Raw genomic sequence first — 288,358 nt, 5'->3', positions numbered from 1 at the left:
ACCCTTAGCTGCAACACCGCTAGTTGGGGCTCTAGGAAGACAATCTTTAATACGCAACGCATCTGGGTTCCAGCATCGCCAGCTGGTTCTCGGCAGTGTTCTTGTCACAGGTACTCCCTCATGCCAAGCCTGGTTTCAGCACCGTCAGCTGTTTCCGGGTTGTGTCAAGCTCACTGAGACGCCTATGCTTGCCCCGTCGTGGTGCGGTCGGGTTAGCCAACTCCAGGGTGCCTCCAGTTTAGGAGCTTCCTATGTGGGCTGCGTGAACTGGCAGTCAAGGCTGGTTCTGTAGTGCCAGTAGGCCCAGCTCCCCCTGTAGGACTGTTGGGGTTCGGTAACTGCGGCTGCCTCGCGGCCTAACTGTTCTCTCCTCTCCTGTGGGCCTTGGGGTCCACCACCTGGTTCCAGCACCGTCAGCTGGTTCCAGGCCGAGCCTTTGGCTTAGGTGCCTCCTCCTGGGTATCCGAGTTCCGCCAACGTCAGGCGGTCCTTGGTAGTGCTTTTAAGCGCGGGCACCTACAGCTTAGTAACCGGGTTCCAGCACCGCCAGCTGGTCCTCGGTCGTGCCATTGGCTCTTGCACACTGGGGCAACGCATCTGGGTTCCAGCACCGCCAGCTGGTTCTCGGCAGTGTTTTTGTCACAGGTACTCCCTCGTGCCAAACCTGGTTTCAGCACCGTCAGCTGTTTCCGGGGTGTGTCAAACTCGCTGAGACGCCTATGTTTGCCCCGTCGTGTTGCAGTCGGGTTAGCCAACTCCAGGGTGCCTCCAGTTTAGGAGCTTCCTATGTGGGCTGCGTGAACTGGTAGTCAAGGCTGGTTCTATAGTGCCAGTAGGCCCAGCTCCCCCTGTAGGACTGTTGGGGTTCGGTAACTGCGGCTGCCTCGCGGCCTAGCTGTTCTCTCCTCTCCTGTGGGCCTTGGGGTCCACCACCTGGTTCCAGCACCGTCAGCTGGTTCCAGGCCGAGCCTTTGGCTTAGGTGCCTCCTCCTGGGTATCCGAGTTCCGCCAACGTCAGGCGGTCCTTGGTAGTGCTTTTAAGCGCGGGCACCTACAGCTTAGTAACCGGGTTCCAGCACCGCCAGCTGGTCCTCGGTCGTGCCATTGGCTCTTGCACACTGGGGCAACGCATCTGGGTTCCAGCACCGCCAGCTGGTTCTCGGCAGTGTTTTTGTCACAGGTACTCCCTCGTGCCAAACCTGGTTTCAGCACCGTCAGCTGTTTCCGGGGTGTGTCAAACTCGCTGAGACGCCTATGTTTGCCCCGTCGTGTTGCAGTCGGGTTAGCCAACTCCAGGGTGCCTCCAGTTTAGGAGCTTCCTATGTGGGCTGCGTGAACTGGTAGTCAAGGCTGGTTCTGTAGTGCCAGTAGGCCCAGCTCCCCCTGTAGGATTGTTGGGGTTCGGTAACTGCGGCTGCCTCGCGGCCTAGCTGTTCTCTCCTCTCCTGTGGGCCTTGGGGTCCACCACCTGGTTCCAGCACCGTCAGCTGGTTCCAGGCCGAGCCTTTGGCTTAGGTGCCTCCTCCTGGGTATCCGAGTTTCGCCAACGTCAGGCGGTCCTTGGTAGTGCTTTTAAGCGCGGGCACCTACAGCTTAGTAACCGGGTTCCAGCACCGCCAGCTGGTCCTCGGTCGTGCCATTGGCTCTTGCACACTGGGGCAACGCATCTGGGTTCCAGCACCGCCAGCTGGTTCTCGGCAGTGTTCTTGTCACAGGTACCCCTCGTGCCAAGCCTGGTTTCAGCACCGTCAGCTGTTTCCGGGTTGTGTCAAGCTCACTGAGACGCCTATGCTTGCCCCGTCGTGGTGCGGTCGGGTTAGCCAACTCCAGGGTGCCTCCAGTTTAGGAGCTTCCTATGTGGGCTGCGTGAACTGGTAGTCAAGGCTGGTTCTGTAGTGCCAGTAGGCCCAGCTCCCCCTGTAGGACTGTTGGGGTTCGGTAACTGCGGCTGCCTCGCGGCCTAGCTGTTCTCTCCTCTCCTGTGGGCCTTGGGGTCCACCACCTGTTTCCAGCACCGTCAGCTGGTTCCGGGCCGAGCCTTTGGCTTAGGTGCCTCCTCCTGGGTATCCGAGTTCCGCCAACGTCAGGCGGTCCTTGGTAGTGCTTTTAAGCGCGGGCACCTACAGCTTAGTAACCGTGTTCCAGCACCGCCAGCTGGTCCTCGGTCGTGCCATTGGCTCTTGCACACTGGGGCAACGCATCTGGGTTCCAGCACCGCCAGCTGGTTCTCGGCAGTGTTTTTGTCACAGGTACTCCCTCGTGCCAAACCTGGTTTCAGCACCGTCAGCTGTTTCCGGGGTGTGTCAAACTCGCTGAGACGCCTATGTTTGCCCCGTCGTGTTGCAGTCGGGTTAGCCAACTCCAGGGTGCCTCCAGTTTAGGAGCTTCCTATGTGGGCTGCGTGAACTGGTAGTCAAGGCTGGTTCTGTAGTGCCAGTAGGCCCAGCTCCCCCTGTAGGACTGTTGGGGTTCGGTAACTGCGGCTGCCTCGCGGCCTAGCTGTTCTCTCCTCTCCTGTGGGCCTTGGGGTCCACCACCTGGTTCCAGCACCGTCAGCTGGTTCCGGGCCGAGCCTTTGGCTTAGGTGCCTCCTCCTGGGTATCCGAGTTCCGCCAACGTCAGGCGGTCCTTGGTAGTGCTTTTAAGCGCGGGCACCTACAGCTTAGTAACCGTGTTCCAGCACTGTCAGCTGGTCCTCGGTCGTGCCATTGGCTCTTGCACACTGGGGCAACGCATCTGGGTTCCAGCACCGCCAGCTGGTTCTCGGCAGTGTTTTTGTCACAGGTACTCCCTCGTGCCAAACCTGGTTTCAGCACCGTCAGCTGTTTCCGGGGTGTGTCAAACTCGCTGAGACGCCTATGTTTGCCCCGTCGTGTTGCAGTCGGGTTAGCCAACTCCAGGGTGCCTCCAGTTTAGGAGCTTCCTATGTGGGCTGCGTGAACTGGTAGTCAAGGCTGGTTCTGTAGTGCCAGTAGGCCCAGCTCCCCCTGTAGGACTGTTGGGGTTCGGTAACTGCGGCTGCCTCGCGGCCTAGCTGTTCTCTCCTCTCCTGTGGGCCTTGGGGTCCACCACCTGGTTCCAGCACCGTCAGCTGGTTCCGGGCCGAGCCTTTGGCTTAGGTGCCTCCTCCTGAGTATCCGAGTTTCGCCAACGTCAGGCGGTCCTTGGTAGTGCTTTTAAGCGCGGGCACCTACAGCTTAGTAACCGTGTTCCAGCACCGCCAGCTGGTCCTCGGTCGTGCCATTGGCTCTTGGACACTGGGGCAACGCATCTGGGTTCCAGCACCGCCAGCTGGTTCTCGGCAGTGTTTTTGTCACAGGTACTCCCTCGTGCCAAACCTGGTTTCAGCACCGTCAGCTGTTTCCGGGGTGTGTCAAACTCGCTGAGACGCCTATGTTTGCCCCGTCGTGTTGCAGTCGGGTTAGCCAACTCCAGGGTGCCTCCAGTTTAGGAGCTTCCTATGTGGGCTGCGTGAACTGGTAGTCAAGGCTGGTTCTGTAGTGCCAGTAGGCCCAGCTCCCCCTGTAGGACTGTTGGGGTTCGGTAACTGCGGCTGCCTCGCGGCCTAGCTGTTCTCTCCTCTCCTGTGGGCCTTGGGGTCCACCACCTGGTTCCAGCACCGTCAGCTGGTTCCGGGCCGAGCCTTTGGCTTAGGTGCCTCCTCCTGGGTATCCGAGTTCCGCCAACGTCAGGCGGTCCTTGGTAGTGCTTTTAAGCGCGGGCACCTACAGCTTAGTAACCGTGTTCCAGCACAGCCAGCTGGTCCTCGGTCGTGCCATTGGCTCTTGCACACTGGGGCAACGCATCTGGGTTCCAGCACCGCCAGCTGGTTCTCGGCAGTGTTTTTGTCACAGGTACTCCCTCGTGCCAAACCTGGTTTCAGCACCGTCAGCTGTTTCCGGGGTGTGTCAAACTCGCTGAGACGCCTATGTTTGCCCCGTCGTGTTGCAGTCGGGTTAGCCAACTCCAGGGTGCCTCCAGTTTAGGAGCTTCCTATGTGGGCTGCGTGAACTGGTAGTCAAGGCTGGTTCTGTAGTGCCAGTAGGCCCAGCTCCCCCTGTAGGACTGTTGGGGTTCGGTAACTGCGGCTGCCTCGCGGCCTAGCTGTTCTCTCCTCTCCTGTGGGCCTTGGGGTCCACCACCTGGTTCCAGCACCGTCAGCTGGTTCCGGGCCGAGCCTTTGGCTTAGGTGCCTCCTCCTGGGTATCCGAGTTCCGCCAACGTCAGGCGGTCCTTGGTAGTGCTTTTAAGCGCGGGCACCTACAGCTTAGTAACCGGGTTCCAGCACCGTCAGCTGGTCCTCGGTCGTGCCATTGGCTCTTGCACACTGGGGCAACGCATCTGGGTTCCAGCACCGCCAGCTGGTTCTCGGCAGTGTTTTTGTCACAGGTACTCCCTCGTGCCAAACCTGGTTTCAGCACCGTCAGCTGTTTCCGGGGTGTGTCAAACTCGCTGAGACGCCTATGTTTGCCCCGTCGTGTTGCAGTCGGGTTAGCCAACTCCAGGGTGCCTCCAGTTTAGGAGCTTCCTATGTGGGCTGCGTGAACTGGTAGTCAAGGCTGGTTCTGTAGTGCCAGTAGGCCCAGCTCCCCCTGTAGGACTGTTGGGGTTCGGTAACTGCGGCTGCCTCGCGGCCTAGCTGTTCTCTCCTCTCCTGTGGGCCTTGGGGTCCACCACCTGGTTCCAGCACCGTCAGCTGGTTCCGGGCCGAGCCTTTGGCTTAGGTGCCTCCTCCTGGGTATCCGAGTTCCGCCAACGTCAGGTGGTCCTTGGTAGTGCTTTTAAGTGCGGGCACCTACAGCTTAGTAACCGTGTTCCAGCACCGTCAGCTGGTCCTCGGTCGTGTCATTGGCTCTTGCACACTGGGGCAACGCATCTGGGTTCCAGCACCGCCAGCTGGTTCTCGGCAGTGTTCTTGACACAGGTACTCCCTCGTGCCAAGCCTGGTTTCAGCACCGCCAGCTGTTTCCGGGTTGTGTCAAGCTCACTGAGACGCCTATGCTTGCCCCGTCGTGGTGCGGTCGGGTTAGCCAACTCCAGGGTGCCTCCAGTTTAGGAGCTTCCTATGTGGGCTGCGTGAACTGGTAGTCAAGGCTGGTTCTGTAGTGCCAGTAGGCCCAGCTCCCCCTGTAGGACTGTTGGGGTTCGGTAACTGCGGCTGCCTCGCGGCCTAGCTGTTCTCTCCTCTCCTGTGGACCTTCAGGTCCACCACCTGGTTCCAGCACCGTCAGCTGGTTCTCGGCAGTGTCTTTTGCTCTTGTACCTTCTGCTCCCCATCCTGGTTCCAGTACCGTCAGCTGGTTCCGGGCAGAGCCTTTGGCTTAGGTGCCTCCTTCTGGGTATCCAAGTTCCACCAACGTCAGGTGGTCCTTGGTAGTGCTTTCGGGCACGGGTACCTCCTGCTTAGTAACCGGGTTCCAGTAACGTCAGCTGGTCCTCGGTAGTTCCATTGGCTCTTGGACCTTCGGCTACCCATCCGGGTTCCAGTACCGTCAGCTGGTTCTCGGCAGTGTCTTTTTCTCTTGTACCTTCTGCTCCCCATCCTGGTTCCAGTACCGTCAGCTGGTTCCGGGCAGAGCCTTTGGCTTAGGTGCCTCCTTCTGGGTATCCGAGTTCCGCCAACGTCAGGCGGTCCTTGGTAGTGCTTTTTAGCACGGGTACCTCCTGCTTAGTAACCGGGTTCCAGTAACGTCAGCTGGTCCTCGGTAGTTCCATAGGCTCTTGAACCTTCGGGTAGCCATCCGAGTTCCAGTTCCATCAGCTGGTTCTTGGCATTTTCTCAGCCTTCTTGTACCTTCTGCTACATTTCCAAGTTGAAGACCCTAAAGTCGACGACCCGGAAGACCACCCCGATGACGACGACGACGACCCGGAAGACCACCCCGATGACGACAACGACGACGGCGGAGACGACGACGGCTGAGACGACGACGGCGGAGATGACGACACTGGAGACGACGACCCTGGAGACGACGACATGGAAGACCGAGAAGCAGAAGAACAAGAGGCTGCAGAACAAAGAGCAGAAGAACATTAAGCATAAGACTTAATATCAGAGCAAAAGATATTATCTAAATTATATGCAGAAGAAGACTAAGCAGTGTATGGGGGTGAGTCCGTTCCTCCTCGTGGTGCCCCTGGATAAAGCCTGATGCTGCAGGCCAAACTGAACGCGGACAAATGTAACTTTTGTGACTGGCAGAACGGAAGGTGTAATCTTCCAACTTTTATAGATAACAACTATGGGAATGCCTGTCACAAATGAGAATATGATGAAGAAGTAGAATAGGAAGAATAATAACAGTGGAATAAAAAGAATATGTAGAATAGAATAATAATAGTTGAATAAAATGAATATGAAGAATGTAATAAAAAAAAAAATAGGTAGAAGATGAAGAAGAAGATGAATAAGGTGAAGAAGAAGTTGATGTCAAAGATGCTGATGATGATGAAGATGAAAGTGTGGGAAAAGTAAAAAAAAAAAAGGAAAAAAAAAGAAGGGGAAGGGCGTGGAATAGTGAAACATCAATATCTGACAAAATAAAAAAAAATTTACATACTCAATATCATTTTCACTACGAACGTTTTAAAAAAAAACAAAAACATGCTATTCTATTTGATTGGGCTAAACCTCATTGCCTTTAATGTCTCCGCCACCTCCCACAATACATCCTACATTATTCTTAGTTGTTTTCCTTCATGTAGAATGAACCTACAAGGCAAGAAAGGGTTTATTTTAATTCCGATATTTTGGTCCCATTGACTTGCATTGGGATCGGGTATCGGTATCGGCGATATCCGATATTTTTTGAATATCGGCCGATCCTATCCGATACCGATACTTTCCGATATCGGAGGGTATCGCTCAACACTAGTGGTAATATGTGGTCTTGACATGGTGCGGTGTTATTTGTTCCTTGTATGTGATATTATTCTATCACTGTGGTTGTAATTTGTGGTCTGGTCATGGTGCGGTGGTATTTGTTCCTTGTATGTGATATTGATCATTTTAAAAATTGAAAAATAAATCAAAATATACCTAAATTGTATTGCATATTTTATTATTATTATTATTATTATTATTTATTGTTATAGCGCCATTTCTTCCATGGCGCTTTACATGTGAGGAGGGGTATACACAATAAAAACAAGTATAATAATCTTAAACAATACAAGTCATAACTGGTACAGGAGGAGTGAGGACCCTGCCCGCGAAGGCTCACAATCTACTATTTAACAGGTTACAGTAGAGTAGGGCCTGGCCATTTTTCTGGAATAATCTGGTTCAGGTATATCATGACCCCCCGTCACATGACCCCCGTCACATGACCCCCGTCACATGACCCCCGTCACATGACCCCCGTCACATGACCCCCGTCACATGACCGGGGGGGACCACAGTGTCTGAACAGCAAGGGGCCCAGGCTACCCTTAATCCACCCCTGGCTATAACGGAAATACCACACTGGCAAATCTGTGGCCTTTCAATTTTTTGGGATGCTAAATAGCGCTGTATAGAATTTGAGTATCACACAGCCACAAAGTAAGCACACCACCTCCAATGCCCAAACTTAGAGCACAGAGATATATGACGGCTGTAACGTAAATACCACACTGGTAAATCTGTGGCCTTTCAATTTTTTTGGATGCTAAATAGCGCTGTACAGAATTTGAGTATCACACAGCCATAAAGTAAGTACACCGGCCTCCAATGACCTAATTTGGAGCACAGAGATATATGACGATTGACGGCTGTAACGGAAATACTACACTGGCAAATCTGTGGCCTTTCACATTTTTTTTAGGCTGAATAGCGCTGTATAGAATTTGAGTATCATACAGCCACAAAGTAAGTACACCGGCCTCCAATGCCCAAACTTAGAGCACAGAGATATATGACGGCTGTAACGGAAATACCACACTGGCAAATCTGTGGCCTTTCAATTTTTTGGGATGCTAAATAGGGCTGTATAGAATTTGAGTATCACACAGCCACAAAATAAGTACACCAGCCTCCAATGCCCAAATTTAGAGCACAGAGATATATGAGGCCTTTTTCGGTGAATTTAAAACACCAAAAAAATAAATAAATTGGTATATAGACAGTAAATAAGCTGCAGCAGCAGCAGGCAGTTATGGAGCTTTGGGAAGTTTGCATTGGAAGCAATGTACGCACACACAGTGCCTGCAGGCCTTGCACTGGTGTGGATATGCTGTGCCCTGCCTGCCTAGCGCTGCAATATCGGGACCCACAAATGTTATGACCTGGTGGTTAGGACAATAATGGACCAGGTGGTAAAGAGCACACGGAAAGACCTGATAGTTAATAATAATACAGGACAAGCTCTGGGACGTGGGAACTCTGCTGACCGCAATCCCTAATCCTATCACACACACTAGAAATAGCCGTGGATTGCTCCTAATGCTCCCTATGCAACTCATCACAGCCTAAGGAACTAGCTAGCCCTAAAGATAGAAAAATAAGCCTACCTTGCCTCAGAGAAATTCCCCAAGGAAAAGGCAACCCCCCACATATAATGACTGTGAGTTAAGATGAAAATCACAAACACAGAGATGAAATAGATTTAGCAAAGAGAGGCCCGGCTTACTGAACAGACAGAGGATAGGAAAGGTGACTTTGCGGTCAGCACAAAAACTACAAAAAAAACACGCAGAGGGCGCAAAAGACCCTCCGCACCGACTCACAGTGTGGAGGCGCTCCCTCTGCGTCCCAGAGCTTCCAGCAAGCAAGACAAAAATCAAAATAGCAAGCTGGACAGAAAAATAGCAAACAAGAGAAAAACAAGCAGGAACTTAGCTTCTGCTTGAGAAGACAGGTCACAAGAACGATCCAGGAGCGAACAGACCAATACTGGAACATTGACAGGTGGCATGGAGCAATGATCTAAGTGGAGTTAAATAGAGCAGCCAGCTAACGAATTAACCTCGTCACCTGTGGAAGGAAACTCAGAAGCCGCAGCCCCACTCACAACCACCAGAGGAAGCCCATGGACAGAACCAGCCGAAGTACCATTCATGACCACAGGAGGGAGCTTGACAACAGAATTCACAACAGTACCCCCCCCTTGAGGAGGGGTCACCGAACCCTCACCAGAGCCCCCAGGCCGACCAGGACGAGCCAAATGAAAGGCACGAACCAGATCGGCAGCATGAACATCAGAGGCAAAGACCCAGGAATTATCTTCCTGACCATAACCCTTCCACTTGACCAGGTACTGGAGTTTCCGTCTCGAAATACGAGAATCCAAAATCTTCTCCACCACATACTCCAACTCCCCCTCAACCAACACCGGGGCAGGAGGATCAACGGATGGAACCACAGGCGCCACGTATCTCCGCAACAACGACCTATGGAATACATTATGGATGGCAAAAGAAGCTGGAAGGGTCAAACGAAATGACACAAGATTGAGAACCTCAGAAATCTTATACGGACCAATGAAACGAAGCTTAAACTTAGGAGAGGAAACCTTCATAGGAACATAACGAGACGACAACCAAACCAAATCCCCAACACGAAGTCGGGGACCCACACAGCGCCGGCGGTTAGCGAAACGTTGAGCCTTCTCCTGGGACAATGTCAAATTGTCCACCACATGAGTCCAAATCTGCTGCAACCTATCCACCACAGTATCTACACCAGGACAGTCCAAAGACTCAACCTGCCCTGAAGAGAAACGAGGATGGAAACCAGAATTGCAGAAAAACGGCGAAACCAAAGTAGCCGAGCTGGCCCGATTATTAAGGGCGAACTCAGCCAAAGGCAAAAAGGACACCCAATCATCCTGATCAGCAGAAACAAAGCATCTCAGATATGTTTCCAAAGTCTGATTAGTTCGTTCGGTTTGGCCATTTGTCTGAGGATGGAAAGCCGAGGAAAAAGACAAATCAATGCCCATCCTAGCACAAAAGGATCGCCAAAACCTCGAAACAAACTGGGAACCTCTGTCCGAAACGATGTTCTCCAGAATGCCATGTAAACGAACCACATTCTGGAAAAACAACGGCACCAAATCAGAGGAGGAAGGCAATTTAGACAAGGGTACCAAATGGACCATCTTAGAGAAGCGATCACAAACCACCCAAATGACCGACATCTTTTGAGAGACAGGGAGATCCAAAATAAAATCCATAGAAATATGCGTCCAGGGCCTCTTTGGGACCGGCAAGGGCAAAAGCAACCCACTGGCACGAGAACAGCAGGGCTTAGCCCGAGCACAAGTCCCACAGGACTGCACAAAAGAACGCACATCCCGTGACAAAGACGGCCACCAAAAGGATCTAGCCACCAAATCTCTGGTACCAAAGATTCCAGGATGACCAGCCAACACCGAACAATGAACCTCAGAGATAACTCTACTAGTCCATTTATCAGGGACAAACAGTTTCTCCGCTGGGCAACGGTCAGGTCTATCAGCCTGAAATTTTTGCAGCACCCGCCGCAAATCAGGGGAGATGGCAGACAAAATTACCCCTTTTCTGAGAATACCCGCCGGCTCAGGAACACGCGGAGAGTCGGGCACAAAACTCCTTGACAGGGCATCAGCCTTCACATTCTTAGAGCCCGGAAGGTACGAAACCACAAAATCAAAACGGGAGAAAAACAGCGACCAACGAGCCTGTCTAGGATTCTACCGTTTGGCAGACTCGAGATAAGTCAAATTCTGTGATCCGTCAAGACCACCACGCGATGCTTGTCTCCTTCAAGCCAATGACGCCACTCCTCGAATGCCCACTTCATGGCCAACAACTCTCGATTGCCACCACATAATTGCGCTCAGCAAGTGAAAACTTTCTAGAAAAGAAGGCACATGGTTTCATCACCGAGCCATCAGAACTTCTTTGCGACAAAACAGCCCCTGCTCCAATCTCAGATGCATCAACCTCGACCTGAAACGGGAGCGAAACATCTGGCTGGCACAACACAGGGGCAGAAGAAAAACGACGCTTCAACTCCAGAAAAGCTTCCACAGCCGCAGAAGACCAATTGACCACATCAGCACCCTTCTTGGTCAAATCAGTCAACGGTTTAGCAACACTAGAAAAATTACTGATGAAGCGATGATAAAAATTAGCAAAGCCCAGGAACTTTTGCAGACTCTTCACAGATGTCGGCTGAGTCCAATCATAAATGGCCTGGACTTTAACAGGGTCCATCTCGATAGTAGAAGGGGAAAAAATGAAACCCAAAAATGAAACCTTCTGAACTCCAAAGAGACACTTTGACCCCTTCACAAACAAAGAATTAGGACGCAGGACCTGGAACACCATTCTGACCTGCTTCAGGTGAGACTGCCAATCATCCGAGAAGACCAAAATATCATCCAAATATACAATCAGGAATTTATCCAGGTACTCTCGGAAGATGTCATGCATAAAGGACTGAAATACTGATGGAGCATTGGAAAGCCCGAATGGCATAACCAGGTACTCAAAATGGCCCTCGGGCGTATTAAATGCTGTTTTCCATTCATCGCCCTGTTTAATACGCACAAGATTATACGCCCCTCGAAGATCTATCTTGGTGAACCAACTAGCCCCTTTAATACGAGCAAACAGATCAGACAGCAGCGGCAAAGGATACTGAAACCTGACTGTAATTTTATTAAGAAGGCGGTAATCAATAAAAGGTCTCAAAGAACCATCCTTCTTGGCCACAAAAAAGAACCCTGCTCCTAACGGTGATGACGACAGGCGAATATGACCTTTCTCCAAGGATTCCTTTATATAACTCCGCATAGCGGCGTGTTCTGGCACAGATAAATTGAACAGTCGGCCCTTAGGAAACTTACTACCAGGAATCAAATTAATAGCACAATCGCAATCCCTATGAGGAGGTAGGGCACTGGATTTGGGCTCATCAAATACATCCCGGTAATCCGACAAAAACTCCGGGACTTCAGAAGGGGTGGATGACGAAATAGACAAAAATGGAACATCACCATGTACCCCCTGACAACCCCAGCTGGACACAGACATAGATTTCCAATCCAATACTGGATTATGGACCTGTAGCCATGGCAACCCCAAAACGACCACATCATGCAGATTATGCAACACCAAAAAGCGAATATCCTCCTGATGTGCAGGAGCCATGCACATGGTCAATTGGGTCCAGTACTGAGGCTTATTCTTGGCCAAAGGCGTAGCATCAATTCCTCTCAATGGAATAGGATACTGCATCACATTGCATAGGCTCAGGTCTATGCTCAGATAATACCGCCAAATGGTGCACAGCTTTACGCTCACGCAAGCGTCGATCGATCTGAATGGCCAAAGACATAGACTCATTCAGACCAGCAGGCATGGGAAATCCCACCATGACATCCTTAAGGGCTTCAGAGAGACCCTTTCTGAAAATTGCTGCCAGGGCACATTCATTCCACTGAGTGAGTACAGACCACTTCCTAAACTTCTTACAATATATCTCTACCTCATCCTGACCCTGACACAGAGCCAGCAAGATTTTCTCTGCCTGATCCACTGAATTTGGTTCATCATAAAGCAATCCAAGCGCCAGAAAAAACGCATCAACATCACGCAATGCCGGATCTCCTGGCGCAAGGGAAAATGCCCAGTCTTGAGGGTCGCCACGTAACAAAGAAATAATGATTTTCACTTGTTGAACACGGTCACCTGAGGAGCGAGGTTTCAAAGCAAGAAACAACTTACAATTATTTTTGAAATTCAGAAACTTAGATCTATCCCCAAAAAACAAATCAGGGATTGGAATCCTAGGCTCTGACATCGGATTCTGAACCACAAAATCTTGAATGTTTTGTACCCTTGCAGTGAGATTATCCACCCAAGAGGACAGACCTTGAATGTCCATATCCACACCTGTATCCTGAACCACCCAGAGGTCTAGGGGAAAAGAAAGGCAAAACACAGTGCAAAGAAAAAAAAATGGTCTCAGAACTTCTCTTATCCCTCTATTGAGATGCATTAATACTTTTGGCCACCTGTACTGTTATGACCTGGTGGTTAGGACAATAATGGACCAGGTGGTAAAGAGCACACGGAATGACCTGATAGTTAATAATAATACAGGACAAGCTCTGGGACGTGGGAACTCTGCTGACCGCAATCCCTAATCCTATCACACACACTAGAAATAGCCGTGGATTGCTCCTAACGCTCCCTATGCAACTCGTCACAGCCTAAGGAACTAGCTAGCCATAAAGATAGAAAAATAAGCCTACCTTGTCTCAGAGAAATTCCCCAAGGAAAAGGCAGCCCCCCACATATAATGACTGTGAGTAGAGTTGAGCGACCTTGACCTTTTTAGAGTCGAGCCGGGTTTCGCGAAACCCGACTATCTCAAAAGTCGGGTCGAGTGAAATCGGCCGATTATGACGTAAAGTCGGGATCGACCGAAACACGAAACCCAATGCAAGTCAATGGGGCAGCATAGTCGGCAGTGAGTGGGGGCCAGGAAAACACCTAGAGTGCCCATTTTAATGTCAAAACCATCCATTCTTCTTAATGAAGCTTGTCAAGCGTAATTTACCTTATAATAATTGGAAGGCATTTGAAATTGGGGGTCATTTGGCTAAAGTTGTGGTGGGTAGGGCTGGTTCAAGTAATTAGTGGGCCCAGGAAATCTGGACCACGTCACGGCAGTGGAGCAGGGAGAGGTAAGTATTTCAACTTTGCAAGTGCTGTGAACCTGAGCAAGCAGGGGGGGCCCACTCGTTGGCATTGGCACTGGCACAGGGCCCCTCAAAGTACAGCGGTGTGTTTGCACGGCGGGGGCGCCTCCCACCGGCAGCAACACTTTTGCGTACTATGAGAGGCCCTGTGCCAGTGACGTCGCCAACTAGTATTCCTCCCCCCCACCTGATGAAGGAACCTGCACTTTCATCTGCACCTTCCTCTTTGTCCCCGTGTAAGGTGGTATGGTATGCGGGAAGAGCAACCTGACTTTCAGCAGGGTCACAATGTTGTTGTGTAGCGTGCACGGGGAATGTTGCGTTATGGGTCAATGTACCAGCAGACTCATCTATCACTGGCTGGGCAATGGGCAGGATGAGGAGGAAACACAGATATAGGCCCAAAGAATAAAGTTGGCTAAATGCAGTTCAAAATTGGTAACACAGGAATAACCAGGGGGCATTGCAGTGGAGGACAACTGGAATGAGAGGCTGACACAGAGAGTAGGCCCAAATCAGTAAGTAGTCGAAATGCAGTTCAAAATTGGCAACCGTAGTAAACAGGCGGCACAGCTTTGTTCAGTGGAGGAGAACAGCAAGGAGTGGCAGACACCGATAGTAGGCCCCAACCCAACTAGTAGGCAAAATGCAGTCTAACATTAACAACTACTTAACGAGCGCCTGAAAACGGAATTTCAGGACAGGAAACCAGGAGAACAGCAAGGAGTGGCAGACACCGATAGTAGGCCCCAAACCAACTAGTACGCCAAATGCAGTTGTTCCGTTTAACCACAATTTAATGAGAGCCTGAAGATAGAAGTTCAGGAAAGGCAACCTGGAGAACACCTTGGAGTGGAACACACCATCTCTCTCCACCCCATACCCAATTTGTAGGCCTAATGCAGTGTAGTTTCCAAGAACTACTAAACGAGAGCCGGAAGATCGAAGCTCAGGAAAGGCAACCTGGAGAACACCTTGGAGTGGAACACACCATCTCTCTACACCCCATACCCAATTTGTAGGCCTAATGCAGTGTAGTTTCCAACAACTACTAAACGAGAGCATGAAGATCGAAGCATTGGCGAGGAAACCTGGGGAACACCTTGGAGTGGAACACACCATCTCTCTACACCCCATACCCAATTTGTAGGCCTAATGCAGTGTAGTTTCCAAGAACTACTAAACGAGAGCCGGAAGATCGAAGCTCAGGAAAGGCAACCTGGAAAACACCTTGGAGTGGAACACACCATCTCTCTACACCCCATACCCAATTTGTAGGCCTAATGCAGCGTAGTTTCCAACAACTACTAAACGAGAGCATGATGATCGAAACATTGGCGAGGAAACCTGGGGAACACCTTGGAGTGGAACACACCATCTCTCTACAGTGGAACACACCATCTCTCTACACCCCATACCCAATTTGTAGGCCTAATGCAGCGTAGTTTCCAACAACTACTAAACGAGAGCCGGAAGATCGAAGCTCAGGAAAGGCAACCTGGGGAACACCTTGGAGTGGAACACACCATCTCTCTACACCCCATACCCAATTTGTAGGCCCAATGCAGCGTAGTTTCCAACAACTACTAAACGAGAGCCGGAAGATCGAAGCTCAGGAAAGGCAACCTGGGGAACACCTTGGAGTGTAACAAACCCTCTCTCTACACCATGGAAGGGCTGATTCTTAGGAAGGAAGGCTGTCGGAAAGAAGCAGGGCGCGTCCGAGGGTGATTATATTCTTATTAGGTATATACTCACCCTCGGACGCGCCCTGCTTCTTTATTTGTAATGAATGTTTATTTGCAATGTGGTTTTGACTTACTCTATTTTTTTGGTAAATAATGATTTTATTATTTTCATTGTTTTGCATCTTCTTGGCAATAATATAAAGAAGACGCGACAGGACAACACTCGGTGGATGCCATATCTGTGTTTAAAATTGAAAAAACCTTTCAGTTAACTACTTGCAGGAGAAAGTTATTGTAGCTGGTGGCCATTTTTAGTACTGTACCAGATTTTTGTTGTATGTGTTTGTTTTTAATGTTAAAATGTCTGCATTTGATATCTCTCCAGTATTTTCTTTTTTATAAGCAAAATACTTATTTTTATATTTTCTGATGTTGGTTCCAGGGGTACACGGGCAGCAGTGGTGTGGTCAGTGGAGGCCTAGTGGAAGGAGTGACCGCAGACAGGCATCGAAGGCCTAAAATAATAACACATGGCTGTAGGCAATTTTAAATTGGTTCCAGGGGTACACGGGCAGCAGTGGTGTGGTCAGTGGAGGCCTAGTGGAAGGAGTGACCGCAGACAGGCATCGAAGGCCTAAAATAATAACACATGGCTGTAGGCAATTTTAAATTGGTTCCAGGGGTACACGGGCAGCAGTGGTGTGGTCAGTGGAGGCCTAGTGGAAGGAGTGACCGCAGACAGGCATCGAAGGCCTAAAATAATAACACATGGCTGTAGGCAATTTTAAATTGGTTCCAGGGGTACACGGGCAGCAGTGGTGTGGTCAGTGGAGGCCTAGTGGAAGGAGTGACCGCAGACAGGCATCGAAGGCCTAAAATAATAACACATGGCTGTAGGCAATTTTAAATTGGTTCCAGGGGTACACGGGCAGCAGTGGTGTGGTCAGTGGAGGCCTAGTGGAAGGAGTGACCGCAGACAGGCATCGAAGGCCTAAAATAATAACACATGGCTGTAGGCAATTTTAAATTGGTTCCAGGGGTACACGGGCAGCAGTGCCCTGGTCAGTGTAGTAGTAGTTGAAAGAATGGACCGCAGACAGGCATCGAAGGCCTAAAATAAAAAAATTGGGCTGGCTGTAGGCAATTTTAAATTGGTTCCAGGGGTACACGGGCAGCAGTGGTGTGGTCAGTGGAGGCCTAGTGGAAGGAGTGACCGCAGACAGGCATCGAAGGCCTAAAATAATAACACATGGCTGTAGGCAATTTTAAATTGGTTCCAGGGGTACACGGGCAGCAGTGGTGTGGTCAGTGGAGGCCTAGTGGAAGGAGTGACCACAGACAGGCATCGAAGGCCTAAAATAATAACACATGGCTGTAGGCAATTTTAAATTGGTTCCAGGGGTACACGGGCAGCAGTGCCCTGGTCAGTGTAGTAGTTGTTGAAAGAATGGACCGCAGACAGGCATCGAAGGCCTAAAATAAAAATATTGGGCTGGCTGTAGGCAATTTTAAATTGGTTCCAGGGGTACACGGGCAGCAGTGGTGTGGTCAGTGGAGGCCTAGTGGAAGGAGTCACCGCAGACAGGCATCGAAGGCCTAAAATAATAACACATGGCTGTAGGCAATTTTAAATTGGTTCCAGGGGTACACGGGCAGCAGTGCCCTGCTCAGTGTAGTAGTAGTTGAAAGAATGGACCTCAGACAGGCATCGAAGGCCTAAAATAAAAAAATTGGGCTGGCTGTAGGCAATTTTAAATTGGTTCCAGGGGTACACGGGCAGCAGTGGTGTGGTCAGTGGAGGCCTAGTGGAAGGAGTGACCGCAGACAGGCATCGAAGGCCTAAAATAATCACACATGGCTGTAGGCAATTTTAAATTGGTTCCAGGGGTACACGGGCAGCAGTGGTGTGGTCAGTGGAGGCCTAGTGGAAGGAGTCACCGCAGACAGGCATCGAAGGCCTAAAATAATAACACATGGCTGTAGGCAATTTTAAATTGGTTCCAGGGGTACACGGGCAGCAGTGGTGTGGTCAGTGGAGGCCTAGTGGAAGGAGTGACCGCAGACAGGCATCGAAGGCTTAAAATAATAACACATGGCTGTAGGCAATTCTAAATTGGTTACAGGGGTACACGGGCAGCAGTGGTGTGGTCAGTGGAGGCCTAGTGGAAGGAGTGACCGCAGACAGGCATCGAAGGCCTAAAATAATAACACATGGCTGTAGGCAATTTTAAATTGGTTCCAGGGGTACACGGGCAGCAGTGGTGTGGTCAGTGGAGGCCTAGTGGAAGGAGTGACCACAGACAGGCATCGAAGGCCTAACATAACAAAAATGTCAATACAATGGTATTGTCAGTGGCAGGCATTGAAGGATGTCAGCGCATAGACTAAACATTGGTGGAGCTGTGAGATAATTTTGCAAGTGGTAGAGCACTGTTTGAGCTGGGGTGGGGGGAAACTGTCTTGTGGCCGGCGGTACAGGCCCAGGGCCCCTCATATTACAACGGTGTGTCTGACGTTGGGTGCGCACCACCACCGCCAGAGACACTTTATTGTACTAGGAGGGACCCAGTGGCAGTGCCGTCGACCAAAAGCGGGCTCACCCACCTCTTCAGACAAACTGCACTCTCACGGGTGCTGTCGCCAAGTGTCGATACCACGGCCCCGTGTGGGGAGTTTGGCCATTTAGTGAGGTGTAAACATGTCGTATGCTGGACAATCAGGTGCAGAAAATTACGAGATTGGAAAAGGCATTCAGAATAGTCCACAGGCAAGACCTTTTCATAGGAAAGCTAGGTGTCAGCCGGGCAAGGTGGGGCAAAAGATTTCGAAATCCAGTTGTGGTTCATTTTAATGAAGTTTAGATCATCAACATTTTGGGTAGCCAGACGAGTCCTTTTTTTCTGTTAGTATTGAACCTGCAGCACTGAATACTCTTTCTGATAGGACACTAGCTGCCGGGCAAGCAAGCTCCTGCAATGCATATTCTGCCAATTCTGGCCAGGTGTCTAATTTTGATGCCCAGTAATCAAATGGGAATGATGGTTGAGGGAGAACATCGATAAGGGATGAAAAATAGTTTGTAACCATACTGGACAAATGTTGTCTCCTGTCACTTTGAATTGATGCTGCAGTACCTGTCCTGTCTGCGGTCATAGCAAAATCACTCCACAACCTGGTCAGAAAACCCCTCTGGCCAACGCCACTTCTGATTTCTGCCCCTCTAACTCCTCTGGTCTGCTGGCCCCTGCAGCTCGTGTGAGAACGATCACGGGCGCTGTGTGCAGGGAATGCCAGAAGCAAACGGTCAACAAGAGTTGATTGTTTGGTTGCTAATATTAGTTCCAAGTTCTCATGTGGCATTATATTTTGCAATTTGCCTTTATAGCGAGGATCAAGGAGGCAGGCCAACCAGTAATCGTCATCATTCATCATTTTAGTTATGCGTGTGTCCCTTTTGAGGATACGTAAGGCATAATCCGCCATGTGGGCCAAAGTTCCAGTTCTCAAATCTGCGGTTGTGCTTGGTTGAGGGGCAGTTTCAGGCAAATCCACGTCACTTGTGTCCCTCAAAAAACCAGAACCCGGCCTTGCCGCGCCACCAATTTCCAGTGGCCCCGGAAAAGCTTCCTCATTAAAAATATAATCATCCCCATCATCCTCCTCGTCCTCCTCCTCCTCTTCGCCCGCTACCTCGTCCTGTACACTGCCCTGGCCAGACAATGGCTGACTGTCATCAAGGCTTTCCTCTTCCTCAGCTGCAGACGCCTGATCCTTTATGTGCGTCAAACTTTGCATCAGCAGACACATTAGGGGGATGCTCATGCTTATTATGGCGTTGTCTGCACTAACCAGCCGTGTGCATTCCTCAAAACACTGAAGGACTTGACACATGTCTTGAATCTTCGACCACTGCACACCTGACAACTCCATGTCTGCCATCCTACTGCCTGCCCGTGTATGTGTATCCTCCCACAAAAACATAACAGCCCGCCTCTGTTCACACAGTCTCTGAAGCATGTGCAGTGTTGAGTTCCACCTTATTGCAACGTCTATGATTAGGCGATGCTGGGGAAGGTTCAAAGAACGCTGATAGGTCTGCATACGGCTGGAGTGTACGGGCGAACGGCGGATATGTGAGCAAAGTCCACGCACTTTGAGGAGCAGGTCGGATAACCCCGGATAACTTTTCAGGAAGCACTGCACCACCAGGTTTAAGGTGTGAGCCAGGCAAGGAATGTGTTTCAGTTGGGAAAGGGAGATGGCAGCCATGAAATTCCTTCCGTTATCACTCACTACCTTGCCTGCCTCAAGATCTACAGTGCCCAGCCACGACTGCGTTTCTTTCTGCAAGAACTCGGACAGAACTTCCGCGGTGTGTCTGTTGTCGCCCAAACACTTCATAGCCAATACAGCCTGCTGACGTTTGCCAGTTGCTGCCCCATAATGGGAGACCTGGTGTGCAACAGTGGCAGCTGCGGATGGAGTGGTTGTGCGACTGCGGTCTGTGGACGAGCTCTCGCTTCTGCAGGAGGACAAAGAGGAGGAGGAGGGGGTGCGAACGGCTACAGCCAATTGTTTCCTAGACCGTGGGCTAGGCAGAACTGTCCCAAACTTGCTGTCCCCTGTGGACCCTGCATCCACCACATTTACCCAGTGTGCCGTGATGGACACGTAACGTCCCTGGCCATGCCTACTGGTCCATGCATCTGTTGTCAGGTGCACCTTTGTGCTCACAGATTGCCTGAGTGCATGGACGATGCGCTCTTTAACATGCTGGTGGAGGGCTGGGATGGCTTTTCTGGAAAAAAAGTGTCGACTGGGTAGCTCGTAGCGTGGTACAGCGTAGTCCATCAGGGCTTTGAAAGCTTCGCTTTCAACTAACCGGTAGGGCATCATCTCTAACGAGATTAGTCTAGCTATGTGTGCGTTCAAACCCTGTGTACGCAGATGCGAGGCTAAGTACTTCCTTTTTCTAGCCATAGTCTCATGTAGGGTGAGCTGGACTGGAGAGCTGGAGATCGTGGAACTAGCGGGGGTGCCGGTGGACATGGCAGACTGAGAGACGGTGGGAGATGGTATTGTTGCCACCGGTGCCCTAGATGCAGTGTTTCCTACTACGAAACTGGTGATTCCCTGACCCTGACGGCTTTGGCCTGGCAAAGAAACCTGCACAGATACTGCAGGTGGTGCGGAAAATGGTGGCCCTACACTGCCGGAAGGGATGTTGCGTTGCTGACTAGCTTCATTGGCCGAGGGTGCTACAACCTTAAGGGACGTTTGGTAGTTAGTCCAGGCTTGCAAATGCATGGTGGTTAAATGTCTATGCATGCAACTTGTATTGAGACTTTTCAGATTCTGTCCTCTGCTTAAGGTAGTTGAACATTTTTGACAGATGACTTTGCGCTGATCAATTGGATGTTGTTTAAAAAAATGCCAGACTGCACTCTTTCTAGCATCGGATACCTTTTCAGGCATTGCAGACTGAGCTTTAACCGGATGGCCACACTGTCCTCCAACAGGTTTTAGCTTTGCCACGCGTTTTGGGCAAGATACGGGCCCGGCAGATGGAACCTGTTGCGATGTTGATGCCTGCTGCGACCCCTCCTCCTCCGCTTCAGAACTGCTGCCGCCTGCACCCTGTTCCCCCAATGGCTGCCAATCGGGGTCAAGAACTGGGTCATCTATTACCTCTTCTTGTAGCTCGTGTGCAACTTCGTCTGTGTCACCGTGTCGGTCGGTGGTATAGCGTTCGTGATGGGGCAACATAGTCTCATCAGGGTCTGATTCTTGATCAGCACCCTGCGAGGGCAATGTTGTGGTCTGAGTCAAAGGACCAGCATAGTAGTCTGGCTGTGGCTGTGCATCAGTGCACTCCATGTCAGATTCAACTTGTAATGGGCATGGACTGTTAACTGCTTCACTTTCTAAGCCAGGGACGGTATGTGTAAAGAGCTCCATGGAGTAACCCGTTGTGTCGCCTGCTGCATTCTTCTCTGTTGTTGTTTTTGCTGAAGAGGACAAGGAAGCGACTTGTCCCTGACCGTGAACATCCACTAACGACGCGCTGCTTTGACATTTACCAGTTTCACGAGAGGAGGCAAAAGAGCTAGAGGCTGAGTCAGCAAGATAAGCCAAAACTTGCTCTTGCTGCTCCGGCTTTAAAAGCGGTTTTCCTACTCCCAGAAAAGGGAGCGTTCGAGGCCTTGTGTAGCCAGACGACGAACCTGGCTCCACAGCTCCAGACTTAGGTGCAATATTTTTTTTCCCACGACCAGCTGATGCTCCACCACTACCACTACCCTCATTACCAGCTGACAATGAACGCCCCCGGCCACGACCTCTTCCACCATACTTCCTCATTGTTTTAAAAACGTAAACAAACTAACGGTATTTGTTGCTGTCACACAAATTACACGGTGAGCTATAACTTCAGTATGATTTAGCTACCCCTTTACAGGTGAGTGAGACCACAACGAAAATCAGGCACAATGTTACACACTCTGTTGTTGGTGGCAACAAATGAGAGAGATGCCACACACGCAGGACTGTCTCTGTAGCACAAATGTAAATATTAATCTCCCACTGATTTGATTTTTTTTTTTTTTTTCAGGGAGACTTTAGGAAAAAAAAAAAAATAGAATAAAATGATTTTTTCAGGAAGAATTTAGAAACCAAAGAAAATAAAATGATTTTTTCAGGGAGAATTTAGAATACAAATAAAACAAAAAAAGGCCTTCTATGGCCCACTGAGTGAGAGATGACGCACACAGGAGTCAGGAGTGGCACACAAGCCCAGAGGCCAATATTTATCTCCCACTTTTTTTTTTTTGTTCCAGGGAAAATTTATAAACCCAATAAAAAAAATAATAAATAGGCTTTCTATGGCCCACTATCTGAGAGACAGAGAGAGATGGCACGCTTAGGACTGGCACACAAGCCCAAAGGCCAATATTAATCTCCCTTTTTTTTTGTAAGGGAGAATTTATAAAACCAAAAAAAAATAAATAAATAGGCTTTCTATGGCCCACTATCTGAGAGAGAGAGATGGCACGCTTAGGACTGGCACACAAGCCCAAAGGCCAATATTAATCTCCCACTGATTGATTTATTGATTTTTTCAGGTAGAATTTAGAACCCAAATAAAGCAAAAAAAAAAAATGGGCTTTCTATGGCCCACTGAGTGAGTGATGATGCACACAGGAGTCAGGAGTGGCACACAAGCCCTGAGGCCAATATTTTTCTCCCACTGATTGATGTAGTGATTTCTTCAGGTAGATTTTAGAACCAAAATCAAGCAAAAAAATAAATAGGCTTTCTATGGCCCACTGAGTGAGTGATGATGCACACAGGAGTCAAGAGTGGCACACAAGCCCTGAGGCCAATATTTTTCTCCCACTGATTGATGTAGTGATTTTTTCAGGTAGATTTTATAACCCAAATCAAGCAAAAAAATAAATAGGCTTTCTGTGGCCCACTGAGTGAGAGATGACACAGACAGGGATGGCACTCTAGCAGAAATGTCAATCTTAATCTCCCACAAAAAAAAAAAAAAAACAGGGAGTGTCCTTCAATTACTATCTCCCTGCAGTAATCTCAGCCAGGTATGGCAGGCAGCAATAAGGAGTGGACTGATGCACAAATTAAATAAAAAGTGTGTACAAACCAAAAAGATAGCTGTGCAGAAAGGAAGGAACAAGAGGATTTGTGCTTTGAAAAAAGCAGTTGGTTTGCACAGCGGCGTACACACAGCAATGCAGCTATCAGGGAGCCTTCTAGGGAAGCCCAATGAGCTACAGCGCTGAGGGGGAAAAAAAAAAATGTAGCTTCCACTGTCCCTGCACACCGAAGGTGGTGTTGGGCAGTGGAAATCGCTACAGCACAAGCGGTTTGGTGGTTAATGGACCCTGCCTAACGCTATCCCTGCTTCTGACGAAGCGGCAGCAACCTCTCCCTAAGCTCAGATCAGCAGCAGTAACATGGCGGTCGGCGGGAACTCCCCTTTATAGCCCCTGTGACGCCGCAGACAGCAAGCCAATCACTGCAATGCCCTTCTCTAAGATGGTGGGGACCAGGACCTACGTCATCACGCTGCCCACACTCTGCGTTTACCTTCATTGGCTGAGAAATGGCGCTTTTCGCGTCATTGAAACGCAACTTTGGCGCGAAAGTCGCGTACCGCATGGCCGACCCCGCACAGGGGTCGGATCGGGTTTCATGAAACCCGACTTTGCCAAAAGTCGGCGACTTTTGAAAATGAACGACCCGTTTCGCTCAACCCTAACTGTGAGTTAAGATGAAAATCACAAACACAGAGATGAAATAGATTTAGCAAAGAGAGGCCCGGCTTACTGAACAGACAGAGGATAGGAAAGGTGACTTTGCGGTCAGCACAAAAACTACAAAAAAACCACGCAGAGGGCGCAAAAGACCCTCCGCACCGACTCACGGTACGGAGGCGCTCCCTCTGCGTCCCAGAGCTTCCAGCAAGCAAGACAAAAATCAAAATAGCAAGCTGGACAGAAAAATAGCAAACAAGAGAAAAACAAGCAGGAACTTAGCTTCTGCTGGAGAAGACAGGTCCCAAGAACGATCCAGGAGCGAACAGACCAATACTGGAACATTGACAGGTGGCATGGAGCAATGATCTAAGTGGAGTTAAATAGAGCAGCCAGCTAACGAATTAACCTATTCACCTTTGGAAGGAAACTCAGAAGCCACAGCCCCACTCACAACCACCAGAGGAAGCCCATGGACAGAACCAGCCGAAGTACCATTCATGACCACAGGAGGGAGCTTGACAACAGAATTCACAACACACAAATTAGCCCTAAAAAGGACTGTTGGTTTCTCAGGAGTTGTGGATGTAAGAATTGCAGACCTACACTAACTCTAAAACCACGATTCTGACCCTATCTCGGCACCAGCTCTCCCTACTCTCGCTGAAACAGGAACAGAATGCGGTGAGCAGGGCGGTGCCAGGTCTCTTATACTCGGGATGTTGCTGTACGGCCCAGCCAATCACTGCACGACCACAACAAAGATGGCTGCAGCGTTTCATGGCCTCGCAGACAATCTCCGCACCATGATTGGGTCTCTAAAGTCTGCCAAAACTGCTGGGTGGACACTGCAGTTACCGCCGAATAATGCCGGAAATGCTCGCTGCTCGCCAAGTACGCTGAGTATAGCGATACTTGGGCGAATAACGATTAGTGGCGAGCACGTTCGCTCATCACTACTAAGTAAGTTATGAATCCACCTAATCGTTACCTTGTCAATCTATACTTGGTCATTTTTTCAATAAGGATAGTAGAAAATAGGCACTTGCCTGGGTGGTGACACCGGCCCTGGTCGTTGCGGCTTGTCAGGTCAGCATGTGCGCCTGCCCCTGTCTCCATTGCTTTTGAAGGGTCCCTAAAACTTTTTCTTTTTTTTTCCTTCCTCTCACTCGGGCTTCAGGCACCAATTCCATGGCAGGCCAGTCCGACCCTGTATAGAGGCATAAAGTGCAAGGCTCCATAAATAGCCATGCTCACTCTAGCAGACTCTTTCCCTCTTGCAATTTACTTTGTTGGGACTTGTCTGTTTATGAGCTGTTGATCTGCTGTGACCTCAGACCCTGTTCCCATAGCCCATCCTGATAGTAGTAACTGAACTGGAGACTCCTAAGACCAGGCCAATTTCTTCCATTGCCCCATGGTGCACATCTGATTGTCATGTGCAAACGGTGGGGACTTACAGGGGTCACATAATGACTGATTTGCGAATATACAGCAAGCTGCAATGTATTCTCACACTTTCTATCATATAGAACATGCAGAATATTTAGAAAAGTAAGCGCATTGCATTTAGAAAGCATGTCTTCTGTGAGACTGGATATATGCAACCAATTTACTGAGCAGGGCTCTGTGCCTCTCCAAACAGGATATTCTGGATTAAAATCTACTTCTCTCAGGCTAATGATATGTACAGCAGTGTTATAGATGAAATGTCTCCATAGCAAAATAAAAACAGCAAGTTTTATTTCACTTCCTCTTGAATTGGAAACATGTGTTGTAGATCAAGTCGCCGTGGAGCAATAATGCCATCTACTGGCTCTAAAGCTGGCAACATTATTTTACATTTACAATATACAGTGGGGCAAAAAAGTATTTAGTCAGTCAGCAATAGTGCAAGTTCCACCACTTAAAAAGATGAGAGGCGTCTGTAATTTACATCATAGGTAGACCTCAACTATGGGAGATAAACTGAGAAAAAAAATCCAGAAAATCACATTGTCTGTTTTTTTTATCATTTTTTTTGCATATTATGGTGGAAAATAAGTATTTGGTCAGAAACAAACAATCAAGATTTCTGGCTCTCACAGACCTGTAACTTCTTCTTTAAGAGTCTCCTCTTTCCTCCACTCATTACCTGTAGTAATGGCACCTGTTTAAACTTGTTATCAGTATAAAAAGACACCTGTGCACACCCTCAAACAGTCTGACTCCAAACTCCACTATGGTGAAGACCAAAGAGCTGTCAAAGGACACCAGAAACAAAATTGTAGCCCTGCACCAGGCTGGGAAGACTGAATCTGCAATAGCCAACCAGCTTGGAGTGAAGAAATCAACAGTGGGAGCAATAATTAGAAAATGGAAGACATACAAGACCACTGATAATCTCCCTCGATCTGGGGCTCCACGCAAAATCCCACCCCGTGGGGTCAGAATGATCACAAGAACGGTGAGCAAAAATCCCAGAACCACGTGGGGGGACCTAGTGAATGAACTGCAGAGAGCTGGGACCAATGAAACAAGGCCTACCATAAGTAACACACTACGCCACCATGGACTCAGATCCTGCAGTGCCAGACGTGTCCCACTGCTTAAGCCAGTACATGTCCGGGCCCGTCTGAAGTTTGCTAGAGAACATTTGGATGATCCAGAGGAGTTTTGGGAGAATGTCCTATGGTCTGATGAAACCAAACTGGAACTGTTTGGTAGAAACACAACTTGTCGTGTTTGGAGGAAAAAGAATACTGAGTTGCATCCATCAAACACCATACCTACTGTAAAGCATGGTGGTGGAAACATCATGCTTTGGGGCTGTTTCTCTGCAAAGAGGCCAGGACGACTGATCCGGGTACATGAAAGAATGAATGGGGCCATGTATCGTGAGATTTTGAGTGCAAACCTCCTTCCATCAGCAAGGGCATTGAAGATGAAACGTGGCTCGGTCTTTCAACATGACAATGATCCAAAGCACACCGCCAGGGCAACGAAGGAGTGGCTTCGTAAGAAGCATTTCAAGGTCCTGGAGTGGCCTAGCCAGTCTCCAGATCTCAACCCTATAGAAAACCATTGGAGGGAGTTGAAAGTCCGTGTTGCCAAGCGAAAAGCCAAAAACATCACTGCTCTAGAGGAGATCTGCATGGAAGAATGGGCCAACATACCAACAACAGTGTGTGGCAACCTTGTGAAGACTTACAGAAAACGTTTGACCTCTGTCATTGCCAACAAAGGATATATTACAAAGTATTGAGATGAAATTTTGTTTCTGACCAAATACTTATTTTCCACCATAATATGCAAATAAAATATTAAAAAAACAGACAATGTGATTTTCTGGATTTTTTTTTCTCAGTTTGTCTCCCAAAGTTGAGGTCTACCTATGATGTAAATTACAGACGCCTCTCATCTTTTTAAGTGGTGGAACTTGCACTATTGCTGACTGACTAAATACTTTTTTGCCCCACTGTACATAGGAGAACAATTGGAGTCTAATGTGCTTCAAGCATAATAAAATTTATTGATACAAATATAAAAACATGACAAATGAACAATAGTAAAAGATTATCTTAGACAATGAGCAGAACTGGCCTATACAGCTGGTGCACAAAAGTTAATTGTCTTAGCGTTAAAGCTCAATAGCAATCACCTTGGACCATATATAGCTAGATCAGACATAGATGTAACAATAATGACAGTCCTACATAATAGCACTGTGTTGGGAGATGCAACAAATTAAAGTGCAATACTGTGCCTGAAATCAAATTAATATACAGCCGAACACACCAGAAAATAGCACCAGAAGTAGGCCAGCCCAGAAACCGAGACTCCTTGGATCTCTTAGGGGTGTTTCACTTCTTTAAGTGTGCAGCGTCATCATGGGGGATTGCTATTGAGCTGATACATATATCCATGTGGGTCTCAATTAACTGTTTGTGCACCGGCTGTATTGGCCAGCTCTGTTAATCGTCTATGATCATCTTTTACTGCTGTTCTTTTGTCATGTTTTATATATTTGTATCAATAAATTTTGTCATACTTGAAGCACTTTAGACTCCATTTGCTCTCCTATACTGTAGGTTTATGAGTCCAGAAACCACCGGAGACTAGACGGAGGTGGACATGACTTGGGGATGGGTGGACCGAGAACTCCTGCAGCTTTTGTTTGTATTGCGGTGTAGATTTTAAACAAGAGAGTTGGTGCTTTAAGAGTAAGTTTAGATGTTTGTGCCTGGTGTATTACTGTGAGGAGGGTGGGGCTTATATAGGGGAGGCAACTCTGGCTCTCCCTCTTTCTCTAACAGGATGGACAAGAAGAAACATTAACCGCCCTCCCGCCCTGTTTATAATCTCTGTCCTTAAACTTTTTAATTATTGCTTCTTTAATGATAAATGCTTTATTGCATTTTTGAATTTGTCATTGTATATCTTGTACCAGGTACAATTGTACCAGGTACAATTGTATATTGGCTATAAAGAGTTATTATTCAGCCATGGTTCCCCGGAGGTTTCCTCCACAGGGGTTTTTTCCTCTCCTGAGTGCTGTAGGATGACTCTTTGTGAGTCGGGGGTTTGCCAAGTTTAGTCCCATTAATGCTTTTGCAGGGACTCCTAGTTTTTAAGTTTACAAAAATGATTTAATTATTAAAAAAAAAGGTGTCAAATGAGACTTGGAATTTATAACTCGTCACGGCTTTGCGGTTTAGGAGTCAGGTGGAAGTTGCAGACAAGTTAAGGTGGACTCATTTTAACTAATAGAGGATGTAAAGCCTCATGGTGGTGAGCAGGCTCGGCTTTGGTGGCCAGCCTCAAGGACTTTGTAATGGTAACATCAATCAGGGGCGGGCACAGTGGTTAAGCACAGGAGTGTGGATAATAGGGTCATTGGTGCCCTGAAAGTTTACTGGCTCTGTTTGAATGGCAAGCCAGTGCATGCCGCCCCTTTATGGCTGTCTGTCCTGGTGTTGTGTATCAGACAGCTGGGGATATCGCAGTACTTGTGAATCCCAATGTACTAGCACTCCACCTAACTCCTACTGTGATTATTTGATCCTGTGATATGAATAAAAGCTGTGGCCATTTTGACAACCAAAATAATGTGTTTTGTGTATTTATTTGAGTACCTAGGTTTACAGTAGTTATGGTGGTTTTAAGAAGGAGTGGGGTCCATCCCATATCCAAAAGTCATGTCCCTGCCAAAAGATGATTGGATATTGCAGTGCATCATAGGACCTGTGAGTTTCTGCTACTCGTTGCAAACTATTGTTCCTTTTCTGAAGCACAATGTCACGACTTTGAAAATCATTACCTACAATTAAGATGGCTACCTCATCAAATGTGGGAGCATTGAAACGTCGCTGATGCTCACCTTGTGGTGTTTTGTCAGCTCAAATGACAACTTTGTAATCGTCATGTGGCATGCATTCAAGTGCAGTCTTGAAAAGTTGAACATATGGATTGTTGGAGTGAAGGAACTGCTGCAAAATAGTGACAATATCAAGGCGAGTGTTAGGAATTAAAGAGCATCTCCGCTGAGCCTCTGCTTCTGCATTTCCCATGAAAAAGAGTTGAAGAGATTGAGGTTCTTCTCCTTGTAATGGAAGCAGTGAGCCAGTTGAGTGGTAAATCTGTCCTTGAACTTTAAATCTCGGCATAAATCCTGTTGTAAACATTTTTTTTTTGTTGCACCAAATGATGTAATTTGGAAGCAGGAGTTGTACTTCCTGATGTTGTCCAAGAAATGCTTTGATATTGTACTGGTACCTGTCATCAGAGACTTTAGGGGATCTGGTGGTGACAGGAGAGGTGGAAGTTTTATCTTGTCATTTGCGCAGCATAAACCTGGCGGTTCATCTTTCCATTTCAGGGCACTGCAGTACATGCAGACCACATCCATTTTTCCTATCTAAACTTTAGGATTATCCTGATAGTTTATGTCTGACTGGTAACAAAAGGCAGCATGTTTCAAATCTCCAACCATTTCCTGTGCCCTGGTGGAAGAAATAACAATTCTCTTAGCGGCAAGTCGGCCTTCTCTCTGCTGAGATGACTCATTGGCCATTAAGGAAGCAGCTCTTCTTCTCTTATCTGCAAGCCTCGCTTCCCTCTCCTCAGAAAGTTCATTGGCTCTTGAGGAAGTAGCTCTTGTTTTCATGTCTGCAAGCCTCGCTTCCCTCTCCTCAGAAAATTCATTGGCTCTTGAGGAAGCAGTTCTTGTTCTCTTGTCTGCAAGCCTCCCTTCCCTCCCCTCAGAAAGTTAATTGGCTCTTGAGGAAGCAGCTCTTGTTTTCATGTCTGCAAGCCTCGCTTCCCTCTCCTCAGAAAATTCATTGGCTCTTGAGGAAGCAGTTCTTGTTCTCTTGTCTGCAAGCCTCGCTTCCCTCTCCTCAGAAAGTTCATTGGCTCTTGAGGAAGCAGCTCTTGTTTTCATGTCTGCAAGCCTCGCTTCCCTCTCCTCAGAAAGTTCATTGGCTCTTGAGGAAGCAGCTCTTATTCTCTTGTCTGCAAGCCTCGCTTCATTCTGCTCAGAAAATTCATTGGCTCTTGAGAAAGCAGCTGCTGTTCTCATGTGTGTCAGCCTTGTTTCTCGGTCTTCACATTTTTCATTGGCCCATAATGCAGCTTTTCTTTTCAGCTGACATTCATGCCATGGAATTCCTTTTCTTATGAGGCATTATTGTGGTAAAAATAGTCTGTTACTGGCAGTTTCTATATCCTCTCACATAGAGGTAATGTGACTGACATCAACCTTTCCACCAACACACCCTAACAACATGCTATTACCTAACACAAGCTTTGTTATCCTGAGAATGTCCTGCCTATATTAACCAATCAGAGCTCAGATTAATTAACTGTAGCTAAGTAGAAGCTGAGCTGTGATTGGTTGCTATTGGCAGACTGATAAATCCCAGCCAACAGGAAGCCCTCCCCCCTGGCAGTATATATTAGCTCACACATACACATAATAGACAGGTCATGTGACTGACAGCTGTCGTATTTCCTATATGGTACATTTGTTGCTCTTGTAGTTTGTCCGCTTATTAATCAGATTTTTATTTTTGAAGGATAATACCAGACTTGTGTATGTTTTAGGGCGAATTTCATGTGTCAGTTTGTGCTGAGTTGCGTGTGGTGACATGCATGTAGCGACTTTTGTGTGATGAGTTTTGTGTGGCGACATGCGTGTAGCAACTTTTTGTGTGTCGAGTTGCATGTGACAGGTTAGTGTGTTTTGCGTATCGATTTTTATGTGTGGTGCGTTTTGAGTATGTGCAAGTTTTGTGTGAGGCAACTTTTGCATGTGTTGCAACTTTTGTGCATGTGGCAATTTTTCCGCATGTGCAAGTTTTGCATGTGGCGAGTTTTCCATGAGGTGAGTTTTGCACGTGTGGCGAGTTTTGCGTGAGCCTAGTTTTGCATGTGGCGAATTTTGCGCGTGGCGAGTTTTGAGTGGCGACTTTTGTGTTTCGCCTTTTATGTGGCGAGGTTGGTGCATGTGTGGTGAAATGTGTGCTGAGGGTGGTATATGTGTTCTAGCACATGGTAGTGTGTGGCGCATTTTGTGTGTGTGTTCATATCCCCGTGTGTGGTGAGTATCCCATGTCGGGGCCCCACCTTAGCAACTGTACGGTATATACTCTTTGGCGCCATCGCTCCCACTCTTTAAGTCCCCCTTGTTCACATTTGGCAGCTGTCAATTTGCCTCCAACACTTTTCCTTTCACATTTTCCCCATTATATAGATAGGGGCAAAATTGTTTCGTGAATTAGAACGTGTGGGGTAAAAATTTTGCCTCACAACATAGCCTATGACGCTCTCGGGGTCCAGACGTGTGACTGTGCAAAATTTTGCGGCTGTAGCTGTGACGGTGCAGGTGTCAATCCCGGACATACACACATACACACACACACACATTCAGTTTTATATATTAGATATACCTGTAAGTCATCTCCCCTGTACATAGTAAATACCTGTATGTCATCTCCCCTGTATATACTATATACCTGTATGTCATCTCCTCCTTTATATAATATATAGCTGTATGTCATCTCCTCCTGTATATAGTATATATCTATGTGTCATCTCCCCTGTATATAGTATATGCGTGTATGTCATCTCCCTGTATATAGTATATACCTGTATGTCATCTGCTCCTGTATATAATATATAGCTGTATATCATCTCCCCTGTATATAGTGTATACCTGTATGCCATCTCCTCCTGGCTGTCAATTTGCCTCCAACATTTTTCCTTTCACTTTTTCCCCATTATGTAGATAGGGGCAAAATTGTTTGGTGAATTGGAACGCATTGGGGTTAAAATTTCTCCTCACAACATAGCCTATGACGCTCTCGGGGTCCAGACGTGTGACTGTGCAAAATTTTGTGGCTGTAGCTGCGACGGTGCAGATGCCAATCCCGGACATATACACACACGCACATTCAGCTTTATATATCTACTATATAATTGTCTAAGGGTCACTTCCGTCTGTCTGTCTGTCCTTCTGTCACGGTTATTCATTCGCTGATTGGTCTCGCCAGCTGCCTGTCATGGCTGCCACGACCAATCAGCGTTGGGCACAGTCCGGAAGAAAATGGCCACTTCTTCCTCCCTGCAGTCAGTGCCTGTCGCCTGCATACTCCCCTCCGGTCACCGCTAACACAGGGTTAGTGCCGGTGGTAACGGACCGCGTTATGCCGCAGGTAACGCACTCCATTACCGCCGCTATTAACCCTGTGTGTCCCCAACTTTTTACTATTGACGCTGCCTATGCGGCATCAATAGTAAAAAATGTAATGTTAAAAATAATAATAAAAAAAAAACCTGCTATACTCACCCTCCGTAGTCGCTCGCGCCGGCCGCCATCTTCTGTTGCAGGTTCCGGTGGCAAAGATGGTATGGGAGAAGGACCTGCCATGACGTCACCGTCATGTGACCGCGACGTCATCACAGGTCCTGCGCTTATACCAACCCTGGGACCGGAAGCTACCGTGGACTACAAGGGGCCCTCGGAAAGGTGAGTATAGGTTTATTTTTTATTTTTTAACCTGTGACAAACCGGGCTGGGCAATATACTACGTAGCTGAGCAATATACTACGTGACTGGCCAATATACTACATGGCTCTGTGCTGTATACTACTTCGCTGTGCAATAAACTACATGACTCTGTGCTGTATACTACGTCACTGGGCAATATACTACGTAACTGGGCAATATACTATGTAACTGGCCAATATACTATGTGGCTCTGTGCTGTATACTACGTCGCGGTGCAATATACTACGTGGCTCTGTGCTGTATACTACGTCACTGGGCAATATACTACATTGCTGTGCAATATACTACGTGGCTGGGCAATATACTACGTAGCTGGGCAATATACTACGTGGCTCTGTGTTGTATACTACTTCGCTGTGCAATATACTACGTGGCTCTGTGCTGTATACTACGTCACTGGGCAATATACTACGTAACTGACCAATATACTACGTGGCTCTGTGCTGTATACTACGTCACTGGGCAATATACTACGTCACTGGGCAATATACTACATGGCTGCGCAATATACTACGTCACTAGGCAATATACTATGTGGCTGGGCAATATACTACATCACTGGGCAATATACTACGTGGTTGGTCAATATACTACGTGGCTGGGCAATATACCATGTGACTGTGCAATATACTACGTGGCTGGGCAATATACTACGTGTCTGGGCAATATACTATGAGGCTGGACAAGATACTACGTGACTGGGCAATATACTACGTGGCTGGGCAATATACTACGTGGCTGGGCAATATACTACGTGGTCATGCATATTCTAGAATACCCGATGCGTTAGAATCGGGCCACCATCTAGTTAGATATAAAGCTGTCCCCTGTATATAGTATATACCTGTATGTCATCTCCCCTGTATATAGTATATACCTGTATGTCATCTCCTCCTGTATATAATATATAGCTGTATATCATCTCCCCTGTGTATAGTATATACCTGTATGCCTTGTCTGACCCGTGGATCTGCGGGAGCTGCTAAACTCTGATGAGTTTCTTTTATGCCATAGCGCCAAGAAATATCAGGTGAGTGCAAATTCATTTATACTCTGTGATATTGGTGTTTTTCTCTCTTACAGTATCCCCTATTGCATCCTATGGTATAATCAGCTGCAAGACAATTAAGAACTGCTGGAGACTCTTCCCCCTCCCTTTCATCTCTAGTATAATATTTTTGCATTGGTCCGCTACCGTCCTCATATTCGATAGCTATTCTGTGTATAATGGCTTCTAAGGTTGAACATTGATTTGCAGACATAACATTAACTGCTTGGTAAATATATCCTTCCATGGAAATCAAGACCAGATCTGCTTTTTAGGCCTCTTGGACCTGACACAATTGGGTAACACGTTGTAGCTGTTCAACCCAGTCTGTTAGCAGCATATGTTTACCATTAAACTTTAGTACATTGGCTATTGCTGCCCCCAAGAATTATACATTTTTGTTGACTGTAAGCTATGGTACTGCTCTGCATGTCCATATTTGAGTCATTGCCAACAAATGTAACCGGGGCCTATGATGAACAGGACATGGGGCACACAATATGACTTCATTCTATTACTTCTGCCCTCTTGCTGGCAGATGGAGAAGTAGTATACAGCAGAACTCAGGGAGCAAGCAGAAAGCTCATGTGAATTTACTGTATGTATGCTGCTTTCTTTTTCTTGTTGTCAGAGTCTTGCTAAGGCCAGACCTACTTCACCAGCAGCTCCTCATCATGGTAAAAATGGCTACTCACCCACTGTCACTAACTCCTCTACTACCACACGAGTAGCACATACAGAACAGTCATTGACAGACAGTGGAAAGACAAGGCACAAACCACTATCTCCAGCAACAGGAGGTACACAAGGGGCATGATAACTGGCATAGGGAATACTCTCTTACTTAATGGACTGAGATAGGCCAAAAGAACACACTTTTGGCACCAGTGTGCGATGTTAATGAATAGACTTACAGTAGCGGACTCTGGCCACAAGAGGTCACTGTTGCTTCTTGGATAAACTTTATTGGAGACCTCATGATTTTTTTTAGTAGAAGAGCACTGACAGGAGGAGGACCAGAGCGAGAAATCAAGTGCAATCCTGGGAGCTTGGAGTTTGTAGTGTTCTGGAAATTGGCCAGAGTACTGAAGAAATTTGTACCTCTTTCCATGACACCTGTTAGGCTAGTTTCACATTTGCGTTAGAATCCGCAGCGTTTAATCCGAATCCGCAAGTGCAGGAAAAAACGCATATAAAGACGTACAAACGCGGCATTTTTTAAACGCATGCGGGAACGCATGAGGTTAAAAAAACGCAGCGTTTGCATGCTTTTCTATGCGTTTTTTCCTGCGTTTGCGTTTTGGGTGCGCATGGTGACAAATTTTACAGGAGAAAAATCTAGATAACCAGACACCGCCAATGGGACTACAGAGGGCGTGTATTATGGTATTTCTTTATATAGACCCCTGAACAGCTGTAATCTTCAGATTTTGCTCCTGTATCCTGTGTCATGATGGATCTTCGCATGGAGAGCTTTGATTTCAACCTGGATTTAAGCATCAAGCTGTTTTTTGCCTGTGCGTTTGCTTGGGAGCTAGACAGAAATCGTGAAAGGTTGAGAAGGAGACGGCGTAGGTGTTTTTGGAGACACCCCATTATTGAATTACGTGAGAGACGTGGAGCCTATCACACGCTGTATGGCGAGCTTAATGCCAACCCGGACAAATTCCCGGAATATACAAGGATGTCGCAAGACTCGTTCCGGGATTTGCTTGCTCGTGTCCAAGGAGCCATACGGAGACAGGACACCCAGCTCCATAGAGCGATTCCACCAGAGGAACGTCTGCTGGTTACATTAAGGTACGTAAAAAATATAAACCAATGGCAGTGCTAATTTTGGCTGTTCTGACATGTATTTTTTTGGTATTTTCCTTTATGTCTTTAGCATAACAACACCATAAACAGAATTTATTGTAATTGTTTTTTTTTTCTTCTTTTCCAGATTTCTAGCAACCGGAGAGAGTTTATCATCCCTTCACTTCCAATACCGACTTGGAATATCCACCCTGTCCGGCATAATTGCGGACACCTGCCGGGCTTTGTGGAATGTACTCCGGGATGAGTTGGACATGTGAATTGGAATTGTGGAAATATTCTGGAGTGTGTGTGACTTCCCCAACTGTTTGGGAACGGTGGATGGAAAGCACATCTGCATTATCAAACCAGCCAGAACAGGATCGGAGTACTTCAATTATAAAAAATATTTTTCTGTGGTGCTCATGGCAATAGCCGATGATGACTGTCGCTTCATCGCCGTGGACATTGGAGCGTGTGTATGGCAAAAATGTTAATTTTCCTCGGCCACGACCTCTCCCAAACACTCAAGGTCCACCGATGCCATTTGTTATGGTTGGTGATGAGGCCTTTCAGATGTGTGAAAACCTACTGAAGCCATATTCCAGTCGGGACTTGAACCTCACTAAAAGGATTTTTAACTACAGACTGACCAAGGCCCGAAGAACAGTAGAGTGTATCTTTGGGATTCTAGTCTCAAAATGGCGCATTATTGCATCAACCATTAATCTAAAAATGGAGACAGTCGATGAGGTGGTCAAAGCCTGTGTGGTTCTGCACAATTACATAATGGCTAAGGAGCGGCCCAACATTGAACTGGATGAACCAGTTGCACACCCACTGCCTGATTACCAGCATCACCCACTGCGGTCAACTGCTGAAGTTGGCCACATGCGGGACCAATTTGCTGCCTAATTTGATTCAGATATTGGATGTGTGTCATGGCAGGACAATGTTGTGTAAATGTCCTGTTGGGATTTTATCTGTACCAGTTATTTTCTTAAATGTTACTAATATTTCTCGTTAATAAACTTTATTTTTTGGTATCTTGACCGTGTCTCCTATGTATTTGCTCTACAAACCAATGCTGCCGTCACACTAGCAGTATTTGGTCAGTATTTTACATCAGTATTTGTAAGCCAAAACCAGGAGTGGGTGATAAATGCAGAAGTGGTGCATATTTTTCAATTATACTTTTCCTCTAATTGTTCCACTCCTGGTTTTGGCTTACAAATACTGATGTAAAATACTGACCACATACTGCTAGTGTGACGGCAGCCAGGTTGTTAGTGGTAAGGTTGTTGATGTCATTGAGTCCTTATTCTGTTCTGCAGTATCCATTGGACATAGACTGAAGAGGCAATGGCTGTCATACAAAACAGATCTATACTCATCAAGTCAGGTGTCAGAAATAATGAATTCATGATGCACATATAACAGCCTCATGAATTCACTATTTCTGACACATGTTCAGGTGAGCATAGATATGACATGTATGACCGCCATCGTCCCTTCACTTTGTGTGAAATAGATTACGTACAGAGAATAGAAAATGGAGGTTATACAAGGCAGTTCTCTACTCACCAGGTCAGGTGTCCTAACTAGTGTTGAGCGATACCTTCCGATACCCAGAAGTATCGGTATCGGATTGTATCGGCCGATATCCACAAAATATCGAATATCGCCGATACCGATACCTGATACCAATGCAAGTCAATGAGACACAAATATCGGAATGTAAATAAGCCCTTTCTGTCCTTCTATATGCTGTTCCGGAGGGAGGAAGAGTGTGGGCGGTGCCTGGGCGGTGCGTGGGTGGACACTGTGAGTGTTTGTGTGTGCGGGCGGGGTCTGTGCGGGCCTGCCGGGGATGTGTACTGTTGTGAATTATGCTCTTGGGCTCCCTCCGGTGGTTATGAGTGGTAGTGCTGCTGTCTTTGGATCGCAGCATTTATCAGGTGTGTTCACTTTTTGCAATTTGGACTCAGCTATTTAGTCCTGCTTGATCCTTTAGTCAGTGCCAGTTGTCCATTGTTTTTGGAGGATTCACATCCCTTACTGGTCTCTCCTGTTTGCTGTGCTTTTCAACAAAGATAAGTCCTGGCTTTGTTTCTGCTGTCCACATGCTGTGGGCCTTATTGTTCAGTGCATTTTCATGTTTTGTCTTGTCCAGCTTTGTCTGTGTAAGGATTTTTTGCAGCCAAGCTGTATCTCTGGAGATGCAGATATACCCTCCATGTCTTTAGTCAGATGTGGAGATTTGTATTTTCTGTGGTGGATATTTTCTAGTGTTTTAATACTGACCGCATAGTTCTCTGTCCTTTTCTTTCTTTTTAGCTAGTAAGGACTCCTTTGCTAATCCTGATTTCAGTCTGCGTTTGTCATTTCCCTCTCCTCTCACAGTCAATATGGGGGGCTGTCTATCCTTTGGGGATTTTCTCTGAGGCAAGATAGTTTTCCTGTTTCTATCTTTAGGGGAAGTTAGTCCTTAGGCTGTGTCGAGGTGTCTAGGGAGTGTTAGGTACATCCCATGGCTATTTCTAGTTGCGCTGCTAAGTTCAGGGTTTGCGGTCAGTACAGGTACCACCTTCTCCAGAGTACGTCACATGCTGCTCCTAGGCCACCAGATCATAACAATACAACTGGCCAACAATGAGTTAATTGCATCTCAGAAGAAGGGAGGAAAGGTTTTGAGCCATTTTTTTTCCTTAGCCTGTTTTGTCTTTTCCTCCCTCTTAATCTCTGGGTGGCTGCGGAACCTAGTAATAACATGAATGTTCAGGAGTTAGTTTCTCGTGTGGATCAGCTTGCTGCTAGGGTACAGGGTATTTCAGATTATATTGTTCAGACTCCTGCCTTAGAACCTAAGATTCCCACTCCTGATTTATTCTTTGGTGACAGATCCAAATTTTTGAGTTTCAAAAATAACTGTAAACTGTTTTTTGCATTCAAACTCCGGTCCTCTGGTGATCCCATTCAGCAGGTTAAAATCATCATATCCCTGCTGCGTGGTGACCCACAGGATTGGGCATTTTCCCTGGAAACTGGCAATCCTGCTTTGCTTAATGTTGATTCTTTCTTTCAAGCATTGGAGTTATTGTATGATGAGCCTAATTCTGTGGATCAAGCTGAGAAGATCTTGTTGGCCCTGTATCAGGGTCAAGAAGCGGCAGAATCGTATTGCCAGAAATTTAGAAAATGGTCTGTACTGACTAAATGGAATGAGGATGCCTTGACGGCAATTTTCAGAAAGGGTCTTTCTAAATCCGTTAAAGATGTTATAGTGGGGTTCCCCACGTCTGCTGGTCTGAGTGATTCTATGTCTCTGGCCATTCAGATTGATCGGCGCTTGCGCGAGCGCAGAGTTGTGCACACTGTGGCGTTGTCCTCTGAGCAGAGCCCTGAGCCTATGCAGTGTGATAGGATTTTGTCTAGAGCTGAACGTCAAAGATTCAGGCGTCAGAATAGGTTGTGTTTTTACTGCGGCGATTCTGCTCATGTTATTTCTGATTGCCCTAAGCGTACAAAGAGAATCGCTAGTTCTGTTACCATCAGTACTGTACAACCTAAATTTCTGTTATCTGTGACCTTGATCTGCTCATTATCATCATTTTCTGTCATGGCATTTGTGGATTCAGGCGCCGCTCTGAACTTAATGGACTTAGAATTTGCCAGACGTTGTGGTTTCCCCTTGCAGCCTTTGCAGAACCCTAATCCTTTAAGGGGCATTGATGCTACACCGTTGGCTATAAATAAACCTCAGTTTTGGACACAGCTGACCATGCGCATGGCGCCAGCCCATCAGGAAGATTGTCGTTTTCTGGTGTTGCATAATTTGCATGATGATATTGTGCTGGGTTTTCCATTGTTACAGGTACATTATCCGGTGTTAGATTGGAGATCTATGTCTGTGACTAGTTGGGGTTGTCAGGGGGTTCATGGTCACGTTCATTTGATGTCAATTTCCTCTTCCCCCTCTTCTGAAATTCCTGAGTTTTTGTCAGATTTCCAGGATGTATTCAATGAGCCCAAATCCAGTTCCCTTCCACCGCATAGGGACTGTGATTGTGCTATTGACTTGATTCCAGGTTGTAAGTTCCCTAAGGGCCGACTTTTCAACCTGTCTGTGCCAGAACATGCCACCATGCGGAGCTATATTGAGGAGACTTTGGAGAAAGGGCATATTCGGCCATCTTCTTCACCATTGGGAGCAGGTTTTTTTTTTTGTTGCCAAGAAGGATGGCTCCTTGAGACCCTGTATTGATTATCGCCTCTTGAATAAGATGACGGTCAAATTTCAATACCCTTTGCCTTTGCTTACTGATTTGTTAGGATTAAGGGGGCTAGCTGGTTTACTAAGATTGACCTTCGAGGGGCATATAATCTTATTCGTATTAAGCAGGGTGACGAATGGAAAACTGCATTTAATACGCCCGAAGGCCATTTTGAATACCTTGTGATGCCATTCGGACTCTCTAATGCCCCATCTGTGTTCCAATCCTTCATGCATGATATCTTTCGGAGTTATCTTGATAAATTCATGGTTGTATATTTGGATGATATTTTGATTTTTTCCGATGATTGGGAGTCTCATGTGAAACAGGCCAGGATGGTATTTCAGATCCTCCGTAATAATGCTTTATTTGTGAAGGGGTCGAAGTGCCTCTTTGGAGTGCAGAAGGTTTCTTTTTTGGGCTTCATTTTTTCTCCCTCATCTATAGAAATGGATCCGGTTAAGGTTCAGGCAATTCATGATTGGATTCAGCCCACATCTGTGAAGAGCCTTCAGAAATTCTTGGGCTTTGCTAATTTTTATCGTCGTTTCATTGCCAACTTCTCCAGTGTGGTTAAACCTCTGACCAATTTGACGAAGAAAGGCGCTGATGTGACGAATTGGTCCTCCGCGGCTGTTTCTGCCTTTCAGGAGCTTAAACGCCGATTTACTTCTGCCCCTGTGTTGCATCAGCCGGATGTTTCTCTTCCATTTCAGGTTGAGGTTGACGCGTCTGAGATTAGGGCAGGGGCCGTTTTGTCTCAGAGGAATTCTGATGGTTCCTTGATGAAACTGTGTGCCTTCTTTTCTCGGAAGTTTTCGCCTGCGGAACGCAATTATGATGTCGGCAATCGGGAGTTGTTGGCTATCAAGTGGGCATTTGAGGAGTGGCGACATTGGCTTGAGGGGGCCAAGCACCGTATTGTGGTCCTGACCGATCATAAGAATCTGATTTACCTCGAGTCTGTCAAACGGCTGAATCCTAGACAGGCTCGATGGTCCCTGTTTTTCTCCCGTTTTGATTTTGTGGTCTCGTACTTTCCTGGTACTAAGAATGTTAAGGCGGATGCCCTCTCTAGGAGTTTTTTTCCTGATTCCCCTGGGGTTCTTGAGCCGGTCGGCATTCTGAAGGAAGGGGTGATTCTTTCTGCCATCTCCCCTGATTTACGACGGGTTCATCAGGAATTTCAGGCTAATAAACCTGACCGCTATCCAGTGGGGAAACTGTTTGTTCCTGATAGATGGACTAGTAAAGTGATTTCTGAGGTTCACTGTTCTGTGTTGGCTGGCCATCCTGGGATTTTTGGTACCAGAGATTTGGTTGGTAGGTCCTTTTGGTGGCCTTCTTTGTCGCGGGATGTGCGTTCTTTTGTGCAGTCCTGTGGGATTTGTGAGCTGGCTAAGCCTTGCTGTTCCCGCGCTAGTGGGTTGCTTCTGCCTTTGCCGGTCCCTGAGAGACCTTGGATGCATATTTCTATGGATTTTATTTCAGAGCTTCCGGTTTCCCAGAGGATGTCTGTTATCTGGGTGGTTTGTGACCGGTTTTCTAAGATGGTTCATTTGGTACCTTTGCCTAAATTGCCTTCCTCTTCTGATTTGGTTCCGTTGTTTTTTCAGCATGTGGTTCGTTTGCATGGTATTCCGGAGAATATTGTGTCTGATAGAGGTTCCCAGTTTGTTTCTAGGTTTTGGCGGGCCTTTTGTGCTAGGCTGGGCATTGATTTGTCTTTTTCTTCCGCATTTCATCCTCAGACAAATGGCCAAACCGAGCGAACTAATCAGACTTTGGAAACTTATTTGAGATGCTTTGTGTCTGCTGATCAGGATGATTGGGTGGATTTCTTGCCATTGGCCGAGTTTGCCCTTAATAATCGGGCTAGTTCTGCTACCTTGGTTTCGCCTTTTTTTTTGAAATTTTGGTTTTCATCCTCGTTTTTCTTCAGGGCAGGTTGAGCCTTCTGATTGTCCTGGTGTGGATTCTGTGGTTGACAGGCTGCAGCAGATTTGGGCTCATGTGGTGGACAATTTGGTGTTGTCTCAGGAGGAGGCTCAGCGTTTTGCTAACCGTCGTCGGTGTGTTGGTTCCCGGCTTCGGGTTGGGGATTTGGTCTGGTTGTCTTCCCGTCATGTTCTTATGAAGGTTTCTTCTCCTAAGTTCAAGCCTCGGTTTATTGGTCCTTACAGGATTTCTGAGATTATCAATCCAGTGTCTTTTCGTTTGGCCCTTCCAGCCTCTTTTTCCATCCATAATGTTTTCCATAGATCTTTGTTGCGGAAGTATGTGGTGCTCGTTGTTCCCTCTGTTGATCCTCCGGCCCCGGTGTTGATTGATGGGGAGTTGGAGTATGTGGTTGAGAATATTTTGAATTCTCGTTTTTCGAGGCGGATGCTTCAGTATCTGGTCAAATGGAAGGGTTATGGCCAGGAGGATAATTCTTGGGTTGTTGCCTCCGATGTTCATGCTGATGATTTGGTTCGTACCTTTCATTTGGCTCGTCCTGATCTGCCTGGGGGCTCTGGTGAGGGTTCGGTGACCCCTCCTCAAGGGGGGGGGGGGGTACTGTTGTGAATTCTGCTCTTGGGCTCCCTCCGGTGGTTATGAGTGGTAGTGCTGCTGTCTTTGGATCGCAGCATTTATCATGTGTGTTCACTTTTTGCAATTTGGACTCAGCTATTTAGTCCTGCTTGATCCTTTAGTCAGTGCCAGTTGTCCATTGTTTTTGGAGGATTCACATCCCTTACTGGTCTCTCCTGTTTGCTGTGCTTTTCAACAAAGATAAGTCCTGGCTTTGTTTCTGCTGTCCACATGCTGTGGGCCTTATTGTTCAGTGCATTTTCATGTTTTGTCTTGTCCAGCTTTGTCTGTGTAAGGATTTTTTGCAGCCAAGCTGTATCTCTGGAGATGCAGATATACCCTCCATGTCTTTAGTCAAATGTGGAGATTTGTATTTTCTGTGGTGGATATTTTCTAGTGTTTTAATACTGGCCGCATAGTTCTCTGTCCTATTCTTTCTTTTTAGCTAGTAAGGCCTCCTTTGCTAATCCTGATTTCAGTCTGCGTTTGTCATTTCCCTCTCCTCTCACAGTCAATATTTGTGGGGGGTTGTCTATCCTTTGGGGATTTTCTCTGAGGCAAGATAGTTTTCCCGTTTCTATCTTTAGGGGAAGTTAGTCCTTAGGCTGTGTCAAGGTGTCTAGGGAGTGTTAGGTACATCCCACAGCTATTTCTAGTTGCGCTGCTAAGTTCAGGGTTTGCGGTCAGTACAGGTACTACCTTCTCCAGAGTACGTCACATGCTGCTCCTAGGCCACCAGATCATAACAGTGTACCTGCCTGCTGGGGCTCTGTGCCGGCCTAGCGGAGCTCTATGTGGCGTGCGGGGGCTGTATGTGGGCTGCCCGGGCTCTATGGTGTGCAAGGGGTCTGTGTGGGCCTGCCGGGGCTGTATGTGTGCTGCCCGGGCTCTCAGCATCATGCGGGGTCTATGCAGCGTGCCGGGGGTCTGTGCAGCTCTGCCGAGGCTGTATGTGTGCTGCCCGGGCTCTCAGCGGCGTGCGATGTCTATGCGGCATGTCGGGGGTCTATGCGGGCCTGCCGGGGCTGTATGTGTGCTGCCCGGGCTCTCAGCGGCGTGCGGGGTCTATGCGGGTGCCGGGGGTCTGTGTGTTTGTGCAGGCATCGTCCGATGGGACTACAAGTCCCATCGGACGATGCCTGCTACACTGACAGTGACTGGCACATTAGCCAATGATGGGACAGTAGTAGTCCTATCATCCGGCTAATGTGTTGAATGAAAAAAAAAAATACTCCATACATACTCCATACATACTCCATACAGTACATTCATACATGACATACATATAGACATACAGTTAGTGTTGAGCGATACCGTCCGATACTTGAAAGTATCGGTATCGGATAGTATCGGCCGATATCCGAAAAATATCGGATATCGCCGATACCGATATCCGATACCAATACAAGTCAATGGGACATCAAGTATCGGAAGGTGTTCTCATGGTTCCCAGGGTCTGAAGGAGAGGAAACTCTCCTTCAGGCCCTGGGATCCATAGGGATGTGTAAAATAAAGAATTAAAATAAAAAATATTGATATATTTACCTCTCCGGCGGCCCCTGAACTCAGCGCGGGTAACCGGCAGGCTTCGTTGTTCAAAATCAGCGCTTTTAGGACCTGAGAAACACGTCCCGGCTTCTGATTGGTCGCGGGCCGCCCATGTGACCGCCACGCGACCAATCACAAGCCGCGACGTCACCGCAAGCTATTAACGCGCTCATTTTTAAAAATGAGCGCGTTAATGGCTTTCAAAGACGTAGCGGCTTGTGATTGGTCGCGGCCACGCGACCAATCACAAGCCGCGACGTCACCGCAACTATTAACGCGCTCATTTTTAAAAATGAGTGCGTTAATGGCTTTCAAAGACGTAGCGGCTTGTGATTGGTCGCGGCCAATCACAAGCCGCGACGTCACCGCAAGCTATTAACGCGCTCATTTTTAAAAATGAGCGCGTTAATGGCTTTCAAAGACGTAGCGACTTGTGATTGGTCTCGTGGTCGCAACCAATCACAAGCCGCGACGTCACCGCAAGCTATTAACGCGCTCATTTTTAAAAATGAGCGCGGTAATGACATTCAAAGACGTAGCGGCTTGTGATTGGTCGCGGCCACGCGACCAATCACAAGCCGCTACGTCTTTGAAAGCCATTAACGCGCTCATTTTTAAAAATGAGCGCGTTAATAGCTTGCGGTGACGTCGCGGCTTGTGATTGGTCGCGTGGCCGCGACCAATCACAAGCCGCTACGTCTTTGAAAGCCATTAACGCGCTCATTTTTAAAAATGAGCGCGTTAATAGCTTGCGGTGACGTCGCGGCTTGTGATTGGTCGCGTGGCGGTCACATGGGCGGCCCGCGACCAATCAGAAGCCGGGACGTGATTCTCAGGTCCTAAAAGCGCTGATTTTGAACAACGAAGCCTGCCGGTTACCCGCGCTGAGTCCAGGGGCCGCCGGAGAGGTAAATATATCAATATTTTTTATTTTAATTCTTTATTTTACACATCTCTATGTATCCGATACCGATACCCGATACCACAAAAGTATCGGATCTCGGTATCGGAATTCCGATACCGCAAGTATCGGCCGATACCCGATACTTGCGGTATCGGAATGCTCAACACTACATACAGTACATTAAACATAGAGTTCATTCTCTCCATTACTTGTCATTTTGATCCCTGAAGCCAGTGTCAACCTGTAAAAAATATGAAAAAACAAACAACCAATATACTCCCTGTCCTGTTATGATCTGGTGGCCTTGGAGCAGCATGAGACGTACTCTGGAGAAGGTGGTCCCTATACTGACCACAAACCCTGAACCTAGCAGCGCAACTAAAAGCAGCCGTGGGGGGTCCCTAACTCTCCCTAGACCCCTCAGCACAGCCTAAGATCTAACTACCCCTAAAGACAGAAACAGGAAACCTATCTTGCCTCAGAGAAAATCCCCAAAGGATAGATAGCCCCCCACAAATATTGACTGTGAGAGGAGAGGGAAATAACATACGCAGATATGAAATCAGATTTTAGCATAGGAGACCATACTAGCTAAAAAGAAAGAATAGAACAGAGAACTATGCGGTCAGTATAAAAACACTAGAAAATATCCACCACAGAAAATACGGATCACCACATCTGACTAAAGACATGGGGGGTATATCTGCATCTCCAGAGAAATAGCTAGGCTGCAAAAAATCCTTCACAGACCAAGCTGGACAAGACAAAAACATGAAAATGCAAAGAACTATAAGGTCCACTGCAGGTGGACAGCAAAAACAAAGCCAGGACTTATCTTTGTAGAAAAACACAGCAAACTGGAGAGACCAGCAGGGAAGTGAATCCTTCAAGAACAATGGACAACTGGCACTGACTAAAGGATCCAGCAAAGCTATATACCCCAGTCAGTTTTGCAATTAGTAGATACACCTGTCCACTCCTGCAGTCCAAGCACAACTGCATTACCCTCTACAACCACCGGAGGGAGCCCAAAAGCTGAATTCACAACACTGTCCGCAGAAATCCACGAGTGTCCCACGACGATCTCCCGTGGAGAACGGCAGCAACAGCTGTTGCAACTGCTCTCTAGGCGCTCCAGAAACACAATGACTGGAGGAAGGAATTCCTCCGCCGCTGTAAAAAAATAGCACCCAGCAATGCCATAAGTGAGGCTAGGGACTATTTTTTTACATCTGCGGAGGAATCCCTTCCTCCCGTCATTGTGTTTCTGGAGCCCCTAGAGAGCGGTTGCAACAGCTGTTGCTGCCGTTCTCCACGGGAGATCGTCGTGGGACACTCGTGGATTTCTGCGGACAGGGAGTATATTGGTTGTTTGTTTTTTTCATATTTTTTACAGGTTGACACTGGTTTCGGGGATCAAAATGACAAGTAATGGTGAGTATGTAATCTATGTTTAATGTACTGTATGTCTATATGTATGTCATGTATGTAATTTATGAATGTACTGTATGTAGTATGTATGTAGTATGTATGTATGTAGTATGCATGTATGTAGTAGTATGCATGTATGTATGTAGTATGTATGTATGTAGTATGTATATAGTATGTATGTTGTATGTATGTAGCATGTATGTAGTATGTATGTTGTATTTAGTATGTATGTATGTATGTGGTATGTATGTATGTAGTATGTATGTATGTAGTATGTATATAGTATGTATGTAGTATGTATGTATGTTGTTTGTATATAGTATATATGGAGTATGTATGTAGTATGTATGTATGGAGTATGTATGGAATATGTATGGAGTATGTATGTATGTAGTATGTATGGAGTATGTATGTGGAGCGCCCCCAGATGCAGGGCCGCGGGTTACTCGGTACCGGTCCTCTCTCGCTCAGTTCTGGGGATGTCACGGTGGCTGGACCCGATCCATGACCCTGCTAAGGGGCATCCAATGAAAGGTGATACGAGTCTGTCAAGGTTTCGTGACGCCACCTGTGGTGTTCGGTCAGGGCGACCGACGCTGCTTGGGGTCCACTGGGGTGATGTAATGGCAGCTAGATGGTAAACCTTCCCACAGGTGAAGTGAGTTCCCAGGGCTTCCAAGTAGTGTAGGGGGTGATGATGTGAAGTGCAGACAATAACGAGGACACAGGGTTGCAGTCTCTTTACCTCTTTACTGGTGACTTCAGGATCCTCAATCCAGAGCACAGTTAACAGGGCTGTCTGAGACCAGCCGGTCCGAAGGCACATCCAGAGTTCCCTTTGCAGGTGGAAATCAGTGCCTACCACTAGTGCCTGTGTGTTGTAGTGCTTCCCTGCTGAGCATTCGGGATAGTTCTGACAACTTCTATTCTCGTTCTTTCTAATTCGTTCCAGTTCTTTCTAGTTCTCCGTCCCCCAGGTTTGTTATGGATAGGACGCACCCGTTTGACGGGTAGGCTCGGAGTTCTTCCGGGACCCTAGAGACGCCCCTCTCCATGCGTTGCCCCCTATGTCTGCTTAGGTGATGTAAGGTAGACAGCCAACCTATAATTAACTGTCCTGCGGAGTTTGAAGTAAAGCATAGAGTCAGTTACTTCCTCGGTGTTCCAGCCACCGGCTACGCGCCTCAGTGGGATGTTGCCGTTCTCCGGGCACGACTCCTACTGGCTCTCCTTTGTGCTTGATCTCGTTTCTCACTGTCCACAATATCCTTCGCTTTGTGTCTCTTTCTTAGGATACCGCCGCGGGTAGTGCAGGCACGGTTCCGTAACGTTATGTTCTTGTCGCTAGGTACCTGCCAGGTTCCCACGCCTGACAGGGACCCCCCTGAATCTTCCCCGCAACACCCCCTGCCACGGGATGTTGCCTGGACAAAACCCAGTCAGCTTCTGTCCTAACTTCCTATCCAACCCCTAGTCTTACCAGTGTGAGGAGTGGCCTAATAAATAAAACCTTTTGCTCCCCCTAGTGGCCGGAGTGTGAAGTGTAATGTGTGCTGGTGATACCTGGTCAGATGAACTCCTTTAGTGCCATCAGACGTACCATCACTCCCCTTAGTGGCAGAGCGACATTACTGCAAAGACCAGGTCTCTGGGGCGCTGCACTCCCCCCGGTTAAATCCAGTACTCCTGGACTGAGAAGAAGAACAACAATACATGTTGGCAAAAGACATACAAAATTTTGGAATGCATGAAACAAGTAAATATAACAATGCTTCCCTTTATGGGAGGTGAGAGCACTTGAACGTTACAAACAAAAACAAAGTTAAATATTTTAAATAACACTCTGACTATAAATAACTTCTGGTACCCTGCCGGGTATTCTACTAAGTGCAAATTCGGAACAATAATTTAACTTCTCCTTTAAGGGCGTATAGGCTGAACCCACTAAAGGCTTACTATATAGTACTTTAATGCAAACTCAACTTTTTCTTTATTTTCTAACTTCACAAATGCAAGACCGCCTAGCTCCTTGGCTGGGCCTACTGTCATTGTCGCAAGCAACTATCGTTCTATGGTTCTCAGGAGGACTCTCTAACCCCTACGGGTTCACTATGTGGAAATTCGGCTTCCAACTTTTCCTGTCCTCAATCTCTAGTAACATTATTAACAGTTCCTAAATCTCAACATTATTACAATTTTAACTTTCCTAAGGCAACATTATACTTAAGTGCAACATGTGAACATTCCCTTTAAGAGGAAACCAAGTCTCTTTGAGGTAGTGCAGATCCTCTCTGTCTGCAAGTCCGTTAGAAAGCAAGACCTTCTGTGCTGTGTTCAAAAACAGTCTCTTCACAAAGCCTTCTTTCGTTGTAAAACCAGTAGAGGGCACCTTTAATAAGGTGCGAACTATATACAAAGCAGTTTGTGAATCATTCACCGTCCATGATTCGGTAGTCTTTTAAACAGTGATGAACTTGTGCAAAAGAAAACATGAAACAATAGGGATCCCGGGTAAACAAAGGGACCCCTTTAATAATGAACCCTAGAAGGGTTCAAGTAGAAAAAGAGCAAGAGACAGTTAGTTAACTATTTACAGGTTCAGGTTTCCGAGGTTTATCTCTATAGCAGGTGACAGGACATCAGCCGGTATTGACCACTTCCCAACTGGGGAAGGTCTGGCTCTGTGTCATCGTCCAGCACCGTCTTCATCAAATCAGCAGTGGTCTGGGTACGAACGGTGGTGCCGGTGGCAGACTCCGTGAGCAGGACACCACAAGCCGGGGTAGTAGTGCTGGGTCCTGGGGGGTCAGGGGTCAGCGGAGCACCGCCACCAGTTTTGGTTGTGATCGTAGATGGCGCAACACAAGCGCGCAGCGTTTGACTCTCTTAGCATACCACCCTCGCTCACTCCAGTGGCGGGTGTAGGTCACATGATCCCCTCTGTACAAGTTTCGGATTGCAGGTACACTGCGGGACTGGGGTTCTACGTTACAGCTAGTCACAAAGACTTCAGTCAGCAGCCCTGGCTCTAGTATAAAGCCACAACCCCTTCCCAGATGGAAGGCCAGCACTATCCCCTGTTTCACCAAACTCTCAGGGCAGCAATTGACGAGGGGCACCCGTTCCTCTGGTCAGACAGCCTGTTCCGTTCGTTCCCGGTCTTTCGATTGTGAAATCAAGCTTCGTCTATACTGCTCCCAGGTGAGCCTGACGACGTAAGAGCCCTCCTGTCGGGACCCGTCCGGTTGGAACTGGGGAGCATCCCATTCGAAGACCACCCCCCTGGGACTCACGTCTATCGGCTTACCCAGAGGTGTCGGCAGCGGGGGCAGTATTCCTTTTATGGCGTAAAGGGCCGCCACCACAATCTCAGTAGCGGAAGACCAGTCATCAAGGGGACGGGGAGCGATCACTGGAGCCGGACCGGTCGGTGGGGCAGGGTCACTTTTGGTACCTGCGTCTGATGTGGTTCCACCGATGCAGGTCGGCTCCGCTGACGAGGACACTGGAGTCTGCTGCGGCCCTGACCACTGTTCTCCTTGTGCGATCTTCCAGCACATCTCCGACTTCCATTTCCACACCGTCGCCGACCCCACGTCTGGAGTCGGGTGGTTCGATGTCTCCTCCGGCAACTCCAGGAAGTCCGGATCCCCCTGTGGCGGCAAGCCCTGGTTCGGCTCCGCTGGGTTGCAGTGATCCTGAGCCGCTTCGTCGTCGCTCAGGCACCCGCTGGTCTCCGCTCCTTGATCTACGGTGGCACACACACGAGGCTCCTCCATTTTCTGGGGTTTGAGCTACTGCATTCCTGAGCTCGTCATTCTGCAGCCGTAGTCGGAGGGGGCGGAGGTTACTTTTGGCGCCGCTTTCGCGATCTCCTCCCATGACACGCCCTCCTTCTTCTCCTGCACGCCTCGTAGCGTGGCAATGGTGGCAGTTTTGGCTGGAATCCTTGCAGTCATCAGCAATACACAGTCTTTGCAACAAGACACAGTTCAAGCACAATTCAATCACAGTTCCAAGGCACACATGACCTGATTCTTCAGGCTTAAGTACAATCCTGTTTGTGACGCCAAGTTGGAGCGCCCCCAGATGCAGGGCCATGGGTAACTCGGTACCGGTCCTCTCTGGCTCAGTTCTGGGGATGTCACGGTGGCTGGACCCGGTCCATGACCCTGCTAAGGGGCGTCCAATGAAAGGTGATACGAGTCTGTCAAGGTTTCGTGACGCCACCTGTGGTGTTCGGTCAGGGCGACCGACGCTGCTTGGGGTCCACTGGGGTGATGTAATGGCAGCTAGATGGTAAACCTTCCCACAGGTGAAGTGAGTCCCCAGGGCTTCCCAGTAGTGTAGGGAGTGATGATGTGAAGTGCAGACAATAATGAGGACACAGGGTTGCAGTCTCTTTACCTCTTTACTGGTGACTTCAGGATCCTTAATCCATAGCACAGTTAACAGGGCTGTCTGCGACCGGCCGGTCCGAAGGCACATCCAGAGTTCCCTTTGCAGGTGGAAATCAGTGCCTACCACTAGCGCCTGTGTGTTGTAGTGCTTCCCTGCTGAGCATTTGGGATAGTCCTCAAAACTTCTATTCTCATTCTTTCTAATTCGTTCCAGTTCTTTCTAGTTCTCCGTCCCCCAGGTTTGTTATGGATAGGATGCACCCGTTTGACGGGTAGGCTCGGAGTTCTTCCGGGACCCTTGAGAAGCCCCTCTCCACGCGTTGCCCCCTATGTCTGCTTAGGTGATGTAAGGTAGACAGCCAACCTATAATTAACTGTCCTGCGGAGTTTGAAGTAAGGCATATAGTCAGTTACTTCCTCGGTGTTCCGGCCACCGGCTACGCGCCTCAGCAGGATGTTGCCGTTCTCCAGGCACGACTCCTCCTGGCTCTCCTTTGTGCTTGATCTCGTTTCTCACTGTCCACAATATCCTTCGCTTTGTGTCTCTTTCTTAGGATACCGTCGCGGGTAGTGCAGGCGCGGTTCCGTAACACTCTGTTCTTGTTGCTAGGTACCTGCCAGGTTCCCACGCCTGACAGGGACCCCCCTGAATCTTCCCCGCAACACCCCCTACCACGGGATGTTGCCTGGACAAAACCTAGTCAGCTTCTGTCCTAACTTCCTATCCAACCCCTAGTTTTACCAGTGTGAGGAGTGGCCTAATAAATAAAACCTTTTGCTCCCCCTGGTGGCCTGAGTGTGAAGTGTAATGTGTGCTGGTGATACCTGGTCAGATGAACTCCTTTACTGCCATCAGACGTGCCATCACTCCCCTTAGTGGCAGAGCGACATTACTGCAATGACCAGGTGTCTGGGGCGCTGCATATGGAGTATGTATGTATGGAGTATGTATGTATGTATGAAGTATGTATGGAGCATGTATGGAGTATGTATGTATGGAGTATGTATGGAGTATTTTTTTTTTACATTCAACACATTAGCCGGATGATGGGACTACTACTGTCCCATCATTGGCTAATGTGCCAGTCACTGTCAGGGACTTGTACTCCCATCGGACGATGCATGCACACACGCAGAGAGCCCCGGCACACACGCACAGAGCCACGGCACATAAGCACAGAGCCACAGCAGCCCGCACAGAGCCACGGCAGCCCGCACAGAGCCACGGCAGCCCGCACAGAGCCCCGCAACCCGCACAGAGCCACGGCAGCCCGCACAGAGCCCTGCAGCCCGCACAGAGCCCCAGCACATAAGCACAGATCCCCGGCACATAAGCACAGACCCCGCCCGCACACACACACGCAGTCTCCACCCACGCACCGCCCACACTCCATTATAGTGCATAATTGCACTACAGGTCCTTCTCAAAAAATTAGCATATAGTGTTAAATTTCATTATTTACCATAATGTAATGATTACAATTAAACTTTCATATATTATAGATTCATTATCCACCAACTGAAATTTGTCAGGTCTTTTATTGTTTTAATACTGATGATTTTGGCATACAACTCCTGATAACCCAAAAAACCTGTCTCAATAAATTAGCATATCAAGAAAAGGTTCTCTAAACGACCTATTACCCTAATCTTCTGAATCAACTAATTAACTCTAAACACATGCAAAAGATACCTGAGGCTTTTATAAACTCCCTGCCTGGTTCATTACTCAAAACCCCTATCATGGGTAAGACTAGCGACCTGACAGATGTCAAGAAGGCCATCATTGACACCCTCAAGCAAGAGGGTAAGACCCAGAAAGAAATTTCTCAACAAATAGGCTGTTCCCAGAGTGCTGTATCAAGGCACCTCAATGGTAAGTCTGTTGGAAGGAAACAATGTGGCAGAAAACGCTGTACAACGAGAAGAGGAGACCGGACCCTGAGGAAGATTGTGGAGAAGGACCGATTCCAGACCTTGGGGAACCTGAGGAAGCAGTGGACTGAGTCTGGTGTGGAAACATCCAGAGCCACCGTGCACAGGCGTGTGCAGGAAATGGGCTACAGGTGCCGCATTCCCCAGGTAAAGCCACTTTTGAGCTACAGAGAAGCAGCACTGGACTGTTGCTAAGTGGTCCCAAGTACTTTTTTCTGATGAAAGCAAATTTTGCATGTCATTCGGAAATCAAGGTGCCAGAGTCTGGAGGAAGACTGGGGAGAAGGAAATGCCAAAATGCCTGAAGTCCAGTGTCAAGTACCCACAGTCAGTGATGGTGTGGGGTGCCATGTCAGCTGCTGGTGTTGGTCCACTGTGTTTCATCAAGGGCAGGGTCAATGCAGCTAGCTATCAGGAGATTTTGGAGCACTTCATGCTTCCATCGGCTGAAATGCTTTATGGAGATGAAGATTTCATTTTTCAGCACGACCTGGCACCTGCTCACAGTGCCAAAACCACTGGTAAATGGTTTACTGACCATGGTATTACTGTGCTCAATTGGCCTGCCAACTCTCCTGACCTGAACCCCATAGAGAATCTGTGGGATATTGTGAAGAGAAAGTTGAGAGACGCAAGACCCAACACTCTGGATGAGCTTAAGGCCGCTATTGAAGCATCCTGGGCCTCCATAACATCTCAGCAGTGTCACAGGCTGATTGCCTCCATGCCACGCCGCATTGAAGCAGTCATTTCTGCCAAAGGATTCCCGACCAAGTATTGAGTGCATAACTGAACATTATTATTTGTTGGTTTTTTTGTTTGTTATTAAAAAACACTTTTATTTGATTGGATGGGTGAAATATGCTAATTTATTGAGACAGGTTTTTTGGGTTATCAGGAGTTGTATGCCAAAATCATCAGTATTAAAACAATAAAAGACCTGACAAATTTCAGTTGGTGGATAATGAATCTATAATATATGAAAGTTTAATTGTAATCATTACATTATGGTAAATAATGAAATTTAACACTATATGCTAATTTTTTGAGAAGGACCTGTATAGGAACTTCCGATTCCGGTATCCGATATCGCACAAGTATTGGATCTTGGTATCGGAATTCCGATACAGCGAATATCGGCCGATACCCGATACTTGCGGTATCGGAATGCTCAACACTAGTGTTGAGCATTCCGATACCGCAAGTATCGGGTATCAGCCGATACTTGCGGTATCGGAATTCCGATACCGAGTTCCGATACTTTTGTGGTATCGGGAATCGGTATCGGATCCATATTAATGTGTAAAATAAAGAATTAAAATAAAAAATATTGATATACTTACCTCTCCGGAGGCCCCTGGACATCACCGCTGGTAACCGGCAGCCTTCTTTGCTTAAAATGAGCGCGTTTAGGGCCTTCCATGACGTCATGGCTTCTGATTGGTCATGTTCCGCTCATGTGACCGCCACGCGACCAATCAGAAGCCGTGACGTCATGGAAGGCCCTAAACGCGCTCATTTTAAGCAAAGAAGGCTGCCGGTTACCAGCGGTGATGTCCAGGGGCCTCCGGAGAGGTAAGTATATCAATATTTTTTATTTTAATTCTTTATTTTACACATTAATATGGATCCCAGGGCCTGAAGGAGAGTTTCCTCTCCTTCAGACCCTGGGAACCATCAGGATACCTTCCGATACTTGGTGTCCCATTGACTTGTATTGGTATCGGGTATCGGTATCGGCGATATCCGATACTTTTCGGGTATCGGCCGATACTATCCGATACCGATACTTTCAAGTATCGGACGGTATCGCTCAGCACTACTCAACACTAGTCCTAACTAATGAGTTTTTGGACACCTGACCTGTTGAGTATAGTTCTGCATTGTATTGCCGCCATTTTCTATTCGGTCTGCAACACTAGTCACAGACTAAGCAGAAGGAAGAGATTATGGAGATAATACAAGTATTAATTTTGTGGCCCACCTCATATCTCTATACTAAAGGCACACAAAGCTGCAGTCTTTTACTTCCTAACTACTGGACCTATGATGTGGCCAAAAAATAAAGTGTTTGGCGCACGGTGTGTGTTGCCGGCGGTGAAATACACAATTAAACCATACATAATTGGGGCAAAAAACAATATTATTTATTTTGTTTTACACAAACTTTTTATTTAACTGCGCCTGCTTGGGGTAGAGTGATGGAAACGGGGGGTGTGAAGCTGTGAGACCTGGCTAAGTGTGGACGACGCAGGTGTGGCAGGAGAAGGAGCAATGAAACTAGTGGGGTCTGGTAGTTCGGGGATAGAGTTTGACACATGAGAGGCCTGAGACGCACTAGAAGGGTGAGACAAACCTGATATTACAGACACACTGGGAGTTGAGGGGGGAGGAATACTGATTGTACGCTGTTTTTTATTTTTTCTCCCTTTCTGGGATCGCCGGGTTCTGGGAAGCCTCGGTGGGATCATATGTAGTGGCATGGTCATGGTTGGTGACCTGTCAGGGTCCGGCTGCACTGTGCTCGTAGAGCGTGCAGCCATGCCAGAGTCCATAGTGTTCGTAGAGCGTGCAGCCACGCCAGAGTCCATAGTGCTCGTTGAGCGGAAGGCCATGCCAGAGTCCATAGTGCTCGTAGAGCATGCAGCCATGCCAGAGTCAACAGTGCTCGTAGAGCGTGCAGCCATGCCAGAGTCCATAGCGCTTGTAGAGCGGAAGGTCATGCCTGGGTCCTGCTGCATCGTGGTGGTGGTGGAGCGGAAGGCCATGCCTGGGTCCTGCTGCTGCATCGTGGTGTGGAGGAGGTCCAAGCAGGAGCAGCGGTTGTCATGGTGGTGGCGGTTGGCTGTCCTACAGCACTTGGCATGGTGGTGGTGCTGTACTGGTGTCCGGCAGTGCTAGGAATAGAGGTGGCCATGCAGTGGTATGCAGCAGAGGTCGGCATTGAGGTTAATCATGACAGTGAAGGCACAGGTGGATATGTCACCACTGTCTGCTGAAAATATCGACTCTGCTGCATAGCCTGCACGTAAGCAGCATTGCAGGCCTGCATGACTCTAAGCTGGAGATCAGGAGTAAGGTGTTCCAACATGCCCTGCTCAATTTGGTTAAAAAAATGATGTGCTGGCCTCTGGAGGTTGGCTTTTACTTGGTCAAGGCTTTTGGTGACCTCCTGGATACATGTATTCATGTGGCTAATTGCAATATCCATTCGATCACTCAAAGCCTTGAGTTCATTGTGAAAAACCGAGCTCAAGTGCAAAAACTCGGGCATGAGGGACCTGTCCGATGCCCTCTGCCGCTGCCGGGAGGAGCCCAAAAAAAGGGGCAGAGGACTGGGAAAGGGGAAGACCTGATGGACAATCTTCCTGGTCTCCAATTAGTGTGGCAGACCCACTTGCTGCAGCCCTGCAGGATGGCTGGGATGGGTCCGTGGCTGTCTGATGAAGGACCGCTCCAGAACCTGTGCCAACAGTGCTGCTCCATGTGCTGTGAAAAATGGAAAAAAAATTAATACCAAAAATTTACCAAATGCCAACTCCTGTTGAGCAGAAACATACAGATTATGGCAATACAACACAACCAAATGCACAGTAGAAATACTTACGTTCTCTGGGTAAAGACCGGTCTTAAAAATGCCATAATTGCGATGGAATTTGTACTTTTGGATCCCTGCTCCTGAACCACTGGGAACACGGCTCTCTTGACGCTGGTCCTTGTTGAAGCGGTCCTTCATCGAACGCCAACGTGTTTTGACTTTGAGCACTGTTGAAAATACAAAAAATTATGGTTAGGCAATGTACTTTTGGCCGTGCTCACACAACTGTGTGTGATGAGAGAAACTCCTGAGAGTTCCTCTCATCACACACAGTTGTGTGAGCACGACCAAGGTCTCTGCTGCTTCATACTGCATTGCAATACTTACAAAATGCAGTTCGGACCCAAGTCGGGGGCATTGTCCCAGCTATCCCACATCGCTTTGGCCACCTCATTCCATGGGCGCTGGATCGTCACGATGTCCGAGTGCTGTGGAACCCGGGTGTCCCACAACGGGACTCGCTCCTGTACCAGGGAGATGAGAAGGTCATTTTCTATTGGCTCTTCATCCCGTTCTGGAAACTAAAAATTAAATAAAGACATTAATGTTGGATACATAACATAAGGAAAAGAAAGAAAACAGAGGCTGAGAAATGGCATGAAAAAGGAAAGTCAAGATACAAAAGGAGTCCAGAAGAAAATTGTAAAGAAAGAGTAAAGTACAGAAAGGAAGATTCAAGAATACTAAAGTGAGGATACAGTAAACAGTCAGCCTTGCATACTTACATGCTACCGCCTTGACAATCGACCGTGACCCCGCTGCTCCTGCCCAGCCTCTGCTGCAGTAGAAGTGCTCTAAAAAAATGGAAAAAAAATTCATATGTGTAGATGTGACAGTGAATACTTACCAATCTGAGGAGGTGAGTACTCACTTCACTGACATGTTCGGCTTCAGAAGGCCCAGGACGTTGCTCCTCATCAGAAGAAGGAGACATTCTGATGCATGCAGAAAGAAAGAAATGGAAGAAATTAGGACATGTAGAGACAGAAAATAGAAAATAAAGGCATTGGCTAGGATATACTCACATTGTTCATAGGCTTGTTTCCTCCAAGGTGCTTTGGTCTGTCTGCTCTGCTTCTCTGTCTGCTGCATAGTGACCTGCAACTGTCCACTCCCTCCCTTTATCACCTAGTATGTGGGGGGTGGCTAATCAGTGTCTAGACATGTTTTTCTCTGGTGCAATGCATGTGTTCACGAACGCAAGCAAACACATGTGCTTGCGGCCGCATGCTTTCACATAGACAGCAATGCGTTTTTTTGGCGCATTTCTGCCGCTAACAACCGCATACGTTTCTAGGCGGCAAATTGACGCCTCTAAAATTACTACATGTAGCGTTCACCGCGCCAAACCGCAGATGACGAAACGACGCATGCGTCATCAAACGCGGCAAAACGCAATCAAACGCAGACACTTGCATTCCTAATGATAAATATAGTAAAACACAACGCATGAGGATTATTGCGGATGAAATGCTGCGGACTAGTGTTGAGCGATACCTTCCGATATTTGAAAGTCTCGGTATCGGATTGTATCGGCCGATATCCGAAAAATATCGGATATCGCCGATACCGATACCTGATACCAATACAAGTCAATGGGACACAAATATCGGAATGTATCCTGGAATGGTTCCCAGGGTCTGAAGGAGAGGAAACTCTCCTTCAGGCCCTGGGATCCATATTCATGTAAAAAATAAAGAATAAAAATAAAAAATATGGATATACTCACCCCTCCGGCGGACCCTGGACCTTAGCGGTGTAACCGGCAGCCTCCGTTCCTAAGAATGAGCGAGTGAAGGACCTTCAATGACGTCGCGGCTTGTGATTGGTCGCGTGACCGCTCATGTGACCGCTCACGCGACCAATCACAAGCCGCGACGTCATCGCAGGTCCTACACTCGCTCATTCTTAGGAATGGAGGCTGCCAGTTGCAGCGGTTACAACCAGGGCGCGTCCGAGGGTGAGTATATCCATATTTTTTATTTTTATTCTTTATTTTACACATGAATATTCATCCCGATCCCGATTCCCGATATTGCAAAAATATCGGAACTCTATATCGGAATTCCGATACCGCAAATATCGGCCGATACCCGATACTTGCGGTATCGGAATGCTCAACACTACTGCGGACACAACCGCAAATGTGAAACTGGCCGTAGAGGGAAAGAATTACTTTGAGGGACAATTATGTTTGGATTCAGAGTTGGATTCCCTCCAAGGCATCTGCTGTGAAGTGGAAGAAACTGCTGTTGGTAGAGAGCAGCCAGTGTTGCTTTGGGGGTAATTAGCCTGGTAGTGATAAGGCTAATCATAGAAATTAGATAGCTATGGGAGTTTCTCCTCACATCCAATGTGTATTGCCAGCATTACTGTAGTCTGTCAAGATGTCCTCTATGCTGATAACACATAGATCTACCTCTCTGGACCAGATGTCACCTCTACGGTGTTCATTTTAGGACATGGTCACAAATCAAAGTCAAACATCAGAAATACTCTGTCTGATACCTCATTCTGATACTTGACTCTTATACCTGACTTTCACACATGGTCACAAATCAAAGTCAAACATCAGAAATAACATCAGAAATCCTCTGTCTGATACCTCATTCTGATACTTGACTCTGATACTTGACTCTGATACTTGACTCTGATACTTGACTCTGATACCTGACTCTGATACTTGACTCTGATACCTGACTCTGATACTTGACTCTGATACTTGACTCTGATACTTGACTCTGATACTTGACTTTGATACCTGACTCTGATACCTGACTCTGATACTTGACTTTGATACCTGACTCTGATACTTGACTCTGATACTTGACTTCGATACCTGAGTCTGAAACTTGATTCTGATACATAAAATTAGTAAAATTAGCTAAAATTAGTACCTGGGATCACTTGAGCTTGTGGTGCAATGGTAATGCCGACGGCTGTAGCCTCTAGACGCAGGATGCGTTTTTTTTCCGCCAGATCCGTTTTTTTCTGCAGGATCCGTTTTTTTTCCCTCAGGATCCGTTTTTTTTTCCGGATCCGTTTTTGTCCGCCAGATTTGTTTTTGTCTGCCGGCTCCGTTTTTTTTCTGCCTGATCCGTTGTTTTTTTTACGCCGGATCCGTTTCTTTTTGCCAGATCCGTTTTTTTTTTACGCCGGATCCGTTTCTTTTTGCCGGGTCCGTTTTTTTTTTACGCCGCATCCATTTTTCTTCCGCCGGATCCGTTTTTTTCACCGGATCCGTTTTTTTACGCCGAATCTGTTTTTTTTCGCCGGATCCGTTTTTTCTGCCGAATCTGTTTTTTTAACGCCATATCCATTTTTTTTTACGCCGGATCCGTTTTTTTTAACGCCGGATCTGTGTTTTTTTTTACACCGGATCCGTTTTTTTTCGCCAGATCCGTTTTTTTTTTGCCGCATCCGGTTTTTTTGCCGGATCCGTTTTTTTTGCCAGATCCGGTTTTTTAATGCCAAATCCGTTTTTTTCGCCGGATCCATTTTTTTCTTCCGGATCCGTTTTTTTTTTACGCCTGATCCGTTTATTTTTACACAGGATCCGTTTTTTTTTACGCCGGATCTGTTTTTTTTCCACCTGATCGGTTTTTCTTCTGCCGGCGGAAAAAACGGATCCGGCGTTAAAAAAACGGATCTGGCGCAAAAATAAACTGATCAGGCGGAAAAAAAAAAAACGGATCCGGAAGAAAAAAATGGATCAGGCGAAAAAAAACGGATCCGGCGTAAAAAATTGATATGGCATAAAAAAACAGTCGGCAGAAAAAACGGATCCCGCGAAAAAACGGATTCGGCGTAAAAACACCCGGATCCGGCGTAAAAAAACCCCAGATCCGACGTAAAAAAAAAATCGGATCCGGCGTAAAAAAACGGATCCGGCGTAAAAAAAACGGATCCGGCGTAAAAAAAAAACGGATCTGACGTAAAAAATAGATATGGAATAAAAAAACAGATCAGGCAGAAAAAAACGGATCCGGCGAAAAAAAACGGATTCGGCGTAAAAAAAAAAAAAAAAGGATCCGGCGTAAAAAAAAAGGATCCGGCGGAAGAAAAACGGATCCGGCGGAAAAATAAACTGATCAGGCGTAAAAAAATAACGGATCCGGAAGTAAAAAATGGATCAGGCGAAAAAAACGGATTCGGCGTAAAAAAATGGATCAAGCGAAAAAAAACGGATTCGGCGTAAAAAAAATGGATCAGGCGAAAAAAAACGGATGCGGCGAAAAAAAACCCCGGATCCAGCGTAAAAAATGGATATGGCGTAAAAAAAACAGATCCGGCAGAAAAAAACGGATCCGGCGAAAAAAAACGGATTCGGCGTAAAAACACCCGGATCAGATGTAAAAAAAAACAGATCCGTCGTAAAAAAAAAAATCGGATCCGGCGTAAAAAAACGGATCCGGCGTGAAAAAAACGGATCTGGCGTAAAAAAATGGATATGGCTTAAAAAACAGATCCGGCAGAAAAAAACGGAGCCGGAGTAAAAAACCGGATCCGGCGAAGAAAACGGATTCGGCGGAAGAAAAACGGATCCGGCGGAAAAAAAACGGATCAGGCAAAAAAAAACGGTTCCGTCGTTAAAAAAAACACCCGGATCCGGCGTAAAAAAACATCCGACGTAAAAAAAAAATCGGATACGGCAGAAAAAAAACGGATCCTGCGTCTAGACACTACAGCTGTCGGCCTTACCATTGCACCACAAGCTCAAGTGATCCCAGGTACTAATTTTAGCTAATTTTACTAATTTCAGGTATCAGAGTCAGGTATCAGAGTCAGGTATCAGAGTCAGGTATCAGAGTCAGGTATCAGAGTCAGGTATCAGACTCAGAATGAGGTATCAGAGTATTTCTGATGTTTGACTTTGATTTGTGACCATGTCCTAAAATGAACACCGTACACCTCCCTACTAATCAGGATCCCACAATGTCTATCAGCTATTTCATCCTTCTTCGCCGCTATACGTCTAAAACTTAATATGGACAAAACAGAATTCATCATCTTTCTCCCATCTCACTTGACCCTCCAAATGGACCTATCCATTAAAGTAAATGGCTGCTCACTGTCCCCAGTCCCTCAAGCTCGTGCCTTGAGGTATCCTTGATTCTGATCTCTCCTTCAAACCGCATATTCAAACTATTTCCACTTCCTGCCGACTTCAACTCAAAAATATTTCCCAGATTCGTACATTCCTCAACCAAGAATCTGCAAAAACCCTAGACCATGCACTCATTATCTCCTGCCCTGACTAATGCAGCCTCCTACTGTGTGGCCTTCCTTCTAACACTCTCGCACCCCTCCAATCTATTCTAAACTCTGCTGCCCAACTATTCCATTTATTCTCCCTGCTATTCCCCAGCCTCTCGCCTCTGTCAATCACTTCACTGGTTCCCCATTACCTAGAGACTCCAGTTCAAAACCCTAACCATGACATACAAAGCCATCCACAACCTGTCTCCTCCATACATCTTCGTCTCCCGATACTTACATGCACGCAACTTCCGATCTTCTCAAGATCTCCTTCTCTACTCCCCTCTTACCTCCTCTTCCCACAATTGCATACAAGATTTCTTCTGCGTATCCCCCCTACACTGGAACTCTCTACCACAACATATCAGACTCTCGCCTACCATGGAAACCTTCAAAAGGAACCTGAAGGTTGCAACCTGCAGTATCCACAAAACCGCTGCATGACCAGCTCTACCCTCACCTATTGTATCCTCACCTATCCCTTGTAGATTGTGAGCCTTCGCGGGCACGGTCCTCTCCTCCTCTACCAGTCGTGACTTGTATGGTTTAAGATTACTGTACTCGTTTTTATTTTGTATACTCCCTCCTCACATGTAAAGCGCCATGGAATAAATAGTGCTATAATCTATATATATAAGAGGCATCGTGATTACTTGCTAATCCCGCCCCCTGCACAGTAGCTCTGCCTCCCACCGCATCACCACACACAATCCTGCCCCCACCACATCACCACACATAATCCCGCCCCCACCCCATCACAACACATAATCCCACCCCCACCACATAACCACACATAATCCCGCCCCCCACCCCATTACCACACATAATCCCGCCCCCAACACATCACCACACATAATCCTGCCCCCCACCACATCACCACACATAATCCCGCCCCCACCCCATCACAACACATAATCCCACCCCCACCACATAACCACACATAATCCCGCCCCCCACCCCATTACCACACATAATCCCACCCCCACCACATCACCACGCATAATCCCACCCCATTACCACTCACAATACCGCCCCCCCACCCCATCACCACCCATAATCCCACCCCCCACCCCATCACCACACATAATCCCACCCCCCACCACATTACCACAAATAATCCCGCCCCTTCACCACATTACAACACATAATCCCGCCCCCCACCACATTACCACACATAATCCTGCCCCCCCACATTACCACACATAATCCCGCCCCCCCTCCACATTACCACACACAATCCCGTCCCCACACATTAAATTGTACCTGGTAGAAGTCAAGGAAAGATCTTTGAAAATGACAAAAATGACTATACATTTAAAGGGACACTGTCACCTGAATTTGGAGGGAACAATCTTCAGCCATGGAGGCGGGGTTTTTGGGTGTTTGATTCACCCTTTCCTTACCCGCTGGCAGCATGCTGGCTGCAATATTGGATTGAAGTTCATTCTCTGTCCTCCATAGTACAAGCCTGCGCAAGGCAAGATTGCACTGTGCAGACATGTACTACGGAGGACAGAGAATGAACTTCAATCCAATATTACAGCCAACATGCAGCCAGCGGGTAAGGAAAGGGTGAATCAAACAACCAAAAACCCCGCCTCCACGGCTGAAGATTGTTCCCTCCAAATTCAGGTGACAGTGTCCCTTTAATTGTGTTTACAGAGAAATTTTAACTTAATTTATGTTTCGTTATGAAATTTGTTTAGATGCTGGAATGAATAAAAAACGCACATCTTACTGAATCCAGTTTTGTTTTTGATTTTACACTGTGAATAAAATGTATTATTAGTATTATTCAGATTTTTAATGATTATTATTGTTATTAACTTCATTTTAAGTTAATTTACCACCTGTGTAAGCGCTATTGAAAGTTGTCATTATTTACTTTAGTTTAATCACCAGCAGCGTTAATTAGATAGCAATGAGCGTGCCGAGCGTTAGCTGGCTGGAAACAGCTAGTCTAATATATAAAGCTGAATGTGCGTGTGTGTGTATGTATGTATGTATGTGTGTATGTCTGTGATTGGCATCTGCACCGTCACAGCTACAGCCACAAAATTTTGCACAGTCAAACGTCTGGACCCCGAGAGCATCATAGGCTACGTTGTGAGGCCAAATTTTAACCCCGCGCATTCCAATTCACCAAACAATTTTGACCCTATCTACAGGATGGGGAAAAAGTGAAAGGAAAAATGTTGGAGGCAAATTGACAGCTGCCAGATGTGAACAAAGGGGAATTAAAGAATGAGAGGGATGGCGCCAGAGAGTATATACCGTACAGTTGCTAAGGTGGGGCCCCGACATGGGATACTCACTACACATGGGGATATAAACACACACACACAAAATGCGCCACCCACTACCACGTGCTTGAACACATATACCACCCTCAGCACACATTTCACCACACATACACCAACCTTGCTACATAAAAGTCGAAACAAATGTCGCCACTCAAAACTCGCCACGCGCAATATTTGCCACATGGAAAACTCGCCACATACAAAACTAGGCTCACGCAAAACTCGCCACACGTGCAAAACACACCTCATGGAAAACTCGCCACATGCCAAACTTGCACACGCGGAAAAATTGCCACATGCACAAAAGTTGCAACACATGCAAAAGTTGCCTCACACAAAACTTGCCGCACATACTCAAAATGCAGCACACATAAAACTCGCCATGCGCAAAACTCGCCATGCGCAAAACTTGCTGCACACTACTTGCTACACTAACCTGTCACATGCAACTAGACACACAAAAAGTTGCTAAACGCATGTTGCCACACAAAACTCATCTCACAAAAGTCGCTACATGCATGTCGCCACACGCAACTCAACACACACATCTTGACACATGAAACTCCCCCTAAAACACATGCAAAACTGGTATTATCCTTTAAAAATAAAAATCTGATTAATAAGCAGACAAACTACAAGAGCAACAAATGTACCATATAGGAAATAAGACAGCTGTCAGTCACATAACCTGTCTATTATGTGTATGTATGAGCTAATATATACTGCCAGGGGGGAGGGCTTCCTGTTGGCTGGGGATTTATCAGGCTGCCAATTTAGCTTACAAATTCTGAGGTAAAAATACTGACCAAATAACATGTGAACGAGGTCTAATACAGGAGGAGATGACATATAGGTATATACTATATACAGGGGAGATGACACACAGGTATATACTATATACAGGAGCAGATGACACACAGGTATATACTATATACAGGAGGAGATGACTTACAGGTATATACTATATAAAGGAGGAGATGACATACAGGTATATACTATATATAAGAGGAGATGACATACAGGTATATACTATATAAAAGAGGAGATGACACATGTATATACAGGAGGAGATGACATACAGCAGGTATATACTATATACAGGGGAGATGACATACAGGTATATACTATATACAGGGGAGATGACACACAGTTATATACTATATACAGGAGCAGATGACACACAGGTATATACTGTTAGGGCTAGTGGAACGCACCAAGTAAATATAGATGTTTATTAGTGGTGTGTTTGCAGCCCGGGGTCCACCGTGCAGGAGGAACCTGCTGCTAGTGAATGGTGGCACTATTAGGTGTTTTAAGCTAGCTCTGATACTTCACAGAGTAGCAGTGAAAGGAAAGCACTGCGCCCTGTTAGACTCACAGGGGCACAAGCTAACTGCCGAACTGATAGCAGTCAGTGGTCATGCAAACACACGATCTCCTCACCAGAGGAGCCGGTATTCTAGGGGCTTATTTCAGCCGGGTCCCTGAATACATACACAACACACAATCTCCTCACCGGAGGTGCCGGTATTCTAGGGGCTTATTTCAGCTGGGTCCCTGAATACATACATACATACATACATAACCACACTGGCGCAAAGAACATAACTTAGATTGATACTAGCGCATGGCCGTGCAGTTATGCGCACCTTTTACAGCTGCAGCAAGTACAGGACCTTCCCTAGAGGACCAATGGGAGGCTGCCACAGAAGTTGAGCACCTTCAGGACCTTCCTAGAGGACCAATGGAGTTTGCTGCAGTATCTAAGCATGTGACCCTTGATCTCCAACGGGAGATCTTACCCTGGGCATGCTCAGAAGGGGAAAAGTAGGACTTAGTTCCAAAGACTAGGGTTGAGCGACTTTTAGTTTTTTAGGGTCGAGTCGGGTTTCGCGAAACCCGACTATCTCAAAAGTCGAGTCGAGTGAAATCGGCCGATTATCGCAAAAAGTCGGGGATCGACTAAAACACGAAACTCAATGCAAGTCAATGGGGAAGCATAGTCGGCAGTGAGTGGAGGCCAGGAAAACACCTACAGTGCCCATTTTAATGGCCAAAACATCCATTCTTGGTACTGAAGCTTGTCAATCTTAATTTACCTTATAATAATAGTTAGGCATTGGACATTGGGGGTAATTTAGCAAAATTTGTGGGGGGTATGGCTGAGTCAAGTATTTAGTGGGCCCAGGAAACGTGGACCACGTCACGGCAGTGGAGCAGAAAGAGGTAAGTATTTCAACTTTGTAAGTGCTGTGACCCAGAGCAAGCATGGGGGGGCCCACTCGTTCGCATTGCCACTGGCACAGGGCGCCTCAAAGTACGGCGGTGTGTTTTCACGGCGGGGGCACCTCCCACCGGCAGAAACACTTTTGCGTACTATGAGGGGCCCTGTGCCAGTGGCAATGCGAACGAGTGGGCCCCCCCCCACCTGATTAAGGAACCTGCACTTTCATCTGCACCTTCCTATTTGTCCTCGTATAAGGTGGTATAGTATGCGGGAAGGGGAACCTCACTTTCAGCAGGGTCAGAATCTGGCTGTGTAGCATGCAAGGGGAATGTAGCGGTCTGGGTCAATGTACCAGCAGTGTCATCTAGCACTGGCTGGGCAATGGGCAGGATGAGGAGGAAACACAGATATAGGCCCAAATAATAAAGTGGGCTAAATGCATTTCAAAATTGGTAACAGGACTAACCAGGTGGCATTGGTTTGTTCAGTGGAGGACAACTGTAATGAGAGGCTGACACAGAGAGTAGGCCCAAATCAGTAAGTAGTCTAAATGCAGTTCAAAATTGGCAACAGTATTAAACAGGCGACACAGCTTTGTTCAGTGGAGGAGAACAGCAAGGAGCGGCAGACACCGTTAGTAGGCTCCAACCCAACTAGTGGGCCAAATGCAGTGTAACATTAACAACTACTTAATGAGAGCCTGGAAATGGAAGTTCAGGACAGGAAACCAGGAGAACAGCAAGGAGCGGCAGACACCGTTAGGAGGCCCCAACCCAACTAGTAGGCCAAATGAAGTGTAACATTAACAACAACTTAACGAGAGCCTGAAAATGGAAGTTCAGGACGGGAAACCAGGAGAACAGCAAGGAGCGGCAGACACCGTTAGTAGGCCCCAACCCAACTAGTAGGCCAAATGCAGTGTAACATTAACAACTACTTAACGAGAGCCTGAAAATGGAAGTTCAGGACAGGAAACCAGGAGAACAGCAAGGAGCAGCAGACACCGTTAGTAGGCCCCAACCCAACTAGTAGGCCAAATGCAGTGTAATATTAACAACTACTTAACAAGAGCCTGAAAATGGAAGTTCAGGACAGGAAACCAGGAGAACAGCAAGGAGCGGCAGACACCGTTAGTAGGCCCCAACCCAACTAGTAGGCCAAATGCAGTGTAACATTAACAACTACTTAACGAGAGCCTGAAAATGGAAGTTCAGGACATGAAACCAGGAGAACAGCAAGGAGCGGCAGACACCGTTAGTAGGCCCCAACCCAAATAGTAGGCCAAATGCAGTTGTTCCATTTAACAACTATTTAACAAGAGCCTGAAGATAGAAGCTCAGGAAAGGCAACCAGGAGAACACCTTGGAGCGGCAGACACTGTTAGTAGGCCCCAACCAAACTAGTAGCCCCACTGCAGTTTTAAAATTCCGATAGGCTCAAAACCTGATAATTGCAGGTCATTTTTTTTAAAGAGGACAGCTGTATTGAGTGGCGCAGCCAGACACTGCTAGTAGGCCTTACACCACAAAGTTGGCTCGATGCAGGTTTAAAAAAGGTTACATGGGTACACGGTCTGCATTGGTGTGCTCAGTGGAGGACAATTGGAAGGAGGGACCGCAGAAAGACTTAGTAGGCCTAAAATAACAAAATAGGCTCCATGCAGCTTCGATTATGTGGCAACCTGGAGAACATCTTGGAGCGGGAGACACCGTCTCTACAACCCAGACCCAACTTGTAGGCCAAATGCAGTGTTGTTTCAAAACCTACTTAACAAGAGCATGAAGATAGAAGCTATGGAGAGGCAACCTGGAGAACACCTTGGAGCGGCAAACACCGTCTCTACAACCCAGACCCAACTTGTAGGTCTAATGCAGTGTTGTTTCAAGAACTACTTAACAAGAGCATGAAGATAGAAGCTATGGAGAGGCAACCTGGAGAACACCTTGGAGCGGCAGACACCGTCTCTACAACCCAGACCCAACTTGTAGGCCTAATGCAGTGTTGTTTCAGCAACTACTTAACGAGAGCTTGAAGATAGAAGCTAGGGAGAGGCAACCTGGAGAACACCTTGGAGCGGCAGACACCGTCTCTACAACCCAGACCCAACTTGTAGGTCTAATGCAGTGTTGTTTCAAGAACTACTTAACAAGAGCATGAAGATAGAAGCTATGGAGAGGCAACCTGGAGAACACCTTGGAGCGGCAGACACCGTCTCTACAACCCAGACCCAACTTGTAGGCCTAATGCAGTGTTGTTTCAACAACTACTTAACAAGAGCATTAAGATAGAAGCTAGGGAGAGGCAACCTGGAGAACACCTTGGAGCGGCAGACACCGTCCCTACAACCCAGACCCAACTTGTAGGCCTAATGCAGTGTTGTTTCAACAACTACTTAACAAGAGCATGAAGATAGAAGCTATGGAGAGGCAACCTGGAGAACACCTTGGAGCGGCAGACACCGTCTCTACAACCCAGACCCAACTTGTAGGCCTAATGCAGTGTTGTTTCAACAACTATTTAACAAGAGCATGAAGATAGAAGCTATGGAGAGGCAACCTGGAGAACACCTTGGAGTGGCAGACACCGTCTCTACAACCCAGTTCCAACTTGTAGGCCTAATGCAGTGTTGTTTCAACAACTACTTAACGAGAGCTTGAAGATAGAAGCTATGGAGAGGCAACCTGGAGAACACCTCGGAGCGGCAGACACCGTCTCTACAACCCAGTCCCAACTTGTAGGCCTAATGCAGTGTTGTTTCAAGAACTACTTAACAAGAGCATGAAGATAGAAGCTAGGGAGAGGCAACCTGGAGAACACCTTGGAGCGGCAGACACCGTCTCTACAACCCAGACCCAACTTGTAGGCCTAATGCAGTGTTGTTTCAACAACTACTTAACGAGAGCTTGAAGATAGAAGCTATGGAGAGGCAACCTGGAGAACACCTTGGAGCGGCAGACACCGTCTCTGCAACCCAGACCCAACTTGTAGGCCTAATGTAGTGTTGTTTCAACAACTACTTAACATAGTAACATAGTAACATAGTAACATAGTTAGTAAGGCCGAAAAAAGACATTTGTCCATCCAGTTCAGCCTATATTCCATCATAATAAATACCCAGATCTACGTCCTTCTACAGAACCTAATAATTGTATGATACAATATTGTTCTGCTCCAGGAAGACATCCAGGCCTCTCTTGAACCCCTCGACTGAGTTCGCCATCACCACCTCCTCAGGCAAGCAATTCCAGATTCTCACTGCCCTAACAGTAAAGAATCCTCTTCTATGTTGGTGGAAAAACCTTCTCTCCTCCAGACGCAAAGAATGCCCCCTTGTGCCCGTCACCTTCCTTGGTATAAACAGATCCTCAGCGAGATATTTGTATTGTCCCCTTATATACTTATACATGGTTATTAGATCGCCCCTCAGTCGTCTTTTTTCTAGACTAAATAATCCTAATTTCGCTAATCTATCTGGGTATTGTAGTTCTCCCATCCCCTTTATTAATTTTGTTGCCCTCCTTTGTACTCTCTCTAGTTCCATTATATCCTTCCTGAGCACCGGTGCCCAAAACTGGACACAGTACTCCATGTGCGGTCTAACTAGGGATTTGTACAGAGGCAGTATAATGCTCTCATCATGTGTATCCAGACCTCTTTTAATGCACCCCATGATCCTGTTTGCCTTGGCAGCTGCTGCCTGGCACTGGCTGCTCCAGGTAAGTTTATCATTAACTAGGATCCCCAAGTCCTTCTCCCTGTCAGATTTACCCAGTAGTTTCCCGTTCAGTGTGTAATGGTGATATTGATTCCCTCTTCCCATGTGTATAACCTTACATTTATCATTGTTAAACCTCATCTGCCACCTTTCAGCCCAAGTTTCCAACTTATCCAGATCCATCTGTAGCAGAATACTATCTTCTCTTGTATTAACTGCTTTACATAGTTTTGTATCATCTGCAAATATCGATATTTTACTGTGTAAACCTTCTACCAGATCATTAATGAATATGTTGAAGAGAACAGGTCCCAATACTGACCCCTGCGGTACCCCACTGGTCACAGCGACCCAGTTAGAGACTATACCATTTATAACCACCCTCTGCTTTCTATCACTAAGCCAGTTACTAACCCATTTACACACATTTTCCCCCAGACCAAGCATTCTCATTTTGTGTACCAACCTCTTGTGCGGCACGGTATCAAACGCTTTGGAAAAATCGAGATATACCACGTCCAATGACTCACCGTGGTCCAGTCTATAGCTTACCTCTTCATAAAAACTGATTAGATTGGTTTGACAGGAGCGATTTCTCATAAACCCATGCTGATATGGAGTTAAACAGTTATTCTCATTGAGATAATCCAGAATAACATCCCTCAGAAACCCTTCAAATATTTTACCAACAATAGAGGTTAGACTTACTGGCCTATAATTTCCAGGTTCACTTTTAGAGCCCTTTTTGAATATTGGCACCACATTTGCTATGCGCCAGTCCTGCGGAACAGACCCTGTCGCTATAGGGTCTTAACAAGAGCATTAAGATAGAAGCTCGGGAGAGGCAACCTGGAGAACACCTTGGAGTGGCAGACACCGTCTCTACAACCCAGACCCAACTTGTAGGTCTAATGCAGTGTTGTTTCAAGAACTACTTAACAAGAGCATGAAGATAGAAGCTATGGAGAGGCAACCTGGAGAACACCTTGGAGCGGCAGACACCGTCTCTACAACCCAGACCCAACTTGTAGGCCCAATGCAGTGTTGTTTCAACAACTACTTAACAAGAGCATGAAGATAGAAGCTATGGAGAGGCAACCTGGAGAACACCTTGGAGCGGCAGACACCGTCTCTACAACCCAGACCCAACTTGTAGGTCTAATGCAGTGTTGTTTCAACAACTATTTAACAAGAGCATGAAGATAGAAGCTATGGAGATGCAACCTGGAGAACACCTTGGAGCGGCAGACACCGTCTCTGCAACCCAGACCCAACTTGTAGGCCTAATGTAGTGTTGTTTCAACAACTACTTAACAAGAGCATTAAGATAGAAGCTCGGGAGAGGCAACCTGGAGAACACCTTGGAGTGGCAGACACCGTCTCTACAACCCAGTTCCAACTTGTAGGCCTAATGTAGTGTTGTTTCAACAACTACTTAACGAGAGCTTGAAGATAGAAGCTATGGAGAGGCAACCTGGAGAACACCTCGGAGCGGCAGACACCGTCTCTACAACCCAGTCCCAACTTGTAGGCCTAATGCAGTGTTGTTTCAAGAACTACTTAACAAGAGCATGAAGATAGAAGCTAGGGAGAGGCAACCTGGAGAACACCTTGGAGTGGCAGACACCGTCTCTACAACCCAGACCCAACTTGTAGGCATAATGCAGTGTTGTTTCAACAACTACTTAACAAGAGCATGAAGATAGAAGATAGGGAGAGGCAACCTGGAGAACACCTTGGAGTTGAAAACACAGTTTGTAGACACCAATTAAACTTGTGGCCCCAATGCAGTTTTAAAATTCCGACAGGCTGAAATCCAGACAATTGCAGCTCATTTTTTTTTAAGAGGAGGACAGCTGTATTGAGTGGCGCAGACAGACACTGCTAGTAGACCTTACAACACAAAATTGGCTCGCTGCAGGTTTAAAAAAGGTTACATGGGTACACAGGCACCATTGGTGTGGTCAGCGGAGGACAATTTGAAGGAGGGACCGCAAACAGACTTAGTAGGCCTAACATAAAAAAGGTGGCTCTATGCACTTTTAAATAGGTTCCAGGGGTACACAGGCAGCATTGGTGTGGTCAGCGGAGGACAATTTGAAAGAGGGACCGCAGACAGACTTAGTAGGCCTAAAATTTAAAAAAATTAGGCTCAATGCAGTTTGAATTATCTAGCAGGGGTACACAGGCAGCATTGGTGTGGTCAGCGGAGGACAATTGGAAGGATGGACCGCAGACAGATTTAGTAGGCCTAAAATTAAAAAAAATAGGCTCAAAGCACCTTCAATTATGTGGCAGGAGTACACAGGCAGCATTAGTGTGGTCAGCGGAGGACGATTGGAAGGAGTGTCTGACACAGTTTGTACTCCCAAAAAAGAAATAGATGTTAATGTCTCGCAAAACAACAAAACCCCCCAAAAAAGGGTGGCATACTTAGATACAGGGGTGGGCTCCTCTGCTGAGTTTCAGACATAGTAATTTGGCGCTAAGTATTTACTGGTGTCAATATAGGACACTGACCCTGACTATTTTAACTAGCAACATACATGTCAACAAATTGGTATTGTCAGTGCCAGGCATTGAAGGATGTCAGCGCATAGACTAAACATTGGTGGAGCTGTGAGAGATAATTTTGCAAGTGGTAGAGCACTGTTTGAGCTGGGGGGGAACTCTCTTGTGGCCGGCGGTACAGGCCCAGGGCCCCTCATGTTACAACGGTGTGTCTGACGTTGGGTGTGCGCCACCACCGCCAGAGACACTTTATTGTACTATGAGGGACCCAGTGGCAGTGCCGCCGACCAAAAGCGGGCACACCCACCTCTTCAGACAAACGGCACTCTCACGGGTGCTTGCGCCAAGTGGCGAGACCACGGCCCCGTGGGGGGAGTTAGCCCATTTAGGGAGGTGTAAACATGTCATATGCTGGACAAACAGCTGCTGCAAATTAAGAGATTGGAAGAGTCAGTAAGACCAGTCCACAAGCAAGACCTTTTTATAGGAAAGCTAGGTGTCAGGCGGGAAAGGTGGGGCAAAATAATTCGAAATCCATGAGTGGTTCATTTTAATGAAGGTTAGATCATCAACATTTTGGGTAGTCAGACGAGTCCTTTTTTCGGTCAATATTGAACCAGCAGCACTGAATACTCTTTCTGATAGCACACTAGCTGCTGGGCAAGCAAGCTCCTGCAATGCATATTCTGCCAATTCAGGCCAGGTGTCTATTTTGGATGCCCAGTAATCAAATGAGAATGACGGTTGAGGGAGAACATCGATAAGGGATGAAAAATAGTTAGTAACCATACTGGACAAATGTTGTCTCCTGTCACTTTGAATTGATGCTGCAGTACCTGTCCTGTCTGCGGTCATTGCGAAATCACTCCACAACCTGGTCAGAAAACCCCCTCTGTCCAACGACACTTCTGATTTGTGCACCTCTAACACCTCTGGCCTGTTGCCCCCTGCAGCTCGTGTGAGAACCATCACCGGCGCTGTGTGCTGGGAATGCCTGAATCAAACGGTCTACAAGAGTTGCTTGTTTGGTTGCTAATATTTGTTCGAGGTTCTCATGTGGCATGATATTTTGCAATTTGCCTTTATAGCGAGGATCAAGGAGGCAGGCCAACCAATAATCGTCATCGGTCATCATTTTAATAATGCGTAGGTCCCTTTTGAGGATACGTAAGGCATAATCCGCCATGTGGGCCAAAGTTCGAGTTGTCAAATCTGTGGTTGTGCTGGGTTGAGGGGCAGTTTCTGGCAAATCTACGTCACTTGTCTCCCTCAAAAGCCTGAACCCGGCCTTGCAACGCCACCAGTTTCTATTGGCCCCGGAGAAGCTTCCTCATTCAAAAAATACTCATCCCCATCATCCTCCTCGTCCTCCTTCTCTTCGCCCGTTACCTCGTCCTGTAGACTGCCCTGACCAGACAATGGCTGACTGTCATCAAGGCTTCCCTCTTCCTCGGCTGCAGATGCCTGCTCCTTTATGTGCGTCAAACTTTGCATCAGCAGACACATTAGGGGGATGCTCATGCTTATTATGGCATTGTCTGCACTAACCAGTCATGTGCATTCCTCAAAACACTGAAGGACTTGACACAGGTCTTGTACCTTCGACCACTGCACACCTGACAACTCCATGTCTGCCATCCAACTGGCTGCCCGTGTATGTGTATCCTCCTACAAATACATAACAGCACGTCTCTGTTCGCACAGTCTCTGAAGCATGTGCAGTGTGCAGTTCCACCTTGTTGCAACGTCGATGATTAGGCGATGCTGTGGAAGGTTCAAAGACCGCTGATGGTTCTGCATACGGCTGGAGTGCACGGGCGAACGGCGGATATGCGAGCAAAGTCTGCGCACTTTGAGGAGCAGGTCGGGTAAACCCGGATAACTTTTCAGGAAGCACTGCACCACCAGGTTTAAGGTGTAAGCCAGGCAAGGAATGTGTTTCAGTTGTGTAAGGGCTATGGCAGCCATAATATTCCTTCCGTTATCACTCACTACCTTGCCTGCCTCAAGATGTACAGTGCCCAGCCATGACTGAGTTTCTTGCTGCAAGAACTCGGACAGAACTTCCGCAGTGTGTCTGTTGTTTCCCAAACACTTCATTGCCAATACAGCCTGCTGACGGTTGCCACTAGCTGTCCCATAATGGGACACCTCGTGTGCAACAGTGGCAGCTGCGGATGGAGTGCTCGTGCGACTGCGGTCTGTGGACGAGCTTTCGCTTCTGCAGGAGGATGAGGAGGAGGAGGAGGGGGAGCAAATGCCTACAGCCAACTGTTTCCTAGACCGTGGGCTAGGCAGAACTGTCCCAATATTGCTGTCCCTTGTGGACCCTGCATCCACATTAACCCTGTGTGCCGTGATGGACACGTAACGTCCCGGGCCATGCCTACTGGTCCATGCATCTGTTGTCAGGTGCACCTTTGTACTCACAGATTGCCTGAGTGCATGGATGATGCGGTCTTTTACATGCTGGTGGAGAGCTGGGATGGCTTTTCTCGAAAAGAAGTGTCAACTGGGTAGCTCGTAGCGTGGTGCAGCGTAGTCCATCAGGGCTTTGAAAGCTTAGCTTTCAACTAACCGGTAGGGCATCATCTCTAACGAGATTAGTCTAGCAATGTGAGCGTTCAAACCCTGTGTACGCGGATGCGAGGATGAGTACTTCCTTTTCCTAACGAGAGTCTCATGTAGGGTGAGCTGGACTGGAGAGCTGCAGATCGTGGAACTAGCGGGGGTGTCGGTGGACATGGCAGACTGAGAGAGGGTTGGAGATGGTATTCTTGCTGGTGCCGTACATGCAGTGTTTCCTACCACGAACCTGGTGATTCCCTGAATGCTTTGGCCTGGCGACGAAACCTGCACATTTACTGCAGGTGGTGCGGGAAATGGTGGGCTTACAGTGAGGGAAGGGATGGAGCGTTGCTGACTAGCTTCATTGGCTGAGGGTGCTACAAACTTAAGGGACATTTGGTAGTTAGTCCAGACTTGCAAATGCATGGTGGTTAAATGTCTACGCATGCAACTTGTATTTAGACTTTTAAGATTCTGACCTCTGCTTAAGGTAGTTGAACATTTTTGACAGATGACTTTGCGCTGATCATTTGGAAGTTGTTTAAAAAAATGCCAGACTGCACTCTTTCTACTATCGGATACCTTTTCAGGCATTGCAGACTGAGCTTCTTTAACCGGATGGCCACGCTTTCCTACAACTGGTTTTGGTTTTGCCACGCGTTTTTGGCCAGATACGGGCCTGGCAGATGGAACCTGTTGCGATGTTGATGCCTGCTGCGGCTCCTCCTCCGCTTCAGAGCTACTGCCTCCTGCACCCTGTTCCCCCAATGGCTGCCAATCGGGGTCAACAACTGGGTCATCTATGACCTCCTCTTCAATCTCGTGTGCAACTTCATCTGTGTCACCGTGTAAGCCGGTGGTATAGCGTTCGTGACGGGGCACCATAGTCTCATCAGGGTCAGATTCTGGATCAGTACACTGCGAGGGCAATGTTCTGGTCTGAGTCAAAGGAACAGCATAGTAATCTGGTTGTGGCTGTGCATCTGTGCACTCCATGTCCGATTCAACTTGTAATGGGCATGGCCTGTTAACTATTTCACTTTCTAACCCAGGAATGGTATGTGTAAAGTGCTCCATGGAGTAACCTGTTGTGTCGCCTGACGCATCCTTCTCTGTTGTTCTTGGTGAAGAAGACAAGGAAGCGACTTGTCCCTGACCGTGAACATCCACTAATGACGCGCTGCTTTTACATTTAGCAGTTTCAGAAGAGGAGGTGAAAGAGCTAGAGGCAGAGTCAGCAAGGAAAGCCAAAACTTGTTCTTGCTGCTCCGGCTTTAAAAGCGGTTTTCCTACTCCCAGAAAAGGGAGCGTTCGAGGCCTTGTGTAGCCAGACGACGAAGCTGGCTCAACAACTCGAGACTTAGGTGCTATATTGCTTTTCTCACGACCACCTGATGCTCCACCACCACTACCATCATTACCAGCTGGCAATGACCGCCCACGGCCACGACCTCTTCCACCAGACTTCCTCATTGTTTGAAAAAAATAACCAAACTAACGGTATTTGTTACTGTAAAACCAGTTACAAGGTGAACTCTAACTTCTGTTGGATTTATATATCCCTTTATAGGTGGGTGAGACTGCAGGGAAAATCAGGCCCAATGTCTAACAGTACACCACAGCTTCAGTGGCAGACAGATATGCCACTAACAGGACTGACGCAGATGCACACACTACCAATAAAAATCTCCCCCTTTTTATTTTTTCAGGGAGAATATTGAAGAAATGTGGCCCACTCTTATACAGTATATGTTCTGTGGCATAACATGAAAGACAGATGCCACACACAGGACTGGCACTGAGGCAGAAATGCCAATCTTAATCTCCCACTTGTTTTACTTTATTGTGGGAGAATTGTCAAGAAATCAGGCCCAGTGTTACACACTAGGTTATCTGTGGCACAAAATGAGAGACAGATGCCACACACAGGACTGGCACTGAGGCAGAATTGCCAATCTTAATCTCCCACTGTTTTTTTTCCTGGGAGAATTGTCAAAAAATCTGGCCCAGTGTTACACACTAAGTTTTATGTGGCACAAAATGAGAGACAGATGGCACACACAGGACTGGCACTGAGGCAGAAATGCCAATCTTAATCTCCCACTATTTTTTTTTCTGGGAGAATTGTCAAAAAATCTGGCCCAGTGTTACACACTAGGTTTTCTGTGGCACAAAATGAAAGACAGATGCCACACACAGGACTGGCACTGAGGCAGAAATGCCAATCTTAATCTCCCACTTGTTTTACTTTATTGTGGGAGAATTGTCAAGAAATCAGGCCCAGTGTTACACACTAGGTTTTCTGTGGCACAAAATGAGAGACAGATGCCACACACAGGACTGGCACTGAGGCAGAATTGCCAATCTTAATCTCCCACTATTTTTTTTTCCTGGGAGAATTGTCAAAAAATCTGGCCCAGTGTTACACACTAAGTTTTATGTGGCACAAAATGAGAGACAGATGGCACACACAGGACTGGCACTGAGGCAGAAATGCCAATCTTAATCTCCCACTATTTTTTTTTCTGGGAGAATTGTCAAAAAATCTGGCCCAGTGTTACACACTAGGTTTTCTGTGGCACAAAATGAGAGACAAATGCCACACACAGGACTGGCACTGAGGCAGAAATGCCAATCTTAATCTCCCACTTGTTTTACTTTATTGTGGGAGAATTGTCAAGAAATCAGGCCCAGTGTTACACACTAGGTTTTCTGTGGCACAAAATGAGAGACAGATGCCACACACAGGACTGGCACTGAGGCAGAATTGCCAATCTTAATCTCCCACTATTTTTTTTTCCTGGGAGAATTGTCAAAAAATCTGGCCCAGTGTTACACACTAGGTTTTATGTGGCACAAAATGAGAGACAGATGGCACACACAGGACTGGCACTGAGGCAGAAATGCCAATCTTAATCTCCCACTATTTTTTTTTCCTGGGAGAATTGTCAAAAAATCTGGCCCAGTGTTACACACTAGGTTTTATGTGGCACAAAATGAGAGACAGATGCCACACACAGGACTGGCACTGAGGCAGAAATGCCAATCTTAATCGCCCACTATTTTTTTTTCCTGGGAGAATTGTCAAAAAATCTGGCACCGTGTTACACACTAGGTTTTCTGTGGCACAAAATGAGAGACAGATGCCACACACAGCACTGACACTGAGGCAGAATTGCCAATCTTAATCTCCCACAATTTTTTTTTATTTATGGGAGAATTGGCAAGAAATCAGGCCCACTGTTAGACTGTATGTTTTCTGTGCCAGAAAATGAGACACAGATGCCACACACAGGACTGCCACTGATGCAGATTTGCCAATTTTAATCTGCACCCTTTTTTTTTCTTCAGGGAGACTAGTGAATAAACATGGGCCACTGTATTAGAGTATATTTTCTGTGGCAGAAAGTGGCTTGAAGAGATATAACGAAAAAAAAAAAAAGGGACTGTACTACAATTACTATCTCCCTGCAGTAATCTCAGCAAAGTATGGCAGGCAGCAATAACAAGGAGTGGACTGCTGCAAAAAAAAGTCAAAAGTGTGGACAAACAAGATAGCTGTGCAGAAAGGAAGGAGCACAGGATTTGTGCTTTAAAGAAAGCAGTTGGTTTGCACAGCGGCATACAAACAGCAATGCAGCTATCAGGGAGCCTTCTAAGGCAGCCCAATGAGCTACAGTGCTGAGGGAAAAAAAATGTAGCCTCCACTGTCCCTGCAAACAAAAGGTGGTGTTGGACAGTGGAAATCGCTACAGCACAAGCAGTTTGGGGGTTAATGTACCATGCCTAACGCTATCCCTGCTTCTGACGAAGCGGCAGCAAGCTCTCCCTATGCTCAGATCAGCAGCAATAAGATGGCGGTCGGCGGGAACGCCCCTTTATAGCCCCTGTGACGCCACAGAAAGCAAGGCAATCACTGTAATGCCCTTCTCTAAGATGGTGGGGACTGAGACCTATGTAATCACGCTGCCCACACTCTGCGTCCACCTTCATTGGCTGAGAAATGGCGCTGAAGGCGTCATAGAGATGCGACTTTGGCGCAAAGGTCGCGTACCACATGGCCGACCCCACACAGCGATTGGGTCGGGTTTCATGAAACCCAACTTTGCCAAAAGTCGTCGACTTATGAAAATGACCGATCCGTTTCGCTCAACCCTACCAAAGACGTTTGCTCGCTGCTGCCCAGTACTGGCTACAATGGCAGAAGCTGGAAAGGCAGCAGTAACCCTTTGCACAGAGTCAGACTGAGCGAGATGCTGGGACTGATGTCTCTGCTGAGCAGGCTCTACTGCGGCAGGAGGAGAATGGGAGACCACAGCGGAGATGGCCTGAGATTCCTCCTGTGCAGAGGCGGGAACTCGACCCCTAACATATACTATATACAGGAGGAGATGACTTACAGGTATATACTACACAGGAGGAGATGACATACAGGTATATACTATATATAGGAGGAGATGACATACAGGTATATACTATATACAGGAGGAGATGACATACAGGTATATACTATATACAGGAGGAGATGACACACAGGTATATACTATATACAGGAGGAAATGACATACAGGTATATACTATTTAAAAGAGGAGATGACACATAGGTGTATATACAGGAGGAGATGACATACTATATACAGAGGAGATGACATACCGGTATATACTATATGTAGGAGTAGATGACATACAGGTATATACTAGATACAGAAGAGATGACATGCAGGTATATACAGGAGGAGAAGACACATAGGTATATACAGAAGGAGATGACATACAGCAGGGATATACTATATACAGGGGAGATGACATACAGGTATATACAGGAGGAGATGACATACAGGTATATACTATATATAAGGGATATGACAAAAATGTATATACTGAGGGGAAAATGAGAGGTGTGAGGTGAAAATGAAAAGGTGTGAGTGCAAAATGAGAGGAGTGAGGGAAAATAGTGGAGTGATTGGAAAATGACAGATGCGAGGTCGAAATGACAAGTGTTAGGGGGGAATGAGAGGAGTGAGGGGGAAAATGAGAGCTGTGATGGGAAAATGAGAGAAGTGAGGTGCTATAACTAACCACTAGTGTTGAGCGATACCGTCCGATACTTGAAAGTATCGGTATCGGATAGTATCGGCCGATACCCGAAAAGTATCGGATATCGCCAATACCGATATCCGATACCAATACAAGTCAATGGGACACCAAGTATCGGAAGGTATCCTGATGGTTCCCAGGGTCTGAAGGAGAGGAAACTCTCCTTCAGGCCCTGGGATCCATATTAATGTGTAAAATAAAGAATTAAAATAAAAAATATTGATACACAGTGGGGCAAAAAAGTATTTAGTCAGTCAGCAATAGTGCAAGTTCCACCACTTAAAAAGATGAGAGGCGTCTGTAATTTACATCATAGATAGACCTCAACTATGGGAGACAAACTAAGAAAAAAAAATCCAGAAAATCACATTGTCTGTTTTTTTAACAATTTATTTGCATATTATGGTGGAAAATAAGTATTTGGTCAGAAACAAACAATCAAGATTTCTGGCTCTCACAGACCTGTAACTTCTTCTTTAAGAGTCTCCTCTTTCCTCCACTCATTACCTGTAGTAATGGCACCTGTTTAAACTTGTTATCAGTATAAAAAGACACCTGTGCACACCCTCAAATAGTCTGACTCCAAACTCCACTATGGTGAAGACCAAAGAGCTGTCAAAGGACACCAGAAACAAAATTGTAGCCCTGCACCAGGCTGGGAAGACTGAATCTACAATAGCCAACCAGCTTGGAGTGAAGAAATCAACAGTGGGAGCAATAATTAGAAAATGGAAGACATACAAGACCACTAATAATCTCCCTCGATCTGGGGCTCCACGCAAAATCCCACCCCATGGGGTCAGAATGATCACAAGAACGGTGAGCAAAAATCCCAGAACCACGCGGGGGGACCTAGTGAATGAACTGCAGAGAGCTGGGACCAATGTAACAAGGTCTACCATAAGTAACACACTACGCCACCATGGACTCAGATCCTGCAGTGCCAGACGTGTCCCACTGCTTAAGCCAGTACATGTCCGGGCCCGTCTGAAGTTTGCTAGAGAGCATTTGGATGATCCAGAGGAGTTTTGGGAGAATGTCCTATGGTCTGATGAAACCAAACTGGAGCTGTTAGGTAGAAACACAACTTGTCGTGTTTGGAGGAAAAAGAATACTGAGTTGCATCCATCAAACACCATACCTACTGTAAAGCATGGTGGTGGAAACATCATGCTTTGGGGCTGTTTCTCTGCAAAGGGGCCAGGACGACTGATCCGGGTACATGGAAGAATGAATGGGGCCATGTATCGTGAGATTTTGAGTGCAAACCTCCTTCCATCAGCAAGGGCATTGAAGATGAAACGTGGCTGGGTCTTTCAACATGACAATGATCCAAAGCACACCACCAGGGCAACGAAGGAGTGGCTTCGTAAGAAGCATTTCAAGGTCCTGGAGTGGCCTAGCCAGTCTCCAGATCTCAACCCTATAGAAAACCTTTGGAGGGAGTTGAAAGTCCGTGTTGCCAAGCGAAAAGCCAAAAACATCACTGCTCTAGAGGAGATCTGCATGGAGGAATGGGCCAGCATACCAACAACAGGGTGTGGCAACCTTGTGAAGACTTACAGAAAACGTTTAACCTCTGTCATTGCCAACAAAGGATATATTACAAAGTATTGAGATGAAATTTTGTTTCTGACCAAATACTTATTTTCCACCATAATATGCAAATAAAATGTTAAAAAAACAGACAACGTGATTTTCTGGATTTTTTTTTCTCAGTTTGTCTTCCATAGTTGAGGTCTACCTATGATGTAAATTACAGACGCCTCTCATCTTTTTAAGTGGTGGAACTTGCACTGTTGCTGACTGACTAAATACTTTTTTGCCAACTGTATTCACCTCTCCGGTGGCCCCTGGACATCACCGCGGGTAACCGGCAGGCTTCTTTGTTTAAAATGAGCGCGTTTAGGACCTGAGAATGACGTCGCGGCTTCTGATTGGTCGCGTGCCGCTCATGTGACCGCCACGCGACCAATCAGAAGCCGCGACGTCATTCGCAGGTCCTAAATTCCTAGAATGAGGAGTTTAGTGACTGAAAATGACGTCGCGGCTTGTGATTGGTCGCGTGGCGGTCACATGAGCGGCACGCGACCAATCAGAAGCCGCGACGTCATTCTCAGGTCCTAAACGCGCTCATTTTAAACACAAAAGCCTGCCGGTTACCAGCGGTGATGTCCAGGGGCCGCCGGAGAGGTGAATATATCAATATTTTTTATTTTAATTCTTTATTTTACACATCACTATGGATCCGATACCGATTCCCGATACCACAAAAGTATCGGAACTCGGTACCGGAATTCCGATACCGCAAGTATCGGCCGATACCCGATACTTGCGGTATCGGAATGCTCAACACTACTAACCACAAATATTTACTATGCCCAGGCAACGCCAGGCTCTTCAGCTAGTAATAAATAATATTAATAACAACAATTTGGTTATTCAGGCTGGCTCCAACTGAGATAGTAGATGAAAGCTTCTACTGATAAGATTCTATGTAGATTGGAGAGGGAAGAGGGGGAAGGAGCTCTGCATCTAGCTCTTCCCTCCTGTCTACATAATATCTTATCAGTATCAGCTGCCATCTCCTATCTCAGTAATGGAAAAGTGTTTTTCTGAATACATCAGAATTGAGAAATTGAGAATTTTGATAATGACTGATCAATTTTGTCAAAGAGGCAGATTTCTCTGATAAGAGTTTACGAAATTGCTTATTCTCATGTGTACTGAAAGATAAGACATACAAGTTTTATTATACTCACTTGCAGGGTGGTCCAGTCCGATGGGTTTCGCACATCTGGGTCTGGCGCATCTCATCTTTTTATAATTGCCGCCCTCCTGATGGCTTCATGGCTCCTGGCATCCTGCGCAGGCGTACTTATCTGCCCTGTTGAGGGCAGAGCAAAGTACTGCAGTGCGCAGGCGCTGGGCACCTCTGACCTTCCCTGGCAGCTGCGCACTACAGTACTTTCCTCTGCCCTCAACAGGGCAGATAAGTACTTGCGACAGACTTGCGACACCTATCGGACCGGACAGCCCTCCGGGTGAGTATGATAAAACTTATTTTTCTTATCTTTCAGGTTGGATCAGGGGCTTATCTATAGCATTATAGAATGCTGTAGATAAAGCCTGAAAGGCAGTGGCCGTACCTTATAGCGGCCAAACCTGGTGACAGTTTTGCTTTAAATGATGGTTACTTTATAAGTTGGACCAGATTTTTTTATAGACCCCTTTCCACTGCAGACAATTTTATTTTTTCCTCTTTTCTGCTTTCTTCTTCTTCTGCCAAGAGCCTTAACTTTAACTTTTCTTCCTTTCTTTTTTGACAATGGTTATGTGTTGTAATTTTATCAGTTGATGAAGTAGGGTTTTGTTTGTGGATTGTAAGTAAAATATGATAACTAGAGTCAGGGAGTTTGAGCAGGAATGAAAGGATAAATGATATACCATACAGATGATACTGAGGCTCAACAGTGGAAATATGAATCTAATGTTTAAATGTTAATTTCAACAAAAATGATAGCATTGAAAGTGAATAAAATACACTCCATTATATGCTGCATGTCATTTGCTTCTATCAAAAAGTATAAACATCAGATTTTTTTTTACTTTTTATATTACCATCTGCATAAAAAAATATAAAATTTTCACTCTGACTACTAGGAGAATTTTGTCTTTACAGAACAGGATTTATGTCTAATTAGGTTCAGTTGTCAGTATAAAAATCTTTGATTTCTGATTATAAAAATATTGATATACAATCCCAAGTCTAAAAAAGCCATATATATGAGTCGCCTGCACGGGCAGTGGGGTACTCGATACCAGGTCCGGTCTTACAGGGGATGTCACGGTGGCTGTGACCCTGTCCGTGGCCCTGGAACTCAAATAAAGGGGAACGGTCTTTTAAGGGGTATTATGAAAGTCTATTTACATGACCCCACCTGTTGTTCTCGGTCAATAGGGACTGACGCCACTTAAAGGGGTTCTCTGGGGTGATGGCATGGTGGCTGGATGGTGACGCTTCCCACAGGTGAAGCGGGGTCCCCTAGGCTCCCAAGGTGTGTGGCAAGGATGTTGTATGCCAAATAGGTGGAGGACACAAGTTGTAAAGTCTTTACCAGGTTTACTGGTGGTAGTAGTCCACAGCCCAGGGTGCCAGGTACAGGTGTCCTGTGATCCGGCTGGCTTGGAGGCAATGGGAGAATCTCCTCCTCAGTTGAGATCCGTGAGCATTTCCTCCTTGCTCTGTTGTATGAGGTCTCTGCTGCCTGAAGCTTACTGGCAAAGACCTCTTTTCCCCTGTCCTGGAACAGGTACCTGCATGACGGGCAGCTTGTGCTGTTTTACAGGGTCTCTATCATGACCCAGGCTCTTCAGGTGCTGATGCATCTCAGGCGTGGTGTGGGCCAATCACTTAAAGTTCTTAGCCCTCCGATTCTACTAAGGGTCCTAGAGTCCCACTAAAGCTTTGGGCTCCTGGTTCCAAGTTGCTGCGCTCTGGTTCTGAGGGTGCCCGGTTCCCCTCAGAGACCTCTATCTCTCCTCTGTTCTTTTCCTCTGTTGCTCCACCGCATTCAACCCCTCGGGTCCTCTGTCCTTCCTGGAGCTGCAACTCTTCTCTGGCTGCATGACTCTGCTATCTGCACTCAGTTCCAGACTTTCTTCTCCTAACTGTAAGGAGGTTGCTTTCCCTGCTCCTTACCTGGAACCACTTAGTCGGACAGCTGGGTTGTTGGGGGGAGGACTTTCTGCCCTGGACAGAGGGGACCATGTGACTGCTGGGGGCAGAGAGGAAGAGAGAGGGGTGGGGTCAGAAAAGAGCGGGAGAGCAGAGCGTGTGAGACAGAGGGGACAGGGCGCCAGAGAGAAAGCAGGCTGCAGCGCCGCGCTCCCCGAGAGAGAGTGCTCCCCGTGAGGTCACTGAGGCTGAGATACCAGCCGTAGTGAATGCTGGATGTGAGAGTGTGGACTTGGAAGCCTCCGTAATCAGAGAAGACATATCCTCTGACAGTTACCTGAGCGCGCAGCCCCGGTGACCGCAGAGACAAGCCAGGACCCCTAAGTGCAACAAGTAAACTGCTCAGTGTGTGTGTAGCATTGCTACTGCAGAAAGACTGCCAGCCTGATATACAGAGACTCGCAGCAGAGTGGCGTTACTTCCTGCTTCCAGCTTCACTGGGAGAAAAGACTGCAAAGACTTAACCCCGGAGTCTCCAGTTCCTAGGAGACAGAGGAGAGACTTCAGGATCTCAAGCGCTGCTGGTGACTGTACCCACATTGGAATAAGGACCCTCCAGTCAGGACCTCCCTGGACTGATAAGTTACAAGAACACTCGTTAACCATTTTGATTCCGCTTAACTGTTTACTGTTTGCTTCATCTCTATTAACTCCCTGTTTACTCCCTACGAGGAGAATCTTACTCATGTTAATAAATTCCCCTCAACAGTTGGTCTGTCTGTTCCGTGGTGACATACTCAACCCTGCACTCTATTACATAACTCTCCCTCCTGGAGACTAACTAAGACTGACTCACTCCTCCTCCAGACCAGGATGCCTATAGCTAAGGGAATCTCCCCTGAATCCGGGTCCTGAGCTCCCCATTCTGGCCAGGATTTGGAATGTGTTGTGTGTAGGTGCCTTACCTGGTAAAGAGAACTTCATTGCCCCCAAGCATGATATTACACTCCCTGAAGGGAAGGCAACATCACTGTAACAACCGGTACCTGGGGTGTTACATATACATAAGAGAAATCAGGCAAAGACCCCGGACTAATGAGCAACTACAGTCCTATATCAGACAAAAATGGGACAGCATTTGGGACACCACCTGGCTACTCCATTTCCTCGCCGCTGACATCCCCACTATCATCATGGGCGACTTCAACATCCCCATTGACACTTCCCTCTCAGCTGCCACTAAACTTCTATCCCTCACTTCCTCCTTTGGCCTTGCTCAATGGTCTTCTACAGCCACCCACAAAGATGGTCACACACTGGACCTCATCTTCACCCGCCTCTGCTCCCTATCTAACCTCTCGAACTCACCTCTTCCTCTTTCTGACCACAACCTACTCCCATTCTCTTCCCTCTCCACTCCTTGTCTACAACCCCCACCCCACAAACTCTCACACCCTCACAGAAATCTTAAACAACTTGATCTTCATTCACTCTCTGAATCCCTCCTCCCTCTCACAGACATAAGCTCCCTACACAATGCAGATGATGCTGCCGCTCTATATAACACCATAATAGCTGCAGCTTTGGAATCTCTTGCCCCTCTCACACATACCAAAGCTCGCAAAATCAACAGACAGCCCTGGCACACCAGCCTGACCAAAGAACTGAGGCGAGCTTCCAGGGCTGCTGAGCGCAGATGGAAAAGATCCCACTCCAACGAGCACTTCATCACATTCAAACAGTCCCTCACTACTTTCAAAACCACGCTCGCCACAGCAAAACAAACCTACTTCTCATCTCTCATATCCTCCCTGTCTCACAACCCTAAACAGTTATTCAACACCTTCAATTCTCTCCTCCGCCCCCCAGCACCTCCTCTCTCCCCACTCATCTCAGCTGAAGACTTTGCCTCATTTTTCAAGCAGAAGATTGAGAACATCAGAGACAGTTTTAGTAAACAACCCCCAGAACCCTTCCTCCCAACTACCCAGCCCTCCACCTCCAAAACCAACTTCTCCACCATTACAGAAGACGGACTCTCCACTCTACTCTCAAGATCGCATCTCACCACCTGTGCACTTGACCCACTCCCATCCCACTTTATCCCAAACCTCACCACAGTCTTCATCCCAACCCTAACCCATCTCTTCAACCTATCACTAACAACTGGCGTTTTCCCCTCAAGCTTTAAACATGCCTCAATCACACCTATCCTCAAAAAGCCCTCTCTTGACCCATCCTCTGTATCTAGCTATCGCCCTATATCACTTCTCCCCTTTGCATCAAAACTACTGGAACAACATGTCCATCTTGAACTGTCCTCCCATCTATCTTCCTGCTCCTTCGACCGCTTTCAATCAGGCTTCCTGTCACACCACTCCACTGAAACTGCCCTAACTAAGGTCACCAATGACCTATTAACCGCCAAGAGCAAGCGACCATACTCTATCCTCCTCCTCCTGGACCTGTCCTCTGCCTTTGACACAGTGGACCATTCCCTGCTGGCATCACAGACCTGGCCCTATCCTGGATCTCGACATACGTAACTGACTGGACATTCAGCGTCTCCCACTCACACACCACCTCCTCACCTCGCCCCCTATCTGTCGGAGTCCCGCAAGGTTCAGTTCTAGGACCCCTGCTCTTCTCCATTTACACCTTTGGCCTGGGACAGCTCATAGAATTTCACGACTTTCAGTATCATCTCTATGCTGACGACACAGATCTACATCTCTGGACCAGATATCACCTCCCTACTAACCAGAATCCCTCAATGTCTGTCTGCTATTTCATCCTTCTTCTCCACTAGATTTATAAAACTTAAAATGGACAAAACAGAATTCATCATCTTTCCCCCATCTTACACGACCTCCCCAACGAACCTATCCATTACAGTAAACAGCTGCCCACTCTCCCCAGTCCCACAAGCCCGCTTTCTTGGGGTAATCCTTGACACTGATCTCTCCTTCAAACCACATATCCAAACCCTTTCCACTTCCTGCCACCTCCAACTCAAAAAATATTTCACAGATCCGTACATTCCTAAACCAAGAATCTGCAAAAACCCCAGTCCATGCCCTCATCATCTCCCGCCTCGACTACTGTAACCTCCTGCTCTGTGGCCTCCCCTCTAACACTCTTGCACCCCTCCAATCTATTCTAAACTCTGCTGCCCGACTAATCCACCTGTCCCCCCGCTATTCCCCGGCCTCTCCCCTCTGTCAATCCCTGCACTGGCTCCCCATCACCCAGAGACTCCATTACAAAAGCCTAACCATGACATACAAAGCCATCCACAACCTGTCTCCCCCATACATCTGTGACCTCGTCTCCCGGTACTCTCCTGCACGCAACCTCCGATCCTCACAAGATCTCCTTCTCTACTCCCCTCTTATCTCCTCTTCCCACAATCGCATACAAGATTTCTCTCGTGCATCCCCCCTACTCTGGAACTCTCTACCACGACATATCAGACTCTCGCCTACCAACGAAACCTTCATTAAGAAACTGAAGACCTACCTCTTCCGACAAGCCTACAACCTGCAGTAACCACCGATTGACCAAACCGCTGCACGACCAGCTCTACCCTCACCTACTGTATCCTCACCCATCCCTTGTAGATTGTGAGCCCTCGCGGGCAGGGTCCTCTCTCCTCCTGTACCAGTTGTGACTTGTATTGTTCAAGATTATTGTACTTGTTTTATTATGTATACCCCTCCTCACATGTAAATCGCCATGGAATAAATGGCGCTATAATAATAAAATAATAATAATAATAAAAACATTGCACTCCCAAATCTTCAGCAATTGTCTCCTCACTTCCCAGACGTTTACAGACTGCTACATAAAAGAAAAGGAGAAGCTACAAAAAGGTAGACAAGGCACTGGTCCATATTTTTGGAGATGTATCTCTGCTATCAATTTCTAAAGGAGTTTTTTTTTATTTTTTAAATGACATGGTAAAATGTCTAACATTCACCATCTGATCTGTGTCCTATGTTCTGTTGTGTAAATATTTTCTTTATATATTATACATGGTCTTAACTTTTTTAGAATTGGGGTTGCAGAGAATTTGAAAAAACATAGATATTTTTTACCTAAATCTAACAAATACCTGATTTAAAAAAATAGAATTTGCTCTCTTTAAATGCTATATTATAAAATTCCTTCTATGCGACAGACATGATATTGTTTGTGGGCTATTGACAAGTATGATCTTTTTACCTTCCCTGACTGCCCAATACACAAACAACTACCCTTCAAAATACGCATTTTAACTTACAAAGGAACCTGCTTTTTACGACATCTATATCAAATTCTCAGCGTAGGACATCTGTCCTCACACTGAACTGCAGAGACCCAAGGTGGTGGGACTACATTCTGAAGCCTCCAAGCTGTAGACCAAGAGTGTTGGGCATGATTCTAAATACAAGGACTCAAGTTTATTCTGAAAACCTCTTACACCGTCCAAAACTCCAAATTCTTCCAGTCACAAGCAACTTCCTCTTCCGACAGCGATGAAGCTAAACTACTTCTGTACTACCCCAATTTTGTGTGAGGTAAAGCTTGGTGAAAGTAGGTGACACTAGGGTTGAGCGACCTTGACTTTTTTAGAGTCGAGTTGGGTTTCGCAAAACCCGACTATCTCAAAAGTCGGGTCGAGTGAAATCGGCCGATTATGTCGTAAAATCGGGATCGACCGAAACACGAAACCCAATGCAAGTCAATGGGGCAGCATAGTCGGCAGTGAGTGGGGGCCAGGAAAACACCTAGAGTGCCCATTTTAATGGCAAAAACATCCATTTTTCTTAATGAAGCTTGTCAATCTTAATTTCCCTTAAAATAATAGTTAGGCATTGGAAATTGGGGGTCATTTGGCTAAAGTTGTTGGGGGTAGGGCTGGTTCAAGTATTTTGTGGGCCCAGGAAATCTGGACCACGTCACGGCAGTGGAGCAGGGAGAGGTAAGTATTTCAACTTTGCAAGTGCTGTGATCCTGAGCAAGCAGGGGGGGCCCACTGTTTGGCATTGGCACTGGCACAGGGCCCCTCAAAGTACGGCGGTGTGTTTGCACGGCGGGGGCGCCTCCCACCGGCAGCGACACTTTTGCGTACTATGAGGGGCCCTGTGCCAGTGACGTCGCCAAAGAGTATTCCCCCCCCCCACACCTGATGAAGGAACCTGCACTTTCATCTGCACCTTCCTCTTTGTCCCCGTGTAAGGTGGTATGGTATGCGGGAAGGGGAACCTGACTTTCAGCAGGGTCACATTCTGACTGTGTAGCGTGCACGGGGAATGTAGCGTTCTGGGTCAATGTACCAGCAGACTCATCTATCACTGGCTGGGCAATGGGCAGGATGAGGAGGAAACACAGATATAGGCCCAAATAATAAAGTGGGCTAAATGCAGTTCAAAATTGGTAACAGGACTAACCAGGGGGCATTGCTTAATTCAGTGGAGTACAACTGTAATGAGAGGCTGACACAGTGAGTAGGCCCAAATCAGTAAGTAGGCTAAATGCAGTTCAAAATTGGTAACAGAAGTAAAGAGGCGGCACTGGTTTGTTCAGTGCAGGAGAACATCAAGGAGCGGCAGACACCGTTAGTAGGGCCAACAAAACAAGTAGTCCAAATGCAGTGTTATATTAAAAACAATTTAAAGGGAACCTGTCACCCCGAAAATCGCAGGTGAGGTAAGCCCACCGGCATCAGGGGCTTATCTACAGCATTCTGTAATGCTGTAGATAAGCCCCCGATGTTACCTGAAAGAGGAGAAAAAGACGTTATATTATACTCACCCAGGGGCGGTCCCGCTGCTGGTCAGGTCAAACGGGCGTCTCCGGTCTGCTGCGGCGCCTCCCATCTTCATTACAAGACGTCCTCTTCTGATCTTCAGCCACGGCTCCGGCGCAGGCGTACTTTGCTCTGCCCTGTTGAGGGCAGACAAAGTACTGCAGTGCGCAGGCGCCGGGGCTCTGACCTTTCCGGCGCCTGCGCACTGCAGTACTATTCTCTGCCCTCAACAGGGCAGAGCAAAGTACGCCTGCGCCGGAGCCGTGGCTGAAGATCAGAAGAGGACGTCTTGTAATGAAGATGGGAGGCGTCGCAGCGGACCAGAGACGCCCATCCGACCTGACCAGCAGCGGGACCGCCCCTGGGTGAGTATAATATAACGTCTTTTTCTCCTCTTTCAGGTAACATTGGGGTGCTTATCTACAGCATTACAGAATGCTTAATCTATATTAAGGGAGAATAAAAAAAAAATATAAAATAAAACAGTGTTATAGACACTAGGCTTTCTGTGCCCCACAATTTGAGAGAGATGGCACACACGACTGGCACTCAAGCACAAATGCCAATATTAATATCCCACTTTTTTTTTAAGGGAGAATAAACCCCCCCACAACAAAAAAAAACAGTATGATAGACACTAGGCTTTCTGTGCCCCAAAATTTGAGAGAGATGGCACACACAGGACTGGCACTCAAGCACAAATGCCAATATTAATCTCCCACTTTTTTTTTTCAGGGAGAATTTAAAAAAAAAAAAAAACAGTATTAGACACTAGGCTTTATGTGCCCCAAAATTTGAGAGAGATGGCACACACAGGACTGGCACTCAAGCAGAAATGCCAATATTAATCTCCCACTATTTCTTGGTTTCTGGGAGAATTATCAAGAAATCAGGCCCAGTATTACACACACTAGGCTTTCTGTGCCCCAAGATTTGAGAGAGATGGCACACACAGGACTGGCACTCAAGCAGAAATGCCAATATTAATCTCCCACTATTTATTTGTTTTAGGGAGAATTTAAAAAAAACAAAAAAAAACAACAGTATTATAGACACTAGGCTTTCTGTGCCCCACAATTTGAGAGAGATGGCACACACGACTGGCACTCAAGCACAAATGCCAATATTAATCTCCCACTTTTTTTTTTTAAGGGAGAATTAAAACCCCCCCAAAAAATACAACAGTATTATAGACACTAGGCTTTCTGTGCAGCACAATTTGAGAGAGATGGCACACACGACTGGCACTCAAGCACAAATGCCATTATTAATCTCCCACTTTTTTTTTAAGGGAGAATTAAAAAACCCCCAAAAAACAGTATTATAGACACTAGGCTTTCTGTGCCCCAAAATTTGAGAGAGATGGCACACACAGGACTGGCACTCAAGCAGAAATGCCAATATTAATCTCCCACTATTTTTTTGTTTCTGGGAGAATTATCAAGAAATCAGGCCCAGTATTACACACTAGGCTTTTTGTGCCCCAAAATTTGAGAGAGATGGCACACACAGGACTGGCACTCAAGCAGAAATGCCAATATTAATCTCCCACTGTTTTTTGGTTTCTTGGAGAATTATCAAGAAATCAGGCCCAGTATTACACACTAGGCTTTCTGTGCCCCAAAATTTGAGAGAGATGGCACACACAGGACTGGCACTCAATCAGAAATGCCAATATTAATCTCCCACTATTTTTTGGTTTCTGGGAGAATTATCAAGAAATCAGGCCCAGTATTACACACTAGGCTTTCTGTGCCCCACAATTTGAGAGAGATGGCACACACAGGACTGGCACTCAAGCAGAAATGCCAATATTAATCTCCCACTATTAATTTTTTTTAGGGAGAATTTAAAAAAAACAAAAAAAACAACAGTATTATAGACACTAGGCTTTCTGTGCCCCACAATTTGAGAGAGATGGCACACACGACTGGCACTCAAGCACAAATGCCAATATTAATCTCCCACTTTTTTTTTAAGGGAGAATTAAACCCCCCCAAAAAAATACAACAGTATTATAGACACTAGGCTTTCTGTGCAGCACAATTTGAGAGAGATGGCACACACGACTGGCACTCAAGCAGAATAGCCAATATTAATCTCCCACTATTTTTTGGTTTCTGGGAGAATTATCAAGAAATCAGGCCCAGTATTACACACTAGGCTTTCTGTGCCCCAAAATTTGAGAGAGATGGCACACACAGGACTGGCACTCAAGCAGAAATGCCAATATTAATCTCCCACTATTTTTTGTTTTCTGGGAGAATTATCAAGAAATCAGGCCCAGTATCACACACTAGGCTTTCTGTGCCCCAAAATTTGAGAGAGATGGCACACACAGGACTGGCACTCAAGCTGAAATGCCAATCTTAATCTCCCACTATTTTTTTTTTTAGGGAGAATTAAAAAAAAAAAAAAACAGTATTATAGACACTAGGCTTTCTGTGCCCCACAATTTGAGAGAGATGGCACACACGACTGGCACTCAAGCACAAATGCCAATATTAATCTCCCACTTTATTTTTTAAGGGAGAATTAAACCCCCCCCCCAAAAAAAAAGAAAAACAGTATTATAGAAACTAGGCTTTCTGTGCCCCAAAATTTGAGAGAGATGGCACACACAGGACTGGCATTCAAGCAGAAATGCCAATATTAATCTCCCACTATTTTTTGGTTTCTGGGAGAATTATCAAGAAATCAGGCCCAGTATTACACACTAGGCTTTCTGTGCCCCAAAATTTGAGAGATTTGGCACACACAGGACTGGCACTCAAGCAGAAATGCCAATATTAATCTCCCACTATTTTTTGGTTTCTGGGAGAATTATCAAGAAATCAGGCCCAGTATTACACACTAGGCTTTCTGTGCCCCAAAATTTGAGGGAGATGGCACACACAGGACTGGCACTCAAGCACAAATGCCAATCTTAATCTTCCACTATTTTTTTTTTTTGGGGGGGGAGAATTTAAAAACAAAACAAAACAGTATTATAGACACTAGGCTTTCTGTGCCCCACAATTTGAGAGAGATGGCACACACGACTGGCACTCAAGCACAAATGCCAATATTAATCTCCCACTTTTTTTTTTCAGGGAGAATTTAAAAAAAAAAAAAACAGTATTAGACACTAGGCTTTATGTGCCCCAAAATTTGAGAGAGATGGCACACACAGGACTGGCACTCAAGCAGAAATGCCAATATTAATCTCCCACTATTTTTTGGTTTCAGGGAGAATTATCAAGAAATCAGGCCCAGTATTACACACTAGGCTTTCTGTGCCCCAAAATTTGAGAGAGATGGCACACACAGGACTGGCACTCAAGCAGAAATGCCAATCTTAATCTCCCACTATTTTTTTTTTTTAGGGAGATTTAAAAAAAAAAAAAACAGTATTATAGACACTAGGCTTTCTGTGCTCCACAATTTGAGAGAGATGGCACACACGACTGGCACTCAAGCACAAATGCCAATATTAATCTCCCACTATTTTTTTTCAGGGAGAATTAAAAAAAAAAAAAAGGAACTGTCCTACAATTACTATCTCCCTGCAGTAATCTCAGCAAGGTATGGCAGGCAGCAATAACAAGGAGTGGACTGCTGCTCAAATTAAATCAAAAGTGTGGACAAACAAACAAGATAGCTGTGCAGAAAGGAAGGAACAACAGGATTTGTGCTTTGAAAAAAGCAGTTGGTTTGCACAGCGGCGTACACACAGCAATGCAGCTATCAGGGAGCCTTCTAGGGCAGCCCAATGAGCTACAGTGCTGAGGAAAAAAAATGTAGCCTCTACTGTGCCTGCAAACAAAAGGTGGTGTTGGACAGTGGAAATCGCTACAGCACAAGCGGTTTTGGGGTTAATGGACCCTGCCTAACTCTATCCCTGCTTCGGACAAAGCGGTAGCAACCTCTCCCTATGCTCAGATCAGCAGCAGTAAGATGGCGGTCGGCGGGAACGCCCCTTTATAGCCCCTGTGACGCCGCAGACAGCAAGCCAATCACTGCAATGCCCTTCTCTAAGATGGTGGGGACCAGGACCTATGTCATCACGCTGCCCACACTCTGCGTCCACCTTCATTGGCTGAGAAATGGCGCTTTTCGCATCATTGAAACGTGACTTTGGCGCGAAAGTCACGTACCGCATGGCTGACCCCACACAGGGATCGGGTCGGGTTTCATGAAACCCGACTTTGCCAAAAGTCGGCGACTTATGAAAATGAACGACCCGTTTCGCTCAACCCTAGGCGACACTATAAAGAAATAACAGAAGCTGATAAAAAGAGTATTGAAGTGATCATTTTATTGGTCTGTGTTTTCATATTACAATGTTAATACATTTTGCATGCAGATTTCTCCTCACATTTATTTGGATTATAGAATAAGGCTGAGTTTAATTTTTGCAATCTGATTGTCCCCATCATATAAGACAACTGTTGAATAAAAAGATTATGAAAAATGTGTTTTAATACCATGTAAAATCACCTGAAATCAGATTTATATTGAATACTAAATACTGCACAATTTAAAATACCATCATAGGCAAAGACATAATGTGCCACTGATATATGGTATTAATTACTATTGCAAGTGAAACTGATAACCTCCTTTGTCAGGGTATAAAAACTGCTGTGTAATGTAAGTCTGGAAAGCTGTAGAGCTGTAAGTGCCTCACAGGGGGCAATTACATTACAAAATGGTCTCAATTCAGACAGTAGATGCCCCCTAAACATAAGCAAAATAGATTGCTGCCAGGATAGCAATGATGGCTGCTAACTTCAGAAGGAATGTAATTGGAGATTTGCTTTCCATTGATTCCTGAGTGCAAACTCGAGTCTTCGTTGCTTTAATAATGCGCTCCCTTTGAGTTAAAATGGCTTTCCTAGCCCCTGGCCATTTACCAGGGCCTGACAGGCGATACTGGTAAGGGGTACAGGGCCCAAAAAACAGCTCTGAAGCAAGTTTAGGGTCAGTAATCCAATACGGTAACAAGCTGGGTTTGACACCGAACTGAGAAGCAATTTCATCCATGTATTCCATGAAATCAACTTGTATGGTGTGACGTGGGCTCTCCACATACCTTTAAAAAGAAAAAAAAAAAAGATACGATGACAAATTGCAACTATGATGCCATCATACTGTAAGTTGCAGAATAATGAAGTTGCAAAAATTGTGAAACTTAAAAGGAGTATTCTGGCTTGTCTCATTTCTAGAATATCTGCAGGGTGACAGGCACTAATGAACTCATTTCTGTGACCCTGCAGGTATTTAACCCCTTCATGACCCAGCCTATTTTGACCTTAATGACCTGTCCGTTTTTTGCAATTCTGACCAGTGTCCCTTTATGAGGTAATAACTCAGGAACGCTTCAACGGATCCTAGCGGTTCTGAGATTGTTTTTTCGTGACATATTGGGCTTCATGTTAGTGGTAAATTTAGGTCAATAAATTATGCATTTATTTGTGATGAAAACGGAAATTTGGCGAAAAGTTTGAAAATTTCGCAATTTTCATAATTTGAATTTTTATTCTGTTAAACCAGAGAGTTATGTGACACAAAATAGTTAATAAATAACATTTCCCACATGTATACTTTACATCAGCACAATTTTGGAAACAAAATTTTTTTTTGCTAGGAAGTTATAAGGGTTAAAATTTGACCAGCGATTTCTCATTTTTACAACTAAATTTACAAAACCATTTTTTTAGGGACCACCTCACATTTGAAGTCAGTTTACGGGGTCTATATGGCTGAAAATACCCCAAAGTGACACCATTCTAAAAACTGCACCCCTCAGGGTGCACAACACCACATTCAAGAAGTTTATTAACCCTTCAGGTGCTTCACAGCAGCAGAAGCAACATGGAAGGAAAAAATGAACATTTAACTTTTTAGTCACAAAAATTATCTTTTAGCAACAATTTTTTTGATTTCACAATGGTAAAAGGAGAAACTGAACCAGGAAAGTTGTTGTCCAATTTGTCCTGAGTACGCTGATACCTCATATGTAGGGGTAAACCACTGTTTGGGCGTACGGCAGGGCTTGGAAGGGAAGGAGCGCCATTTGACTTTTTGAATGAAAAATTGGCTCCACTCTTTAGCGGACACCATGTCACGTTTGGAGAGCCCCCGTGTGCCTAAAAATTGGAGCTCCCCCACAAGTGACCCCATTTTGGAAACTAGACACCCCAAGGAACTTATCTAGATACATAGTGAGCACTTTGAACCCCCAGGTGCTTCACAAATTGATCCGTACAAATGAAAAAGTACTTTTTTTCACAAAAAAATTCTTTTAGCCTCATTTTTTTCATTTTCACATGGGCAACAGGATAAAATGGATACTAAAATTTGTTGGGCAATTTCTCCTGAGTACACCTATACCTCACATGTGGGGGTAAACTACTGTTTGGGCACATGGTAAGGCTCGGAAGGGAAGGAGCGCCATTTGACTTTTTGAATGAAAAATTATCTCCATCGTTAGCGGACACCATGTCGCGTTTGGAGAGCTCCTGTGTGCCTAAACATTGGAGCTCCCCCAAAAGTGACCCCATTTTGGAAACTAGACCCCCCAAGGAACTTATCTAGATGCCTAGTGAGCACTTTAAACCCTTAAGTGCTTCACAAATTGATCTGGAAAAATGAAAAAGTACTTTTTTTTCACAAAAAATGTCTTTTCGCCTCAATTTTTTCATTTTCACATGGGCAATAGGATAAAATGGATCCTAAAATTTGTTGGGCAATTTCTCCCGAGTACGCCGATACCTCATATGTGGGGGTAAACCACTGTTTGGGCACACGGCAGGGCTCGGAAGGGAAGGCGCGCCATTTGACTTTTTGAATGGAAAATTAGCTCCAATTGTTAGCGGACACCATGTCGCGTTTGGAGAGCCCCTGTGTGCCTATGCAATGGAGCTCCCCCACAAGTGACCCCATTTTGGAAACTAGACCCCCCAAGGAACTTATCTAGATGCATATTGAGCACTTTAAACCCCCAGCTGCTTCACAGAAGTTTATAACGCAGAGCCATGAAAATAAAAAATAACTTTTCTTTCCTCAAAAATGATTTTTTAGCCTGGAATTTCCTATTTTGCCCTGGTGTGCCTAAACAGTAGAAACCCCCCACAAGTGACCCCATTTTAGAAACTAGACCCCCCAAGGAACTTATCTTGATATGTGGTGAGCACTTTGAACCCCCAAGGGCTTCACAGACGTTTACAACGCAGAGCCGTGAAAATAAAAAATCATTTTTCTTTCCTCAAAAATGATGTTTTAGCAAGCATTTTTTTATTTTCACAAGGGTACCAGGAGAAATTGGACCCCAGTAATTGTTGCGCAGTTTGTCCTGAGTATGCTGGTACCCCATATGTGGGGGTAAACCACTGTTTGGGCACACGTCGGGGCTCGGAAGTGAGGGAGCACCATTTGACTTTTTGAATACAAGATTGGCTGGAATCAATGGTGGCGCCATGTTGCGTTTGGAGACCCCTGATGTGCCTAAACAGTGGAAACCCCTCAATTCTAACTCCAACACTAACCCCCCCACACCCCTAACCCTAATCCCAACTGTAGCCATAACCCTAATCACAACCCTAACCGCAACACACCCCTAACCATAACCCTAACCCCAACACACCCCTAACCCTAACCACAACCCTAATTCCAACCCTAACCCTAAGGCTATGTGCCCACGTTGCGGATTCGTGTGAGATTTTTCAGCATCATTTTTGAAAAATCCGCGGGTAAAAGGCACTGCGTTTTACCTGCGGATTTACCATGGATTTCCAGTGTTTTTTGTGCGGATTTCACCTGCGGATTCCTATTGAGGAACAGGTGTAAAACGCCGCGGAATCAGCACAAAGAATTGACATGCTGCGGAAAATACAACGCAGCGTTTCTGCGTGGTATTTTCCGCACCATGGGCACAGCGGATTTGGTTTTCCATAGGTATACTTGGTACTGTAAACCTGATGGAACACTGCTGCGGATCCACAGCCAAATCCGCACCGTGTGCACATGGCCTAATTCTAAAGGTATGTGCACACGCTGCGGAAAACGCTGCGGATCCGCAGCAGTTTCCCATGAGTTTACAGTTCAATGTAAACCTATGGAAAACAAAAATCGCTGTACACATGCTGCAGAAAAACTGCACGGAAACGCAGCGGTTTACATTCCGCAGCATGTCGCTTCTTTCTGCGGATTCCACAACGGTTTTACAACTGCTCCAATAGAAAATCGCAGTTGTAAAACCGCAGTGAAATGCGCAGAAAAAACGCGGTAAATCTGCCATAAATCCGCAGTGGTTTAGCACTGCGGATTTATCAAATCCGCAGCGGAAAAATCCGCAGAGGACCAGAATACATGTGCACATACCGAAACCCTAACCCTAACCCTACCCCTAACCCTACCCCTACCCCTAACCCTACCCCTAACCCTACCCCTAACCCTACCCCTAACCCTAGTTCTAACTCCAACCTTAGTGGAACAAAAAAAAAAATCTTTATTTTATTAATGTCCCTACCTATGGGGGTGACAAAGGGGGGGGGGGTCATTCAGTATTTTTTTTATTTTGATCACTGTGATAGGTTTTATCGCAGTGATCAAAATGCACTTGAAACGAATCTGCCGGCCGGCAGATTCGGCGGGCGCACTGCGCATGCGCCCGCCATTTTGGAAGATGGCGGCGCCCAGGAAAGAAGACGGACGGACCACGGGAGGCTCGGTAAGTATTATGGGTTGGGGGGAGCACGGGGGGTGGATCGGAGCATGGGGGGGTAAATCGGAGCACGGGGGGGTGGATCGGAGCATGGGGGGGTGCATTGGAGCATCGGGGGGTGGATCGGACTGCAGGGGGGTGGATCGGACTGCAGGGGGGGTGGATCGGAGTGCAGGGGGGGTGGTTGGAGCACGGGGGTGGGATTGGAGCACGGGGGCGAGCGGACAAGAGCACGGGGGGAGCGGACAGGAGGACGGAGGGGAGCGGAGCAGTGTAAAGGACAGATCGGAGGGCTGGGGGGGCGATCGGTGGGGTGGGGTGGGGGCACATCAATGTTTCCAGCCATGGCCGATGATATTGCAGCATCGGCCATGGCTGGATTGTAATATTTCACCAGTTATAATAGGGGAAATATTACAAATCGCTCTGATTGGCAGTTTCTCTTTTAACAGCCAATCAGAGCGATCGTAGCCACGGGGGGGTGAAGCCACCCCCCCTGGGCTAACCTACCACTCCCCCTGTCCCTGCAGATCGGGTGAAATGGGAGTTAACCCTTTCACCGGATCTGCAGGGACGCGATCATTCTGTGACACAGCATATGCGTCACAGGTCGGATTGGCACCGACTTTCATGACGCATACGCTGTGTCACAGGTCGGGAAGGGGTTAAGGATGGAATGACAGAGGCACTGCTCACCTCCCAATGCAGAAGTGAGTAGGGCCAGAATACTCTTTCAAAGCTTTATTATAGAAACTTCATTCATACAGCAAATCTGCACTGACTGGGCCCCAAGCCAAAGTACCTGAGTAATGACTTTTCAATATGAATGAGATCTAGGGCTATGTAGTGACATGTGCTGATTGCAGAATCATTGCTCAAATTGTAGGCAGAGTACACTGATGAATGAGACTTTGACATCATATTTTAATTCCTAATAATATCAAATACAAAACAAATCTATCTTATTTTGTTGCAGCGTCACAATATTTTACCATCGTTCCCAACCGTCCCAGATTCAGTAAATCCTACTTTGAGGTCTCTGTTCCCCCTTTCCAGCAGGTCAGAGCTTTGTCCTGACTTACAGTACCAATCTGTGACATTATCAATCCATGGCTCCTCCTCAGGGGTGGGACCACATATCTCTCCTCTGGCATAGTTTATTTTTTAAATGTTTTTCATTCTTTTGTGACCTGGTCTCATCAAGACTAGAACTCGCAATCTCATGTTTGCAGGCAGTAGCTCTAGCTATAAGCCACAGCCCACAATGATAAACTTAGGAGAATTTGGTAATCTTGAGCTATATTGCAGGTAGTGACTCCAGAAGCAGATTATACAGGTACATAAACATGCATTGTACATAGCAGTGTATTTCTATGTTCCCATATTCTAGATGGAGAATAGGATTTTTTTTTTCTTCCAATAAAATGTTTAAAAATAATGAAAAACGATTACAATAATGTCATTTTTTCTATTTTGTGAGTCTCTCTGGGGCTAGAACCTACAACCTTGCAGGCAGGAGCAAACGCCATGAGCAGCAGGCTCCACTGATATCAAATGGATGTGTCCAAGGTTTGCCAAGGCGCGCCATATAATTTGCCTCTCTTTCTGTTCTTCAAAAGTTTGGAGATATGATTTCACTCATTCATAGTCAGCTGTGATAAACAGCTGAAATTTTAACATCCTGGTCTTCCAATCAAAAGAGTAAGTTTCTGATTTAGTAGGTGCAGCTGTTATAAGAGTGCTTTGGTGTGATTAGAGCGTTCAGGCATGTGCGCATGTGATGCCATGAACCCTTCCCAATGGTGGGTATGCGGCTGGAGTCAAGACTAGTAGAAGACATGGAACAGTGCTGCTGGTTACAGACATCTGAGGAGTATGTGCAGGTTGCACAGAGGAGAGGGCGTCCATTACTTGACAATCTAAAGGTGTATTTGGTTGTTTAATTTCTATGCATCAACCTCCCCATCATACTTGGTCATACAGTCAATAAAGGAGTCTGCATCATTTCTTCAAATAAAGGAATTTATTCTGGGTGTTTTTTTTTACAATTTGACTATGGGGATAGTAATGGGGCATCTTAGATGCCTCTCCATTACTAACCCCTGGGCTTGGTGTCTCCTGACAATACAAAAATGACATTGACCCCAATACTATCACCCCACTGGCCACCACACCAGGGCAAGTGGGAAGAGGGAGGCTAAGTGCCAGATTTGGTGCATCTTATGGCGGCTGAGAGATGATGTTTTTGGTTTGGATGGGACCAATATCCATGACCCCTTCCTAAGTTATTAATATCAGCTGTCTGCTTAGCCTTTGCTGGTTATTAATTGTAGGGGGACACTACTTCTTTTTTTGGGAGGGGTCCCTTATTTTAATAACCAGTAAAAGCTAAATATACAGCTATGAGCTGATATTAATAGCCTGGGAAGCTCCATCGGTATTACTCCCTTCCTAGACTATAAACATCAGCCCCCAGCTCTCCGCTTTCTGTCTCCTGGTTATGACAATTTTAGGGGATCATACGCTTTTTTTCAGAAAATAATTTATTTAGTAATAAAATAGATGGACAGTAAGTTACACTAGCACTGTACTAATTAAATATGTGGCAAACATCTTTGTATCTATTCTATGTATGTATATCTATTCTCTTTATTCTATTCTGTTGGATCATGCTGTGATTTTACTATAAGCAGCAGATGAATTGGCGCATTTTCAAAGATATGGGTGTGTAAAACTCAGACGGCACTCGCATTGTCCAAGTGTCATGTGTTTTTTTTTTGTCACACCCATTGACTTACATTGGTGAATCTTATCTGAAATATGAGAACATTTGCAGCATGCAGCAATCTTTTTTTCTCAGCCCGATCAGAGCGAGAAAAAAAAGGTAGATGAGCGGGGAATCATAGATCAACATTGGTCACAGTGCAATATGATTTTCTATATCGGATTGTACTTATCCATTTTTCTCACAGATAATTATGAGCCCTAAATCCGTGCTTAGTAAATACAGACTTTCCCATTACTCAGAGAGAATAGTATCAGCTGTCATCTCCTATGTAACAGGAGGAGGGAGGAGCTAAAGGTAGAATCTCATTAGTAGCAGCCGCCATCTCCTATCTCAGTAATGGGAAAGAGTCTTCACTGAACACAGATTGTACCTCAGAATTGAGAAGTTTCATAGTGACTGATCACTTCTGTCAGACAAAGAAACAGATTTCTCTGATAAGAAAACAAAAAAGTTTGATATTTTCATGTGTGCTATTGATTTATGAAATAAAAATGTAAAACGATGGTTACTCTAAGGGTGGTACCATGTTAAGTATACAGTGTAACAGAAATAAAACAAACTGACAGTAGACCACAAACCTTTATTTTATGAAGCAGTACAGTGATTGTATTCTAATGAAGTTATTATTCATTGATGTTCTATCAAATGACTTAGCGCCTAAAGCCTACCCGTATATTCAGACTTTAGCCTAAGAGAAGTATTCACACTAGATAGGTTCCCAGCAAACCAGAGATCACCTTGTCGTTGGCTTCAAGGTATTATTCCAGTCAAAATACGATGTGACCCAGAACAAATTCCAAGAAAGCGTTTTATGATTTTTTTTTAATTACTATTATATGTGGGGAACAACATATTAAAAGTTTTCCAAAAATTAATCACCACAAAGGTCATAACTATGATGTCATAAGACGATGACAGCCATCACACTAAAAATAACGAATATTTCCATATTTGAAAGCTGTAGGTTTAGGTTACAGAAGAGTTTGCATTTTGTATACTATAGATTTTCATATAACAATTTTTATACCAAGTTTTATACTAACTACATAGACAGGCGAGGTCATGACGTCATAAATGACGTCATGACATATACTGTATGTACATTTCTAGAAATTATAGAATTAATACACAGTGCATTTTAAGACGTACTTCATCGCTGAATAAGCGTGTCAGGTCAATAGTCACTATTTTCATCATCAGACACTGCTTCCTCACTCATATTGTCACAATGCCCTTCTTGACATGATCCGCATACCCGTGAACAGGTAAGTCTGTGTCTTTTACAAGTGCACCGAAGTGTATTACAACCACAAGAACAATTGAATTATTTTTAGAAGTGTTTCTGGCGCGGGTGAAGTATCCATCATCACTGGAACTAGACTGTTGTTCTGCAATTCCCATCCCCATTTGTGTATTGTCCATGGCCTCACCATTGTCCATCCAAAGCATCACTTGGAGGTAACTCCGAAAGCCATGATACTTCGTTCCAGAGGAGGCATATCATCTTCCAGAATGGTCATAGACTGGAGGTAAAGGTAGGCGGCCTTCACATAGTTCCCATGCCCAGCAGCTGCAAGAATGGGCAAACATTAGGCTACAGCATGAAGGTGCATCAGCCAGGATCCTCTACAATCTGCCTCGATAAGCTCCCTTGCACTTCCAACCATCTGTTGGTAATTCAGCCATAGTTTACTAGTGCGAGAGTGAGCGGATAATCCATTTCTTTTGGTGGACAAGAGGTAGACAATCTCACTAAGGCAGGTAGAAATGATGACCGAATTCAAGTCACTCTCCCATGTCAGTGTCCGAGCATACAACTGCTCAAGTTCTTGCAACAGGTCTGCAAAACCGGGATGGTCGCAAAGTACTTTGTCTGCAACTTGCTGAGTAAGACACTGATCAACGAGGAGATGGCCACGAACTGCACACTGAACTACCTTTCCAGTCATGATGTGTTGCACAGTCACTGTAAATTGTTCCCAAGATCTCTTTGATTCCACTCCCATCCATCAACATTCCTATGGCACCCATAAGATTCATCTACGTGTGGAAGCTCCCGAGCATCAGGACAACATCTCGAACCGGCTATCTTCAGGCACCTCGTGTTTTATTTCTGACGCTTTAAAGTAGAGTAGCTGATCGAATGTAACAACTGCAGCAGATCAGTGTTTATCAGCAAGGTTGCACAGATACTCAAGAGTAGAGAAGATGCATGACTTGTCTCCGGAATACATGTCAATGATGGGCAGGAAGATTACCGAAGACGACCCCGGATGATCACAGTCTTTATGTAGCATGTGCACCATTCCATTCCAGCTCAGTGCAGGCTGTTTGAAGCATAAAGACATCTCCCACAATACATCAACACGATGGTCAATGGCATCAAGAAATGGCAAGGGCTTGAATTTTATGTTTCCGTGAGTGTGTTTTGCGGAACAGCATTCCCTTACATCACCTCTGCTTTGTTCAACTATCTCCAAGTCCGCAGTCTTCTGTCTGAGAACAGTGCGACTGACCTTCCTTCCTGGAGTCACAGTAGCTACCATCCCCATGCCGTGGAAAGTCCCCTTCCCATCTAACGTGATGATATTATGATCAACGTTGTCCGCAGCGAACAGCAGTGCCGTATCCAGTCTGTCTATGGTACCACCGAGTACATCCTGGCCAACAGAAGCGGCAGCGTTTTCCTCGAATTGCTGAACTTCCGAATATGATGAGCAATATTCCATTTTACAGCTTTGGCGGCCATATTCTTTGACAACACATATGGACCCTTTGTGGTAACACTATCTTGGTGAACTTTTAGTATGTTTTTCCCTACATGTAATACTACAAAAAAAAACAATAAAACCCTTTCTTGGAATTTGTTCAGGGTAAAGTATTTTTTTCGTATTTTGACTGGACTAGATGCATGAATTGGCCAAATTATGTGCTAAGTATCTCCATTTTGTCTTATATAGAGCAGTAATGCTATTTATATTTCATGTATACATGCTATAGTGCTACCGAGTGCAACTTTGTTACTTACCGTCTAGCCATTTCTTCCTTTGTCATAGCGATTTTATTAGCCATAGATTGTGATGATGGCAGTTTGGATATTCCTAGAGAAATAATGAAAACATCAGAAACAGCTCAAGAATTGTAACAGTATCTTAGTGAAGAGAAGACCTCTGCAAGAGGAACATAATAACTTGCTCCTGGTTGCCTGCTTTTTTTTTTTATCTTAGGGGGCTTAAATGGGTTATCCAAGACTTTTATTATTTACGCTATGGGTCTAAGAATTAACAGGCAGGTAGTTGCCAACCATCCAAACAATGGTGCTTTGGAGGAGAACTTGACCCGGCTCTACTAGGCATCAAAATATGTTTCCAGACAGACAGATGGAGGTTTATATTTATATTACTGTATGTAATAATTACATTTTTATACGGTTAACAGACTACTTATTAGGTTGCAATTTTTATTAACAATGAATAAATGCAAATGCTTTTCCCGTATAGGATGCATACCCACATTTTCTAGACATTAGAGTCCTGAACATCAAATACGCAGTGAAACATCCCACTGTTCTTAATAGTCAACAAATCAAGAAAAGCAAAATCTTATATTTATGGTTAAAAGGAATCCATTACCAGGTTTTTGTCAACAAATCCAAGAGCAACATAATGTGGATGCAGAGGCTATGATTTCAGTGGTTTGCTACTGGGCTGCTTGCTGTAGTTTTTATAAAATCAGTTATAATCAGCAAGAGATAATCAATAGTGATGAGCGAATACACTCGTTACTAGAGATTTCTCGAGCACGCTTGGGGGGTCCTCTGAGTATTTTTTATTGCTCGGAGATTTAGTTTTTAGCGCCACAGCTGAATTATTTACATCTGTTAGCCAGCATAAGTACATGTGGGGATTCCCTAGCAACCAGGCAACCCCCACATGTACTTATGCTGGCTAACAGATATTCCTAGAGAAATAATGAAAACATCAGAAACAGCTCAAGAATTGTAACAGTATCTTAGTGAAGAGAAGACCTCTGCAAGAGGAACATAATCACTTGCTCCTGGTTGCCTGCTTTTTTTTTTTATCTTAGGGGGCTTAAATGGGTTATCCAAGACTTTTATTATTTACGCTATGGGTCTAAGAATTAACAGGCAGGTAGTTGCCAACCATCCAAACAATGGTGCTTTGGAGGAGAACTTGACCCGGCTCTACTAGGCATCAAAATATGTTTCCAGACAGACAGATGGAGGTTTATATTTATATTACTGTATGTAATAATTACATTTTTATACGGTTAACAGACTACTTATTAGGTTGCAATTTTTATTAACAATGAATAAATGCAAATGCTTTTCCCGTATAGGATGCATACCCACATTTTCTAGACATTAGAGTCCTGAACATCAAATACGCAGTGAAACATCCCACTGTTCTTAATAGTCAACAAATCAAGAAAAGCAAAATATTATATTTATGGTTAAAAGGAATCCATTACCAGGTTTTTGTCAACAAATCCAAGAGCAACATAATGTGGATGCAGAGGCTATGATTTCAGTGGTTTGCTACTGGGCTGCTTGCTGTAGTTTTTATAAAATCAGTTATAATCAGCAAGAGATAATCAATAGTGATGAGCGAATACACTCGTTACTAGAGATTTCTCGAGCACGCTTGGGGGGTCCTCTGAGTATTTTTTATTGCTCGGAGATTTAGTTTTTAGCGCCACAGCTGAATTATTTACATCTGTTAGCCAGCATAAGTACATGTGGGGATTCCCTAGCAACCAGGCAACCCCCACATGTACTTATGCTGGCTAACAGATGTAAATCATTCAGCTGCGGCGCTAAAAGCTAAAACTCTGAGCACTAAAAAATACTCGGAGGACCCCCGAGCACGCTCGAGAAATCTCGAGTAACAAGAATATTCGCTCATCACTAATAATCAACACTAAAAGATTAGTAAACCTGCTGCCATGGATTTGTTCATATTAACTGCTCAACGACCGCCGATCCGCCTTTTAACGGCAGCAGTTAGGTGTACTTATTCCTCAGCCCGCTTTTTAACAGCGCTGAGAAATAAGGTTACAACACCCCAGCGTCAGGAAAAATCTGGGGTCTTAGCTATCGGGGATAGCCGAAACCTCAGAGAACATGATTCAATTCGTTTTTTACCGCCCCCAGTATTGCGATCGCCGTTATTCACTGAATAATGGCAACCGCAAAAAAGTCAGATTTTTCCCCCGGTACCTGCACTGTCCACCAATCTCCGAAGGCTGTGTCCCCCAGCCCTCGGCGTCTTCTTCCGGGAAGAAAATGGCAGGTGCATGCGCAGTGAGCCCACCGAGATCTTCAGGCCAGCACCAATAGGAGATTTCTGCTATTGGCTATCACAGTGATCAAAATAAAAAGATAGTAAATCAAACCCCCCTTTATCACCCCCTTAGTTAGGTAAAAATAATAAAATAAAAAAATTAATTTATTTCCATTTGTCCATTAGGGTTAGGGTTAGGGTTGGGGTTAGAGCTAGGGTTAGGTTTGGGGCTAGGGTTAGGATTGGGGTTAGAGCTAGTGTTAGGGTTAAAGTTGGGATTTCGGTTGTGGTGTTGGGTTTATGGTTGCGGTGTGAGGGTTACGGTTGTGTTGCGCTTATGGTTGGGATGTGGATCCCGATGTGGATAAGCCATTCCTAATGGAGGTGGATGCCTCATCTGTTGGTGCTGGAGCAGTCCTCTATCAAAAGGATGCTCATGGTCGGAAGCATCCATGCTTCTTCTTCTCAAAGACCTTCACACCAGCGGAGAGAAATTACTCCATCGGGGATAGGGAGTTGCTAGCAATGAAGTTGGCCTTTTCGGAGTGGAGACATCTTCTGGAAGGTGCTCGGTTTCCCTTCCAAGTCTTCACGGACCACAAAAATTTGGTCTATTTGCATACAGTCCAATGGCTGAATTCTTGTCAGGCCAGATGGTCCTTATTCTTCTCCCGGTTCCATTTCACTCTCCATTATCTCGCCGGGGAGACGCTTTCTCTCGCTCCCTTCTTTCAACTGAGGAGGAGGAAGAAGAGCCTCGGCTTATTGTCCCTTCGGAGAGTCTGAGAACCGTAGCTCCGATTTTGCTCGAGTCAGTGCCTTTGGGCAAGACTTTTGTTCCCATCAATCTGCGACCGGAGGTTCTCTCTTGGGCTCATTCCTCCATGGTGGGTGGACACTTTGGGACAAAAAGGACATCTGAGCTGCTGGCGAGGACGTACTGGTGGCCGCATATGCTTCGAGATGTCAGAGATTACGTTCTGGCGTGTGTCTCCTGTGCCAAAAATAAGTCTCCTCGACAATGGCCAGCTGGTTTGTTATACCCTCTGCCGGTGGCAGACAGGCCCTGGGAGATGGTCGGGATGGATTTTGTGGTGGGTTTGCCCAAGTCTCGTGGCTGTACCGTCATTTGGGTAATCACCGACCATTTTTCTAAAATGGTGCATTTGGTGCCGCTTCCTCGGCTACCTTCTGCAGGACTTTGGCAACGTTGTTTATTAGACATATCTTCCGCCTTCACGGTATGCCGGACAAAATTGTCAGTGACCGGGGTCCCCAGTTTGCGTCTCGGTTCTGGAGAGAGCTTTGTCATCTTCTCAGGATTGAGTTAAATCTCTCTTCTGCCTATCATCCCGAGACGAATGGGTTGGTAGAGAGAGCCACCCAGACCTTGGTCACATATCTGCGACATTTTGTCTCTGCTAGGCAAGATGACTGGGCATCTTTGCTATCATGGGCAGAGTTTGCTCTGAACAACGCTGTAGCCGACTCCACTGGACAGACTCCATTCCTCCTTAACTATGGTCAGCATCCGCGGGTACCTGTGCCCATGCCCGTGTCTTCTGCCGATTCCAAGGTGTCAGACTGGGCTGTGGAGGCACGGGACATTTGGGACCGCACTCAGGATGCCATTCGGGCCTCCAAGGAGAGAATGAGGTCCTCCGCCGATGCACATCGGCGCCCAGCTCCGACTTTTGCTCCTGGCGACTTGGTGTGGCTCTCCACCCGTAACATCAGGCTGCGAGTTGAGTCCACTAAGTTTGCACCTCGCTACTTAGGTCCTTTCAATGTCCTCGAACAGGTTAACCCTTTGGTCTACCGTCTGGCCCTTCCTCCACGCTTGGGTATCACCAACACCTTTCATGTATCCCTCTTGAAACCCATATACATGTCCCGGTTTTCTGAGTCATCTGCCGGGACATCGGGTTCGTCTACGGATGATTATGAGGTGAACGCTATTTTGGGGTGCAAAGTGGTACATGGTAAAAAATTCTATTTGGTGGATAGGAAGGGTTATGGCCCTGAGGAAGGTCCTGAGAACCTGTTGAGCACATTCAGGCTCCGCAGTTCATTGCTGCCTTCGAACGTAGCGAGGCCCAAGGAGGGGGGGCAATGTTAGGGGTCGGGTCCTGCCTCTGCACAGGGGGAATCTCGGGTCATCTCCGCTGCAGTCTCCCATTCTTCTCCTGCCACAGTGGAGCCTGCTCAGCGGAGTCGTCGATCCCAGCGTCTCGCTCAGTCTGACTCTGTGCTAAGAGTTACTGTTGCATTTCCTGCTTCTGTCATTGAAGTCAGTGCTGGGCAGCGGCGAGCAGACGCTTCTGGGACTAAGTCCTGCTTTTCACGTTCTGAGCATGCCCAGAGTAAGATCTCTTAGTGGAGATTGAGGGTCACATGATCAGATACTGCAGCTAGGTCATTGGTCCTTCTTGGAAGGTCCTTGTAGGTGCTAGGACTAAGTCCTGCTTTGCACTTTGAGCATGCCCAGGGCAAGATCTCTCAGTGGAGATCTGGGGTCACATGATCAGGTACTGCAGCAACTCCATTGGTCCTTCTTTGAAAGGTCCTAAACGTGCTGCAACTATTTAAGGCTTGCATGGCCGCACGGCCATGCGCTAGTATTGACTTGATAATGTGTGTGTGTAGATGGATGTATGTCGATGGATGACAGTTCCTAAATCATTCCCATTCCTAGTGTTGTTGACTGTTCGCGAATGATGGAAGCTATCTAGCGCCCGTCCAAGCCATCAGCTCATTACACACATTACAGCGTCTAATTGCTGTGACCGCCAGTGCGGCGCCGTGCACTTTCTCTGCGCTTTCCTGACCCAAGCCTGGGTGGTTAGTGGTGTCCGCCAGTGCGGCACCGCACGCACTCTCGTGCTTCTAAAATACTATTATTTCTGTCTCTCTGACACCCCAGTAGCGGTGTCGAGCGCATGAGGTCTTTATGAACTCAAATCCTGAGTCTTGGGATTGAGTTCTGAGACTCCTTGCTTGCGCTCTTGGTGCGGCACCGCGGCCCTGTGACACAACAGGGTTCGCTTCCTTCACACAGGGTGAAGTTAACCCATGTGTGTATTCACACTGTACCGCCATATCGTCCGTCTTTACTAGCAGCAGGGTTTTCACCTGCACAGTGGACCTCGGACTGCGAACGCACCTAATACTATTTCATCTTAAACTAGGTGCGTTCCGCCAGTCCTAACTATGGGAACCCACGCCGTTTTTTTCATTTATTTGTTGCGCAGGCAGTGGCTGATAAATACCCTCATCATCCGCTCCTGCTGTCACTGTTATTAGCAGCCACAGGGGTAGGCTGATTGGAGTAACATCTCTTTTATCACTTAAATGTAACTCATCATACTTCCCTGCTTGCGCCAATCGTGGTAGTGATGCGCACACGCATGCCACATGTGTGCCACAAGTATTACACACACAGACACTGACATCTCCGGTATTGGAAATATCAGGACATGTGAAAGAGGTCTTATAGCGGGTTTTTATGTTTGGCTGCTGTCACACACTAATAGATGCTTTTTATTGCAAAAAATTGTTTTTGCATCACTACATTTTGAGAGCGATCATTTTCCCATATTTTGGCCCACAGAGTCATGTGAGGTCTTGTTTTTTGTGGGATGAATTTACCTTTTTATTGGTTCCATTTGTGGGCACATGCATTTTTTGATGGTTTTCTATTTTGATTTTTGGGAGGCAGAATGAACAAAAAACAGCAATTCATTAATTTATTTTGTGGGGCTGGGGGTGGGTTATGCCGATTTGTGTGTGGTAAAATTAATAAGGCAGTTTTATTCTTCGGGTCAGAATGATTACAGTGATACCTCATTTACATTTTTTTTATGTTTTGGCGCTTTTATACAATAAAAAACTATTTTACAGAAAACAATTATTTTTGCATTGCTTTGTTCTGAGAGCTATAAACTTTTTTTTATATTTCCACTGATGAATGGAAATGCTGGCTTGTTTTTTGCGGGACAAGATGCCATTTTCAGTGGTACAATATTTATTTATATCTGTCATTTTGATCGCATGTTATTCCACTTTTTGTTCGGCAGTATGATGATAAAGCATTGTTTTTTGCCTTGTTTTTTATTTTTTTAAGGTGTTCACTAAAGGGGCTAACTAGTGGGACAGTTTTATAGGTCGGGTCATTGCGAACGTGGCCATACCAAATATGTGTACTTTTATTTTTTTTTAATTCAAATATTTATTTAGAGATAGAATATATATTGATGTTTTACTATAACTTATTGATCTTTTTTTAAAAAAAATATTTTAACAATTATTTAAAAACTTTTTTTTTACTTTTTTCTACTATGTCTCACTATGGGACAATCATTTTTTTGCAGGCTGATCACTTCTATAGCATGGAGATGTAGCAGCCTCTCCATGCTCTAGAAACAGTCAGCTCTGCACTGACAGAGAGACTTTGTGATCATGCACCGGATGTCGCCATGAAGACATTGGGTCACCATGTCAATTATTGGGACCCCGCGTCACGCTGCGAGGTCTGCAATCCAAAGGCAGAGGGGCTGTCAGCCCTCTGCGGCTTCCAAAATGCTGCGATCATTTTCGATCACAGCATTTCAGGGTCCAAACTACCGGGTGAAGTCTGTGACTACTCCTGGCACCTAGTGCCGGGTGTCAGCTGTCAGAATCACCTGACACCTGGTGGCGATCGCCCGCGCACCCCCTGTGTGCTCTCCTGGACAATATGTAATCAGCATATCAGAAAACATGATTGTTCAGTGACCATTCATGAAAGAGTCAATAATTCAGACTCTTGGCTAGCAGAGGAAAACATATATACAGTACATTCAAAAGTCAACATATAGACAAAAGTCTATTCTTCCTGGTTTGCTAAAAATAGACCTCTGTTAATTCAGATACAATGTTGTGTGTATGAATCCAGCTAAAGAGTGACAGAGGCCAGGAGTCTAAATTTGTTCAGACTCCACCCACCTTGCCTGACAGACAGCTGCAGCTTGTTCTGAGCAGTGTGAGATCTCAATAACGTGGGGGACAGTGAGGAGCTGTCAACCAAGCTATGTGGGTAAAATAGAGTTTGATATTTCAGAATAGATTATCAAGTCATTTTGAAATGGTTTCCCAAAATACAGCAGTGTCATAAGGCATAACGTGTTAATTTCATAATGCACATAATTTGTATAATTGTAAATCCATGTTAAGCTGAAAAGATCAAACTGGACTTATATATTTATATTTATTATCTGCAGTATATAAAGGGAAATCAAATTTAGAATTACTACACAATTTATGCATTTCTGCACCAAAACAAAGATGGCAATAGAATTAAAGAAAAATAATTGTGCTGCAAAAAACAAAGTAACTTTTTTCATTTTTTTTTATAAATTGATAGTACAAAAGAAAATAAACTTTATACATGATAGTAGAAAAAAATAACTCCCACAATTATCAGGCTTCTATGAACTTACTTCTTAAATCTGTCTTCAGTGAAGACAGGTTTTCAACTGACATAGGGATCAGAATCAGGTTTCAATTGCTGCATATAGTAGTCTATAGAGAAGGGAGTGGGAAGGTAAATCCAGCACTGTGGAGTCAGTAAGCCAAACATCCATCTTCTTAATTTCCCTGACTCCGACTCCACCGCTCAGCGTCACTTACTGAGCATGTACATAAAGCGCAGTACAGATTCATATCAACTAAAAGCCGAGATCATTACATTAGCAACATAATCAGATATTTATAGGACATTTTATAACTTTCCCAAATTATTATAAAAACATTTACAGCACATCCTGCACTGAGCTACTGAACCCAATTTATTATAGATTTTAGGATTCGGAGTCGGTCCATTTTACACCAACTCCAATAAAATGGACACAGACTCCATGACTCCGACTTCATAGCTCTGGGTAAAAGGTGGAAAAGAGACATAAAACTGCAAAAATGTGCAATACAAATCATGTAAAAGTCATAAATAGTGTTTCCTTTATATACACATGACAATGTAACCCAAAAATTAACCTGAAATTAGAATTATGTTACCACATTAGATCTTATGCAATGCTTACCCTTGAAGACTCTTGTGGCCCATCGAGCTTGAAGCTCCGCAATAGGCATGATGGCACCAATAGGTTGAATTAGGCCAATGAAGGCCACTGTTGTCTTTTCCAAGTGTGGTGGAAACACATGTTTATACAGAGATATGTGATTTTGTTCTACTTTAAGGTCAGGATCCTCAAAAAATGGGAAAGAGAAACTATATCCAGTAGCAAAAAATACCACATCAATATTTTTCTCTACAGTGCCATCTTCAAAAATGACATCTCTTTCTGTAAATTCCTTCACATTGGGTTTTACAAGAACCTTTCCTGAGATGATTCGATTGGGGAGGTCATCATTAATGGTTGGATGCTGACTAAGAACCCTAAATGCAAATATGTGATAATGTTACCACAATGTAAGAAAATATATACCCATACATGCACAGAAATATATACAGTGCCTTGAAAAAGTATTCATACAGAGTTAAATTTTCCAAATTTTTTCACTTTACATCCACAAACTTAAAAGTATGTTATTAGGATTTTATGGAATACTAGATGGTGGCCCGAATCAAACGCATCAGGTATTCTAGAATATGTATGCATGTATGTATGTGTATATATATATATATATATATATATATATATGTATATATATATATATATATATATATACATATATATATATATATATATATATATACCGTATATACTCGAGTATAAGCTGACCCGAGTATAGGCCGACCCCCCTAATTATGCCACAAAAATCTGGGAAAACTTATTGACTCGAGTATAAGCCTAGGGTGGGAAATGCAGCAGCTACCGGTGAAATTCAAAAATAAAAATAGATGCTCCATACCGTTCATTTTTGCCCCATAGATGCTCCATATAAAGCTGTGCCACATATAATGCTGCATACCGTTCATTATTGCACCATAGATGCTCTGTATAAAGCTGTGCCACATATAATGCTCCATATTGTTCATTATTGCCCCATAGATGTGCCATAGAAAGCTCTGCCATATAGTGCTCTGCACCGTTCATTATTGCCCCATAGAAAGCTGTGCCATATAAAACTGTGCCATATAGTGCTCTGCACCGTTCTTTATTGCCCCATAGATGTGCAATAGAAAGCTGTGCCATATAGTGCTCTGCACCGTTCATTATTGCCCCATAGAAAGCTGTGCCATATAAAACTGTGCCATATAGTGCTCTGCACCGTTCATTATTGCCCCATAGAAAGCCGTGCCATATAAAACTGTGCCATATAGTGCTCTGCACCGTTCATTATTGCCCCATAGAAAGCTGTGCCATATAAAACTGTGCCATATAGTGCTCTGCACCTTTCATTATTGCCCCATAGAAAGCTGTGCCATATAAAACTGTGCCATATAGTGCTCTGCACCGTTCATTATTGCCACATAGAAAGCTGTGCCATATAACACTGTGCCATATAGTGCTCTGCACCGTTCATTATTGCCCCATAGAAAGCTGTGCCATATAAAACTGTGCCATATAGTGCTCTGCACCATTCATTATTGCCCCATAGATGTGCAATAGAAAGCTGTGCTACCGGTATAATGCTGCGGCTGCTGCAATAAAAGAAAAAAAATGCCATACTCACCTCTCTTGCTTGCAGCTCCTCACCGTCCGGTCCCGGTGTCTCTCCGCACTGACTGATCAGGCAGAGGGCGGCGCGCACACTATATGCGTCATCGCACCCTCTGACCTGAACAGTCAGTGCGGAGAGACGCCGGGAAGATCGAGCGGCGCCCAGCGTGTGGAACGTGGACAGGTGAATATGCGATACTTACCTGGTCCCGGCGTCCCGCTATTTCTCCCGGACAGCTGGTCTTCGGGTGCCGCAGCTTCTTCCTCTGTCAGCGGTCACCGTTACCGCTCAGAGAAATGAATATGCGGCTCCACACCTATGGGAGTGGAGTCCATATTCATTTCTCTAATGAGCGGTCCCACGTGACCGCTGAACAGGGGAAGAGCTGCAGCACCCGAAGACCGTGGGACTGCAGGGGGAGCCCCAGGAGCACCGGGACTAGGTAAGTATACCTCAGCGCCCTCTCCCCCTCACCCGCCGACCCCACCGCCGACCGTGACTCGAGTATAAGCCGAGAGGGGCACTTTCAGCCCAAAAATTTGGGCTGAAAATCTCGGCTTATGCTCGAGTATATACGGTATATATATATATATATATATATATATATATATCAGCCACACAGTATATAGCAGAGGCCACGTAACACAGACAGCCACGTCGTAAATAGCACAGCCATGTAGTATATAGGAGCCACGTAGTATATAACACAGCCACGTAGTAAACAGCACAGCCATGTAGTATATAACACAGCCCACGTAATATATAGCACAGCCCACGCAGTATATAACACTGCCCACATAGTATATAACACTGCCCACGTAGTATATAACACTGCCAACGCAGTATTTAACACTGCCCATGCAGTATATAACACAGCCCACGCAGTATATAACACAGCCCACGCAGTATATAACACTGCACACGTAGTATATAATACTACCCACGTAGTATATAACACTGCCTATGCAGTATATAGCACTGCCCATGCAGTATATAACACAGCCCATGCAGTACATAACACTGGCCACGTAGTATATAACACTGGCCATGTAGTATATAACACAGCCCACGTAGTATATAACACTTGCCACATAGTATATAACACTGCCCATGTTAACACTGCCCACATAGTATATAACACTTGCCACGTAGTATATAACACTGGCCACGTAATATATAACACTGGTCACGTAGTATATAACACTGCCCACATTAACACTGCCCACGCAGTATATAGCACAGCCCATGTAGTATATAACACAGCCCACGTAGTATATAACACTGTCCACATAGTATATAACACAGCCCATGCAGTATATAACACTGGCCACGTAGAATATAACACAGCCCACATAATATATAGCATCCACGCAGTATATAACACAGCGCAGGTAATATATAGCAGCCACGCAGTATATAACACACCCCATGTAGTATATAACACAGCTCACGTAGTATATAACATTGCCCACGCAGTATATAACACTGCCCACGTAGTATATAGCAGCCTCGCAGTATATAACACAGGCCAAGTACTACATAGCACAGTGGGCACCATATGGCTGTAAATAAAAGAATGAAAATAAAAAATAGTTATATACTCACCCTCCGGCGTCCGGCGAAGCTGTGCGGAAGCGCGTGATGCAGCCGCCAACTTCCATTCCCAGCGATGCATTGCGAAATTACCCAGATGACTTTTCTGTCTCGCGAGACCGCTAAGTCATCTGGGTAATTTCGCAATGCATCGCTGGGAACGGAAGCTGGAGGTAGCCTCGAGCGCATCGGTGGACAACGGAAGGTGAGAATTGCACGATTTTTTATTATTTTTATTATTTTTAACATTAGATCTTTTTACTATTGATGCTGCATAGGCAGCATCAATAGTAAAAATTTGGTCACACAGGGTTAATAGCAGCGTTAACAGAGTGCGTTACACCACTGCATAACGCTGTCCGTTAACGCTGCCATTTACCCTATGTGAGGGCTGACTAGAGGGGAGTATCTAGTGGGCACTGACTGGACAGAAGTAGGGAGGGGCGAATTCGCGGCCGGACTGTGCCCGTCGCTGATTGGTTGTGGTCTGCTGGCCACAACCAATCAGCGGCGCGGGATTTCCGTTACAGACAGACAAACAGACCGAAGTACCCCTTAGACAATTATATAGATAGATACCAATACAAAGCACCAAGTTTTTTTGAAGCGTAAAGGAAATGATGCAAGATTTTCTAAATATTTTAAATATATAAATTGGAAAATTGTGAAGAGCATTTGGATTTAGCACCCCTTAGTCAATTTTTTGTAAGACCACTTTTCACGGCAATTACTGCTGTAGCTGAGCAAAAACATAAGTGAGTACACTCTTTAGTGAAAACGGCCAAATTAAACATTTTTCCTCCCCAGTGTCATGTGACTCATTTGTATTACAAGGTCTCAGGTGTGAATGGGAAGCAGGAGTGCTAAATTTGGTGTCATCGCTCTCACACTCTCTTACTGAAAGTTCAACATAGCTCCAAATGGCAAAAAACTCTGAGGAACTGAAAATAAGCCATCTTTATGTAGAGCAACAATTATTAGGTCATACAATGATTGCCAACAGCCTGAAACGGAGCTGCAGCACAGTGGCCAAAACCATACAACAGTTTAACAATACAGTTTCCACTCAGAACTTGCCTCGCCATGATCAACCAAAGACGTTGAGAGCACATGCTCAGTGTCATATCTAAAGGTTGTCTTTTCAAAATAAATGTACAAGTGTCATCATAACATGTGCTCAGACCACACACTGCATGTTGCATCAATTTGGTCTGCATTGCTGATGTCCCAAAAGGAAGCCTTTTCTAAATATCATGCACAAGAAAGCCTGCAAATTGTTTGCTGAAGGCAAGGAGAGTAAGGACATGGATTACTGGCTGGAACAAATGTCCAGGGGTTTGATGAGACTAAGATAAACGTTTTTGATTGAGATCGTGTCAAGTGTGTGTGGTGGCAACCAGGTGAGGAGTACCAAGACCAATATGTCTTAAATACAGTCAAACATGGTGTTGGGGGTGTCATGGTTTGGGGCTGCATGAGTGCTGTTGGATGGGAAGCTACAGTTTACTGAGAGAACCATGAATGCCACATGTACTGTGACATACTGAAGGAGAGCATGATCTCCTCCCTTCGGAAACTGGACAGCAGGGCAATAAGCCAGCACGATAACGATCCAAAACATATCTCCCAGATGACCATTGACTTGCTAAAGAAACAGAGTTAAGGTGCCGCACTGGCCAAGCATGCCTCCAGACAAACACGATAGAGTATGGAGCATCCTGAAATGCATGGTGGAGGAGCGCAAGGGTCTTTAACATCCACTTGCTCTGTAGTGTCATCATGGAGGAGTGAAAAAGGATTCCAGTGGCAACCTGTTAAGCTTTAGTGAACTCCATATTCAAGAGAGTTAAGGCAGTGCTTGAACATAATGGTGGCCACACAAAATATTGACACTTTGGGCACAATTTGGTAATTTGCACTTAGGGGCACCACATTTACACTGTTATTCAAGCTGTATACGGACTACTTTACATTGTATCAAAGTGAAATATCTTCAGTGTCGCCCCATGAAAAGATATAATAAAACATTTACAAAATTGTGAGAGATGTACTCACTTTTGTGATCTATTAATTATACGTATCTCTATATATATTTTCAATATATCACAAAAGTTTGTATATATATATATACATACATATACTGTATACTATATATAGATGAAAGAGAGAGAGAAAGAAAAAGATACACATACATACTGTACACAGAAGACTATATACAATGTATATACTGTATTATTTGTACATGCATATATGAAACTTTCAAAATGTAGTTGCTGAATTCACATTTACGGTAATTTCCACAACTAAAGATCTATGTGAATTTTTGCTGTAGATTTCATCTAATGGTATACAATTGTGTAAATCAGCAAAACCAAAAAAATCAAAATGTAAATCATGTGAATTTCAAAGGATTTTCTTGTAGATTCTATACTATTTCAGTAGTGTATGAAAGGTTATGTGCTATATATTCACTAAGCTTAAAATAAGGTATTTTTCCCATCTCCTTATGCAGTTTTGGTACCTGTGGCTGGGCTTTAGGCCAAAATTCTCATGATTAAAACGACTGTTCATTCTTTTTTCTCCCCAGTTGTTAATCATTTCTGTGGTCATAAACTGTTTAATAAGCAGCTTACAGCGACTGTACAGAACTACATCAAGTGGAAACCCTTCATCAGCAACGCGGTTGACGACCCAAGCACCTCTCCTGGTACTGAGAAATACCTACAGTAGAAAATAGCAGAAAATTGATAATAAAAGGCATGTATTGTATATGTAGGATTGATCACATTACAAACATAACATGTCACTCTATAAGTTCAATAAAGCGTTTCTTCAGTGTGACTATTGTATTCATAGGTGTCATTCACGATTCATTCAGAATGCCAACAGGCTGACTCATGAAACTGAACAAGGGCTGGATTGGGCAAGATTTCTGTACACCACCACGTGAAAACAGCGAAACATAACCTGTAATACATTGTCTTTTTTGTGAAGGTGTATTGTCATGCACCTCTCCCCAACCACACATGGCTATTCGCTTCCTGATTTTGTCTGTTTGGTGTTATCCTTCTTTTTATCCTCATTCTCATCATCCACAACCAGTAGAACACCAGGGTGAACGTATTCCGTGATGAAAAAGTCACTCAATTTTTGTGCAAGGGTGTTTTTCAGATGCCCGTTACTAATTCGAAACCAAAATAAACTCCCCCAGGGGGAACTGTCATCAAAATGAGATGTATGTATATTTTTCCAATTTATTCTTATATGTTCCAGTTTTAATATCTTTGTACCATCCTTTTATGACCCAGTGTATACCTCTACAATATGGAAATATTGAAATACTATTGTCATGTCGGACGCTATTCACACTAGGGTGTCCCACAGACAGCGGTAATTCCATTTACGTCCACTATACGCTCAGTGGCGCCGGCTAGACTTTATCCAGGTTTCTCGGGGTTAATTTAGTTGGTAATCGGGTTGGAGGTTGGGTTATGCCCATGGCCTTTAAATAGTCTTGCTGGACTTTGGGCGTCGCCGATTATAGCTTGTGCCTCGTGCCTAGTGATTCTGGTCTAGAGTGGTGGTTTTGGAGTAGAAATATCGTATCTGGTGGTGTATTATTCATTGTTATATTTCTCCTTCCTATATTTGTATTTGTGTTGCCCTGTGCACATTATCGTATTTTCCTGTCTGCTTGCGGCGTGGTGTGTTTTTAGTTTTCCCTATATGTGCTTTCTGTGGGGGATTGGTGTGTGGTCTCTTCACTGGGTGGCGGGTGGTGGTTTCAGCATAGGGCTGGAACAGGAGTTAGGACCAGGCCTGGCGGCTCAGACAAGCACACCATCAGTGTAAATTCTGGGAGAGGGACAGACAGGGTTTCCCCTAGTCTGAGGGATAATGCAGGGGCCCGGGTAACCAGCCTTAGTCTCTCTTGGCAGCCCCGTGACAACTATTATACATATATTTTTTTATATCCCTGTCTCTGAGCTGTTGCTAGGGACAAACATCTCGTTGGACACAATCTGGCATCATATATATGAATCTGTGTTCGCCCCTCCCTTTTGTTATTTATTTTCATAGGTAGATTTTCATACTTTTTTTTATTTCCGTATGATTTATCTTTATGGAGCAGCCAGTGCCAGGCAACAAAATTAATAAAGGGGATGGGAGAACTACAATACCCAGATAGATTAGCGAAATTAGGATTATTTAGTCTAGAAAAAAGACGACTGAGGGGCGATCTAATAACCATGTATAAGTATATAAGGGGACAATACAAATATCTCGCTGAGGATCTGTTTATACCAAGGAAGGTGACGGGCACAAGGGGGCATTCTTTGCGTCTGGAGGAGAGAAGGTTTTTCCACCAACATAGAAGAGGATTCTTTACTGTTAGGGCAGTGAGAATCTGGAATTGCTTGCCTGAGGAGGTGGTGATGGCAAACTCAGTCGAGGGGATCAAGAGAGGCCTGGATGTCTTCCTGGAGCAGAACAATATTGTATCATACAATTATTAGGTTCTGTAGAAGGACGTAGATCTGGGGATTTATTATGATGGAATATAGGCTGAACTGGATGGACAAATGTCTTTTTTCGGCCTTACTAACTATGTAACTATGTAACTATGTCTCCTCATTCTCCACCACTAGATCACCAGGTTTAATGTCTTCTGTGCTGCTACAGGCAGTCCAATTTTTGGCAAGGGTGTCTATGATGGCCAAAGTATATTTTTACAAAATGTATCCCCCTTGGGGAAATGTTTGTCAGCCCATGCACTATGCGTATGGGCATTACAAGTCTAGGAGACACACTCCTTTACATTGTGCCCATTTTTTCATGAGGCCTTCAGTAATGTCTCCTCATTGTCCACCACTAGATCACCAGGCTTAACGTGTTCTGTGATGCTGCAGGCAGTCCAATTTTTGCCAAGCCTGTCTATGATGTCCATAAAAGATTTTTAAAAAAGGTACCCCCCATGGTGAAATGTTTCTCAGCCCAGTCACTTCGTGTATGGTCATTAGTAGACCCACTCCTTATCATTGGGTCTAGTTTTTAATTGTGCTAGTTAGGCAGGGGAGTCTATGTGCACATATCCACATAACTGCAAGGCTTGCAGGCACTGTATGTGAGTGTATAGATCTCCCTGCATACATCAAAAGGCCCCATTACTGTCTGCTGCTGCGCATTTTATATATACCCTGATGCAGTTACCCATGGCAATTTGTTTTTCTTTGATTTTTAAGATTATACCTGCTCATTTTGTTACAAAGAAATCCATAGCCCCCTTTTTTAACATTTATTTGCTTGGTCACACTGCAGACTACAGCCAGGTTATTGCAATACAAGAGCTTGAAAATATAATTTTTTGCCTACTTTTTGGGGGGCCCAGGCATCAGATGTGAGTGGGCCTAACAATCTGTCCTTTTTTAGGAGGTACTATCTAATATTTTGTAGTGTCTTATAACATTATTGGACACCATTTTGCTGAACCCAAAAAACTTTAGCTGGCCCCAAAAAAATTAGCTACAGTTGTTATTTTTATCACTGTGTTTTGTACGCCACATTCATTACATATCATTGTGCTAAATATCTTAAAATTCTAGTACTCCAATTTTATTTTTGAGTGTCATAGCTAATTTTATCTCCTGCTGACGCTTGGTGTATCAGTGGTGTCAAAATCCGTGCTTTGCAGGCATACGTTGCATTCTTCTGTCTGCTACCATTGATCTACTCAGTATTTACTCTTTTTAAAAATTTTAAAAAACAAAAAAAATTATACAGTCTGCTATCTCCGTCACACACCTGGTGTATCTGTGGTATAAAAACCTTATGTTTGAAAGCATACGTTACATTGTTCTGTCTGCTAGCCTTGGTGTACTCAGTATTTATTGTTTTACAAAAAAAAAATTAAAGAAAATGTATTTAGTCTGTTGTGTCAGGCTGAGGCCTAATGTGTCTGTGGTGGAAAAATCGTAGCTTCGCAGGCATAAGTTGCATAGTTCTGTCTGCTACCCAGGGCCGTATTTGCCACAAGGCACGTGAGGGCACGTGCCTAGGGCGGGGACAATGCAGGGGGCGGCACCTGAGCAAGGTTTTTTTTTTTTTTTTTCTTTTTTTTTTAAAGCTGGGTCACCTCCCGAACGACAACGCCCCCCCACCCCAACTGGCCGCCCACCCTCCCTCCCTCCAGCCTCCCACCCGCCCTCCTTGAAGACAATACTCACCCTGCTGCTCCAGCGATGCCTGGTCTCGGCGTCTGGAGCTCGTCCTTAATGAGCGGTCACGTGGTACCGCTAATTAAGGTCATGAATATGTGCATATTCATGACCTTAATGAGCAGAGCGGTATCACCTGACCGCTCACGCAGGAAGAAGGTGCAGCGCGCCGGGAGTCGGGACAGCCAGAGGGACGTCGCGGCCGCGCGGTGAGGAGCAGGTGAGTATGAGGGATGGGGCCGAGGGGGGAAGAAGGAGGACGGTAAGCCGCGCCATTCAAGATGGGGGGTGGAGGAATATGAGCCATGCATACAGGTGTGGGGGGTGGAGGAATATGAGCCATGCACACGGGGGGGGGGAGGAATATGAGCCATGCATACAGGGGGGTTGAATTTGAGCCATGCATACAGGGGGGGGGGTGGAATATGAGCCATGCATACAGGGGGGGTGGAATATGAGCCATTCATACAGGGGAGTGGGGAATATGAGCCATGCATACAGGGGGGTGGGGAATATGAGCCATGCATACAAGAGGGGGGGTCATTATACAGTATGGAGAACTGTGTGTGGCCATAATACAGTATTGAGCATCATGTGCGGCCATTATACAGTATGGAGCATCATGTGGCCGTTATACAGTATGGAGCATCATGTGGCCGTTATACAGGATGGAGCATCATGTGTGGCCATTATACAGTATGGAGCATCATGTGTGGCCGTTATACAGTATGGAGCATTGTGTGGCCATTATACAGTATTGAGCATCATGTGCAGCCATTATACAGTATGGAGCATTGTGTGGCCATTATACAGGATGGAGCATCATGTGTGGCCATTATACAGTATGGAGCATTATGTGTGGCCGTTATACAGTATGGAGCATCTTGTGCGGCCATTATACAGTATGGAGCAGTGTGTGGCCATTATACAGTATGGAGCATCATGTGTGGCCATTATACAGTATGGAGCATCATGTGTGGCCGTTATACAGGATGGAGCATCATGTGCTGCCAATATACAGTATGGAGCATCATGTGTGGTCATTATACAGTATTGAGCATCATGTGTGGTCATTATACAGTATGGAGCATCACGTGCGGCCATTATACAGTATGGAGCATCACGTGCGGCCATTATACAGTATGGAGCATTGTGTGGCCATTATACAGGATGGAGCATCATGTGTGGCCATTATACAGGATGGAGCATCATGTGTGGCCGTTATACAGGATGGAGCATCATGTGTGGCCAATGGCCATTATACAGTATTGAGCATCATGTGTGGCCATTATACAGTATGGAGCACTGTGTGGCTATATTTTTTTTGTTTATAATTATTGTATATAAAACAGTGTGATCAGCAGTGCTAAATGGCTGTGGTTGGGACATGGATATGGGTGTGACTAGTTGTGAAATGGGTGTGGTCAGAGGTGTGGCCTAAAATTTCATAACTCCTTCCCTTTTTCAAAAGTTGGGAGGTATGGTACCGCATTTGCCAGATCATGGCAAGTGCCGCAAATCCCATAGGGAATGAATGAGGTTGAACGCAGTGTTGCCGTAAGTGATCCAGTACGCGGCAGATGCAGAAAAACTGCTGATCTGCTGCAAAAGGCGACTGCCGATAGTGTCTTACTCACCAAAGTGGGAGGCAGCACTAAAAGTGCCTAGGGCAGCAGAAACTCTAAATACGGCCCTGCTGCTAGCCTTGTTCAACTCATTTTTAATTTTTTTTTACAGATCAGAAAACAACTAAAACAAATTATACAGTCTGTTACGTCATGCTGAGGCCTGGTGTATCTGTGGTGGAAAAATCGTAGCTTTGCAGACATAAGTTGCATAGTTCTGTCTGCTAGCCTTGTTCTACTTTTTTCTTTTTTTTCAAAAATTCACCAAAACCCCCCCAAAAAAGTCCTAGACTTCAACCAACACTGCCCAGCTCATCTTGATGCGCATTTGCTGTGTGATCTTGAACAGGTTCTGCAGAAGAGTGTTTGCTGCATCCTAATTTCTCCGGGTGTAAAATAGCAGCCAATTATTCATATCTCAGGAGCTGATGAGGACTGGACCCCTCTGCTCTCGCAACCAATCAGCAAACTGTGGATTATATTAAGCAGATTTGTCTTTTTGCATGATTTGTTTCCGGAGGTGCGATTCTCCCTTCGAACTGTAGCAGTTCGGTATCGAAATTCAGCCCCCAGTCATGTAGCTCTTTCTGAACGCTGTCATCCTTGTATATGTAGTCCATGAACTTCCCAACTTGCTGCTCCCTCTGTTCTGGTGGTAAGCGGGTGTGAACGGCCAGGTCTTTCATGATGTTGAAGTCGTTTCTCATTCCGTCAGTCAGACCTGTTACGTTACAGAACTCTGGCACCAGTATGATGGCTCCGTCTGTGGCTCCCGGCTTGGGCCTCCGGGGGATGTTCACGATTAGCGGCTGGATCATGTCTTTCACTTGTTCATTGTATTGGTTCTTACAGTAGTCGAAAAAGCTGATCTCGCTTCCGTCTGCTTTCTTGAAGGTGGACGCTGTAGTCATGTTCCACGCGATCTCGTTTATACGGTAGGTTTTAGTGTTGGACTTGGTAAGGATGATCTGTCCAATCAGCTTCTTGGAGCAGGCGTCCTGGAACCTCTGAGGGCCACACAAGGAGAATAGGCTGCTCATGATGTCGTGCAGTCTCGTTCCTGAGGACTTTATGGCTGACATCAATGCTCAACATGATGCTGGACTCGTACTGGAGAATGGAGGTGGAAAACCCCGGGCAGATGGCGAGTCGGTGGGCTCTGACTTCGGTGGTGTTGCTCGGGTTGTAACAGTTGTGTCCTATCTGCTTCATGTCCATATCTTCAGGAGTCTTCAGGAATGATGTTATAGAAATAGAAGCAGGTGGGCTAGGTCGGTGGAAGCTCGTTGGTGAGGGTGATTGTTAACCGCACGTTCTCACCATTTCGAGTTTGGCTGAACACCTTGGTGACCTTATTCAGTCTTTTTGGTAAAAACAACACGGTTCCATCAAACGCCTGCGCCTTCCCAATGGTTTCTTCATGCTGGTACAGGAGGTCATACCGCAACCACTTGGACTCCATGATGGGGTTGAAGTCAAGTTGATACTGGTACAGGGCCCGCTGTGGTCGAGACACCAGCTTGATGTGGTTGGTCACAAAAGCAATCTTGGTTCCAGAGGCGCCAGCTTTCAATTTTTGTACGTGTTCGATAGTCTGCCGGGTGTTCACCCTGACGTCATGGAAGTCACGCCTAAGGCCGCCCTGTTCCCCGATAGACACTTCTGCAAGTCCGGCTGACACCTGCAGAACCTCGGGCGATGGTCTCTCTGCTGCCACTGCCGGCGGACCTCTCTGGCGCCCTCTTCCGACTAGCAAAGGCTCAGGCGCTGGCTGCTGAGATCTGACTGCTGGCAGGGGTTCTTGGGGCTGCTGTATGAGTCCAGGTGGTCTTTATGGGGCCTGCTCCTGCACACGAGCTCGGCCGCGGGCCCAGGATCTTGCTCATCAGCTCATCTCTTACTTCATACACAAACCACGCACTAGTGTTTATTGTGCCTAGTTTTTAATGAGGCCTTCATCAATGTTTCCTCATTCTCCACCACTAGATCACCTTGCTGAAGATGTTGTATGCTGCTACAGCCATTCAATTTTTGGGCAAGGGTGTCTATGATATTACCAATAAATAATTTTTTGGACCTTTAACCCCCATGGGGAAATGTTTGTCAGGCCATGCACTTCGTGTATGGGCATTACAAGTCTAGGAGACCCTCTCCTTTAAATTGGGCCTAGTTTTAATGAGGCCTTCCTCCACCTCTCAACATTTTCCACCACTAGATCACCAGGGTTTATGTGTTCCGTTCTGCTACAGTCAATTTTTTGGCAAGGGTGTCTGTGATCCCAATTAAATATTTTTTAAAAATGTATCCCCCATGGGAAAATGTTTGTCAGCCCATACATTTAGTGTATGGGCATTACAAGTCTAGGAGACCCGCTCCTTTAAATTGGGCCTAGTTTTTAATGAGGTCTTCCTCCACCTCTCATCATTTTCCACCACTAGATCACCAGGGTTCATGTGTTCCGTGCTGCTACAGACCCTAGGGGGACTACCCTTACGGGGTGTGTACCTCATTGTTTAATTTGCTATATCTACCGGCTGTTCTTGTCCATATACGCATGTATATGTGGCTCCATCATTTTTATTTTTTATTTTTGGGGTTTTTGCTTTTTCTTTTTCTCGGGCTGTGTTTCTTATTTGCGCTTCTGGCCGGGCTGTGCACGCGCGCTTATGTTCCGGGTTTTTCTCTGTTCCTTAAGCTGGGGGCAGATCATGCTTGGTCTGAGTCCAGCCCCGCATGCGCAGTGTATGTTATATCTCACTACTGCTCACATCACGCTCATCGGCGCTTCGGGCCAGGTTGTGCCTGCGTGCTGATGTTTCCAAGTTCCCTTGCTGCTCGAGCAGGGAGGTACGCCATGTTTGGGCTGATCCTTGCCCCGCATGCGTAGTGGAGGCCATGGTTCACTTCCGCCCACACCATGCTCACGCCCTCCGGATCTCCATCAGGTCTGTTACATTATGTGCTATGTAAACAGGATATGGCTTCTAAACCACAACTTCCCCTGACAAAGCCCTATTTGGAGGGCGATACGCGTGGGGCCGCGTCACTTGGTTCCTGCTTGCCTGCACACGGGAACTTCGTCCCCTGTTACTCCCTTTGGGTAATATTGTACTCCTCGGTTTAATCATGAGTGATCTAATTTGCTAACAATACATACTTTTGGCGGTGCCTTATCTGCTTTTTTTGGGGTATGCTCCATGTTTTTCCACCAGTGGTGCCAGGTGGTTTATTATTCGATACTGCAGTCAGGTATTTTTCCACCCCTTGTGGATACATCTCCATCTGTCTGGTGGTTATGGGCGGTCTTTATATGTGTTTAGGTCATAGTATGTCTTTGCTCTAGTCCCATGAGCCAGGGGGTAGTTTCACATTCATGTTTTGTGCAGGCATGTTATTGTTTATTTAAATATTATATGTTAAGATTTGTACATAGACCAAGTTTCTCATGTGTATTGTTTTTAATTATGTTTTAAATTTCTGTGTGGTGTGCCAATAAATTTCTTGTTTCCATATATGACTTACTGTTGTTTTATACGCCCGTGGTGTGCATGTGCATAGTGGCTTTCTTTTCTTTTTTCTTTTGACCAACTGAAGAATGTGAAGTGGGGTTTCCTGTGGCCATCCATTACCTAGGTTCAAAGGCTTATTGGGATGCATATGACTTGATAGCAGGGCAGGCCTTGCAGTTAATATATAAGAAAACAGTATGGCAGGACCAACTGAAGAATGTGAAATGGGTTTTCCTGTGGCCATCCAGTACCTAAGTTCAAAGGCTTATTGTTGTGTATATGACTTGATAGCAGGGCAGGCCTTGCATTCAATGCAACATTTCTTCAGGAAGCCCTCCTGTACCTCTCATGAAGGGGTATTGGGGTGCGTTGTAATTCTTGGCAACCCAGCCACTCACTGAATAGGCAATAATAGCATAAGAGACCCACTGTTTAATAATGGCCCTTTAAGAATATTAATGCCGCCTGATGCCCCTCTAAAATAGGCTTTGTGACTTTAAGAGTCCCTCCTTCATAAATGAAACAAGATGTGTCTCTCTATGTGTCACACACCACATGGCCAGCTAGGGTTGTTAAATGTTACAATGACATTTCCCAGTCAATGCATTTGTATTGGTTGAAAGCAATGTTAAAGTTGAAAAACGCATCAAAAACGATGTGTGTGAACATAGCCCAAGTGGTGGAGGAACATTTTGGGCTGGGGTTAATTATTTTGCCTTATATACAAGTCATTACCCTGGAAAGGATGTACCTTAACAAATTTCCCAGCGAAATCCATTTTGGTTTCGTTTTTGTATGCTTTTTGGTGCACCTGTAAAAATAGTGTGAAACTCTGACAACAGCTCTGACAGCTGTGACCTTGGAGTCAGAAATGCTTCCTTGGGCAATCCCCATGATGTCCCTATGTAATCTGAGCAGTGTTTCCATCATTTTCAGATGTTTTTAGACCTTAAAAGGACCACTGGGGGAGATCGCGGTAAAAATACTCTGGTTTCCCATAGACTTACACTGGGGTCGTTGCTTGAGTTGAGTACCTGAGTATTCCAATTTGCTCGACCTAAGCAATGAGCACCCGAGCATTTTAGTGCTTGCTCATCACTAGTGGTCACTAAGGCGATCGTAAACATATGGCTTAAGATAAGCCAAAACAGACAACACTTTTGCATAAAAATGTTCTGGGGTGTGTGCCCTCATCAGCGCAAAGCAGGATATCTAATTTGGCTAAGTGAGAGGCCTCTAACTTCAGTTTTAAGGGAGATCATATCTCCTTAGGGTGAATGCAAAACCAACGTAAAGAGACATTGATATGCAATGCTTCTCTAGAAATATACATATGGCAGGGCTTATTAAAAGCCCAACAGGCTTCTAGACACCAGAAACACATGCAACCGCAGGGACTCGAGCATATTATCCAAGCAGTCCCAAGATATTCGGATAACACATTATCAGAACACATTCGCTAATCACTATTCAACTCCTTTTCCTCTCTAAAGAGGCTATTTGCATATTTAAATTCCCAGAAGAAGGAAAGAAACAGACAGGAACTAATTGATTAATCAGTCTGTATTGTTTGCTTTATGATCAGGAGCAGCATGTAGAACTTTCTGTTCTACTCAGAAAATGGATGCAAAACAGAAACCAGACTGACCCCTGTTATAGTGAGTGGGTCCACTTTAGTTTATATCTGTATTGTAACATTGTAATGTAAATGTTTACTTATGAGTTCCATTTTTTGTTACTATGAGAAAAACTTACCTTAAAACACTGATGTGAACAGAGCCTATGCTGTCATGCCTACAATAAATTTTCTCAATACTATCTACAAATTTTTTTTGTCAACAGCACTGTTAACTCTCCATGTTGCCATTCATTGCTTGCTAGATAAGCTCTATTATGACTTGCATGTACAGTAGTGTCCAAAGCTTCACATAATTCCAAATTATGTCTGAGTAGTGATTTGTAAAGTGATAGAACTATGTTAATCTCTATTGTTCTATAATTTTAAGTTAGTTTTTTTAATATTCTTGGACCTTATTCTTTAGCTGTACTAAAAAGCAACCATTTCCTGAATATTTTTGCCAACACTATTAAGCTCACGTTGTAGTAAAAAAGTAAGCTGAAAGACACACATTTTAACCCCAAATAATCTAACAGTATATCCCTGAAATGACATAAAAGATTGTTTTTTTTTTGTGCTAAAGGGGTTGTGCAAGACTTAAGTCATCATGATCAGATCGGTAAGGATCTGACACCCAGTACCTCCACCAATCAGTGGTTAGCAGCAGAGAGGAGGGAACTTGTCAGAAAATGTTCGCCAATCTCAAATTTGGCACGACTATTGCACATTCGGACTTTCATTTGGATTCCCGAACATTTTCCACAAATATCGGCAAAATTTGGCCAAACTTGCTAAATCATTGAGTTGCCACTAGTGTTGAGCGATACCGTCCGATACTTGAAAGTATCGGTATCGGATAGTATCGGCCGATACCCGAAAAATATCGGATATCGCCGATACCGATATCCGATACCAATACAAGTCAATGGGATATCAAGTATCGGAAGGTATTCTCATGGTTCCCAGGGTCTGAAGGAGAGGAAACTCTCCTTCAGGCCCTGGGATCCATAGGGAGGTGTAAAATAAAGAATAAAAATAAAAAATATTGATATATTTACCTCTCCGGCGGCCCCTGAACTCAGCGCGGGTAACCGGCAGGCTTCTTTGTTCAAAATCAGCGCTTTTAGGACCTGAGAAACACGTCCCGGCTTCTGATTGGTCGCGGGCCGCCCATGTGACCGCCATGCGACCAATCACAAGCCGCGACGTCACCGCAAGCTATTAACGCGCTCATTTTTAAAAATGAGCGCGTTAATGGCTTTCAAAGACGTAGCGGGTTGTGATTGGTCGCGGCCGCGACCAATCACAAGCCGCGACGTCACCGCAAGCTATTAGCGCGCTCATTTTTGAAAAATGAGCGCGTTAATGACTTTCAAAGACGTAGCGGCTTGTGATTGGTCGCGGCCACGCGACCAATCACAAGCCGCTATGTCTTTCAAAGCCATTAACGCGCTCATTTTTAAAAATGAGCGCGTCAATAGCTTGCGGTGACGTCGCGGCTTGTGATTGGTCGCGGCCGCGACCAATCACAACCCGCTACGTCTTTGAAAGCCATTAACGCGCTCATTTTTAAAAATGAGCGCGTTAATAGCTTGCGGTGACGTCGCGGCTTGTGATTGGTCGCGTGGCCGCGACCAATCACAAGCCGCAACGTCTTTGAAAGCCATTAACGCGCTCATTTTTAAAAATGAGCGCGTTAATAGCTTGCGGTGACGTCGCGGCTTGTGATTGGTCGCGTGGCCGCGACCAATCACAAGCCGCAACGTATTTGAAAGTCATTAACGCGCTCATTTTTCAAAAATGAGCGCGCTAATAGCTTGCGGTGACGTCGCGGCTTGTGATTGGTCGCGTGGCGGTCACATGGGCGGCCCGCGACCAATCAGAAGCCGGGACGTGTTTCTCAGGTCCTAAAAGCGCTGATTTTGAACAACGAAGCCTGCCGGTTACCCGCGGACTCACCAGGGGCCGCCGGAGAGGTAAATATATCAATATTTTTTATTTTAATTCTTTATTTTACACATCTCTATGTATCCGATACCGATACCCGATACCACAAAAGTATCGGATCTCGGTATCGGAATTCCGATACCGCAAGTATCGGCCGATACCCGATACTTGCGGTATCGGAATGCTCAACACTAGTTGCCACTATTGCTTTTGTTAGGACTTTGGCTGGGATAGTGGTGCTGTATGACGAGCAGGGGGGGTGTTGTGAATTCTGTGGTCAAGCTTCCTCCTTTGGTCATGAGTGGTACTTCGGCTGGTTCTGTCTATGAGCTTCCGCTGGTGGATGTGAGTGGGGCTGCGGCTTCTGAGTTTCCTTCCTCAGGTGACGAGGTTAAGTCGTTAGGTGCTGCTCTATTTAACTCCACCTAGTTCTTTGTTCCTGGCCTCCAATCAATGTTCCAGTATTGGTCTGGCTCTCTCCTGGATCGTTCTTGTGGCCTGTCTGCCCTGCATAAGCTAAGTTCTGCTTGTGTTACTTTTGTTTGCTATATTTTCTGTCCAGCTTGCTATATTGGTTTTTCTTGCTTGCTGGAAGCTCTGAGACGCAGAGGGAGCACTTCCGTACCGTTAGTCGGTGCGGAGGGTCTTTTTGCCCCTCTGCGTGGTTGTTTGTAGGTTTTTGTGCTGACCGCAAAGCTATCTTTCCTATCCTTGGTCTATTCAGTAAGTCGGGCCTCACTTTGCTAAATCTATTTCATCTCTGTGTTTGTATTTTCATCTCAACTCACAGTCATTATATGTGGGGGGCTGCCTTTTCCTTTGGGGAATTTCTCTGAGGCAAGGTAGGCTTATTTTTCTATCTTCAGGGCTAGTTAGTTTCTCAAGCTGTGCCGAGTTGCATAGGGAGCGTTAGGCGCAATCCACGGCTACCTCTAGTGTGGTATGATAGCATTAGGGATTGCGGTCAGCAGAGTTCCCACGTCTCAGAGCTCGTCCTATGTTAGTAACTATCAGGTCACTTTGTGTGCTCTTAACCACTAGGTCCATTGTGGTTCTGAATCACCTGTTCATAACAGTACTGGAGGCCCAAAGTACTAATGCTTCTCAATAGAGGGAAAAGAGAAGTTCTGAGACCATTTTTTTTTCTTTGCACTGTGTTTTGTCTTTCTTTTCCCCTTTACATCAGGGTGGTTCAGAACACAGGTGTAGACATGGACATTCAAGGTCTGTCCTCTTTGATGGATAATCTCGCTATAAGTGTTCAGAACATTCAAGATTTAGTGGTTCAGAATCCTATGTTAGAACCTAAAATTCCTATTCCTGAGTTATTTTCTGGAGATAGAGCTAAGTTTCTGAATTTCAAAAATAATTGTAAACTATTTCTGGCTTTGAAACCCCGCTCCTCTGGTGACCCAGTTCAACAAGTAAAGATCATTATTTCTTTATTACGTGGCGACCCTCAAGACTGGGCATTTTCCCTTGCACCAGGAGCTCCTGCATTATGTGATATTGATGCGTTTTTTCTGGCGCTCGGGTTGCTTTATGATGAACCTAATTCAGTGGATCAGGCAAAGAAAATCTTGCTGGCTCTGTGTCAGGGTCAGGATGAGGTAGAGATATATTGTCAGAAATTTAGGAAGTGGTCTGTGCTCACTCAATGGAATGAATGTGCGCTGGCAGCAATTTTCAGAAAGGGTCTCTCTGAAGGATGTCATGGTGGGATTTCCTATGCCTGCTGGTCTGAATGAGTCTATGTCTTTGGCCATTCAGATCGATCGACGCTTACGTGAGCGTAAAACTGTGCACCATTTGGCGGTATTATCTGAGCATAAACCTGAGCCTATGCAATGCAATATGACTTTGACCAGAGCTGAACAGCAAGAACACAGACGACGGAATGGGCTGTGTTTTTACTGTGGTGATTCCACTCATGCTATCTCCGTTTGTCCTAAGCGCACTAAGCGATTCGCTAGCTCTGCCACCATTGGTACGGTACAGTGGAAATTTCTTTTGTCCGTTACTTTGATCTGCTCTTTGTCATCCTATTCTGTCATGGAATTTGTGGATTCAGGCGCTGCCCTGAATTTGATGGACTTGGAGTATGCTAGGCGCTGTGGGTTTTTCTTGGAGCCCTTGCAGTAACCTATTCCATTGAGAGGAATTGATGCTACACCTTTGGCCAAGAATAAGCCTCAGTACTGGACCCAGCTGACCATGTGCATGGCTCCTGCGCATCAGGAGGATATTCGCTTTTTGGTGTTGCATAATCTGCATGATGTGGTCGTGTTGGGGTTGCCATGGCTACAAGTCCATAACCCAGTATTGGATTGGAAATCAATGTCTGTGTCCAGCTGGGGTTGTCAGGGGGTACATGGTGATGTTCCATTTCTGTCTATTTCATCATCCACCCCTTCTGAGGTCCCAGAGTTCTTGTCGGATTACCGGGATGTATTTGATGATCCCAAGTCCAGTGCCCTACCTCCGCATAGGGATTGTGATTGCGCTATCGATTTGATTCCTGGTAGTAAGTTTCCAAAAGGTCGACTGTTTAATTTGTCTGTGCCTGAGCACGCCGCTATGCGGAGTTACGTAAAGGAATCCTTGGAGAAGGGTCATATTCGCCCGTCGTCGTCGCCATTGGGAGCAGGGTTCTTTTTTGTGGCCAAGAAGGATGGTTCGCTGAGACCTTGTATTGATTACCGCCTTCTAAATAAAATCACGGTCAAATTTCAGTACCCCTTGCCGCTGCTGTCTGATTTGTTTGCTCGGATTAAGGGGGCTAGTTGGTTCACCAAGATAGATCTTCGTGGTGCGTATAATCTTGTGCACATTAAACAGGGCGATGAATGGAAAACAGCATTTAATACGCCCGAGGGCCATTTTGAGTACCTGGTTATGCCATTCAGGCTTTCTAATGCTCCATCAGTGTTTCAGTCCTTTATGCATGACATCTTCCGAGAGTACCTGGATAAATTCCTGATTGTATACTTGGATGATATTTTGGTCTTCTCGGATGATTGGGAGTCTCACGTGAGGCAGGTCAGAATGGTGTTCCAAGTCCTGCGTGCGAATTCTTTGTTTGTGAAGGGGTCAAAGTGTCTCTTTGGTGTTCTGAAGGTTTCATTTTTGGATTTCATTTTTTCCCCTTCTACTATCGAGATGGACCCTGTTAAAGTTCAGGCCATTTATGATTGGACTCAGCCGACATCTCTGAAGAGTCTGCAAAAGTTCTTGGGCTTTGCTAATTTTTATCGTCGCTTCATCAATAATTTTTCTAGTATTGCTAAACCGTTGAATGATTTAACCAAGAAGGGTGCTGATGTGGTCAATTGGTCTTCTGCTGCTGTGGAAGCTTTTCAAGAGTTGAAGCGTCGTTTTTCTTCTGCCCCTGTGTTGTGTCAACCAGATGTTTCGCTCCCGTTCCAGGTCGAGGTTGATGCTTCTGAGATTGGAGCAGGGGCTGTTTTGTCGCAAAGAAGTTCTGATGGCTCGGTGATGAAACCATGCGCCTTCTTTTCCAGGAAGTTTTCGCCTGCTGAGCGTAATTATGATGTTGGCAATCGAGAGTTGCTGGCCATGAAGTGGGCATTCGAGGAGTGGCGTCATTGGCTTGAAGGAGCTAAGCATCGCGTGGTGGTCTTGACTGATCATAAGAACTTGACTTATCTCGAGTCTGCCAAACGGTTGAATCCTAGACAGGCTCGTTGGTCGCTGTTTTTCTCCCGATTTGACTTTGTGGTTTCGTACCTTCCGGGCTCTAAAAATGTGAAGGCGGATGCCCTGTCTAGGAGTTTTGTGCCCGACTCTCCGGGTTTGTCTGAGTCGGCGGGTGTTCTCAAGGAGGGGGTAATTTTGTCTGCCATCTCCCCTGATTTGCGGCGGGTGCTGCAAAAATTTCAGGCTAATAGACCTGACCGTTGCCCAGCGGAGAAACTGTTTGTCCCTGATAAATGGACGAGTAGAGTTATCTCTGAGGTTCATGGTTCGGTGTTGGCTGGTCATCCTGGAATCTTTGGTACCAGAGATTTGGTGGCTAGATCCTTTTGGTGGACATCTCTGTCGCGGGATGTGCGTTCATTTGTGCAGTCCTGTGGGATTTGTGCTCGGGCTAAGCCCTGCTGTTCTCGTGCCAGTGGGTTGCTTTTGCCCTTGCCAGTCCCGAAGAGGCCCTGGACACATATCTCTATGGATTTTATTTCGGATCTCCCCGTCTCTCAAAAAATGTCGGTCATTTGGGTTGTTTGTGATCGCTTCTCTAAGATGGTCCATTTGGTACCCTTGTCTAAATTGCCTTCCTCCTCTGATTTGGTGCCATTGTTCTTCCAGCATGTGGTTCGTTTACATGGCATTCCGGAGAACATCGTTTCTGACAGAGGTTCCCAGTTTGTTTCGAGGTTTTGGCGAGCCTTTTGTGCTAGGATGGGCATTGATTTGTCTTTTTCCTCGGCTTTTCATCCTCAGACAAATGGCCAGAGTGAACGAACCAATCAGACCTTGGAAACATATCTGAGATGTTTTGTTTCTGCCGATCAGGATGATTGGGTGTCTTTTTTGCCTTTGGCTGAGTTCGCCCTTAATAATCGGGCCAGCTCGGCTACTTTGGTTTCGCCATTTTTCTGCAATTCTGGTTTCCATCCTCGTTTTTCTTCAGGGCAGGTTGAGTCTTCTGACTGTCCTGGTGTGGATACTGTGGTGGATAGGTTGCAGCAGATTTGGACTCATGTGGTGGACAATTTGACATTGTCTCAGGAGAAGGCTCAACGTTTCGCTAACCGCAGGCGCTGTGTGGGTCCCCGACTTCGTGTTGGGGATTTGGTTTGGTTGTCATCTCGTTATATTCCTATGAAAGTTTCCTCTCCTAAGTTTAAGCCTCGTTTCATTGGTCCGTATAGGATTTCTGAGGTTCTTAATCCTGTGTCTTTTCGTTTGACCCTTCCAGCTTCTTTTTCCATCCATAACGTATTCCATAGGTCATTGTTGCGGAGATACGTGGCACCTCTGGTTCCATCCGTTGATCCTCCTGCCCCGTTTTTGGTTGAGGGCGAGTTGGAATATATAGTGGAGAAGATTTTGGATTCTCGTATTTCGAGACGGAAACTTCAGTACCTGGTTAAGTTTATATGTCACAGTACACACAAAATTGGAAAATAAGAAGAAATAACCGGTCTAAAAAAGACAATTCTGAATATATATAAAAATATAAAGAACCACCTGGGTGTACTGTGCAAAGTTACAGTGAAACCCTCTGTGAGGAAGAGACTAAAAACCAACACAATACCACATGGATCAAAATACAAAAGAATTATACGCAAGCATAGGGTAAGTAATATATGGCTTTATTACTGGGGTGCCAATGATCAACAAAAATCAAAAAAAGAAAGTAAAAAAAAAAATTTTTTTCTTAAAAACATAAATAGAACATGCGCAATAACAGGATATAATAAGTTGTATATATATAATACAAAAATAGCACCACCACAATATCAGGATTTTTCGAATCTGCAGGCTATACCAAGGTATGTAAAAAGGGGAGGATATTAGCAAAAATTAAAAAATAAAAAATAATAACCGCATGTAGATAATGCCTCCACTCGATAAAGTGACTATGTGCCAATAAATAAATTACTTTCAAACTAATTATAATATTGCTCACATATATAACATAGTGTGCAAACATAATGACCATTGTGCAAATACTGCCTCCGCTGCAAATAAAGTGATAATGTGCCAAGGAGTAAAAACCCAAAAAAAACTAATTATAATGTTTACTCATACACACAGTGCATATTGTGCAATTATAATCATATAGAAAAGCTGAGGAGTAAGTTTACACTGGGAAAAATTGTATTTATAAAGGAACTAAAGTGCATAAGTGCAGTGACCCATGATCAGACACAGCATAGTGCAATAGAAGCGTGCACTGGTATAGCCAGGGATTATATTAAAATATACCTGAGGGGGTTAAATCCTGAATAAGCGCTCACCCGACGCGCGTTTCGGAACGTATGTCTTCCTTCGTCAGGGGTCCTTGGCACATTATCACTTTATTTGCAGGGGAGGCAGTATTTGCACACGGTCATTATATTTGCACACTATGTTATATATGTGAGCAATATTATAATTAGTTTGAAAGTAATTTATTTATTGGCACATAGTCACTTTATCGAGTGGAGGCATTATCTACATGCGGTTATTATTTTTTATTTTTTAATTTTTGCTAATATCCTCCCCTTTTTACATACCTTGGTATAGCCTGCAGATTCGAAAAATCCTGATATTGTGGTGGTGCTATTTTTGTATTATATATATACAACTTATTATATCCTGTTATTGCGCATGTTCTATTTATGTTTTTCAGAAAATTTTTTTTTTTTTTTTACTTTCTTTTTTTTGATTTTTGTTGATCATTGGCACCCCAGTAATAAGGCCATATATTACTTACCCTATGCTTGCATATAATTCTTTTGTATTTTGATCCATGTGGTATTGTGTTGGTTTTTAGTACCTGGTTAAGTGGAAGGGTTATGGTCAGGAAGATAATATCCTGCGTCTTTGCCTCTGATGTTCATGCTGCCGATCTGGTTCGTGCCTTTCATTTGGCCCATCCTGGTCGGCCTGGGGGCTCTGGTGAGGGTTCGGTGACCCCTCCTCAAGGGGGGGTACTGTTGTGAATTCTGTGGTCAAGCTCCCTCCTGTGGTCATGAGTGGTACTTCGGCTGGTTCTGTCTATGAGCTTCCGCTGGTGGATGTGAGTGGGGCTGCGGCTTCTGAGTTTCCTTCCTCAGGTGACGAGGTTAAGTCGTTAGGTGCTGCTCTATTTAACTCCACCTAGTTCTTTGTTCCTGGCCTCCAGTCAATGTTCCAGTATTGGTCTGGCTCTCTCCTGGATCGTTCTTGTGGCCTGTCTGCCCTGCATAAGCTAAGTTCTGCTTGTGTTACTTTTGTTTGCTATATTTTCTGTCCAGCTTGCTATATTGGTTTTTCTTGCTTGCTGGAAGCTCTGAGACGCAGAGGGAGCACCTCCGTACCGTTAGTCGGTGCGGAGGGTCTTTTTGCCCCTCTGCGTGGTTGTTTGTAGGTTTTTGTGCTGACCGCAAAGCTATCTTTCCTATCCTCGGTCTATTCAGTAAGTCGGGCCTCACTTTGCTAAATCTATTTCATCTCTGTGTTTGTATTTTCATCTCAACTCACAGTCATTATATGTGGGGGGCTGCCTTTTCCTTTGGGGAATTTCTCCGAGGCAAGGTAGGCTTATTTTTCTATCTTCAGGGCTAGTTAGTTTCTCAGGCTGTGCCGAGTTGCATAGGGAGCGTTAGGCGCAATCCACGGCTACCTCTAGTGTGGTATGATAGGATTAGGGATTGCGGTCAGCAGAGTTCCCACGTCTCAGAGCTCGTCCTATGTTAGTAACTATCAGGTCACTTTGTGTGCTCTTAACCACTAGGTCCATTGTGGTTCTGAATCACCTGTTCATAACAGGGGGGATGTGTTTGATAAGGGGAGGAGGTGGGGAGAGGTCAAAGGAGCGGTGGATGGACTATATTTTTTTAAATTAGCTTAATGTGTAGTGACTCTCGCAGCCAATCAGGGTGCATAAACCATCTACAACGTCCAGGCACAACACAATGGGCTTCTGTCAATGGCTGCCAAAGTCACATATCCCTCTCCCTAAAAAAGCGGACATGTTTTTGCGCCCTTTTATCAGTGTAACAGCACAGAGAGCGTGGTCCTGTTGCTACTGCAAGTAGTCAGATAGTTAGCTAGGCGGTTTGTTGTCAGCTCGTTCAGCTAGATAGCATCTTGTGTCAAAATCGACCTTCCAGCATCTAAATAGTTTGTGCTAATAGTATGGTGCAGCAAGGAGTCCACAGTAAGCAATCTAAATACTTTGTGCTAATAGTGTGATCCAGCCAGGAGTCCACATTTTACAATATATCCTTTCTGCTAATAGTTTGGTCCAAACACCAGGCAACATTTTAGAATCAAAATCCTTTCTAATAACAGTATGATCAAGTTACCAGGCCACACTTCTGAATCTAAATCCTTAGTGCTAATTGTGTTGCCCTTCCAACACAATCTTTTGTGCCAGTTCTGTGGTCCAGCCACACTATCTCAGCAAATAATACAGACCGTTAAATTGCTGACAGGTATGGGCCAAGGGTTAAGAAACAGCTGGTGAAAGGAGGAAAAAAGTACATCCATCATGGGTGTGAAAAAAAGAGGTCATGGTGAAAGGGGGAATTGGCTTAGTGTTCGAGGTGTACATGGGGTTGGTGGTAAAGTTACTAAAAGCTCTACTGAACAAACACCGGCTCGTCCCATCCAAAGACAATGGATGGCAAGCGCTGCATCAAGTGGCCCTTCATCTACCTCCACCTTAACATCACACACATTATATTATATTCCTCAGAGGTGACACCCCAATTTTCTTTGTTCCCCCCTCTGCATCATAACTCTCCAACCGCCCAATTGACCAACAGTACAAACAGTATAATTTCACAGCAATGATGGATGGAACAGGGCCTGGGACAGGCTTAATAATTGATCAGTGACAGATGAAGCCTGATGCTCTGGGAGCCCTGCCAAATTCAGTCAACACACATGAAGGAGCCCCAACTTGGAGTCCAAACATTTTAAAAAATTAAGTGCAGACACCAAGAAGAGTGGCATCAATTAAACCACAGTAGAAATGTTCTAACAGTAGAAGTCAGACATTGGCCATTTATGAGCCATGATCTGGGCCAGCATTTACACCATCGAAATTAAATTTATTTTAAGACTAGGTGGGTGAGGGACCAGTGTAGGCCTGCTGTGCCGGGAGCCCTGATGCCTCATGCAACAGCTTAAACTGCTTTTCTGCTCAGCCACACTCAGGTGCCACAAGTATCAGCTTTGTAGACTATTGTTCAAAAAAATATAAGAATAGGTATGTAGTAGGACAGGTAGTTGACTGAAAGTAAGTGCAGCAGTGACAATCTGGGAGCCCAACTGCTGCAGGCAACAAATGAAGAGGACCCAACTAGTAGTCCAAACAATTTAAAAAATTAGCTGCAGACACCACTAAAGTGGCATCAATTTGTCCAGAGTAAAAATAGTATAATGGGCCTCTGACACCCCTTCAACTACAGGCAACCCATCAGATGGAGATCCAAATTGGAGTCCCCACATATCAAAAAATTGTTAGTGACATCAGCAGCTGTAGCAACAGCAGGCACAGAAGCTAGAACACAGGTATCACAGACAGCAATAACGCAGATTAATGCAGTGCACCAAAAACTGCACCATCGCCTAGTCTGCCTAGTCTGGGACTGAGGTGCAAAAGTCCATGACTTGTTCATCTTGATAAAAGTTAGGCAGTCTACACTTTTAGTGGACAGCCGGATGCGCTTATCCAACAGGACATCACCAGCAGTGCTTAAGACACGTTCTGAGAGAATGCCGGCTGCTGGGAATGTCTAAACCTCCAAGGAATAACAGGCTAGCTCAGACCACTCTTCCATTTTTGAAGACCAAAATGCAAAAGGGTCCAAACCCCCCTAATGGATTGATATTGAGCTTGAGATATTACTGCACCATCCTCTCCAGTCATTCACTATGTGTCAGACTTGTACCCTGTTCTGCTGCTGCACGGGCTGATCTAAAAATTGTGTGAAATGACTCACAGAAATTTGTTTTGCCACTTACACTGCTGCTGTTGCTAATGTTTTTGCATTGATGACTCGATGTTCTCAGGATTGGAAGTCTATAATTGCGATGCACACTGTGTGGCTCAATGTTGTTTTGGGGAAAACCACTTTTAAGATTGTCTACAAGAATGTTTTGATACTCGAGTATGCGCGCAGCCCTTTCCAGTGGGGGAAGCATGTGGCAAAATTTACTTTTGTACTGTGGATCTAACAGAGTGGCAACCCAGTAGTCAGTACTATTTCTAATCCTAACACAGGCATTGTGTTGCAGATAGTGCAGCAGGAAGGTGCTCATGTGTCAGGTGCTTACAGAGGGGGAAATAAGCATTTGATCCCTTGCTAGTTTTGTAAGTTTGCCCACTGACAAAGACATGAACATTGTATAAATTATATAAATTTACTTGCATTTTGCAGTGAGAAATAAGTATTTGATCCTCTGACAAACAAGACTCAATACTTGGAGGCAAAAACCTTGTTGGCAAGCACAGCAGCAAGAAGTTTTTTGCAGTTGATGTTGAGGTTTATGCACTCGACGCGCCCACAGGGCCGTGGGGTACTCGGTACCGGGTCCTGCAGTTCGCAGGGGGAATGTCACGGTGGTGACCCGGTCCATGGCCCTGGGCATCAACGTTAAAGGGAAAGGTCTCTAAAAGGGGATAAAGTTTATGTTTGTGATGCCACCTGTGGTGTTCGGTCAATGGGGACCAACGCTGCTTTAAGGGGTCCTCTGGGGTGATGTTATGGCAGCTAGATGATATAACTTCCCACAGGTGAAGTGTATCCCCAGGGCTCCCTTGTAGATGGAAGATGGTGGAAGGTGCAGTAAAGAACGAGGACACAGGTTTGAAGTCTCTTTACCTTGTTTACTGAAGACTTCAGCATCCACAGTCCAGAGCACCAGATCACAGGGCAGGCAGGGTCTGGCCGGCTTGAAGGCAAGTTAGGAGTCTCTTTATCCAGGTAGAAATCAAAAGCTTTCCTCTAGCGCCATGGTGGTGTAGTCCCTTACTGCTTAAAGCTTCACATAAGGTCCTCACAGATGTTATCTCTCTCTATCCCCTGGATAGGATAGGACATAACCCACATGACTGGTGGATCGAGGCTGTTTATAGGGACTCTAGCAAGCTCTGGCCTCGGAGGGGTGCCACTTTGCCTCCTGGGTATAAGGTCGGACAGGTATCGTAGAGTTAAGCTGTCCTGCCGGTCTCTGATGTAAGTCGTAGAGGTCCTTACAACCTTGGTGTTCTGGCTACCGGTCTCTGCGCCTCAGAAGGAGGCAGCCTGCTTGGGACTGGTCTCCCCCTGATGTCCTCTCCTGTGCTTTGCTCTCCTGCACATTCGCTGCAATCAATTCGGCCTTCTAAATATCTCTTTCCAGGAACTGCTGCACTGCGGCTGCACAGCTCCGTAAAACCTTCCTCTGCCTCAGACTGATCCAGTCTGTTTTCTGGCAAGACTGCTGTAACTCGCCCTACAGACTACCAGTTATATATATATGGGGAGTCACCTAGCAAGTGGGAACAAAAGCTCCCCCTGATGGCCTGGAGTGTGAATGTGTTGCATGTTTGTGGTACGTGGTTGCAGTTATCCCTTCTTGCCTTCAAGCGTAACATCACTCTCCCCATGAGGAAAGCAATGCTACTGTGACGACCAGGACCCTGGGGCACCATACATGTCAGGAGGAATTTTGGTCCACTCCTCTTTGCAGATCATCTCTAAGTCATTAAGATTTTGAGGCTGTCGCTTGGCAACTCGGAGCTTCAACTCCTTCCATACGTTTTCTATGGGATTAAAGGGACTCTGTCACCTGAATTTGGAGGGAACAATTTTCAGCCGTAGAAGCGGAGTTTTTGGGTGTTTGATTCACCCTTCCCTTACCCGCTGGCTGCATGCTGGCTGCAATATTGGAATGAAGTTCATTCTCTGTCCTCTGTAGTACATGCCTGCACAAGCCTTTATGAGGTTATAACTCTAGAACGCTTCAATGGATCCTGATGATTCAGACACGGATTTCTCGTGACATATTGTACTTCATGATAGTGGTAACATTTGTTTGATATTACCTGCGTTTATTTGTGAAAAAAATGGAAATTTGGCAAAATTTTAGAAAATTTTGCAATTTTCCAACTTTTAATTTTTATACCCCTACATCACAGAGATATGTCACACAAAATACTTAAAAAGTAACATTTCCCACATGTCTTCTTTACATCAGCACAATTTTGGACCAAAATTTTTTTTTGTAGGGAGTTATAAGGGTTAAAAGTTGACCAGCAATTTCTCATTTTTACAACACCATTTTTTTTCAGGGACCACATCACATTTGAAGTCACTTTGAGGGGTCTATATGATAGAAAATACTCAAGTGTGACACCATTCTAAAAACTGCATATCTCAAGGTACTCAAAACCACCAAGAAGTTTATTAACCCTTCAGGTGTTTCACAGGAATTTTTGGAATGTTTAAAAAAAAAATGAACATTTCACTTTTTTTCACAAATAATTTATTTCAGCTTCAATTTGTTTGTTTTTTTACCAAGGGTAACAAGAGAAATTGGACCCCAAAAGTTGTTGTGCAATTTGTCCTGAGTACGCTGATACCCTATATGTGGGGTAAACCACTATTTGGGGGACATGGCAGAGCTCGGAAGTGAAGGAGCGCCATTTGACTTTTCAATGCAAAATTGAATGGAATTGAGATGGGACGCCATGTCGCGTTTGGAGAGCCCCTGATGTGCCTAAACATTGAAACCCACAACAAGTGGCACCATTTTGAAAAGTAGACCCCCAAAGGAACTTATCTAGATGTGTGGTGAGCACTTTGACACACCAAGTGCTTCACAGAAGTTTATAATGTAGAGCCATAAAAATAAAAATGATTTTTCGCCCCTATTTTTATATTTTCCCAAGTGTAACAGGAGAAACTGGACCCCAAAAGTTGTTGTGCAATTTGTCCTGAGTACGCTGATACCCCATATGTGGGGGTTAAACCACTGTTTGGGCGCATGGCAGAGCTCGGAAGGGAAGGAGAGCCATTTGACTTTTCAATGCAAAATTGACTGGAATTGAAATGGGATGCCATGTCGCGTTTGGAGAGCCCCTGATGTGCCTAAACATTGAAACCTCCCACAAGTGACACCATTTTGGAAAGAAGACCCCCTAAGGAACTAATCTAGATATGTTGTGAAATCTTTGAACCTCCAAGTGTTTTACTACAGTTTATAACGCAGAGCTGTGAAAATAAAAATTATTTTTTTTCCACAAAAATTATTTTTTAGCCCCTAGTTTTGTATTTTCCCAAGGATAACAGGAGAAATTGGACGCCAACAGTTGTTATGCAATTTGTTCTGAGTACACTGATACCCCATATGTGGAGGGGAACCTCCGTTTGGGTGCATGGCAGAGCTCAGAAGGGAAGGAACGCCATTTGGAATGCAGACTTAGATGGATTGGTCTGCAGGCGTCATGTTGCATTTGCAGAGCCCCTGATGTACCTAAACAGTAGAAACCCCCCAGAGGTGACCCTATATTGGATACTAGCCCCCCCAAGGAACTTTTCTAGATGTGTTGTGAGAATTTTGAACCCCCAAGTGTTTCACTACATTCAAAAACGCCGAGCCGTGAAAATAAAAATTCTTTTTTTTCACAAAAATTAGTTTTAGCCCCCAGTTTTGTATTTTACCAAGAGTAACAGGAGAAATGGGACCCCTAGAAATGTTGTTAAATTTGTCCTGAGAATGCTGATACCCTATATGTGGGGGGGGGGCCACCGTTTGGGTGCATGGCAGAGCTCGGAAGGGAAGGCGGGCCGTTTGGAATGCAGACTTAGATGGATTAGTCTGCAGGCGTCACGTTGCATTTGCAGAGCCCCTGATGTACCTAAACAGTAGAAGCCCCCCACAAGTGACCCTATATTTGAAACTAGACCCCCCAAGAAACTTATCTAGATGTGTTATGGGAACTTTGCACCCCCAAGTGTTTCACTACAGTTTATAACACAGAGGCGTGAAAATAAAAAATCTTTTTTTTTCCACAAAAATTATTTTTTAGCCCCCGGTTTTGTACTTTCTCAAAGGTAATAGGAGAAATTGGACCCCAAAAGTTGTCGTCCAATTTGTCCGGAGTACGCTTATACCCAATATGTTGGGGTAAACCCCTGTTTGGGCGCACGGGAGAGCTCGGAAAGGAAGGAGCACTGTTTTACTTTTTCAACGCAGAATTGGCTGGAATTGAGATCGGACGCCATGTCGCGTTTGGAGAATAATTATTTTTGCATCGCTTTAGGCCGGTTTCGCACGTCAGTGGCTCCGGTACGTGAGGTGACGGTTTCCTCACGTACCAGAGACACTGACTCACGTAGACACATTAAAATCAATGTGTCTCTGCACATGTCAGCGCGTTTTCACGGACCATGTGTCCGTTTAGAAAACACGGAGACATGTCAGTGTTCGTGGGAGCGCACGTATTACACGGACCCATTAAAGTCAATGGGTCCATGTAAAACACATACCGCACACGGATGTGGTCCGTGTGCTGTCCGTGTGCCGTGCAGGAGACAGCGCTACAGAAAGCGCTGTCCCCTGCATCCTGGTGCTGAAGCCGCCATTCATTTCTTCTCTCCAGCAGCTTTCGCTGGAGAGAAGATGTGAAAAATCTCCCATAGGGGTGGAGCCGCATATTCATCACTGTAATGGGCGGTACAACGTGACCGCTCATACAGGAGAAGCTGCGGCCAGGATAGGAAGCAGCGAGGGAGCCAGGTAAGTATTTTATTAACAGCAGGGGGGCGCACAGGGGGTAGGAGAGGGTTGGGGACAGGGATCTTTTTTTTAAACAACAAAAAAGAAAAAAAAAAAGATTTTTCATATCTTTTCTCCAGCGAAAGCTGTTGGAGAGAAGAAATGAATGGCGGCTTCAGCACCAGGATGCAGGGGACAGCGCTTAACTCTACCGCTGTCTCCTGCACGGTACGTGTGGTACCCAGTCGGCACACGGGCGGCACATGGATGCCGCACGTGTGCCACACTGATGTGCCACGTGAGCACACGGACACACGGACACGGATAATTCCGGTACCGATTTTTCCGGTACCGGAATTATCTGGAGGTGTGAGACTGGCCTAATTCTGAGGACTATAACTTTTCTATTTTTTCATTGATGTCCTTGTTTTTTGCGGGACAAGATGACGTTTTAAGCAGTACCATGGTTATTTTATATCCGTCTTTTTGATCGTGTGTTATTCCACTTTTTGTTTGGCGGTATGATAATAAAGCGCCGTTTTTTGCCTTGTTTTTTTTACGGTGATCACTGAAGGGGTTAACTAGGGGGATAGTTTTATAGGTCGGGTCGTTACGGACGCGGTAATACTAAATATGTGTACTTTTATTGTTTTTTTTATTTAGATAAAGAAATTTATTTATTGGAACAATATTTTGTTTTTCTTTATTTAGGATTTTCTTTTTTTTTTACACATGTAAATTTTTTTTTTTTACTTTTTTACTTTGTCCCAGGGGGTGACATGACTATATAGGGTCAGATCGCTGATCTGACACTTTGCTGTGCACTGTGTCAGATCAGCGATCTGACAGGCACAGCAGGGAGGCTTCGCGGCGCCTGCTCTTGGAAGCCACCTCCCTGCAGGACTCGGAAGGCCCCCGTGGCCATTTTGGTTCCAGGCCTGCTGGGAGGAGGAGGTAAGAGACCCACGGAGCAATGCGATCACATCGCGTTGCTCCCATTGTCTTAGGAAAGCACGCAGAGAGCCCTCTCCCTGTGCGATGCTTCCCTATGCCGCCGGAATGCTGAGATCATGTTTGATCGCAGTGTGCCAGGGGTTAATGTGCCAGGAGCGGTCTGTGATAGTCAGCTGACACCCAGCCCCGATCGTCCGCGCTCCCCCCGTGAGCGTGGCTGATTGGTGATGACGTACTATCCAGTCGGTGGTCATACGGACCCATACCACCTCGACGGGATAGTACGTCCGATGTCAGATAGGGGTTAAAGCAATATGTCTCCAAAACAGAAAATACACAACAAAACAAATGAGGAGCGAATGGGTGGAAACTGGAGTAAACATGTGTGACCAAACTGTAAGAAACCGCCTAAAGAAAATGGGATTTACATTCAGAAAAGCTAAAAGAAAGCCACCATTAACACCTAAACAGAAAAAAACAAGGTTACAATGGGCTAAGGAAAAGCAATCGTGGACTGTGGATGACTGGGTGAAAGTCATGTTCAGTGATGAATTATGAATCTGCATTGGGCAAGGTGATGATGCTGGAACTTTTATTTGGTGCCGTTCTAATGAGATTTATAAAGATGGCTGTCTGAAGAGAACATGCAAATTTCCACAGTCATTGATGATATGGGGCTGCATGTCCGGTAAAGGCACTAGGGAGATGGCTGTCATTACATCTTCAATAAATGCACAAGTTTATGTTGATATTTTGGACACTTTTCTTATCCCATCATTTCAAAGGATGTTTGGCAATGATTAAATCATTTTTCAAGATGATAATGCATCCTGCCTTGTCATGGAAGAAAATGGTCCATGACAAAGCTACAACCTGCAAAGCTGATCTGGCAACAGCAATCAGAGAAAGTTGGAGCCAGATTGATGAAGAGTACTGTTTGACATTCATTAAGTCCATGCCTCAGAGACTGCAAGCTGTTATAAAAGCCAGAGGTGGCGCAACAAAATACTAGTTATGTGTTGGAGTGTTTTTTGTTTGTTTGTTTGTTTGTTTTTCATGATTCCATAATTGTTTCCTTCATAATTGAGTGACTCCACAATTTTTACCCTATGCTTGGCTAAAAAAGTCACCATTACTGACTACCACATTTTTGTTCTTGATTTCTTTCAGTGTTTCTTCAAGCCAGAAAGTTGCCATTTTAAATGACTTTAGTTTCTGCCATGTCTGTGATCTGCTTTTTTATCTACAAAATTAATCAACTGAATGAACATCCTCCAAGGCCGGTGATTCCATAATTTTTGAAAGGGGTTGTATACTCTTTGTAGCCGCCATTCTCCAGTATTGCAGCTCAGCTCCAATTCACTTGTGTAGGAGCTGAGCTAAAGTATCCAAAAATGTCCACTACACAGTATATGAAGCCATGCAGGTCTGGCTTTATGCAAAGTCTGATCTGAAAATTATGACCGATCCTAAAGATAAGTCAATATAAAAGGACAGCCAATATTATTAATGAAACCTACAGATCTATTACCTGTTTGGCAACAGAGCTCAATTCCACAGCCAAGTCACCACCAGAATTTCCAATTCCGATCACAATAATCTTCTTATCTGCAAATTGTATTGGATATTTATAATCCCGACTGTGTAAATATTCTCCTTTAAATTTGTTAATGCCTATAAAAGAATAGAAGATAAATTTAAGCTTATAAAAACCTAATATTTTATGTGGAACAAGCAGGTACATTTATAGTTTGATAACTGGACTTTTTTTTCCAGTTGCTTGCATAATTTCACAGTTTTAAACTGAACAATATGAAATAGAATAATTAAGAGATGATTTCACTAGAACATGCCTGTACGCTTCGAGGATATGCTAGATTTTTCCTTATATTTGTAATGCTATAATCAACGTTTTGACATGGATTTTGCCTAGTAGGACATATTGTTGGTCAATTATTCAGTCCTTACCTCAATGACAGCAGGCTGCATTTTACTCTGTAAACTATCCATACAGCTTAGGCTACGTTCAGACTAGCGTTGTGCGCCGCTGCGTCGGCGACGCGACGCACAACGCACCGAAAAACGCGGCAAAACGCACGCAAAAACGCTGCGTTTTGCGACGCGTGCGTCGTTTTTTGCCGAAAATCGGACGCAAGAAAAATGCAACTTGTTGCGTTTTCTTGGTCCGACGCTTGCGGCAAAAAAGACGCATTTGTCGCAAAATGCAACAAGCAAAAACGCATGCGTCCCCCATGTTAAACATAAGGGCGCATGACGCGTGCGTCGCCGCTGCGTCGCCCGACGTGGCGCCGACGCACACTAGCACAACGCTAGTCTGAACGTACCCTAAGAGTTTTCAAGGTACAAGTTAACTCATAGTCCCCACTCACGACACTACACACACATTGAGGAGCAACTAACAAGCTACTCTACCAAAGTTGGGTGTCTGTCCCAATATTCAGGTATAGCATAAGTCTTTCCATATCTATGCTCACAGGCATTGTCCATCGAGCATCTACCTCACTTTTGCCAGTCTTCGACAATGCTGACTTCTTGGCCTGCCTACCAGTTTCACACAGGAAAGATACAGACTTAGGCCATGTAAACACGTTGAGTATTTGGTTAGTTTTTTACCACAGTATTTATAAGCTAAATCCAGAAGTGGGACAATCAGAGGAACAGTATAATAGAAACACATCACCACTTCTGTATATATCACTCACACTTGGTTTTGGCTTACAAATGTGGAGGTAAAATACTGACCAAACACTGGACGTGTGAACAGGGCTTTGTTAGTCACTTGTATGCAGAAAGAGAAACTCAATGGCAGCAAAGAGTATGAATCTGACGTTATAAGACCATAAGCTATGACTTTCTATTGTATTCATATTCTGCTGTCCGTGCACTCCTGCTTCCCAAGCTTCCCACTTCTATACTGTCTTTGAGCAATCAGTAGTCTGCTCAATATAAGAATATGCAGGAAAGCTTAGCTACTCAATCAGCATTATCATTATACAATAGGATTCAGCAGTATGACATAAAAAAAAATCAGTTAACTTGGTGCCCACAGTTCAAAATCTCTGGCACCCTAGAACTTCCAAGTGCATAAAAGATGATTGCAGGACTCCATACTGAAAAGGCACCAACTGTCTTTAACACTGCAGGATATGCAACCTTGCTGTTACTTACCTGAGGTGGCTTCAGCACTGGACCATGCCTAAGTATTTTTAAAGCAGTTTTCATCAGGAGTTACCTTTTACACCTGAATTCTATTCTAACAGTGCTATTTTCAGGTTCAGTCTATCTTATCTAGGTTCTGTAATTTGGATTCCAGATTGCTTCTTGCAATTTCTCTCAGTACTTTTCACACCTCCGTCTCTGCTAGCAAGGTGACATTTTTGAAAGCAAATTACTAGTTTACCAACACATTTTTGCTTTATGTGTTTGTGGCTAACCATTTTCTGCCATAATTGCATACATCCATGGATGCATTGGGTGCTCAAACCCATAAGGGTAGTCCCACACGTCCAGATAATTCTGATACCGGAAAAATCGTTACCGGAATTATCCGTGTCCGTGTGCCCCTGCGTTTCTGTGGCACATCAGTGTGGCACACGTGTGCCGCCCGTGTGCCCACTGGGTACCACACGCACCGTGCAGGAGACAGCGCTAAAGTTTAGCACTGTCCCCTGCATTTGGTGCTGAAGCAGCCATTGATATCTTCTCTGCAGCAGCGTTTGCTGTAGAGAAGATATCAATATTCCTTTTTTTTTTTTGTTTCTCGTGTTTAAAATAAAGCTTCATGTCCCCACCCCCCTCCCACCCCCTGTGCGCCCACCCGCTGTTCTTAAAATACTCACCCGGCTCCCTCGCTGGCTGGCGCTGCTTCCTGTCCTGGCCGCAACTTCTACTGTATGAGCGGTCACGTGGGGCCGCTCATTTACAGTAATGAATATGCGGCTCCACCCCTATGGGAGGTGGAGCCGCATATTCATGACTGTAATCGGCGGCCCCACATGACCGCTTATACAGTAGAAGGTGCGGCCAGGACAGGAAGCAGCGCCAGCCAGCGAGGGAGCCGGGTGAGTATTTTAAGAACAGCGGGCGGGCGCACAGGGGGTGGGAGGGGGTTGGGGACATGGAGCTTTATTTTAAACACGAGAAACAAAAAAAAAGGAATATTGATATTTTCTCTACAGCAAACGCTGCGGCAGAGAAGATATCAATGGTGGCTTCAGCACCAGTGGGGGGGACAGCGCTTACTGTAGCGCTGTCTCCTGCACGGCACATGGACTGCACACGGACAATGTCCGTGTGCGGTACGTGTTTTACACGGACCCATTGACTTTAATGGGTCCGTGTAATCCGTGCGCTCCCACGAACACTGACATGTCTCCGTGTTTGGCACACGGAGACACGGTCCGCAAAAAATCAATGACATCTGCACAGATGCATTGATTTCAATGTGTCTGCGTGTGTCAGTGGCTCCGGTACATGAGGAAACTGTCACCTCACGTACCGGAGCCACTGACGTGTGAAACCGGCCTTAAAAGGTTTCATACATTTGTTTGACTGATATAATGTATATAGCCTTGATCAAAGAGCTGTAATTTCACTGTGTTGTCCATGTATACTTTGAACAGCTCACTGACTCTATAATGATCTACGATATATGCAAGGGCAGACACCTGTGTTTTATTTCTCAATTGAAGCATATTCTAGTCTATTCCATCTAACAAACCAAGTGAGTCCATGATAATGCAAACAGCTCCTGAACCTGTCCCCCATGGTGACGAACAGAAAGTCCTGCACACAGAGCCAGTCACATCTTCCATTTGCTGAAATGACTGGGTGATTTTTTCATACAGTTGTCTGAACCCAGCCTCTATCTCTTGACTTTCCCTTGTGCAAATATTCTGGGGCTAATATGTTATTTTTATTATATTTTACTATTTTCATTCATAAAATCCAGTGTTTGTTTTTGGGTACTATATTTTGCAAACCATAAAATTTTTTCCATTAGCAGAGTTTCTAGTTTATTTTGCAAGGTACAGATGTAGTTTTTATTGCTACCATTTGCGTCGATACAAATGTTTGATTACTTTTTATCTTGTTTTTGTTAAGCTAGAGATGAACAATCAGTATAGGATACATTTAAAATGGGTTTTATAGCGCAAGTCTTTACGAATAGCAAATAAATATGAGAATTTTATAGTGCAAGTCTTTACGAATAGCAAATAAATATGAGAATTTTAAAGGGGAAATGGGGAATTCTATTAGGGGACTTGACCATGTTACCTAAAGTGTAACCGTCATTTTAATTTTTATTTCATAAATCAATAGTACACATAAAAAAAAACAACTTTAATATATTTTATCTATGAAATTTGCTTCTTTCTATGGCAAAATTGTTCAGTCATTATCAAAATTCTGATTTTCTGAGGTGAAATCTGGATTCAGTAAAGACATACTCTCCCAGAAGATGGTGGCTGATACTGATGAGATTCTATCTAGATAGAAAGGAGGGGAGGAAGGCGGAGCTCTGGCTCTAGCTCCTCCCTCTTTCCAGCTAAATAGAATTGTATCCCCAAAAAGGAATTGTTGCAAGAGCAAAAAATTGTTTATTTATACATAACACATACACACGTGGTCAAAGTTGTTGGTACCCCTCGTTTAATGACAGAAAAACCTACAATGGTCACAGAAATAACTTGAATCTGACAAAAGTATATAAAAAAAAAATCTCTGAAAATGAACAAATGAACGTCAGACATTGCTTTTCAACCATGCTTCCAAAGAACTAAAAAAATATATAAAAATATAACTCATGAAATATGCCTGGAAAGAAATGACGGTACCCCTGAAAATAATGTGACAAAAAGGACATGTTAAATCAAGGTGTGTCCACTAACTAGCATCACAGGTCTCTACAATTTTGGAATCAGTGAGTGGGCTGTATATAGGGCTACAGATATACACTTACTCACTGTGCTGTTTGGTGTCATGGTGTGTATCACACTCAACATGGACCAGAGGAAGCAAAGAAAAGACTTGTCTCCGGAGATTAGAAACAAAATTACAGACAAACATGTTAAAGGTAAAAGTTATAAGACCATCTCCAAGCAGCTTGATGTTCCTGTGGGACTGTAGCCAACCTCCCTGGATGTGGCAGGAGGAAAATTGATGACAAATCAAAGAGACGGATAATACGAATGGTAACAAAATAGCCCAGAAAAACTTCTAAACAGATTAAAGGTGAACTTCAAGCTCAAGGAACATCAGTGTCAGATCACACCATCCGTCATTGTATGAGCCAAAGTGGTATTAGCTATCTAGAAGCACATTTATATAGGGTTCTCTATCATTAAGCCAAGAAATTTACACTTCTGAAACATCTCTCCTCTCTTTCACCTGCCTTTTCAATTTGTATCGCACTCTCTGCCACTATAGGGCCCTATAGGGTGAGCAGGGAGAGCGGGGGCGCCATTACGCAGGTTATAGGGTGCCAAACTCCGCTGGTAGGTACAAAATAGGCCAGTACAGGGGTAGGCACCTCCCCATTTTGTTTTCATCACTTGATGTTATTATGATGTCATTTTGTTTAGGAACTGTCTATTTTGTTTTGATATTTGGATAATAAAGTTGTAGTTTTTATATTAATGGAAGAGATAACTGTGAGCTAATGTAGGATTGGTCTTTTACTGATTTATCAATTAAAACTGTGATTTAGGAGCCAAAGTGGACTTCATGGGAGATGACCAAGGAGGACATCATTGTTGAAAAAAAAATCATAAAAAAGCCAGACTGGAATTTGCCAAACTACATGTTGAGAAGCCACAAAGACTCTGGGAGAATGTCCCACGGACAGATAAGACAAAAATTTGACTTTTTGGCAAGGCACATCAGCTCTATTTTCACAGATGGAAAAATGAAGCATATCAAGAAAAGAACACTGTCCCTACTGCGAAACATGGAGGAGGCTCTGTTATGTTCTGTGGCTGCTTTGCTGCATTTGGCACAGGGTGTCTAGAATCTGTGCAGGGTACAATGAAATCTCAAGATTATCAAAGGATTCTAGAGAGAAATGTGATGCCCAGTGTTGGAAAGCTTGGTCTCAGTCACAGGTCATGGGTCTTACAAAACGATAATGGCCCAAAACGCACAGCTAAAAACACCCAAGAATGTCTAAGAGGAAAACATTGGGCTATTCTGAAGTGGCCTTCTATGAGCCCTGACCTAAATCCTATTGAGCATCTTTGGAGAGAGTTGAAACATGTCATCTGGAAAAGGTAACCTTCAAACACGAGACAACTGGAGCAGTTTGCTCTTGAGGAGTGTGCCAAAATATCTGTCGAGAGGTGTAGAGGTCTCATTGACAGCTACAGGAATTGTTTGATTGCAGTGATAGCCTCAAGAGGCTGTGCAACAAAATATTAAGTTAAGGGTACCATCATTTCTGCTCAGGCCTATTTCATGAGTTTTATTTATTTTTTTAATTCTGTGTAAGCATGATTGAAAAGTAATGTCTGACTTTTATTTGTTCATTTTCATAGATTTTTTATTTATTATTACTTTTGTCAGATTCAAGTGATTTCTGTGACCATTGTGGGTTTCTCTGTCATTAACCAACAATTTTGACCACGTGTGTACATCCAAAAACTTAAAGACGGTCAAAGAGGAATGAAAAACAAGGTGCGCTGGATCACCAAGCCAAAAAGAAAGAAAGTGAAAAACAGTTACACTCACAAGAGACTCAAAAGACAATATTGACCATCCACTGTATATAATGAGTCATACAAATATTGAAGGACATGTACAAAAAAGTCCCTATTCAGTCAGAGTTTGACAGAGTAAACTCTGTGTGGTTAAAGAGTACTTATATGTATGCAAAAGGGGACTATAGGTTGCCCCAACCTTGTACTCGTCCATTATTCACTGTTATAGTGGGTGCAAAGTAATGCCCATAGAGTAAGGGCTATAGCTGATGAAAGACCAATGATAATAAATGTTAAAGTGCAAGTGATGGGTTGGGGGTGAGTGACAATGAGCTCTCAGCGCTAGTTATTCATAACAATAAAGATGTTTCTGAGTCAGGATGGAAAACATGCTAAAAGAGCTTACCCATAGAATTGAAGGAAAGGCTGGCCTACCACTGAGAGCCCCAATGCATGTTTCGCTGTTGCTTTAATGAGGGGTATAGTGATGAGGGTAGGGAGATGCCTTATATCTACCAGGATGATTTCACACATGTGCATGCCGTAGGTATGGTGCATGGAGGAAACGCTGGCTCACCGGTAACCGCAGCAGTTACGGTAATCCCATCATGTGTCCGAGTCGGGGTGTTCCCACTGATGTCATAGGCAAAGACACATGTTGGGCCATCTGTGACAAATGAGAGATAGCAAAACCCGCAAGTGTAACACCCCAGGTAACTGCTTACTACAGTGGCATTGCTTTTCTCATGGGGAGAGTGATGTCACACTTGGAAACGAGGAAGGATCCCTTTGACAGGAATTCAGCACATACAACACTCTTCTGACTCCAGGCCAGAAGGGGGAGCTTTGCACCCGACTTCAAGGGAGCTGCTCTCTCTGGTCAGGAGGAGGAGTCAGTTGCTAGGCAGTTGCTAGGCAGTTGGAGTTAGACAGTTCGTGAGAGGAAAGCGAAGAGAGAGGAAGGAAAGCTGGGGCCATGGAGATGAGTGATTCTGCGGTTCCTGGGAAGTAAAAAGAAAGCAGAGCAGTCTGTAGGAGACTGAGAGGGAAAAGAAAAGAAGGAGAGTAAAGAGCTGGAGAGAGAAGCTGCGACTGGGCTTCCTCCATGCTGAGTGCAGATACCGGTAGCTAGAAGACCGAGGTTGTGAGGGTATCTTCATGCCCCATGGCAGAAACTGGCGGACAGCTGATTGCAAGTTATCTGTCAACCATTAGCACCCGAGGACACAGTAACAGATAGAGCCCGGGTCGTGATAGAGATCCTGTAAAAAGGCTCAAGCTACCTGTAGTACGGGTAGTGTCCTACTTAAAGGGGGACAGAGAGAAAAGGTGAGGACTTTGTGTGAGGTCTAAAGCAGCAAGGGACTACAACACCACAGCGCTAGAAAGAAGGCTTCCAACCCCACCTGGTTAGAGGGATTCCCAATTCGCTTCCAAGTTGGCTGGACCACACCAGCATCCGTGATCTGGTACCCTGGACTGTTGCTGCCTTGAACCAAGTAAAGAAGTAAAGAGACCGCAACCCTGTGTCCTCCGTTTTTTACTACACCCCCTATTACCATCTTCATCAATTACACCAGGAGCCCTGGGGACACCGCTTCACCTGTGGGAAGCCATACCATCCTTGCTGCCATAACATTACCACAGTGGACCCCTTTAAGCAGCGTCGGTCACCCCTGATCGAATACCACAGGTGGTGTCACAATTTTTTTTATTCAACTAACCCTTTTAAAGATCAACTCTTTAACATGGGCACCCAGGGCCATGGACCAGGTGGCCACCGCTGTGACATATCCCTTTAAGTACCGGACCCAGCACCGAGCACCCCACGGCCCTGGCGGTTGTTCCACATGCACGCTCTGGTGGCCATGTTTTTGGAATCCCTAAGCGCAGACAATGATGTTCGAGGGATGGGAATTTCCAAACCATGAAGAGAAATGTGCCAGTGCATCTATTACTGTCTAACCTTAAAACAAGCCCTATTTCAAGCAATTGACAATGGCATGTAAAAGGTGCAAATGCAGGGGGAAAAATGGAAAGATATTCATTGTCAAACAATACATAAAGGTAAATGGTATATTAATTGATTTATCTGCAGAAATTCACAGTATATGGGCATGTGTAATAAATCATCTGTGAATAGGAAGCTATATGGGGTGTATACTGAGTGCAGTAGGCACATCAGTAGTGAGTCGCTATATAGATAATCATCATGTCAGAAGTAAGGAGTTACAGGGAAGACATAAATGACAATGAGACCAGAATATATGTACATTTTACACACATATACATTTATATAACTGTATACACATACAGCATAGATTATTCTAATCAAACAAGAAGTGTGCAGTTGTAAGAGTATGCCAGGAGATTAAATTCTCCAGACGATTCCTGATCTCATGGGAGTATTTACTTGATAAAGTACTTCCTCCCTAGTGTGCCAACTAATTATATATTAATGGTGGGTGCACGTCTGTATTTAGCTGAGCAGTATAGTAGTTGGGGAAAAAGTAGGGAACGTGCTCTGGAAGCAGTGTGCTAGATAACTTATTTTGTGCAGAGAGTTTACCTTGTTGTTGTTGTGGTGGCGGCTTAAAAAATCTTTTGGCCAAAACAAAAGCTGCTGGCTATGTATGTGATCTAGTGTCCAATGTTAACGTGTGATTAGTGAGGATGAGGCGCTGAAGTGCAGTTTTTCCAAGAGTCGGCGGTGGAACTGTGGAAGGTTCAAGGGTGGAGGCGAAGCTGGGGTGGAGCCTGGGCAGAGTCTCAAAAGGGCCCAAAAGTTTTACCAGTATGGGCCCTGAAATTCCTATTGGCAGTCCTGAAATTCCTTTTGGCAGTCCTGATCATAACCATCATCAGTAGATACTGCACCTGAGTCACCCACCAGGGCAGTGGGGTACTCGGTACCGGGTTCTGCATTCACAGGGGGATGTCACGGTGGCGACCCGGTCCATGGCCCTTGGCACCCGTGTAAAAGGGGAAAGGTCTTTAAAGGGAATAAAGTTTATGTTTGTGACGCCACCTGTGGTATTCGGTCAGTGGGGACCGACCCTGCTTTAAGGGGTCCTCTGGGGTGATGTTATGGCAGCTAGATGGTATAACTTCCCATAGGTGAAATATATTCCCAGGGCTCCCTTCGTGTAGATGGAAGATGGTGAGAGGTGCAGTGAAGAACGAGGACACAGGTTTGCAGTCTCTTTACCTTATTTACTGAAGACTTCAGCAGCCACAGTCCAGGGCACCAGATCACATGGCAGGCAGGGTACGGCCGGCTTGGAGGCAAGTTAGGAGTCCCCTTATCCAGGTGGAAATCAAAGCCTTCCTCTAGTGCCGTGGTGTTGTAGTCCCTTACCGCCTATGGCTTCACATAAGGTCCTCACAGATGTTCTCTCTCTCTGTCCCCCGTACAGGATAGGACATGACCCGTATTACTGGTGACTTGAGGCGGTTTATAGGGACTCTAGCACTCCACAGTCTCTAAGGGTGTCATTGTGCCTCCTGGGTACTAAGGCGGACAGGGAATGTGGAATTCAGCTGTCCTGCCTGTCTCTGATGTAAGTCGTGGAGCACCTTACGATCCTCGATGTTCCGGCTACCGGTTTCTGCACCTCAGAAGGAGGCAGCCTGCTCGGGGCTGGTCTCCCCCTGGTATCCTCTCCTGTGCTTTGCTCTCCTGCATGTTCACTGCAATGTATTCGGCTTTCTGAATGTCTCTTTCCAGGAGCTGCTGCACTGCGGCTACACAGCTCCATAAACCCTCTTCTGCCGCTGACTGATCCAGTCTGTTTCCTGGCAAGAACTGTTCTCTCTTTCCCTACAGACTACCAGATATATATATATGGGGGTCGCCTAGTAAATAGGATCAAAAGCTCCCCCTGGTGGCCTGGAGTGTGAATGTGTTGCATGTTTGTGGTACCTGGTTACAGTTATCCCTTCTTGCCTTCAAGCGTAACATCACTCTCCCCGTGAGGAATGCAATGCTACTGTGATGACCAGGACCCTAGGGTGCCACACACCATCAGTACATACACACAGCAAAAGAATCATCATCAGTACATACCGCAGAACCAACATCATTACATTAATACATGTCAAATTTTGAACACATGATGTGACATTGACAGTTCTGCCAATTCAGACAATAACTGAACTCAGCAGTTCAAACTGAGATTACAGCACAAGTTACTCAGAGCTGCAGTTCTTGTTTTCTGCACCATTGTTGATGGTACTGAAAAGTGTGGCTGTGAATGCATGCTGGACTCCAGGAAGATGAAGGCAGAGTTTAAGAAACAAAAACTGCAGCCAGTTATTCTGAAACTGGAAATACTCATTAATTATTCTGTGTAAACAGGACATGTGCTGCCGAGAACAACGTTATTCTATGTGCACAGGGATGATGTTAAAGGTCCACTACTAGGACAACCCCTTCATGAACTAAATGTTTGATCGCAATAAAATAAAAAGCTTATACTCACTAGTGATAAGCGAATATACTCGTTACTCAAGATTTCCCGAGCACACTCGGGTGACATCCGAGTATTTTTTAGTGCTCGGAGATTTAGTTTTTATTGCCGCAGCTGAATGATTTACATCTGTTAGCCAGTATAAGTACATGTGGGGGTTGCCTGGTTGCTAGGGAATCCCCACATGTACTTATGCTGGCTAAGAGATGTAAATCATTCAGCGGAGGTGATGGAAACTAAATCTCCGAGCACTAAAAAATACTCGGAGGACTCCTGAGCGTGCTCGGAAAATCTCGAGTAATGAGTATGCAGCGCCCCAGAGTCCTGGTCGTTGCAGTAATATCATTCTCCTCTAGGGAAGAGTGGTATTACGTTTGGAGGCAAAGAAGGACAACTGCATCCAGGTATCACAAACATGCAACACATTTCACACTCCTGGCCACCAGGGGGAGCTCTGCTCCTATTTATTAGGTCACTCCCCACACTTAGATAAAACTGGTGACCTGTAGGGAAAGTTAGTCAGTTGCTGGCTGAGCTCCGCTCAGTTAGTGGGTCCCTGGCAGGGGTGGGATCCTGTCAAAGATCGATGGAGATGGACACGTAGCTGTGCATGCCCTCAGAGCTGCAGCTCCCAGAAAGAGACATTGAAGGCAGAATTGTATTGCAGTGAGCGTGCAAAGAAGTCGTAGCAAAGGGGACCAGCCCTACACAGGCTTGCCTCCTTCTGAGGAGCAGAATTCTGGTAGCCGGAGCACCAAGGGAGCAACGACACTTTATGTCTTGCTCCAGAGACCGGCAGGACAGCTAATTTCACGTTACCTGTCCGCCCTACACCCAGGAGGCACAGTGGCACCCCTTAGAGGCTGGGGCATGATAGAATCCTTATAAACCGCCTCAAGCCACCAGTCATACGGGTTTCTCCTATCCGATCCGGGGGACAGAGAGAGACATAACATCTGAAACAGTTGTGAGGACCTGATGAGAATCTTAGCAGTAAGGGACTACAACACTGCAGCGCAAAGGCAGGCTACTGATTTCCACCTGGACAAGGGGACTCTGGACTTGCCTCCAAACCGTCCAGACTCTGCCGCCCTGTGGTCTGGTGCTCTGGACTGTGTATATATAATAAGCATGGTGTATTATCCAAATAGAATTATAACCAATATAGCGTATGGATAAAAATTAACCTTTAATAGGTATGTATTAAAATGGCCCTATAAGGCACATCAATTGAAAACAATGAAAAATAAAAAGAAAAAAGGACAAAACGAACAAAAGAAAATGGTAGTGCTCAGTGCCCTAATACCTACACAGAGGGAAAACTCAACAAAAACAAACAACAGATAACACAAACAGCACTGTAGTATGCTAAATCCTAGCCAAAACCTATTACAGTCTCTCCATGTGGACCAAGGATATATCCATTGGGATCATATACAATATAAGCTAGCAATAATATAATCAGGTGAATATATCAAAAAGGGATCTCACTACAACACAGATCTAGTTCACCTTTTGTCGCTGCTAAATATTGTTTAGGGGGACTGAAAGGGTGGCTTATATCCAAAGGACTCTCGAAGTTACTTACTATGGATACTACAAATGGGATAAGCAACAGTGCAGTGTACAAACATTCCTGGACATCAAAAAAGCCTTCTTTTATAAGTCACCAACATATTACGGGATAGCCATAACTCATTGCCATATATGAGCATCCCTGCTGGGTTAAATAATGGCTTCTTAAAGGGTTAATGATTGTGAGTCTTTCAGAGACATGAACGCTGCGATGCAAACAATACAATGTGTAAAGAGCCCAATATATGGGTGGAGACGCCGCTTCACAATCTAACATTCTGACATGAGGGTCTAGTATGATATGTGCGAAGGGAAGAGAACGGCGGGCGATGGCAGTGATTTACAAGCGGTGAGATGTGAGGTGTTTGCATCGCAGCGTTCATGTCTCTGAAAGACTCACAATCATTAACCCTTTAAGAAGCCATTATTTAACCCAGCAGGGATGCTCATATATGGCAATGAGTTTTGGCTATCCCGTAATATGTTGGTGACTTATAAAAGAAGGCTTTTTTGATGTCCAGGAATGTTTGTACACTGCACTGTTGCTTATCCCATTTGTAGTATCCATAGTAAGTAACTTCGAGAGTCCTTTGGATATAAGCCACCCTTTCAGTCCCCCTTAACAATATTTAGCAGCGACAAAAGGTGAACTAGATCTGTGTTGTAGTGAGATCCCTTTTTGATATATTCACCTGATTATATTATTGCTAGCTTATATTGTGTATGATCCCAATGGATATATCCTTGGTCCACATGGAGAGACTGTAATAGGTTTTGGCTAGGATTTAGCATACTACAGTGCTGTTTGTGTTATCTGTTGTTTGTTTTTGTTGAGTTTTCCCTCTGTGTAGGTATTAAGGTACCGTCACACATAGCGACGCTGCAGCGATACCGACAACGATCCGGATCGCTGCAGCGTCGCTGTTTGGTCGCTGGAGAGCTGTCACACAGACCGCTCTCCAGCGACCAACGATCCCGAGGTCCCCGGTAACCAGGGTAAACATCGGGTAACTAAGCGCAGGGCCGCGCTTAGTAACCCGATGTTTACCCTGGTTACCATCCTAAAAAGTAAAAAAACAAACGCTACATACTTACCTACCGCTGTCTGTCCTCGGCGCTCTGCTTCTCTGGTCTGGCTGTGAGCGCCGGGCAGCCAGAAAGCAGAGCGGTGACGTCACCGCTCTGCATTCCGGCTGACCGAGGCTCACAGCCAGAGCAGGAGGAGAGCAGAGCACAGCGCTGGAGGACAGACGGCTGTAGGTAAGTATGTAGTGTTTGTTTTTTTACTTTTAGGATGGTAACCAGGGTAAACATCGGGTTACTAAGCGCGGCCCTGCGCTTAGTTACCCGATGTTTACCCTGGTTACCAGCAAAGACATCGCTGAATCGGTGTCACACACGCCGATTCAGCGATGTCTACGGGGAGTCCAGCGACCAAATAAAGTTCTGGACTTTCTTCCCCGACCAGCGATCTCCCAGCAGGGGCCTGATCGCTCCTGCCTGTCACACTGGACGATATCGCTAGCGAGGACGCTGCAACGTCACGGATCGCTAGCGATATCGTCTAGTGTGACAGTACCTTTAGGGCACTGAGCACTACCATTTTCTTTTGTTCGTTTTGTCCTTTTTTCTTTTTCTTTTTCATTGTTTTCAATTGATGTGCCTTATAGGGCCATTTTAATACATACCTATTAAAGGTTAATTTTTATCCATGCTCTGGACTGTGGATGCTGAAGTCTTCAGTAAAAGTAAAGAGACTGCAACCTTGTGTCCTCATTCTCTGCACCTCTCACCATCCACATCTACACACTGGGAAGCCCTGGGGACATACTTCACCTGTGGGAAGGTATACCATCTAGCTGCCATAACATCACCCCAGCGGACCCCTTAAAGCAGCATGGGTCACCCTGACCAAATACCACAGGTGGCGTCACAAACATTATCTCTATCCCTTTAAAGACCTTTCACTTTTACTTGGACTTCCCAGGGCCACGGACCGGGTCAGCCACCGTGATATCCCCCTGTGAACCGAAGGACCCGGTACCGAGTACCCCGCTGCCCTGACGGAGCGATCCAAGTATATTCGCTCATCACTAATACCTTCCATTCTGTCGCCATTCCAGCACTCGTGGTCCCAGAGCTGTTGTGCTGCTGTTGTGACACGTGGTGCCAATTAGCGCTGGCATCACTGTCCCTGCCTTCGTACGGTTTGTACATGAAGAGGAAGGATAGGATGAAGCTGATCCCAGACTTCCTCTTCATGTTCAATCCATATGAAGGTGGAGATTGTGACACCAGAGCTGATTGGTTGTTGGGCACCACATCACACAACACCACACAAGAGTTCCAGGATCACGAGTGCTGACATCACTGGAACGGCACCAGTACGAGAGGTGAGTATAGGCTTTTTATGTTTTTTATGTTTCTGGGTCAAACATTTAGTTCAAGAAGGGATTGTTCTAGTAGTGGTCAACCCCTTTAACAGCTGTTCTATACACATGAAAAAGCGATCGGCTTATCTAAATAGGATATTAAACAGCTGCTAATCAGCTTCGTATAGCTGATTGTCACATGTTTAAAAATCACGATTGGTAAATGCACCTTTAGTGGGTCAGTGGTTAATATTGTAGCCTTGCAGCACTGGGTGCAAATCCCATCAAGGACAAAATCTGCAAGGAGTTTGGTTGTTCTCCTTGCATTTGTGTGGGTTTTCTCTGAGTACTCAAGTTTCCTTTCACTCTCCAAAGACATGCTGATTATGAATTTAGAGACTGTGAGCCTCAAATGGAGACAGTGATGATGATGATGATATCTGTAAGGCTACGTTCCCACAATCTGGAAGTATCAGCAGTTTAGATGCAGCATATTTTCGCTGTGGCCAAAGGCTGAGTTGAATCCACAGGCGCACATGCACACATAGTGGACATGGGATTTCTATAGATCCCATCCACTATGCTGTAACATCTGCCGGCTGCGATAAATACGCAGAATCAAAAACACAGCAATTCCTGATCGCGGGCATGTACCAAGGAATTAAGGCTGCTAAAGAAGCAGGTAAACTAAAGATACAGACACTGTATAGGCGACGTCTTCTCTGATATGGAGCTATCCTCATAACTTTCTAGTATATCTAATCCTGACACAGCAATCGTTTATCACAGCTGCAGCTCGTCTCTGCAGAGGTCCCTCTTTGGCCTTCTGCAGTTTATCTCGACAGTTCATGAAAAATATAAAAATAAAATATACACCTGAAATATGCTCTACATAAGTCCTATGCAGTGCCCCTGAATAAATTATTTTCCCACTGTGCTCTGTGCACCAAAAATGATCCCCACACTGTCCTTTATTATACATGGCTTCCATACTAATCTCTACTTGTTTCATTACGGTTCAAGGAGTTGTGATGAATAGTGTTGAGTGATACCGTCCGATACTTGAAAGTATCGGTATCGGATAGTATCGGCCGATACCCGAAAAATATCGGATATCGCCGATATCGATATCCGATACCAATACAAGTCAATGGGACATCAAGTATCGGAATGTATCCTGATGGTTCCCAGGGTCTGAAGGAGAGGAAACTCCTAGTGAGGTGTAAAATAAAGAATTAAAATAAAAAATATTGATATATTCACCTCTCCGGCGGCCCCTGGACATCACGCTGGTAACCGGCCGGCTTCTTTGTTTAAAATGAGCGCCTTTAGGACCTGCGAATGACGTCGCGGCTTCTGATTGGTCGCGTGCCGCTCATGTGACCGCCACGCGACCAATCAGAAGCCGCGACGTCATTCGCAGGTCCTCAATTCCTAGAATTAGGAGTTTAGTGAATGAGAATGACGTCGCGGCTTCTGATTGGTCGCGTGGCGGTCACATGGGCGGCACGCGACCAATCAGAAGCCGCGACGTCATTCTCAGGTCCTAAAGGCGCTCATTTTAAACAAAGAAGCCGGCCGGTTAACAGCGTGATGTCCAGGGGCCGCCGGAGAGGTGAATATATCAATATTTTTTATTTTAATTCTTTATTTTACACATCCCTATGGATCCGATACCGATACCCGATACCACAAAAGTATCGGATCTCGGTATCGGAATTCCGATACCGCAAGTATCGGCCGATACCCGATACTTGCGGTATCGGAATGCTCAACACTAGTGATGAATAAATAAATGCTCACACGAAAATTGAATAAAACAAAAATGAATTTACTTAAAGGGACACTGTCACCTGAATTTGGAGGGAACAATCTTCAGCCATGGAGGCGGGGTTTTTGGGTGTTTGATTCACCCTTTCCTTACCCGCTGGCTGCATACTGGCTGCAATATTGGATTGAAGTTCATTCTCTGTCCTCCGTAGTACACGCCTGCGCAAGGCAAGATTGCTTTGCGCAGGTGCATACTATGGAGGACAGAGATTGAACTTCAATCCAATATTGCAGCCAGCATGCAGCCAGCGGGTAAGGAAAGGGTGAATCAAACACCCAAAAACCCCGCCCCCATGGCTGAAGATTGTTCCCTCCAAATTCAGGTGACAGTGTCCCTTTAATAAAAGATAATAAATATAAACAGTCACTCAAAATAGCACATAATCAGTAAAGTCATACAATACATTGGCATGGTAGGAGTTTATCACTGATCATCCAGGAAGCAAGAGACTCCGGAGCACATGTGTCCTCTGTTCTATCTGTCCAGCCCCACATGAGGGGAATGATGTCACAAGTCTATTGTCCACTGGCAAAGGTACATCCCCTCAATCCCCAATGAAACCGAATTTACCAGCTTTTCGCAACTGGAGGAGGGGGCATCATGTAGGACACATGGCAGAAATTCAGCAAATGGGGGATGGGCCTCTGAACACATGTGGGGGAATTTTATATATATATATCTGACTGAAACCATATCAATAGCTCTATAATTCGTATTAATTGGAGTGTTGAAATCATTTAAAATATATAACATACTACACATTCCACCCCTGATTTCAATCACATTAATTAATTATCCTACCACTAAACTGTTCAAATTCTTCATAAACCATTTTACATTGTTCCCTATATTTATTTGTTTGCTACCAATAGAAAACCACTTTGGTTAAAAAAAAGGACATAAAAATCAGAAATTCAAAAACCAAACAATGGACCAAAAGGTACTGGAATATGAAATGTCTTTGCAGAAATCTTCTTTTCTTCTTTAGACCACAAATATCGATTGGTCTACGGTGCAGGCAAAGCAAGGGGATTATTGTGCCCTCATCGTCTTGCCTAAAGGCCAAGATGACTTCACTGCTTTTCCCTGGTTGGCCAAAGGACAGACTCATAAACTTAATCTGTCCCTGCCCTTTAACATTAACCCCTCGTTTCTTCAAAGCAAATGGGTGAGGGGGGTGCAGGTGTCCATGGCCGAGTCCTTCATCTTCTATCGCTGCAGCTGGTCAGGGCCTCAATTTATACGCCATTTACATTCAGGCAGAAGCTTCAAGGGTTAGTTCTCTCCTCGCTTGTCATTAGCTGGCGGTTCTGAGGTTCACCCTGGTAACGGCTTAGAAGCATCTGGGCTCGGTCTCAGCACTCAATTGGACATTGGCAGCATATGTAAACTCAGTCCAAAGCAACAGTCCAAGATAGATTAACTTGGTCCATGATAAATCAGTCCAAAAGTTCTGGTCCTGGTGGCTTGTTTCTTCACCCTTCATCAAATGAATAAAACAAAAATACCTGGTCCAATTAAATATGCCCAAAACAACCTTTGAAATTTTCTATGGTAGCAAACATATATTTCTAATCTAAATCATAACTATAGTCTCAATAAAACATGTGCATCATATATAGATCATATATGTCTGGACTTATACACTGAAATATATCGTACCATCAGTTATCAAATATCAGTTATCAAATGCATCAAATTAATATCAAATCAAAGTTGCATAATAATGATGATCATAATTACTAGTATAATAATGTCAATAACAATTACAAAATTATATTAATAATCAAGTCAGTAATGAAATGTTTCCACATTTCTCATTAAAAACATAACCCAAACCAATATGCTTTTAACCCAATTTTAGCAAACTATTTTTTTACATCAATGCAAACACATTACATCCAATCACTGTCCCTGATTTCAACAATGCATTCATTCAGTACACAGTAAAGTTTCTCATTTACATCTGAACAAAGAAAATCACACTTTGGGTCACCCACACATTTGTTTTGCATGCTAATTTTATAGTGAAGTGTTGATGCAAATCAAAAATGAAAACTGATATTAATAAACATTTTTTAAATACACAATATGCATGGGAAGTCCCAAAAATATAAAAAGCTAAAAAACTCAAAAAATAAAATAAGTCACTTCTAAATTTAAATAGGTGGATTCCTGTTTCTGTACTGAAGAGACAAAAAATATTTATAATGCACACATGGTAATCAGATGGCCAAGGTCTCTTCTTTCACTCCTGCAAACAAAAGGTTAATTACACACCTCCACCCACCAATCCAACATTTGGTTGGCTGAAAGGAGAAAATTGTTCCTTTAAAAAAAAAAAAACTAATCACAGCACAAATCAAAATTGAAAGAATGAGCTCTTAAAAAAATGTAAAAAATAAATAAACATACAAAAAATACCACGTGGATTTTCTCTTTGGCTATGAATAGTGTTGAGCATAAAGATACTGCAATATCGGGTATCGGACGATATTCGCTGTATTGGAGTTCCGATACGGAGTTCCGATACTTTTGCAATATCGAATACCGGAATCGGAAGTTCCCATAACTTCTCATTAGCCAGTTTTATTCTATTCAGCCAATGAGGAATCCTAAGAAGTGTGGGCGCATCCTGTTAGGCATGTAGGGCAATTAACAGTAAAAAGAAAGCATTTGCACTACTAAAGCAGGATGGCACCATTGAAGCTATAAAAAACTATAGGGAGAAAAATACTTTATCTAAAAAACTAATTAAAGCTGCCAAAAAGGAAACAGAGAAGCACATTGCTAAGGAGAGTAAAACTAATCCCAAACTGTTCTTCAACTATATCAATAGTAAAAGAATAAAAACTGAAAATGTAGGCCCCTTAAAAAATAGTGAGGAAAGAATGGTTGTAGATGACGAGGAAAAAGCTAACATATTAAACACCTTCTTCTCCACGGTATTCACGGTGGAAAATGAAATGCTAGGTGAAATCCCAAGAAACAATGAAAACCCTATATTAGGGGTCACCAATCTAACCCAAGAAGAGGTGCGAAACCGGCTAAATAAGATTAAAATAGATAAATCTCCGGGTCCGGATGGCATACACCCACGAGTACTAAGAGAACTAAGTAATGTAATAGATAAACCATTATTTCTTATTTTTAGTGACTCTATAGCGACAGGGTCTGTTCCGCAGGACTGGCGCATAGCAAATGTGGTGCCAATATTCAAAAAGGGCTCTAAAAGTGAACCTGGAAATTATAGGCCAGTAAGTCTAACCTCTATTGTTGGTAAAATATTTGAAGGGTTTCTGAGGGATGTTATTCTGGATTATCTCAATGAGAATAACTGTTTAACTCCATATCAGCATGGGTTTATGAGAAATCGCTCCTGTCAAACCAATCTAATCAGTTTTTATGAAGAGGTAAGCTATAGACTGGACCACGGTGAGTCATTGGACGTGGTATATCTCGATTTTTCCAAAGCGTTTGATACCGTGCCGCACAAGAGGTTGGTACACAAAATGAGAATGCTTGGTCTGGGGGAAAATGTGTGTAAATGGGTTAGTAACTGGCTTAGTGATAGAAAGCAGAGGGTGGTTATAAATGGTATAGTCTCTAACTGGGTCGCTGTGACCAGTGGGGTACCGCAGGGGTCAGTATTGGGACCTGTTCTCTTCAACATATTCATTAATGATCTGGTAGAAGGTTTACACAGTAAAATATCGATATTTGCAGATGATACAAAACTATGTAAAGCAGTTAATACAAGAGAAGATAGTATTCTGCTACAGATGGATCTGGATAAGTTGGAAACTTGGGCTGAAAGGTGGCAGATGAGGTTTAACAATGATAAATGTAAGGTTATACACATGGGAAGAGGGAATCAATATCACCATTACACACTGAACGGGAAACCACTGGGTAAATCTGACAGGGAGAAGGATTTGGGGATCCTAGTTAATGATAAACTTACCTGGAGCAGCCAGTGCCAGGCAGCAGCTGCCAAGGCAAACAGGATCATGGGGTGCATTAAAAGAGGTCTGGATACACATGATGAGAGCATTATACTGCCTCTGTACAAATCCCTAGTTAGACCGCACATGGAGTACTGTGTCCAGTTTTGGGCACCGGTGCTCAGGAAGGATATAATGGAACTAGAGAGAGTACAAAGGAGGGCAACAAAACTAATAAAGGGGATGGGAGAACTACAATACCCAGATAGATTAGCGAAATTAGGATTATTTAGTCTAGAAAAAAGACGACTGAGGGGCGATCTAATAACCATGTATAAGTATATAAGGGGACAATACAAATATCTCGCTGAGGATCTGTTTATACCAAGGAAGGTGACGGGCACAAGGGGGCATTCTTTGCGTCTGGAGGAGAGAAGGTTTTTCCACCAACATAGAAGAGGATTCTTTACTGTTAGGGCAGTGAGAATCTGGAATTGCTTGCCTGAGGAGGTGGTGATGGCGAACTCAGTCGAGGGGTTCAAGAGAGGCCTGGATGTCTTCCTGGAGCAGAACAATATTGTATCATACAATTATTAGGTTCTGTAGAAGGACGTAGATCTGGGTATTTATTATGATGGAATATAGGCTGAACTGGATGGACAAATGTCTTTTTTCGGCCTTACTAACTATGTTACTATGTTACTATGTTACTATGTTAGCCATGTTAACTAATGGCATGGATGTGATTGGTTGCTCAAATGATGTTATGATGGAGTGAGTGTGGGCGGTGTGTGGGCAGAGACTGTGTGTCTGTGTGTGCGGGCGGGGTATGTACGGGCCTCTCGGGGGTCTGTGCGGGCCTGTCGGGGGTCTGTACGGACCTCTCCGGGGTCTGTTCGGGCCTGCCAGGGGTCTGTACGGGCCTCTCGGGGGTCTGTGCGGGCCACTCGGGGGTCTGTGCGGGCCTCTCGGGGGTCTGTGCGGGCCTGCCAAAAGAGGCCTTTGTGTCTGTGTGCAGGCATCATCCGATGCATTGGGCTATGCCTGCTACAATAACAGTGATTGACACATTAGCCAATGATGGGACAGTAGTAGTCCCATCATCCAGTTAATGTGTTGAATGTAAAAAAAACCCACAAACATACATACTACATACATGCTACATACATACAACATACATACTACATGCTTTTATTCAAGACATGAGGATTTACAGCTTCACGGTCCGAGGGAGTGCAGGTGAACGGGAGGTGAGCAGGGAACCTCCCGTTCACCTGCACTCCCTCGGACCGTGAAGCTGTAAATCCTCATGTCTTGAATAAAAGCATTGGACCACTACAGGGTGAGTGCTGCCGCATTTTTCTGTTCTTAGTCATATGCACACAGTTGTCTTCCATGCGAGCACCCCCTGCACTGAAGGCTGATTGCTGTGAATCATCGCCGCTGATCTGCTGAAAGATAAGGCTGTGCAGCTCGACCTTTTTTTCTTTTTGTCTTGGATACATACTACATACTACATACATACAACATACATACTACATACATACATACAACATACTACACACATGCTACATGCAACATACTATATACTGCATACATACTACATACAACATACTACATACATACTACATACATACTACATGCAACATACTATATACTACATGCATACTACATACATACAACATACTACATACATACTACATAATACATACAACATACCTACTACATACATACAACATACATACAACAAACCACATACATACAACATACAACATACATATAACATACATACAACATACATACTACATACATACAACATACAAACATACTACATACATACTACATACGTACTACTTACATACTACATACATACTACATACTGTAAGATTGCTCTCACTGAGTGTATTGGGGGACACTCGCTTAGCACGGGATTCAAGCACACGGGCACGGTCTTTCACACAAAACAGTCCACATGGTTTATTATGACACCATAAACCACAGATATATGAACAATAAGCAAACAGTCTTTGCATCAATCTTCACATTAACAGTATACGGCTTTGAAAATGCGATCACTAATCACGCTAAACCTCTGTGTCCAGTTATCGTGTATCGCATGCCATACAGTTTATTAATGTTCATGGAGCACAACAGGCACCAACATATGACATTACGGTTGCAGCAACTAAACACGCTGGTCCTCCCCTGACCAGTTGCCGTGGGTTACCACACAGTTCATATCACAACACAAGCACCAACCGTCTATGGTACGTTATGGGACCTCCTGCTCCACCTGCTGACTCCTTGTCAGTCCACTGGGAAAGCTGCCTCACGGGAATCACCAACTTGCCTGTGCGGCATATCTTAGTCAGTCCAGACCCACCGAAGGACGGTAGCTTCCCCAACAGTTTCACTGTGCGCTTTTCAGGGATCCGGTCCTACTCCCAGGCAACAAGCGTGTGGCCTGTCCAGGTGCTATTCAGGACGGTAGTCCAACACCCCAGGCCACCAGGTCTGAAGCCCCACCATGTGCTCTTTAGGAAGCCTCCTCCCAGGTCTTCCAACACAGGCTTCAAACAGGAAACTCACAGACAACCATGTGACCCACACCCTGGTCACATTATATATCCTTAACCACTTCCCTGGGTGGGAGTGTGGGTGTGTGTGGCTAGTTTGTCCCGCCCATCTCACATAACTAGCCCAGCCAGCATCCCATGACTATTACACAACATTATACTTGTAGGACTACAGGTCCCAGAACACCATATCGCTTCAGGCTGGCAGCGCAGAGTCTCCTCCTCTGCGACACACATATCGGCCATTCACCACAATGCCGGACTTTGTCACATCATCACATCCATGCATGCAACTGCCATGCACTCTGACAGCCTCAATTGTTGTGAATTCTGCTTTTGGGCTCCCTCCGGTGGTTGTAGAGGGTAATGCAGTTGTGCCTTGACTGCAGGATTGGACAGGTGTATCTGCTAATTGCAAAGCTGACTGGGGTATATAGCTTTGCAGGACTCTTTAGTCCCTGCCAGTTAACCATTGTTCCTTTGGAAGTGTTGGTCCTGCCTGGCCTCTCCTGCTTGCTGCCAATTCAGCAAAGTTAAGTGTTTGCTTCATTTTGTTTTAGACACACTGCTGTGTGTTTATTTTCTGTGCTATCTTGTTTCTATTTTGTTCCTGCTAGACTGTGCCTGATGTTTTTTTCAGTCTAGTTGGATTCGCTGGAGTCGCAGATATACTCTCCACATCTTTAGTTAGGTGGTGGAGTTTTTGTATTTTTCTGCTGTGGATATTTTGTAGTGTTTTATGCTGACAGCATAGTATCTTGTACTTTCCTTTCCTTTCTAGGTAGAAGTGGCCTCCTTTGCTTATCCCTGTTTTCAGTCTGCGTGTGTCTTTTCCTCTCCTACTCACAGTCATTATTTGTGGGGGGCTGTCTATCCTTTGGGGGTCTACTCTGAGGCATGAGAGTTTTCCTATTTCCATCTCTAGGGATATTTAGTTCTCCGGCTGTGTCAAGGTGTCTAGGTCTGGTTAGGCACACCCCACGGTTACTTATAGTTGCGGTGATAGGATCAGGGTTTGCGGTCAGTATAGTTACCACTGCTCCAGCGAAGGTCATTTCATGCTGCTCCAAGGCCACCTGATCATAACAGTACAACTGGCCAACAATGAGTTAAATGCATCTCAGAAGAAGGGAGGGAAGGTCTTGAGCCATTTTTTTTTCTTCAGTTTGATCTGTCTTCTCCTCCCTCTTAATCTCTGGGTGGCTGAGGAACCTAGTACTAACATGAATGTTCAGGAGTTAGCTTCTCGTGTGGATCAGCTTGCTGCTAAGGGTACAGGGTATTTCGGATTATAATGTTCAGACTCCTGCATTAGAACCTAAGATTCCCACTCCTGATTTATTTTTTGTTGACAGATCCAAATTTTTGAGTTTCAAAAATAACTGTAAACTGTTTTTTGCATTGAGACCCCGGTCCTCTGGTGATCCCAGTCAGCAGGTTAAAATTATCATATCCCTGCTGCGTGGTGACCCACAGGATTGGGCATTTTCTCTGGAATCTGGCAATCCTGCTTTGCTTAATGTTGATTCTTTCTTTCAAGCATTGGGGTTATTGTATGATGAGCCTAATTCTGTGGATCAAGCTGAGAAAACCTTGTTGGCCCTATCTCAGGGGCAAGAGGCGGCTGAATTGTATTGTCAGAAATTCAAAAAATGGTCTGTGCTGACTAAATGGAATGATGATGCTTTGGCGGCAATTTTCAGAAAGGGTCTTTCTGAATCCATTAAGGATGTTATGGTGGGGTTTCCCACACCCTCCAATCTGAGTGATTCTATGTCTTTGGCCATTCAGATTGACCGGCGCTTGCGGGAACGCAGAACTGTGCACGCTATGGCGTTATCCCCAGAGCAAATTCCTGAGCCTATGCAGTGTGATAGGATTCTGTCTAAAACGGAACGACAAAGTTTCAGACGTCTCAACAGGTTGTGTTTTTATTGTGGCGACGCTTCTCATGTCATTTCTGTCTGCCCTAAGCGGACAAAAAGGATCACCAGTTCATTTACCATCAGTACTGTGCAACCTAAATTTCTGTTATCTGTGTCTTTGATCTGCTCATTGTCGTCATTTTCTGTCATGGCGTTTGTGGATTCAGGCGCCGCCTTGAATTTGATGGACTTTGACTTTGCTAGGCGTTGTGGTTTTCCCTTGCAGCCTTTGCAGAATCCTATTCCTTTAAGGGGAATTGATGCTACACCCTTGGCTAAAGATAAGCCTCAGTTTTGGATACAGGTGACCATGTGCATGGCGCCAGCCCACCAGGAAGATTGTAGATTTCTGGTATTGCATAATTTGCATGATGCTGTCGTGCTGGGTTTCCCGTGGTTGCAGGTCAATAATCCTGTTTTGGATTCGGAAGTCCATGTCTGTAACTAGTTGGGGTTGTCAGGGGGTTCATAATGATGTTCCTCTGATGTCAATCGCCCCTTCTCCCTCTTCTGAAATTCCAGAGTTTTTGTCTGATTTTCAGGATGTATTCGATGAGCCTAAGTCCAGTTTCCTTCCACCGCACAGGGACTGCGATTGTGCTATTGATTTGATTCCAGGCTGTAAGTTTCCTAAGGGTCGACTTTTCAACCTTTCTGTACCTGAATATACCGCCATGCGGAGTTATATTAAGGAGTCTTTGGAGAAGGGGCATATTCGTCCATCTTCTTCACCGTTGGGAGCAGGGTTCTTTTTTGTTGCCAAAAAAGATGGTTCTTTGAGACCCTGTATTGATTATTGCCTCTTAAATAAGATCACGGTCAAGTTTCAATACCCCTTGCCTTTGCTTTCTGATTTGTTTGCTAGGATTAAGGGAGCTAGTTGGTTTACTAATATTGACCTTCGGGGGGCTTATAATCTTGTTCGTATAAAGCAGGGTGATGAAAGGAAAACTGCGTTTAACACGCCCGAAGGCCATTTTGAATACCTTGTGATGCCATTCGGACTCTCTAATGCTCCATCTGTTTTTCAGTCCTTCATGCATGATATCTTCCGGAGTTATCTTGATAAATTCTTGATAATTTATTTGGACGATATTTTGATTTTTTCCGATGATTGGGAGTCTCATGTGCAGCAGGTCAGGATGGTATTTCAGATCCTTCGTGACAATGCCTTGTTTGTGAAAGGGTCTAAGTGTCTTTTTGGGGTGCAGAAGGTTTCCTTTTTGGGCTTTATTTTTTCTCCCTCATCTATTGAGATGGATCCGGTTAAGGTTCAGGCCATTCATGATTGGATTCAGCCCACATCCGTGAATAGCCTTCAGAAATTTTTGGGTTTCGCTAATTTTTATCGCCGTTTCATTGCTAATTTTTCCAGCGTGGTTAAACCCTTGACTGATTTGACTAAGAAGGGTGCTGATGTGGCGAATTGGCCCTCTGCGGCTGTCTCTGCCTTTCAAGAACTTAAACGTCGTTTTTCTTCTGCTCCAGTGTTGTGCCAGCCGGATGTTTCTCTTCCATTTCAGGTTGACGCTTCTGAGATTGGGGCAGGGGCCGTTTTGTCTCAGAGGGATCCTGTTGGTTCCTTGATGAAACCGTGTGCCTTCTTTTCCCGTAAATTTTCGCCTGCGGAACGCAATTATGATGTCGGAAATCGGGAGTTGTTGGCTATGAAGTGGGCGTTTGAGGAGTGGCGACATTGGCTTGAGGGAGCTAAGCACCGTATTGTGGTCTTGACCGACCATAAGAATTTGATTTACCTCGAGTCTGCCAAACGGATGAATCCTAGACAGGCTCGATGGTCCTTGTTTTTTTCTCGTTTTGATTTTGTGGTCTCGTACCTTCCTGTTATGATCTGGTGGCCAAGGAGCAGCATGAGACGGACTCTGGAGAAGGTGGTCACTGTACTAACCACAAACTCTGAACCTAGCAGCGCAACTAGAAGTAGCCGTGGGGGGTACCTAACACTTCCTAGACCCCTCGGCACAGCCTAAGATCTAACTACCCCTAAAGACAGAAACAGGAAACCTATCTTGCCTCGGAGAAAATCCCCAAAGGATAGATAGCCCCCCCACAAATATTGACTGTGAGAGGAGAGGGAAATAAGATACGCAGATATGAAATCAGATTTTAGCATAGGAGGCCATACTAGCTAAAAAGAAAGAATAGAACAGAGTACTATGCGGTCAGTATAAAAACACTAGAAAATATCCACCACAGAAAATACGAATCACCACATCTGACTAAAGACATGGGGGGTATATCTGCATCTCCAGAAAAATAGCTAGGCTGCAAAAAAAATCCTTCACAGACTAAGCTGGACAAGACAAAAACATGAAAATGCACAGAACTATAAGGTCCACAGCAGGTGGACAGCAAAAACAAAGCCAGGACTTATCTTTGTAGAAAAGCACAGCAAACTGGAGAGACCAGCAGGGAAGTGAATCCTTCAAAAACAATGGACAACTGGCACTGACTAAAGAATCCTGCAAAGCTATATACCCCAGTCAGTTTTGCAATTAGTAGATACACCTGTCCACTCCTGCAGTCCAGGCACAACTGCATTACCCTCTACAACCACCGGAGGGAGCCCAAAAGCTGAATTCACAACACCTTCCTGGTTCTAAGAATGTTAAGGCTGATTCCCTCTCTAGGAGTTTTTTGCCTGATTCTCCTGAGGTTTTGGAACCAGTCGGTATTTTGAAGGAAGGGGTCGTCCTTTCTGCCATTTCTCCTGATTTACGACGGGTTCTTCAGAAATTTCAGGCTGACAAACCTGACCGTTGTCCTGTGGGGAAACTGTTTGTTCCTGACAGATGGACTAGTAGAGTGATTTCTGAGGTTCATTGTTCTGTGTTGGCTGGTCATCCTGGTATTTTTGGTACCAGAGACTTGGTTGGTAGGTCCTTTTGGTGGCCTTGTTTGTCGCGTGATGTGCGTTCTTTTGTGCAGTCCTGTGGGACTTGTGCGCGGGCCAAGCCTTGTTGCTCCCGTGCTAGTGGGTTGCTTTTGCCATTGCCGGTCCCCGAGAGGCCCTGGACACATATTTCTATGGATTTTATTTACGATCTTCCTGTTTCCCAAAGGATGTCGGTTATCTGGGTTGTCTGTGACCGATTTTCTAAGATGGTTCATTTGGTGCCTTTGCCTAAATTGCCTTCTTCTTCTGATTTGGTTCCGTTGTTTTTTCAGCATGTGGTACGTTTGCATGGTATTCCGGAGAATATTGTGTCCGACAGAGGTTCCCAGCTTGTTTCCAGGTTTTGGCGGGCCTTTTGTGCCAAGCTGGGCCTTGATTTGTCTTTTTCTTCTGCATTTCATCCTCAGACAAATGGCCAGACTGAGCGAACTAATCAGACCTTGGAGACCTATTTGAGATGCTTTGTGTCTGCTGATCAGGATGATTGGGTGGCTTTTTTGCCATTGGCCGAGTTTGCCCTTAATAATCGGGCTAGTTCGGCTACTTTGGTTTCGCCTTTTTTTTGTAATTTTGGTTTTCATCCTCGTTTTTCTTCTGGGCAGGTTGAGCCTTCTGACCTTCCTGGTGTGGATACTGTGGTCGACAGGTTGCAGCAGATTTGGGCTCATGTGGTGGACAATTTGGTGCTGTCTCAGGAGGAGGCTCAACGTTTTGCTAACCGTCGTCGGTGTGTTGGTTTCCGGCTTCGGGTTGGGGATCTGGTTCGGTTATCTTCCCATCATGTTCCTATGAAGGTTTCTTCCCCTAAGTTTAAGCCTCGATTTATTGGTCCTTATAGGATTTCTGAGATTATTAATCCGCTGTCCTTTCGCCTGGCGCTTCCGGCCTCTTTTGCTATTCATAATGTCTTCCATAGATCTTTGTTGCGGAAATATGTGGAGCCCGTCGTTCCCTCTGTTGATCCTCCGGCCCCTGTGTTGGTCAATGGAGAGTTGGAATATGTTGTTGAGAAGATTTTGGATTCTCGTTTTTCGAGGCGGAAGCTTCAGTACCTTGTCAAATGGAAGGGTTATGGCCAGGAGGATAATTCTTGGGCTTCTGCCTCTGATGTCCATGCCACCGATTTGGTTCGTACCTTTCATTGGGCTCATCCTGATTGGCCTGGGGGCTCTGGTGAGGGTTCGCTGACCCCTCCTCAAGGGGGGGTACTGTTGTGAATTGTGCCTGGACTGCAGGATTGGACAGGTGTATCTGCTAATTGCAAAGCTGACTGGGGTATATAGCTTTGCAGGACTCTTTAGTCCCTGCCAGTTAACCATTGTTCCTTTGGAAGTGTTGGTCCTGCCTGGCCTCTCCTGCTTGCTGCCAATTCAGCAAAGTTAAGTGTTTTCTTCATTTTGTTTTAGACACACTGCTGTGTGTTTATTTTCTGTGCTATCTTGTTTCTATTTTGTTCCTGCTAGACTGTGCCTGATGTTTTTCTCAGTCTAGTTGGATTCGCTGGAGTCGCAGATATACTCTCCACATCTTTAGTTAGGTGGTGGAGTTTTTGTATTTTTCTGCTGTGGATATTTTGTAGTGTTTTATGCTGACCGCATAGTATCCTGTACTTTCCTTTCCTTTCTAGGTAGAAGTGGCCTCCTTTGCTTATCCCTGTTTTCAGTCTGCGTGTGTCTTTTCCTCTCCTACTCACAGTCATTATTTGTGGGGGGCTGTCTATCCTTTGGGGGTCTACTCTGAGGCAAGAGAGTTTTTCTATTTCCATCTTTAGGGATATTTAGTTCTCCGGCTGTGTCGAGGTGTCTAGGTCTGGTTAGGCACACCCCACGGCTACTTATAGTTGCAGTGATAGGATCAGGGTTTGCGGTCAGTATAGTTACCACTGCTCCAGCGAAGGCCATTTCATGCTGCTCCAAGGCCACCTGATCATAACACTCAATACGCCTTAGTGCGTATACTGGGGTGACCATGCAGCGCCCCCTACCTGTTATAGGGGTCACTGCATCACAATACATACATACTACATAGATACTACATACAATAGATACATACTACATACATACTACATACAACATACATACTACATACTACTTACACACATACATACTACATACATAAAACATACATAGTACACACATACTACATACAATACATACAACATACTACATACATACTAAATGCAACATACATACTACATTCATACTACATACATACTACATACAATTCATTCATACATTACATACAATACATACACAAAAAATACAGTACATATAACATAGAGTACATACTCACCATCACTTGTCACTTTGATCCCCGAATCCAGCGTCATCTGTAAAAAATATTAAAATAACAAGCAAACAATATACTACCTGATCCGCAGAAATCCACGAGTGTCCCACGACGATCTCCTGTGGAGAATAGCAGCAGCAGCTGATGTGACCGTTCTCTAGGGGCTCCAGGAATACAATGACGGGAGGGAGGTATCCTTCCGCACTATATTCCTCCACCACTGTAAAATAATAGTCCCTAGTCTCACTTTTGGCATTGCTGTGTGAGAAAGTTCCCACGCAGCTTTTGCCATAAAGTGAGACCAGTGAATTAAGGTAACCTCTCAGTGATGCCCTGCAGGAGCCATTGTCTCCTGTCAGTGTGTCACTGAAGGTCCTGTAGAGCAGTGACATCACCCGATGTCACTGTTCTTTAGGGGAGATCATCATGGGACACTCGTTAATTATTGGACTGCGTCGGACCGGGAGTATACGGTTTATTATTTTATGTTTTTTGCAGGTGCTGAAGTATGGTAAGTATGGTTAAATTAAGAATAATAAAATACTTTTTTTCTGGCTGTGTCTTTATTTTTTTAATTCTTTCACTACTGTAGGATTAATAATGCATAAGCATCTTATTGACGCCTCTCCATTATTAACCCAGCTTAATGTCACCTTACAATAGCAAGGTGATATTAACCCCTTAATACCCCATATCCCACTGCTACTCGGGAGTGGGAAGTGAGGGGCTAAGTGCCGGAATTGGCGCATCTTACAGATGCGCCACTTCTGGGGCAGCTGCAGGCTGCTATTTGTAGCCGTAGGGGGCCAATATCCGTGGCCCCTCTCTAGGCTATGAATATCAGCCGGCAGCTGTCTGTGTAGCCTTTCTGGCTATAAAATATAGGGGGACCCCACGTCATTTTTTTGGGGGTCCCCCTATTTTAATAGCCAGTAAAGGCTACGCAGACAGCTGCGGGCTGATATTCATAGCCTGGGATGGGCCACGGGTATTACCCCCTTCCCAGGCTACAAATATTGGCCCCCAGCCATCGGCTTTTCCCCTCTGGCGCAGAAAAATTGCGCGGGAGCCCAGGCCGTTTTTTTTCCCCGTTTTTTTCTTTATGTTCATTTATCAACATCGGCCTATCTATGGATATATCTACGTATAGATATATTCATAGATAATTATTGCAAAAAAGTGAGAGCAGCACAGAAAAGAAAAACAAAAATCAGGGTGCAAGGCCCCTCAGGCATGTACCAAACCTTGTCATAGAAGTCCAAAAATCAGAGGCAGCACACCATTGTGGATAAGGTTATGAAGGTATTCAAATTTAATAGCCCATCATGGCAACGTTTCGGCCCGTGGAGAGCCTTTCTCAAGCCCATCTATAGATACATAGATGTTTCTATCCTTATATCTATCTGGCTAATTTCACACATCAGGTTTGTGCCGTCAGGCACAATCCGGCGAGTTTTGAAAAAAAAGGATCCTTTCTTTCTGCTGGATCCTTTTTTTCTCATAGAGTTGTATTAGCGCCGGATTGCGCCTGATGGCCACACGTTTCATCCATTTTTTGCCGGATCCATCAAGAAAGCTGTTTCCGCTGGGCGGAAAACACATACAGAGGAACGTTTTTTCAGTCCAGCGAAAAAACGCACAGAGACGGATCTGGCAAAAAAACTGATGAAACGTGTGGTCTTCAGGCGCAATACGGCGCTAATACAACTCTTGTTGTATTAGCGCCGGATTGCGCCTGATGGCCACACGTTTCATCCGTATATCCGATGTCGGAATATCCGATATTTTGGGGGTATCGCTTCGATCCAATCCGATCCGATATTTACCGATATCGGAAGGTATCGCTCAAGAGAGTGGTCGCATCAGCTGATGCTGCTGTTCTCCACGGGAGATCGTCGTGGGACACTCGTGGATTTCTGAGCATCAGGGAGTATATTGTTTGTTTGTTATTTTAATATTTTTTACAGATGACACTGGCTTCGGGGAACAAAGTGACAAGTGATGGTAAGTATGTACTCTATTTTATATGTACTGTATGTATGTATATTATGTAATGTATTAATGTACTATATGTATGTATGTAGTATGTATGTAATATGTTTGTAGTATGTTGCATGTACGTATGTTGTATGTATGCAGTATGTTGTATGTATGTTGCATGTATGTAGTATGTTGTATGTATGTTGTATGTAAGTAGTATGTATGTAGTATGTTGTATGTAGAGAGAGGGGATATGGGCAACATTAGTACCAGTATCTTCAGGAAGCCCACAGCCACTAATGCACTTTTGCATGCCACGTCGGCACATCCTCAACACATGATTCGGGCCGTGCCCGTGGGGCAGTTTCTCCGCCTCCGCCGCATCTGCTCCACTCAGTCGGCCTTTGAACAGGAGTCATATAACTTAAAAAGGCGTTTCCGTGAGCGGGAGTATAGCAATCGTGCTATTAAGAGGGCCTACCATTGAGCCAAATGGTCCGATAGGAATGGTCTCTTATATAACTCGGATGGAAGAAATAAAGATTCAAATACAATTAGGTTTATAACAAATTTCAATTCTCAATCTGACCTAATCCGTTCTTCGCTCCTGAAGTCTTTGCCTATTCTTATGGCAGATAAGAAAATTGCCAAACTATTACCAGAACGACCTCAGATCACGTTTAGGCGTGCCAAAAACCTACGCGATCATTTGGTCAGGAGCCATTATGACGCGGCATCCCCTCATACGTTTTTGGACTCGTTTAAGGCCCGGCAAGGGTGTTCCCCATGCGGCCATTGTGTTGTGTGTAGCAATGTTGACCGCAGTGACAGTTTTTGTGATTCTTATGGTCAGAAAATATTTAAAATTAAAAAATCAATTACCTGTGATACCAGAAATGTCATATATTTCGCGGTCTGTCCATGCTCCCTGATCTACATAGGACTAACGACACGGCAGTTGAAGGTTCGGGTCAGGGAGCATGTACGGGGTATATGTGCTGCGAAGGATCAGGACGACATTGCATCACTAAAGACTAGTGTTGAGCATTCCGATACAGCAAGTATCGGGTATCGGCCGATACTTGCGGTATCGGAATTCCGATACCGAGATCCGATATTTTTGTGGTATCGGGTATCGGTATCGGAGGTGTAAAATAAAGAATTAAAATAAAAAATATTGTTATATTCACCTCTCCGGCGGCCCCTGGAACATCACCGCGAGTCACCGGCGTCCGGCAGGCTTCTTTGCTCAAAATGAGCGCCTTTAGGACCTGCGGAATGACGTCGCGGCTTCTGATTGGTCGCGTGCCGCCCATGTGACCGCCACGCGACCAATCAGAAGCCGCGACGTCATTCCTCAGATAAATTCCTAGAATGAGCGCCTTTAGGACCTGTGGAATGATGTCGCGGCTTCTGATTGGTCGCGTGGCGGTCACAAGGGCGGCATGCGACCAATCAGAAGCCGCGACGTCATTCAGCAGGTCCTAAAGGCGCTCATTTTGAACAAAGAAGCCTGCCGGACGCCGGTGACTCGCGGTGATGTTCCAGGGGCTGCCGGAGAGGTGAATATAACAATATTTTTTATTTTAATTCTTTATTTTACACCTCACTATGGATCCCAGGGCCTGAAGGAGAGTTTCCTCTCCTTCAGACCCTGGGATCCATCAGGATACCTTCCGATACTTGGTGTCCCATTGACTAGTATTGGTATCGATATCGGTATCGGCGATATCCGATACTTTTCGGGTATCGGCCGATACTATCCGATACCGATACTTTCAAGTATCGGACGGTATCGCTCAACACTACTAAAGACAATACCAAGGCATTTCAGGTTATTTCATAACTGTAATGGTAAGGACCTTAGGGTGAAGGGCATTGACATAGTTGATCCAGGTATTCGCGGCGGAAAAATTTCACAGCGGTTAGCACAGCTGGAGTCCCACTGGATCTGGACTCTAAACACGGTCCACCCGCATGGCCTGAATGAGAGCCTCAGTTTCGCTCCCTTTCTGTGATTGCTATTCACTGTATTTGATGTCACCTTTTGACATTCCATTGCTTGCTTGTACTATTGTTTTTAACACGGTTTTTATTTGTCTTACAGTGTCTTTCTATTTTTTGGTATTTGGTGTTTATTTTTGGATCCAATTTTTTCTGAATCCCCCTTTTGTCTGCTTAAGTATGGCATTCCCTAGTGTGACCATCTATCAACACAACATGAAGTCGGTACACTATGAGACACTGTATGGGGAATAAGAGGAACACGCTACTATTTTGGACGAATATTAGGATCGACCATCTGCTTTATGTCTTCTACGCATTTTCGGAGACTATCGACTCTTGTCATCTGTATTAGTGGGATTTGATATGATGTATTACATTTATAGTGGCCTACTATGTAATTTTTGTGAATTTTCACAGGGCAATACAAGTACAATTTATTAATGGGTTTACCGTTATATATATTTTTTTGCTTGTCTATTGCCTTCTAGTGTGATCACTGTCTGTAGTCTTATATTTGCCTCCCGGCTGTCCCTATGTCCTCGTGGGAAGAGTTACTGTTTCGATATCACAGTACGGGTATGGGGTCATTGGGTCCTTATAGATCGTATATTGCCACCCTATATGAAACATATGTATCATTAATATCTGACAATTTATTGCCGTGTACTCATGGCGATAATTCTGTGGTGATTTAGTGGTCTCATTTCCATCTTATATGACCAACATCTTCTAGACCTCTATTTATTGTGTTTAAATATGTTGGTGGGGGGGTGTGGCTATGTAACTTTAGAGAGAAGTCGCACCTCGTGGAGCTCCGGCCATCCTGACTCGTATCCTGCCATAAAAAACCCCTAAACCACTGATTGTACCGGCCGGAACGGTACTCTCAGGACCTCAGGAACCCGGTGGTCTCTTTGACTGGCAATTTTGGAGTCCTGGGGCGACAGACGTGGAGGTGGCCTGGAAGGGCAGCAGAATCCCTGGGCTGCAGCGGCCATTTTTGTGCACACGCTCCGGCGGGCAGGACGCAGCACCAGCCGGGTGTCTCTTCCCCTGAGACACAGCAGATGCCTGCGCTGCAGTGAAGGAGCGCTGGGGAACGCCGGATTACAGGTGCTGGGTCTGGAGTGGTCGGCAGTGCCCGGGGAGGCAGCAGACCTTATCATAGCGCGCACTCCAGCAGCAAGGAGAGCGGTGCTTTACAGTTCATCAGCGGTGCAGCTTGAGGAGTGAGCTGATAACCTGAAATAGTAGGGGGGTGGTGCGGTGTGTGCCCTGGAAGATTGGGCCCTGCATCCCCCTTATCAGATAAACCCCTGCTGGCGCCATAACTCTGGAGGGATTAACCCCCTCCCTGCTGCTCTGCCTGTGGGGGCTGTGAGGCTGCTTCAAGGCACAGTGCCTGGACGAATCCTCAGTTGCTACTTCATTAACCCCTGACAATCTTTCTGCCTGGCCAGTAACCCTTCTAGGATCTGCTTGGATATTTAACTCTGCTGGGACTGTTGCTGTGGAATAGACTAGCCATAACTATAAAGGTGATCCTTTTGTGGGGCCCTTCTGCTGATCACTATGCATCATTCCAAAGGTGCTGGGGCTGCTGACAAATTAAGGAAATATGCCAGAGAAGATGCCCCTGATAATATACGCACTCTCAGAAATAATCCTACACAGAACCAACGGGGGAAAAATCATCTCTCTGACAGTAATGAGGAGGGAGAGCAAGACGATCTGACTCTTAAACAAGCGTCTGAGCAATTAATGCAGGCCATATCCCTCACTAGATCTTCTCTTACTGAAAAGATAGAAGACGTACACAGAGAAGTGGGCCGTCTGCGCCACGATATGCAAGCTATGAGAGGACGTATCTCGGAAATTGAAACAAGAGTGTCTCATATAGAAGACACCATTACCCCTATGGAAGCTAAGTTGTCAAAGGCTGCCGGTTCTGTAAATGCCTGGAAACAAAAAGCAGATGACCTGGAAAACAGACTGCGCCGCAATAATATTCGAATCATCGGCCTACCGGAACGTTCGGAGGGTCAGCAACCTGAGCAATTTCTAGAGGATTGGCTTAAAACCTCCCTGGGAGATGGATTCTCCTCAACATTTTCTGTGGAGAGGGCTCATAGGGTCCCAACCAGACCTCTTCCCCCCGGAACTCCGCCCCGGCCTTTTTTGGCGCGTCTCCTCAATTGCAGAGACAGAGATGCGATCCTTCGCTTGGCGCGACAGAAGGGCCCTATTAAGTTCAATAATGCTACAATTTCAATCTTCCCTGATTTCTCCATGGAGCTCCAAAAGCAGCGGGTTCGGTTCATGGAAGTTAAGAAGCAGCTCAGGGATAAAAACATTGTCTACTCCATGCTTTATCCGGCTTGGCTTCGCGTTGTCCATGAGGGTTCTTCCCTGTTCTTTACAGATCCGGCGGAGGCAGCCGAATGGTTGCGGTCATACAAGGTGTCTGGTGTACCGGACTCCTGAGCTGCTATAACTGTTCAATGGCAACACAAATTGGAGCTCTCTGTATAGGTGCTGAGCTTATCAAAAAATACCGGACGCTGGTTTCAGTGAGGGTATCCCCTTTTCTATCTGACTGTAGGAGTGTAGGATTATACTCCTCTACTGTTCAAGTTTTGTTTTGTATGGGTTTTTATACCAGTTTTGATTGTTTGATAAGTTTGTTAGTCGCCATTGGTAATTTTGTGCTCTGTGGTATGTCCCTGATTCCTGTTCAGGTTATGGTGTATATTTTTCCTTTTTCTAAGTGTAGATATGGGGTCTGAGATTATATGCATGACGTGGAACATACGGGGTATTAAGACTCCCCGAAAGAAAATAAAGGTCTTTTCGCAGATTAAACGCTATCATCCCCATGTGATAGCTCTTGTAGAAACACATCTGACCAGAGACACCATTAAATGTACACAAAAGCCCTGGGTGCAATGGTCCCTTCACGCATTCCATACCAGTTATTCAAGAGGGGTCTCACTGCTGATACATAGGAATGTTAGATGGGAAGCTAGAGAGGCACGACGAGATCCAGAGGGTCGCTTTGTTTTTGTACACGCCTTTATTAACACACAGGAATATGTGATATTATGTGTCTATAATCCCCCCCCGGCTAATATATTGATTCTTCGCATGGCAATGGGTTTCTCCCTAAATTATCCTGATGCTAGCGTTATTTGTATGGGGGATTTTAATTTAGTCATGGATAATTCCATGGATAGATTGAGGCTTGACGACGTGATATCTGGAGGGCCTTCTCCCCAGTCCCCCTCACAATAGGCACTGTTTATGGATGGTAGTGGATGGTTGGACTTGTGGAGAATACGTCACCCTGAGGTAAAGGAATACACTTGCCATTCATCAACTAAGCGGTCTCTATCTCGTATAGACTACATATTTGGATCTTGCGGCCTGGCATTATGGGTGGATAGTGTTGAACATGGCAATAGGGGGGTATCGACTCATAGTCCAGTGATTCTTAAACTTAAATACGGTAAATTAAATAATAATATACCCTGGAAATTGAACCCCTTTTGGTTGAAATTAATAGATTCTAGTGATAGAACGGTTGATCAGCTGAAATGCTTTATCTACACTCATCCAGACCCTCCAAATCTTGGTTTATTTTGGGATACTCTAAAAGCATACTTAAGGGGATGTCTATCCTCCACGATCTCTTATATCAAACGGATAACGGCGGGGGAAGATGGGGAGATGGAGTGACGGTTGAGAGACTCGGAGGCCGCCCATGTGGCTAACCAAACTAGTGGTAACAGGGCGGAATGGCTTACTTCCCAGAGGTTATATACTCAATATATAGACACTAAATCAAAACGCAAATTATTCTTTACCCGTCAATCCTACTTCGAATTGGGGAACCAGGCCAGTACATTTCTAGCTTTTTTAGTACGCCAACATAACACCTCTAATACAATATTACAAATCCGGGCACTTGACGGTACATTGGAATCCTCTACTGAAGGGATTCTCCGGTGTTTTCATGATTATTATAAATCATTATATAGAGCTAGTAGTGATCTTGGTGTCCCAGAATGTTTAGACTATCTATCGGATATAGCGTTCCCCTCACTGAGTCCAGCCCAGCAAGCCTTCATGGAGGCTGAGTTTACCTTAGAGGAAGTAGAGCAAGCTATCACGGATATGGCCACTGGGAAGGCCCCGGGACCTGACGGATTTCCCGTTGAGTTATATAAGAAATATCGAGGCCACTTGGCACCACTTTTACTGAAGGTACTTCGGAATATATGGGAGGGAGAACTCATGCCCGAAACATTTTACGATGCAAATATTATTGTACTTAAGAAGGAGGGAAAGGATCCTCTGGAGTGTGGATCGTATCGCCCCATATCTCTTGTAAATGTAGATTACAAAATCTTCACCAAAATTTTAGCTACTAGGCTGAACACAATCATACTGGACCTTGTACACCCAGACCAAACCGGCTTTATGCCTGGAAAAAGCACTTCCATCAATATCAGGCGGGTCCAATCGGTGATTCAATACAGTTCTCTGGAGTTAGATAATAATTGGGCATTAGCATTGCTAGACACGGCCAAGGCGTTTGACTCTCTTGAGTGGCCTTTCCTATCTGCGTGCCTACGGAAATACGGTTTTGGGGATAAATTTATTAGAGGGATAGACACATTATATAAGAATCCCAAGGCGCGTATAATTGTGAATAACTCCATCTCTGATTCTTTTACCTTGCACAGAGGAACCCGCCAAGGATGTCCTCTGTCCCCGGCCCTTTTTGCCCTTGCAATAGAGGCCTTGGCAATACGCATAAGATCCTCTATGGATCTTAAGGGAATAAATGTTGCGGACCGTGTGGACAGTATAGGACTCTATGCCGATGATATGATAATATTTATGGATAAAATGGAAGAAACATTGCCACAAGTAATAGCGACCATAGATAAATTCAGTAAATTCTCTGGTCTTTATATAAATTGGGATAAATCTGCCCTGGTGCCTCTATCTCACACTCCGATGCCCGATCTCGAGGCTCTATCGCCTCTGCCTATCGTTTCTAATTTCAAATATTTAGGTATCCATATGTCTCAATGTATACGGCTGGACCTTCAATTTAACATCTATCCGTTACTGGATATGGTCAAATCTAAATTCATAACTTGGAGTAAACTCCCTCTCTCTGTTGCAGGCCGCATTAATTTAATCAAAATGATATTGCTTCCCAAGCTTAATTACTGCTTTCAACATAGTGCTATGTCAATACCTAAGTCTTTCTTTACAAAATTAAATTCCTTAATCACATCCTTTATATGGGGGAAGACTAGGCCTAAACTTAAATTATCTACTCTGCAGAGACCGAAAAAAGGGGGTGGGGTGGCCTTACCAAATTTTTATTTGTACTATCTTGCTGGACAAGCTAAGGCGATAAATAAATGGATGCCCAATAACTCTCTGCCCAACTCTGAGAGTCATTTACTTCACTCTGCCCGGATTGATTGCCCACTGGGGTTCTTGGAGATAGAGAAAGTCAGTACTCCTCGTTTACTACCTTTACTCCGATTGGCAAGATTAATATGGAGACAAATTAAAAGAGTTATTAAATTTGTAGATATAGTAGCTGAAATGCCATTGTGGAATAATAGTTGTTTCCCAGAGCTACTGAATCATCCATCTACTGATTTCTGGATCTCATGTGGTGTTCTCTCGGTAGGTGACGTACATGCCCAAGGGGTTTTTGTATCATTTGAACAACTGCAAAAAACTTATAACATCCCGAGATCTCAATTTTTCCGGTATCTACAGCTAAGGTCAGCTTTCCAGTCGCACATGCGAAGTGTTGGTACAAGTCGAGCGATTTCATCTTTACCTCTGATAGGCATTCTCAAATCGCAGGGACCCCAAGGACTCATTTCCTCTTTGTATACATATCTATTATCTGTCGGAGATGGGTCCACCATCAATTCTATCAAAGGGAAATGGGAGGAACTTCTTCCTGATGTACTGGGGGAGGAATGGGAGGAAATTTTGGAATCTTCAACTAAAGTTTCTCGTTCAGTAAACAATAAGATGACCCAGTTATATATTATATACCAGACATATTTGACCCCGACACGACTTTTCAAAATGGGTCGCCTCCTCTCGTCAGATTGTTTACGGTGTCGTACACATGATGCAGATTTTATTCACATGATTTGGAGGTGCCAGGTAGTTCTACATTACTGGAAAGAGGTGACGACACTACTAACATCTTTATTGTCGATTCCTGTCCCACTTGAGCCATTGACCTGTTTATTCGGGGTATGGGATGCGGAAACGTGGGATCACTATACTGGGATCTTCCTTCGTGAGACACTCTTCATGGCACGGAAGGTGTTGGCATTAAGATGGATGGGTGGTTCCCCCCCGACTCTTAGAGCTTGGATGGATTTGGTGAATTCGATTATCCCGTATGAAAAAACACTATACCAAAATAGAGGATGTCCAGGTAAATTTGAAAAGATCTGGGGTAGATGGAACTCCTCTTATCATACTATATAATCTACACTGGCTAGATGTATGTGCGGGGAGATGGATGGGTGGTTTTGGGGACATCGTTTGCAGAGCAGGATTTGCGTATGATTTTCCTTTTGGCGACTTACTATAGATGGTTAAAGTAGTTAAAGTTAATAATAGGTATTTCATAAGGTACTAGTGATTTAACATGCACAATGTATTACCCCTGTAAATTTTGGATAGGATATATCTCTGTAATTATCTGTATCCTATGGTATAACTGACAATGACAAATGCAATCTGTGTAATGTTTGTTTTATTCTGAAATTAATAAACGAATTAAAAAAAAATAAAAATATGTTGGTGGTTCTCTCTATCCTTTTTTGCGTAGTGTGGCTTTGACCCCGCCTCCTTACTTATACGGAGGTGTGTAAAAGTATGATCAGCACTTGGGATGATGTTGCCCATATATATTTACCCCTAGTCTCTAGATGTGTACCGTTTAGTATCGCTGCGGTGTGCCTTTTGCCCTGTAGGGTTAGTACCCTTCATACCATCTGGTTCCCTATCTGTTGCCCTTAGTTGGCATGGTGGTTTCTCTTCCTGTGCCCCGTTTGCGCATGCGCGTCCCTGGCTCCGCCCACCATCTTGTCAGCGCTCGTTCCTTTGTCCGCCCACCGGTGTGATACACGGGGCCCCGTGCTTTCGCCCAGTGTGTTGTGACGTAGGACTTGTGCGGCTGGCTGGAGGGGACACCAGTGGCTGAGCCATACAGGTTTTTGCATGGTTTTGCACTACACGCTGGTTGCCATGGTTACGCTTATACTTCCGGGATTGACGCATTCTACTTCCGGTTATGTGTACTATTAAACCCTGTCTCAGACACTTACCAACATGCCCCCTGAGGAAGGTGATTGTCCGAAACGATCGTCGGGGTGTGTGGACGGCCCCTGTGAACCCTCACATCAGTGTACTACGGTATGTAATATTTGTACGATGTCTTTACTTCACCGGGATAGATTGGGAATTCTCCCTTATACCCCTTAGGTTTGATTATGCTGCTGCTAAGTCTGAGATATATATATATATATATATACAGTGGGGCAAAAAAGTATTTAGTCAGTCAGCAATAGTGCAAGTTCCACCACTTAACAAGTTGAGAGGCGTCTGTAATTTACATCATAGGTAGACCTCAACTATGGGAGACAAACTGAGAAAAAAAAATCCAGAAAATCACATTGTCTGTTTTTTTAACAATTTATTTGCATATTATGGTGGAAAATAAGTATTTGGTCAGAAACAAACAATCAAGATTTCTGTCTCTCACAGACCTGTAACTTCTTCTTTAAGAGTCTCCTCTTTCCTCCACTCATTACCTGTAGTAATGGCACATGTTTAAACTTGTTATCAGTATAAAAAGACACCTGTGCAGACCCTCAAACAGTCTGACTCCAAACTCCACTATGGTGAAGACCAAAGAGCTGTCAAAGGACACCAGAAACAAAATTGTAGCCCTGCACCAGGCTGGGAAGACTGAATCTGCAATAGCCAACCAGCTTGGAGTGAAGAAATCAACAGTGGGAGCAATAATTAGAAAATGGAAGACATACAAGACCACTGATAATTCTCCCTCGATCTGGGGCTCCACGCAAAATCCCACCCCGTGGGGTCAGAATGATCACAAGAACGGTGAGCACAAATCCCAGAACCACGCGGGGGGACCTAGTGAATGAACTGCAGAGAGCTGGGACCAATGTAACAAGGCCTACCATAAGTAACACACTACGCCACCATGGACTCAGATCCTGCAGTGCCAGACGTGTCCCACTGCTTAAGCCAGTACATGTCCGGGCCCGTCTGAAGTTTGCTAGAGAGCATTTGGATGATCAAGAGGAGTTTTGGGAGAATGTCCTATGGTCTGATGAAACCAAACTGGAACTGTTTGGTAGAAACACAACTTGTCGTGTTTGGAGGAAAAAGAATACTGGGTTGCATCCATCAAACACCATACCTACTGTAAAGCATGGTGGTGGAAACATCATGCTTTGGGGCTGTTTCTCTGCAAAGGGGCCAGGACGACTGATCCGGGTACATGAAAGAATGAATGGGGCCATGTATCGTGAGATTTTGAGTGCAAACCTCCTTCCATCAGCAAGGGCATTGAAGATGAAACGTGGCTGGGTCTTTCAACATGACAATGATCCAAAGCACACTGCCAGGGCAACGAAGGAGTGGCTTCGTAAGAAGCATTTCAAGGTCCTGGAGTGGCCTAGCCAGTCTCCAGATCTCAACCCTATAGAAAACCTTTGGAAGGAGTTGAAAGTCCGTGTTGCCAAGCGAAAAGCCAAAAACATCACTGCTCTAGAGGAGATCTGCATGGAGGAATGGGCCAACATACCAACAAGAGTGTGTGGCAACCTTGTGAAGACTTACAGAAAACGTTTGACCTCTGTCATTGCCAACAAAGGATATATTACAAAGTATTGAGATGAAATTTTGTTTCTGACCAAATACTTATTTTCCACCATAATATGCAAATAAATTGTTAAAAAAACAGACAATGTGATTTTCTGGATTTTTTTTTCTCAGTTTGTCTCCCATAGTTGAGGTCTACCTATGATGTAAATTACAGACGCCTCTCATCTTTTTAAGTGGTGGAACTTGCACTATTGCTGACTGACTAAATACTTTTTTGCCCCACTGTATATATCAGTATACTTGATATGTGGATTTTCAGTGGAAGGTCTGATTATTAGACCTCCTTAGGGATATTTCGGTGCCTATGTAATCTCTATTGGACATTGTCCTAGAATCCACAGTACTATCGCTTTTGATGTGGGGGTTCTATGGGGCCATTCACACTTGCTGTCATTTTTTGTACTTTTTTGCTTTGGATGTGTTTCCCTTGCGCCATTTTTAGATTCTGATCTTAAATCTGTTTGTTGTACTGCCTTTAATAAAGCATTTTTGCATATACGTACATATGGACTTTTTGGTCGTTTTGTTCTGGCTCTTTTGCCCCCTCTCTCTACTTATGTAGTATGTATGTATGTAGTATGTATGTATGTATGTATGTATGTTGTATGTATGTATGTATGTTGTATGTATGTATGTATGTTGTATGTATGTTTGTGTTTTTTTTACATTCAACACATAAGCCGGATGATGGGACTACTACTATCCCATCACTGGCTAAAGTGCCAATCACTGTCATTGTAGCAGGCATAGCCCGATGGGACTTGTAGTCCCATCGGACGATGCCTGCACACAGACATAAAGACCTCTGAGAGGCCTGCACAGACCCCCGAGATGCCTGTACAGACCCCCGTACAGGCCCGCACAGACCCCCGAGAGGCCCGTACAGACCACTGGCAGGCCCGCACAGACCCAGAGACGGCCTGTCAAGGCCCGGCAGGCCCACACAGAATCCCGAGAGGCCCGTACAGACCCCCCCTGGCAGGCCCGTACAGACCCTCGAAAAGGCCCGTACAGACCCCCGTCAGGCCCGCACAGACCCCCGAGAGACCCATACAGGCCCCGGCAGGCCCGCACAGACCCCCGAGAGGCCCGTAAAGACCCCGCCCGCACACACAGACACGCATAGTCTCCGCCCACGCACCGCCCACTCTCTTCCCCCCTGCCGAACTGGATGTGCAAGGAAAGAAAGCATTTATTTTCATTCCGATATTTGTGTCCCATTGACTTGCATTGGTTTCCGGTATCGGAATCGGCAATATCCTATATTTTGGGGGTATCGATCCGATCCAAATCAATCTGATATTTCCCGATATCGGAAGGTATGGCTCAACACTAGCTATGAACCAATTTAACCCTGCTGTACTGTTCGGTTAAAAATGACCGTTTTTGAACTTTGATATTTTTTAAACAATTCATTATGCAGTTCTGAAACTTGTGGTTACTTCTATTTTCCTAATTGGAGAAGTTCTTTCTAAGGGTCCTTTTTTTTTTAAGTAGCTAAAACAGCATTTTAATAGGTCCGGTCAAAAATGACCGGAGCAGTACAAGTGTATAGTGGAAACGAATAGAACAGCAGGGTTAAACAAAGGATATCCATGACAAATACAGGGGTTTGCATAAACAACATACAGTGACAGAAACATGTAACAAATAAGTCATTATGTCATCTATTACTTCAGTCAACCCCCCGTAATATTAATCAGTCATCTCACTTGTCTTAAATTCATTGTCTAATTTTTACTACTTATTTTCCTTGTATGCTTCTCTCACATGGCTTCCACATAAAGTCATCTTGTGTCTGCTGTGGTCTTTTGCCCTTTAAAAACATATTACAAACCCTCAAATGAGAAATGCATATTTATGCATCACCAAGACCAAGCTCAATTCATCATATCAGCCAGCGCATATGTCATAATATGCTCACAGGATTTTCTCTTCGTATAAACTATTAAAACAAAAACAAACATCATTAGACATCAACAAATAGCAAAACCTGTTCAAACACAATTGTCATGGAATGTTCCACAACTTTTATCTAATTAGTCCATGAGGAAATAGAGACATGGCATTGGAGGAGTCAAAGGGGCGGGTACAGTAAGGACTTTGTCATCAGGTGTCCCACCTCTATCCTTCCAACCTCCTATCTCATTTGTCGCCACCCTCCTGGGCCTGGCGATTTTCAGTGTGCCTTTTCTCCTCAGATCTTGCCATCTTCTGAACAGGTCACATGTAGGAATGCCATCTATGTCCTGGAATGGAACTCCACTAGCTATCAGGTCACAAAACAGCTCCTTTATGCTTTTTCTAACTTGGATATTATCCCCTTTCCTTCTCTCTTGTTCTACTGTGTGTTATGCTGTAAGAATCAGGCTGCACTCAGATGTCACCAGAGTGCAGTCCTATAGTGAGTGTGACGATTATAACAGGGAAAACGGAAAGTTGACTCTCTAGACCGTGACGATGAACCCCTCACGGACGAGCTGACCAGATAGACTGCCCCCTATACATGGAGAGTTAGGGGCAGGCCCATGAGGGACTATCGCCACGGAAGCTGAAGGACCAGGACGGGAGAAGACCAAGAAGAGGCGGTGATAGTAAGACCACAGTGTTATGCTATCAGAATCAGGCTGCACTCAGATGTCACCCGACTGCAGTCCTATAGAGAGTACTGCAGAGACACAGGACTGATGGGTAAACTGCAGCAGTACAGGGACTGGTGGAGGGACTGAGGAAACGCAGAGGCTAGCAGGATACAGGAAAGACAGGATAAACCCAAAATCAGAGGGAAAACGAACTTCACAGAGACTAAGAGCGGCCAGGAACACCTGAAGGAACAAATGATAACCAGGCACAGAGGGACGGCAGGAAGCAGTTTAAATACCTATAGGCAGGGTAGCACTTCCAGGACCATAGAGGAGACGAAGAGGAGGGCCGACAGAAGATCAGAAGTGCACACGCGCAGCACTGAACCTGGTATGCGCGCGTGCACGAGAAGCAGAGGCTGGGAGCGAGCGCGGAGAGACGCGAACTGGGGAGGCAACAGCAGCGGTATGATAGTACCCCCAGCTTTACATCCCTCCTTCCTCTTTAGGCCAGAAAGAAACTTAGCTAAAATTCGGGGAGCCTGAATATTCTCTCAAGGCTCCCAGGATCTCTCCTCTCGACTGAAACCCTTCCAGTCGACCAAAAACAAAGTTCTACCTCTAATTTTTTTTATCGCCAAAATGTCCTTAACTTGAAAACCATTGTTTGCGGAAACAGGCGAAGGTGAAGAAAGAGTCAAGGTGTGAAACCGATTAAAAACTACAGGCTTAAGGAGAGATACATGAAAGGAATTAGGGATACGAAGAGAGGCAGGTAACTTAAGTTTGCCGGAGACATTGTTAATACGTGCCAAAACCTCAAAAGCACCAATATAACGGGGACCCAGTTTATGTGAAGGGATTTTAAAGCGAATAAATCTAGAAGAAAGCCAGACCTTATCCCCAGGATGGAACACAGGAGAATTGAGACGCCTTTTATCAGCATGCCTCTTCATCCTATGCTGAGCTAGTTCGAGAGCAGACTTGGTCTCCTGCCAAACCCTGGTGAATTCTCTAGACAGAAGATCTGCCGCCGGCACAGTAGGGACAGGAGGAACTGGTAGAGGAAGACCAGGGTGTTGTCCGTAGATGACAAAAAAATGGAGATTTGGTAGAAGCTTCGCTGGTGTGGTTATTATAAGAAAACTCGGCCCATGGTAGTAAGTCAGACCAATCATTTTGATGAGCGTTGGAGAAATGCCGGAGATAAGTAACCAGGATCTGATTGGTACGCTCCACTTGGCCGTTGGACTGTGGATGATAGGCCGAAGAAAAATCAAGCGAAATGTTCAGTGACTTACAGAGAGATCTCCAGAAACGAGCGGTGAACTGAACTCCCCGGTCAGAAACAATGTGCTGTGGAAGACCATGAATGCGAAAAATATGTTGAAAAAAAATCTTCGCCAGTTCAGGAGCCGAAGGCAGACCAGGAAGAACAATGAAATGTGCCATTTTAGACAAACGGACCACAACCACGAGTATGATGGTACAACCACAGGAACGAGGGAGATCAGTTAAGAAAACCATTGCAATATGTTGCCACGGAGCAGTAGGCACTGGAAGAGGAAGAAGAAGCCCGGAAGGAAGCCACCTGGGTACTTTGTTCTTGGCACAGGAAGGACAAGAGACCACAAAAGCTTGGACATCCTTCAAAAGAGTTGGCCACCAGTAGTAACGAGATATTAGATCAAGAGTTTTCTTGAAACTGACATGTCCCGCTAGCTTGGAAGCATGTCCCCAAAGTAACACACGTCTCCTGTTCCTCTCAGAAACGAACCTACCCAGAGGTAAAGAGGTCATAGATACTGGAGCAAGTGTGATGATTCTAGCGGGGTCAATGATGCGCGAGGATTCCTCCTTAGTGTCCACCGACAAGAAGGACCTGGATAGCGCATCAGCTTTGAAGTTCTTCTCTCCAGGCAGGAAGCGAAGTTCAAAGTCAAATCGGGCAAAGAACAAAGCCCACCTGGCCTGTCGTGGATTCAAACGGTGCGCTGAACGGATGTATGCCAAATTCTTATGATCCGTAAAGATGACAAAGGGATGTAAGGCTCCTTCCAACAGATATCTCAACTCCTCTAAGGCCAATTTAATGGTCAAAAGTTCTCTGTCGCCAATGGAATAATTTCTTTCAGAAGAAGAGAAACTCTTGGAGAAGAAACCACAGGGCACAAGACGACCAGTAGAAGACTTCTGAGAAAGCACAGCTCCGGCACCGACAGCAGAGGCGTCAACCTCTAGGAAGAAGGGTTTATTAGCTTCAGGGCGATGGAGTAAAGGAGCGGAGGCGAATGCTTCTTTGAGAGAGTGGAAAGCCTTTTCAGCCTCTGCTGACCAAAGATGAGGATTGGCACCCTTCTTTATCAAAGAGGAGATGGAAGCCGACAAGGAGGAGAATGAGGAATAAATTGCCGATTGTAATTCGCAAATCCTAGAAAGCACTGAATCACCTTAACCCCAAGCGGATGTGGCCAGTTGAGTATGGCAGAAACTTTAGCCGGATCCATACACAGACCAGAATCAGAGATGATGAAGGCCAGGAATGGCAGGGACTACTGTTCGAAGGCACACTTCTCAAGTTTAGCATATAGACGATTTTCCCTCAGACGGAGAAGAACTTGCCGCACATGTCTCCTATGAGAAAGCAGATCCGGTGAAAACACAAGGATGTCGTCCAAGTAAACCACTACACAGGTGTAAAGTAGGACCCGAAAAACATCATTCACCAACTCTTGAAAAGCTGCAGGAGCATTACATAAGCCGAAAGGCATCACCAAATACTTATAATGACCGTCTCTGTGGTTAAACGCAGTCTTCCATTCATCACCCGAACGAATTCGGATCAAGTTGTAAGCTCCTCTGAGATCCAGTTTAGTGAAGATTCGTGCTCCACGCAGATAATCAAAAAGTTCTGGGATGAGAGGAAGTGGATACTTGTTTTTAATGGTGATGTTATTGAGACCACGGTAATCAATGCAGGGACGAAGGGAACCATCCTTCTTCTTGACGAAGAAAAAACCAGCGCCTGCAGGTGAGGATGACTTCTGTATAAAGCCTCTGGCCAGATTCTCTTGAACGTATTCAGACATGTCTAAAGTCTCGGAGGATGGCAGAGGATAAATACGACCTCTAGGAGGAGTAGAGCCAGATACAAGATCTATCAGACAGTCGTATGGGTGATGCGGAGGTAAGACCTCTGCTTCCTTTTTGTTGAAAACGTCCGAAAAAGAGTGATAAGCTGCGGGTAGACTCGCTAGCTCCGGAACCGAGGGAGAGAGACTAGCGGGCTTGACGGAAAGCAGGCATCTGTCTTGACAAAACTGTCCCTAGGATAGGAAGTCCCTAGTACGCCAATTCAGAGTAGGTTCATGGTTTCTTAGCCAGGGCAGTCCAAAAAAAAAATGCATGGGATAAAGACGGTAAAACATAAAATGCCAACTTGTCTCGATGTAAAGCTCCAATTTGAATCTCAATCTCCTCTGTGACAGAAGAAACGACTTCCCGCAAAGGCTGACCGTCGACAGAAGCTATTTGCCTAGGAACCTCCAAAGATCTGACAGGAATCCCAAGCCTCTCGACCAGCTCAAGTTGAACAAAATTCCCAGCCGCACCAGAATCTACAGAAGCCTCAAGAGAGAAGCGACTGGAACCCATGTGTAAAATGACAGGCAAAATAAAAGGTGGAGAGGAATCATGGCTACCTAGGGAGGCCTCTCTTACCTGACCTAGGCGGAGGCGTTTCCCGGCTTCTGTGGACAAGAACGCAAAAGATGAGAAGCGTCTCTCTTTTCGCCGTTGTTCGGCAGGCTTGAGGCGATCAACCTGCATAGGCTCAGGGGAAGAAAAGGAAGAAGCTGCAGTGGTTTGGGAAAGAGAAGTATCATGTGTGACGGAGGATAAACAAGGAGGTTTCCTCTCTCTGACAACCCCACGAGAACGCTCCTGGAACCGCAAATCAATGAGAGTCGCCAAAGAGATAAGGTCATCTAAAGCAGAAGGAGTATCCCGCCCTGCCAGCTCATCCTTAATACGGGAAGACAAACCTCGCCAAAATGCTCCCACCAAAGCCTCATTATTCCAAACTAAATCAGAGGACAGCATCCGGAAACAGATGGCATATTGAGCTACAGAAAGGGTCCCCTGACAAAGGTTGAAAAGGGACTAGTCGATACCAGACGACCAGGTTCATCAAACACCTTGCGGAAGGTGTCTAAAAAGAGAGCAAGTTGAGAAACCACAGGCTCATCTCACTCCCAAAGAGGGTTCACCCAAGCCAAAGCCTCGCCCTCCAAATGGGACACCACAAAAGCCACCTTAGCACGGTCAGTTGGGTACAGTAGCGGGGATAATTCAAAGTGTAGTTGACACTGGTTGAGAAACCCGCGACATAATTTAGGATCCCCACAATACCGAGGTGGCCTGGCAAGACGGGGCGAGGGCTGTGGAGCGGACGCCTGTACAGGAGCAGAAGCGGCAGTCTGAAGAGAGAGAAGTCGATTATCGACAGAGGCCATAAAATTCAAAATATGGGACTGAGTGTCCCGTTGTTGACTTAGCTCTTGCTGAAGAGACGCCAACTGAGTAGCATTACCAGGGTCGGTAGACTGTAACGTTGCGAGATGAGACTCCATGTTCTTGAGAAAGGACATGATTCTAATCTGGTTTTCCTGCCAAAAAAGTAACTCCTTTTGAGTGGCAGAGACACCAGCGGGGTCCATGTCCTGGTTATAGTGTTATGCTGTAAGAATCAGGCTGCACTCAGATGTCACCCGAGTGCAGTCCTATAGTGATTGTGACGATTCTAAGAGGGAAAACGGAAAGTGGACCCTCTAGACCGTGACGACGAACCCCTCATGGACGAGCTGACCAGATAGACCGCCCCTTATACAGGGAGAGTTAGGGGCAGGCCAATGAGGGACTATCGCCACGGAAGCTGGAGGAACAGGACGGGAGAAGACCAAGAGGAGGTGGTGATAGTAGGACCACAGTGTTATGCTATAAGAATCAGGCTGCACTCAGATGTCACCCGACTGTAGTCCTATAGAGAGTACTGCAGAGACACAGGACTGATGGGTAAACTGCAGCAGTACAGGGTCTGGCTGAGGGACTGAGGAAACGCAGAGGCTAGCAGGATACAGGAAAGACAGGATAAACCCAAAGTCAGAGGGAATACGAACTTCACAGAGACTAAGAGCGGCCAGGAACACCTGAAGGAACAAATGCTAACCAGGCACAGAGGGACGGCAGGAAGCAGTTTAAATACCTATAGGCAGGGTAGCACTTCCAGGTAACAGACCTCCAGAACCATAGAGAGGACAATAAAGAGAACCGGCTTCCGGGTACTAGTCCTCCAGGACCATAGAGGAGACGCAGAGGAGGGCCGACAGAAGATCAGAAGTGCACAAGCGCAGCACTGAACCTGGTATGCGCTCGCGCACGAGAAGCAGAGGCCGGGAGCGAGCGCGGAGAGAGAGACGCTGACTGGGAAGGCGGCAGCAGCGGTATGATACTGTGTCTACTGTGCAATTCCTTGACACTTTTGATTTTTCCAGAGCAGATAACGGAGAAATATAACTGCATGCTGTATAGACAGTAGTGGAATTTCCCATAAGCGCACTGAATATGGTGAATAATGGGGATTTGTAAGTAGCTGGGGCACCTTCTATGAATTTATTTTTCATCATTATTGTCATCACTGCAGCATCTGGCCCCTTCCAATCCTCGACAACAGCAAAATGATCATTCAGATCTGGCAAAGGATTGCGAGTTATACCACCTATCCATGCGATTTCTCTCAGTCTCTGAACTCCATCCTCAAGAGACTCCCATCGTGTTTGTGGTATTAATTCAATAGGAGAATCATACACTTGTACCACAGAATCCCTCACCAAATGCAATAGGGAAAAATTCTCTGCCGTGTCCCTTGCACGTCTCAATTTTAAACGCACCATGAGATCAGTACAAATACTCCCAATTCCTATCCCTTCAAGATGGTTCAAGATTATTATATCTGCGTTAAAATCCCATAACCTGAGAATCCATGCTAACAAATGCTCTCCTGCTTGCTGCCTATACCTGGTAGCTAATTCTGTTAGCTCCCCTGCTGTATAATTTCTAGTTTCCTCTGTCATTGCGGATTCTGTGCCAACAGCTGCATCTCCTGCATCCATTCTATCTCCCCTATGCTGAGTGACTTCTCTCTTGGTCTTTACTACAATAGGTCTGGCATGTAATTCTACCTCATTTGCCTCACTTTCTGAGCCATCCCATTCTAACAAATCTGACCATTTCTCATGTGCAAATCATGGTTCTAACATGTGCAGTACAAATATCTGACACTGGCTGCTGTCTCCTCCTGCGCTTATTCTTATTCATATTTTTTATCACATAATCTTCAAAACTCTTTTGCATATTGTCATGCTGTTTCACTTGGTCTCTCAAAGCTGATTGCAAGCTGATCCTTTGCTCTATAGCTGTATGTAGCTCTAAACGCAAGTGGTCAATCTCCTCCTGCAAACTTTGCAGTGCCTGGACACATACCCATCCAACGGCCGCTGCTGTTTTTTGCTCCTTTGCATCATAACTTGAGAGATCAAATTTTGCAGCCACATCCTGGGGATTTACTAAGCGCTGTCCCTCCATATACTTATGACATTCCTTTGCCATTGGGGTCCACGGTCCTGACAACACCCATTCCGGCAAGGATCTAACACTCTCAATTGCTTTCCTATTCTTAAAAAACGTATTCAATTTTGCAAACATTTTTATTCACGACAAAATTCCACTTCTGACACCACTTTGTTTCGTTACGGTTCAAGGAATTGTGATGAATAAATAAATGCTCACACGAAAATTGAATAAAACAAAAATGAATATACTTAATAAAAGATAATAAATATAAACAGTCACTCAAAATAGCACATAATCAGTAACGTCATACATTACATTGGCATGGTAGGAGTTCATCACTGATCGTCCAGGAAGCAAGAGACTTCAGAGCACATGTGTCTTCTGTTATATCTGTCCAGCTACCAGAGGTGTGTCCAGCCCCACATGTGGGGAATGATGTCACAAATCTAACATCCACTGGCAAAGGTACATCCCCTCAATCCCCAATGAAACCTGATTTACCAGCTTTACACAACTGGAGGAGGGGGCTTCATGTAGGACACATGGCAGAAATTCAGCAACTGGGGGATGGACCTCTGAACACATGTGGAGGAATTATATATATATATATCTGATTGAAACCATATCAATAGCGCTATAATTCGTATTAATTAATTGGAGTGTTGAAATAATTTAAAATATATAACATACTACACACTTATAATACTGCGTCCACATAATCCTCCTTTATAGCCTACTAGATGGTAGCCCGATTCTAACGCATCGGGTATTCTAGAATATGTATGCAGTTTATTTATGAAGATTTTAGAATACTACATTAAATACACAGGATTCGGCCAACCGCAACCAATTAGCGAAGCGTTGTTCAAATCCCGCGCCAATTTGCAGCCGGACTGCGCCTGTCGCTGATTGTTCACTGCCAGCCACGTAGCATATAACAGCCCACTTAGTAAATAGAACAGCTACGTAGTATATTGCACAGCCACATAGTATATAGCACAGCCCACGGATTATATAGCACAGCCAGCGTAGTATATAGCACAGCCACGTAGTATATAACACAGCCCACGGAGTATATAGCACAGCCCACGGAGTGTATAACAGCCCACATAGCATATAACACAGCCATGTAGTTTATAACAGACCACGTAGTATATAACACAGCTCACATAGTATATAACAGCCCACGCACGCAGTGTATAACACAGCCCACGTAGTGTATAACGCAGCCCACGTAGTATATAGCACAGCCCACGTAGTATATAGCACAGCCCACGTAGTATATAGCACAGACACGTAGTATATTGCACAGCCCACGTAGTATATAGCAATGTAGGCATCATATCCCTGTTAAAAAAAAGAATTAAAATAAAAAATAGTGAGCGGCATAACGCGGTCCGTTAACGCTGCCATTAATCCTGTGTGAGCGCTGACTGGAGGGGAGTATGGAGCGGGCACTGACTGCGGGGAGGAAGGAGTGGCCATTTTGCCGCCGGACTGTGCCCGTCTCTGATTGGTTGCGGCCATGACCAATCGGCGACACGGGATTTCCAGTACAGACAGACAGACGGAAGTGACCCTTAGACAATTATATAGTAGATAAATTCCATACTGTGCCCCATTAGGAATTATAACTAGTGATTAGTGAAGCCGAACAGAAGTTAATAGTCCATACCGAACATCTACTGTTCGGGCACAGACCCCGAACACAGACTTCTCTAGGAAGTCCATGTTACTGTTTGTGTTTGTCCCCCCAAAAATTGGGTGTTTCCCATGTGGTCAGGCAGTGTGAGAAACACCAGCGGCTCTGATCGGTGGTAATATTATTACCACCAGTCAGAGTACCAACAGCTATGACCGGTGGTAAAAAGTTTACCGCAGGTTACAAAGACTTCAGCTGATGTGAGTAATACTCCCATCTGCATATGCCTGCTTCCGCTAATAACAAAATAAAAGCAGGAGCTGCTGATGGTAGTACTAATCAGCCAGTGCTATAAATAAATTAAAAAAAAATGCCATGGGCTCTTTTCTATTTTTGATAACCATCACGACAAAACTGACAGCTGCGGGCTTCAACCCTCAACTGTTAGCTTTATCATGGCTGGTAGTGATGAGCGAGCACTGAAATGCACGGATACTCATAACTTGAGTCAAGCAAATCGTAATGCTTGGGTGGTCGACCTGAGTAATGAGTATGATGTAAATCAATGGGAAACTCAAACTTTTTTCCAGTGGCCCCCCACGGAGGTCTGGAGGGAGTCTAAAAATTGTTGAAAACAATGGAAATAGTGCTGAAATGGCATTGGAACAGCATGGGGCAGACCCCTGGAAGCATCTCTGACTCCCAGATCATTGCTGAGAACAGTGATGTCAGAGTATTGTGCCACTTTTATGGACTGACAATAAAACATACCAAACCACACTGAAAAATGGATTTAACTGAAAAAAGTTAAACATTCTTTCCAGGATAATGACTTGTATATATGGCAAAATAAGAAGAAAAATGCTCCTCAACACCTTGAGCCATGTTCACGAGCAGTGTTTTTTTTGCATTTTTGCAATGCTTTCAAAGATGAAAAACAGGAAATTACATTTTATTTTAATACCTTATCTGGCTATGTGGTGTGTGAGACATGATCAGACACATGGAAAGTCACAATTTTTTTCCCAGGGTCATCACGCGGGCATCACTATTTGTAGAGGGCCATCACACAGCCCTTTCTATTGTTTGAGGGCCAACAGGTGTCTTGTGGACAGATGAGAACAAGATAGAGTTTTTTTGGTAAAAAACTTAATTCTACCATTTACTATAAATGGAATGAGGCCTACATGTAAAAACACTGCCTGTCTGTCACACTGCACCAACCTTGCACTTGCACTACAACACATACATATAGATACATTATATACAGTATATATACACACTTACATTATATATATACAGTATATATGCACTGCTCAAAAAATAAAAGGAACACTTAAACAACAGAATCTAACTCTAAATAAATCAAACTTCTGTGAAATCAAACTGTCCACTTAGGAAGCAACACTGACAATCAATTTCACATGCTGTTGTGCAAATGGAATAGACAACAGATGGAAATTATTGTCAATTATCAAGAAACACTCATAAAGGAGTGGTTCTGCAGGTGGGGATAACAGACCACATCTCAGTAGTCAGTACCAATGCTTTCTGGCTGATGTTTTGGTCACTTTTGAATGTTGGTTGTGCTTTCACACTCGTGGTAGTATGAGACGGACTCTATAACCCACACAAGTGGCTCAGGTAGTGCAGCTCATCCAGGATGGCATATCAATGCGAGCTGTGGCAAGAAGGTATGATGTGTCTGTCAGCGTAATGTCCAGAGGCTGGAGGCGCTACCAGGAGACATGCCAGTACACCAGGAGACGTGGAGGGTGCTGTAGGAGGGCAACAACCCAGCAGCAGGACCGCTACCTCACCTTTTTGCAAGGAGGAACGGGAGGAGCACTGCCAGAGCCCTGCAAAATGACCTCCAGCAGGTCATGTGTCTGCACAAAAGGTTAGAAACTGACTCCATGAGGATGGTCTGAGTGCCTGACATCCACAGACGGGGGTTGTGCTCACAGTCCAACACCGTGCAGGACGCTTAGCCTTTGCCACAGAACACCAGGACTGGCAAATTCGCCACTGGCGTCCTGTGCTCTTCCCAGATGAAAGCAGGTTCACACTGAGCACATGTGACAGACGTGACAGAGTCTGGAGATGCCGTGGAGAACGATCTGCTGCAATGCAACATCCTTCAGCATGACCGATTTGGCAGTGTTCAGTAATAGTGTGGGGTGGCATTTCTTAGAGGGCCGCATAGCCCTCCATGTGCTCGCCAGAGGTAGCCTGACTGCCATTAGGTACCAAGATGAGATCCTCAGGCCCCTTGTGAGATCATATGCTGGTGCAGTTGGCCCTGGGTTCCCCCTAATGCAGGAAAATGCCAGACCTCATAGGGCTGGAGTGTGTCAACAGTTCCTGCAAGATGAAGGCATTTAAGCTATGGACTGCCCGCCCATTGCCCAGACCTGAATCCGATTGAACTCATATGGGACATCATGTCTCACACAATCCACCAACGTCACGTTGCACCACAGACTGTCCAGGAGTTGGCGGATGCTATAATCCAGGTATAGGAGGAGATCCCTCAGGAGACCATCCGCCACCTCATCAGGAGCATGCCCAGGCATTGCAGGGATGTCGTACAGGCACATGGAGCCTACACATATACTAAGCATCCTTTCCTTGTCTTGAGGCATTTCCACTGAAGTTGGATCAGCCTGTAACTTAATTTTCCACTTTGATTTTCAGCATCATTCCAACTCCAGACCTCCGTCGGATATTAGTTGTAATTTACGTTGATCATTTTTAGATTTTATTGTTCTCAATACATTCCACTATGTAATGAATAAAGATTTACAACTGGAATATTTCATTCAGTGATATCCATAATGTGGGATTTTAATCTTCCCTTTATTTTTTTGAGCAGTGTACATACACACATTCACATACAAACACATGCACAGTATTTTGTGGATTATAGAATGCACCCCAAATTTTGGGATTCAAGATACCATGAAAACTGTAAATAAAATAGAGGTTAGTGGTGCATCTTATAGTATGCTTTTACGGTAGCCTACCTGGGGTGAGGGGCAGTGGCAGTGGAGCTGGAGTCACAGGAGGCCGGTGGCAGGAGTTGTTGTGGGCCTCAGAAAATGTTGGCTCCGGTCAGCATAGTCCCCTTTCCCATATATTTCACTGCAGTAGTCTCAGAGAAAATGGCAGCCGGGGGTGGAGCTTGCGTAGATTGAGATTTCGAGAACGATTTTGATTAATACCCTATCTGTTGTTAGAAACTACTTTTCAAACACCATGCAAAGCTCAGATTTGAAGCTCCTAATATTGGAGTGCAGAATTTACTGTTCTCTTCTCAGTGCAGTCACTCTTACTCTTCATTTACCTGTTGCAATCCTGACTTGAGCTTGCACATATCTGCCATTTTTGAGTGTTTCCAACAATGCTTTGGAGAATTCGAGTTCATGTGATCAAGTTCATGACCACACTGTATTGCTAATTGAGGTGCAATAAGGCATGATGGAGCGCCCCCAGACACTGCGCCACAGGGTACTTGGTACCGGTCCTTTCTGTCTCAGTTCTGGGGTTGTCACGGTGGCTGGACCCGGTCCGTGACCCTGCTAAGGGGCGTCCAATAAAGGATGATGGTGCGTAGTGCGAGGAATAACGAGGAGACAGGTTCAGTTTACCTTTTACTGAAGGTTTCAGGATCCTCAATCCAGGGCACTTTCAACAGGGCAATCTGAGACCGGCCGGTCCGAAGGCACATCCAGAGTTCCCTTCGCAGGTAAAAATCAGTGTCTACCCACTAGCCCCTGTGTGTTGTAGTGCTTCCCTGCTGAGCATTCAGGATAGTCCTCACAACTTCTGTTCTCGTTCATTCTAGATCTTTCTCTTCTCCGTCCCCCAGGTATATTATGGCTAGGACGCACCTTCTGGACAGGTAGGCCTGGAGTTATTCTGGAACCCTAGTGTCGCCCCTCTCCCACGATTGCCTCCTATGTCCTTCTTAGGTGTTGTATGGTAGACAGCCAACCTGTAATTAACTGTCCTGCCGCTGTTTGAAGTAATGCGTGGAGACTGTTACTTCTTCGGTGCTCCGGCCACCGGCTATGCGCCTCAGTAAGATGATGCCGTTCTCGGGGCACGACTCCTACTGGATCTCCTTTGTGCTGATCTCGTTTCTCACCATTCCACAATATCCTTCCTTTCTTGTCTCTTTCTTAGGATACCGCCGCAAGGTAGTGCAGGCGCGGTTCTGTAACAATCTGTCCTTTCGCTAGGTACCTGCCAGATTTCCCAGTTCTGACAGGTCCTCCCTGGAACTTCCTGTCCGACCCCTAGTTTTACCAATGTGAGAAGTGGCCCAATAAATAAGCCTTTTGCTCCCCCTAGTGGCCGGAGTGTGAAGTGTAGTGTGTGCTTGGTGATACCTGGTCAGTAGAACTCCTTCAGTGCCATCAGACGTACCATCACTCCCCTTAGTGGCAGAGCGACATTACTGCAACGACCAGAGCTCTGGGGCGCTGCACTGACATCACACTTCTGATAATAGGGAAGAATTTGTTTTTCTTTCATGTCTATAACCGACATCCCTAAACCCAGAATTTATTTTTACATTTTTTGCACCCACAGAAATATAGTGCCTCTAGTGAATCCCTTTTAGTGTTCCCACTGACTAAAATACTAATTCATGGCTTCATACATTATTATTATACCTCCCCCACACAGACTAAAACCTGTTAGAGAGCCATCAGCCAGCTGTGCTTTGTTGTTCCCATTAGCAAATATTGGGTCTCCTATACTGTTATTGCATATACAGTGAGTGGCAGGGCTGGCCAAAATTTGGACGCACCCCAATACTCCTTTGAAGAGACGTACAGGAAGGCCTCCTGAAAGCAATGTTCCCATCATTAGGAAGTGGGTCTCCCATACTGTTTGCCTATGCAGTGAATGCAAAGGCTGCCAAAAATTTGGACCTACTCCCATGCCCCTTGGAAGAGACTTAGAGGTCAGAGGGCCTCCTGAAAACAATGTTCCCATTATTGGGAAGTGGGTCTCCCATAGTGTTTGCCTATGCAGTGAATGCAAGGGCTGCAAAAATTTGGAGGCACTCCAATGCCCCTTGGAAGAGAGGAAAGAGGAGGGCCTCATAAAAAATGTTCACATTAGAAAAGAGCGGGTCTCCTATACTTGTAATGCCCATGCACTAAGTGTATGGGCTGACAAACATTTACCCCTGGGGGTACACATGAACATAATGGATAACAATTTTTTTTACTGGCATCATAAACACCCTTTTAAAAAATTATGTGGGTTTTGCATCACGGACCACGGTCACACTGGTGATATGGAGGTGGAGGATGAGGAGAAGGAGATTGATCCAGAGTTACCTCCTTTATTATATTCCAGAGCTGCACTCACTGTTCTGCTGGTGCAGTCACTGTGTACATAAATTACATTACTGATCCAGACTTACCTCCTGTATTATACTCCAGAGCTGCACTCACTGTTCTGCTGGTGCAGTCACTGTGTACATACATTACATTACTGATCCGGAGTTACCTCCTGTATTATACTCCAGAGCTGCACTCACTATTCTGCTGGTGGAATCACTGTGTACATACATTACATTACTGATCCGGAGTTGCATCCTGTATTATACCCCAGAGCCGCACAAAAAGCTACTGTTTTCTTATTCGTTGTAAAGATTTTTTTTTTTAAGTCCATCAAATGTCAGTAAGACGCCCCCTCAAAGAAAAAAGTCCAGCAAGAATGAAGTGTTGAAAAAGAGCTCAGGTAAAGTCCAGAAACTGCTAATATAAAGGAGGTTTTAGGTTTGCACAACGCAAGAGAAAAGTAATGATTTCTGAAGAGTTTTCTTTTTGAAAAACAGATTGTTTTTCCTCTTGTAGGACATGTTCACACCGAGGGTTTTTGGCAGTGTTTTACTACACAAACTCTAAAACTGGTGTGTTTTTTTTTAAGATGTTCTACTGCAAAAACTGAGAAAAAACACCTCAGTATGAGCCGACCTTAGAGTTACTCTACACAGAGCAGATTTCCATATGAACTGCCCGAAAATCGCCCCCATAATCTCCAGTGGGTAATCTGCACTGCTGGTCATTCCGGTGGATTTGTTTTAACCTGTGACATGTCACCTAGTGAACAATCTAAGGCTACGTTCACATTTGCGTTGTGCGCCGCTGCGTCGGCGACGCAACGCACAACGCAAACAAAAACGCAACAAAACGCACGCAAAAACGCTGCGTTTTGCGACGCATGCGTCATTTTTTGCCGAAATTTGGACGCAAAAAAAAAAAACGCATGCGTCGCACAACGCAGCACAAAAAGACGCATGCGTCCCCCATGTTAAATATAGGGGCGCATGACGCATGCGTCGCCGCTGCGTCGCCCGACGCAAACCCGACGCAAACATGCATAACGCTAATGTGAGCGTAGCCTTACTGGACACTGCAGTGGGTGGCTGTACACAATGGGATGGGATATTCCACACGCAGACCCCACAGCGAGCACCACAGGGTCAGCCACAGATTTTTTTTTGCTTCAGATTCTAGTGCACTCACATCAGTGTGAACATGGCCTTAGGTAAATTAAGATGTGTCATATCTCCCATAAATACTGTAAGACTGGGCCCGAATGTCACATACCGGGATGTCTCATGTGCCAGTGCTGCCCTTCATAAACTGTTCTAAGTACATGGGTACAAATGTAAGGAATTGCTAGAAATAACTCCTCTTCTCAGGGCAATGGGAGCAGCACCCTGAGGACTGACCCTGCCAGTAGATTACCCCTGCTGTACCCAGGAAAGGTGGGCAGCACAGGGGCAGGGGGAGACATGTGCTGTACCAGGGCAGAATGAGTGGAGCTCCTGTGCCCCCAGGGCCTGGAGGGTGGCATCAGCAGTGGGCACAAGGGCTCTCAGGCTGGCCTCCTGCACTCACAGGGAAATAAGTGCTCCCTGCAGCCAACTATTCAGGAGTAAGGTGGAAAGTTGCGCCCCCATACCTGCTGATATAGCCGTTGCCATCCCCATCACAGGTCTGGAAGATGTGCCTCATCCTCTCTTCCTTACCGGTGCTGGAGGTGTTGCTGCTACTGCAGCGCCCCGCCAGGGGCCGTGGAGTACTCGGATCCAGGCCCTTCTTCTGTACTCAGTGGGGATGTCACGGTGGCTGACCCGGTCCGTGGCCCTCGAGGGACGTCGCTGTAAATTGTGGGGGAAAGGTCTTTAAAATGGATAATGTTCATGATGCCACCTGTGGTATTCGGTCAGGGTGACCGACGCTGTTTAGGGGTCCGCTGGGGTGATGTTATGGCAGCTAGATGGTATACCCTCCCACAGGTGAAGTATGTCCCCAGGGCTTCCCAGAGTGTAGATGGGGGAAGGTGGATGATGTAAGGCGCACTGAATAACGAGGACACAAGGTTGCAGTCTCTTTACCTTTACTGAAGGCTTCAGCATCCACAGTCCAGGGTAGGGACCACAGGGTAGGCAGAGTCCGGCCGGTCTGAAGGCAAATCCAGAGTCCCCTTATCCAGGTGGAATTTAATAGCCTTCCTCTAGCGCCTGGGCATTGTAGTCCCACCCTGCTGAGCAACTCAGTAAGGTCCTCACAACTATTTCAGATGTTAAGTCTCTTCTCTCTGTCCCCCTGACGGATAGGACAAACCCATATGACTGGTGGCCTGAGGCTTTTTACAGGGATTCTAGAGATGCCCCGGCCCCCACAAGTTGCCACCCTGCCTCCTGGGTATATTGTCGGGCAACCGACGTGGAATCAACGGTCCTGCCAGTCTCTGAAGTAATGGCATAGAGTGTTGTGAATTCTGTGGCAGAGCTCCCTCCTGTGGTCACAAGTGGTACTTCGGCTGATTCTCTCTGTGAGCTTCCGTTGGTGGAGGAAAGTGGTACTGCGGCTTCTGAGTTTCCTTCCTCAGGTGTTGTGGTGAAGTCGTTAGGTGCTGCTCTATTTAACTTCACTTAGTGCTTTTATCCTGGCCTCCAGTCAATGTTCTAGTATTGGACCTGTTTCCTCCTGGATCGTTCCTGTGGCCTGCTGCTCTGCATAGCTAAGTTCCGCTTTGCTATTTTATTTGCTGTTTTTTTCTGTCCAGCTTGTCTATTTGTTTTTTCCTGCTTGCTGGAAGCTCTGGGACGCAGAGGGTGTACCTCCGTGCCGTTAGTTTGGTACGGAGGGTCTTTTTGCCCCATTTGCGTGGTTTTTGTAGGGTTTTGTGTTGACCGCAAAGTTACCTTTCCTATCCTCGCTCTGTTCAGAAAGTCGGGCCTCACTTTGCTAAATCTATTTCATCTCTACGTTTGTCTTTTCATCTTAACTCACAGTCATTATATGTGGGGGCTGCCTTTTCCTTTGGGGTATTTCTCTGAGGCAAGGTAGGCTTATTTTCTATCTTCAGGCTAGCTAGTTTCTCAGGCTGTGCCGAGTTGCATAGGGAGCGTTAGGCGCAATCCACGGCTGCCTCTAGTGTGTGTTGGAGAGGATTAGGGATTGCGGTCAGCAGAGTTCCCACGTCTCAGAGCTCGTTCTATGTTTTTGGGTTATTGTCAGGTCACTGTATGTGCTCTGACCTCTATGTCCATTGTGGTACTGAATTACCTTTTCACAACAATAGAGATCCTTACTCCCTCAGTGTTCTGGCTACCGGTAGTGCGCTTCAGAAGGAGGCAGCCTGCTTCTAGCTGGTCTCCCTCTGATATTCCTCTCCTTTTGCTATGACTTCGTTGCTCACTCACTGCAACACAATTCCTTTTGTGTCCTTTCTTAGGATGCTGCCGCATGGGATGCAGGCACAGCTCCGTGTACCTTCGCCTTCCACAGGCCGCAGTCTGGAGCTGGCTGGAACCCACCCCAACCAGCCTCTGCAAAACTCGGTCGGGACTTACTGACTATCTCCTTCTCCCTCCAGTCAGCTTCTGTCTGGGTGAAGCCCAGTCAGCTTCTGTCTAACTTCCTAACCAACCCACCAGTTTTACCTAAGTGTGAGGAGTGCCCTAATAGATAGAAGCATGGCTCCCCCCGGCGGACTGGAGTGTGAAGTGTGTTTTGTGGTTGTGATACCTGGACAGAAGATCTCCTTCATTGTCTTCAGACGTAACATCACTCCCCCTGGTGGAAGAATAACGTTACTGCCATGAACAAGGACTCTGGGGCACTGCAACCCACCCCCTGTTAAATCCAGTACTCCCGGACTGGGAAAAAGAAAACAACAATACATCAGCAAAAGACATGCAAAATTTTTGAAATGCTAATAAACAAGTTAATATATATTAAGCTTCCCTTTATGGGAGGTGAGAACACTTGAACGTTGCAAACAATAACATATTTACATTGCGCGCGCGACTTTTAAGAGCAAATACAAAACAATTACTATATATTTATGAAACATAATTACCCATACAGGTATTCTATCTACTAAGTGCAAGTACTCTCTAAGGGTATACTATCATTAACCCTTAAGGTGCTAATCAACAGTTTCCTTATGTCTCTTCTACAATGCAGGACTATCTGTCTACCCCCACGGGCCTACTGCATTTCCTTTCCTAAAACCTATCATTTTATTTAAAGTACATCAGTTTAACATTTTATTCTCAAAATTATAAAACATTCTACTATTATCTAACCTTCTAGCTACATACTATCTGCTATGTAAACATTATTACTATTTGACTTAAATTTCTAACTTTATGACATTAGCTTACTATCTATTATATTAACTCTTTAGTACAGTGCAACTAGTAAACACTCCCTTAAGGGCAAAGGCAAGTCTCTCTATTGAGGTAGTGCAAAGCATCAATACACATGTCACTTATTAACTTTAAAACAATAGAAACTTTCACGACGTCATCAGGAACAGTCTCTTCGCAAAATCTTCTTGTAAAACCAGTAGAGAGCACCCTTAAGAAGGTGTAAACTATGTACAGTGGACAGTTTGTCATCATGCACAGTTCATGATTCCGCAGTTCTTTTAAAACAATGATAAAACTTTGTGCAAACTGAGGATCCCTTTAACGCGGGGCCCCTTTAAGAAAGAACCCAAGACAGGTTTTAAAGCAGCAAAAACAAGGGAAAGTTTTTAGAAACCATATACAGTTTTCAGGGCTTCGAGGTTTACTGCAGTAGCTGCATCCAGGGTCCCGTATGATATCTGGTAACCTTTGGCCTCGGACAATCTGTGTATATGTCCTCGTCTATGTCGGCCCCATGAGTCAGTTGCTCAGGCACAGTCAGGTCAGGGGCTGAAATTGCGGTCTGAGTGCGCAGATTAGTCACTGCATCAGCTTGTGCTGCCACATCCTGCGTGACTGCAGGGGTGGTCAGATCAGCCTGCCAGACACTGGGTGACACCATTAAGGGGGCTCCTTTCCATACTTCCCGTGCACGCCAACTGTCATCTGTCCAATAGCGGGTGTACGTGACTATGTCCCCCTTCTGCTCCTCATAGCCAATATAGTCTGTCTCTGCGGGAGATGGTCTTAGTTGGTCGGTGGCGGAGGCCCTGACTGGTGGCTCTATCTCTTGTATATAGCCCTTTCCAGTCGGGTAGGGAGAGACTACCACCCCCCCATCGCACCGGAAGTACAGGGATCAGATTAGATGCAGGGCGGCGAGCGACCATTGAAGTCAGCCTGGTCTCTGGGGTGCCGGCGTTCATACCTGCACTGGATATGGTCCCCTCTGTGCCGATCCGCTCTGCTGTCCGGGATGTTGGAATCGATGACTGCCCGGACGTCGGCTCCGCCTGGGTGTTTTCCCGGTATAGGGTAGGTTTCACCACCCTCGGTGCCGTAAAGCTGTTGCACCACGGTAGTCGACGCAGCTGTTCTGACCATAGCTGCACAAAGTCGATTTCCTCTAGCAGCGGCATGCCCGAGTACTCCTCCTCTGATGACTTGAGGCTGCAATGGATCGGGTAACCCTCTTCCAGGTCCCCGCCGGTAGCCATCTCTGCTCCGGGACCTTCGATCACACTCACATGCTGCTCCTCCATTTTCTGGGGTCCGAGCTCCTTGATTTCTGAGCTCGCCATCATCCTGCAGCCGTAGTCGGAGGGGGCGGTCGTCACTTTTGGCACCACTTTGGGAGTCTCCTCCCATGTTGGCCCACCCTTCTTCTTCTCCTGCACTCCACGTGGCGCGACAATGGCGGCAGTTTTGGTGGGAATTTTGGCAGTAAATGGCAATACACAGTCTTTAAGCACAAACAGTTCAAATATGATTCTGGCACAGATCTTAGGCGCAAATGACCCGATGTTCAGGCTTAAGTAGATCCTGTTCGTGACGCCAAAGTTGGAGTGCCCCCAAGGGCTAGGGGTTACTCGGATCTGGGCCCTTCTTCTGTACTCAGTGGGGAAGTCACGATGGCTGACCCGGTCCGTGGCCCTCGGGGGACGTCCGCTGTAAATTGTGGGGGAAAGGTCCTTAAAGGGATAATGTTCGTGACGCCACCTGTGGTATTCGGTCAGGGTGACCGACGCTACTTAGGGGTCCGCTGGGGTGATGTTATGGCAGCTAGATGGTATACCCTCCCACAGGTGAAGTATGTCCCCAGGGCTTCCCAGAGTGTAGATAGTGGATGGTGGATGATGTAAGGCACAGTGAATAACGAGGACACAAGGTTGCAGTCTCTTTACCTTTACTGAAGGCTTCAGCATCCACAGTCCAGGGTAGGGACCACAGGGTAGGCAGAGTCCGGCCGGTCTGAAGGCAAATCCAGAGTCCACTTATCCAGGTGGAATCCAATAGCCTTCCTCCAGCGCCTGGACGTTGTAGTCCCTCCCTGCTGAGGAACTCAGTAAGGTCCTCACAACTATTTCTGATGTTAAGTCTCTTCTCTCTGTCCCCCTGACGGATAGGACAAACCCGTATGACTGGTGGACTGAGGCTTTTTATAGGGACCCTAGAGACGCCCCGGCCCCCACAAGTTGCCACCCTGCCTCCTGGGTATATTGTCAGGCAGCCGACGTGGAATCAACTGTCCTGCCAGTCTCTGAAGTAATGGCATAGAGATCCTTACTCCCTCGGTGTTCTGGCTACCGGTAGTGCGCTTCAGAAGAAGGCAGCCTGCTTCTAGCTGGTCTCCCTCTGATATTCCTCTTTTTTTGCTATGACTTCGTTGCTCACTCACTGCAACACAATTCCTTTTGTGTCCTTTCTTAGGATGCTGCCGCATGAGATGCAGGCGCAGCTCCATGTACCTTCACCTTCCACAGGCCGCAGTCTGGAGCTGGCTGGAACCCACTCCAACCAGCCTCTGCCAAACTCGGTCGGGACTCAGTGACTATCTACTTCTCCCTCCAGTCAGCTTCTGTCTGGGTGAAGCCCAGTCAGCTTCTGTCTAACTTCCTAACCAACCCACCAGTTTTACCTAAGTGTGAGGAGTGCCCTGATAGAAGCATGGCTCCCCCTGGCGGACTGGAGTGTGAAGTGTGTTTTGTGGTTGTGATACCTGGACAGAAAATCTTGTTCATTGCCTTCAGACGTAACGTGACTCCCCCTGGTGGAAGAATAACGTTACTGCAACGAACCAGGACTTTCGGGTGCTGCACTACCTTTGCAGCTGTTGCTCCCGGTGACTTCCAAAGCCACTGCCATAGTGCACGGCTGGGCATCCACAGACTGGCTACTGTTGAGGAACATCCCAGAGCTAGCTGCGGACACAGCCACCAGTTCCCTGCCCAGCTCTCCTCTCTCCCAGGGGCTGATCCTGTTCCTTCCCCACTTCCCTGCGACACTTTGCTCTCATTCCCTGCGCTGAGTGCGCTCCCCCCGCTGAGGGGAATAGTGAGGAGGGAGAAGTTAATGGTGGGTCCATGAGGTCAGTATGTGACCTGAAGAGACGGGGCCCGATGCGGGTCCCCTCTGTTCATCGGGCCCCATACGCCAGTCAGGGCAGTAATGCCCTGACAGCAGCCCTGCTGAGCAGTGTGTGCGCAGTATCCGAGAAAGCATGAGTGGGCCCCCGCTCTCGCCAGGGCCCCGGCACTTGCCCGGGTGCGCCGGGTGCTGACGCCAGCCCTGCAATCATGTGATGTATTTTTAACGCCATCGCTCAAAGCGCTGTGTTCTACATTACAAGCATAGTGGATGAGATTTATAGAAATCCCATGCCGACTGTGCTTCTATTTTCCGCTGCATATACTCACCCGTGGCACGGGTTTACGAGCCGCAGCATGTTGATTATCTGCAGCGGAGATACTAGTCTGCATAGTCTCACCCATAGCTATTCATTTGAGGCAGTAAATCCGCATGGTTCACTGAACACATGCGGATTTACCTGCATGATTAGAACACAGCGTTTTGGGTGCAGCGAAAATACTCTGTGTCCAAAACATTGCTATATCCTGATCGTGGGGACATAGCCTAACCTGTGGATTAACCCCATATCTGCCTACTAATAGCGTTTGGGGACATGACAAGTTCCCTCTATTGAGTGTATCTGTGCATCATGAATCGTGGTATGTAGTAAAGGGGGGCCCACTGAGATTCTTTCGCCCAGGGCCCTCAAAAACCTGGAGCCAGCCCTGGAGGAGGACAACAGCAAATAGCCAAAATCAGGAAGCGTATACCCTTGTGTGGGTGTGAAGAGGTGCACTCGATTTGAGTTTGTTATGCTACTATCATTTGGTGGTGTTGAGAAGTCTGACCCTATCATTTTTATAAGAGTCAGCCTGTCAACATTTTCAGTTGACAGGTGGATGCCCTTATCAGTTATAATTCCACCAACAGCACTAAAAAACCCGCTCTGACAAAACGCTAGCGGCAGGGCAGGCCAAGACCTCCAAGTCGTAGAGAGCCAGTTCATGTCACCTGTCCAGCTTGGATTCCTAATAATTATAAGGCACAGAGGATTCACGGAGGACGTTGGTATGGTCAGCAAGGTACTCCCTCAGCATCTTCCCAAACTTTGCACTCCTTGTGAGAGTACCCCGCGCCTCAGGGCCTTTGCAATGGGAGGGCCTGAGAAAACTCTCCCAGAACTTTGACAGTGTTCCACTGCCTCTCCTGGTCTGGAGTTGTGTCTCTCGCGCCTGTACTCCTTGGTTGTCTAACGAACTAGGAACTCTGCCGCCAGAGTTTTCAGATGTGATTTTTTTTAAAATAATTCCACAACAAGGGACTTCTGGTACTGCCCCATTTTAGTAGACCTGCCAATCTCGGGAATAAGCGATACATAGTAACATAGTAACATAGTTAGTAAGGCCATTTGTCCATCCAGTTCAGCCTATATTCCATCATAATAAATACCCAGATCTACGTCCTTCTACAGAACCTAATAATTGTATGATACAATATTGTTCTGCTCCAGGAAGACATCCAGGCCTCTCTTGAACCCCTCGACTAAGTTCGCCATCACCACCTCCTCAGGCAAGCAATTCCAGATTCTCACTGCCCTAACAGTAAAGAATCCTCTTCTATGTTGGTGGAAAAACCTTCTCTCCTCCAGACGCAAAGAATGCCCCCTTGTGCCCGTCACCTTCCTTGGTATAAACAGATCCTCAGCGAGATATTTGTATTGTCCCCTTATATACTTATACATGGTTATTAGATCGCCCCTCAGTCGTCTTTTTTCTAGACTAAATAATCCTAATTTCGCTAATCTATCTGGGTATTGTAGTTCTCCCATCCCCTTTATTAATTTTGTTGCCCTCCTTTGTACTCTCTCTAGTTCCATTATATCCTTCCTGAGCACCGGTGCCCAAAACTGGACACAGTACTCCATGTGTGGTCTAACTAGGGATTTGTACAGAGGCAGTATAATGTTCTCATCATGTGTATCCAGACCTCTTTTAATGCACCCCATGATCCTGTTTGCCTTGGCAGCTGCTGCCTGGCACTGGCTGCTCCAGGTAAGTTTATCATTAACTAGGATCCCCAAGTCCTTCTCCCTGTCAGATTTACCCAGTGGTTTCCCATTCAGTGTGTAATGGTGATATTGATTCCTTCTTCCCATGTGTATAACCTTACATTTATCATTGTTAAACCTCATCTGCCACCTTTCAGCCCAAGTTTCCAACTTATCCAGATCCATCTGTAGCAGAATACTATCTTCTCTTGTATTAACTGCTTTACATAGTTTTGTATCATCTGCAAATATCGATATTTTACTGTGTAAACCTTCTACCAGATCATTAATGAATATGTTGAAGAGAACAGGTCCCAATACTGACCCCTGCGGTACCCCACTGGTCACAGCGACCCAGTTAGAGACTAAACCATTTATAACCACCCTCTGCTTTCTATCACTAAGCCAGTTACTAACCCATTTACACACATTTTCCCCCAGACCAAGCATTCTCATTTTGTGTACCAACCTCTTGTGCGGCACGGTATCAAACGCTTTGGAAAAATCGAGATATACCACGTCCAATGACTCACCGTGGTCCAGCCTATAGCTTACCTCTTCATAAAAACTGATTAGATTGGTTTGACAGGAGCGATTTCTCATAAACCCATGCTGATATGGAGTTACACAGTTATTCTCATTGAGATAATCCAGAATAACATCCCTCAGAAACCCTTCAAATATTTTACCAACAATAGAGGTTAGACTTACTGGCCTATAATTTCCAGGTTCACTTTTAGAGCCCTTTTTGAATATTGGCACCACATTTGCTATGCGCCAGTCCTGCGGAACAGACCCTGTCACTATAGAGTCCCTAAAAATAAGAAATAATGGTTTATCTATTACATTACTTAGTTCTCTTAGTACTCGTGGGTGTATGCCATCCGGACCCGGAGATTTATCTATTTTAATCTTATTTAGCCGGTTTCGCACCTCTTCTTGGGTTAGATTGGTGTTCCTTAATATAGGGTTTTCATTGTTTCTTGGGATTTCACCTAGCATTTCATTTTCCACCGTGAATACCGTGGAGAAGAAGGTGTTTAATATGTTAGCTTTTTCCTCGTCATAGAAAGTTCTCCTTGTAGTGTGGGTCTAGAAGTATCACCAAACAGTAATGAATGTCACCCAAAATTTTGAGCATGCGAGGGTCACAGGAAAGGTAATAGAAAAAATAGAAATTGGAGGGCACCAGAGGACAATAGTTAAGGGGATCAACTCAAGGCCCAGAAAATAACCATATACACACAGAAAAGACAAGCTAGGGCCATAAAAGGGTGATCACCACACAATAGATACAGCAACCAAAAGTTTTTATTGAGTGCAAAAACATGCAACAAACACATTTAAAAACATTTAAAAGTCACAAAGTTGACTAAGCAACTATACTTATAACCCATGATGAGATGATACCCATAACATAATGACACTCATAGTAAGAACCTGTATATATCAACAGATGCAGGATACAAACAGCACACCATATAAATAATGGATAACTAATGTAGGTGAACAATGGTCAAATATATTGCTAAGTCCATTAAATGTGTATTATGGCATGTAGTACAAATAGCCCAGTGTCTTGCCAAGCGGTAATCCCTGACAAGTAGCTCAGGCAGCAATAGAAAAATGCTATGTCTACATAGAAGAAAGGTGTCTGTGCGTAATAAATTGCAGGATAGCTAACTAAATGCAATAACTCTCCAAATGCTGTCAGATCACGTGAGATCAGCACCTGAAAAAACCCCCAAAAGGCCTCACATGTGTGTGTCCCCATGTAGGGGCTATGAAAATGCCCAGGGGACTGTGAGCCTGTTGAGAATGTAATGTGCAAGTGGTCTATGGCAAAAATAAACATAAGTACTTGGTTTGTGAACTGGTCAAAAGTATGTTGAAAAGAGCAAAATTTATATACAGACCAGCAGACCACTCCAAAAATTTGGTGCCCTAAGATCCCAAGAGTATACTTGATAGGTCAATCCATGCAAGTAAACTCCTGCAGAAAGAGTGTCATGGAGCTGGGACAAAAAGCCCGACGTGTGTCGCCACTCTTGGTGGCTTTGTCAGGGGTGGGTGAATCACATCACACAATTTATATCAAATCTAATTAGCAATATTAACCGAAGCCGTGCGGCTTACCAGAGACGCGCAGAGAATCAGAGCAGGAAGCAGGTAACGCTGAAGCACCGGAAATCAGACGGAGTATGAAGCGCATGCGCCAGGTAGTGTGAATACTGCGCAATTCAGGGAGATAAACCTAGTTTTACTGCACAGGCGCCGAACAAACTATGACGTGTGCGCACTCTGCATCCAGATAACGGCAGAATAAATCCGGCATGAGGGCTGCCATAGCAACCGAACTTGCTAAATGGCAGATAAGCTGCACAAGCCCACGAAACATGTATATTTTGCTGCACAGGCGCCATACATATATCAACCTATGCACATAGCAAAGTAGGCCAGGAAAACCCCACAGTAATCCACACAGCAGCAACATACAGTATTCACCATAACAAATAGCAAATAAGTTAAATAGATAAGATGTTAAGTTAGCATATAAATGATACTTTAAAGAAAAACAGGATATATGTAAACTCTCGAATACTGAAAGCCATGTTACAAAGCAGTACCAAATAAAAAAGAACAGAACAGCAGTGCACAGTCCTTAAGCATAATTGCACTATCAGACAGTAAATACGTACATCAATGAGAAGCGGTTATGTGAAAACATATCACTTAATGCATAAAGCATATAACCCGAAAAATATACACATATCATGTGTTTAATGATGTACAATAATCAAAAACGCTACCCAATTAAGTGTGCTGTTTGCGTTATACATGTACTATAATTTATGATCAGTACATAGAGAATATATATATCGCTTCCACTACCGATGGATACAGAACAATTCTGCACAATGCCGTTAAAGTAACTTTGTCCGGTCTTTCATAGGGAAAAAAAAATCCCACAATATTAAATCAAATCTGTTTATAGAAACCAGTAAATAGTAACTCTTCATTTAGTCCTGAAGGGGTCAGACTTTGTAAGTTGAAAATCCATTTGGACTCACATTTAAGAAATTCTGGGGTGATATTACCACCTCTGATGTTGGAAAGTAAAGGGTGAAGTCCCACGATCTTAGTTCCAGTAATACTGGAATTATGTTCACTCGGATAATGTGCAGCCCCTGGAGTTAAGGTTTTACCCTTCTTTATATCCTTTTTAGCTGTGGCAATGTTGGAGAAGTGTTGATGAGTCCGCTTTCTTAATTCTTGCGTGGTTTGACCCATGTATATTTTTGAACAAGGACAAATTAGTGCATAAACTAAATTACGTGTCTTGCAGTTGCAGTAAGCCTTAAGATGGATCTTGAATGGGAAGACAGGAAGGATGACAGTATCCACCACCAACAATAAACTGACATACAGTTCATCCCCCACATGGAAAAGTACTTATGTTTATTTTTGCCATAGACCACTTGCATATTACATTCTCAACAGGCTCACAGTCCCTTGGGCATTTTCATAGCCCTTACATGGGACACACATGTGAGACCTTTTTGGGTTTTTTTTCAGGTGCTGATCTCACATGGTCTGATAACTAGAGTTGAGCGACCTTGACCTTTTTAGAGTCGAGCCGGGTTTCACGAAACCCGACTATCTCAAAAGTCGGGTCGAGTGAAATCGGCCGATTATGACGTAAAGTCGGGATCGACCGAAACACGAAACCCAATGCAAGTCAATGGGGCAGCATAGTCGGCAGTGAGTGGGGGCCAGGAAAACACCTAGAGTGCCCATTTTAATGTCAAAACCATCCATTCTTCTTAATGAAGCTTGTCAAGCGTAATTTACCTTATAATAATTGGAAGGCATTTGAAATTGGGGGTCATTTGGCTAAAGTTGTGGTGGGTAGGGCTGGTTCAAGTAATTAGTGTGCCCAGGAAATCTGGACCACGTCACGGCAGTGGAGCAGGGAGAGGTAAGTATTTCAACTTTGCAAGTGCTGTGAACCTGAGCAAGCAGGGGGGGCCCACTCGTTGGCATTGGCACTGGCACAGGGCCCCTCAAAGTACAGCGGTGTGTTTGCACGGCGGGGGCGCCTCCCACCGGCAGCAACACTTTTGCGTACTATGAGAGGCCCTGTGCCAGTGACGTCGCCAACTAGTATTCCTCCCCCCCACCTGATGAAGGAACCTGCACTTTCATCTGCACCTTCCTCTTTGTCCCCGTGTAAGGTGGTATGGTATGCGGGAAGAGCAACCTGACTTTCAGCAGGGTCACAATGTTGTTGTGTAGCGTGCACGGGGAATGTTGCGTTATGGGTCAATGTACCAGCAGACTCATCTATCACTGGCTGGGCAATGGGCAGGATGAGGAGGAAACACAGATATAGGCCCAAATAATAAAGTGGGCTAAATGCAGTTCAAAATTGGTAACACAGGAATAACCAGGGGGCATTGCAGTGGAGGACAACTGGAATGAGAGGCTGACACAGAGAGTAGGCCCAAATCAGTAAGTAGTCGAAATGCAGTTCAAAATTGGCAACCGTAGTAAACAGGCGGCACAGCTTTGTTCAGTGGAGGAGAACAGCAAGGAGTGGCAGACACCGATAGTAGGCCCCAACCCAACTAGTAGGCCAAATGCAGTCTAACATTAACAACTACTTAACGAGCGCCTGAAAACGGAATTTCAGGACAGGAAACCAGGAGAACAGCAAGGAGCGGCAGACACTGTTAGTAGGCCCCAAACCAACTAGTACGCCAAATGCAGTTGTTCCATTTAACCACAATTTAACGAGAGCCTGAAGATAGAAGCTCAGGAAAGGCAACCTGGAGAACACCTTGGAGTGGAACACACCATCTCTCTCCACCCCATACCCATTTTGTAGGCCTAATGCTGTGTAGTTTTCTACAACTACTAAACGAGAGTCGGAAGATCGAAGCAATGGCGAGGAAACCTGGAGAACACCTTGGAGTGTAACACACCATCTCTCTCCACCCCATACCCATTTTGTAGGCCTAATGCTGTGTAGTTTTCTACAACTACTAAACGAGAGTCGGAAGACCGAAGCAATGGCAAGGCAACCTGGGGAACACCTTGGAGTATAACACACCATCTCTCTCCACCCGATACCCATTTTGTAGGCCTAATGCAGTGTAGTTTTCTACAACTACTAAACGAGAGTCGGAAGACCGAAGCAATGGCAAGGCAACCTGGGGAACACCTTGGAGTGTAACACACCATCTCTCTCCACCCGATACCCATTTTGTAGGCCTAATGCAGTGTAGTTTTCTACAACTACTAAACGAGAGTCGGAAGATCGAAGCAATGGCGAGGAAACCTGGAGAACACCTTGGAGTGTAACACACCATCTCTCTCCACCCCATACCCATTTTGTAGGCCTAATGCTGTGTAGTTTTCTACAACTACTAAACGAGAGTTGGAAGACCGAAGCAGTGGCAAGGCAACCTGGGGAACACCTTGGAGTGTAACACACCATCTCTCTCCACCCGATACCCATTTTGTAGGCCTAATGCAGTGTAGTTTTCTACAACTACTAAACGAGAGTCGGAAGACCGAAGCAATGGCAAGGCAACCTGGGGAACACTTTGGAGTGTAACACACCATCTCTCTCCACCCGATACCCATTTTGTAGGCCTAATGCAGTGTAGTTTTCTACAACTACTAAACGAGAGTCGGAAGATCGAAGCAATGGCGAGGAAACCTGGAGAACACCTTGGAGTGTAACACACCATCTCTCTCCACCCCATACCCATTTTGTAGACCTAATGCTGTGTAGTTTTCTACAACTACTAAACGAGAGTCGGAAGACCGAAGCAATGGCAAGGCAACCTGGGGAACACCTTGGAGTGTAACACACCATCTCTCTCCACCCGATACCCATTTTGTAGGCCTAATGCAGTATAGTTTTCTACAACTACTAAACGAGAGTCGGAAGACCGAAGCAATGGCAAGGCAACCTGGGGAACACCTTGGAGTGTAACACACCATCTCTCTCCACCCGATACCCATTTTGTAGGCCTAATGCAGTGTAGTTTTCTACAACTACTAAACGAGAGTCGGAAGATCGAAGCAATGGCGAGGAAACCTGGAGAACACCTTGGAGTGTAACACACCATCTCTCTCCACCCCATACCCATTTTGTAGGCCTAATGCTGTGTACTTTTCTACAACTACTAAACGAGAGTCGGAAGACCGAAGCAATGGTAAGGCAACCTGGGGAACACCTTGGAGTGTAACACACCATCTCTCTCCACCCGATACCCATTTTGTAGGCCTAATGCAGTGTAGTTTTCTACAACTACTAAACGAGAGTCGGAAGACCAAAGCAATGGTAAGGCAACCTGGGGAACACCTTGGAGTGTAACACACCATCTCTCTCCACCCGATACCCATTTTGTAGGCCTAATGCAGTGTAGTTTTCTACAACTACTAAACGAGAGTCGGAAGACCGAAGCAATGGCAAGGCAACCTGGGGAACACCTTGGAGTGTAACACACCATCTCTCTCCACCCCATACCCATTTTGTAGGCCTAATGCTGTGTAGTTTTCTACAACTACTAAACGAGAGTCGGAAGACCGAAGCAATGGCAAGGCAACCTGGGGAACACCTTTGAGTGTAACACACCATCTCTCTCCACCCGATACCCATTTTGTAGGCCTAATGCAGTGTAGTTTTCTACAACTACTAAACGAGAGTCGGAAGATCGAAGCAATGGCGAGGAAACCTGGAGAACACCTTGGAGTGTAACACACCATCTCTCTCCACCCCATACCCATTTTGTAGGCCTAATGCTGTGTAGTTTTCTACAACTACTAAGCGAGAGTCGGAAGACCGAAGCAATGGCAAGGCAACCTGGGGAACACCTTGGAGTGTAACACACCATCTCTCTCCACCCGATACCCATTTTGTAGGCCTAATGCAGTGTAGTTTTCTACAACTACTAAACGAGAGTCGGAAGACCGAAGCAATGGCAAGGCAACCTGGGGAACACCTTGGAGTGTAACACACCATCTCTCTCCACCCGATACCCATTTTGTAGGCCTAATGCAGTGTAGTTTTCTACAACTACTAAACGAGAGTCGGAAGACCGAAGCAATGGCAAGGCAACCTGGGGAACACCTTGGAGTGTAACACACCATCTCTCTCCACCCGATACCCATTTTGTAGGCCTAATGCAGTGTAGTTTTCTACAACTACTAAACGAGAGTCGGAAGATCGAAGCAATGGCGAGGAAACCTGGAGAACACCTTGGAGTGTAACACACCCTCTCTCTACACCACGGAGGGGCTGATTCTTAGGAAGGAAGGCTGTCGGAAAGAAGCAGGGCGCGTCCGAGGGTGATTATATTCTTATTAGGTATATACTCACCCTCGGACGCGCCCTGCTTCTTTATTTGTAATGAATGTTTATTTGCAATGTGGTTTTGACTTACTCTATTTTTTGGTAAATAATGATTTTATTATTTTCATTGTTTTGCATCATCTTGGCAATAATATAAAGAAGACGCGACAGGACAACACTCGGTGGATGCCATATCTGTGTTTTAAATTGAAAAAAACTTTCAGTTAACTACTTGCAGGAGAAAGTTATTGTAGCTGGTGGCCATTTTTAGTACTGTACCAGATTTTTGTTGTATGTGTTTGTTTTTAATGTTAAAATGTCTGCATTTGATATCTCTCCAGTATTTTCTTTTTTATAAGCAAAATACTTATTTTTATATTTTCTGAGGGGTACACGGGCAGCAGTAGACAGGTCAGTGGAGGCCTAGTGGAAGGAGGGACCGCAGACAGGCTTCGAAGCCCTAACATAATAAATTGGGCTGGCTGTAGGCAATTTAAAATTGGTTCCAGGGGAACCCGGGCAGCAGTAGACAGGTCAGTGGAGGCCTAGTGGAAGGAGGGACCGCAGACAGGCTTCGAAGCCCTAACATAATAAATTGGGCTGGCTGTAGGCAATTTAAAATTGGTTCCAGGGGAACCTGGGCAGCAGTAGACAGGTCAGTGGAGGCCTAGTGGAAGGAGGGACCGCAGACAGGCTTCGAAGCCCTAACATAATAAATTGGCCTGGCTGTAGGCAATTTACAATTGGTCCCAGGGGAACACGGGCGGCAGTAGACAGGTCAGTGGAGGCCTAGTGGAAGGAGGGACCGCAGACAGGCTTCGAAGCCCTAACATAATAAATTGGGCTGGCTGTAGGCAATTTAAAATTGGTTCCAGGGGAACACGGGCGGCAGTAGACAGGTCAGTGGAGGCCTAGTGGAAGGAGGGACCGCAGACAGGCTTCGAAGCCCTAACATAATAAATTGGGCTGGCTGTAGGCAATTTAAAATTGGTTCCAGGGGAACCCGGGCAGCAGTAGACAGGTCAGTGGAGGCCTAGTGGAAGGAGGGACCGCAGACAGGCTTCGAAGCCCTAACATAATAAATTGGGCTGGCTGTAGGCAATTTAAAATTGGTTCCAGGGGAACCCGGGCAGCAGTAGACAGGTCAGTGGAGGCCTAGTGGAAGGAGGGACCGCAGACAGGCTTCGAAGCCCTAACATAATAAATTGGGCTGGCTGTAGGCAATTTAAAATTGGTTCCAGGGGAACCCGGGCAGCAGTAGACAGGTCAGTGGAGGCCTAGTGGAAGGAGGGACCGCAGACAGGCTTCGAAGGCCTAACATAAGAAAAATGTCAATACAATGGTATTGACAGTGCCAGGCATTGAAGGATGTCAGCGCATAGACTAAACATTGGTGGAGCTGTGAGAGAAAATTTTGCTAGTGGTAGAGCACTGTTTGACCTGGGGGGGGGGACTGTCTTGTGGCCGGCGGTACAGGCCCAGGGCCCCTCATATTACAACGGTGTGTCTGACGTTGGGTGCGCACCACCACCGCCAGACACTTTATTGTACTATGAGGGACTTAGTGGCAGTGCCGTCGACCAAAAGCGGGCACACCCACCTCTTCAGACAAACAGTACTCTCACGGGTGCTGGCGCCAAGTGGCGATACCACGGCCCCGTGTGGGGACTTTGGCCATTTAGGGAGGTGTTAACATGTCAGATGCTGGACAATCAGGTGCTGCAAATTACGAGATTGGAAAAGTCGTTCAGAATAGTCCACAGGCAAGACCTTTACATAGGAAAGCTAGGTGTCAGCCGGGCAAGGTGGGGCAAAAGATTTCGAAATCCAGTTGTGGTTCATTTTAATGAAGGTTAGATCATCTACATTTTGGGTAGCCAGACGAGTCCTTTTTTCTGTTAGTATTGAACCTGCAGCACTGAATACTCTTTCTGATAGGACACTAGCTGCCGGGCAAGCAAGCTCCTGCAATGCATATTCTGCCAATTCTGGCCAGGTGTCTAATTTTGATGCCCAGTAATCAAATGGGAATGACGGTTGAGGGAGAACGTCGATAAGGGATGAAAAATAGTTAGTAACCATACTGGACAAATGTTGTCTCCTGTCACTTTGAATTGATGCTGCAGTACCTGTCCTGTCTGCGGTCATAGCAAAATCACTCCACAACCTGGTCAGAAAACCCCTCTGGCCAACGACACTTCTGATTTCTGCCCCTCTAACACCTCTGGTCTGCTGGCCCCTGCAGCTCGTGTTAGAACGATCACGGGCGCTGTGTGCAGGGAATGCCAGAAGCAAACGGTCAACAAGAGTTGATTGTTTGGTTGCTAATATTAGTTCCAAGTTCTCATGTGGCATTATATTTTGCAATTTGCCTTTATAGCGAGGATCAAGGAGGCAGGCCAACCAGTAATCGTCATTGTTCATCATTTTTGTTATGCGTGTGTCCCTTTTGAGGATACGTAAGGCATAATCCGCCATGTGGGCCAGAGTTCCAGTTCTCAAATCTGTGGTTGTGCTTGGTTGAGGGGCAGTTTCAGGCAAATCCACGTCACTTGTGTCCCTCCAAAAACCAGAACCCGGCCTTGCCGCGCCAACAATTTCCACTGGCCCCGGAAAAGCTTCCTCATTAAAAATATAATCATCCCCATCATCCTCCTCGTCCTCCTCCTCCTCTTCGCCCGCTACCTCGTCCTGTACACTGCCCTGGCCAGACAATGGCTGACTGTCATCAAGGCTTTCCTCTTCCTCAGCTGCAGACGCCTGATCCTTTATGTGCGTCAAACTTTGCATCAGCAGACGCATTAGGGGGATGCTCATGCTTATTATGGCGTTGTCTGCACTAACCAGCCGTGTGCATTCCTCAAAACACTGAAGGACTTGACACATATCTTGAATCTTCGACCACTGCACACCTGACAACTCCATGTCTGCCATCCTACTGCCTGCCCGTGTATGTGTATCCTCCCACAAAAACATAACAGCCCGCCTCTGTTCACACAGTCTCTGAAGCATGTGCAGTGTTGAGTTCCACCTTGTTGCAACGTCTATGATTAGGCGATGCTGGGGAAGGTTCAAAGAACGCTGATAGGTCTGCATACGGCTGGAGTGTACGGGCGAACGGCGGATATGTGAGCAAAGTCCACGCACTTTGAGGAGCAGGTCGGGTAACCCCGGATAACTTTTCAGGAAGCACTGCACCACCAGGTTTAAGGTGTGAGCCAGGCAAGGAATGTGTTTCAGTTGGGAAATGGAGATGGCAGCCATGAAATTCCTTCCGTTATCACTCACTACCTTGCCTGCCTCAAGATCTACAGTGCCCAGCCACGACTGCGTTTCTTTCTGCAAGAACTCGGACAGAACTTCAGCGGTGTGTCTGTTGTCGCCCAAACACTTCATAGCCAATACAGCCTGCTGACGTTTGCCAGTAGCTGCCCCATAATGAGAGACCTGGTGTGCAACAGTGGCAGCTGCGGATGCAGTGGTTGTGCGACTGCGGTCTGTGGACGAGGTCTCGCTTCTGCAGGAGGACGAGGAGGAGGGGGTGCGAATGGCTACAGCCAACTGTTTCCTAGACCGTGGGCTAGGCAGAACTGTCCCAAACTTGCTGTCCCCTGTGGACCCTGCATCCACCACATTTACCCAGTGTGCCGTGATGGACACGTAACGTCCCTGGCCATGCCTACTGGTCCATGCATCTGTTGTCAGGTGCACCTTTGTGCTCACAGATTGCCTGAGTGCATGGACGATGCGCTCTTTAACATGCTGGTGGAGGGCTGGGATGGCTTTTCTGGAAAAAAAGTGTCGACTGGGTAGCTCGTAGCGTGGTACAGCGTAGTCCATCAGGGCTTTGAAAGCTTCGCTTTCAACTAACCGGTAGGGCATCATCTCTAACGAGATTAGTCTAGCTATGTGGGCGTTCAAACCCTGTGTACGCGGATGCGAGGCTAAGTACTTCCTTTTTCTAACCATAGTCTCATGTAGGGTGAGCTGGACTGGAGAGCTGGAGATCGTGGAACTAGCGGGGGTGCCGGTGGACATGGCAGACTGAGAGACGGTGGGAGATGGTATTGTTGCCGCCGGTGCCCTAGATGCAGTGTTTCCTACTACGAAACTGGTGATTCCCTGACCCTGACTTCTTTGGCCTGGCAAAGAAACCTGCACAGATACTGCAGGTGGTTCAGAAAATGGTGGCCCTACACTGCCGGAAGGGATGTTGCGTTGATGACTAGCTTCATTGGCCGAGGGTGCTACAACCTTAAGGGACGTTTGGTAGTTAGTCCAAGCTTGCAAATGCATGGTGGTTAAATGTCTATGCATGCAACTTGTATTGAGACTTTTCAGATTCTGCCATCTGCTTAAGGTAGTTGAACATTTTTGACAGATGACTTTGCGCTGATCAATTGGATGTTGTTTAAAAAAATGCCAGACTGCACTCTTTCTAGCATCGAATACCTTTTCAGGCATTGCAGACTGAGCTTTAACCGGATGGCCACGCTGTCCTCCAACAGGTTTTGACTTTGCCATGCGTTTTGGGCAAGATACGGGCCCGGCAGATGGAACCTGTTGCGATGTTGATGCCTGCTGCGGCCCCTCCTCCTCCGCTTCAGAACTGCTGCCGCCTGCACCCTGTTCCCCCAGTGGCTGCCAATCGGGGTCAAGAACTGGGTCATCTATTACCTCTTCTTGTAGCTCGTGTGCAACTTCGTCTGTGTCACCTTGTCGGTCGGTGGTATAGCGTTTGTGATGGGGCAACATAGTCTCATCAGGGTCTGATTCTTGATCAGCACCCTGTGAGGGCAATGTTGTGGTCTGAGTCAAAGGACCAGCATAGTAGTCTGGCTGTGGCTGTGCATCAGTGCACTCCATGTCAGATTCAACTTGTAATGGGCATGGACTGTTAACTGCTTCACTTTCTAAGCCAGGGACGGTATGTGTAAAGAGCTCCATGGAGTAACCCGTTGTGTCGCCTGCTGCATTCTTCTCTGTTGTTGTTTTTGCTGAAGAGGACAAGGAAGCGACTTGTCCCTGACCGTGAACATCCACTAACGACGCGCTGCTTTTACTTTTACCAGTTTCACGAGAGGAGGCAAAAGAGCTAGAGGCTGAGTCAGCAAGATAAGCCAAAACTTGCTCTTGCTGCTCCGGCTTTAAAAGCGGTTTTCCTACTCCCAGAAAAGGGAGCGTTCGAGGCCTTGTGTAGCCAGACGACGAACCTGGCTCCACAGCTCCAGACTTAGGTGCAATATTTTTTTTCCCACGACCACCTGATGCTCCACCACTACCACTACCCTCATTACCAGCTGACAATGAACGCCCCCGGCCACGACCTCTTCCACCAGACTTCCTCATTGTTTTAAAAACGTTACCAAACTAACGGTATTTGTTGCAGTCACACAACTTACACGGTGAGCTATAACTTCAGTATGATTTAGCTACCCCTTTACAGGTGGGTGAGACCACAACGAAAATCAGGCACAATGTTACACACTCTGTTGTTGGTGGCAACAAATGAGAGAGATGCCACACACGCAGGACTGTCACTGAAGTGCAAATGTAAATATTAATCTCCCACTGATTTGTGTTTTTTTTTTTTTAAAAGGAGACTTTAGAAAAAAAAAAAAAAAATTATTTTTTAAGGAAGAATTTATAAACCAAATAAAATGAAATGATTTTTTCAGGGAGAATTTAGAAAACAAATAAAACATAAAATAGCCTTTCTAGGGCCCAGTGAGTGAGAGAGGACGCACACAGGAGTCAGGAGTGGCACACAAGCCCAGAGGCCAATATTTATCTTCCACTGATTGATTTAGTGATTTTTTCAGGTAGATTTTGGAACCCAAATCAAGCAAAAAAATTAATAGGCTTTCTATGGCCCACAATTGGAGAGAGAGAGATGGCACACCCAGGAGTCAAGACTGGCACACAAGCAGAAAGGGCAATATTAATCTCCCACTGATTTGATTTTTTTTTTTTTTCAGGGAGACTTTAGAAAAAAAAAATACAAAAAAAATGATTTTTTTCAGGAATAATTTAGAAACCAAATAAAATAAAATGATTTTTTCAGGGAGAATTTAGAAAACAAATAAAACAAAACATAGGCTTTCTAGGGCCCACTGAGTGAGAGAGGACGCACACAGGAGTCAGGAGTGGCACACAAGCCCAGAGGCCAATATTGATCTCCCACTGATTGATTTAGTGATTTTTTCAGGTAGATTTTGGAACCCAAATCAAGCAAAAAAATTAATAGGCTTTCTATGGCCCACAATTGGAGATAGAGAGATGGCACACCCAGGAGTCAAGACTGGCACACAAGCAGAAAGGGCAATATTAATCTCCCACTGATTTGTTTTTTTTTTTTTTTTCAGGGAGACTTTAGAAAGAAAAAAAAAATGATTTTTTTCAGGAATAATTTAGAAACCAAATAAAATAAAATGATTTTTTCAGGGAGAATTTAGAAAACAAATAAAACAAAAAATAGGCTTTCTAGGGCCCACTGAGGACGCACACAGGAGTCAGGAGTGGCACACAAGCCCAGAGGCCAATATTTATCTCCCACTGATTGATTTATTGATTTTTTCAGGTAGAATTTAGAACCCAAATCAACCAAAAAAATAAATAGGCTTTCTATGGCCCACTATTTGTGAGAGAGATGGCACGCTCAGGACTGGCACACAAGCCCAGAGGCCAATATTAATCTCCCACTTTTTTTTTTTTTCCAGGGAAAGTTTATAAACCCAATAAAAAAAATAATAAATAGGCTTTCTATGGCCCACTATCTGAGAGAGAGAGATGGCACGCTTAGGACTGGCACACAAGCCCAAAGGCCAATATTAATCTCCCACTGATTGATTTATTGATTTTTTCAGGTAGATTTTGGAACCCAAATCAAGCAAAAAAATAAATAGGCTTTCTATGGCCCACTGAGAGATGGCACACACAGGAGTAAGGAGTGGCACACAAGCCCTGAGGCCAATATTTTTCTCCCACTGATTGATGTAGTGATTTTTTCAGGTAGATTTTAGAACCCAAATCAAGCAAAAAAATAAATAGGCTTTCTATGGCCCACTGAGTGAGAGATGACACAGACAGGGATGGCACTCTAGCAGAAATGCCAATCTTAATCTCCCACAAAAAAAAAAAAAAAAAAAAAAGGAACTGTCCTTCAATTACTATCTCCCTGCAGTAATCTCAGCCAGGTATGGCAGGCAGCAATAAGGAGTGGACTGATGCACAAATTAAATAAAAAGTGTGGACAAACAAACAAGATAGCTGTGCAGAAAGGAAGGAACAAGAGGATTTGTGCTTTGAAAAAAGCAGTTGGTTTGCACAGCGGCGTACACACAGCAATGCAGCTATCAGGGAGCCTTCTAGGGCAGCCCAATGAGCTACAGCGCTGAGGGGAAAAAAAAAATAAAAAATGTAGCTTCCACTGTCCCTGCACACCGAAGGTGGTGTTGGGCAGTGGAAATCGCTACAGCACAAGCGGTTTGGTGGTTAATGGACCCTGCCTAACGCTATCCCTGCTTCTGACGAAGCGGCAGCAACCTCTCCCTAGGCTCAGATCAGCAGCAGTAACATGGCGGTCGGCGGGAACGCCCCTTTATAGCCCCTGTGACGCCGCGGACAGCAAGCCAATCACTGCAATGCCCTTCTCTAAGATGGTGGGGACCAGGACCTATGTCATCACGCTGCCCACACTCTGCGTTTACCTTCATTGGCTGAGAAATGGCGCTTTTCGCGTCATTGAAACGTGACTTTGGCGCGAAAGTCGCGTACCGCATGGCCGACCCCGCACAGGGGTCGGATCGGGTTTCATGAAACCCGACTTTGTCAAAAGTCGGCGACTTTTGAAAATGTTCGACCCATTTCGCTCAACCCTACTGATAACATTTGGAGAGTTATTGCATTTGGTTATCCTGCAATTTATTATGCACAGACACCTTTTTCCTAGATGGACATAGCATTTTTCTATCGCTGCCTGGACTACTTGTCAAGGATTACCACCTGGCAAGACACTGGGCTATGTGTACTACATGCCATAATACACATTTAATGGACTTAGCCCTATTTTGCCATTGCCCACTGTCACGATTCCCCTGACCGCTGTCACCAATTGGTCAGGATTCACACCGTGACCGTCACCCCTACGTCACGGATTGAGGTGACTTTAGGCCAACAGACGGCTATCACATGTGCAGGGGGGCTTATCTTAGTTATCCCTCCACTCCACGATGTGATGAAAAACCACACACAAGGCTATTGACCTCTTAGTTTACAGCAGGGGCTTATTTTAGGTATCCCACTGCTTTTCTATATACCACGAACTGCAGGGATTTATGTATATCCCGCTTACAGTTCCACTTAACACTTGCAGCTCTCTGGCGCTCCCCTTACTCTCAGGTCAGATTAGGTACTGCACCTAGGGTAATTAGTCGCCAGACAGGCTGCCTGCTATGTACTGGCTATTGGGCACGCTGCAGCGACGCGATAAACTACTCCCACTCAGGCAGGAACAATAATTATCAACCCCGCAGCCGCTTCAGCATCACCCAAAAGTCTGCACACTATCGGTATCACTGCCACCAGCTTCGATTAAACGGGTCCGAAGCTAACCCAACACAACAGTAGCGTATTTCCCTTCAGAAGACTTAGGGTACGGTTTAGAACAGGAGAACGAACTAATATTAAATATTATATTCCATAAAAATTAGGCAGTGCTTTATCAAAAATATTTTATAAAGATGTTACAAATGAGACAATTGCAAATATGTACACGGGTAATTATAACATAAAGGGAATAAAGGAAAAAAGATAACACTCACATGTTCAAAGCATGGCAGGCACCCAGGCTAGGGCAGTTTTCCATACGTCCCAGCTCATGGGATGTACTCAGCTCTTCCAGGAAAATAGGACAAGAAGAAGCTGGGGATGCCTGCCAGACACTTAAAACCTGAAGGCTGTGACATCACAGAAAGGCTGTCTTATCCAGACCCTCCTCTCTCTACATTCTGAGTACTTCAATCTTAAATTTATCTACTTGCTATAACTTCGCTACAAAACATGTCATAGTCATAACGAACCCATAATTCATCTCGGATTAACGTGAGCATTCTAATGAGATCAAATATGTCCTATCTGGGATACATATTTACCAAGAAAACCCTACTTCTTTACCAGATGGAGTTAGAAGCCCGTGTTTCGGGGGATGGGTCGATACACCGAGTGAGAATACGAATATATATTTTCGTGGTCTTAACGTAAACCTGGTGCATACTATCGTACAAAACCCAAACAAAGAATCTTTCATGAATTTTTGAGCCATTTTTCCAGTTCCAGCTAGTGGAAGATTCTAACCTGGTCGTAAATACCGTTCGGCCATAAAACTTCTCTTCCCCCATACATTGGCAACGCAGCTCTTGGCTGAGTGAAAGGGAAGGAATTTGAAGCTACAAACTGCTGCAGCATCACTCCAAGAAGGGGGGCTTAGCCCACGCAGGCTAGCAAGAAAACTACTTATGATATTTCATACCATATCGTGACACCCACCTACATTAGTTATCCATTATTTATATGGTGTGCTGTTTGTATCCTGCATCTGTTGACTTATACAGGCTATTACTATAAGTGTCATTGTGTTATGGGTATCATTTTATCGTGGGCTATAAGTCTAGTTGCTTAATCACCTGTGTGACTTTTAAATGTTTTTTAATGTGTTTGCTGCATATTTTTGCACTCAATAAAAACTTTTGATTACTGTATCTATTGTGTGGTGATCACCCTTTTATGGCCCTAGCTTCTCTTTTTTGTGTGTATATGGTCACGGGAAAGGTAGCGTAACAAACTCAGGCATGCATGCCAGACTGCTAACAGGCAAGACTTCCATGTCCTCACCAAGAGGATAACTGACCATGCTCTTCCTCCTCCCCTTCCTCATTGTCACCCAATCCACGTTGGGATGAGATGAGGCTGGGCTTTCTGTAATCACCTGTATGGTTTCTTGCTCCATCTCATCGTGCTCCACCTGCAATGCATCCTCTTTGATTGTGAGCAGAGAGCATTTCAGAAAACAGAAAAGAGGGATGGTGGTGCTAATTATGGCATCATCGCTGCTCACCATCTTGGTGGTGTCCTCAAAGTTTTGGAGGATGGTACATATGTCTGACATCCATGTCCACTCCTGAGGTCTTACTGTATGTGTGGAGTCTGAACTGAATATCGATGGCCTTGTTGATGCTGGTAGTCAACAACTGCTCCCTTCTGCTCACAGATCCTTCCCAACTTCTGCATTGTTGAGTTCCAATGCGTGGGGACATCACACACCAATCGGTGAACCGGAAGCTGCAAACACTGCTGAAGCATGGCAAGGGTGGCGGAAGCTGTAGCTGACTTTCTAAAATGGGCACACAGGCGGCATACTTTGACAAACAAATCCGGCAGCTCCAGGTAGGTTTTGAGAAACCGCTGAACCACAAGGTTAAGCATTTGGGCCAGGAATGGTACATGTGTGAGCCCACCTTGCCTCAGAGCTGCCACCAGGTTCTGGCCATTGTCACACAAAACCATACCAGGCTGTAGGTTCAGCGGTATAAGCCAAATATCTGACTGCTCTTTCAGAGCTGCCCACAACTATTCAGCATTGTGCGGTTTGTCACATAAGCAGATTAGCTTCAGCACAGCCTGTTACCGCTTGGCTGATCCAGTGCTGCAGTGCTTCCAACTTGTGACTGATGTGGTCATTTCGGAGATGGAGGCTGAAGAAGAGGAGGATGTGGATGAGGTGCAGGAGCTGTAGACTGTGGGGGCAACCCTGATTGATCTAGGGACTACAATCCTCGGCTCCCGGAGGAAGTGTTCCATCCCAAGGTATGACTGGTTCTCAGCTTCCACTAAGTTAACCCAGATGTACCATCCCTGCCCACAAGAGCTTATCCACATGTCCGTGGTTAGGTGGACTTTCCCAGTAACTGCATTGTTGAGGGCACTGCTAATGTTGTGGAACATGTGTTTGTGTAATGCTGGGATGGCACACTGGGAGAAATAGTGGCGGCTGGGGACCCAGTACCTTGGGACGGCCACCCTGCCATCAGTTTGCGGAAAGTCTCTGTCTCCACGAGCCTAAAAGCCAACATTTTGAGTGCAAGCAGTCGCGAAATGTGTGAATTTAGTAGTGTGGCCTGTGGGGCGTTGGCTGTGTATTTGTGCTTGCATTCCAAGGACTGGGGTATGGACAACTGAATGCCATGCTGGGACAAGGATGTGGATGTGCTTGCTGATGGTGCTAGTTAAGTGTGTACAATGACAGGTGCAGGGCAGGAGGCATCTTCGCATGCACCATGGACAGGGGACAGGGGATTGGCTTGCAAGCACAACAGCAGAAGAAGCAGTGGTGTCACCCGCAGACACTGTTCCTTGACCCTGGGGTTCTGCCTATAAAGTCGGGTGCTTTGCTGCCATGTGCCTGATCATTGCTGGTGGTGGTAAGGCTGGTTGTTTTGCTACCCCTGCTGATGATGGCCTGGCAGGTGGTGCAAATGACCATTTTGGGGTTATCGGCAGTCTTTAAAAAACAACTAGACTCAGGAAGACCTAACAGTTTTACTGGCAACTTCTGTCATATTGGTGTTACAGGAAACAGTTGCCTGCCTTCTGTCTGCAGCCATAACACTGCTTCTTCCTGCCTGTTAGGGTGCTATGCATCACTCCCCCTGTGTACTGCTGTCCTTGCTCTGCATGTCCTCCTGCCAGGTTGGGTCAGTTACTATATCACCCATCACCTCATCTTCCACTTCCGCACCCTGGTCCTCCTCCTGACTTTCTGGCCATTGTGTCTCATCATCATCTACCTCTTGTGACACTTTCCCACCATCGCCTTCTTGTGACCGTGGCTGCTCAAATATTTGGGCATTGTTACATGCAATCTCCTCTTGCCCCGCTTCAAGTGGACCGGGCGAGAGACCCGAATCTATAAATGGAAAAGTGAACAGCTCTTCTGGGTGTCCAAGAGTGGGATCAGTTGTCTCCGGGCACTTGGCATGGTGGGAGAAAAGAGGATCAGGGTGAGGAATATGCGGTCTAGACTCATGGCTACTGAGACGTAATGGTGTGAAAGACAGGGTGGTGGTGGTGGCAAAGTGACTGCAAGCATTGTCCGCTATCCAACCAACAACAATGTGACACTGCTCTGGGTTCAATAGTGGTGTGCTGTGGTCCAAAAGTAATTGGGACAGGAAGGTCAGGCAAAAAGTTTGTTGTGGCACAATTTCAACTTGCCCACGGCCTCTGCATGCACCATTACCATCATGTCCAGTTCCCCATCCCTTGCCACGCGCCTTGCCCATATTAAATAGAGGACAATATTTTCCACTTTCACTACAAACGGCTGAATTTGGAGCGCACTTGTATGTGATCCGTGTGATGGTTGGTAACAATTTTTAACAGCAAACTGGTGTTAATAACTTCGCTAACACGCTGCAACAAAATTTAAATGGAGGCCAGAAATGGCAGAATTTGGAGTGCACTTACATGTGACGGACAAACCACAGTTTTAAATAGATGGATTTTTAGCGCTGTAATATGGAAAGGATCTGGCTGTATTCTGCAGTGCCAACAAGCAAATGGAGCAGAAAAACTTTGTTCTCTGGATTACTTTTTAAGCAAATAATCAGGATTAAGATAAAAAAATTATTCCTGGCCCCTCATACTTTGGGGCTATGTATAGAAATATCTGTAAAAGCAGCAGCAGCAGACAGAACTGTAATGAAGCCTCTTGCTATTTGAACTGCAGTCTGCCTGGCACTGATATCTATGCAACTGGATTAGTCCTCAGAAGGACTGTTAGTAAAGATGGATATGTGTATAATATATTGTGGTATACCTACACTAAGAAACAAGCAAATCTCTCCCTAGCTCAGCAGCACCTCTCCCTACACTGCCTGATTCCGGAGTAGACTGTGACGAGCATGGCGGTGCCAGGTCAGGTATAGACCTGATGACGCTGTGCAGCCAGCCAATCACTGTAATGCCGCAGCCAACATGGCTGCGGCATTACAGTGTGTGGCAGCCAATGCCTGCATGTTCATTGCCTCTAAAAAGCACCAAAAATGCAGGGAGGGGACCCGAGCTCCCGCCGAGCAACCCTGGAAATACTCTGCGAGCTCCGAGTATCTCGAAGCAGTGAGATGGTCGAGCGAGTACCGAGTAGTGGTGAGCATGCTCGCTCATCACTAATCATAAGTAGATTATCACAATTGACAATAAATCTGTTATTAGATTGCAAGTACCGTAAGTACTTTTTTGTAACTATGTTAAATTACATTTTAAATACCTATATAGGCAATCTTATTAACATAATTTTAAGCAAAAACTTTAAACCGAATAATAGATTTTTTCTTTGATATACAATAATTTTTCATACCTTGAAAAGAATGAAGTGGTAAATGTGGAAAGGTATGATGCCCACTACAGACAAGTATGCCATCAAAAATTCCAACTTCTTCCTTTCCATCACATTCTGTTCGAACATCCCACTGGCCCGTGGTGGCAAAATCAGGACGCTTTTTTATGTTGCACACCTTGGTCTGAAAGATTAAAAACAACAAGATTTTTTATGGTTTGTAGTTTTTAATCAGTTACATGCAATTGTAAAGTCAGGTGTCTGGCAGAATAATGATTTTCATTCATTTTCATTAACAAAAAATCATCAAGGCTATAAACTGTTTGTAAAAGAACTGATTTTTTACATGAGTTTTCAAACACTTGCAGTAAAAGTAGTTCTATTAGCCATTTTTGTAATCACTTAGATCTACAAACTTTGCACTAATTAATAGTACATGCATAAGAAATGTTGTAATACATCTTATCAGAGAAATGTCCTTTGTGAACACATCAGTCACTTCTTCTATAGTACATACACAAGTTGCATGCAGAGTGACATGATCACCATCTCGCATGGGGATCACACGGAAATTGTGATGAGATTGTTGATAATTAGTTATAATGGTGTAGAAAGACAATTAATTACCAGTAATGGGATTTTCCAGAACCCATGACAGCACCACACGAGAGAGGTAATTCGCCCATCAAGGACAGGAAACATATTGAATAAAAAAGTGGAACCTCTACACTGCATTAGTTGGGTTATAGAGCATGAGAGGACCTCCAAGACAGTTATATGTACATACACAAATAAAAAAAGACCAGCACATTCTATACACTTATTTGTTTTATTTATCTTACTTATATAACTTCATTAATTCCACAGCGCTTTACATACATTATAATCGCTGTCCCCATTGGTGCTCACAATCTAGATTCCCCATCAGTATGTCTTTGGAATGTGGAGGAAGCCCACGCCAACACGGGGAGAACATACTGTACAAACTCCTTGCAGATGTTCTCCTTGCTAGGATTTGAACCCAGGACCCCGGCAGTGCAAGGCTGCTGGCCATTGAGTCACTGTACTGCCCACTTAAATAATGTACATCAAATCCAGTGATTGGTGTGGGGGATGTGTAGTGGGGGCATATAAGGGTTCTCTCATGGGCTCTGGAAAATTCCCAATACCCATAAGTAATTTAGTCTTTTAATTTCACCCATGACATCACCACTTGAGAGATTTATAAAGAAACCATATCCACCTTAAGGAGGGACAACCATTTATAGAAACCTTTTACCAAAGATTAGATCAGCAGAGGAGGACAAATTTATTCTAATGTCTATAGAAGGCTGAAGGAAAAGACCATGTTGCTGCCTTACATATTTGTTTGGTGGATACCTCCTCCTTGTCTGCCCAAAAGATTGCAACAGCCCTAGTAGAATGAGCTCTTATACTCTGAGACTGACACATGACTAGCGGAATAAGCTTCTCTAATGGCTTCCCTAGTCCACCTCGATAAAGTACCCCTTGAGACCTTAAGACCCTTCCTAGACCTGGAAGGAGACAATGACTGACTCTTTTACGGTCTTGTTGCTAACCTGAATTCAATAAGTCCTCTTAACAGGCAGTTTGTGGAACCTTTCTACCTTTAGGTTCTTAGGATCATCACAAAAGGAGGGAAACAATCTCCTGACTTCTATAAAATTTCATGGCTACTTTTGAAATTGATAAAATACTATGTCGTTTGCGCTATCAACATCCTCTCCACCATATAGAAACAAAGGTAAATATATTTAATAAAAATACCACACAACAATAAACAAGGATCCACCCTAGTCTAGCTGAATCAACAAATTGCTTATGACAGCGTATACTGTATATAAAAAGTCAACCAGGTTCTGGGTATATGATCCGAATAGTCCAAATGTCGCAAAGTTATTAAGAGTCTGATTAGATAAAGTGCATAGTGCTAGCAATTACCTTCTCATAGGCGATATCGTCAGTTACAATTCAGAAGATGCGGTTCCAATCCACCTTCGGGTGTATTGTTTGCGCAGTCCAAAACAAGGAAGGAGTTATCTTCAGGAGTGTAGTCCCCGCCGGTGACATACACCCCCCAGGCTTCCTTACCAATGGTGTGCGAGCAGGGTCAGCACGCGATCAAGACCTGTAATGCAGCAGATGCCAAACAGGACCTTGCGTGACGTAGGTTGTCACGTGACCAGCCAAAGTAAGGAGCGCTGTAAGGACCAATTCCTACGCTTTTCGAAGATCACGGTCTTCTTCATCAGGGATGGTCCATTATAGGTCAGGGCTTTCCTATATACAGTCTATTCATGTGTTAAAATTAAACAGTGGTAGATGAAGGCCAATTAGGTAAATGCAAAAAGCTCAACTTCACTATTTAAACCAATTGGCTTCAATGTGTCCAGGTTAAAGCTCCATTTACTTTCAGCTCTGGACATTTTCTTAATATAATCACCCTTTTGCCAATCTTGTCTTATTATTTCCAAGCCAGTGACTATTGTTCCTTTAGCTCATCCATCATGATGATCTAGATAATGTTTAGATAATGGAGGTCTGCAAAACTTCTTTTTTATATTTCTAAGGTGTTCGCTCAATCTCACATTTAGTGGGTGCTTAGTACGCCCCACATTGCTTTGTTAGCTTTAGTGATTAACACATTCCACAATTGTGACATGGGAAAAAAAATCTCTTGGCCTCCCCCCGTGAAAGAGGTGGATCCTACTTTTTGGTTATAAATAGGTATTGAATGAGCTATTACATTTCCCAGATTATGACTTTTTCTGAAAATAATTCTGGGATTGGGTGGTATCTGATCCCAATTATTTTATCCCCTTTCAATAAATCCCAATGTTTCCCCAGCCGCAATGCTCCTCTGCACTGACGAGGGGCAGTACCCCGAAACACAGTGTCTGCAAATTGAGATTCTGGTTTGGCTATTATCCTAAGTCATGTGACAAGGCTCATTAAAGGGTCGACATTGACTGTTAGGATTGCTACTTCCAATAGGTGGCACTAGAGTTCTAGTCCTCTTCCTCTCTGAAGAGACAATTTGCATATTTCCCAGAGGAGCATTGTGGCTTTAAGTCTCCTCACCTTGACATGCTTATCACGTCACTCTCCGCAAGGAGAAACGATACTTCTTGGATCCCGGTCAGACGCCTCTCAATCAGCCAAACCAGATCTCCACTTTGCACTGACGAGGGGCAGTACCCCGAAACACAGTGTCTGCAAATTGAGATTCTGGTTTGGCTATTAACCTAAGTCGTGTGACAAGGCTCATTAAAGGGTCGACATTGACTGTTAGGATTGCTACTTCCAAAGGTGGCACTAGAGTTCTAGTCCTCTTCCTCTCTGAAGAGACAATTTGCTTTATAGCATTTAAAAATGTGTCACTATCAAGTCTGTCTGATTTTTCATGGGGACAGAAGGATTTGCAAAAGCCTAGATCCATAGAAAATCTGAGGTTAATTCTTCAAGATGTTTTGGAACAACCTCCTTGCCAAGATCCTTAAACTGTGTGTTTGGTGTCGAGTTCCCACCGCTGCCCAGGGGGAATCTCGAATCCATGTCCCCTGCTGTCTCCCATTCTTCTCCAGCCACAGTGGAGCCTGCTCAGCAGAGATGTCGGTCCCAGCGTCTGGCTCAGGCACATACTGTGTGCTTGGTAGCTGCTGCCCTTCCAGGTCCAGCAATTGTAACCAGCACTGATCAGCGGCGAGCAGGCGTTTCATGGACTAAGTCCTGCTTTTCCCATTCTGAGCATACCCACGGGATGACCTCCCATTGGAGGTTGGGGTCACACGCTCAGGTTCTGTAGCAGTGCAGTGCCCCAGAGACCTGGTCATTGCAGTATGACGCTCTGCCACTAAGGGGAGTGATGGTACATCTAATGGCACTAAAGGAGTTCTCCTGACCAGGTATCACCAGAACACTTTACACTTCACACTCCGGCCACTAGGGGGAGCAAAAGGCTTTATTTATTGGGCCACTCCTCACACTGGTAAAACTAGGGGTCGGGGAGGAAGTTAGTTAGAAGCTGACTGGGTTGGATTCGGGCAATATCCCGTGGCAGAGGGTTTGCAGGGAGAAGACACAGGGGGGTCCCTGTCAGGCGTGGGAACCTGGCAGGTGCCTAGCGAACAGAACAGAACGTAACGGAACCGCGCCTGCACACCCCGCAGCAGTATCCAAGAGAGAGACATGAAGGGAAGGATATTGTGGAACAGTGTAAACGAGATCAAGCACAAAGGAGTACCAGTAGGAGTCGTGCCGTGAGACCGAGGCAACATCCTACTGAGGCGCGTAGCCGGTGGCCGGAACACGGCGGGAGTAACTGACTCTAGGCCTTACTCCGAACTCCGCAGGACAGTTAATTATAGGTTGGCTGTCTCACCTAAACACCTACGAAGACATAGGGGCAACAGTGGGAGAGGGGCGTCTCTAGGGTCCCGGAAGACCTCCAGGCCTTCCCGTCATACGGGTGCATCATAGCCATAACATACTTGGGGGACGTTGAACTAGAAAGATCTGGAACCAAAGAAAGAGAGAGCTGTAGAGAACGAACGAACGAGAGCAGCAGTTGTGAGGACTATTCCAAATGCTCAGCAGGGTAGGACTACAACACACAGGCGCTAGTGGTAGGCAATGATTTCCATCTGCGAAGGAAACTCTGGATGTGCCCATCGGACCGGCCGGTCTCCGATAGCCCTGTTAAACATGCTCTGGATTGTGGATCCTGAAGCCTTCAGTAAAGAGGTAAAGAGACTGCAACGCTGCATCCTCGTTATTGACTGCACCCTACACCATTACCATCTACCTTACTGGGAAGCCCTGGGGACATACTTCACCTGTGGGAAGGTATACCATCCAGCTGCCATTCCATCACCCCAGCAGACCCCACAGCAGCGTCGGTCACCCTGACCAAACACCACAGGTGGCGTCACGAACCCCTGACAGACTGCACCACTTTTATTGGACGCCCCTTAGCAGGGTCGCGGACCGGGTCTAGCCACCGTGACAGCCTCCGAACCGAACCAGAGAGGCCCGGTACCGAGAACTCGTGGCCCTGTGTCTGGGGGCGCTCCAGCAGCTCCTATTGGACCATTAGGAAGGTCCTTGAGAGCTACAACTATAAAAGGTTTGCATGGCCTCACGGCCATGCGCTAGTATAAACTTGATAACGTGTGTGTGTAGATGAATGACTGTCAATGGATGAAAGCTCCTTAATCATGTTGTTGACAGCTCGCGAATTGTGGAAGCTACCTAGTGCCCGACAGTGCTACCTGCACACCTAGCACACGTTACAGTGCCATTTTGCAGTGCCCGTCTGTACGACACCGTGCGCAATCTGTGCGCTTTCCAGACAGCCTGTCAGTGTAGGGTGGGAATTCCCGCTTGGACTCTGCATCTGACTCGGGGCATCCTCAGGCGCGGGCTCAAAAGCCACCGAGGGTCAGAGCGAGTCCAATCACCAATTTAGTGGGGGTGATTCATAGGGATCCCACTAGTGTCTTTGCAGCTGCACCCTGAGACTTCTAACAGGGAGCAGCGTATTTTGGCGACTCTGTGAAGCAACAGAGTTCGCTTCCATTCACACTGGGTGAAGCCTATCCCACATGTGAGCAAGTGTCCATCCGCCATTACTCAGCAGCAGGTACCATCTCTGCACGGTGGACCCCGGGCTGCAAACACACCTCATATCTACCTCTTTATTATTTGGTGCGATCCGCTAGCCCTAACACTGTGTGGTTGTACCTAAAATAATGCTTTGATGTGGTTTTAAATGCAAATGGTTGTCACATCAAATATTGACATGCTTTAGTCTGTGTGTTTTCTAGGAAGTTTTTTAGGGTTAAAATGGCTGAAAATACCCTAACCCTACCCCTAACCCTACCCATAACCCTACCCCTAACCCTACCCCTAACCCTACCCCTAACCCTAACCCTAACCCTAACCCTAACCCTATTCTAACCTTAGTTGGAAAAAAAAAATTCTTAATTTTTTTATTGTCCCTACCTATGGGGGTGACAAAGGGGGGGGGGTCATTTACTATTTTTTTTATTTTGATCACTGAGATAGGTTATATCTCAGTGATCAAAATGCACTTTGGAACGAATCTGCCGGCCGGCAGATTCGGCGGGCGCACTGCGCATGCGCCCGCCATTTTGCAAGATGGCGGCGCCCAGGGAGAAGACGGCCGGACGGACACCGGGAGGCCGGGTAAGTATAAGGGGGGAAGATGAGGGCACGGGGGGGCGTCGGAGCACGGGGGGGTGGCATCGGAGCTTGGGGGGGTGGGATTGGGGCACGGGGGCAGCCACACTGCAGCGGTTCTGCACCACAAACCGCAGTAAAACCCGCAGATATATTTTTCATCTGCGGGTTTTACTGCGGGTTTGACCTCACAATGGAGGTCAATGGGTGCAGAACCGCTGCAGTTCCGCAAAAAGAAGTGACATGGTACTTCTTTTTTACCGCAGCTATTCAGCGCGGCTTTTTCCGCGATTTTCCGCAATGTGGGCACAGCAGTTCCTGTTTTCCATAGGGTACATTGTAATGTACCCTGCATGGAAAACAGCTGCGGACCCGCAGCGGGAAAATCGCGGCGATTCCGCATGAAAAAAAGGATGGTGTGAACATGGCCTTAGTGGACCTGTAATCATCTGGTTCTAGTACACACTGTATTATCACTGTGACCGTTTATAGTAAAAATTACGCTGTGTTGTGGTGGAAACCATATACTGGTCTTCAAAGTAGCACTTTCATGGCGGGCAAGGGGATGCTCATGGTAGGCTCCTAGCTAGCATGGCAAACCACCAGCATTACATGGGGCATAGGGTCATAGGCACTAGACACAGTGCATCTTACTGTTTAAATGTTTTAAAAAGTAACTGTCAGAGCTCAGCTTTACTCACTATTTTTAGAGGAAGATGCGGGGTATCGAGTCTTCATAAAAAATGTGGACCAGGCATAGGATGCAACTATATGTCTAATGTCAGGAAAGAGTTAGATAAAGTTTTGATATTTAACCTCACTCCTGATGCTGGATGCTCAACTTTTGGATTCACTGGTTTGACCTGTTTTATGGATCAGAACAGTGCATATGATAAAATGCAGCTCCTGTACCCATCCACAATGTGTAAAAGCAGAACTGTCAATGAACCAGTAGCGGGCTTTTGGCCAGTGCACACCAGTGATTTTCCACACACACTTTTCATCTGAATTTCAAGAAAATCACAGCGTACACTAGTTCTTTCCATTTATGTATGAGCGAATTCAATAGAAGGAAGTTCATACACCCATCCTTAATGCGAACAAGCACACGGAATTGCCCACAGCCATTCACATTCGCATTTTTGGCCAGTTTCTTGATACAGCCATCTAAAATAGACCTTAGATGATAAACATGCAGAGTAGGACACAGAAAACATATTTAAGGAGGTGTGATAGATGCTGCAGAAAAGGGCTGAGGCTACGCTCACCAGTCACTGGTGATGTCCCGTTTGAGACTACTCTAAAAAAATTTCACATGAAGTGCAGTAAAAAAACACATCTAGGCATTAGATAGTTAGAAGAGTAGAGATTTGTGTAATAAAGCCAATTACAAGAGATGTTATGGTGTAAAGATAGATATTTAGAAAAGACATTTTAGGTGCTGGACCATGCCTTTAAAGGGGTTGTCCAGTCAAAATCGATAAGTCTGCTGTCACTCTGCATGACTGCAGACTTATGAATCGCACCTGGATCCATTCAAGTGCAGTCCGCGCGAAATGGCCGTCGTCCTCGGTCACCTTGCACCCTCGCATATACCTGCAACTGTTATTATGATATCCTCAGTCCACGCTATGGCGCAATAAAGGACTTTTTTATCGCAGCACAAGCTGGTGAGTGCCACATTTTCTTCTTTCTTTGTATATGTTGCTCTTGGACTGCTAATCAATGTTGAGCACCACAAAGCCAGTGCAAGATACCACCTGATAGTGTACAGGGAACTTTTGCTGCTGCAGCCACAAAAAACTGCAGGTGTAACCTAGTGCCGTTCTACTTTTCTCTATGAAATTCATCATAGACTTTTGAATCCCCTCAGGGATTCGCTTTTTTTTGACTCGGGACCGGAGGACGTTTATATGTTCTACATACTCCCAGCCAGTGGGTGCGGCCTTGCTTTCATACAGTAGTATGTAGCAAAATCATGCCTCTGGCCAGGAGTATGTATAACTCACACATTTCCTCCGGTCCATCTCAGAAACCAGAGAATCTCCGCAGCGCACAGTCCATGCACTGGGGTAATTCATAAGGCTGCAGTCACACAGAGTGGCTGAAGACTTAACGATTTGGAACTGAAAACTCCTTTAACTGCAAATGAAATTGCTTGTAAATTTCAGAGTGAATGGATTGTTGTCAATCTAGTTTTGAAAAGGAGTCAATTTCCTCTGATTTGTCTGCTCGCACCAATATATGTACGCAACCCTATATCTAGAGCAGCATCTATTGTGTCTAAACATATTTCCAACATATGTTCTATTTATAGAAATAGAAAAGGTTTATAAACCAACACCAGGTGACTATCTGAAAACTTCTAAATAGGGAATCAAAGTGGATCTTTGTAATGTGGCGAGGGGCTTTAGCCATGGGAGAGGTACAGTTCTTCTACACCTCGACACTACATGAAGATGGGGGTCCTGGCTGGGTGTGTGGGCTTAGTCTATGGGTGCGCCACACCCTTGCAGGCTGCATGATGCCAATGACTTCAGCTGACCAGCATCAGATGTTGAACAGTTCAGTGAAGGAGACCACCACTCAAAAATAGGAGTCAGCTGCTAGGCAGTTAGGAAGTTTTAGACAGTTGGTGCCAGACAGCAGACTGGAGCAGTCTGAGGCAGAAGGACAGGTAAGGGGCCATACAGCCTGGAGTTCTGTAGCTCCTAGATAGCGAGATACAGAAGGAAGAACAGCTTTTAGCGAATGTGCCGGAGAACGAAGCACAGGAGAGTGACAACAAGGGAGAATAGCTGTGAGAGGGCTACCTCCCTGACAGAGCGCAGATACCGGTAACCGGAAGACCGAGGTTGTGTCATACTCTAGGAGGCACAGAAGAAAACGGTAGGACAGCTAGACTACACGTAACCACCCTAATACCCAGGAGACACAGTGACTAGTGATAAGCTAGTATACTTGTTGCTCGTGTTTTCCCGAGCACGCTCGGGTGGTCTCAGAGTATTTGTTAGTGTTCGGAGATTTAGTTTTCATCGCTGCAGCTGAATGATTTACAGCTACTACCCAGCCTGAGTACATGTGGGGGTTGCCTGGTTGCTAGGGAATCCCCACATGTGTTCAAGCTGTTTAGTAGCCGCAAATCATGCTGCTGAGGCGATAAAAACTTAATCTCCGAGCAGTCACAAATACTCGGAGACCAACCGAGCATGCTCGGGAAAACCCGAGCAACGAGTACACTCGCTCATCACTAACAGTGACACATAGAGCCCCGGTCATGATAGAGACCCTGTAAAAAGGCTTGAGTCACCTGTCATACAGGTTTGTGTCCCACTTCAATAAAGGACAGAGATAACTAAGAAGCCATAGGCAGTAAGGAACTACACCGCAGTGCTAGAAGGAAGGCTTTTTACTCTACCTGGTAAAGCTGAACTCTAAACTCGCTTCCAAGTCGGCCAGACCCTGCCTGTACCTGTGATCTGGTGCCCTGGACTGTGGCTGCCTGCTACCATCAGTAAACCATGTAAATAGACTGCACAACTGCATCCTTCGTTCTTTACTGCACCATTCACCATCTTCCATCTATTCACCGGGAGCCCTGGGGACCTACTTCACCTGTGGGAAGTTATACCATCTGGCTGCCATAACATCATCCCAGAGGACCCCTTTAAGCAGCGCTTGTCACCTCTGACCAAATACCACAGGTGGCATCACAAACTTTTATTACTTTATTCGAAACCCCTTTAAAGACCTTTCCTTTTACATGGGCACCCAGGACCATGGACCGTGTCGCTGCTGCCATGACACATCTTTTTAAGTACCGAAACCGGTACCGAGTACCCCACGGCCCTGGCGGGCATTTAATATTTATAATGTGGATGTTTTTATGAGGTTTATCCCACTGACCGGAATGGAACCTCACCACTATAGATCAGTGAACCTAGAGGCTGAGATATTGAGAAGCTGGGCTACCAACCCAATGAGTTAATGTAATCATGCCACATGTGCCCTTTCTCAAGAAAAACCATGAATGGCCTAAGTTTGTTATAATAATTCAGTTTTGATTAATTATATAGTCTCTTGATAACAAGGATTTCATTATAACATTTACTATATATGATTTTGGTTCGGCATGTGATGTTTTTTGCTTTCCTATGTATTTTTTGCTAGAAGGTGTTATGGCTGGTAATTCAGTACCACAATGGACATAGAGGTCAGTGCACATACAGTGACCTGGCAATAACCCAAAAAATAAGAACGAGCTCTGAGACGTGGGAACTCTGTTGACCGCAATCCCTAATCCTCTCCAACACAACTAGAGGCAGCCGTGGATTGCGCCTAACGCTACCTATGCAACTCGGCACGGCCTGAGAAACTAGCTAGCCTGAAGAAGGAAAATAAGCCTACCTTGCCTCAGAGAAATACCCCAAAGGAAAAGGCAGCCCCCACATATAATGACTGTGAGTTAAGATGAATAGACAAACGTAGAGATGAAATAGATTTAGCAAAGTGAGGCCCAACTTCCTGAACAGAGCGAGGATAGAAAAGGCAACTTTGCGGTCAACACAAAACCCTACAAAATCCACGCAAAGGGGGCAAAAAGACCCTCCGTACCGAACTAACGGCACGGAGGTACACCCTCTGCGTCCCAGAGCTTCCAGCTAGCAGAAAAAACAAATAGACAAGCTGGAATAGAAAAAACAGCAAACAAATAGCAAAGAGGAACTTAGCTATGCAGATCAGCAGGCCACAGGAACACTCCAGGAGGAAACAGGTCCAACACTAGAACATTGACTGGAAGCAAGGATCCAAGCACCAGGTGGAGTTAAATAGGGTAGCACCTAACGACTTCACCATATCACCTGAGGAAGGAAACTCAGAAGCCGCAGTACCACTTTTCTCCACTAACGGAAGATCACAGAGAGAATCAGCCGAAGTATCACTTGTGACCACAAGAGGGAGCTCTGCCACAGAATTCACAACAAGAAGGGTTCAACTAAAGTTAACGTCTGGAAGGGAAACAAATTCCAATATAAGCAAAACAACAAGACAGTTTCCCATTGTTTTTTTATTCCAGATGGACATGCTTCCTTATATACCTTCCTGCACTAGTTTCAATATTATTTGCTATGGAAAGTTAACTGATACTATAGTTGAAATGATTACATCAGTATAACTATATAAACTGCTGTAAATGTATCTTGGGTAGACACTCCTGCCGCCATCTTCATTGAGGTGATTAGAGACCATCTCCTTGTATACAAATAAGCTTTGATCCAAAAGCAGATGTTTTCCGTCTTCCACTGGTAGAGAAAATTCTCCTGAAAAAGTTTGAGTTCTGCTAACAACTAAGACCCTATATGCCCTTTAAAGTGTCCCTTTTTCCCTTTTTTAAGATTGGAACCTCTGCTGTAGATACTTGTATATTAACATTTTTAATCTAAAATTCTAAAATAAGAATTGTTAGGCAAGTCTGGTATTGAAAAGAATTCATGTGTACAGTCAGTTACAAATAGAAGGGAATATAGTTACCTTGAAGTGTATGTATTTCAAAAGGTCAAAATGTTTTGCATACAGTCGGAAGTAGTCCATAATTTTGGAATTATGCATATAATTTGGGAAGTCATCTGGGATCGGGTAATCACTGAAGCACATCATTTCCTTTGATGTATTTATAATAACAGATTTGTAGATACTGGCTCTAGAATCTTCTGGAATTTCCTGAAGAAAAAAAAAAGTTAAATTGTGATAATCTATATTCCAAAACTGTGGTAATCTAAGGCCGGAATCACACATGCGAGAAATATGTCCGAGTCTCGCATGGTAATACCCGGCATTGCCGCCGTCTCTCAGGAGCGGAGCGTCGGTCGCATAGCAATACATGCGGCCGCACGCTCTGCTCCTGAGTGACGGCGGCAATGCTGGGTATTACCATGCGAGACTCGGATGTATTTCTCGCATGTGTGATCCCGGCCTAATAGTCTGTGTGTGTCAAACGGCTTTGTTGTTTATATATTTTTTTAAAGCATGTCTGCTATCACTTGTTTAAAATAAAACACAAAATAAAAAAAAACCACAATGAAGCTTTATTAAGCAATCCCCCTTTCGGTGTCAGCCCTCCATCACAGCTTCCAGTGATTGTTTACAGGCTGCACTGGTGACATCACGTCTATAGCGCATGTGACTGCTGCAGCCCATCACTGGGCTCAGCGGTTTGTGCTTTATGCATCGACAGAACCAAGAGCACAGTGATGGGCTGCAGCAGTTACCTCTGACTTCCAGTCAATCTGAAGTTGTAGTCACAAGATGGTGGCAGAGGACTTGGGCTGCATTTGTAACAGATGAAGACAGCTACTGATAAGTATGACACTAGGGTCAGGGAACTTACATTAGCTGCCCCACCCCAGTGGTTAAAAAAAACAAATGCTGGAGTGGTGCTTCAAATCCCATGATAGTCAATCAGGTTTAAAATGTATGCTACAATAGATACACAAAAATATTGGAACCATAGCTCCCAATCATCCCAGATTTAGCAGAATGGTCCCGCTTTGAGACATCAGGCTTCGCAGGTCAGGGTGCTGTCCCGACTTCCCCTCATGCTTCTCTTTGTCTTCTCTTAATCCCTTCATAGCTCCTTCTCCTTGGGGGGGGGGGGGGGATCATCATTTGCACACCTTTACATTAAATAATTATCTTATGATCTAGTCCTTAAAGACATCAAATTCGCCATCTTTGCAGGCAGTAATTCAATCTATGAGCCACAGCAAACTTAGGTCTGCATAGGAGAATTTGGTATATTTGAAGCTGCATTGCAGGTTCTGAACCCACAGACTGATTACATAGAAATACACTACTATGAACAGATGCATCTCTATGTCCCTGTATTCTGGAGGTGAAAGTGTCAGATTTTTTTTTTGTTCCTATAAAACTACTAAAAAGTAATGAAAAAATAATTATGTTTTGAGATTTGTTCTCCCCAGTGATTGAATTCACAACCTACATCACTGCACTCAGCAGCTAAAACAAAGAGCCACAGCCTACACTGAATACAATGTGAGGATTTTGTATACATGAAGCTGCATTGCAGAGATTTAGAAATACATGGCTGTGTACAAATCTATGTACTTGTGTTTTAGGCTATGTGCATCACTCAGGAATTCTGGCAGAAATTTCCTGAACAAAACCTCACATTTTCTGCAAGAAATCCGCATGCGGATTTTTTGCTTTTTTTCGCATATTTCTCGCGTTTTTGCATGTTTTTTGGCAGATTTTTGCGTTTTTTCCCCGGAGGTTCTGGGATGCAATAATATAGTGGGAAATCTGCAAAAAATCCACAAATTTAATGAACATGCTGCGTTTTTTTCCGTGATGCGGAAAAAAACGCAACATAGGCACAAAATTTGCGGAATGCATTATAAATGATGGGATGCATATGTATGCGTATTTTAAGCATATTTTAAGCGTTTTTATCACGTTTTTATAGCGAAAAAATGCAAAAAATCCGGAACGTGTGCACACAGCCTTAGAGGGAAAAAAACGATTCTTTTTCCTATAGAATTACAAAAAAAAACAGAGCAATTACAATAATTACATTTTTAATGCACTTTAAAAAAAAAAAAAATAAATATCACTAATCAGCAAATAACAAACATATTCGATGTTCCTGTAATAACAGCCCACATAGTACATTGATCAAATTATTCATGGTGATTGATAAAGAGCATAAAATAATGTTGTGAATGATACTTTTCTAGATTTATTTAATAAAAAATCTCCTGCCCACTGTGCATTCAAAGACGCTGCTAGTCTCTTGAGGTTTAGTTCTTTTTCTTCCTCTAGAGGCTTCTGTGTGACCCTTAACCCCTTCATATATATATGACTTATATATAAGCCATATCTCCCCCTTCTATGCTGTCTCTGTAGCCGAGCCCACATATTTTCTGGCACAGGACAGCTGATTTCTTTAGCTGACATGTGCCCCTAGCAGCCTTGGGTGGAATCGCGATGCACCTCTGGCTGTTAACATGTTAAATGCTGTTATCAATCTCTGACAGAGGCAGTTAACATGATCGCTCCAGAAGCGCGTCACTGGCTCCATCCATCAGTACCCTTGTCACTAGAGTTGAGCGACTTTTATTTTTTTAGAATAGTTGGGTCGGGTATAATCGGCCGATTATTTCGAAAGTCGGGGGCCGACCGAAACACGAAGCCCAATGCAAGTCAATGGAGAATCAAAGTCGGCAGTGAGTGGAGGACAGGAAAAAACCTACAGTGCCCATTTTAATGCCAAAAACATCAATTCTTATTTCTTAAGCTTGTCAATATTAATTTACTTTATAATAATAGTTAGGCATTGAAAACAGGGGGTCATTTGGCTAAAGTTGTGGGGGGGGTAGGGCTGGCTCAAGATTTTCGTGGGCCCAGGAAACGCGGAACACGTCACGGCGGTGGAGCAGGGAGAGGTAAGTATTTCAACTTTGCAAGTGCTGTAATCCTGAGCAAGCAGGGGGGGCCCACTCGTTGGCACTTGCACTGGCACAAGGCCCCTCATAGTACAGCGGTGTGTTTGACGGTGGGTGGCGCCTCCCACTGCCAGAGACACTTTTGTGTACTATGAGGGGCCCTGTGCCAGTGACGTCGCCAACAAGTATGCCCCCCCCACCTGATGAAGGAACCTGCACTTTCATCTGCACCTTCCTCTTTGTCCCCGTGTAAGGTGGTATAGTATGCGAGAAGGGGAACCTTACTTTCAGCAGGGTTAGATTCAGGCTGTGTAGAGTGCAAGGGGAAAGTAGTGGTCTGGGTCAATGTACCAGCAGACTCATCTAGCAGTGGCTGGCCAATGGGCAGGATGAGGAGGAAACACAGATATAGGCCCAAATACAAAAGTAGGCTAAAAGCAGTTAAAAATTGGTAACAGGACTAAACAGGTGGCAAAGCTTTGTTCAGTAGAGGACAACTGTATTGAGTGGCGCAGACACAGTTTATAGGCCCACAATAAAAAAGTAGGCTAAATGCAGTTCAAAATTGGTAACAGGACTAAACAGGCGGCATAGCTTTCTTCAGTGGAGGACAACTGTAATGAGTGGCGCAGACACAGTTAGTAGGCCCAAAATAAAAAAGTAGGCTAAAAGCAGTTCAAAATTGGTAACAGGACTAAACAGGCGGCATTGCTTTGTTCAGTGGAGGACAACTGTAATGGGTGGCGCAGACACGGTTAGTAGGCCCAAATACAAAAGTAGGCTAAAAGAAGTTCAAAATTGGTAACAGGACTAAACAGGCAGCATAGCTAGGTACTGGGGTGGGCTCCTCTGCTGAGTAGCACACAGTGGTAGTAGGTGCAAAATATTAACTTGTCTAAATGGAGGCCATGGCCCCTGTATATTTTAATTATCATCTATCATTTCAACAAATTTGTATTGGCTGTGCCATTGAAGGATTTAACAGCACAGACTACACAGTGGTGGAGCAGGGAGAGGTAAGTATTGCAAGTGGTAGAGCACTGTTCGAACTGAGGGGGAACACTCTCTCGTGGGCGGCGGTACTGGCACAGGGCCCCTCATATTACGACCGTGTGTCTGACGTTGGTTGTGCACCACCACCGTCAGAGACACTTCATTGTACTATGAGGGACCCTGTGCCAGTGCCGTCGCCCAAGAGTAGGCGCACCCACCTGTCCAGGCAAACGGCACTTGCACGAGTGCTTGCGCCAGGTGGTGACTACGGCCCTGTGGGGGGAGTCAACCCATTTAGGGAGGTATAAAAATGGCTTATGGTGGACATTCAGCAGCTGCAACTGGCAGAATTGGAGAAGTCAGTAAGAGAAGGCCAAAAGCAAGACATTTGTCAGCAGGAGAAGGTGTGGCAAAATAATTTGAAATCCATGATTGGTTCATTTTAATGAAGGTTAGATCATCAACATTCTGGGTAGCCAGACGTGTCCTTTTTTCGGTCAGTATTGAACCAGCAGCACTGAATACTCTTTCTGATAGCACACTAGCAGCAGGGCAAGCAAGCTCCTGTAATGCATATTCTGCCAATTCAGGCCAGGTGTCTATTTTAGATGCCCAGTAATCAAAGGGGAATGACTTGTGAGGGAGAACATCGATAAGGGAGGAAAAGTAGCTCGCAACCATACTGGACAAATGCTGTCTCCTGTCACTTTGAATCGATGCAGCACTACCTGTCGTGTCAGCGGTCATTGCGAAATCACTCCACAACCTGGTCATAAAACCCCTCTGTCCAATGCCACTTCGGATTTGTGCACCTCTAACACCTCTGCAATGTTGCCCCCTACGGCTCATGTGAGAACCATCACCGCCGCTGTGTGCTGGGAATGCCTGAACCAAACGGTCTACAAGAGTTGCTTGTTTGGTAGCCAATATTTGCTCAAGGTTCTCATGTGGCATGATATTTTGTAATTTTCCTTTATATCGTGGATCCAGGAGGCAGGCCAACCAGTAATCGTCATCGGTCATCATTTTGATAATGCGGGGGTCCCTTTTTAGGATACGCAAGGCATACTCAGCCATGTGGACCAATGTTCCAGGTGTCAAGTCACTGCTTGTGCTGGGTTGAGGAGCACTTTCTTGCAAATCAACATCACTTGTGTCTCGCAAAAACTGTGTACCTGACTTTGCAACGCCACCAGTTTCTATTGCCCCCTGAGAAGCATCTTCCTCCAATAAATATTCATACCTATCATCCTCCTCCTCTTCGTCCGCCACCTCATCCAGGAGAGTTCCCTGAGCAGATAATGGCTGACTGTCATCAAGGCTTCCCTCCTCGGCTGCAGACGCCAGCTCCTTAATGTGCATCAAACTTTGCATCAGCAGACGCATTAGTGGGATGCTCATGCTTATGATGGCGTCGTCTGCACTTACCAGCCGTGTGCATTCCTCAAAACACTGAAGGACTTGACAGAGGTCTTGGAGCTTTGACCGCTGCACACCAGACAACTCCATGTCTGCCATCCAACTGCCTGCCCGTGTATGTGTATCCTCCCACAAATTAATTACAGCACGCCTCTGTTTGCACAGCCTCTGAACCATGTGCAGTGTGGAGTTCCAACTTGTTGCAACATCGATTAGGCGGTGCTGGGGAAGATTCAGCGATCGCTGATGGTTCAGCATACGGCTGGAGTGTACGGGCTACAGGCGGATGTGCGAGCAAAGTCTTCGCACTTTCAGGAGCAGGGCTGGTAACTCCAGATAATTTTTTAGGAAGCACTGCACCACCAGGTTCAAGGTGTGAGCCAGGCGAGGTATGTGTTTAAGTTCTGAAAGGGCTATGGCAGCCATAAAATTCCTTCCGTTATCACTGACTACCTTGCCTGCCTCAAGATGTACACTGCCCAACCATGACTGAGTTTGTTGCTGCAAGTACTCGACCAGTACTTCCGCAGTGTGTCTGTTGCCCAAACACTTCATTTCTAACACAGCCTGCTGACTCTTACCACTAGCTGTTCGATAATGGGACACATCGTGTGCAACACTGGCAGCTGCGGATGGAGTGGTCGTGCGACTGCGCTCTGTGGACGAGCTTTCGCTTCTGGAGGAGGAGGAGGAGGGGTGGCGAATGCCTACAGCCAACTGTTTCCTAGACCGTGGGCTAGGCAGAAGTGTCCCACTATGGCTGTCCCCTGTGGACCCTGCATCCACCACATTAACCCAGTCTGCCGTTATGGACACGTAACGTCCCTGGCCATGCCTATTGGTCCATGCATCTGTTGTGAGGTGCACCTTTCTACTGACTGATTGCCTCAGTGCATGGACAATGCGGTCTTTGACATGCTGGTGGAGGGCTGGGATGGCTTTACTCGCAAAGAAGTGTCGACTAGGTAGGTCATAGCATGGTACTGCGTAGGCCATCAGGGCTGGACTGGAGAGGTGCATATGGTGGAACTAGCGGTGGTGGTGGTGGTGGACATGGCAGATTGAGAGAGGGTTGGTGATGGTATTCTCGATGTCGGCCTACATACAGTTTCCTACCAATAACCTTGTGATTCCCTGACTGCTTTGGCCTTGCGACGATACCTCCACATTTGCTGCTGGTGGTGTCCTAACCAGTGGGCTTACAGTGAGGGAAGCAATGTAGCGTTGCTGACTACCTTCATTCTGAGCAGGTGCACCAACGGTACGGGACGTTGGTAGTTAGTCCAGGCTTGCAAGTGCATGCTGGTTAAATGTCTAAGCATGCATGATGTATTTAAATTTTGAAGATTCTTCCCTCTGTTAAAGGTCTTTGAGCATTTCTTACAGATAACTTTTGACTGATCATTCGGATATTGGTTAAAAAATTGCCACACTGCACTCTTCCTACTATGGAGTACCTTTTCAGGCATTGCACGCTGTGCTACTTTCACCGGATGGCCACGCTGTCCTAAAACTGTTTTTGTTTTTGAGAAACATTTTTGGCCTGATACGGGCCTGCCAGATGACAGCTGTTGCGATGTAGATGGCTGCTGCGGATCATCCTCCTCCGCTTCTGAGCTACTGGCAGCAGCGCCCTCTTCCCCCAATGGCTGCCAATCTGGGTCAACAACTGGGTCATCTATCATCTCCTCTTCAATGTCATGTGCACCTTCCTCTGTGTCACCGTGTTAGGTGCAATAGCGTTTGGGATGGGGCACCATAGTCTCATCAGGGTCAGATTCTGGCTCAGTACATTGCGAGGGCAATGTAGTGATCTGAGTCAATGGAACAGCATTATAATCTAGCTGTGGCTGTGCATCAGTTCACTCCATGTCCGATTCATCTTGTAATGGGCAGTTAACAATTTCCCGTTCTAACCCAGGCACGGTTTGTGTAAAGAGCTCCATGGAGTAACCTGTAGTGTCGCCTGACGCATCCTTCACTTTTGGTTTGGGTGAAGGACACAAGGAAACGTCTTGTTCCTGACCGGGAGCATCCACTGACGACTCGCTGCTTTTTATTTGGAACTTTCTTAAGAGGAGGCGAAAGAGCTAGAGGCTGAGTCAGCAAGGAAAGCCAAAACTTTTTCCTGCTGCTCCGGCTTTAAAAGCCGTTTTCCTACTCCCAGATAAGGGAGCCTTCGAGGCCTTGTGTAGCCAGATGATGACGCTGGCTCAACACTTCCAGCCTTAGGTGCTAGTGTGCTTTTGCCACTACAACCAGATGCACCACCACCACCATCAGTACCAGCTCACAACCACTGCCCACGGCCTCTTCCACCTGACTTCCTCATTTTTTGGAAAATCTAACCAAAATAACAACCGTTATATGGTACTGTAAAACAAGGTAGAAGGTGTATATAAATATGTTGAGATTTTAAATCTCCCCTTTTTTGGGGAGACTGACCAAAAAATCAGGCCCTGTGCTAAAAACAACACAATGTAAGTGGCTGAAAGTGCCTGGCTGATATACGACAAACTAAAAGGACAGAAGTATATCCACTTTGTGAGAATTTGAATCTCCCCTTTTTTTGGGACACTGAACCACAACTTACCAAGACTTCAAAGAAAAAAGACAGCGCCAGTGGCGCTGTCTTTTTTCATTGAAGTCTTGGTACTTTGTCCGGGATGGGCTCCCTGGTTCTGGATGTGCGCCCCTGTGTCCGCTGAGACCTTTATTTGCAAAGAAAAAAAAGGGTGCGGTTTTGACTTTTTTCTGTCTGAACCACAACTTAGGCACAGTGTATATAACAACGCAATCTAAGTGGCAGAAAGTGGCTGGCTGATATGCGACAAACTAACAGGACAGAAGTATATCCACTTTGTGAGAATTTGAATCTCCCCTGTTTTTTTGGGAGACTGAACCACAACTTTGGCCCAGTGTATATAACAACGCAATCTAAGTGGCAGAAAGTGGCTGGCTGATATACGACAAACTAACAGGACAGAAGTATATCCACTTTGTGAGAATTTGAATCTCCCCTGTTTTTTTGGGAGACTGAACCACAACTTAGGCCCAGTGCGTATAACAACGATACCTAAGTGGCAGAAAGTGGCTGGCTGATATACCACAAACTAACAGGACTGAAATATATCCACTTTGTCATAATTTGAATATCACTTTCCTGGGGGGGGGGAGACTAAACCAAACCTCAGGCCCTGTGCATAAAACAACACAATGTAAGTGGCAGAAAGTGGCTGGCTGATATACCACAAACTAACAGGACTGAAATATATCCACTTTGTGATAATTTGAATATCACTTTCCTGGGGGGGAGACTAAACCAAACCTTAGGCCCTGTGCATAAAACAACACAATGTAAGGCCGGTTTCACACGTCAGTGGCTCCGGTACGTGAGGTGACAGTTTCCTCACGTACTGGAGCCACTGACACATGTAGACACATTGAAATCAATGCATCTGTGCAGATGTCAATGATTTTTGCGGACCATGTCTCCGTGTGCCAAACACGGAGACATGTCAGTGTTCGTGGGAGCGCACGGATTACACGGACCCATTAAAGTCAATTGGTCCGTGTAAAACACGTACCGCACACGGACGTTGTCCGTGTGCAGTCCGTGTGCCGTGCAGGAGACAGCGCTACAGTAAGTGCTGTCCCCCCCACTGGTTCTCAAGCCCCATTCATATCTTCCGTGCAGCAGCATTTGCTGTAGAGAATATATGAATATTCCTTTTTTTTTTTTGTTTCTCGTGTTTAAAATAAAGTTCCATGTCCCCACCCCCTTCCCACCCCCTGTGCGCCTGCCCGCTGTTCTTAAAATTCTCACCCGGCTCCCTCGCTGGCTGGTGCTGCTTCCTGTCCTGGCCGCAGCTTCTACTGTATGAGCGGTCACGTGGGGCCGCCGATTATAGTCATGAATATGCGGCTGCACCTCCCATAGGGGTGGAGCCGCATATTCATTACTGTAAATGAGCGGCCCCACGTGACCGCTCATACAGTAGAAGGTGCGGCCAGGACAGAAAGCAGCGCCAGCCAGCGAGGGAGCCGGGTGAGTATTTTAAGAACAGCGGGCGGGCGCACAGGGGATGGGAGGGGGGTGGGGTCATGGATATTTATTTTAAACACGAGAAACAAACAAAAAAAGGAATATTCATATCTTCTCTACAGCAAACGCTGCTGCAGGGAAGATATGAATGGCGGCTTCAGCACCAGATGCAGGGGACAGCACTAAACTTTAGCGCTGTCTCCTGTACGGTGCGTGTGGTAGCCAGTGGGCACACGGGCGGCACACGTGTGCCACACTGATGTGCCACAGAAACGCACGGGCAGACGGACACGGATAATTCCGGTACTGATTTTTCCAGTACCGGAATTATCTGGACGTGTGGGACTGCCCTAAGTGGCAGAAAGTAGCTGAAAGATATATGAAAAAATACAAGGACTGTAGTACAATTTCAATCTCCCTACAATGATCTCAAGACAAGTATGGCAGCAATAAAAAGGACTGCTGCACACAAAAGTGTGGACAAATAAACAAGATAACTGTGCAGAAAGGAGCAACAAGATTTTTGCTTTTAACAAAGCAATTGGTTTGCACAGCAGCATGCAAACAGCAATGCAGCTATCAGGGAGCCTTATAAGGCAGCCTAATAAGCTACAGAGCTGATGCACAAAAATATAGCCTCCACTGTGCCTGCAAAAATGGTGGTGTTGGACAGTGGAAATCGCTACAGCACAAGCAGTTTCAGGGCTTAATTTTCCCTCCCTAACTATATCCCTTCTTCTGATGAAGCTGCAGCAACATCTCCCTATGCTAAGGTCGGCAGAAGTAAGATGGCGGTCGGCGTGCACGCCCCTTTATAGCCCCTGTGATGCTGCAGAAAGCAAGCCAATCACTGTAATGCCCTTCTCCAAGATGGTGGGGACCCAGACCTATGTCATCACGCTGCCCATAGTCTGCGTCCTCCTTCATTGGCTGAAAAATGGTGCTGAAAGCGTCATACAAAACGCGACTTTGGCGCGAAGATCGCCAACCTCATGGCCGATCCCACACTAGGATCGGGTCAGGTTTCATGAAACCCGACTTTGCCGAAAGTCAGCGGTTTTTGAATTTGTCCGATCCGTTTCGTTCAACCCTACTTGTCACATGATCACGTGGCGCTGATGAGTTGGCATGACAACTGGGTCTGTAGGAACCCCCCTTGGTTGTTCATTGCGGATCTGCTATGAGCGTCATAGTAAATGAAACCCTGCTATGTGTAGCACAAACGATCAGAAGATCACAACTTCAAGTCTCCTAAAAAAGGTTTTGAAGCAAGTAAAAAGTGTAAAAAAGAAAGGTCTTAAAAATCTAAATATTTTTCTTAAAAAATTTCATATCCTCCTTTTTTGCCCCATTCGAAGTAAAATGAAAAATAAGAAATACACATATTTGGTATTGCTGAATTCTGAAAGGCCTATCAAAATATAAAAACAATTAATGGTAAATGGCATAACAAGAAAAAATAAATAAAAAAACACCAGAATTACGTTTTTTGGTTGCCTGTAACATTGCAATGCAATGCCATAACAGGCGATCAAAATATTGTATCTACACCAAAATGGTATAGATGAAAACATCAGCTCGGTGTGCAAAAAATAAGCCCTCACCTAGCCCCTGAAAAAATGGAGACGCTACGGGTTTCGGAACATGGCGTTTTTTTTTTACATTATTTTTATTTTTAAACAAACTTTGGATTTTTTCCCCACTTAAATAAAAAGAACCTAGATATGTTTGGTATCTGTGAACTCAGAATGACCTGGAGAATCATAATGGCAGGTCAGTTTTAGCATTTAGTGAACATGGCAAAAAGTAAATAAAAAATATTGTGGAATTTAACTTTTTTGCAGTTTCACCAAACTTGGAATTTCCCCCCGTTTCCCAGTATACGATATGGTAATTTTCATTATGTTTGATCTGTTTTTTTCTATGTTTTTTTTTTTGCTGCTGTGTTTGCAAACACACTTTGTGCATATGTAATTATTTGTCATCTGTGATTGGTTGTTCATTGATATTTATTCTGGCTGTGATTTTAATTGTATATCCTATGCCTTAGAGCTCTTTTCCATTTGCGAGAAACACGTTCGTGTCTCACATGTGAAAACCAAGTTCTGGCACCAGCACTCCAGAGCGGAGCGTGCGGCCGCCTAGCAACACATGGAGCTGCATGCTCCGCTCTGGAGTGCCGGCACCAGAGCTTGGTTTTCACATGCGAGACACGAACGTGTTTATCGCAAATGGAAAAGAGCCCTTAGGGCTCCTTCTCACTTGCAAGCAACTCGGATGAGTCTTGCATGGTTAAAACCCGGCTCTGCACCCCGCAGTCAGATCGGAGCATGCGGCCGCATAGGAATACATGCATCCACACACTCCGCTCCTCTGTGCCGGCAGCAGCACCGAGGTATTGTCATGCGAGACTCATCCGAGTCTCGCACAAGTGAGAAGGAGCCATAAGGATGCTGCATGCACCTGAAACGCATAAGAATTTTCATGTTTTTAATATGGCTTGCTATGCCTGAATAAAGTTTTTTCATTTTTTCATTAGTGGTGTGCTGCTATCTTCTCAATTTTTCCAGTAAAACCAATGGTGTCATTCAAAAGTACAACTCGTCCCGCATAAAACAAGCTCTCACATGGCCATATTAATGGAAAAAAAAGTTATGGCTCTACCTAGGAAGAAGGGGAGCAAAAAACTGCAGTTTCTTTTTTAAATGCAGAATCAAAGTTTTTCTGTACTACACAAAATTTTTTTAAAAACACTGCTTCATATTTGCACCAAAAGCACAGCATAAAAAATGCAACAAAACTGCAATAATCAGAGGGTGGTTATTGTGTGACTTGGTGTGGACACATACAGAAAGCAATAAACTTTATTTATGCAACCTGTGAACATGGCTTTACAGACACAAAGAACCCGATGTCATGCAGTAAAGCTATGTAAAAAATAGCAAGTTATGGCTGCCATAACTATGAATGAACAAAAAAATAAATCAATAAGCACCAACTAGAGCATGTGAAGAGCATGAAGCACAGATGACGTTGCGTTCGCCAGCTTTTGCTACTCAAAAGCTGAGCCGGGGATGCTGGAAGGTAAGAGATTTGCAGACCTCCGGTCCTGCCGCCAAGTACCACCGAGCTGGACAGGAGTCTTGTGAATCGATCTGCTCATCTCTAGTCCCAATCGTACAGGATACAAGGACAGTCCCAGATGTGTGTCTATGGCCAGGGTCAGACTAGCGTATGGCATCTGAGAGAGAGCATGGGATGGGAAATGTTAATGACTCTCAGCTCCTGCTCTGCGGCAAGCGGAAACCGAGTGTCGTGTGTCTGTGCTCCGAGCCTCTCGCACAGAAAGAATTTGACCACAGCTGCGGAGGAGGCAGAGAAATGAATTTCTCCATCTCCTCCATTGCTGAAGGCAGCGTATATCGGACACCACTCAAATGATATAGGCTCATATGGGTGCGAGTGAGACATGTCTCGGCCGAGTGTCTGGGACAATCGCAGCATGCCGTGATTTCACTCGCACGGTGCAAATGGTCGAGGAAAAAAATGCTGATGTGAGCTGCCCCATAGATGAATACTGGTCCGAGTGCTATACACTCATCCGTATTCACCGACCTATGTCCTGCAGTCTCCAGCATCTTCTGAATGCCTCTCACTGCCACCCAGCCTGCCAGGGTAGAAAGAAATAGTAATGGAGCGTGGTTTGGGTGTCCCTAGGGGCGTGGTCAAATTGTCCCATCGAGCACTACACATGCCGCATAATTTTTCCATCTTTCTGTTCTTCAAAAGTTGGAAGGTATGCTTTGACACATACCTTTATGACAACACATTTTAAATCCATAGCAATTATTAATAAGTCAGTCCCCCCTAAAACAGCTTCCATTCCTCTGGGAAGCCTTTCTACTGTATTGCAGAATATTTATGGGAATTCTTTTCCCATTAATTCAGAGGAGCATTTGTGAGGAAAGACACCGATATTGGATGATGGGGCCTAGCCCACAATCTGTTCTAGTTTATCCCAAAGGGTTGAGGTCAGGGAGAGAAAGCTCATAGATGAAAAGTGGAGGGGGACGGTTTCCTTGTTCAGATCATCTCCTCCCTGACTAAATGCGTGAGGAAGGTCTACAGATACGAAGCTGTATGCAGAGGGGTGATCTACATGCTCAGGAATATACTGGGGACAAAACAGCTGTCAGCTGGCATGAGCTGCAGATCTTTGCTGAAGACTGGGCAAGGCTTCTATACTTACCTTGAACTGTGATTTCTGTTAGGCCGGTTTCACACGTCAGTGGCTCCGGTACCTGAGGTGACAGTTTCCTCACGTACCGGAGCCACTGACACACGTAGACACATTAAAATCAATGCATCTGTGCAGATGTCATTGATTTTTTGTGGACCGTGATCCGTGCGCTCCCACGAACACTGACATGTCTCCGTGTTTGGCACACGGAGACATGTCAGTGTTCGTGGGAGTGCACGGATTACACGGACCCATTAAAGTCAATGGGTCCGTGTAAAACACGTACCGCACACGGACGTTGTCCGTGTGTAGTCCGTGTGCCGTGCAGGAGACAGCGCTACATTAAGCGCTGTCCCCCCCACTGGTGCTTAATCCGCCATTCATAACTTCCCTGCAGCAGCGTTTGCTGTAGAGAAGATATGATTAATAGTGTGTAAAATCCAGATCCAGGTCCCCCCCCTACTCACCCAGCTCCCGGCTCCCTCGCTGCTTCCTGTCCTGGCCGCACCTTGTACTGTATGAGCGGTCACGTGGGGCCACTCATTTACAGTAATGAATATGCGGCTCCACCTCCCATAGGGGTACCGGTACCGGAATTATCTGGACGTGTGAGACTGGCCTTATGCTGTAATGTCTATTGTCTGTACAAGTCCCCTCTATAATTTGTAAAGCGCTGCGGAATATGTTGGTGCTATATAAATAAAATTATTATTATTATTATTACCTTCTGCAGCAGTTGTGGAGAAAGGTAATATTACAGCAAGTTTACACATGTAGATTATTTACAGAGAAAACAAAATCCACGCTGACACACCTTCTATAAAAAGTTAAAAAACTTGCTTTTTTGTGAGGTTTTATAAAAATACATGGTTTTTGTTGCTGTATTGAAGCAGATGTAGACATGGTGTTTCATGTGTTACTTTTATGCATTTTTAACTATCAGGGTATGTTCTCACAGTTTTGTGTTTTTTTTTTTTGTTTTTGTTTATTTTGAAAAGGATTTGCTCATAGTGCTGTGATCTGTGACTGTAGCCACACCCACATGTCTGTATAACGGAAAGGGTGCAGTCAGACGGCCATATTGCTTGTACAAGAATCGCATCATAACTTTCGGACTAGCAGCTCTTCTGACCTGAGCTTGATAGCATGTATTTCTATGCAGCCATCATCGCTCAGGTCAGGAAAGCAGATTGCCAGTATGAGGATTGCGATACAGCAGTCTGACCGCACCCAATGTCAGCAGCACTCAGAAGATATAAAGTTTATTTTCTCCCAGGTGCTGCACTTTTAGCCTGATGGCCAGGCACCCTTATAATGCTATTAACCCTATATTTGCAGGTTAATAGCATTATCTGACATGACATTCTTTCAAGACTCTCAAAAACATGCGGAAAATGCAACAGAACTGCACTGTGTAAACATGGACTTAATTTTTGCACTTACCTTGAACCTCCATAAGCCTCCGATATCGTCAGATGATTCAAAGCAGATGGGCTCCAAATTTTCATCTAGACAGCATTTTATTGCTGTCAAACCACTAGAACCTGCCCCAATTATACAAATTTTCTTCACCATGACTTCAGAAGTTGCTGATCACTAAAAAGTGAAAGCTCTGATTACCACCGATAAAATAAGAAGACTAAAACGGCCTCCAGAAAGCTCCACGTCGCTGCTCACCACTTGTTTTCTTCAACTGTGAGAAATATGTTTAAACAAGCCGCAGTGATGATGTCCAAATGGAACGGTGCCATGTATGTGCAAACTAGAAACTGCTTGCCTGGCTTAAAGGGGAAACAACATGATATTTTCCAAACACATTTTTGTATATAGATGTTTAATTCTTCCATCATATTTAGGATACTTGACAATGCGTCCATTTTCAGATGATACCTGTCATGATTAAGGCTAAGTGTAATCTGTGGATGGAAAGAGTATTCTGATATTGTTGTTGTTTTTGTTTATTTCCTAAGTTTAGGGACTGGAGTACATTTCTGATGCAAGTTACTCCACTAAAGCGACATAACCTTGTAGTAGTATTTATTTACTTATTGATGTACCGTAATCCAAGTTTTTGCCGTAATGACAATTCTCTCCTTTTTGTCTGTATGCCCTCCTTATTAACCCATCATTTCATTTTTTTAATCATATTCTAATAAAAATTATATTATTGTACTAATTGGTAGATGGTCTCCGTTACTGCATTCGGTCCTTTATATGTACTCTATTGTTATGGGAGTATTTCACCCAGTTAACATTTTTTTAATATGTATTGATGGAGGAATTCTCTGAGTTGGTCTGGAAATACAAGTTGTCCTATGTCTGTTCAATATTCGCTGTATTGAATTAGCACCTTAGGGTTCAAAAACTATTTTGTTTTAAAGGCAAGCGGCCAAAAAGGTGAAGAAAAATTCTGAAACTGATTTCTCCTTTAAAGACTAACTGATAAACAGGCGTTTCTCTTTTCCTCCAGACAGTAGATGGCAAGTTTCCATCTGGACAGATTACGTAAGATTTGGACTCACTTTTTGTTTTTTACTGTTTCATAATCTTCATAGTTAGAGCAAAAAAAGTGAACATTAAGCTGCAAATGTAACTGTTGGGTGTGGGGGTTGTTGAATGGTGTATTACTCTGGGGTGTCTATTACAGTGATGAATATGCGGCTCCACCTCCCATAGGGGTGGAGCCGCATATTCATCACTGTAATGGAAGGCACCACGTGACCGCTCATACAGGAGAAGTTGCGGCGAGGACAGGAAGCAGCGCCAGCGAGGGAGCCGGGTAAGTATTTTATTAACAGCGGGGGGCGCACAGGGGGTGGGAGGGGGTTGGGGACAGGGATCTTTTTTAAAACAACAACAAAAAAAAAAGATTTTTCATATCTTCTCTCCAGCGAACGATGCTGGAGAGAAGAAATGAATGGTGCTTCAGCACCACATGCGGGGGGACAGCGCTTACAGTAGCGCTGTCTCATGCACGGCACACGGACTGCACACGGACAACATCCGTATGCGGTACGTGTTTTACACGGACCCATTGACTTTAATGGGTCCGTGTAATACGTGCGCTCCCACGAACACTGACATGTCTCCATGTTTTCCAAACGGACACACGGTCCGTGAAAACACGCTGACATGTGCAGAGAGAGACACATTAATTTGAATGTGTCTACGTGAGTCAGTGTCTCCGGTACGTGAGGAAACTGTCACCTCACGTACCGGAGCCACTGACGTGTGAAACCGGCCTCAGAGGAAGAAAAAAAAGACATAGTGCCACCCTGCTCAGTAGCAGGACCCTTTTGTTCTCCCCATGGAAGACAGTAAGATGAAAAGTAAATTACAGCAGTAATAATGTCCCCTGATTGGCCCCTACAGCAATTATGTCCCCATTTGCCACCATAAACCAATAATGTATGTTCCACATCCTGACCTCAATACAGTAATTATGTCACCCCTTTATTTAATAAGGTGCCAGATCCTTGGTCCCTTTATTTAATGTCTCTATCTTGAACCCCGATGTCCACCTGAATAAGGTCCCTATCCTGGGCCCCTTCCAGTAATAATGTCCTCATCCTGGGCCCTTTTATTTAATGTACCCTCCCTGGGCCCCTATGTCCGTCCCTATGGCCACTACCTTGCCCAACTAAAGAGGGGGGGATTCTTCTCACCTTCTTGCGCTCCCCAGCATCCTCTTTTGGCTTCATATTCGGTGTGGTCATTACAATGGCTGCCGACTGCAGCTGTGACAGGGCGCTCTGCTCTGTGACAGGCTGCGCGCTGACGTCACATAGCAGTAACATTGAAAGGCCGCCGGCCTATCAAAGGCTGCAGGAGTCATTTAACAAAACTGCTATGTGACTTCAACACATGGCCTGTCACAGAGCAGAGCACCCGGTCACAGTAGCAGCCGGTATTCATCTTGATGTGCGTTGTCGCCAGGGTCGGCTCCAGGTTTTCATGGGCCCCTTTAACACATGCCACGATTCCTGATGCACAGATAAAAAACAGATATAGTACAAAATATAGGCACCACACAGTGCGCCATACTGTATTACAGGCACCTCATAGTCCTCCATACAGTATTATGGTCAACCACATAGTCCTCCATACAGTATTATGGGCACCTCATAGTCCGCCATACAGTATTATAGTCAACACATAGTGCTCCATACAGTATTACGGGCACTTCATAGTCCTCCATACAGTATTATGGGCAACCACATAGTCCTCCATACAGTATTATTGGCCCCATATAATGCTCCTCCATACACTATTATTGGCCCCATATAATGCTCCTCCATACAGTATTATGGGCACCTCATAGTCCTCCATATAGTATTACGGGCCCCATGTAATGCTCCTCCATACAGCACATCATGGGCCCCCTGCTCCTACATACAGTATTGTGGGCCCCCGGGCTTCTCCACACAGTATTATGCCCCCAGCTCCTCCACACAGTATTATGGGACCCCCGCTCCTCCACACAGTATTACGCCCCCCAGCTCCTCCACACAGTATTATGCCCCAGCTCCTCCATACAGTATTATGGGCTCCCCGCTCCTCCACACAGTATTATGCCCCCCCACACAGTATTATGCCCCGCACAGTATTTCCCCCCAGCTCATCCACACAGTATTATGCCCCCCCGCACAGTATTATTGCCCCCTGCTCAGTATTATTGCCCCCTGCACAGTATTATGTCCCGCACAGTAATTCCCACCCCAGCTCCTCCACAGTATTATGCCAACGCACAGTATTATGCCCCCGCTTAATATTCCCCCCCAGCTCCTCCACACAGTATTATGCCCCCCGCACAGTATTATGCCCACCCCTGCACAGTATTATGACCCTGCACAGTATTATTGCCCCCTGCACAGTATTATTGCCCCCTGCACAGTATTATTGCCCCCTGTACAGTATTATGCCCCACACAGTATTTTCCCCCCAGCTCCTCCACACAGTATTTTGCCCCCGCTGCGGTGAGTGGGGGCAGCTCCTGACACACAGAAGAGGAGGATGGGTGCAATACTTACATATTGATCACATGCAGCCTCCTCCTCTTCTGTGTGCACTGTGCAGATCTGTCTCTGATGTCCGATCTGCCAGGACCTGGAGGGGGAGTGTTGTGAATACTGCTTTTGGGTTCCCTCCGGTGGTTGTAGGTGGTAATGCAGTTGTCCCTGGGTTGCAGTCCTGGTCAGGTGTATCTGCTGATTACAGTTCTGACTGGGGTATTTAGGTGTGCAGGATTCATTAGTCCTTGCCAGTTGTCCATGGTTCTTTGGAGGTGTTGGACCTCTGTCTGGTTCCTCCTGCCTTACTGCCAATTCAGCAAAGATAAGTGGTTTTGTTTCTGTGGCACACATGCTGTGTGCTTGATAATTCAGTGCTATTCATTTGTTTTTTCTTGTCCAGCTTAGACTGTGTCAGTATTTTCTCAGTCTTGTTGGATTCTCTGGGTTGCAGATATACGTTCCACGTCTTTAGTTAGATGGTGGAATTTTTTGTATTATCTGCTGTGGATATTTTTGGAAGGGTTTTAATACTGACCGCTTAGTATTCTGTCCTATCCTTTCCTATTTAGCTAGAATGGCCGCTATTGCTTAATCCTGTTTTCTGCCTGCGTGTGTCTTTCCTCTCCTAGTCACAGTCAATATTCGTAGGGGGCTGCCTATCCTTTGGGGTTCTGCTCTGAGGCAAGGTAGCATTCCTATTTCCATCTATAGGGGTATTTAGTCCTCCGGCTGTGTCGAGGTGCCTAGGGTTTGTTAGGCACACCCCATGGCTACTTCTAGTTGCGGTGATAGTTTAGGATATGCGATCAGTACAGTTTCCACCTACTCCAGAGAAAGTTTCATGCGGCTCCAAGGTCACCGGATCATAACAGTACAACTGGCCAATAATGAGTTAAATGCATCTCAGAAGAAGGGAAGAAAGGTGTTGAGCCATTTTTTTCTGCAGTCTGTTTTGTCTTCTCTTCCTTCTTTTTCTCTGGGTGGCTGAGGAGTCTTGTGCTAGCATGGATGTTCAGGAATTACCTTCTCGTGTAGAAGAGCTTGCTGCTAGGGTACAGGGTATTTCTGATTATATTGTTCAGACTCCTGCTTTAGAGCCGAAGATTCCTACTCCTGATTTGCTTTTTGGTGACAGGTCCAAATTTTTGAGTTTTAAAAACAACTGTAAACTGTTTTTTGCTCTGAGACCTCGATCCTCCGGTGATTCCATTCAGCAGGTTAAAATCGTCATCTCCCTGCTGCATGGCGATCCACAGGATTGGGCATTTTCCCTGGGAATCCGGCTTTGCTTAATGTAGACTCCTTTTTCAGGCTTTAGGATTATTATATGATGAACTGAATTCTGTGGATCAAGCGGAGAAGACCTTGTTGGCCCTGTCTCAGGGTCAAGAGGCGGCAGAATTGTATTGTCAGAATTTTAGAAAATGGTCTGTGTTGACTAAATGGAATTATGATTAGTGTTGAGCGATACCGTCCGATACTTGAAAGTATCGGTATCGGATAGTATCGGCCGATACCCGAAAAGTATCGGATATCGCCGATACCGATATCCGATACCCATACAAGTCAATGGGACACCAAGTATCGGAAGGTATTCTGATGGTTCCCAGGGTCTGAAGGAGAGGAAACTCTCCTTCAGGCCCTGGGATCCATATTAATGTGTAAAATAAAGAATTAAAATAAAAAATATTGATATATTCACCTCTCCGGCGGCCCCTGGACATCACGCTGGTAACCGGCAGGCTTCTTTGTTTAAAATGAGCACCTTTAGGACCTGCGAATGACGTCGCGGCTTCTGATTGGTCGCGTGCCACTCATGTGACCGCCACGCGACCAATCAGAAGCCGCGACGTCATTTGCAGGTCCTTAATTCCTAGAATTAGGAGTTTAGTGAATGAGAATGACGTCGCAGCTTCTGATTGGTCGCATGGCGGTCACATGAGCGGCACGCGACCAATCAGAAGCCGCGACGTCATTCGCAGGTCCTAAAGGCGCTCATTTTAAACAAAGAAGCCTGCCGGTTACCAGCGTGATGTCCAGGGGCCGCCGGAGAGGTGAATATATCAATATTTTTTATTTTAATTCTTTATTTTACACATCCCTATGGATCCGATACTGATACCCGATACCACAAAAGTATCGGATCTCGGTATCGGAATTCCGATACCGCAAGTATCGGCCGATACCCGATACTTGCGGTATCGGAATGCTCAACACTAATGATGATGCTTTGGCGGCAATTTTCAGAAAGGGTCTTTCTGAATCTGTTAAAGATGTTATGGTGGGGTTTCCCATGCCTTTCGGTCTGAGTGATTCTATGTCTCTGGCCATTCAGATTGATCGGCGTTTGTGGGAGCGCAGAACTGTGCGCGCTGTGGCGTTGTCCTCAGAACAAATTCCTGAGCCAATGCAGTGTGATAGGATTCTGTCTAGAACGGAACGACAAGGATTCAGACGTCAGAATAGGTTGTGTTATTATTGTGGCGACGCTTCTCATGTCATTTCTGTCTGCCCTAAGCAGACAAAGAGGATCGCTAGTTCATTTACCATCAGTACTGTATAACCTAAATTTCTGTTATCTGTGTCCTTGATCTGCTCATTGTCATCATTTTCTGTCATGGCGTTTGTGGATTCAGGCACCGCCTTGAACTTAATGGACTTTGAGTTTGCCAGGCGTTGTGGTTTTCCCTTGCAGCCTTTGCAGAACCCTATTCCTTTAAGGGGCATTGATGCTACACCTTTGGCTAAAAATAAGCCCCAGTTTTGGACACAGGTTACCATGCGCATGGCGCCAGCCCATCTGGAAGATTGTCTATTTCTGGTGTTGCATAATTTGCATGATGCTATCGTGCTGGGTTTTCCGTGGTTGCAGGTACATAATCCTGTGTTGGATTGGAAGTCTATGTCTGTGACTAGTTGGGGTTGTCAGGGGGTTCATAATGATGTTCCTTTGATGTCAATCTCCTCTTCTGAAATTCCAGAGTTTTTGACTGATTTTCAGGATGTATTCGATGAGCCCAAGTCCAGTTCCCTTCCACAGCACAGGGACTGTGATTGTGCGATTGACTTGATTCCAGGCTGTAAGTTTCCTAAAGGCCGACTTTTCAACCTGTCTGTGTCTGAACATAGCGCCATGCGGAGTTATGTTAAGGAGTCTTTGGAGAAAGGGCATATTCGGCCATCTTCTTCACCGTTGGGAGCGGGATTTTTTTTTGTTGCTAAGAAGGATGGCTCCTTGAGACCCTGTATTGATTATAGCCTCTTGAATAAGATCACGGGCAAGTTTCAATACCCTTTACCTTTGCTTTCCGATTTGTTTGCTAGGATTAAGGGGGCTAGTTGGTTTACTAAGATTGACCTTCGGGGGGCATATAATCTTATTCGTATTAAGCAGGGTGATGAATGGAAAACTGCGTTTAATACGCCCGAAGGCCATTTTGAATACCTTGTGATGCCATTCGGGCTCACTAATGCTCCATCTGTTTTTCAGTCCTTCATGCATGATATCTTCCGGACTTATATTGATAAATTCTTGATTGTATATTTGGACGATATTTTGATTTTTTCCGATGATTGGGAGTCTCATGTGGAACAGGTCAGGATGGTATTTCAGATCCTTTGTGACAATGCTTTGTTTGTGAAGGGGTCTAAGTGTCTCTTTGGGGTGCAGAAGGTTTCTTTTTTGGGCTTCATTTTTTCTCCCTCATCTATGGAGATGGATCCGGTTAAGGTTCAGGCCATTACATAGTAACAGTAAGGCCGAAAAAAGACATTTGTCCATCCAGTTCAGCCTATACTCCATCATAATAAATCCCCAGATCTACGTCCTTCTACAGAACCTAATTGTATGATACAATATTGTTCTGCTCCAAGAAGACATCCAGGCCTCTCTTGAACCCCTCGACTGAGTTCGCCATCACCACCTCCTCAGGCAAGCAATTCCAGATTCTCACTGCCCTAACAATAATTCTCACTGCCCTAACATTCATGATTGGATTCAACCCACATCCGTGAAGAGCCTTCAGAAATTTTTGGGTTTTGCAAATTTTTATTGCCGTTTCATTGCTAACTTCTCTAGCGTGGTTAAACCCTTGACCGATTTGACTAAGAAAGGCGCTGATGTGGCAAATTGGTCCTCTGCGGCTGTCTCTGCCTTTCAGGAGCTCAAACGCCGATTTACTTCTGCTCGGGTGTTGCGCCAACCGGATGTTTCTCTTCCGTTTCAGATTGAGATTGACGCTTCTGAGTTTGGGGCAGGGGCCGTTTTGTCTCAGAGGGATTCTGTTGGTTCCTTGATGAAACCGTGTGCCTTCTTTTCCCGTAAGTTTTCGCCTGCTGAACGCAATTATGATGTCGGCAATTGGGAGTTGTTGGCTATGAAGTGGGCGTTTGAGGAGTGGCAACATTGGCTTGAGGGAGCTAAGCACCGTATTGTGGTCTTGACCGATCATAAAAATCTGATTTAACTCGAGTCTGCCAAACGGCTGAATCCTAGACAGGCTCGATGGTCCTTGTTTTTTTCCCTTTTTGATTTTGTGGTTTGGTATCTTCCGGGTTCTAAGAATATTAAGGCTGATGCCCTCTCTAGGAGTTTTTTCCCTGATTCTCCTGAGGTCCTTGAACCGGTCGGCATTCTGAAAGAAGGGGTGGTCCTTTCTGCCATTTCCCCTGATTTACGACATGTTCTTCAGGAATTTCAGGCTGACAGACCTGACCGCTGTCCAGTGGGGAAACTGTTTGTTCCTCACAGATGGACTAGTAGAGTGATTTCTGAGGTTCACTGTTCCGTGTTGGCTGGTCATCCTGGTATTTTTGGTACCAGAGATATGATTGGTAGGTCCTTTTGGTGGCCTTCTTTGTCACGTGATGTGCGTTCTTTTGTGCAGTCCTGTGGGACTTGTGCGCGGGCCAAGCCTTGTTGTTCCCGTGCTAGTGGGTTGCTTTTGCCATTGCCGGTCCCTGAGAGGCCTTGGACGCATATTTCTATGGATTTTATTTCTGATCTTCCGATTTCCCAGATGTCGGTTATCTGGGTTGTTTGTGACCGGTTCTCTAAGATGGTTCATTTGGTGCCTTTGCCTAAATTGCCTTCCTCTTCAGATTTGGTTCCGTTGTTTTTTCAGCATGTGGTTCGTTTGCATGGTATTCCGGAGAATATTGTGTCCAACAGAGGTTCCCAGTTTGTTTCTAGGTTTTGGCGGGCCTTTTGTGCTAGGCTGGGCATTGATTTGTCTTTTTCTTCTGCATTTCATCCTCAGACAAATGGCCAGACCAAGCGAACTAATCAGACTTTGGAGACTGATTTGAGATGCTTTGTGTCTGCTGATCAGGATGATTGGGTGGCCTTCTTGCCATTGGCCGAGTTTGCCCCTAATAATCAGGCTAGTTCTGCTACCTTGGTTTCGCCTTTCTTTTGTAATTTTGGTTTTCATCCTCGTTTTTCTTCTGGGCAGGTTGAGCCTTCTGACTGTCCTGGTGTGGATTCTGTGGTTGACAGGTTGCAGCAGCTTTGGGCTCATGTGGTGGACAATTTGGTGTTGTCTCAGGAGGAGGCTCAATGTTTTGCTAACCGTCGTCGGTGTGTTGGTTCCCGGCTTCGGGTTGGGGATCTGGTCTGGTTGTCTTCCTGTCATGTTCCTATGAAGGTTTTTTCCCCTAAGTTTAAGCCTTGGTTTATTGGTCCTTATAGGATTTCTGGGATTATTAATCCGGTGTCTTTTCGATTGGCGCTTCCGGCCTCTTTTGCTATCCATAATGTCTTCCATAGATCTTTATTGCGGAAATATGTGGTGCCCGTTGTTCCCTCTGTTGATTCTCCGGCCCCTCTGTTGGTTGATGGGGAGTTGGAGTATGTGGTTGAGAAGATTTTGGATTCTCGTTTTTCGAGTCGGAGGCTTCAGTACCTTGTCAAATGGAAGGGTTATGGACAGGAGGATAATTCTTGAGTTTTTGCCTCTGATGTCCATGCTGCTGATTTGGTCCGTGCCTTTCATCTGGCTCGTCCTGATCGGCCTGGGGGCTCTGGTGAGGGTTCGGTGACCCCTTCTCAAGGGGGGGGTACTGTTGTAAATTCTGCTTTTGGGTTCCCTCCGGTGGTTGTAGGTGGTAATGCAGTTGTCCCTGGGTTGCAGTCCTGGTCAGGTGTATCTGCTGATTGCAGTTCTGACTGGGGTATTTAGTTGTGCAGGATTCATTAGTCCTTGCCAGTTGTCCATGGTTCTTTGGAGGTGTTGGATCTCAGTCTGGTTCCTCCTGCCTTACTGCCAATTCAGCAAAGATAAGTGTCTGGTTTTGTTTCTGTGGCACACATGCTGTGTGCTTGATAATTCAGTGCTATTCATTTGTTTTTTCTTGTCCAGCTTAGACTGTGTCAGTATTTTCTCAGTCTTGTTGGATTCTCTGGGTTGCAGATATACGTTCCACGTCTTTAGTTAGATGGTGGAATTTTTTGTATTATCTGCTGTGGATATTTTTGGAAGAGTTTTAATACTGACCGCTTAGTATTTTGTTCTATCCTTTCCTATTTAGCTAGAGTGGCCTCTTTTGCTTAATCCTGTTTTCTGCCTGCGTGTGTCTTTCCTCTCCTACTCACAGTCAATATTCGTAGGGGGCTGCCTATCCTTTGGGGTTCTGCTCTGAGGCAAGGTAGCATTCCTATTTCCATCTATAGGGGTATTTAGTCCTCCGGCTGTGTCGAGGTGTCTAGGGTTTGTTAGGCACACCCCACGGCTACTTCTAGTTGCGGTGTTAGTTTAGGATTTGCGGTCAGTACAGTTTCCACCTACTCCAGAGAAAGTTTCATGCGGCTCCAAGGTCACCGGATCATAACAGGGGAGGAGCTACAGTGTGCGGAGCAGCTGCACAGCACAGGAGGGCAGGAGAAGATGAGAGGTGGGCAGCTCTGTGTGCCCACTGCCCAGCACATTCCAGCTAATCTCTCCAGCTGCTCATCTCAAGGTTTGCTGTGCTAAGTAGCAGGGGGGAGGGGGCATTTGACAAATTAAATATGGCAGGTCAGAGTATGTGTTTTTTTTTTTTCTGAGTATGTGTGGTTTCCTATGTGTGTTTTCCTGGGTGTGTGTGTGTGCAGGGGTGTAACTACACACACGCCCACAGAAGTAGGACGACCTGACACCACAACAATAGGAGCCCTTAAAGGGACCACTCTTCTTATTTTTCACACTATCTAGAAAACGCAGTTTGAGAAAGACCCGAGGCAGTGTCAAAACATTACTACTTCGTTTATACTCCCTGCTGTGTGTGTGTGTATATATATGAAAATTTTGTCTCAACACATGTGAATAAATACATCACATTTTTGCAAAGATATACCATAAGAGTGCGGCTGATTTTTCTATATTGTAACTACACACTGACTGGGGCAATGCTGGAGACACTGGGGCAATGCTGGAGACACTGGGGCAGATTGCTGGACACACTGGGGCAATGCTGGAGTCACTGGGGCAATGCTGGAGACACTGGGGCAGATTGCTGGACACACTGGGGGCAATGCTGGAGGACACACTGGGGTAGATGATTGCTGGAGACACTGGGGCAATGCTGGAGACACTGGGGCAATGCTGGAGACAGTGGGGCAGATTGCTGGACACACTGGGGGCAATGCTGGAGGACACATTGGGGCAGATGATTGCTGGAGACACTGGGGCAATGCTGGAGACACTGGGGCAGATTGCTGGACACAGTGTGGGCAATGCTGGACAATTGGACATACTGAGGCATATTGCTGGACAGGACACACTGGGGGCAATGCTGGACATACTGGGGCAGATTGCTGGACACACTGGTGGTAATATGCTGGACACACTGGGGGCAATGCTGGACGTACTGGGGCAGATTGCTGGACACACTGGTGGTAATATGCTGGACACACTGGGGCAGATTGCTGGACACTGGGGGCAATGCTGGAGACACTGGGGCAATGCTGGACACACTGGGCAGATTGCTGGACACACTGGGCAATGCTGGACAATTGGACATACTGGGGCAGATTGTTGAATACACTGTCTGGGGGCAATGCTGGACACACTAGGGCAATGCTCGAGACACTGGGGCAGATTGCTGGACACACTGTCTGGGGGCAATGCTGGAGACACTGGGGCAATGCTGGAGACACTGGGGCAATGCTGGACACTGGGGCAGATTGCTGGACACATTGTCTGGGGCAATGCTGGACACACTGGGGCAGATTGCTGGACACACTGGGGGCAATATTCTGGAGTCAGACACTGGGGCAGATTGCTGGACACACTGTCTGGGGGCAATGCTGGACACACTGGGGCAGATTGCTGGACACTGGGGCAATATGGTGGACATACTGGGGCAGATTGCTGGACACACTGGGGCAGATTGTTGGACACACTGGGGCAGGACTGGAGGCATGGACAGAATGTAGATACGGGGCATGATTGGAGACACGGGGCAGAATGAAAGACAAGGGGCAAGGTGGATACGATGGAGACAGATGGGGCAGGATGGGGAGATCATATGGGGTAGAATGGATACTCATGAGGGCAGGATGCGAGAACATATGGCTGGAGCCAGGAATGAGATAAACGGGGCCAGGATGGGGAATATTATTACCATAGGGGCTAATTAAGGGATATTATTACTGCAGTGATGTATTTATTTTATTTTTTGAGTATACTGTTTTAAATGGGGGGGCGGTCCTGTTACTGTGTAAAGTGACACTATATAGCCTTTTTTTCTTCATGTGTTATTTCCTGCAGAAACGAGTCCTGGCTGGAAGAAATGATGGCAGTCTGTGCTGGACGAAAGATGAAGGACTTCACCTAGAGACGTCACTGGTAAGTCAGTGTTACCTATACACTGACACTATACACTGTATACTATATACAGAGGTCCTGTGTACAATGTCACCAGTGATCTCTGTATTACCTCTACACAGACACTGCATACTAAGTACAGATCTCCTGTGAATACTGGCACTTATGGTGATAGTATTGTGGGTTTTTTTTTTATTACTGATCAGTAGTGTTGAGCATTCCGATACCGCAAGTATCGGGTATCGGCCGATACTTGCGGTATCGGAATTCCGATACCGAGATCCGATACTTTTGTGGTATCGGGTATCGGTATCGGATACATAGAGATGTGTAAAATAAAGAATTAAAATAAAAAATATTGATATATTTACCTCTCAGGCGGCCCCTGGACTCAGCGCGGGTAACCGGCAGGCTTCGTTGTTCAAAATCAGCGCTTTTAGGACCTCAGAATCACGTCCCGGCTTCTGATTGGTCGCGGGCCGCCCATGTGACCGCCACGCGACCAATCACAAGCCGCGACGTCATTCGCAGGTCTTAACGCGGTCATTTTTTAAAAATGAGCACGTTAATGGCTTTCAAAGACGTAGCGGCTTGTGATTGGTCGCGGCCACGCGACCAATCACAAGCCGCGACGTCACCGCAAGCTATTAACGCGCTCATTTTTAAAAATGAGCACGTTAATGGCTTTCAAAGACGTAGCGGCTTGTGATTGGTCGCGGCCACGCGACCAATCACAAGCCGCTACGTCTTTGAAAGTAATTAACGCGCTCATTTTTAAAAATGAGCGCGTTAATAGCTTGCGGTGACGTCGCGGCTTGTGATTGGTCGCGTGGCCGCGACCAATCACAAGCCGCTACGTCTTTGAAAGTCATTACCGCGCTCATTTTTAAAAAATGAGCGCGTTAAGGACCTGCGAATGACGTCACGGCTTGTGATTGGTCGCGTGGCGGTCACATGGGCGGCCCGCGACCAATCAGAAGCCGGGACGTGATTCTCAGGTCCTAAAAGCGCTGATTTTGAACAAAGAAGCCTGCCGGTTACCCGCGCTGAGTTCAGGGGCCGCCGGAGAGGTAAATATATCAATATTTTTTATTTTAATTCTTTATTTTACACATCCCTATGGATCCCAGGGCCTGAAGGAGAGTTTCCTCTCCTTCAGACCCTGGGAACCATGAGAATACCTTCCGATACTTGATGTCCCATTGACTTGTATTGGTATCGGATATCGGTATCGGCAATATCCGATATTTTTCGGGTATCGGCCGATACTATACGATACCGATACTTTCAAGTATCGGACGGTATCGCTCAACACTACTGATCAGTATTGTAGTACTCAGTCACTATGTGGTGGTAATATGTGGTCTGGAAATGGTGTTGTGGTATTTGTCCCTTGTATGTTCTATTTGGTCACCAAGAGGTGGTAATATGTGGTCTTGACATGGTGCGGTGGTATTTCTTCCTTGTATGTGATATTATTCAATCACTGTGGTTGTAATTTGTGGTCTGGTCATGGTGCGGTGGTATTTGTTCCTTGTATGTGATATTGGTCAAAATATACCTAAATTGTATTGCATATTTTAACAAATATTTAGGTTACAGTAGAATAGGGCCTGGCCATTTTTCTGGAATAATCTGGTTCAGGTATAACATGACCCCCGTGACATGACTCCCTTCACATGACCGCTGGGGCCCACAGTGTCTGAACAGCCCGGGGCCCTGTCTACCCTTAATCCACCCCTGGCACTTATCCGTATTCATCGCTGGTGGGTCACCGACCTATGTCCTGCAGTCTCCAGCATCTTCTGAATGCCTCTCACTGCCACCCATCCTGCCAGGGTAGAAAGAAATAGTAATGGAGCATGGTTTGGGTATCCCTAGGGGCGTGGTCAAATTGTCCCATCGAGCGCAACACATGCCGCATAATTTTTCCATCTTTCTGTTCTTCAAAAGTTGGAAGGTATGCTTTGACACATAACTTTATGACAACACATTTTAAATCCATAGCAATTATTAATAAGTCAGTCCCCCCTAAAACAGCTTCCATTCCTCTGGGAAGCCTTTCTACTGTATTGCTGAATATTTATGGGAATTCTTTTCCCATTAATTCAGAGGAGCATTTGTGAGGAAAGACACCGATGTTGGATGATGGGGCCTAGCCCACAATCTGTTCTAGTTTATCCCAAAGGGTTGAGGTCAGGGAGAGAAAGCTCATAGATGAAAAGTGGAGGGGGGACGGTTTCCTTGTTCAGATCATCTCCTCCCTGACTAAATGCGTGAGGAAGGTCTACAGATAAGAAGCTGTATGCAGAGGGGTGATCTACATGCTCAGGAATATACTGGGGACAAAACAGCTGTCAGCTGGCATGAGCTGCAGATCTTTGGTGAAGACTGGGCAAGGCTTCTATACTTACCTTCTGCAGCAGATGTGGAGAAAGGTAATATTACAGCAAGTTTACACATGTAGATTATTTACAGAGAAAACAAAATCCACGCTAACACACCTTCTATAAAAAGTTAAAAAACTTGCTTTTTTATGAGGTTTTATAAAAAATACATGGTTTTTGTTGCTGTATTGAAGCAGATGTAGACATGGTGTTTCATGTGTTACTTTTATGCATTTTTAACTATCAGGGTATGTTCTCACAGTTTTGTGTTTTTTTTTTTTTTGTTTATTTTGAAAAGGATTTGCTCATAGTGCTGTGATCTGTGACTGTAGCCGCACCCACATGTCTGTATAACGGAAAGGGTGCAGTCCGACGGCCATATTGCTTGTGCAAGAATCGCATAACTCTCAGACTAGCAGCTCTTCTGACCTGAGCTTGATAGCATGTATTTCTATGCAGCCATCATCGCTTAGGTCAGGAAAGCAGATTGCCAGTATGAGGATTGCGATACAGCAGTCTGACTGCACCCAATGTCAGCAGCACTCAGTAGATATAAAGTTTATTTTCTCCCAGGTGCTGCACTTTTAGCCTGATGGCCAGGCACCCTTATAATGCTATTAACCCTATATTTGCAGGTTAATAGCATTATCTGACATGACATTCTTTCAAGACTCTCAAAAACATGCGGAAAATGCAACAGAACTGCACTGTGTAAATATGGACTTAATTTTTGCACTTACCTTGAACCTCCATAAGCCTCCGATATCGTCAGACGATTCAAAGCAGATGGGCTCCAAATTTTCATCTAGACAGCATTTTATTGCTGTCAAACCACTAGAACCTGCCCCAATTATACAAATTTTCTTCACCATGACTTCAGAAGTTGCTGATCACTAAAAAGTGAAAGCTCTGAGTACCACCGATAAAATAAGAAGACTAAAACGGCCTCCAGAAAGCTCCACGTCGCTGCTCACCACTTGTTTTCTTCAACTGTGAGGAATATGTTTAACCCTGCTGTTGTCTTCGGTCTGGGGAGACCGATTTTGAACTTTGGTATTTTTGGGGGTGTTCAATAGGGTTGAGCGACCTTGACTTTTTTAGAGTCGAGTCAGGTCTCGCGAAACCCGACTATCTCAAAAGTCGAGTCGAGTGGAATCGGCCGATTATCGTGAAAAGTCGGGGATCGACCGAAACACGAAAGCCAATACAAGTCAATGGGGGAGCATAGTCGGCAGTGAGTGGAGGCCAGGAATACACCTACAGTGCCCATTTTAATGGCAAAAAACATACATTCTTGTTACTGAAGCTTGTCAATCTAAATTTACCTTATAATAATAGTAAGGCATTGGAAATTGGGGGTCATTTGGCTAAAGTTGTGGGGGGTAGGGCTGGTTCAAGTATTTAGTGGGCCCAGGAAATCTGGACCACGTCACGGCAGTGGAGCAGGGAGAGGTAAGTATTTCAACTTTGCAAGTGCTGTGATCCTGAGCAAGCAGGGGGGGCCCACTCGTTGGCATTGGCACAGACACAGGGCCCCTCAAAGTACAGCGGTGTGTTTGCACGGCAGGGGTGCCTCCCACCGGCAGCGACACTTTTGCGTACTATGAGGGGCCCTGTGCCAGTGATGTCGCCAACGAGTATTCCCCCCCCCACCTGATGAAGGAACCTGCACCTTCATCTGCACCTTCCTCTTTGTCCCCGTGTAAGGTGGTATGGTATGCGGGAAGGGGAACCTGACTTTCAGCAGGGTCACAATCTTGCAGTGTAGCGTGCACGGGGAATGTTGCCTTATGGGTCAATGTACCAGCATACTCATCTATCACTGGCTGGGCAATGGGCAGGATGAGGGGGAAACAGATATGGGCCCAAAGAATAAAGTGGGCTAAATGCAGTTCAAAATTGGTAACAGGACTAACCAGGGGGCATTGCTTTGTTCAGTGGAGGACAACTGGAATGAGAGGCTGACACAGAGAGTAGCCCCAAATCAGTAAGTAGTCTAAATGCAGTTCAAAATTGGCAACAGTAGTAAACAGGCAGCACAGCTTTGTTCACTGGAGGAGAACAGCAAGGAGCGGCAGACACCGATCGAAGGCCCCAACCTAACTAGTAGGCCCACTGCAGTTTTAAAATTCCGATAGGCTGAAAACCAGAGAATTGTAGGTCATTTTTTGTAAAGAGGACAGCAGTATTGAGTGGCGCAGCCAGACACTACAAGTAGGCCTTACACCACAAAGTTGGCTCGACGCAGGTTTAAAAAAGGTTACATGGGTACACGGTCTGCATTGGTGTGCTCAGTGGAGGACAATTGGAAGGAGGGACCGCAGAAAGACTTAGTAGGCGTAAAATAACAAAATAGGCTCTATGCAGCTTCGATTATGTGGCAACCTGGAGAACACCTTGGAGCGGCAGACACTGTCTCTACGACCCAGACCCAACTTGTAGGCCAAATGTAGTGTTGTTTCAACAACTACTTAAGACGAGCATGAAGATCTAAGCAATGGAGAGGCAACCTGGAGAACACCTTGGAGCAGAAGACACCGTCTCTACGACCCAGACCCAACTTGTAGGCCAAATGTAGTGTTGTTTCAACAACTACTTAAGACGAGCATGAAGATCGAAGCAATGGAGAGGCAACCTGGAGAACACCTTGGAGCAGAAGACACCGTCTCTACGACCCAGACCCAACTTGTAGGCCAAATGTAGTGTTGTTTCAACAACTACTTAAGACGAGCATGAAGATCGAAGCAATGGAGAGGCAACCTGGAGAACACCTTGGAGCGGAAGACACCGTTTCTACGACCCAGACCCAACTTGTAGGCCAAATGTAGTGTTGTTTCAACAACTACTTAAGACGAGCATGAAGATCGAAGCAATGGAGAGGCAACCTGGAGAACACCTTGGAGCGGAAGACACAGTCTCTACGACCCAGACCCAACTCGTAGGCCAAATGTAGTGTTGTTTCAACAACTACTTAAGACGAGCATGAAGATCGAAGCAATGGAGAGGCAACCTGGAGAACACCTTGGAGCGGAAGACACCGTCTCTACGGCGCAGACAGACACAGGTAGTAGGCCTTGAACACAAAATTTGGCTCAATGCAGTTTAAAAAAGGTTACAGGGGTACACAGGCAGCATTGGTCTGTTCAGTGGAGGACAATTTCAATTATGGACCGCAGACAGACTTAGTACACCTACAATTAAAAAAAGGATGCTCTATGCAATTTAAAATAGGTTCCAGGGGTACACGGGCAGCAGTGGTCTGTTCAGTGGAGGACAATTTCAATTAAGGACCGCAGACAGACTTAGTACGCCTACAATTAAAAAAAGGATGCTCTCTGCAATTTAAATTAGGTTCCAGGGGTACACGGGCAGCAGTGGTCTGGTCAGTGGAGGACTAGTGGAAGGAGGGACCGCAGAGAGGCTTAGTAAGCCTAACATAACAAAAGTGGGCTGTAGGCACTTTAAAATAGGTTCCAGGGGTACACGGGCAGCAGTGGTCTGGTCAGTGGACGACTAGTGGAAGGAGGGACCGCAGACAGGCTTATTAGGCCTAACATAACAAATGTGGGCTGTAGGCACTTTAAAATAGGTTCCAGGGGTACACGGGCAGCAGTGGTCTGGTCACTGGAGGACAAGTGGTAGGAGGGACCGCAGACAGGCTTAGTAGGCCTAACATAACAAAAGTGGGCTGTAGGCACTTTAAAATAGGTTCCAGGGGTACACGGGCAGCAGTGGTCTGGTCAGTGGAGGACTAGTGGTAGGAGGGACCGCAGACAGGCTTAGTAGGCCTAACATAACAAAAGTGAGCTGTAGGCACTTTAAAATAGGTTCCAGGGGTACACGGACAGCAGTGGTCTGGTCAGTGGAGGACTAGTGGTAGGAGGGACTGCAGACAGGCTTAGTAGGCCTAACATAACAAAAGTGGGCTGTAGGCACTTTAAAATAGGTTCCAGAGGTACACGGGCAGCAGTGGTCTGGTCAGTGGAGGACTAGTGGTAGGAGGGACCGCAGACAGGCTTAGTAGGCCTAACATAACAAAAGTGGGCTGTAGGCACTTTAAAATAGGTTCCAGAGGTACACGGGCAGCAGTGGTCTGGTCAGTGGAGGACAATTTCTATAATGGACCGCAGACAGGCTTAGTAGGCCTAACATAACAAAAGTAGGCTGTAGGCACTTTAAAATAGGTTCCAGGGGTACACGGGCAGCAGTGGTCTGGTCACTGGAGGACAAGTGGTAGGAGGGACCGCAGACAGGCTTAGTAGGCCTAACATAACAAAAGTGGGCTGTAGGCACTTTAAAATAGGTTCCAGGGGTACACGGGCAGCAGTGGTCTGGTCACTGGAGGACAAGTGGTAGGAGGGACCACAGACAGGCTTAGTAGGCCTAACATAAAAAATGTGGGCTGTAGGCACTTTAAAATAGGTTCCAGGGGTACACGGGCAGCAGTGGTCTGGTCACTGGAGGACTAGTGGTAGAAGGGACCGCAGACAGGCTTAGTAGGCCTAACATAACAAAAGTAGGCTGTAGGCACTTGGAATTATCTTGCAGGGGTACACAGGCAGCATTGGTGTTGTCAGCAGAGGCCGATTGTAATGAGTGTCAGACAGTTAGTACTCACAAAAAATAAATAGATGTTAATGTCTCGCAATACAACAAAAACAAAACACAAAAGGGTGGCATACTTAGGTACTGGGGTGGGCTCCTCTGCTGAGTTTCAGACCTAGTAATTTGGCGCAAAGTATTTACTGGTGTAAATATAGGACACTGGCCCTGACTATTTTAAGTAGCATCATACATGTCAACACATTGGTATTGTCAGTGCCAGGCACTTAAGGATGTCAGCGCATAGACTAAACATTGGTGGAGCTGTAGAGATAATTTTGCAAGTGGTAGAGCACTGTTTGAGCTGGGGGGAGGAACTCTCTTGTGGCCGGCGGTACAGGCCCAGGGCCCCTCATATTACAACGGTGTGTCTGATGTTGGGTGCGCACCACCACCGCCAGAGACACTTTATTGTACTATGAGGGACCCAGAGGCAGTGCCGTCGACCAAAAGCGTGCACACCCACCTCTTCAGACAAACGGCACTCTCACGGGTGCTTGCACCAAGTGGCGAGACCACGGCCCCGTGGGGGGAGTTTGGCCATTTAGGGAGGTGTAAACATGTCATATGCTGGACAAACAGCTGCTGCAAATTACGAGATTGGAAAAGTCAGTCAGAGCAGTCCACAAGTGTTATGATCTGGTGGTTAGGACAAATAGTGGACCTGGTAGTTAGAGCACCAGAGAAGACCTGATAGCACATTAGAACAGGACAAGCTCTGGGAAGTGGAACCTCTGCTGACCGCAATTCCTAATCCTATCACGCACACTAGAAATAGCCGTGGAGCGCTCCTATCATGACCTAGGCGCCTCGTCACAGCCTCAGAACTAGCTAGCCCTAGAGATAGGAAAAATAAGCCTATCGTGCCTCAGAGAAAATTCCCCAAAGGAAAAGGCAGCCCCCCACATATATTGACTGTGAGTAAGATGAAATCACAAACACAGAGATGAAATAGATTTAGCAAAGAGAGGCCCGACTTACGAAACAGACAGAAGATAGGAAAGGTCACTTTGCAGTCAGCAAAAAACCCTACAAAAAGCCACACAGAGAGTGCAGGGAAAAATACCATCCGCACCGACTAACGGAGCGGAGGCGTCCCTCTGCGTCCCAGAGCTTCCAGCAAGCAAGGCAAAATTCACATAAGCATGCTGGACAGAAAAAATAGCAAACAAAAAAAAAGCAAAGCGAAACTTAGCTTTTGCTGGAGGAAACAGGTAACCAGGAAGATCCAGGAGCGAACTAGACCAATGCTACAACATTGACAGCTGGCATCGGACAAGGATCCAAGTGGAGTTAAATAGAGCAGCCCACTAACGAATTAGCCTTGTCACCTGTAGAAGGAAACTCAGAAACACCCACAGGCATCAGAGAAAGTCCACGGACAGAACCAGCCGAAGTACCATTCATGACCACAGGAGGGAGCCAGAAAACAGAATTCACAACAGTACTCCCCCCTTGAGGAGGGGTCACCGAACCCTCACGAGAGCCCCCAGGCCGACCAGGATGAGCCAAATGAAAGGCACGAACCAGATCGGCCGCATGAACATCAGAGGCAAAAACCCAGGAATTATCCTCCTGAGCATAACCCTTCCACTTGACCAAGTACTGGAGTTTCCGTCTCGAAATACGAGAATCCAAAATCTTCTCCACCACATACTCCAACTCCCCCTCAACCAACACCGGAGCAGGAGGGTAAACGGATGGAACCACAGGCGCCACATATCTCCGCAACAACGACCTATGGAACACATTATGGATGGCAAAAGAATCTGGAAGGGCCAAACGAAATGACACAGGATTGATAACCTCAGAAATTTTATACGGACCAATGAAACGAGGCTTAAACTTAGGAGAGGAAACCTTCATAGGAACATAACGAGACGACAACCAAACTAAATCCCCAACACGAAGTCGGGGACCCACACAGCGCCGGCGGTTAGCGAAACATTGAGCTTTCTCCTGGGACATTGTCAAATTGTCCACCACATGAGTCCAAATCTGCTGCAACCTATTCACCACAGTATCTACACCAGGACAGTCTGAAGACTCAACCTGCCCTGAAGAGAAACGAGGATGGAAACCAGAATTGCAGAAAAACGGCGAAACCAAAGTAGCCGAGCTGGCCCGATTATTAAGGGCAAACTCAGCCAACGGCAAAAAGGACACCCAATCATCCTGATCAGCAGAAACAAAGCATCTCAGATATGTTTCCAACGTCTGATTAGTTCGTTCAGTTTGGCCATTTGTCTGAGGATGGAAAGCCGAGGAAAAAGACAGATCAATGCCCATCCTAGCACAAAAGGATCGCCAGAACCTCGAAACAAATTGAGAACCTCTGTCCGAAACGATGTTCTCCGGAATGCCATGTAAACGAACAACATGCTGGAAAAACAATGGCACCAAATCAGAGGAGGAAGGCAATTTAGACAAGGGTACCAAATGGACCATCTTAGAAAAGCGATCACAAACCACCCAAATGACCGACATCTTTTGAGAGATGGGGAGATCCGAAATGAAATCCATAGAAATATGCGTCCAGGGCCTCTTCGGGACCGGCAAGGGCAAAAGCAACCCACTAGCACGAGAACAGCAGGGCTTAGCCCGAGCACAAGTCCCACAGGACTGCACAAAAGAACGCACATCCCGTGACAAAGAAGGCCACCAAAAGGATCTAGCCACCAAATCTCTGGTACCAAAGATTCCAGGATGCCCAGCCAACACCGAACAATGAAGCTCAGAGATAACTCTGCTAGTCCATTTATCAGGGACAAACAGTTTCTCTGCTGGGCAACGGTCAGGTCTATCAGCCTGAAATTTTTGCAGCACCCGCCGCAAATCAGGGGAGATGGCAGACAAAATTATCCCCTCTTTGAGAATACCTGCCGGCTCAGAAACACCCGTAGAGTCAGGCACAAAACTCCTTGACAGGGCATCAGCCTTCACATTCTTAGAGCCCGGAAGGTACGAAACCACAAAATCAAAACGGGAGAAAAATAACGCCCATCGAGCCTGTCTCGGATTCAACCGTTTGGCAGACTCAAGATAAGTCAAATTTTTGTGATCTGTCAAGACCACCACGCGATGCTTGGCTCCTTCCAGCCAATGACGCCACTCCTCGAATGCCCACTTCATGGCCAACAATTCTCGATTACCAACATCATAATTGCGCTCAGCAGGCGAAAACTTTCTAGAAAAGAAAGCACATGGCTTCATTCCCGAGCCATCAGAACTTCTTTGCGACAAAACAGCCCCTGCTCCAATCTCAGAGGCATCAACCTCAACCTGAAACGGGAGCGAAACATCTGGCTGGCACAACACAGGGGCAGAAGAAAAACGACGCTTCAATTCCTGAAAAGCGTCTACGGCCGCAGAAGACCAATTGACCACATCAGCATCCTTCTTGGTCAAATCAGTCAATGGTTTAGCAACACTAGAAAAATTAGCGATGAAGCGACGATAAAAATTAGCAAAGCCCAGGAACTTTTGCAGGCTCTTCACAGATGTCGGCTGAGTCCAATCATGAATGGCCTGGACTTTAACAGGGTCCATCTCGACAGTAGAAGGGGAAAAAATGAACCCCAAAAATGAAACCTTCTGAACTCCAAAGAGACACTTTGACCCCTTCACAAACAAGGAATTAGCACGAAGGACCGGAAACACCATTCTGACCTGCTTCACGTGAGTCTCCCAATCATCCGAAAAGACCAAAATATCATCCAAATACACAATCAGGAATTTATCCAGGTACTCTCGGAAGATGTCATGCATAAAGGACTGAAATACTGATGGAGCATTGGAAAGCCCGAATGGCATCACCAGGTACTCAAAATGGCCCTCGGGCGTATTAAATGCTGTTTTCCATTCATCGCCCCGTTTAATACGCACAAGATTATACACCCCTCGAAGGTCTATCTTGGTAAACCAAGTAGCCTCTTTAATACGAGCAAACAAGTCAGACAGCAACGGCAAAGGATACTGAAATTTGACAGTAATATTATTAAGAAGGCGGTAATCAATACAAGGTCTCAAAGAACCATCCTTCTTGGCCACAAAAAAGAACCCTGCTCCCAACGGTGATGACGATGGGCGAATATGGCCTTTCTCCAAGGATTCCTTTATATAACTCCGCAGAGCGGCGTGCTCAGGCACCGATAAATTGAACAATCGGCCCTTAGGAAACTTACTACCAGGAATCAAATTAATTGCACAATCGCAATCCCTATGAGGAGGTAGGGCATTGGCTTTGGGCTCATCAAATACATCCTGATAATCCGACAAAAACTCCGGAACCTCAGAAGGAGTAGAAGACGAAATTGACAATAATGGAACATCACCATGTACCCCCTGGCAACCCCAGCTGGACACAGACATAGATTTCCAGTCCAATACTGGATTATGGACCTGTAGCCATGGTAACCCTAAAACGACCACATCATGCAGATTATGTA

At 45.6% G+C, this 288,358-nt stretch overlaps 1 protein-coding gene and 1 pseudogene across 1 annotated transcript; both read right to left on the bottom strand.

Annotated features, from left to right (window-relative positions):
- Positions 1 to 94,614: 94,614 nt before the first annotated feature.
- Positions 94,615 to 264,816, bottom strand: LOC138647890 (flavin-containing monooxygenase 5-like). Its single transcript, XM_069737227.1, has 8 exons — positions 264,549 to 264,816; positions 249,479 to 249,667; positions 237,746 to 237,908; positions 148,218 to 148,360; positions 118,916 to 119,115; positions 113,217 to 113,572; positions 104,865 to 104,937; positions 94,615 to 95,415 (listed from the first exon to the last, which is right to left on the bottom strand). Exons 1-8 carry the CDS (start codon positions 264,678 to 264,680, stop codon positions 95,061 to 95,063), a joined length of 1,611 nt encoding a protein of 536 aa, XP_069593328.1. The 5' UTR covers positions 264,681 to 264,816; the 3' UTR covers positions 94,615 to 95,060.
- Positions 124,436 to 126,128, bottom strand: LOC138647891 (piwi-like protein 1 pseudogene; annotated as a pseudogene).
- Positions 264,817 to 288,358: the final 23,542 nt, after the last annotated feature.

The sequence above is a fragment of the Ranitomeya imitator genome, chromosome 8, assembly GCF_032444005.1.
Source record: "Ranitomeya imitator isolate aRanImi1 chromosome 8, aRanImi1.pri, whole genome shotgun sequence".
Taxonomy (NCBI): Eukaryota; Metazoa; Chordata; class Amphibia; order Anura; family Dendrobatidae; genus Ranitomeya; species Ranitomeya imitator.
The sequence above is the reverse complement of the archived record's forward strand: the minus strand, read 5'-3'. Positions and strand labels throughout refer to the sequence as shown.

What these genes read in the sequence shown, in the direction of transcription:
- LOC138647890 (XM_069737227.1), bottom strand. Translation starts at nt 264,680, where the DNA reads ATGGTGAAGAAAATTTGTATAATTGGGGCAGGTTCTAGTGGTTTGACA. An exon ending in ACCACTTCATTCTTTTCAAG is followed by an intron (nt 148,361 to 237,745) that starts GTATGAAAAATT and finishes ATTCTTTTATAG; the next exon opens with GCATTAACAAATTTAAAGGA. An exon ending in TGAGCTCTGTTGCCAAACAG is followed by an intron (nt 119,116 to 148,217) that starts GTAATAGATCTG and finishes TTTCTACTGTAG; the next exon opens with GTATTTCTCAGTACCAGGAG.